This window comes from Engystomops pustulosus, chromosome 7 (genome assembly GCF_040894005.1).
Source record: "Engystomops pustulosus chromosome 7, aEngPut4.maternal, whole genome shotgun sequence".
Classification (NCBI taxonomy): Eukaryota; Metazoa; Chordata; class Amphibia; order Anura; family Leptodactylidae; genus Engystomops; species Engystomops pustulosus.
The window spans coordinates 132657646-132946003 of record NC_092417.1 but is presented as its reverse complement, the minus strand read 5'-3'; the positions used below and the strand labels follow the sequence as shown (position 1 = coordinate 132946003).

At 42.3% G+C, this 288358-nt stretch overlaps 4 protein-coding genes and 2 long non-coding RNA genes across 18 annotated transcripts in view; 3 read left to right on the top strand and 3 right to left on the bottom strand.

The window, feature by feature from the left end:
* The window catches only part of SF3B2 (splicing factor 3b subunit 2), a 16161-nt gene extending 11726 nt beyond the window's left edge, over window positions 1-4435 (bottom strand). Inside the window, exons 1-3 of the mRNA XM_072117855.1 lie at window positions 4311-4435; window positions 2024-2061; window positions 1375-1422 (exon numbers count right to left, since the gene is read on the bottom strand). Coding sequence (XP_071973956.1) covers window positions 1375-1422; window positions 2024-2061; window positions 4311-4329 — 105 coding nt within the window. The 5' untranslated portion in view covers window positions 4330-4435. The remainder of the gene's footprint in view (window positions 1-1374; window positions 1423-2023; window positions 2062-4310) is intronic.
* CNIH2 (cornichon family AMPA receptor auxiliary protein 2) lies at window positions 4403-87761 on the top strand. 6 transcript variants are annotated; one of them, XM_072117858.1, is made up of 8 exons: window positions 4415-4481; window positions 5249-5393; window positions 70976-71044; window positions 71324-71371; window positions 77198-77310; window positions 79384-79527; window positions 86948-86999; window positions 87401-87760. In XM_072117858.1, exons 2-7 carry the CDS (start codon window positions 5325-5327, stop codon window positions 86979-86981), a joined length of 477 nt encoding a protein of 158 aa, XP_071973959.1. In that variant the 5' UTR covers window positions 4415-4481; window positions 5249-5324; the 3' UTR covers window positions 86982-86999; window positions 87401-87760. The 6 variants fall into 6 exon arrangements, with proteins under 6 accessions (XP_071973963.1, XP_071973959.1, XP_071973962.1 ...); XM_072117862.1 differs by lacking the exon at window positions 71324-71371 and having other exon boundaries at window positions 4403-4481; window positions 87401-87761; XM_072117856.1 differs by lacking the exons at window positions 4415-4481; window positions 5249-5393 and adding an exon at window positions 17388-18319 and having other exon boundaries at window positions 87401-87759.
* An 18519-nt stretch (window positions 87762-106280) lies between these two features.
* Window positions 106281-110797, bottom strand: LOC140068958 (uncharacterized). The gene is made up of 3 exons (XR_011848655.1): window positions 110133-110797; window positions 109764-109927; window positions 106281-106644 (listed from the first exon to the last, which is right to left on the bottom strand). It is a non-coding gene; the product is annotated as an uncharacterized lncRNA (long non-coding RNA).
* An 18934-nt stretch (window positions 110798-129731) lies between these two features.
* On the bottom strand, window positions 129732-163250 carry LOC140070855 (uncharacterized). The gene is made up of 4 exons (XR_011849007.1): window positions 163139-163250; window positions 162928-162982; window positions 161835-161955; window positions 129732-129800 (listed from the first exon to the last, which is right to left on the bottom strand). It is a non-coding gene; the product is annotated as an uncharacterized lncRNA (long non-coding RNA).
* Window positions 144575-149695, top strand: ZNRD2 (zinc ribbon domain containing 2). Of its 3 annotated transcripts, none has more exons than XM_072117845.1 (5): window positions 144575-144720; window positions 145466-145534; window positions 147226-147371; window positions 147465-147549; window positions 149154-149695. In XM_072117845.1, exons 2-5 carry the CDS (start codon window positions 145522-145524, stop codon window positions 149459-149461), a joined length of 552 nt encoding a protein of 183 aa, XP_071973946.1. In that variant the 5' UTR covers window positions 144575-144720; window positions 145466-145521; the 3' UTR covers window positions 149462-149695. The 3 variants fall into 3 exon arrangements, with proteins under 3 accessions (XP_071973946.1, XP_071973947.1, XP_071973949.1); XM_072117846.1 differs by lacking the exon at window positions 144575-144720 and adding an exon at window positions 144727-144821; XM_072117848.1 differs by lacking the exon at window positions 144575-144720 and adding an exon at window positions 144860-145075.
* On the top strand, window positions 162902-269083 carry LOC140070854 (uncharacterized). 6 transcript variants are annotated; one of them, XM_072117852.1, is made up of 20 exons: window positions 162902-163092; window positions 226131-226188; window positions 228922-229017; window positions 229487-229540; window positions 242728-242906; window positions 247227-247366; window positions 248280-248315; window positions 248443-248499; window positions 248582-248834; window positions 249598-254344; window positions 255849-255994; window positions 256910-256958; window positions 257040-257909; window positions 257999-258062; window positions 262255-262328; window positions 265334-265454; window positions 265712-265811; window positions 265947-266020; window positions 266620-266734; window positions 266817-269083. In XM_072117852.1, the coding sequence occupies exons 1-20, from the start codon at window positions 163064-163066 to the stop codon at window positions 266902-266904; spliced, it is 7350 nt and encodes a 2449-aa protein (XP_071973953.1). In that variant the 5' UTR covers window positions 162902-163063; the 3' UTR covers window positions 266905-269083. The 6 variants fall into 6 exon arrangements, with proteins under 6 accessions (XP_071973953.1, XP_071973954.1, XP_071973950.1 ...); XM_072117853.1 differs by lacking the exon at window positions 162902-163092 and adding an exon at window positions 207486-208136 and having other exon boundaries at window positions 248702-248834; XM_072117849.1 differs by lacking the exon at window positions 162902-163092 and adding an exon at window positions 207486-208136.
* The last annotated feature ends 19275 nt before the right edge of the window (window positions 269084-288358 follow it).

Below are 288358 nucleotides of genomic sequence, written 5' to 3'. Positions count from 1 at the left end.
TCCTGTCAGCAATGTGCAGAGGAGTACAGGAGGGTTATTCGTCATTACCATTATTTTGTATCAAGTTATAAAAATCATGGTATACTCATTCAAAAGGGGTGAGAGACTCTCTGAGACTTGGGACATTAAAAGAAACCTACCACCACGAATCTACCTAAGCGATCACTGCTCCGAAGCCGAAGCTGCACAGACGCGGGCCTGCTGTTCTACGCATGCGCAGACGGCAGGTTCGTCGGACAAGGGCGCGCAGCTTCGAGGAGCTGTGCGCCAAAGATTGTGAGTAGGAGGAGAAGAGAGGCTACCGGGGCGTGGAGTAGCCGCGCCGTGTAACCTCAGATGCGGCTACTCCACGCCCCAGTACCCGCATAAGAAAATTTGCATATAAATCTAATAAAAGTTATCGAAACAGTGCAGGGACGTGAGGATTAGCCTTTATTGATCCACCTTCCACCCGATCTACCTTTATAGGTAGATTCGTGGTGGTAGGTTCCCTTTAAAAAGGGTATTTGGGGAAGAGCACCAGGGCCCCCACAATCTCAGAAACGTATCCAGCCGCAGTGTTTGTAAACTATATTTTCGTATGGTAGAGTCAAATTAACCGATTTCTTACACAGAGACAGTAGGAAAGCTCTCCATCCAGCGTATAGCAATGGCCTAGAACAGAGCTTCCTTCAGAAAAATACTTTCATAATAGGAAAAGTCTTCCTCCCGGGCAATTCCCAACAGGCATAGGGCCGGCGAGGTAGTGACCGGTTTATTCAGGACATTAGACAGCAGAGAAACTACTTCTCTCCAGAATCCGGCTAGTTATTCACAAGCCCATATAAGGTGGATGAAATCAGCTCGGTCTACCTGACATCTGTGGCATTTAGAGTTATATGGCATCGATGGATGTTAAACAACTGAATCAACTTATTATTGGCTGCCGGTGATACTGAGGTGTAAGCCTCCTGAGCCACCCCCCAGTCTCAATCAGGTAGTGAGGGAATGAGAGCCTCCAATGTGCCTATCTTTAATTCACATTTGTCTTACCTGGCAGAACTGGAGTTGTGAGATGCTAGCTCTTGAAACCTGTGGGAGTCCCACAAAGAGCAAAACATCCCTGTGCATAATCCAAAATGTTAATGTTGGAAAATCCCATTTTCTAGGCAGCAATGCTGGTTACTTCCTGGGGTCCCTTATTCAGCAAAATTTAGCATAATGAGCAAAACCATGTAGCACACTGCTTTTTTCTGGTATCATCCAAGTATGTACAACTAAAAACACTGATTATTCAGACTGGTAACATACAGGGGCTCCAATAACAAAAAAACTGCTTAAAAGACAGAACTGAAAACCATTGCAGGAGATTACAATTGGCATTATAATTCTTACCTGGGCCAGTCTGGAGTTTGTGGCAGACATGTCCCCATCATCATGAGCCTAAAACGATAAAATAAATGTAACAAAAATGAAACCAAATAAATTATCAATAACAGGATGTGCTTTATTTGCTCCATGATTCCATAATTATGCAGAAACTGCTATCAGTTTGTTGGAAGTAGTCTGACACACTCCAGTTCATGCTTCCTCTTTTGGACCTGTGTGGTGGCATTTTCCAAAAATTGTACTTTGAATTGAGATGTCAACTTGTTGTATAAAGTCAAAGACGCAGAATTTAGCAATGAAGTCTCCTAGCCTCAGATCGTTCCTTCCACTGTAACTAATGCCCTTGCAGACACGTACATCAGTAACCGATTCTCTTAAAGTTTGGCGAATAATATCAACCACAGCATGGGGCGTTCTAAGGCAAGGAGAGCCCAATAAGTTTGATTTTTAAAAAAAAAAAAAAATTACTGTAATTTTAGACCCCCTTCGGCACATGAACCCTAGGGGTCTGGTGGATCCTGCCATATATTTCAATGCTACTGTAATAGCCCTGAAATAGCTCAGGTATGCTAAATGAATACATACAATGTGCATCATGTAATGGAACAATTCATTGTAAGGTATCATTTATGAAGCTTTCAAATATGTATATTACCTGTGCTGCTGTATGCTCAGTGGCATCATCTCTGTTACCTGAAATAAGACATGAACGTTACTATAGACAGAACACATCAACATCCTCAATACAGACTCACTGTGACAAAACACCAGCTTTTACTAACTGAAGTGTTGTCTTTTTCTCCTATTACACAGGGTAAATGTTATTCACTACAGGATCTCTCTACAGGGATGTTATACCATGTTTAACTGTTATGATTGGACATAACAGTTATGTTATGTCCAGTTATGTCATTCGCTGTCTGAGAGTGACCCGTAGCTGAGCGTTGAGTCCCAGGGCTCTGAGCCCCACCAGATCAGATTCTACAACCTATCCTGTAGATTGGACTACAGGATAGGTTGTAGAATCTGATCTGGTGGGGCTCAGAGCCCTGGGACTCAACGCTCAGCTACGGGTCACTCTCAGGCAGCGAATGAAGAAGCAGGACCAGTGCTGGACTCAACCCTCCATCAATTAGGTGTATAGAACAGCCCCCCCCCCCACCCCAATTATAAGAACATTCAATCCTAGAGATAATAGTTAAAGGGGTTGTCCAACATTGTAAAAAAAAAAAATCTCAAGGTAGCGGGGAGAGGGGTTTGGAAACCCCACTACACTCATAGAATGAAAGGGCTGCATTTTGGAAACAGTTTTAACTTTGCCTCGGTAAAATACATAGGCAGACGCTTGATTGCACAACTACCCATCAACTTGGTTTTCCATTATAGCACAAGTGACTGATCAAAGAATAGAACATCTGCTCCATGGACTCTATGGAGACACGGCAGGATTCAGCTAGTTTTCATCTTTAGGTGATCATTTTGCAATAGTGTACTTTCTAATAACATCGCAAGTATAATATTATGATTATTATTATCAATATGCGGCTTCCATTTTTTTTGCTCCCCATCCTCAAAAATCCATAACTTAAAATTTTCTGTGTACAGAGCTGTGTGAGGGCCTATTTTCTACGCAACAAATTGTCCTGTCCTAAAGACAGGTCTGGGAGTTTGACCTGGGGGTTCAAGGCAACTGACAATTGCGCCCCACCAATGTCTGGCTCGGTAGCATGTCTCCTTATAGAGGACACACGGGTGACGAGTACGCACCTCCCTAGCCGAACATATGCCATCCCGGGTCCTGACCTATGTGCAACATAGGTTTATTTTAAAGCTGCCCAATTCTGATTTGTAACTTCTTAACACAACAGATAAATAACCGCTGGAAAGTCCATAATGGCACATTACAAGCAATGGCTGTGCATGTACTGTAAGTAAACGAGTGGACCCGACGTTTCTATCCAGACTCTGCTCATGCGACATGGACATTTTGATATCTGAACAGCCAATACGCTAAATTGATGCCCCTAACTACAAGCCGCATCCAAGTTTCCCAAATTAGATTTTGTTAGACTAAGCACAAGGCACTGCCAGGGATTTCCATTTTGATCTTTCTTAAACCCAATGCACATGAACCTGCTCAGTCTGAGGAACACAGTGCAGAAGATGGGAGTCCTTGCATCATAGTGAAATATCATGCACATTCCTGCCTTATCCTGATGCTAATCTGAAACCTACACATGGATTTCCATGTGATTGGTTTCCTGAGTTCTAAAATAATGAATTGTCATTTGCACTTCACTCGGTATATTGAAGGAATTCCAATACAGATTCATCAAATACTTATATAAGTAATTTGGAACGATCAGTTACATTACACTGAGTGATGGAAGCTGATGCAGGGGCTATAAGGGATCATTACCACTTCGGATATGTTTACATTGCAGGTTTTGGAGGCCAACCACTACTAAAATCCTGTCTCCAATTCATTTTGAAGGAAGGCAAAAACCACAGCAGTGGATGCACATATCCAGACATTAGGGGTGTTTTGCATTAGATAACCAACTCAAAATTCACCTCAACTCTGCGGTGTGAACAAGGGCTGATGAGTAAGACACTGAGGAGCTGGAAGAAATTGTGCCTTCACCAGAATAGAGCAGCACATAGGGGCTAGTAGGTCTCACTGCTGGCCCCTCCACGAATTTACATCTGCCAGGGGCGGGAGAGGGGAAAGGTGCCCTGGTCTGTAACACAAGTCAGCTAAGTGACCGGCGGCCTCCTGCTGAATGGATGGATAGATGTGTCCGGCAGCCGCCATGCTCTCTCCTATCATCCGCGCGTTTCCTCCCTGCAGCCCCAAACCAGCGATCACGTGCAAAGAGCTAAAATGTCCATTCTACGGCGGAAAACCGTATGAAACCCCTCGATCCCTCTATTTTACTCACCGTCTGTGATTTCCGCCATGTTTCGGCTTTACCTGTGTCGTTTCTGTGAGCAGAGTCGCGAAATCTACGTCATCGAAAGCGACCAGCGGAAGAGGCGGCGCCTCCGTGTGTGGTGGAGTGCGTGGCGGCCATGTTTATTGAGGGCAACACTAGTTAATATCACCATTATCGGTACGTTATCTGGTGACCTCACTAGTTCCGCAGGACATATTGAATGGAATATCCATCAGATCCATTCCGTGTCTCCCGTTTTTGGATGCACAGTCTCTGTCTTTTAAGGGAGACAACACCACCCGCGTGGGCCACGTATATAACAGTAGTTACAGGAAAATCCATAATTATTACATCTGGCGACCACAGATTGTCTGTAGCATTTGCACACAGATGATATATCTCTTCCACCCTGGTTCATTCTACTGCTACCCCTTTACTGTGCCACATACTGTAATAGTGCTATATACATGGTCCCCACTACTAGCACAACAGACTAGTATCCTAGTGTAACACATAGGCCCATCAGAAATAAATGTGTACACCATAGTAATACTACATCTAACCTGTGATCAATTTGATGTAGTAGGAATGCATCTCCAGCAGCGTGCTTTCCTACTGTGACCCCCAATAGCTATAATACATTCTTATATATAGTATTACATCCCTATTTACAGTATTACATCCCTATATACAGTATTACATCATGCCCTTGTCCCCTCCATGAGCTGCTCTGTGTCCCACTCTGGTTGTATGTGCGGGCATCAGGACCCAGAGAAGAGCTGCGCCAGAAGCAGGAGAGCACCCAGGATTATGGGTGGTTACTGCCTGTGTCCTTTCTCCAATGCATACAACCAGTGTTAGAAATTAGGACACAGAGCGTTTACAATGCGTTTTGTAAATTCACATGTTACAGTAATGTAATTGGGCAAATCATCTCTCCTCAGCTGTAGGAATGCATTTCAAAATACAACCAAAACGCAATGGGGCGCATTTACTTACCTGTCCGAGTCGTGATCCCCAATGTCCGCCGGAATGCACATCTGCCATGATCCTGCACCCGAAATCCTTCATGTGTCGCTCTCCGCTCAGGTAAGTGCATGGCTTGCGACACAAATTTAAATGTTAAATCCGCCGTTTGATCCTCCAACGGCCCGCCCCCGATTTGTGTTGCGTAAAAGCTGTGGTGATTGCGTCACAATCCGATTGTGTGCGACACAATCCCTGGTGCAATCCCCGAAAAGTCAGGAAACCCCAGGAAAAGGCGGCCGCGGGACCATTAGTAAATAAGCCCCATTGTTTGACTGTGCCCTAAGCCTCTTGCACAGAAAAGTCTTTGGGGGACATTTACTATGGTATTTCCATCAGTTTTGGCGCTCTCACCGCATGTTCTGCTCTACAACCTATTTATTAGTGCCAGAAAAAATTACTTTTTCCGTCTGCTCCGACTCTTCTCCAAAAAGGGGGCGTGGCTTTGGCGGAGTGGAAACTCAGACTCAATTAATTTGTGTCACGGCCATTTTTGGGCGCTGTAAACCGGAGGAAAGTAGACCAAAAGAAATTTGGTCTAGCAGGGACACAAATCAGTGCTATTGCATTGTTGCCTGGTCTCCGACTGTTGGACACATTTCTGGTGCTCGGGACATATTTTGGTCCCAGGGACAGAAAATGGTCTTGGCACCAGAAATGTATCTGCACAGCTCTACAATATTAAATGTGTATCTTCTCTCTGAGAGCAGATCGGTAACAAAGCCAATGCAGACTCCGACACCTCATGTAAATGTCCCCCTTTGTGTTCTGTGGGTAACTTACCTCCCCATGTATTCCTATTGGCTTATGCACACAGCTGAAAATTTCATAACCCTGTGTATGAGACTACTCTCCATTAAAAAAAAAAACTGAGGATATGTCAGGATATTCTTAGCTGTGTTTGCAGTTCTGCCCTCCTATAGAAGTCTGTGGGGCTGTCAAAAAATACAAATGTCATCCGTGTGCCATCTGTATTTGTTGATCCGTTGCCAGGCCTGCATCATTTAGCAGCCTTTTTAGTATTTGGCAGGTCCGCAAAAACGGTCTTTGTGTCATCCTTATGTGTGGATCTGCAAAAAAAAGGCTGAGAAAACAAGCAAAAATGCCCCAAAAACACAAGTCAAAAACTTGTCAAAGTCCCTAGCTGTCTGGGGAAAAGAAGTTTGTGTACAATAGGCATAAGGGTGCGTCCACACATTCAATTTTCCAGATGCAGTTTTTGAAGTCCAAACCAGGAATGGATTGATAAAAGAGGAGGAGTAGCACTTCTTAATGATATTTTTGTAGAGAGAAAAAGAAGCTGGCACTCACCATGTAAAATTTTCAGACCGTTTATTCCAACCGTGTTAAAAACATGATGCAGGGAAGAGGAAAACACGCAGGAGCCCACTTGAGGCGACGGCCCGTTTCGCGCTAACTGAGCGCTTAGTCCTGCTTTTTCTCTCTACAAATTTAATGTTGCCTTCTTATGGACTATGAGAGCTAGAGCACCACAACGTATTTATTGGTCATTCGCCCCAGCAATCTCTCTCCATTCTCAGGCAAAATAGCCCATAAGGGAGATTATAACCGGAGCAGCGCCCCCCCCCCCTTTCATCTCTATTGAACTTGCACTTCTTAATGATATATTCTCACCCATTATGATCCACACTTGCTTTTGGCTTCAAAAACTGCATCTGAAAAACAATGTGTGGCTGCACACGGTGTGCTGTGTCACTTTTTTTGATGCGTTTTTGATGCATTCAAAAGGCTTTAGCATTGATTACATGCTAAGGTTACATTGCGTTTCCACTGAATTTGTTAAAATGCAATGTAACTTCAGCATGTGATCAAGGCTAAAGCCTTTTGAATGTGTCAAAAACGCGTAAAACATGCGACGCAATGCATCGTGTGAACGCGTCCTCAATCTTATATCAGCTGCTTTTTTCTGATTTTATTTCCATTTTTACTTGCTGTATTCAAAAAACAAAACTAAATCTTCTGTGCAATGTACTGAAATTCTGTAAAATATTCCCAAATGTGGTGGAATTAACCCAAAAACCTATAGTTTTGACCAAAAAACCTGGAGTTGTGCCATTTTATTATCAAATCTTTTTTTATGACTTTGGCCGTGAGGTCTAAATGACTTTTTTTGTGTACAATCATTATGCTTACCGTAGTTTTATTTTGTCTTCATACAAAATTAATAATCAGTTAAAAGTAACATTTTTTATACTTTGGCATACAGAGCTGGGTCTCCATTGATACCACTCTGAGAACTCTACAACCTTTTGATCACTTTCTATTAAAAATTGTATGTGTTGCAAAATGTCTAAAACATGTTTCATCCCCATTTACCTAGAACCTGATTAAAAATAAATATACAAATATAAACATGACAATACCAAAATGCCCATTCTACCATAATATAAAAACAATTATAATGCCGTTAATGCACCCCGATAATGGAAAAAAACGTCCAACTGTCCGCATCCCCCATCATTTTGTTATTAAAATGTCCCCAAAAAGGTAGCTATGAAAACGTGAGCTCGTCCTGCAAAAAATTACTTCTTACACACTTCCATACACTGAAGTATGAAGTTACTAGCCTCAGCATATGTCTAGTAAAATGGCTAGCATAAATGCAATATAAGCTGTATAAATTTGGTATCCCTGCGACTGTACCACCCAAGGAAAAAAGGGGATTTCATTTGGACCATACAACATTTAAAAAAAAAAAAAAAAAAAGCCCCTAAGCTTCCCAATTCATAACTTGTTAGCGCTCTGATATATCAGACCCAGGCGCTTCCAGCATCTGTGTCAGGGTGTCAGCTCGGCAGGATGGGAAGAAATCGATATCCAATGACATCACGGGACCAAAAGAGTGGAGGGGGTGTCTGCAATCATTTTGCATTGACGTCACTGATCATTTTGCCCTCATTTTGACCGTCAGTGTCTCCTTTCAAGCGGTCAATAATCCATCAGTATTGCTAAAGCCAAAAACAAACAGGAGTGAATCCAAAACATAGATGACCAGTAAATGGGATACTTGCATGTCCTCTGTGTTCTGTATCCACTCCTGCTTTTGACTATCAATCCGGAGCTTTTCATTCCTTCTGACAGATGAAATGAAGGGGAAAACCAAACATAGTGGCAACGTCATAGAGTGGTGGAGGGTGAAAACAGCATTATGGAAATCACAGGGTGTTCCAAGGAGACAGAGGTCAGTTGGCAGCAGCATGAGTAGGCTGCAGAGTTGCACAATGACAAATACTGGAGCTGGCAGCAACATGGTAGACCACAGAGTGGCACAATGACAAAGTGTGGAGGTGGCAGCAGCAGCAGCATGAGGTCAGAGAGTGGCACAGTAACAAATTCTGGAGCTGGCAGCAGCATCATGAGGTCACAGATTGGCACAATGACAAATTCTGGAGCTGGCAGCAACATGATAGGCCACATAATGGCACAATGACAAAGTGTGGAGCTGGCAGCAGCAGCGTGAGGTCAGAGAGTGGCATAATGACAAATTCTGGAGGTGGCAGCAACTTGGTATGCCACATATTGGCACAATGACAAAGTGTGGAGGTGGCAGCAGCAGCAGGAGGTCAGAGAGTGGGACAATGACAAATTCTGGAGGTGGCAGTAGCAGCACGAGGCCAGAAAGTGGCACAATGACAAATTATGGAGCTGGCAGCAACATGGTACTCCACATAGTGGCACAATGACAAAGTGTGGAGGTGGCAGCAGCAGCAGCATGAGGTCAGAGAGTGGCACAATGACAAATTCTTTAGGTGGCAGCAACATTATAGGCCACAGAGTGGCACAATGACGAGGTTTGAAATGAATTTGAAGTTTGAAATGAATTGGAAGTTGAAATATTAAATTTGAATTTGAAGATTAGAGACGCCACATGCATTATTCATTACAATTCCCCTGAAAATATTATGTGTTTGCCAAAAAAGAACTGCAAAGGTGGCAGCAGCATGAGGTCAGAGAGTGGCACAATGACAAATTCTGCAGGTGGCAGCAGCAGCATGAGGTCAGAGAGTGGCAGAATGACAAATTCTGGAGGTGGCAGCAACATGATAGGTGACTGTGTTGCACAATGATGAATTTGAAATGAAATGAATTCAAATTTTGAAATGAATTTGAAGTTAAAATTTTTAATTTAAATTTGAAGATTAAGATGCCACATGCATCCTGAAAATATTATGTCTTTACCAAAAAAACCTGCAATTTGTGGTATACAGATCCCCCAAAACGGACACCCTGGGATTGCAGCAAAAGTCACTCCATAAACTATGTGGATTTTACACAGAGTTCTTGCTAGTAACTTCAGCAACAAAAATAACTGCAATTTGGGGTATACGGATCCCCCAAAATGGACACCCTGGGATTGGAGATTGCAGAATGATAGTTGGGCTGATTTCATTTGTCACTTCTATGGTACTTTAGAGAAATTGCAATGCAATTTTTACTCTGCACCATTCACTTTGTATTACATTTGATCCTGCATCTTAGAGGTTAAAATGCTCATATTACCCTAGATACATTTTTTGAGGGGTGCCTTTTCCTAAAACGGGGTTACTTTTCTTTTTTGTTTATTGTATTGGTAACTCAGGGGTACCCCAACACTAGTCTAGTAAAAACAAAGCTCCAAAACCTAAAATTCTGCTTGTTCCCTGCTGAGCCCTGCGTGTGCCCATCCTGTAGATTATTGCCACATTTGGTGTATTGCCATAACCGGGATAAGCCGCATAATGATTTTTGACATGTTTGTTCCCAGTGGCATGAGTTGGGAAAAATACATTTGGCACTATAATGGCACTTTTGAGAAAAAAATTCAATTTTTAATCTGCACCATTTAATTTGTATTACATTTTGGCCAGCATGTTGGGGTTTAAAATGATCATCACAACTCTAGATAAATTCTTTGAGGGGGTAGTTTCCAAAATGGCATCACTTCTCCACCACAAACTCGTGAAAACTGAGATCAAAAAGCTACATTTTGTGCCCATCCTGTCAATTATTACCACCTATGGCAGTGATGGCAAACCTATGGCACTGGTGCCAGAGGTGGCACTCAGAGCCCTTTCTGTGGGCACTCAGGCCATCAGCCTAGGACAGAGTGTTCACCAAACAGGACCAAATCCATTAAATCTTCCTGCAGTCCTAGGCAACTTATGAGAGGCTGCGCTCAGCACTATTTTACAGCGACACTTGTGAGAAGGTGTTAAAAGAAGTTAATTTCCTTTGGAGGTCCTCCTGCTGGACCCTTCATTCTTCCTAAACAGAGAGACACTGGAGAGAAGCTACTATGATAGTCTGAATTTGCCCTCCTTCTTTCAACTGTATTGATGGCCGATACGATTAAAGAAGTGGAAGAATAGATAGCAATAAGTTACTGCTTAAAATGGCACATTGGCACTTCACGGTAAATAAGTGGGTTTTGGTTGTAGTTTGGGCACTCCGTCTCTAAAAGGTTCGCCATCACTGACCTAAGGGATAGTGCTTGTCACGGGTGACCCTGTGATCCATGTCTCGGATCACGGGGCACCCGTGCTCTGCTGCCACGGCCCCGCTCCCCCCGGGTCAGTACTTACCTGTCCCGGGTCTTGATGGCTCCATCGCGGTCCCGTCCAGGCTGCAGGTCTGTCTCCTGTGTAGGCCACGCGCTCCCACTGCTAGGGCGTGCACTCGCCTACTCTCTAAGAATTTAAAGGGCCAGCGTCCTCCTTATTGGCGCTGGCATTCCTGGCTCTGCTATATAGCCTGGCTACTCCCAGCATCCCCTGCCGGATCTTCATGTCTTGTTACTGAAGAGAAAGCCCTCCGTGTTCCCGAGCGTTTCCAGACGCCTCCGTGGATTCTGTGATTCCCGTGTTCCGTGTTGTTCCCGTGTTCTGTGGTGTTCCGGTGTTCCTGTGTCCTGTGACAGTCCTGGTATCCTGTGGCGGTCCTGGAATCCTGTGGCGATAGTGGTATCTTGTGGCGGTCCTGGTATCCTGTGGCAGTCCTGGTATCCTGTGGCGATCCTGGTATTCTGTGGCGGTCCTGGTATTCTGTGGCGGTCCTGGTATCCTGTGGCGGTCCGGTAATCCAGTAGCCATCCGAGGTCCTGCCAGCCATCCGAGGTCCTGCCGGCCATCCGAGGTCCTGCTGGCCATCCAAGGTCCTGCCGGCCATCCAAGGTCCTGCCAGCCATCCAAGGTCCTGCCTGCCCTCCGAGGTCCTGCCTGCCATCCGAGGTCCTGCCTGCCATCCGAGGACTCCCCGCAGCAAGACCATCCCGCTTTGCGGCGAGTTCTGGTGAAGACCAGGAGTTCACTTAGACTCCGCTCCCGGGTTGCGGCTAGTATTGTTATCTCCTGCGGTGGTCCAGGGAGTCCACTGACTATTCCCCTGAGACTGTGACAGTAAGTTCTGGCCATGGACTCTGCCAAGGTCATGATCTCTGCAAAAGCCATGGACAGTGTCAAGGATCCGTACCAGCTTCTGGGTGACCTTCCCAGCACTATTGCCCAGTAGTCCCAAGAGATTGCTGCGCAAAAAGAACTCTTGGACAAACTCTCTGCCACCCTGCGGATTATTGCCTCTCAGCAGCAGGCTCCTGTGACTCCTCCTGTTGCTTCTGTCTCTCAGCTATGTTTTTCAGCAGCAAACTCAGGACCAGATTTTTTGATGCTTAACAAATTTGATGGCAACCCCAATTTTTGCAGGAGTTTTGTTGTCCAATGCGCGTTGTACATCAAACTGACGTCCTCCCAGTCCACCCCCGAACCCACTAAGTTGGCATGTGTTCTTTCTTTGTTCACTGGAGAGGCGCTGGACTGGGCTACTCCTCTATGGAATAGTGGTTACCCATACCAAGTTCCTGAGAAAAATCCAGTCCAGGTTTGAACCACCTCAAGTTTGGCTACTTCACCTCTCCTGCCTGGTCCCAGTGTCCCCAGTGACTCCGCAGCTTCCCAGAGCTGCTCCAGAGACTCTGCAGCTTCCCAGTGCTGCTCATGTGACTCTGCAGCTTCCCAGAGCTGCTCCAGAGACTCTGCAGCTTCCCAGTGCTGCTCCAGAGACTCTGCAGCTTCCCAGTGCTGCTCCAGAGACTCTGCAGCTTCCCAGTGCTGCTCCAGAGACTCCGCACCTCCCAGTGCTGCTCCAGAGACTCTGCAGCTTCCCAGTGCTGCTCCAGAGACTCTGCAGCTTCCCAGTGCTGCTCCAGAGACTCCACAGCTTCCCAGTGCTGCTCCAGAGACTCCGCAGCTTCCCAGTGCTGCTCCAGAGACTCCGCAGCTTCCCAGTGCTGCTCCAGAGATTCTGTTATCCTGTGGCGGTCCTGTTATCCTGTGGCGGTCCTGTTATCCTGTGGCGGTCCTGGTATCCTGTGGCGGTCCTGGTATCCTGTGGCGGTCCTGGTATCCTGTGGCGGTCCTGGTATTCTGTGGTGGTCCTGGTATTCTGTGGCGGTCCTAGTATTCTGTGGCGGTCCTGCTATCCTGTGGCGGTCCGGTAATCCAGAAGCCATCCAAGGTCCTGCTAGCCATACGAGGTCCTGCCAGCCATACGAGATCCTGCCAGCCATCCGAGGTCCCAGTGCTGCTCCAGAGACTCTGCAGCTTCCCAGTGCTGCTCCAGAGACTCCACAGCTTCCCAGTGCTGCTCCAGAGACTCCGCAGCTTCCCAGTGCTGCTCCAGAGACTCCGCAGCTTCCCAGTGCTGCTCCAGAGATTCTGTTATCCTGTGGCGGTCCTGTTATCCTGTGGCGGTCCTGTTATCCTGTGGCGGTCCTGGTATCCTGTGGCGGTCCTGGTATCCTGTGGCGGTCCTGGTATCCTGTGGCGGTCCTGGTATTCTGTGGTGGTCCTGGTATTCTGTGGCGGTCCTAGTATTCTGTGGCGGTCCTGCTATCCTGTGGCGGTCCGGTAATCCAGAAGCCATCCAAGGTCCTGCTAGCCATACGAGGTCCTGCCAGCCATACGAGATCCTGCCAGCCATCCGAGGTCCCAGTGCTGCTCCAGAGACTCTGCAGCTTCCCAGTGCTGCTCCAGAGACTCTGCAGCTTCCCAGTGCTGCTCCAGAGACTCCACAGCTTCCCAGTGCTGCTCCAGAGACTCCGCAGCTTCCCAGTGCTGCTCCAGAGACTCCGCAGCTTCCCAGTGCTGCTCCAGAGATTCTGTTATCCTGTGGCGGTCCTGTTATCCTGTGGCGGTCCTGTTATCCTGTGGCGGTCCTGGTATCCTGTGGCGGTCCTGGTATCCTGTGGCGGTCCTGGTATCCTGTGGCGGTCCTGGTATTCTGTGGTGGTCCTGGTATTCTGTGGCGGTCCTAGTATTCTGTGGCGGTCCTGCTATCCTGTGGCGGTCCGGTAATCCAGAAGCCATCCAAGGTCCTGCTAGCCATACGAGGTCCTGCCAGCCATACGAGATCCTGCCAGCCATCCGAGGTCCTGCCAGCCATCCGAGGTCCTGCCAGCCTTCCGAGGTCCTGCCAGCCATTCGAGGTCCTGCCTGCCATCCGAGGTCCTGCCAGCCATCCGAGGTCCTGCCTGCCATCCGAGGTCCTGTCTGCCATCCGAGGTCCTGCCTGCCATCCGAGGTCCTGCCAGCCATTCGAGGTCCTGCCTTCCCATGGTCCCTGTGTCCCTACCTTGGCTGCCGCCGCGGGACTAGTTGCACCCCGGAGCGACCTGGGGACTCCCCACCGCAGCAAGACCATCCCGCTTTGCGGCAGGCTCTGCGAAGACCAGGAGTTCACTTAGACTCCGCTCCTGGGTTGCGGCTAGTATTGTTATCTCCCGCGGTGGTCCAGGGAGTCCACTGACTATTCCCCTGAGACTGTGACACTACTGTACTTGGGACAACCCACAGAATGATTTCTGGGGTGTTTGTCTAAATGTGATTTTTACTCTGCACCATTCCTATTGTATTAAATTTGACCAACACTCCACAGCCCTAGAAAAATTGAAATGTAAAACTTTCAAATCCATTTTTGTTTGATTCTGGAGGAAGAAATAAAGGGTCATGCTTCCAAAATGTTGATTTAAAAAGTTTGAGAGGTTAAGTTTATAAAATGGTGTTACTTGTGGGCATTTATAGTACATGCGCCTCTATGGGGGACTTCTGAACTAAATTGGTCCCCAGAAATATAGCTTTTTTCAAATGTATTGAAAATCTGAGAACTTGCTATTAAAACTATAAATTTCCTAATATCCATAAAAAAGGAAATGTAAAGAAATTATGGAAATAGAAATAGACAAACGGCAAAAGGTTTCTACAAAAAAGAAATTTGTGGTATAACTTCTAAAAAGTTGAACATTTGAAACTAGAAATGCTAGCACAGGCTTCCTGTATCTGTGACCCAAAAGATAAAAGCTTAAGGGGATCAGATCGGGACACCGCTTTCCTGGGAACTGTTCATATAGGAATGCTCAGGCATTTGAGGTCATCTGAAGGCAATGGTGAGAACATATAACTGAGAAGTGCTACTTCTCCTTTTTTTTCACTCCACTTCTAGTTTGGACATCAAAAATTGCATGTGAAAACCTGAAGTTGTGGATGCACCTTAAAGAGGACCTGTCACCCAAAATTTCGGCACTAGGAGCTGCAGTGCTTGAACAAACGCCGCAGTGCTTGAAAAAACGCCACTACAATGATGTCCAGCAAGAGGCCCCTTAAAGAGGATCTGTCACCCAAAATTTCGGCACTAGGAGCTGCTTACAAAAGTAAGCAGCTCCTAGTGCTTGAACAAACGCCGCAGTCTTAGACGGGTAGCGTTACCGGAAACCTCCGGTAGCGCCATCTAACACTGCGGCAGGTACAATGTAATCGTCGGACCGGGGTTGGAGCATGATTAGGGGCGGTGACTGCCGCATGACGCGTGGCAGTCACCACCACCCTATGGAGTGAGTGGGGCGGTCCGGGGAAGAGGTAGCGCCTTGGACCGCCCCCTCATGAATACATCGGACCGCTTTGTGAGCGGTCCGTGAATTACACTGTACCCTGCCGCAGTATTAAATAGCGTTACCTGAGGTTTCCGGTAACGCTATCCTTCTAACACTGCGGCGTTTGTTCAAGCACTAGGAGCTGCTTACTTTAGTAAGCAGCTCCTAGTGCCGAAATTTTGGGTGACAGGTCCTCTTTAAGGGGCCTCTTGCTGGACATCATGGTAGTGGCATGGTCAGATTAATTCTGCAGTACTAGGCGTTGCTCCACAGAAGTCTTTATATTCACACCATGGTCGCTTCTAGCGAGTACACAAGAAAGCCCCTGTATATCTACAGGAAACTCCACTGCCTCCTCCATACTCTGAACGGAGTGTATATAAGTGTATATAGTGCAGATCACCTTAAATATCGAATAAAAGTATTTATTAAAACATAATCACAAAAGTAGTATAAAACCAAGCATGGCATCATATAATAAAATCCAAGCCAAGCCTCGCCTGATCACGGGTTCCGCCTGTTTTCGGCTTCTTCCGTGCCAAAGAAGCCAAACACAGGTGAAACCGTGGGTCTGGTGAGACTTGGCTTGGTTTTATACTACTTTTTGGGGACTGATTAAGGGTGGCAACCTCTTCCTCCACACCTCAGCTGCTGTAGAACCTCTTTATACACACCTCATATGCCACAGAACCTCTATATACACACCTCAGCTGGCTGTCCCATAACGTCATCATACACACTTGAGCTGCAGCAGAACCTCTTCATACACACCTCAGCTTCCGTAGAACCTCTTCATGCACCCTTAAGCTGCCATAGAACCTCTTCATACACAACTCCCCTGCCACAAAACCTCTCCAAATATACCGTAGCTGCCTGAGAACCTCTTCATATACACCTCAGATGATGTAGAAAAAAAATATCCAGTTAAGGATATAGATGGTATAGATGTACCCTCGTTTTCCACTATTTCCATCTTCAATATGGAGGAGAACCATTGAACTCATTCACTTGGAATTTAATTACTGGTTCATCTAAGAAGTTGAGCTCAGATCACAGGAATTGTGGATATATATGATATGGATTTTTATCTGCAGCTAGTGTTTCTAACTGTCTTTAACTGCCTGTTATGTATCTAAAAGAGGAGATTCTTATCTTCTTAGTTTCTATAGAACCAAACCTAGAGACGTTATAAGTAAGTTTTGAGCCTCAAAACTGCATCCCAGGCAAAAATTACACTTTTTTGCTCATTTTTACATGACAGGAGACTTGTTTACATAAATGGGTCGAGATTTCCCACAAAAGAGGGAATTCTAGAAAGAACACTTCATACACTAATAGTTTAATGGGTAGTACCTGGTGACAGTGTCCCTTTATGCTGTGCTTTCTATAGCAGTATTTGTGTTCTTTTCTCTTGTCAGTGTGCTGGAGATATCCCCTGATGTCTCCTATATTCATACACTAATAGTTTAATGGGTAGTACCTGGTGACAGTGTCCCTTTATGCTGTGCTTTCTATAGCAGTATTTGTGTTCTTTTCTCTTGTCAGTGTGCTGGAGATATCCCCTGATGTCTCCTATATTCGTAAAGTCCATATGCTTGTACCAGGATGCAAAATGACAGAAGTGAAGATCATTCCCATCTGTGTGAAAATATGTGGGAGGATATCACTCAGATGTACTTGTTTGTCAATCACCTTATAGTTGACACATGTAATGACCAATACTAACCACTAGATGTCACAATGATTCTATTTGCCTTGCACTTCCTAATTACCTGGAAGCTGTGATAACACCACACAGAGGCAGATTCTGTAACACTTTAGACCTCGAATAGGCTGTGATAGCAAATGTTAACCATAACATATTACTGTCATTCTGAAACTGTTAGGTGATTACTAAAAAAAAAAAAATTAATAAGAAAAAAACGGGATAATGGATAATTTTTTGGGGAAAAAACTGTTTAATATAGAAAGGAAAATGGTCAAGAGTAAACAATTTAATGGTGAATGCATAAAGGAACACAGGGTGGAATATAGATAAACAGAGATATTGATTGATAGTCAAGTCTACTGCTGAAAAAGAGAATTACTATTTGATGGAAAGAGGGAATTTGAGAGAAAGGGAGGAGGTGTGACAGAGAGAAGGAGGTAGAGAATGAACTTGAGAGGGAGGGAGAGACAACGCTGAGAAGACAAGGAGTCCAAGGTATTGGAGAGAATTAGCAGCACAGAGAAATAGGAGTGCTGACTGGGGATCTGAGTGTGCTCCAGATGTGCTCCTGAGAGCAGTGTACCCCCTCTTCTCATCCGCACAGCAAGGGGGACAAAACAAAGACTGCAAAGAGCCACACCACATACAGAAGAGAAGGGACACAGCCAAGAGGTGAGAGACTTTGTGACAAGAAAGAAAGGAGCCAAAGACACAAAGAGGAAGGAGACTGAAAGGAAACTGTTCTATAGACACGCGAAGATACATTGATGTTTACTTACAAGTCAAGTGCCTCACCCCCACACAGTGAGAATACTGTACATGGCGGAGATGACGAGGTATTTCTCACAACATTGACATCTCGCTTTATAATTAGCGTTTCCGTTTAACGAGCAGCGGAATAGGCCAAATACATCACTGTGCTCACACCTGCTCTATTTTGTTACTGGAACTTTACCTTGGCTCTTTTTACATTTTTGTTTCCAAATTTGCCACAATACAAATATTTTTGTGGATCCATAGCAGTCTCTGAAGTGCCGAACTCCCTGACTTCCCTCTGTGGATGAGCACACTCTTCAATCCCACACACACAGAGGTTACCCTGTCACCACTTGCTGGTCAGATGAACTTGTATGCACAGTATTTGGACTATTTCAAGGAATTCTCTTGAAGTAGCAGCGGCCGACATATTGGGGAAGTGGTCTCTATTGGTAGTTTTTTTCCAGCCTGCTTAAAGAGTAATCTCTCCGAACGGTCTTGCTTTCAGCAGTCTCTCAAACAGCGATGGCGTTTACCTTTGCTGCGTTCTGCTACATGCTAACACTCGTCCTCTGTGCTTCTCTCATCTTTTTCATCATCTGGCACGTGAGTTTATCAACTGCATTGGTGTCATTGGGGATATGTTATATGAAGGGGAAATGGTTCAAATCACTGTTAATTTGGGATGAAACTAACTGCACAATATGGGGACACTGACTCTAGATTACAGTGAAGAAATAAAACAATTGTAATAAAAGAGCCACCTAGGGTAACTATAGATGGGAAAGGGTCAGGAAAAAGTATTGTGAGCAGTGGCTACAAAGATAGAGCAAAGCTGGCCTGTGGCAATGGGCACCTTTAGTGTGGGAATTTAGGGTGGGAACTATACACTGGGTCAAGATACAGTTGCAGAGTCATTTTAGCTATCTATCCAGTTATCTGTATGGAGCCATTTCATCTATTTATCTACCTATCTATCCAGTTATCCATCTGTATTGACCTAGTTCACATTGTTTGTTCGCAGATATGTATATAACGTGCGCAGGTCTCAGGTGTACATCTATACAGTTCACTGCCCAAGTCACAGCTGTTCTGTGTTCCATTAAGTAATTTACACTATGTGTCACTTATTTTCAGCCCTTCGCATTTAGTAATATTCTCTTAGTGTTTTTACAGTGGAATGAAACATTACTATGACACACGCTAGGATCGATTTTCCATGTTACAGACAAGAATGATTTACATTTGGATGAATCAATGGGGAAGAGAATCTTTAAAGATTCAAACTCTGTATGAAACATATGCAACAGAGATTAATGACATCTAACTTTACCTGAGACCATTCACAGATATAATCCAAAAAAACAATATTGCAGGAACAAAGACTTTTACATCAGAATTCAGAGAAGACTTAAGAAATCAGAAAGGTTATTGGTACATGACCATCTTACACAGGGTTATACAGTCACCTGCAAATAAGTGCTGTATGTAAAGGCGCATAGAAATACTTGAATTATATGTGCGTGCAAAGAAAATACAATTTATTGGTTTGATCGTATGGTATTTTTTATTGGCAAGATTTAAAACTCTTTAGTCATTATCATGTTATTTTCTACAAATATCGTGATCTGATTTCTCTATATGCTGAGGTTCCTGTCATTTAGAACCTTACAATGATGAGAGAATGTATTCTGATAATTATTGGCCTAAATCTGTTTCTGCTGTTGTGATAAGGATATTACATGGTGTCTTTTGTATAGCTGATCCCATTGTTATACTGAAATGTGTGATGGAAATGCTCAGATTGTGCCAAACTTGTCTCATTCTGCACAGTTTTGTACGTGCTGACAAATACATGTATACAGGTCTTTTTCTTTCAATGTACATTTGTGTCACAATGTGGGTATAATTTTGTGTGCCACATTTTCTGAGCCCCCACCCTCCCCCATGTGTTCATCCTTTATGTTTCTGCTTCTTTCTGTTGCTGTGGAGACTGATCTGGTATCCATGGAAACTGCATATGTTTATAAAGTGGTACCCAGAGAAGTAAGCGTGCCTTATGTACAGTACTAATCCGGAGCACCTCCTCATCCACTCTTATACAGTAAATCTGCCATATCTGGACCTCATTGTCTTCTGTTACTTGTCATTCCCCAATTCCGTGACTGCCCCGGACATTTGGTTCCACAGTCTTCTCCATATTTTTAAATTTGGCCTCCTCCCTTACTAAGTGGCAAATTTAGGATATACATACATTTGTCATAATAACATCATCGCTTTGTAGAAAGCCTAAATTTATAAAAAAGTTAAGAGGTTTCCATTTCCGAATAGTAAGAACGATTAATTCATAGTGACAATGGTGTTACTATATTATAACAGTGAATATATAATTAATTGGGATGAAAAGATTCATAAAGACGTCTATTCTGGTGTCAATGTATGTAACTTATGTATGAAATAAAATATTTTTGGCTATGTTTCATACAGAGAGGTAAAGTGAGTACACACTAAACAGACCCTGCAACCATATTGTATTTATGTGTATATATATATATATCTATAAACACACTTAATTTTAATATGTATGTCCGATATAATCAATGTATCTCTCTCTCTTGCTTTATATATATCTATATATATATATATATATATATATATATATGTATATATATATATAGAGAGAGAGAGAGAGGGAGAGAGATATATACATTGATTATATTAGGGTTCTTTCTTAAGGAACTTGACTACTTGACTATTGAAACTGATATTTCATTAAAGGCCATAGACTAAACCGATTGCAATTTATCCAAAAAAATTATTTAGGTAGCCTCTTGTGTTCCGCCTACCCTGACATCTTCAGCACGCAGTCTGACAAGCTGGGTTCTGTGCATGCGCAGAAGCTCCGACTTCAGAGCCGAGACCGTGCATGTGAAGATGTCAAGGTAGGCGGAACACAAGAGGCTACTGGGGTGTGTAGTAGCCGTGCCGTGTAGCCTTAGCTCTGGCTACTTCACACCCCAGTAGCCTCTTTAGAAAATTTAAATATTGTGCAAATTAAAATTTACAAAACTTATGGGCCACCACAAAAATTAGCCCACAAAGGGCTATACAACTGTACATTAGAGGAACCTGCCACCGGATCTACCTTAATAGGGAGATCCGTGGTGGTAGGTTTCCTTGAACTGTATTTAAAGTGACTGGTTTGGTCCTATGATATATTGTTATTTTGATGTGGCGACTTCAGGGGATGATCTGCTTTTATTTTTTCTGCACAGTTATTATTTACCTCACCTTCATTAGGAAATAGCTGTAAACCGTGATAGTTACAGAAGTACCTATAGAAGTCTGAGACACACCTTCTGTATTATTACCGATTCCAGATGCTTCACCCCCTGCAACTCTGTCTCTTAGAATGTCTGATATTTGCAAACACAACTCTAGACTCAGATCAGTAGAAAGTTGTTGTATACAGAGTCCTGTTAAAGGGTAGAATGATTAGAAAGTGCCGTCTGTCGTCTTACAACTTAATAACAGACTTAAACAACCTATTCTGTACATAACCCGGGGACTGCCTGTACGCAAAAAAACCTAGATATTATTAGAATATATATAAAGTTAAAAATCACGGCACAGTTACAAAAACTTATGCCATTGAATGAATCTTATTATATCCTTTCAACATTAACATCCCCTTTGGCATTAATTTATTTTATATATATAGCATTTCTTCAACTAAAAAGTAAACATTTCTTTTTATTTCAGATGTAAAAGGGAATAGGGCACATCTGAATCCAGTAACTGTGTCAGTAAATCAAATTATTGGCTTATTAAAGTGCAAGTTTTTTCATTGGGAAAGAGGTCACGTGACATGGGAAAGAGGTCACATGACATTTGAAAAAAGAATTGTCTCAATATATTGAGTGGTAATACGCTAAGAATGTTGCAACAACAACCAGGAACATTCCCTGTGATTCCCTGAATTTTAAAGCAAGGAGAAGAAAAGATAAAACTGACAGTCTATAAATTAGGCAATGTCACTGCCATGGCCTAAGTTTGTGGTAAAGGCAGATCTGGGGCACTTGTTATGCAATAGCCACCAGCATGCCATACGTTCATATGAGGAACTGCTGATGGGTGACAAAGTGAGCAACCTCCCACTAAAACCACTTAGATGCTGTGATCCCGATTGACTAAGCAATCAAATGGGTAACCAAAAAAGGAAGAAGCTAGAGATATGGGCACCAAACTGAAATGCAGATAGTATCCCCCACTCCAGTTACAGTATACCAAAAAAAGCTTGACCCACAAAGATGAAAAAGACTAACACATTGGGGCAGATTTACTTACCCGGTCCGTTCGCGATCCAGCGGCGCGTTCTCTGCACTGGATTCGGGTCCAGCCGGGATTCATCAAAGCAGTTCCTCCGCCGTCCACCAGGTGGCGCTGCTGCGCTGAAGTCCGCTGGAATGCCTCGAAATACACCGGCCTATCCAGGATGAAGGTGAGTGAAATTTTCGCAACACAAATTTTTTTTTAAATGCGGTGGTTTGTCCGAATCCGTCGGGTTTTCGTTCGGCCACGCCCCCCGATTTCTGTCGCGTGCATGCCGGCGCCGATGCGCCACAATTCGATCGCGTGCGCCAAAAACCCAGGGCAATTCAGGTACAATCGGTGCAAATCGGAAATATTCGGGTAACACGTCGGGAAAACGCGAATCGGGCCCTTAGTAAATGACCCCCACTATATCGGTAAAAAGTCATATACTTTATTGATCACAATATTATTATAGACTCCCCTTGAGAGCCTTTCTGCACCGTAACGCTGGCCTATACGTCCCCCAGCGGTTGTGTGAATGCAACCTTCATTTGGATTTAACTAAAAATATAGTACAAAAACTAAACATACCCTAAAATTGTGTCTGTTGTAATGATGGCCTCGACCTCCTGTTTACATTCACAAATGCCATAGATGTTGTACAGTAGGTGTCTCTACTTTAGATTAGCTTTGAAAACTTTACAGAATTGTTTACACCTGAAAAAATGACACTGCATAAATTGCTTGTAAGGACAGTTGTAATGCAATGCCATAGGAACCACGATTAACTGGATGTGATGATATTTCATGTAAAAAAATACACTGAAATCTTCTTGTTGTACTAACAAAAATAAGTTATTATTATATTTCATGCAAAAACAAGTTGAAGGGAATATATCAGCAGTTCTGACTGTAAAAATGTCAAATGTGGTAGAATTTGCGCCATCTACTTGTGTGCTTTGCTTCTATGGCTTTAACCCCTTAAGGACCTGGCCCTTTTTCATTTTTGCGTCTTTATTTTTCACTACCCACCTTCAAAAATCTATAACTTTTTTTATTTTTCCAAGTAAATAATTTTTTTTAAACTTTTTTAATTTTTATTGTTTACTATTTTTCAGATACCCTAGGGTACTTTAACCCTAGGTTGTCTGATTGATCCTATCATATACTGCCATACTACAGTATGGCAGTATATGGGGATTTTGCACATCATCTATTACAATGTGCAAATCGCAAATTGTAATAGATAGCCTAAAACATGATAGTCCCTGAGGCTGTGACCTGAGGCTGTCATGGCAACGGATAGCCGCTCCCCAATGACGTTGTTTTTTTTTTCTTTTTGTTTCAATCTTTTCATATACATTTTTTTACAGTTTTTTTTAGCTCCCCTAGGGTAACTTTAACTGTATTGCAGTATATGACCATTTTGCTATGGATCTGGAGCTACTGGCATATCCTGAAGTCTTATGCAGACTCTAAGCTGTCATGGTTATAGACTGTGTCTCCCCGATCACGGAGAGAAATGATCTGAAAGAATATGGTGGCACCCAGCATTGCCAGAGGCATTTAAAGGGTTCACTGGCCTAACTGCCCCTTGACATACTATTATGGCGGTTCACGGCAAGGATGTTAAATGGAACCAATCATCAGATTTTATCCCACTAGGACAAGTTTAGAGGCTACAGGGGAATTCTCCCATGCTTTTGGTATCATAGCCAGGTTGAGGAAGAGTTATGGTCATCCCAAGCTTCTTCCATTTAAGGATTATGGCAGTCACTGTGCTCTTAGGAACCTTGAGTGCTGCAGATATTCTTTTGTAACCTTGGCCAGATCTGTTCTTCGCCACAGTTCTGTCTCTGAGCTTTGGGCAGTTCCTTAGATCTCATGATTCCCATGTGCTCTGACACGCACTGTGAGCTGTGCGGTCTTGTATAGACAGGTGTGTGCCTTTCCTAATGAAGTCCAATCAGTTTCCTTAAACACAGCTGGACTCCTAAGAAGGAGTAGAAACATCTCAAGGAGGATTAGAAGGAAATGTTCAGCATGTAAGTTAAATATGTGCGTCACAGCATAGGGTCTGCATACTTATGAATCTGTGATATTTCAGTTTTTTCCGTTTAATAAATTAACAAAAATATATATATTTCCGTTTTTTCTGTCAAGATGGGGGCAGAGTGTACATTAATGAGCAAACATAGAGCTTTTTTGTCTTACCAATTGGCTGCAATGAAACAAGAGTGAAAAATTTAAAGGAGTCTGAATACTTTCTGTAGTTTTGATAAATGTGGGCCATTGTCTTTTGGGACAAGTGGATCTTAATTATTTGCCTGAATACTGCAAATGCAATTAGAGGGCGCGGGACATCAGGAGCGATGGAGGAGGCGAGTACACGATTATTTTTTATTTAATTTATTGGTAGTCTTGGATAACCCCTTTAAGTACAGGATCCTAACAGGATCACTCATATTTTACTTACCCCAGCAAATTTTCTCTGTAGTCTATTGGAGCTGCGGGTTATGTGACCCGACAGCAGCAGAATATCCTCTGACCTCTGGTATCCTGCTGGTGTCTAGGCATGAATACAGTAGTGCATGCTGCAAGCTCCTTCACCTGTCAGAAGGACTCCCGCAGACTACAGAGGAAGTTTACCGGGGTAAGCACAATATGGGTGTTACCATTAGGGTCATTTACTTACCCTGGGAAACTTTTCACCATGGTGGTTGCAAAGCACAAGGTCCAGGCCATGAACCTCTACAAAGATATAAACATATAATGGCAGCACTTCAATGTTTCTGCTGAGAGTGGATTTTCAGAGAAAGGTTGTGTCCCTTCACCGGTAACATTGGAGTGCTGCCTTTTACTTTATACAGAATATAGTTGTAATATATGATAATGGTAATGACATTGTATCATAATGTCACCATATATAACAAGACTTCTATAGTGCAAGACATTAACATATAAATGTTCTTATAGACATACAAACCTCTCTAGTGCCATATGTGTTTCTTCTTCATATAACCAGATCTCTGTAGGACTATAAGTATATATATATATACCTATAACCTGAGCTCTCTACTTCTACATGTGATATAAATGTGCTTATATAGCTATAAGCAGAGCTCTCTAGATGTATATGTGATATAAATGCTCTTAAATCCGGAGCTCACTACTTTTTGTATATGCTATTATGTGCATATAACCAGAGTTCTCTAGTTGTCTATATGATATAAACGTGCATCTACACATATAACCATAGTTCTTTACATGATATCCATATTACATATATGCTACACATTAAGCTTTTTAGGTTTGTATGAAGCAAGTCAGCTGTGCTTCTTGTGATTTTTCATTCCCAAACCAAGCATTAAGTCACGCCAGAAATATAGATTCAAGCCTCTTTTATTGAAAGTCCGGGAATGCAGTTTCCATGGAGACTTATGTGCGGATTGGCTGAACAGATCTCAGCAAACAGCTTCATTCTCCATAATTTTGATTTGTTGACAGTATATCAGGTGACTTCCACGCCACTTTTTATAGCTAAAAAGCAATGGATTAAAGCATATCTGTAATTTATAGCTTTTTTAATATTGCTTTGAGATAGTGATATTTTTGTAAAATGTTCTATACAAATAGTACTTATTAAAAAATAGCTATAAAGTCTCTCTTCAGCAACTGAGGGTTGTTAGATAGATTCCGTATTCAGCATGTGTAGTGTGTATTTTACATGCTAAGTACAGCTTACAATTGCATGCAGAAGAAACTGCCTGGCAAGTCTCTCACTTTCACTTTTTCAGCTACGTAATGTGAGGCCACTGGGCAAGGAGAGAGAAGCTGAGCAGCTAGTGACCAATTCCAACAGGTATTGAAAGGTTGGAAGAGTGTAACAAAGGACAGAATAAAGCAATATAGATAGTAAGGAGAACAGGTACAGACTAAAAAGCTGTAAGCCGAGAAGAAATTTGTGAAGACAGGGAAGAAATTTGAGCCCTGTGGTTCCAAAACCACTGTACCTGCCTACTTGCTGGCCATTTGCTAAACCACAGTGGAAGTCCATAAACTTGGTACGTGAATACAATAGTAAAAAAAGAGGTAAATCTACATCATGAAGGATGCATCCTTTATGATGTACACTTACCTACAATAAAGCCTTTCTTCCTTTGCCATACCAAAGCAGCACCTGTTGGAAGGACAAACTTGGAAAAATCCAAATGCCTTCTTTACCTGTATTATTCTCACCTGTTTGAACTTATTTCCTGTATAAAAGACACATGTCCTCACACAGTGAATCAACCTCTCCACCATGGGCAAGATCAAAGAGGTGTCTAAGGACACCAGGGACAAAGTTGTAGACCGACACATTGTTTGGATGGACTACAGGACAACTGGCAAGCAGCTTAATGAGAAGACATTTGGCAAAATTATTAGAAAATGCACTAGATGACCGTCAATTTTAGTTGGTCTGGGTGTCCATGCAAGATCTCATCTCGTGGGGTAAGGTTGATTCTGAGAAAGGTCATGAATCAGGCCAGAATTACACAGGAGGACCTGGCCAATGAGCTAAAGCCATCCATGAACACAGTCTCAAAGATTACCATTATTAACACACCAGACCATCACAGATTAAAATCATGCAGGGCTTGAAAGTTCCCCTTGCTCATGCCAGCACATGTCCAGACCTATTTGAAGTTCCCCACTGACCATCTGAATGATCTACATGAGGCATGGGAGAAGGTCATGTGGTCAGATGAGACCAAAATAGAACTTTTAGTATTAATTCCACTTGCTGGAGTTTGGAGGAAGATACTTTGGAGGATACTTGGAGTTTGGAGCAAGAAGGAGAATGAGTACAACACTAGGAACACCATCCCAAACTTGAAGCATGGGGGTGGAAATATCATACTTAGGGGGTGGTTTTCAGAAAAGGGGACAGAACAACTACACCACATTAAAGGAAGGGTGGGGCCATGTATCACAAGATTAGGAGTGGGAGTGGCTCCATATAAAGCATTTGAAGGTAGGTCCTGGAGTGATCTAGCCAGTCAGACTTAAACACAATCAGAAAAAAAGTTGGTGCACTCTGTCAGAGCAGTGTAGGGAGCGCCAGATTTATGAAAAATGTGCATCCATGAATCTGTCGTCCTCTGCACACTGCACAGGCAAAGTGTCCAACTGTGTGAAAACATTCTTATCTTTCATTCAAACAACTATAATAAGGCCACGTTATATGGTCCGTATTAAAGCCAGAATTCACTTCTCAATCATCAGTAAATCTGGATGATAAGCAGCATTATAGATGTTTTTTTACCTCATTTCTTCTTTGTGTTCTGTCTATTGGCAATCATGTTACCTGACAGCCACAGCATAGAACTGTCAGCTGAATGAGGCCCTTATCACATCTGTCAGTCATGTTTTCTAGCAGTGTTCTTTTCAATATTGGAATATTGTAGATCACTAGAGGGGAAAAAAGAAAATTAGCATAACGGCATATTCAGTCATGCAGATTAACTGGAATATATGACAATAAGGGGAAATTCACACAGGCGTGTCCGTTGTGAATCCATTAAAAATATGTTTTGTTTCCTTTTTGAATCTGGATCCGTTTTTTTTCCAAATCAATACGGGATCAGTAGTTCCAGTTTTTTCTCACAGCTTCAATAAAAAAAACCTTAGGTTTAACATTAGTTAGAAGGCAATAAGTCATCATGGGAAAAATAAATCTCTTTTTTCCTGGACCCATAGACCTCAAGTGATTGCCCAAACATGAAAAAATTATATAATAGGCACTAAAAATATTTTTATTACATTGGAAAAAAAAACTGAAAAAAATAACAATGAAAATCACAAATAGCATGTAAAGAAAAAATACAATGTTTCAATAAGCCCTATTTATATGAAATTGTCTGATCTGTTTTTCTTCTCTGTATATTTTTCTACAGTCTTCTATCTATGATTAAAGCGGCTACCCATATTGTTAATAGCATTTAGTGATATATGATTTCAAAAAGATAGGGAATCTTAGAACTCTTTAACGTCTTCTTTATTATAGCAGTTTCAAATTCCATATCCATGCAGTACATAACTACCAGGAGTCCCAATTTTTCTGCAATTGGATACCCCTGGAAGTTCAACAGGCTGCCAAACCTTGGAATATTGCAGGGGTAAGCTGTATCTCACCTAATTTATTTTTTTTGTTTGTGGGTGGTCCAGCACAGCTGGCTGGATAGTATGACCATGAAACTTCCAGAAAGCTGGTGATGTCACCAGCTGTCTGCGGGTGGACGATGAAGAACAGTGGAAGCAGGATGTGCATATATTATAATGTGGCCAAGAGGTGCTCTGGTGACGTAGATCTGGTGGCAGGTTCCTCTAATGTGTAGTAGTGAAGCCCTTTTTAGGGCTAATTCTTTAGTGCCTCACGGACGAGTGAGCGCAGCTCCTCGCAGTAGCGTGCACAAGATACATTGGTAGGCGGAACGCAAGAGGCTACTGGGGCTTCGGCTACTCCTCGCCTCATTATCCTCTTTAGGAAATTTGCATATTAGGGGAATTAAAATGTATAAAAGTTTTGGGCCACTAAAGAATTAACCACAAAAATGGCTTTACTACTATACATTAAAGAAACCTGGCACCGGATCTACCTCAATAGGTAGATCCGTGATGGTAGGTTTCCTTTAAAGGGGTTATCCGGGTTTAAAAAATTTCTTATGGCCGGGCTGGGGAGGGCTAGTTAAACATAATAAACATGGACTTACCTCGTCCGGCGCCGCTGATGTCCCGCGCCGCGGTCCCTTCAATCCGTGCCCCTGTTTGTTTACAGGGGCATGGAAGCCGCGCACAGGGAGCTTCCGGTCCGCGATGTGGACGGCTCCTCCCATCCGTCCCTATCTCTCAGCGTCTCTCTCAGCGGCCGGAAGCTCCCTGTGCGCACTTGTAATGAAACCGGCGCACAGAGAAGAACGGCCGCAGCACGGGACATCGGCAGCACCGGAGGAGGTAAGTACATGTTTATTGTGTTTAAATAGCCCTCCCCAGCCCGGGCATAAGAAATTTTTTAAACCCGGATAACCCCTTTAATAAAGGATTTAACAAAAAATAAGATTATCCCCTGGACAAGGTAACGAACATTTCATTGAGGGCATCTATTATCAGTAAATCTGATGGTAGATATCCTTTAACCCCCTTAATGACCGCCCTATCGGGAATCTACGTCGGTCATTAAGGGTACTTCTTCTGATGTGACGCCCTTCTACGGCGTCCCGACGAGTGCCCCGGGGCTTCCTGCTCCTCTTCTCGCCAGGTTCTGCCTTCCTGGCAGGACCCGGCTGTATGTAACTGAGCATGCGCAGCATGCTCAGTTACTTACACTATACACTGCAATACAAGTGTATTGCAGTGTAGAGGCTTGAATAAGTGATCGGATGATCGCTTGTTCAAGCCAAAAGGTGGAAAATATGTGAAAGTAAAAAAAAAAAAAAGATTAAATCATTTTATAATAATAATTAAATAAATAAAATAAAGTACCATAATCTCCCCAGTTACATATATAATGCAAATACAGTATATAAAACACAAAAACACACGAAAAAGGTACATATTTGGTATCACCGCGTCCGTATTAATCTGTACAATAAATCTAAATCAATATTGAACCCGCTCGGTGAACGATGAAAAAAAACCTACGAAAAACTTCCCGTAATATACAATTTTTCATCAAACACCATCACAAAAAATGTTCTAAAAAGTGATCAAAAGAAGTTACGTTCCCTAATATGATATGACTGAAAAGAACAACTCTTTTCGCAAAAAATAAGCCCTCAACCAGGTCTGACAATAGAAAAATACAGAAGTTATGGCCCTAAAAATTTGTCAATAGTAAAAACAATGCGATATTGGTTTGGCTCAGGAAAATTGAGCAAAGAAAAGAAAAACTATATAAATGAGGTATCACCGCAATCGTAGTGAACCAGAGAATAAAGATAAAATATTATTTTTATGTTACGGTGAGTGGGGAAAAAAAAATGCTAAAAATCCAAAATAAAAATTGATGATTTTGTTTGTGTCCCCCTTGAAATAGTTAATAAAATCTCATGAATAAGCTATAGACCCCCTAAATGAATTATCTATACATTGTATCTCATCCCGTAAAAAATAAGCCCTCATATGTTTACATTACCAAAAAAAATAAAAATGTATAGGTTGTACAATGTGACAATAGAAATCTGCTGTGAATGGCGCCTCCATTCATTCTATACTCGGCCGTGCGCCCGTACAGAAGTTTACCACCACATATGGGGTATCAGTACACTCGGGAGGAATTGGGCATCAGACGTTGCAGTGCGTTTCATCATTTAATTTATTCTGAAACTGTCAGTTTGGCCTAAATGAATGTATTTTCCAAAAAAATTCCATAGTTTCTAAATCGCAGGTCCATATTCTTTTGACCCATGTGAAACACTTAAAGGGTTAATGGACTTAATAGAAGTTATTTTACATACGTTGAGGGGTGAAGCTTCTATAGTGGGGTAATTTATGGGGTTTTACTATTATTTAGGCCTTTCAAAGTCACTTGGAAGCTGAGTTTTCCCTCAAAATGTGAGTTTTGGCAATTTTCATGAAAATGAGAAAAATCGCACCTAAAGTTCTGCACCTCATAACATCCTAGAAAAATGACCGGAAGCATAAAATATCATCCCAACATAAAGCAGACATTCCGTAAATGTAATTTATCAAGCTTTTTGGGTAGTTTTACTTCCTGTCTGGAAAGCAGAACATTTCAAACTTGGAAAATGAAGAATTTTTAGAAACTTTTGCCAAATTTTCTCTTTTTTTCAGAACAAATCGCAAAACGTATCACTTAAATTTTATAACTAACATGAAGTACAATGTATCACGAGAAAACATTCTCAAAATCACCGGGATATGTTAAAGCGTTCCGAAGTTATAACCAATTATCGTGAGACATGTCAGATTTGAAAAATCGAGTCTGGTCATTGAGCTGAAAACTAGTGTCGGTGATAAGGGGTTAAACTGTGTTTAAACTCAATGGGGGATATTTATCAGGACCTCTGCGCACCGCCAGTGGCGCAGAGGCCCTGAAATAATCGCAAATGCTACCTAATTGCTAGCTTTTGCAATTATTTTTCACAATCCGCCACCTTCACGCCAGTGGGGCGTGAAGGGGGGGCGCGGCCGGCCGAGCGGGGGGCGCGGCCGGACTGGAGTGGGCCGGCGCGAGGCGTTACTGTCCCCGCGCCTGCGCACTCGCTGCTGCCGGCGACTTTTCATACGTGAAAAGTCGCCGGTCGCGCTTCTTTTTACGCCAGGCCCTGCCTGGCGTAGGAAAACCGCTGCGCAACTGGCAGCCCGATACATCAAGAGGCAGAAGCCTCTTCATGTATCGGGCTGCGAATTTGCAGCGGCGGGGCGATCATACGCTGGCGCATGAGCGCCACCGTATGATAAATATCCCCCAATATTTCTATGTTACTCATATGTTATAAGTGTGTATCTATGTATCAAACTACTAGAAGCTTCAGGTAATATTCAGGTAAAATATATTTTCTAGATTTTCCTTTTTTTGTGTGAAATTTCATCTATTTACAGCAAAAAAATGAGCATAGTGTCATATTAAAAATAAGAATCTAATCTTTTATATTGCATCGTGCTTGTTGTACTGTAAGACTTAGTCGGAAATGCAAGCTGAAGATAAATATCCAGTTTCCGTCTTTTTCTTTAACTGCCTGCATTTCTCAGGACCACATACTTGATGCAATCTTATGATGAGATAAGATGAGATTCCATACCATAGTACTAAAAATGGGGCAATCTGAAATGACACTCCTCCTGCACCCTCTAAATGTTATTTATCTAAGGCAAAATATGACTCTTGTCTGCTCATTTTCATATGACTTTGGAGGAAATTTTTTATGGGTAAATAGGTGAAATTTTATATAAAGTAAGGAAATTCTAGCCTACCTAAGGGGACTAATAGTTTAATGGGGTAAAATCTTGTGACAGAGTTCCTTCTTGAATGAGAGGAATGTTAAGTGAATTGATTCTTCTGGTCCCAGAGGGAATAAAAGAGGATCTATTCCAGAGAAAAATAGAGGCGGCACTCACCGATGTATGGAGCTTCTTTATTTCATAAGCGGTACAGTACAGGGATAGTGCAGGACCTGGTGGCGGGTCGTTTCACGCCAACTAGCGCTTTCTCTAGCCATTGACGTCATCTGTCTGTGTCGCAGACGGCGGATGTAGTCAAGGAAACAGTGTAAACATAGTGGGATAGTGACCGGGTAAGTCACCAAAGCATTAAAAACATGAACAATGTCAAGTTAAAAACAAATGCCTTGTGTATAAGATCTTACATTCATAAAGGGACCTAATATAAGTACTTACATGAGCAAACTCCTCTTATTAAATATCTATTGGCAAAGGTGCATATATTAAATTTATTATACCTGTAAACTATCGGGGTACCGAATAAAAGGACAAAAAAAATCACAGGAATTGCTAATAAATCACCGGAAACGCTAAGATCATTCCTGTCATTCAAACCTAATGCACCCATAGCATCAAATCTCATAATATATTTACTTTCTTTCTGCAATAGGACCTGGTTCCTATCTCCTCCTAGAGGGTCAGCTGCCACCCTTTCAATACCTGCAAATTTCAGGACGTCTGGGCTACTTTCACGGCATGTTCTCACATGCTCAATTAATCGTGGACATCCGTTACCAGTACTAATGGATCTCTGATGCTCTCTAAAGCGTGCATATAACCTGCGTATAGTCTTCCCAATGTAGAAAAACCTACACGGGCAAAAGACTATATTCGCGACATGTTTGGATTTACAAGTTATAAACAAATGGACTGTTTGTGTTTGACCTCCAATAGCTGACTATTGAATGTGCAGTAATTACAGGAACCACATTTAAAGTTACCTATAGGGATCCCTTTTTCCAACCATGTAGAATGAGGTGTCTAAAACCTACTTTTAACTAATGCATTCCTAATTGTGGGGGAACGTCTGAAAGCAATACATGGCTGTATTGTAGTAATATCCTGGAGCTGGGGTCTTGCTTAAGAATACCCCAATTTTTATAGATGGCATTGCGGATTATCCTCTAGTAAGGACTTAATTCAAAAGGACTAAATTCTTTCTCATTACGTACCTGCTCCATGGGGTCCCTCTGGGTTTTTTCTCCCTCTAATTTTTGGGCCATAACAGCTATTCCTGGGATATGGCCATAACCTTATTATAGGCTTCCTGAAATAACTCCTCCAGGTACCACCTTGCTGACAAACGACCCCTCAATTCCTCGGCCTGTATCCTAAACTGCCCCTCATCATTATTAATCCTTCGTAATAACTGGCTGTATGGTAGCCCTCTTTTTGTGTGAGATGGATGGAAACTATTAAAATGGAGGAGTGAGTTAGTAGCAGTGGTTTTCTGAGTGCTTGTGTGTGCAGTTCACCCCCTTTCTCTATTACCTTGACGTCCATAAAATCTAGTTCTTTTTCTCCGTACATCGCGGTAAACCGCATATTCATGTGGTTACTAGTATTCATATACTCCACAAATGCAAAATTGGTATGGTTTCCTACCTAAACGATAAAAATATTGTCCACATATCCGAATTTAACAACATGAAGCTCTAAGAAAACATTGCAGGGATGAAAACAGTTCCATACATTACCACACCTGTCATTGGATTTGAGTAGTAGGGAAGCTCAGCGCCACTAAAATGAACAGATATAAACTGCAATACCACGCACAACCCATGGACGGATGTGATGCTGTTTGTGAAGGAAAGAGACCATATTTTTCAAATCTTGGACAAAGCCTTAAAAGGAGTTTTCCAGGATAAAGATATTGATGACCTTTTCTAAAAATGGCTTATCAATATCCTATTTATGCAGTGGGGGGGGGTTAAGCCGGGCAGCGTCAAGGATCAGCTGTTCTCGTGCATAGAGACTCGTGTCTAGCCCCTACACTGAGAACAGAACTGTCTGCTTTCTTTTTTATTTTCTGTTTATTAACCCCTTCACACATGGGGACTAACATGTACACCATGATGCCATTAAGAGTGTATAGAGAGAGTTCATAGGCTGTTCATAAGTTCATAAGTTATTTTCTTAAGTAAGTTCACAAATCCAACCCGGCTGCGGTGTCTAACAGTAGTGGCTCATTGGGGGTGTAGATCGGTTGCCATGATAGCCTGAAGCCTCTTAGAGTGCAGAAGGCAAGTTGTAATAGAAGAACAGTATATTCAGCAGTACAGTAGTGTTGCAGCATATTATATGATCGAGATCTAAAGTATAAAAGTTATGGGTGTCAGAAGTTTTTTTCTATTTTAATAAACGAATGTGTCATTTGGACCATACAGTGAAAACCTTAAAGGGGTTGTCCACTTTCAGCAAATAATTGATATGCTTTGTGGAAGGAAAAGTTGTACAATTTTCCAATATACTTTCTGTATCAATTCCTCACGGTTTTATAGATCTCTGCTTGCTGTCATTATATAGGAAGCGTCATTGTTTATTTTCATTGTCTACTTTCTGTGGATTAACTCCTTCAGGCTCATTTTCACCCTTACAAATCTGCCGACGGGCATGGCCTAACTTTTCCACATTATCTGTCACATTTATGTGTATTTTGTCAGCATATTTTGGCGCAAAATAATTAGAATTAGTAAAACCCCCCCCATTTTGTTGCACATTTCTTACCTGTCCGCTCGAGTTCCCCGAAAGTGCATTGTCCGACCAGAATGTACATCTGCAGCGATTCACTAAGATCGTGCGCCCGATATCCTGCATGTGTCGCTTTCCCTCTCAGGTCCGACAGAGTTCACCTTCTTCTCCCAGCATGTAAGTGTTTGATTTTGCGACACAATTTGAAAGTTAAATCCCGCTTTAGTCCGAATCAGTCGGGCACAGCCCCCGAATTCTGTTGCATTAAAGCCAGTGGAGCTGCACCAAAATCCGCATGCAACACAATCCCCTGCTAAATACCTGTCACAGCGGGGCAAATCCTGAAAATGTTGGAAAATCCGACCCTTGTTAAACTTGTTAATCCTTTCAGCTTTTCACAAGAATTAAAACAAAATGGAGGTTGTATTTGGAAGTTTTAAATTTTGTTCTGCAGTTTCTAACGAGTATAGCAATACCCCACATGTCGATGTAAACTACTTTAGGGGCGCACAGCAGAGCGCAGAACTGAAGGAGCCATTGAGCTTTTAGAGGAAAGATTTTGATGACGTTGTTTTCAGGTGCCATTATATATATTTGAAAAGTTCCTGAGCTACGAAAACAGTGAACTCCCCTATAAATTATCCTATTTTGTACTACCCCACCCAGAGAATTTATCAAGGTTTTATATTGAGCTTTTTACCACCACGGATGTTTTATAGAAAGTACAGGCAGGCAAATAGGTTCTATAGTTTTGTTCTTAAGTTGAATTTGTATGTAAGTTGGAACTGTATATTTTATAATTGTAACCCCAGCCAGATTTTTTTGGTCTGTGTGACAATTGGATTTTAAAAATGTTGAGTTGTCATAAGAACCAGGATTAACAATAAAGCTTAATTGCAGACAGCTTTAATAACTGTTATTGCTGTTTATTGTAGCCTAGGGCTAAAGTACAGTAAATTACCAATTACCAGAGGTCATTTTGTAACTAGGGGTCATCTCAAAGTCGGGGGTTCTTAAGTAGGAGACCACCTGTATTTACATTTACTCGTGTAAGTGATTGTCTTTTTCCAAAAAACTTTGCTTTGGCCCCTAAATTTTTATTTTTAGAAGGTGTTTAGGTGTTTAGTAATTGATTATTAAGTGTTTTTTTGTGTTTTATACACCAAATAGCATAGATAACATACCCCATTTATGTAGATTTTTTATGTTTGACTTGACCTATGATACCTCCTGAGCAAAACCGCTCAGTTCAGGGATTAAACAAGATATGTTTCTGCATCAGTGTAGCTACAGCATTCTCAATGTATGTTTTTTTCACAATGCAAAAAAACAAATGTTAGATTTCCTTTAAACATTGAAAAACTGTTTAAAGATTGATTTATTTCGTGAAGAATATCTATTTTTTTCTAGCAGCACTAGGATTTGCTTACATTTGGAGTATTTTCTTCATATTTTGCCTCCATTCGCAGTTTGGAAAACTCATCATAAGCTTCACAAAATCTGCAGAATTTTAACACAGCCAATCTGTGTGCATTCTCAGGCCGCAAGCATTGCATTTGTTTGAGGTCTGCTCATGCACTGATGACTGTAGAAAGGATTGTTTGAGTTGCAAACTTGAACAGGAATAGGACTGGTTCTCTAATTTACCTCTCAGACAGTAGGCTCATGCACTAGACCAGTGATGGCGAACCTTTTAGCGGCCAAGTGCCCAAACTGCAACCCAAACCCCCCTTATTTATTGCGAGGTGCCAACCAAAAATTAAAGCAGTAACTTATTGCTCCCTGTTCCTCAACAACGTTCGATCATATTGGCCTCCTGAGGACAAGATGGAAAATTTGCATCATTTTATCTCCTTTCCAGTGTCCTTTGTACTCAGAGAATTGTGGGGCAGCAGAAGTTCCTCCAAAGATAATTCGTCCCTATCTACTCATTCTCCCTCTTCCTACATTTCCAAGTAGCGAAGTATCACTTTAATATATGACTAAAAGCAGCATCTTTTAAGTTGCTTGGAACTGCAGAAAGATTCTTTGAGTCTTGTCTGGTGTTCTGGGGTGATGGCCCAAGTGCCCACAAAAAGGGCTCTGAGTGCCGCCTCTGGCACCCGTGCCATAGGTTCGCCACCACTGCACTAGACCGTGGAAACCACTGCTTGTGTTTGAGCCTATAGAAAAGCATTTGTCCATGTGCTTTTTGTTGAATTAGTTGATTGCACACGGACATATTCTATGTTCATATGCATAAAGCCTTTGCCACGTTGGCACTCAGCGTTTGATTTGTGTTTTGAAATGCAATTCAAAGGCTGGGGGAGGAGCTTGGCCCAATAGTAAATGTGTTATTACTGAAAAAGTGGTGCCGGATCCCCAACAAAGACATTTCAGACTAAATGCACATGAGATCAGGCCAAACTCCTCCCTTAAAGCCTATGTTTAGTGCAGTCTAGGGGAAAATATTGAATCAAATTGGGTTTTGGAGTATTGTTTTAACTATATTCTATACACAGAGCACACACAGGTATTTTTATGATATTTTATACAAAAATCATTACAAACTGTTGAAAGAAAATGTGAGAACAGATATTTTGCACACTCTCAGATGTTAAGATTTTCTCTTTTATCCTGATGATACATGCACATAAAAGATCTAATTCTCCCAGCACTTTGTAAAATGCCGTTATTACCAGCATTGTCTAATTACTTAGATTTCTTCTACCCGCCCACAGTTTTTGGAATATATGGTTTTCCTAGCAACAGGGAAAATCCTCTCAGTATACTGCTGGATTGGCTTCTGTTTTGAGATGCTGGCTGCGGTCGAATCATTAAATTTGCAGCCTTTATTAACTGTGTTCTCCTTATTTGAGAGAGATTCGTATTAAGAGAAACAGTAATAGTCAGATTTGCCTACAAAATATTGTGTCCTACTTTCCAGCTTTGTATAAATTTATAGGCTTTTTAATCATATTTTACTTTCAAAAGTTGTACTATGGTCCTGTATGTGTGAAATACACTGCTCACACAAAGATTGGGGGTGAATTTTATGGAAAACATGGAGTAACATTAAATCATGAAATTAGGGTCATGGTGATTTCTTAAAAAGGAATTATGGTAACTGCCTTGTGCTTTCTGAGCTTGCCATAAAACTCACTGATGGCCATGGAGGTGTAAAATAAAAAGTCATTGAAGCTCTTGGATACATAGGTACGAGCCTCTACATGGCAACTAAGTTGTTCACGTAGGTTTACGATGGGTTGTAGGTCTGGATAACTTCAGGTAAAGATCCAGTATAATGGTGTCATGATAGTTTTTCTTCATATAATATCCTCCTCCCATTTGATAAAGAAAAAAAATTCAATGTTCAGTTTATACTGATCTGATCTGAAATAGACATCAATCAACATTTAATGAACATCTACAGTATTAGAGCAGAAAAAAGTACTTTTTGTAATTTATTGTATTGTTTTTTTTCTATGTCGATGTTATTTATTTGTGTTATTTTTTTTTATGTCTGCTGTGGCGAAAAATGATTTCCCATTTTTGGGATTATTAAAGTTTTATTGTATCTTATCGTGTTGTAGAAAGGTCAGTGTAGCAGTTCAATACACAGAGTAAAGTGGTTTAAGGACTAACCCTTTTCAATTCTAATATAAATGTTACATACAGTACAAACCAAAAGTTTAGAAACACCTTTTCATTCAAAGAGTTTTCTGTATTTTCATGACTATAAAAATTGTAGATTCATATTTAAGGCATCAAATCTACGAATTAACACATTTGGAATTATATACTTACATGTCTTATATTCTAGGTTCTTCAAAGTAGCCACCTTTTGCTTTGATAACTGCTTTGCACACTCTTGGCATTCTATTGATTAGCTTCAAGAGGTAGTCGTCTGAAATGGTCTTCCAACAGTTTTAAGGAGTTCCCAGAGATGCTTAGCACTTGTTGGCCCTTTTGCCTAGCTCTACCCAAACCATCTCCATTGGGTTCAGGTCTGGTGACTGTGGTGGCCAGGTCTTTGTAGCGCTTGATGGTTTTTGCAACTGCACGTGGGGACACTTTTAAAATTCTTCCCAATTTTTCAGACTGACTGATAATCATTTCCTAAACTAATGATGGTCACTTGTTTTTCTTTATTTAGCTGTTTTTTGTAGACATAATAGAAATTCTAACAGTCTGTTTAATATGACTATCAGTTGTGTATCCATCCACCTGTCTTCTGCACAACACAACTGATGTCCCCAGCCCCATTTATAAGCCAAGAAATCCCACTTATTAAACTGTCAGTGCACACCTGTGATGTAAAAACCTTTTCTGGTGACTACCTTTTGAAGTTCATCCAGAGACTGCCAAGAGTGTGCAAAGAAGTAATCAAAGCTAAAGGTGGCTACTTTGAAGAACCTAGAATATAAAACATTTTTACAGTTGTTTCACACTTTTTTGTTAGGTATATAATTCCACATGTGTTAATTCATAGTTTTGAGGCCTTCAGTGTAAATCTACAATTTTTAATTGAAAATACAGAAAACTCTTAGAAGGAGAAGATATGTGCAAACTTTTGGTATGTACTGTATATACATGCGTAATATTTACAATCTGTAGTCACTTTACAGTACAGGTTTTACAGGTCAATTACAGGTTACAGGTACAGGTCACTTTACAGTACAGGTTTTAGGTGGACAATGTTGCTACTGTAGATGACTGTAGGCTAGGAAATGGAGAACCCGATAATATGACTATTCTCTGTAAGCCTCCAGTCTTAGAAAAAATCTCAACTTTTATGAAATATCTTTATTATTATTCTCGACTAAGATTTAGAAACTTGCTTATTCACTACCTTAGCAGGTCTCTTGTAACCTTGGCTGCTTGTATGTGCGTGACTTATTAGAAATGTATATTCTGCTCTGCATCATAATCCAGAAGAAGTAATTTAAGTACTTGTAGGGGAAAACTCATTCCCATAGAAGTAGCTCAAGGATCATAGTGCAGCTTGAAATAAATAAAAAATAAAAATACTAGACAACTGTATTTAGTGGTATACATGGGACAATTAAAAGTAATAACAATGTATGTAAGATGCATATGAAAGATAGCTCAATTCTTTGAAATATCATTTTCATCATTTGAAAGTGGAGAGGAAATTTATCTAGTTTACAAAATGCAGTGTTTTTTTAAGGGTCTTGGCTTGCTTGATTTATCTTAGTGGTTGATATGTGAGGCATGTGAAGTCGCAAATCTTTAAAAAGCTGTCATGGCAAATTAACCCCCCAAAACTAAATACATTTTAATAAACTGCCATTACAAAGAATTGCCCCTATTCCTTAGTTGTCCCTCCATATGCCTGTAAACTTAAACTGGATTTCAGAATGATTTATGTATGAATTAACTAGATAAAGGCTGGGATGGAATCATTGAGAGCTGCTCTAGCAGGTAGTGTTGACACAACAGTAAAACCCTGTTGCATGAAATTTATACATTTTCGGTAAAAGTTTCAAATTATGCTGAAAAAGAGAGAAAAAAAACCAGAAATAAGTATGCCCCCATTGTTTGCACAGCTGATGTATTAGATTTCAAAATGCAACGTATACTCCATGTTTGAATGCAGCCTGAACAAAAAAAAGACACTTATACGATTGACTTACAATAGACAATACTTGACATATTTGAACTCACTAAAATTAGGGACATATAGGGGGCTGAGCGGAGTATTTGGACAATCAAGTTCAGCAGGTGCATAAGAACCTGTAAATGTCTCAATACAAACTGTTTATTGTTTATTGAATTGGTCCATTATTCTGAATTGTTGAAATTATTATTATGGCCCCAAGGAAGATTTCAGAATTGCTGAATTATACTTGAAGCTTGGCCTGCTTGCAGATGTGTTTCTACTGAAACACTTGCAGTTAGCAAAAAAAACAATACAGAAAAGCCAGGTCTTCCATTCGCCATTTTTTAGAAAGTACGCAGGGTAGGAATGCCCCATGCTGGCTAACTTCACTGGTGGCCACGCCACAACTCTGCCACAGAGGTGGTGTAGCCACAAAATTAATCGCCATCTCGTGCAGAAATTGTGATTATTTCAGTACTTTGCAGAAACTGGCTTAGAAGTGCTAATAAATGCCCCCATTCCTGATCACAAACCATTCTGTAGACACACATCTGCTTGACCCCTCCCTCACAACAAAAGGTATATCCTGGAATTACCCAATTTCATTACAAATCAGTTTGGGCCAAAGGGTAAGAGACACAAAAAACTCTCATTTGCTGAAAACAGTACAAACTGTGCAATGTGCAGTTTGCCTGTGTAGTGTGCAGGGTGCAGCAGATTCAGGATTTCTAGTGCACGGTCTTCATTAATCTGCCGCTCTGTGCACTGCCCCGACTGACAACTTTTTTTGGTGCACAATTCTGGTGGACATTGCATGATAAATGTGGTTCACTGTCTGACTGGGCACCATAGTAAATATGGGCCACTTTATCAGATCAATGGGAAACTGCCTTTTTGGCAACTTCCTTTCCACAAATCATCTGGAAACCTCCAGAAAATTATTGCACTGGTGGTACTTACCCCCGATTGCTTAGCAGAAATTTATGGCTCTATAGACTCATGTTGGTAAATCTGGAACCCTCATACACGTATGGTGGGAGTGCACTCCACTCAGGGCTTTATGGAGAAAAATAGACGCCATAACTTAAACTAGCCTTACTGTCTATTGGCGTAGACCAATATGCCTTTGGCCACAGAACAATTATCAGCTATTTTCTCAACTCAGCAGGGGCTAAAATAGCAGCAAAATGGCTCCCGTACAAACTCTCTTCTATAAGGGAAATTTTAAGTAACATCAATAACCATTGTTGGTATAAATTCAGATTGGCCATATCAAACAATATGTACCATAATTTTGTTAATAGGTGGGACTTGTGTATCTCTAGTAAATTTAATACTTTACTTCCCAATTAAAGGGGTTTTCCCACGAACAAAAGTTAGGCCCTATCCACGGGATAGGGCCTACCTTGCTGATCAGAGGGGGTTAATTTGCCTGACGGGTTCTTTTTAATGGAGCAGAACGGTCATGCGCGGCAGTGGGACATGGCACATGGTTTTTGTGATCTGTGGGGGTCTCAGCACTGAGACCCCCTCTGATCAGCAAGTTAGGCCCTATCCCGTGGATAGGACCTAACCTTTGTTCATGGGAAAACCCCTTTAAGCACAGATTGGCTTTAAGACTTATATTCGTTACCCCTCAAAGTTTTTTACCCTCCCCTTTCCTACCCCTTCCTCCCCCCTCATTACTCCTGCTGGCTCAGCTACACTCAGCAGCAGCAGAGGCCCAAAGATGAGGCAGAGAGCTGAGGGCTTTCTGCTTCATCATAGTATTCAACCCTATTGGTGACCAACCAGAGGACGATGATAGAGTTAATGACCCGGGACATAACTGCACAATTTGCAACACCATGGTCCACATTTAATAAGGTGCTTGTGCCTGACTTTGCACATTCTTTTCAATACAAACTGCTGGCACAGGTATTTAAGAAGTGCCTGCGACAGAACAAGACTGTTTTGTAATGCGGCTGCACTATTCTTCATGCGACACAAATTTCTGCACTGAAACGGGCTTCTGGTGCTCAGTCGGACGGTGCATCACATTTATCATCATGCGAGTCCAACAGAGATGTGTTGCATGCCCTATGTTAAAGGTGCACTCTCAGAGCAGTGCAGAAGGTGCCAGATACATGAAGAACGTGTGCCAGAAATCCTGAATTTGGCACACCCCGCACACAGTAAATGTGGCCCAATATGTCTATAAGAGTGTACATCCTCCATTCTTTAGTGTGTCAAGTCAAGTGGCTGGGCCCCATGATACTGCAGGCCCCATAGTAGTTACACCCCTGCAATCATTCTATGACATTCTATGCTTCAGTGTGTCACATAAGTCTATAAGCACTAAGAGAAAATAAGAAACGGCAGCCTTTAATGGAAAGAAATTCCAGATGTTCCCTGCACAAGTCACTTTGATTCATTACTCTTTTCAGCTTAAACTTTTGGACACTGCTTCCCACTGTTGGCTAAAATAAAGCAAATTAATTATCCACAGACATTTCTTTTGATTTTAGAGGGCATAGGAGATTACAGGAGCATGTAATCCATTCCCCGAAATAATGACTGAGTTACTCAAATAAAAAGAACGCTGCTGTTGGTAAGATGTAGCAACCTGCTAGCAGGTTGGTCTGCTGAGTTTTTCAATTAGTGGAGGGAAAGCTTGTTAGAAGAATGTGGTCATATGTGAAATGTTACCAGTGTATCACAGTTAGGCCCCTGCACATTTCGTATTTAAACAGCTGTGTGCTACCCACACCGTACGGGTACCACACACACATATTCAATGGGCGCTTTTGAATTATTAATTTGAATGGCCATATTGCCCACAGCAGTGTGTGCAAGCCAAGCCTCTGTGCCATAAAAGATAGGACATATCCTATGATTGGATAGATTTACAGTGCCACACAGCTTCCTATGGAGAGGTTAGGAGTGAGTATGTCTCAGCTGAGAACATGGCCATCTTCAAGGGGGCCTCAGACAAAGCCACAAGCAACTCGCCCAAGATCTGTTCTCATTATCATAATTTTATAATAGTTTTTTCAGCAAAATTACTCAGGTCAGGGATTAAACGAGATATGTTTCTGCATCAGTGTAGCTACAGCATTCTCAAGGTATGTTTGGTTCATAAAGCATAAAAGCAAATGGTAGATTTCTTTTAAGGCACATGCATTGTACAGGGAAAATCTGTGGGATTGATCCTAGCGAAATGTGATGCAAGGAGTCCTTGCTTGCCAGTGGCTGTGTGGAGGCTGTTATTATTAAAGACAATTGGAACGTTACAAAGAAGGATATCATCTAGGTAGCACAATCATGTGACCCTTCAAGGTGTTGGGACAAGCTACCCTGAAATTTTTTTTTGTGGATGTTAAAAAAACACATTGGGGCACATATACTTACCCGTCCCTGGCGCGTTCCCCGATGTGCATTGTCCCACCGGAATGCACTGTGCCGTGATTCACTAATATCGTGCACCCAATATCCTGCATGTGTCGCTTCCCCGATCAAGTCCGCCGGAGTTCACCTTCTTCTTCCCAGTGTATGTAAGTGCTTGTTCTTGCAACAATTTAAATGTTAAATTCCACGCTCAGTCCGAATCAGTCGGAACGTCCGACGGTGCGCCCCCAGATTTGTCGCATGAAAGCCGGCCCCGCTGCGCCAAGAATGTGTGTGCCAATATCGTGTGCGACATAATCCGCTGCTAAATACCTGTCCCAGCGGCAAAGGTCTGATGGAAATTGTGATCCACGGACCAATAGTAAATAAGCCCCATTACATACAGATGACCCACAGACCATTTTTACAGACCCACAGATCAGAGATGAAATAATGACACACTGACACCACACAGTTCATGGGCAGGCGGTCTAAGATACAATAGTGATCACTCATAGCTGTGTTTTTCTCTCTTAAAATGAATTCCACAGCCCTGTGCATGAGCCTACTGCCGGACCGCAAGAGATAGGGCAGGTCCAATTTCTGCCCTTATTGCAGACTGTGCAGTCTTTTATTATTGTTAGCAATGCTACACAGAGAGGTAACTGGACTGTTGACCTGTGGCCTGTTTAACGGCACTCTTCATATGCTGGAAGCCTAATCTATGTACGATAAAAAGTGCAGGTTTATGTGTTGTCAAGTTGTCATACTTGGGCTCCACATGGCTGCCAGTGTTGACTGTCTGAAAGGCTTAAAGGGCTATTCCCACCTCACCTACTACAGCAAATTCAACTACTTAAACACCAAAAACATTTCTTCAATTCATTTTTATTTAAAAAAATAATAAATTTTAAATTACCTACCGTATATTCCGGCGTATAAGACGACCTGGTGTATAAGACGACCCCCCTACTTTCCTGTTTAAAATATAGAGTTTAAGATATATTCGCCGTATAACACTACCCCTTTTCCAACGCATACAAAACACCGGTAAAATTAAAAAAAAAACTGATTTGAATTTAACATGGTCCTTTTTTTAATTTAAATTCTTATGACATGCAGGTATATAGCAGGAAAACTGTCGCTCATAAACATAAGGCATACAACAACAACATTACCATTACATCACAGCCCCCAGTAGTATACAGCACAGCCCCCAGTAGTATACAACACAGCCCCCAGTAGTATACAGCACAGCCCCCAGTAGGCACAGCCCCCAGTAGTATACAGCACAGCCCCCAGTAGTATACAGCACAGCCAAGCCCAGCATTAAAAAAAAAATAAACTTATATACTCACCCTCCGGTGGCCCCAATGTGCTGCGCTGCTCCCCCGATGTCCGCGTCGTCTTCTTTCTTCTGCTGGGCACCGCCATTGATCTACCCCGGCAGGCGCCTAGTATGACGCGCCGCTGCTGATGTCATACTAGGCGCCGCCCCGGGGAAAGACATGGCGGCGCCCAGCAGAAGCAAGAAGACGGCGCGGAAGACTGAAGACGAGCCGCGCAGACATCGGGGCCACCAGAGGGTGAGTATGCGCCGCTATCGCTGTGAAAACACCCACGATCGCTGCTAGCAACGTTCGCGGATGTTACCGGTAAGCCTTTGCTGCAATATGCAGCAAAGACTTACCGTCTATGGAGAGGGCTCAGCCCGTGAATACACGGCGGGCGGTCGGGATTACCGGCGTATAAGACGACCCCAGACTAGACAGAAGATTTTTCTGTCTTCAAAAGTCGTCTTATACGCCGGTATATACGGTATATTCCCATGATATACTGTAAATGGGGCTTATCATCCCCTAGTAACGGACCTCTGCTGACACTAGATGCGGCCACTGCAGGTCATCAGCAGCGGTGGCCACGCATGTGCTTAGAATCCTCTAAGAACCCTGAACATGCCGAGAATATGTGAACACGCATAGATAGCGCATGCGCAGTTCACATATACCTCGCTCGCTAGATCAGGGCGGTTGCCGGGCATGTGCAGTAGCTTCACAGCTAGCACTACTAGATGAAGAGAACTTATTAGTGCCGGCTTGCTGCAGTAAACTGTTGTCCTGCTAACGCTCAAACAATCAGGACAGCTGTAATCTACTGTGCATCCTTGGCAGTCGCCCTAATCCAGCGAGCTAGAAGGCAAGGAATACGTGAACTGTGCATGCGCTAGCTATGCATGTTCACATAGTCCCTGCAGCTTCAGAGAAGCCTCATTCTAAGCACCTGCACGGCCACCGCTGCTGACGAGTGGTGGTGGCCGCATCTAGTGTCAACAGAGGGCCATTACTAGGGGGCAGGTAAGCCCGATTAACAGTATATAATGGGAATATAGGTAATTGTTTTTAAAATAACAATGAATTGAAGACATTTTTTTGTGGGGTTAGGGATTGAATTAACTGTTGTAGGTGAGGTGGGAATGCCCCTTCATGGTTTTGGTAAAAAAAGAAAACAAAGCCACCATCATTTTGTTGCCCACTATCCAAGTGCCAAGTTATATGATTTTGATCTGTTTGGTCAGATTTCAGTCCTAATGGTATTCTAGCGCTATCCATGACCATTTGATTTGTAGTCCTAGTGTCATCATAGTTGTCTCAGATTTTCACAGGTCTGAGTTTCTTCCTTGAAACACATATGAGAAAAAATGGCCATCCTAGGATGACATCATAGTGCCATCTGTTTTTTTCATGCAAAACTTTAATAGGCAAGTTTTACACACAACAAGAATCTGAATTTTTCACTGATGGCATCAGATCAGGTCAATAGATTATCAGACTGTGATAGACATCTTATGTGTACTTTGCACAATAGCCAATCAATTACTCAGAGTTCTGTCCAATGTAGAAAAAACTTTTTGTGGACAAGGGATCTAAGGGTAACCTTTATGCTGTTTTGCCAGGCACTAGTAGTGGTTTGATGTAAATACAATGAAAACTTAGTATAACCATGGAGTATACCTCGACTCTGTGGCAAAAGTACAGCATAAAAACCCAGTTTAATAAATTTATTTCCAACTTTTTCTGGTGCATCTTTAAAATAGGGCATGCAACACAATTTTGTCGAATACTTCATGATAAATGTGGCGCAAGGTCCGACTGTGCACCAGAACACCCCTTTCAGTGCAGAATATTGGGTCATGTCAAGTATAGTGCAGCTGTGATTGTCGCAAGTTTCCAATAAAAAGAATGTGCAAAATCAGACCAAAAACTGTTGCAGGGGCTTTAATAAATGTGGGCCAAAGGATACTGTTTACCAAATTATGGTCCAAAGCCAAGGAGGTCCAAAGCTCCTTTGGCCATTCAAGAAATGGCAAACTATGTGCCAATGGCCTTTCAGATATACTGTGACACAGAAGCCATTGCACATGATACGTTATGTAGACCAATCTAAATACTTTCTTCATTAATTGCTTTATGCATTTACATTGAGCAATTAACGTTGCGATTCCTTGGAAACGTGCTAATTGTAACAATAATTATACATGTAAACGGGCCTTCTAGTTGATGAGCTGCTACTCTCTGGTATATTCCTTAATTAGAACTATAAAGAGTAGCCCAGCAAGAGTTCAGCACACCAAAGGCACGTGAGAAGCAGTAAAATATAAGCTTCACATTATGCTCAATACCCAAAAGGCAGAGCTGGATCCATCTAAGAGTTAACAAATTAGACTCTGTAGACGTGTTACTACTGAAAATTCCCACAGCATCCCCCTAAACCACCTTGAATCAGCATGGCATCTAGAACATGGGAGTGAAACAGCACTTTCTATTGTGCAGTAAATTAGACCCTTGTTGAACACAAAGCAAAGGCAGCAAAAATTGTGCTCACAAATTGCCTAAGATGTCGGCTGTTTTTCATATGCTCTGCCTCATTTATATAAGTGCTAAATAACGTTATTTGGACTAGATGACTTCTGCAGAAAAATGACCATGAAATATTAATTTTAACTAATCGATGTATTGTCTTGATAAACGTTCATTACTTGTTGTTACATATAGCCTATGTAATTGTGATAATAACTAGCTATCTGGTACTATAGATTAGGATGCACTACACTGTGAAAATTTCTAGGAAAGCAGGATAACGTTGGCGCGGTCTGCCATGTTGGCACCACTCTTTTGGCTTACTGTAATCACTGTGTGGGTAGACCCATAGTCATTTTCCTTCCTGTTTATTAATTTGCTGACTATTCATCTGTAGTAGAAATCATACAGATTCAGTACTTGCTGAGCAGTATTATCCAAGAAGATCAACATTTAACTATCCAAGAAGATCTACATTTAACTTTCATGGGGTTGTCCCATATCAGCCAAAATGTAACAATAACCTAAAGAACAATGGTGGTCATTTATCTTAGAATTTTCTCTTTTTTGTCTCGTATTTGATATATTTGCATCTAAATTAGTGACACACGCCTGGCAAAGTTAGCAGCGCAAGAATTTTTCAGTATTGCACCTGATGATATATCTTTAAAATACAGATGTGAACGTATAAAAAAGTTGCAATTTTGGTTAAAGAGTCGCAAATAAACTCTGGTCCTGACCAGGAGTAGGAAAACTTTTGTAGCAAAAACCCAATAGACTCAGCTGCCTGATAGATCAACCTCTAATATAAATCAAACAAGCCCAAAACCCGGAAAAACAAGAAAAGGCAGGCACAAATTTCCTGACTAAAGATAAATGTGTCAAAACCCCAATATGTAAAAACTCAAAATCACATGTGTAAGTTAAATCGTTCTAAAGTTATAACCAGATAAAGTGATACATTTCAGTTGAAAAACATGGCTTGTTCACTAAGGGGTTAAAGGAGTTGCATATTGGCAATTGTTTTTCCTCCTACACAAACTAGATTAAGGATTTTTGCAACAATTGTTGAAAGGTTAGTTACACTTTAATGAGCTTTTAGGACTAATTTGTAGAAATGCAAACAAATGTTACAGTTTGTAATATATTTTAAATTCCATCCCAACAATTTGTCAAATAACTGCATAGATCTATATGATGCTGCTGATTTCAGACAGGATACAGTAAAATACATCCACGTTAATATGATCCGATTTAGCCCTTAATGATGGGATGGAATGTCTGGCCACCGCCAAAAACAGACCAGAAGCAGAACAGATTTTCATAAGCTGTTTTAAGTTTGTTAATGACAGTATTGCCAATGACATTGACAGCAAGCAGGGTTCTTGTAAATGTGAGGAGTGGATACTGAAAGCATGCAAAAAATCATATAAACATACATAGAAATACCTTTATTTGCAGAAACTAGACATTCCCTACAATATATTATACTTTTCCCTATTGCTGGGTTTATAATATAAAAAGTTATAATATCAGCATTTTTGTTCCTGCTAAGTTTTATTTATTTACTGTAAATGAGTTTCTGTGTAATAAAATACTAATAATAGGATATTTCATCCTACACAGATTACATGCACAAATATACATACATCTTTCACATACCACATAATGTACTACTCTGCCTTATTGAGGTCACCACCACATGGAATCAGGACACAAGAACAATTAACTCAGCAGAGCTGAGTATCAAACTTGTGTATCCCTGTAGTATTCATGTTTTTACACAGCTTGCAATAAAACTTTACAGTAAATGTATAGATGGCATATTCAATGCATATTTCAGAATGTATTCATTTTTCTCTTTGCAGCATAGTAGTATATACGTACCTATGGTACTTGGCACATTCATTAAAGGAAATCTACCATTTGTTGATGCATTATGAACCAAACATATATATAAGCTACACTTCTGTAGAAACATATCTTGTTTAATCCCTGAACCAAGTGGTTTTGCTGAAAAAGCTATTATAAAATTATGATAATGAGGCTCTGTCCCTCCTATGGCTGCTCCGTCCTCCTGTCCTCTCACCTTATCTATGTACTGCCCAGCATAAACCGAGAACACTATATTCACTGTGTTGTCCCTGATAGTCAGAAGTAATCAATCGCGGCACCATCCCCCAGCTGCTGTGTATGATTCATCCAGCTCAGGTTGATTAGTCCTGTCTGGACAGTTCAGGAAGCTCCGTTTAACAGGGCACGTTTACTTACTTGTCCGAGGAGTTCACCCAAAGTGTATTGTCCCGCAATTCACTAAGATCACTAGCCCGATATGCTGCATGTGTAGCTTTCCCAGATCAGGTCCGCTGGAGTTCACTTTCTTCTTTTCATGTAAGTGCTTGATCTTGCGACACAATCTTAATGTTAAATCCCGCGCTCAGTCCCAATCAGCCCGTTCTTCCGACGGCCCGTCCCCCGATTTCTGTCGCATAAAAGTCAGCACCACTGCGCCACAATCCGTTCGCGTGCGACACAATCCCCAGTTAAATACATGTCCCATTGGTGGAAATCCCGAAAACGTTGGAAAACCCGACAAAAGTGTGATCCGCGGACCCTTAGTAAATAAGCCCCAATGTGTTTAAATATTGCAGCCAGCCTGCACCCAGCTTTCCCAGGGTTCTTACTTTTATAAATGTTTTTTGCATCAGTGTAGCTACAGCATTCTCAAGGTATGTTTGATTCACAATGCATGAAAACAAATGGTGGATTTCCTTTAAATGTGTGGTGATTAATAACCAAATAACACCCCAACATGCCAAAAGGTCACACCAGCTGTTTATTAGTAAATTAGAACTTAGGTTAGGTAATTGACATTTTAATAGTTGTCTATCTTTTCAGTTGCAGCATTTATTTTGTAGAAGTGACAACTGGAAGTGCAGCCATATTGGTCGAATTAGCATGAATTCCTCAGAAATTGATGGTAAAAACAATGATTGTCCTCTTAACAAAGTTACAATTTTACCACCTAAAACCTATTTAAAAGTTAGAAGTAGTGCTGATCAGACCCAAACCGCTAAGTTAAGAAGGACAAAGCTTGCAAATACACAATATATTCTTCTACAAATAAATATGTTCTGCAATTTGCTAGTGCACTATATAAGGCTGGTTCTACATTATTACGTGATCAGTATATTGATATATGATGCACAGTTCTTATTCCCCCGATATGTAGCAGAGCTGACTGTCAAATATGAATATTATGCATGGAGTTCAGTACCCAGCATAGTAATCAGCCCATGGCAAAGCACTCGTCACGCCCATGGTCACAGAATAATGTGACCAAAAATGTTCTGATCTCAAGTAAAAAAGCTAATGCCATCTATCTGCAAACTACATTCAAATATTCAGAAACATACTTCAATAGCTATAAAGCCATAACCAGCCATATTTATATGGATGAGAGACAAGTGTTTGCCAGACACATCTGGTGACTCTTATCTCTTGGGGACACAAATAATCAGTTTGCTTGAAATCTAAATGACAGGCTGATAATCACATTAAGTTATTGCCACCCTAAATGTACAATTAGCACAAGCCCAGCACATCAGAAGTTAAAGCTGCAGTAGCAGCAGAGTTTGATAGTTAAAAGATATTCATTGACTATTCAGTTCAGAAAAACAGTTTTTAAAGATGCCATCAGGAAATGCAGTCATATTTTTTGTTTGTGAAAGACGGTAAAAAGTCACGTTGTCACCATGATCAAAAGCAATAACGCTGAGTTTCCTGTTTTCTTGCAACGACAAAAAGATAAAAATACTAATATCTTAGCAATTTTATAAAAATTATCAGATTTTTAATAAGCTTCTAATTTCTAGTATATCAAAAATTATCTTTGAGTGGAAATATGTATGGCTTGTTATTCATCAAAACATGAGAAGCCTTTTGTACACCATCTTTCTGAAGATCAAGTGATAAATGACAATGTTCTAGCTGCATCTACAGTATATAGTGTGCGTGGGAGTGTGACAAATCACTCAATTTTTCACCTCAGACATCTTATTCCAGATTTATTACGTGATCCAGATGTGAAAGACAATTTTATGAAGTACGATTTTAAAAAAAAGTGTGTAAAAACACTCCTGTCCACCAGTGCTGTATAACAGCCGTAAACAGGAACAAGAAGTATGGCCACATGCCAAATGAAAACATTTAGGGAACATTACCAAACTGCTTAAACCTCTGTAATAAATAGTATGTACAAATATACATGATGGTGTTACAGCAAACTATGTCTAAGACTGCAATGCTAACATCCATCATAATCTTTTTACCCTCATTTCCTTTTTTTGTTTTAAACCAGTGCCAAGAAATGCACTGTGGGGCATTGGGGACTGAAGTGATTTGAGATTTCTGCAAAGCTTTGAACAGAAAGACAATTCTGGAGGTGGGCTGGGGAGTCATTTAAAAAAAACAAACAACCCTGTACTCACCTCCTCCATCCCTATTCCCAGTGCTGTATCAGGCACTGAGATATAGGGAAAACGGGCACAGACCTGTGAGACGGCGTTGCAGGAAACCAGGAGCAATAGAGGAGTTGAGTACAGGTTCCAATAATTCTGAACCGTCTCTATCAGTCCTAGTATACACAATTTTGGTTGCCCCAGATCCGACCCTGAATCTTCGCGTGCACCACAATTGTGTAGGGTGTGCCAGAAATGTCTCAGACACTTCTTAAATACCTGTGCAAGCAGTTTGCAATGAAAAGAGCATGCAAGAATGACAGAAAACTGGCACCTGGCCCTTAGTAAATGTGCCCCATTGTTATTCTGTCTGCTGCTGCACTAAGCTGTTCCTATGCCTCTAGCCCCCACTCTTGCATTCCAGGAGGAGCTCACACAGACACTGACTTCCTGTCATGTGAGGAGAATAAAGCTACAAGCAGATAAGATCTTTATCCAGGGGAGAGGGGGGTATATAGAAGATCTGACAATATGTAAAGGCTGTGAGAGCAGAGGGAAGAATGTTATGTGTAATATACTTGTGAGACTTTAACTTGATAGGATAGTTTTATTGATTACATATTTTTTTCCTTAAAAGATTTGCCAATAATTGACTACAAATGTGAAAAAATAAGCTTTTTTGTAATTTTTCCAAATAAAGTTTTTTAAATAAGTAGGAACGTTTTCCAAAATATATTATAAATATGTACAGCATTATACCCTCACCCTTTACCATGTTCAGTTACAGATGCAGAGAGTGCATGGACTCCTGCAGATTCTTCTACATTCTGCGTTCAGCTGACAGGCTGGAGGGTGCACATTTTACACATTAATTAGATAGAAGCACATCACACCCACTAACAATATTTTGATTGTTACATTGATCTCAAATCTGGTAATCATCAGCTTAAAGGAAACCTACCACCACAAATCTACCTATAAAGGTAGATCGGGGGGTAGGTGAATCAATGGGACGTGAGGATAGCCCTTTTAAGGGCTAATCCTCACGTCCCCGCACTGTTTAGTAAACTTTTATAACCATAATATGTTAATTTACTTATGCGGCTACTGGGGCGTGGAGTAGCCGCATCTGAGATTACACGAGGCGGCTACTCCACGCCCCGGTAGCCACTTTACCCCTCCTACTCACCATGTTCGGCGCGCAGCTGCTCGTAGCTGCGCACCCTCGTCCGCCGATCCTGCCGTCTGCGCATGCGCAGAACAGCAGGCCCGCGCCTGCGCAGCCCCGGCTTCGGAGCAGTGACCGCGCAGGCGCGGGCCTGCTGTTCTGCGCATGCGCAGACGGCAGGATCGGCGGACGAGGGCGCGCAGCTACGAGCAGCTGCGCGCCGAACATGGTGAGTAGGAGGGGTAAAGTGGCTACCGGGGCGTGGAGTAGCCGCCTCGTGTAATCTCAGATGCGGCTACTCCACGCCCCAGTAGCCGCATAAGTAAATTAACATATTAGGGTAATAAAAGTTTACTAAACAGTGCGGGGACGTGAGGATTAGCCCTTAAAAGGGCTATCCTCACGTCCCATTGATTCACCTACCACCCGATCTACCTTTATAGGTAGATTTGTGGTGGTAGGTGCCCTTTAAGTTACCTCTACTGGCAAAAATCTGCAAAAATCTGCTTGGTGTACAAGGCATAATAAATGCCCCCCAAATCCTCCCCCCCCCCCCAAGTTATCTCTGTGGAATTAGTACATGTGGATTTTTTTTCTATATTCAGGAGAAATTGTACAAAAAACGTTGGGATGGACTGTCTCCCTTTAACCCCTTGTGGAAGTAAAACTCTTGGCGCCAAAGCACTGCTCTTTGGAAAATGGAAGTTTTTACGTTCTGGGAAACATACTGCATTTATACACAAATGAGCTTTAGCCAAAACGCTTAAGCCATCATAACAGATTTCCATTCATTCCCTTGAATGTGGTTCAAATAAGATTTTTTCAGTTATCAGGAAAAGGGTTGGAGTGCTTTTAACAGTGAACACAATTGTATTATAAAAAATAAGGAAATTTTTATCTGAAAGTAAGAGACCTGGTCGATCTGATTTTAGAGCATGAAATAATTTCTGATGTGACTAAAGGGAATGCACAATGGATAAAAAAGTGAAAGCATTAAAAACATATAACTGATCTTGTCCTTTTGCAGCACTACACAATACATTTTATTGGTATACAATAAAGTGTGCAGTTTGTTTCCCTAGTGTTGGGCTGATATTTTTTTTATATACCTGTATATACTCAGGTGTAAGCCGAGTTTTTCAGCAAAATTTCAATTCAATTTGTGCTGAAAAAGCCTTGCCCAGCTTATACACAAGTATATATACAGTATAAAAAACTTACCCTCTGACATTTCATGCAGCTCCTCTTATCTTTGTCGCTCCTCCTGGTTGCACGCGCAATCCTCCTGGCAGTGCGGGCAGAGGCACATCTATGTCCACAGATTACAACAAAATTTATGACACAGTGTTGTTGCTCCCTGGTGTGTGTGTGTTATTAGTGAATGGAGGCCTCTGCTGGGACATTTTATTAGTGAAGGGAGGCCACTGCTCGACATGTTATAAGTAAGGGGCAGCTGCTGCTTGGACATGTTATTAGTGATGGGAGGCCACTTCTGGGACATGTTATTAGTGAGGGTAGACCACTTCTGGACATGTTATTAGTGAAGGGAGTTCTCTAATGGACATGTTATTAGTGAAGGGAGGCCACTGCTTGACATGTTATAAGTAAGGGGCAGCTGCTGCTGGGACATGTTATTAGTGACGGGAGGCCACTGCTGGGACATGTTATTAGTGAGGGTAGACCACTTCTGGACATGTTATTAGTGAGGGGAGGCCTCTGCTGGGACATGTTATTAGTGAAGGGATGCCACTGCTGCGACATGTTATTAGTGAGGAGAGGCCACTGCTGAACATTTATTAGTGAGGGGAGACCACTGCTGGACATGTTATTAGTGAGGGGAGGCTTCTGCTGGACATGTTATTAGTGAGGGGAGGCTTCTGCTGGACATGTTATTAGTGAGAGGAGGACACTGCTTGACATGTTATAAGTAAGGGGGCAGCTGCTGCTGGGACATGTTATTAGTGACGGGAGGCCACTGCTGGGACATGTTATTAGTGAGGGTAGACCACTTCTGGACATGTTATTAGTGACGGGAGGCCACTGCTGGGACGTGTTATTAGTGAGGGTAGACCACTTCTGGACATGTTATTAGTGAGGGGAGGCCGCTACTGGGACATGTTATTAGTGAAGGGAGGCCACTGCTGCGACATGTTATTAGTGAGGAGAGGCCACTGCTGAACATTTATTAGTGAGGGGAGGCCACTGCTCGACATGTTATAAGTAAGGGGAGGCTGCTGCTGGGACATGTTATTAGTGAGGGGAGGCTGCTGCTGGACATGTTATTAGTGAAGGGAGTCCTCTGCTGGACATGTTAGTAGTGAGGGGAGGCTTCTGCTGGACATGTTATTAGTGAGGGGAGGCCACTGCTCGACATGTTATAAGTAAGGGGCAGCTGCTGCTGGGACATGTTATTAGTGACGGGATGCCACTGCTGGGACATGTTATTAGTGAGGGTAGACCACTTCTGGACATGTTATTAGTGAAGGGAGTCCTCTAATGGACATGTTATTAGTGAGGGGAGGCTTCTGCTGGACTTGTTATTAGTGAGGGGAGGCCACTGCTCGACATGTTATTAGTGAGGTGAGGCCGCTGCTGGGACATGTTATTAGTGAAGGGTGGCCGCTGCTAGGACATGTTATTAGTGAAGGGAGGCCTCTGCTAGGACATGTTATTAGTGAAGGGAGGCCACTGCTCAACATGTTATTAGTGAAGGGAGGCCGCTGCTGGGAATGTTATTAGTGAAGGGAGGCCACTGCTGGGACATGTTATTAGTGAAGGGAGGCCGCTGCTGGGACATGTTATTAGTGAAGGGAGGCCACTGCTGCAGCATGTTATTAGTGAGGAGAGGCCACTGCTGAACATTTATTAGTGAGGGGAGGCCACTGCTCGACATGTTATAAGTAAGGGGAGGCTGCTGCTGGGACATGTTATTAGTGAGGGGAGGTTGCTGCTGGACATGTTATTAGTGAAGGGAGTTCTCTGCTGGACATGTTATTAGTGAGGGGAGGCTTCTGCTGGACATGTTATTAGTGAGGGGAGGCCACTGCTCGACATGTTATTAGTGAGGTGAGGCTGCTGCTGGGACATGTTATTAGTGAAGGGTGGCCACTGCTGGGACATGTTATTAGTGAGGGGAGGCCTCTGCTGGACATGTTATTAGTAAGGGGAGGCTGCTGCTGGTCATGTTATTAGTGAATGGAGGCCGCTGCTAGGACATGTTATTAGTGAAGGGAGGCCACTGCTCGTTATGTTATTAGTGAATGTAAGCCGCTGCTGGACATGTTATTAGTGAAGGGAGGCCACTGCTCAACATGTTATTAGTGAGAGGAGGCCGCTGCTGGACATGTTATTAGTGAAGGGAGGCCGCTGCTGGGACATATTATTTGTGAAGGGAGGCCACTGCTGGGACATGTTATTAGTGAAGGGAGGCCACTGCTGGGACATGTTATTAGTGAGGGGAGGCCGCTGCTGGGACTTGTTATTAGTGAAGGGAGGCCTCGCTGGACATTTTATTTAAGAGTAGCAATAGCATTTCCCACCCTAGATTTATACTCAAATCAATAAGTTTTGGGTTTGTTCCCGAGGTCTGACATCACTATAATTTATTATGAGTACTGTACATTATGTCTGCATGTTACTTTATTACAAGTGATGTTGTTTTTCCAGTGCTGTGAGGTTACAGTTGTACATGATGTGTGTCATCCTAATGTCTCAATATCACAAAGTGTATTAGCCTTGCACTTGATATGTTTATATAATTCTTGTGATGTAAAATATCCATGTACTACTGTGACATCACTTCATTTATTATCACAGTACTACAACAGTACTGTATATAGTGTTATTACTGGATGCGCTGGAAAAAATGTTTAGATTAGACAGCAGCTTCAAAGAAAAATGTATGTATTCAGGCTGCGTTGATTGTAATAGGAAGCTAAGACATATGAAAACATAAACTTTAGGATAGAATAACTGCTATTGTCACTGTATGTAAATAGGTACCGTATATACTCGTGTATAAGCCGAGATTTTCAGCACAAAAAAATGTGCTGAAAAACCTCACCTCGGCTTATACACGAGTCAATATTAAAAATAAATACATTCATACTCACCCTCCGGTGTCCCCGATGTTCCTCGCGGCTCCCGGTGGCTCCCGATCCCTGTCGCGGCTCCCGGCAGCTTCTTCATTCTTCACTGGCCGGGAGATCGCGCTGGCCGTCGCACACTGTGATGCCATGCTGTCGCCGCTGATGACGTCATCAGCGGCGACAGCGCGGCATCACAGTGTGCGACGGCCAGCACGATCTCCCGGCCAGAGAACCGTGAAGAAGCCGCCGGGAGCCGCGATGGGGATCGGAAGCCGCCGGGAGCCGCGACGAACATCGGGGCAACGGAGGGTGAGTATTAAGTTTATTTCTTTATCTGTATATCTGCTTATACTACTGAGGGCAGACTGTATACTGATGGGGGCAGGATGTATACTACTGGGGTCAAGCTGTATACTACTGGGGTCAAGCTGTATACTACTGGGGGCTGTGCTGTGTACTACTGGGGGCAGGCTATATACTACTGGGGGCAGGCTATATACTACTGGGCGCAAGCTGTATACTACTGGGTGCAGGCTGTATACTACGGGGGGCAAGCTGTATACTACTGGGGGCAAGCTGTATACTACTGGGGGCAGGCTGTATACTACTGGGGGCAGGCTGTATACTACTGGGGCAGGCTGTTTACTACTGGGGGGCAGGCTGTATACTACTGGGGGGCAGGCTGTATACTACTGGGGGGCAGGTTGTATACTACTGGGGGGCAGGCTGTATACTACTGGGGGGCAGGCTGTATACTACATGGGGGCTGGCTGTATACTACACCCTCGGCTTATACTCGAGTCAATAGGTTTTCCCAGTTTTCAGTGGTAAAATTAGGGGTCTCGGCTTATACTCGGGTCGGCTTATACTCGAGTATATACGGTAATTGTAAAGTGTAAGAGCTTGTCTACTACAACAAGGTGGATTTTAATTAGAACAGAGTGCAACTGGATCATATGTGCTCTGAGTTCATTTTTTAGACCAAGGCCCCAGAGAGGTAAGTCTTTTTAATGTAGGTTCTATGTGAATGAGATTAACTGTACTCACAATATTACCGTATTACATGAAGGCGGTCATAAAATCATCATGTTGCGTAGTATCCTGCGGTGTCATCACTTTTGCATTATACCTGTTCATAAGGCTAAGGTCAATTATAGTTTTTGGACACATTTACTGAGTAAATCAAGAATGCTCCCAATTTACACACTGAGCATGTCCATAGGCATATTGTAATGGCTGAACAGAAACAAGGAAAGTGAGCCCTAATACTAAGCTCCCAAACTGTCTCCTGCCTACTTATTGGGTCCACCCAACTAAGCACATTCTTACTCTTAGGCAGTTTGATAAATCTCCCCCACTGTCATAAAAAATGGCTAATTTAACTGTTTTTGCGGCCATAGGAAGAAAAAGATTGTTTGACGATTGTATATTTTTCCATAGTCCTCATAGTTAGTACAGTTAGTACTTCTACAGGCTTGCCCTCAAAAAACAGTGTCAGGGGATTCAGCCACCCGACCTGCCACACTGAAGAATGAAGGATGTGCACCAATTTATACATATTACGCTGCACATAATATGTATATGTAACACCCCTGCCAACGCATAGACAAGGGGGTAGTTGCGAATAGCGCCCTCTCCATATCAGGATAAGCAACTCATCCACAGGATAATCCTAGGAGAACTTAGTGTAATTGCAGCTGTAGACACTGTCTAGAAAGGTAACCGTAAACTGGTATATGTAATCAGCCAATGATCTGTCTGTTATGAAACCTGGAATGTGATTTGAGAGGTGCTATCACATGACCAGGGGGACTATAAAAACCCCTCATGGATGAGAGCAAATGGTCTTACCACAGGTTCTCAGTGAGAAAAGTAAGCAGCACACCTTCAGTGCTGTCTGAATCCTTTATCCCAGGAACTACCAAGTGCTTCAGGCCTACTGCCTGACACCTAGGGCGAGTCTGAAGGTTCAAGCCCAGAACTGCAGCTTCCACTACTTGGACACCGTTCTCCCTAAACCAGCCCAGCCTGCATCTACTATCAGGCTGTGTGCATCTTTCCTGCGGACCACTCTCCATGCCCACTTCAGCAACCAGAATATGCTGTTTGATCTTTTTGGGCTGTTGTCTGTTGTTCAATAAAGAACTGTAAGTTGATTTGCACGACGTTGCCTCCATCTGATCCCTGGATACTGTTTTCTTACCGCCATAGGCATCCCCATCCATTAGCCAGGGACTCATCCTACAGACACCACAGAGATTGCCCCAGGGAGAAACCAGTACATCAGCTTCTCCCTCCATATTTCTTGCAAAGACCACCTTCTGAACACCTGCCAGGCTGTAGGTCAGCCCTCCGGTCCCCATACCAAGCACCGTGACCACAGCGTGCTCTAGGCCGCACTAGCCAGCCTTCTGGTATTCTGGGCCTGCAGCATAGATAAGAAATGTTGGGGAGGAGGATGGGACAACAGGACACCAAGGCTAGGTATCTTCCATCTCTACTTCCTAACCCCTACTTCACCAATGTGGTCAGCAGCTTCTGGGCCCTGAGCAAATAAGACTGTTTGACAGTGAGTATATACATGTTTGAATGGTGTATGGTGCATATATACTGTATGAATGTATCTATAAGCTGTATGTGTGTACACACTCACCGGCCACTTTATTAGGTACACCTGTCCAACTGCTCGTTAACAATTATTTTCTAATAAGCCAATCACATGGCGGCAACTCAGTGCATTTAGGCATGTAGACATGGTCAAGACAATCTCCTGCAGTTCAAACCGAGCATCAGTATGGGGAAGAAAGGTGATTTGAGTGCCTTTGAACGTGGCATGGTTGTTGGTGCCAGAAGGGCTGGTCTGAGTATTTCAGAAACTGCTGATCTACTGGGATTTTCACGCACAACCATCTCTAGGGTTTACAGAGAATGGTCCAAAAAATAAAAAACATCCAGTGAGCGGCAGTTCTGTGGGCGGAAATGCCTTGTTGATGCCAGAGGTCAGAGGAGAATGGGCAGACTGGTTCGAGCTGATAGAAAGGCAACAGTGACTCAAATCGCCACCCGTTACAACCAAGGTAGGCAGAAGAGCATCTCTGAACGCACAGTACGTCGAACTTTGAGGCAGATGGGCTACAGCAGCAGAAGACCACACCGGGTGCCACTCCTTTCAGCTAAGAACAGGAAACTGAGGCTACAATTTGCACAAGCTCATCGAAATTGGACAGCAGAAGATTGGAAAAACGTTGCCTGGTCTGATGAGTCTCGATTTCTGCTGCGACATTCGGATGGTAGGGTCAGAATTTGGCGTCAACAACATGAAAGCATGGATCCATCCTGCCTTGTATCAACGGTTCAGGCTGGTAGTGGTGGTGTCATGGTGTGGGGAATATTTTCTTGGCACTCTTTGGGCCCCTTGATACCAATTGAGCATCGTTGCAACGCCACAGCCTACCTGAGTATTGTTGCTGACCATGTCCATCCCTTTATGACCACAATGTACCCAACATCTGATGGCTACTTTCAGCAGGATAATGCGCCATGTCATAAAGCTGGAATCATCTCAGACTGGTTTCTTGAACGTGACAATGAGTTCACTGTACTCAAATGGCCTCCACAGTCACCAGATCTCAATCCAATAGAGCACCTTTGGGATGTGGTGGAACGGGAGATTCGCATCATGGATGTGCAGCCGACAAATCTGCGGCAACTGTGTGATGCCATCATGTCAATATGGACCAAAATCTCTGAGGAATGCTTCCAGCACCTTGTTGAATCTATGCCACGAAGAATTGAGGCAGTTCTGAAGGCAAAAGGGGGTCCAACCCGTTACTAGCATGGTGTACCTAATAAAGTGGCCGGTGAGTGTATGTGATGTGTATATTCTCTATATGTGAATTTGCTGTATGGGTGGTATATATTGTGTATATATGCTGTATGTCTGTATATGGTACTGTATGTGCATATGGTGTATATATACAGTATGTATGTGTTTTTATTGTTCAGATGTGTATAAATGGTGTGTATATACTATTTGCATAATAATATGATGTATATATCCTATTTGTGTAGTTGATGTGTAAATACAGTATGCGAGTATGTGGGTATAAGATGTGCATATGCTGGACTGATGTCTTTGTCTTTTTCTAACCTGTCTGATGTATTTTACTATGATACTATGATATAGTATGTGTGTATAAAAAGTGTATACAAATGTGTGTGATTGTATAAATATCTGTGAGTGTACAAATATGTATTTCCTAAGGAAAGGGGCCCCATGGACGTTACCAAATCTGCAATGCAGTCACCTTCCCCAAAATGTGTTAAAAATATCCACAGTTCTTACTATGCCATGTACAGTGCACTTGATAGCAGCTTGGTTATTCACTGTGAATGCATGATTTATCCTCTCAGGGACAGCACTACCTAGAAGCAGAAACTGTAGAAGTTGTAGTGATGAGACACACAAGTCATTCTTTCCAGAATGTGCCATATGGCTTGATATTACCAATATAACAATGGCAAGTGACCAGATGATGATCATTGGAAGTGACATCAGGTGTCCTATGTGTTCAGAGGGCATGTTTTATACATCTAAAGCATTGTTGCCACTAGAAGAAAGGGAATCTTGGATTTGTAGCCTGTGGGAGCAATGCATACATTCTGCAAATGGTAAAAAAATTGTTATCTAAGTCATGTTTACATTTTCTAACTTTGATGCTAATCATCTGAATGTTCTTTCGCTTCTTTCGGGTTATAAACTATGTACAAAAATGCATATTTGGCAGTTCTTATAACTTATTGTATTTTAATTATTAATGCACCATGTTCTCTCTACGGCTATAATATTCAACACCTGCAAAATATAGCAAGCAATCACAATGCCTTATTTTTCTTTTATCCTTTGACTTCCATGGCTATACAGTAGAGACAGATATTTCTTTTTCTTAAAAATGAAAGGATCAGATACATGAGGCTCATCCAAACATGAATGTGGATGTAAAAAGTGCAGATGTTCTGGTTCAGTATCTGGTTCAGAGTCAGTGAAACTCCTGAAACACTAGAAATGTTCCAACTTCTACGTGGCTCTATGTAATTTAATATGGAAAATGACCTGTTCTTGTACCAGAACTGACCACAACACAAAAGTGGTGTATCGAAGTGTGCAAATATAATCTATAAAGTGGGCAGTTCACAGTTCACTACACTGTGTATCACTGCAGATCATTGTATATTACTGGCTAAACAGTGAGCTCTTTTTCACATGCCTTACATGAAAAGTCTCAGTCCTAGTGTGACATAACACCGATCAAAACTTAATATATTACATTTTTGGGAGGAGAAGTTGCTATTAGTAAACTGATTTATGTGAGGAATCCTTAAATGAGAACTTACTAAGGGTTTGCAGATCACATTTCCGTCTGACTTCCAGACGTTTTCGGGATTTGTGGCACTGGGACAGGTAGTTAGAAGGGGATTGTGACGCTCGTGATCGGATTTTGGCGCCGGCTTTCAAACTACAGAAATGGGGGGCAGGCTGTCGGACGATCTGACTGATTCGGACTGAGTCCGGGATTTACGATAAAAATTGTGTCGCAACCAATTCACTTACATACACCGAAAAGAAGATGGTGAACTCTGGTGGACCTGATCGGGGAAGTGACACATGCAGGATGTCGGGCTAGAATCGAGCTTCTTGGGGAACAGATGATATGTCCCCTCTTTTTGCTTTTAATCTACAATTTCAGGCCCTCTGGAGGATCTTCAAATGGCTCTTGTGTACAGGTGTATTGAGAGCAGGTTTTGATGTACAAGAATTTCATAGGTGAAGGTCCTTCTCAGTATAAAAGTTTGGGTGGTGTGAGACACTGAAGGGGTTAACTGTGGATGGGCGGTATGTTTCCCCTAGGTTTTGCTATTATGCAAGGCCTTAGTGCTGAGGTTGGGTGTCCAGCACCTTGGACACAGGTGATGGGAGCAGCCCAATCAGTCTTTTTTTTTTTAAACCGCTCAGCAGAGCTGGAAGGGTTGTCTCTCTCTGAAAGGAGGCTGGAGAGCACACAGCCCTGACCTCTGTGCCTGGAGCAGCAAAGTGTTTTTTTGTTAGCGGTGAGTTAGAGAATCACTGTATAGTTAGCACCCTGACGGGTAGGATATTATTTGTTTTGATGCCTGAATGTGAAGGCTGTTTTATTTTGTTCCTACTGCAATAAACGCAGGCGAGACCTGTTTTGGACTGTACCTTGGTGTCACTGTCTTGAACTGCATCACAGCACCCCGCTACCACGGTCTCTACTGGGCCAAATCTCCCACATATGGTGCTTCGGATTGCGGGCAGTTCAAAAGACACACACCTGAAAGGCTCGCTACATCCTGCAACATTGCATGGCCTGGGTGAAAGCAGCAGCAGGAAGAGTCCCAGGCTAATCGACAGCTGCAGCAAGCCATGCTCCAGCAGCAGGAGGACAGGTCCCGTCAGCAGCAAGCCATGTTCCAGCAGCAGGAGGAGAGGTCCCGTCAGCAGCAAGCCATGTTCCAGCAGCAGGAGGAGAGGTCCCGCCAGCAGCAAGCCATGTTCCAGCAGCAGGAGGAGAGGTCCCGAGCCATGTTCCAGCTGATGATGGAAAAGTTTTCTGGCATTATGGCAGCACCGCAAGCAACAACTACTGAGGGGTCCCATACTGGTTTGCAAGGGTACCCGGTTGTCCAGCGTTCCGCACGGGCTGCAGTACAAAAGGCTTTACAAAAGATGACGACGACCGACGACGTGGAGACGTGTTCGAGCGAGTAGCTGAGCGAGAGGAGTTACCAGCTGAGCAGTGGGCAGATGTCCTGGCACCGTTCCTGACAGGCGAGTCGCAGAAGGCTTACTACGACCTGAGTGAAACAGAGGCCCGTGAGTACCCCCAGCTAAAGGCAGAGATTCTGGCTCGTCTTGGGGTCACCATTCAAGTTCGTTCCAGCCGGGTCCACCAGTGGGCATACTCAGAAAAACTACCCCCACGCTCCCAAATGCATTACCTGATCCATCTTGTCCGGAAGTGGCTACAACCAGAGGACTGCACCCCAGCACAGATGGTGGAGAGAGTGGTTCTTGACAAGTTCATCCGTTCTCTGCCCTCTCGGCTCCAGCGATGGGTTGGACAGGCCGGTCCCACAAATGCTGAGGAACTTGTGTCCCTAGTAGAGAGATATCGGGCTACGGAGGATCTTCTACTTCCTTCTCCCACACAAAGCAGTGCCAGTGACAATGTCACCAAACCAGCTGGTAAGACTGCTACTGCAGAAAAGGGGAGACAGGTCAGGTTGGGAGGGGGTTCATTGGGGGGCTCGGATACACAGAAACCCAACGAGGCTCGTGACAGAGGTCATAGCCGTATCCAGTGCTGGCGATGCCATGAAATGGGCCATATTGCTGCCAACTGTCCCCTGTCAGTGGAGCCAATGGACTGCAACCAGACCCGGCGAATGTCCCTGTTTGCCCGGCCGGTTCTGGCAGCCGAGTCGGTCACGGATGCAGAACCCCAAGTGTGTATGGTCACAATCGGTGGTCACACGGTGGAAGCCTTGCTAGACTCAGGGAGTCTGGTCACCCTGGTGAGGGGAACTTTGGTTGATCCTGGACTGTACAGTGGGCGTAAAGTGGGAGTGTTATGTATACATGGGGACACTCGCGAATATCCCACTGCCGTCATCAACCTACATACACCTTGTGGTACTATCACCCATGAAGTGGGGGTGGTGGGGACCCTGTTTCATGAGGCTATTATCGGCAGAGACTTACCCGTGTTTTGGGACCTCTGGAGACGAAGACCCACCTCTGCTGTTGCAGATAATGGACATCACGTGTGTCCGGCCTTGGCCCCTGAACCCTTTGAGGCCAATGTACCCACACCAGCAGTAGGGGTGACCCCATGTGATGAATTCTCTCCCCTAGAGGTCCTAGCTGGTGAGGTCGAGGGCCACGAGGAGGTGGCCGACATGCCGGACCTTGAGGTTTCCCGTGAAAATTTTGGGGCTGCACAGCTACAGGACCCTACCTTGTTTAAAGCACGGGAGAATGTTAAGGTGATAAATGGGGTACTCCAAATACCAGGGGCTGACAAAATGTACCCCCGAATGGTGATTGTTGGGGAACTGTTGTACAGACCAGATACGGGGTGAGGAGGTTGAGCAACTTGTAGTACCCCAATCTCACCGTAGGCTGGTGCTAGATTTGGCACACAAACATGTGCTGGGAGGGCACTTAGGTGCTGAGAAGACCCGAGAGAGGATCCTGCAGAGATTTTTCTGGCCCGGGGTGTGGGAGGAGGTAAACCGGTATTGTAGCTCCTGCCCTGAGTGTCAACTTACTGCCCCGGTGTCCCACTTCAGGAGTCCTTTGGTCCCGCTACCAATCATAGAGGTGCCATTTGAACGGATTGCAATGGATCTGGTTGGCCCCATAGTTAAATCCACAAGGGGGCACCAGTACATCCTGGTTATCCTGGACTACGCTACGCGGTATCCAGAGGCGATTCCATTAAGGAACACATCCTCCAAAAATATTGCTAGAGAGCTGTTCCAGGTATTCTCACGCACAGGCCTCCCCAAGGAAATCTTGACTGACCAGGGTACCCCATTCATGTCTAGGGTAATGAAGGAGATGTGTAAGTTACTGCAGGTTAAACAGCTCCGCACCTCTGTGTATCATCCTCAGACAGATGGCCTAGTCGAGAGGTTTAACAAGACCTTGAAGGGGATGCTAAAGAGGGTGGTCAGCAAAGATGGGAAGGACTGGGATTGTTTATTGCCCTATTTGATGTTTGCCATACGTGAAGTTCCCCAGTCCTCCACGGGTTTCTCACCCTTTGAGCTGTTATATGGCCGTTCCCCACGTGGGCTTTTGGATGTAGCCAAGGAGACCTGGGAACAGGAGAGGACCCCCCACCGTAGTGTGATAGAACACGTCTCCCTTATGCAGGACCGCATAGCGGCGGTAATGCCCCTTGTAAAGGAGCACATGACAAGGGCACAAGAGGCCCAGTCTAGGGTCTACAATAGGTCAGCCAGACTCAGGACCTTTAACCCAGGCGACAGAGTGCTAGTTCTGGTGCCCACCGTTGAGAGCAAGTTCTTGGCAAAATGGCAAGGACCATATGAGGTCATGGAGAAAGTGGGGGAGGTAACCTACAAGGTATCTCAGCCGGGGAGGAGGAAACCCGAACAGATATACCACGTGAACCTCCTAAAGCCATGGAGGGAAAGAGAGTCCCTGATAGCCGTGGGAGTAGAAAAAGCGTCTGTCCCCAAGAAGGTGACACCGGAGGTAGGTGTATCCGATGCCAAGGTGCCTGAAGTACGGATCCCGGAGTCCCTCTCCAGGCCCAGATTCAGGAAGCGAAGGAGTTTGTGCTCCGAAATGTGGATGTGTTCTCTAAGTTACCGGGACGTACTTCGGTCATCAAGCATGACATCGTAACCGAACCCCACATCCGGGTACACCAAAAACCCTACCGGGTCCCTGAAGCGCGCCGGAAAGCCATATCCGAAGAAGTCAGTCAGATGTTAGACCTGGGGGTTATCGAGGAGTCTAAAAGTGACTGGTCGAGTCCTATTGTGTTGATTCCCAAACCTGATGGTTCCCTACGGTTCTGCAATGATTTTAGGAAGTTGAACGAGGTGTCCAAGTTTGATTCTTATCCCATGCCCAGGGTTGACGAGTTCATAGAACGACTTGGACAGGCTAGGTTCTTCTCCACCCTTGACCTGACGAAAGGGTATTGGCAGGTACCCCTTACTGACAGGGCCAAAGAGAAGACCGCTTTTGTTACCCCTGATGGGCTTTTTCAGTACGTGGTACTCCCCTTTGGGCTACATGGGGCTCCCGCCACATTCCAGAGGTTAATGGATCTTGTGCTAAAACCTCACCGGAGATATGCCTCGGCCTATCTGGATGACATCATAGTTTATAGTACCGATTGGGAGAGTCACCTGGCCAAGGTGCAAGCAGTGGTAGACTCCCTGAGGGCAGCAGGGTTGACAGCGAACCCCCAAAAATGTGCACTGGGTCTGGAAGAGGCCCGTTACCTGGGGTACCGTATTGGGCGAGGTGTCATCAAACCCCAAGTAAATAAAGTGGAGGCGATCCAGCAGTGGCCACGACCTATGAGCAAGAAGCAAGTGAGGGTTTTTCCTAGGCATAGTGGGCTATTATCGCCGATTTATCCCCGATTTTGCTACCATAGCGGCACCCCTGACTGACCTGACAAAGGGTAGCAGGGCGGTGATGGTAAAGTGGAGTGAAGAGGCTGAGGGGGCGTTTCAGCGACTTAAGACGGTTTTGTGCGAGGGACCGGTACTGATCACCCCTAACTTCACCAAGACCTTTATTGTGCAGACTGACGCTTCTGACGTGGGCTTAGGGGCTGTCCTGTCCCAAGTAGTGGAGGGTGAGGAACATCCCGTGACATTCCTGAGCCGCAAGCTCACACTTCCTGAGAAGAACTATAGCATAGTTGAGAGGGAGTGCTTGGCGATAAAATGGGCTCTGGAATCCCTGAGATATTACTTGATAGGGCGACAGTTTACACTAGTGACCGATCACTCTCCCCTCACCTGGATGAGTCAGGCCAAAGAGAGGAACGCCAGGGTCACAAGGTGGTTCCTAATGTTGCAGAATTTCAAATTCACGGTGGAACATCGAGCAGGAAAGCTGCATGGGAATGCCGATGCCCTGTCTCGTACCCACTGTCTGATGGCCAAAAGTGTTCGCCCCCACAGGGTCAAACAGAGGCGGAGGGTATGTGAGACACTGAAGGGGTTAACTGTGGATGGGCGGTATGTTTCCCCCTAGGTTTTGCTATTATGCAAGGCCTTAGTGCTGAGGTTGGGTGTCCAGCACCTTGGACACAGGTGATGGGAGCAGCCCAATCAGTCTTTTTTTTTTTAAACCGCTCAGCAGAGCTGAGAGTGTTGTCTCTCTCTGAAAGGAGGCTGGAGAGCACACAGCCCTGACCTCTGTGCCTGGAGCAGCCAAGTGATTTTGTATAGTGGTGAGTTGGTGAACACCTGTATAGTTAGCACCCTGACGGGTAGGATATTATTTGTTTTGATGCCTGAATGTGAAGGCTGTTTTATTTTGTTCCTACTGCAATAAACGCAGGCGAGACCTGTTTTGGACTGTACCTTGGTGTCACTGTCTTGAACTGCATCACAGCACCCCGCTACCACGGTCTCTACTGGGCCAAATCTCCCACAGTGGTCATGGGCTTCCCAGAAAATGTGGACCCCGGGCTACCGCCAAAATCTTTATATTTAATCCACTAAAACTTTGCATACAGGTAAATGGGGATGGCACAAATTGTATCCCAATAAATGTAATATTAATGGCCTATTATAAATACAGAACATGAATATAAAAGTCCTGTAAAGCTATTATATATAACAGCACAGGGTTTTTGTTTTTTATCTTTTAATTTTATAGTAAGAATGCGTTATAGTTAAAAGGGGAGAAATTGTGTTAATACTGGGTAGAAATAAAGGTATGTAGAAGGTCAAGCACATTTATATACCCACTAACACATACATAGCTTTGTTATATATAAAAACAGGAAAAGTCTTCATGAAACCAGAACTGTGTGTGATCCAAAAATAAAGAACTGTGCCTGCTTTTGTACAGCATCATTATGTTGTGGCATCATAATGGGCAATCACCAAGGAAACGCATACTTAAGTGTACAGTTAGAATGAACAGCTTTGCCTGTCCACTTCCCACTGGCTCCTATTATCCTAACAGAATACAAAAAAAGTGTGACAGCATCCGATGCCATGAAAAAAAATTGAATCAGAAACAAACAGACACATTTTTTTATATTATTAGATATTGTATTGGGTTAGGCATTGGGACATTTGTCTCATGAGGTAGACATAAAAAGAAAGTCACAGTCCACACAGCAAGAGTGGGTGCAACAAATCTTGATCAGTTATATTAGAAAGTTATAGGATTACAGAAATAAATTTTAAAAATCCAAATGAAATCCTCTCTGGCTTTACCTATGTTGTATCTCACTCAGCGCAGGCCTAGTACCTGGCACCAAAGACATACACAGTACAGCAATTCACCTTATTGTAACAGCTCCACAGGCCTTTGGTGCTGGCTATTTCTTTCCCAATGTGGGGATTCTTGTGGAACAGATTATCAGTCCTTAATAATAACTATATAGATGATGATAAAATTAGCACAGAAGTGAAAAGTATCACATGATTCTTAATCCTCATTGAAGAGCAATGTCCCTTGTAGATGTTAAAACCTGTAGCATGGATAATGTAATGGTTCTTGTTAGGTGTAGAGATCTTTGTAAATCTATGACATTTGATGGTAATGAGGACTGTATACAATATGGTGTATATAATGTCCCATATAAAATCCAAAGTCACAGGTCTTGTCAGTGTGTGACTTTACTGCTTAGTATTCCCATTTGTGCGTCTCTGCAGATGTCTCCGTTGTAGTTTTGGTATCTGTAGATCCACATGGTGTATGGGCGAGCACTTGCTGTGGGTAGCAGGAATTCAATGGGCTGCGCAGACCTGAAGACTTATCCGCTGCTGGAGGACATTAACTCTGGTCAAAATTTTCACGGATCGGAGGTGTAATAATGCAGGTATATTTCCTGCATAAATCTAAGGTCGCTTTGATGAGCAACTCAAGCAGAACTTGGTGGTGCTAGTGTCCAGCGTCTCTGTTCACCTCTCAGCTGGGCATCCTTTGTCCGGGGATCTCTCTGCTAGATGTGTTTCTTTCATGATTTTTGATGGTAATGAGGACTGTATAAATTAAAATGTCTAAAAATCGTAGGTGGGAGGGAGAGGGGGAGGTTGAGTAGATGCATAGTTCTGAGATCTGAAATATCGATGTTTGTTTGGGGTATTTGTCAACCCTTGTTGTATGTAATATATGATAGGAATAATTATTGTATATCTTAAACTGAACTATATTTAATAAACCCTTTTTTGTAAAATATAAAAAGAAGTCTAAAAATCGTTGTGCTCTAATTATAAAGATACAATAGCAAATGATAGGTCTTGTTGGTGTGTGACTTTGCTGCTTACAATTTCTGTTCAGGCGTTTCTGCACATGCCTTTGCTGTAGTTTTTCTGTCTGTAGATCTGCACTACGTATGAGTTAGCACTTGGCTGTGGCTAGAAGGAATCACTAGGCTGTGCATGTGCAAAGACCTCTGCTGGAGAACATGAAGCATCAAGGATCTCGGCTACTGTATCTGTGGTCACCTCTTTGCTGGAGTTCTCTCCGCTGGGTGTCTTTCTGTTATATATACAGTAAAATCTGAGATAATAGTTCAGAACAAGTGATATCATTAGGCAAATGGGTGCATGAAACCACCTTTTGTTTAATGTGCGAAACAATTTTCGAAACAACTTCAGGGCGACTTGCCCCTTTTTCAGTGTTACAAATAAATATCTAATAGGTTCAGGCCAGCTCCAGGTATCAGGGGTGCACTCGGACAAACGTGGTCTGACAAGTATATGAAAAGCAATGCCATTTCATTTTACCCCTAATGTAACACTCACACATCAGATTATGCTAATGCTATAAATAATTTGTGATTTGTATTCTATTCCCATTCCATGTGCTAGAATCTTCTTCTTTGTTACATTCCTTTGGTCCTGTACCAGATGTGCTATGTGCTAATTTACCTCTCTTTTGCTGCAGATTATTGCTTTTGATGAACTTCGAACAGATTTTAAGAATCCTATTGAACAGGGGAATCCATCGAGAGCAGTAAGTGATTCTGAAGTCTTGGGATTTGTCATTTTCCTGCTTTGTAATCTTATATAAAGCTGTGGGGCAGTGCAGGGAACCCAGTAAAGTCTAACAATGTCACTGACCCGTATGTATCTTTCTGCATGGCATTTATCTTTTTACCACCCATAAAGAACATATCATTCTCTGTTCAGCTTTGCCTTTACTTGCCCTTTTCTGCGCTGCCTAGCTCTTTACTCTTTAATCTATCCTCTCTTTTTCCATTCTTCTTTTCTATCTCCTTTAACTTTCCTGCAGAGAGAAAGGGTTAAGAACGTGGAACGGATTTGCTGCTTACTCAGAAAGGTCAGCAATGTGTGTTATTGTACAGTGTGTTGTTACATATTATCATATGACATACAATGTAAAATGTTCATCTTTTCCCTCCATCTCTGATAGATATCCAAATAGATTTGCAGATATTTTTTTTGAATTATCCCTTTCTGGAATTTTCAAATTTGTTCCTACCATGTGATAAAATAAAAGGCTGCATAGTTTGGAGAGAGACAAGCAAATATAAAAAATCTGGTCACAGGATATCTTTTGCGAACCGAGGAACACGCAGAACAATTTTCCTAGAAAGCTTCTTTAATTGTAACAGTCTTCTTCTAGTTCTATAAATATGTAAGATGCGTCAGCTTTATCAAAGTTAAAACTGCCACGAGCTGCTCCAGGTAGTTTTTTCCTTCTTACTAGACAGCAATGACATTTTCTGAGATCCTCGTGGCCACTCTAGAGCTCACACCTGTGTAATAGAGAGTCAGAAAGGGAAATGCCATAGCACCTAAGGGCCCAACCTCACATTTCCCACCACTGATTCTCATATCTTCCCAGCAGCCAGATATGACATTTAATTATTTTCTCCAACTATTTTAATGGAACAGAAATCTGTTGAAACTGTGTGAAGGATTTACTAAGCTAAATTGGACAGGACTCTGAGTACCTCATGTATTCAGTGGTGTAACTAGGAGAGGCAGGGCCCCATAGCAGGCTTCTAAATGCCCCCCCCCACCCTTCCCACTTCAAAAATATACTTATTTCTATACTCACTTGTGTGAGTTACACACCATACATCGTATACATACACTTATAGCATATATACATCACATATACGTACAACGTGTAGCATAATATGTATATAATGGTGCACATCCTCCACTTTTTAATTTGTCAGGTCAGATGATGGGGCCCCTGACACTACGGGCCCCATAGCAGCTGCTATGGCTGCTACCACTGTAGTTACGCCCAAGCATGTATTTCCCCCTGGAGAATTGGCTTTTTAATACAGATGTATGGCTTTCCACAAAGGGGAGGAGCATGATTCTCAGTAAAAGTGGACCAGAAAACCTGGCACAAGTTAAGTCACATAATAGGTCATATGATCTAAAAATATAATAGTCCAGCATCTACTATGAAAAATAGAGTTTCAAGTCACAGTGGCAGATCACATGTATCACAAAGTAAATTTAGACTGGAAACTGTGATGCCATCATTTGTGGAAAACTGATGTATAGTATTTGACAAATTTGATGCTTACATTGCTTCTGTCCTTTGTCCATGCTTTACGCCACAACTGTATTCAAAACACCAAAACACAGCCCAACACAATTTTTACACAATTTTTAATTAATTTGTCAAATATACAATGCACAAAAATAATAAGTTCCAAGTAGGAGTTACATCGAAACTTTTAAAATAGTTGAACAATTAAAAAGGGGGCTGAAGTCACAGGTGACCCAAATTCCACAGACACCGATTATACAAAAGACCAAAAGCTGAAATATTTATAATCATACAACGTTTCACATAGTTCATAGCAAAAATATTAAACAATTTTAATTGCAAGAATATAAGTTCACTATATATAAACAAATGTGACCAACAATTTGAGTAAATTAAAGTACTGTTCTCTGTCTCTTCCTACTCACTGTACCAGTACTGAGGGAGCAGGGAGCAGGGTAAGACAATCTAACTGTCTGTAAAGCAAGATCACAGAGGGGTTACTGTAGTCCCTCTGGCTCATTAGCATCATTTTATTGGTTGATTTTAGTTAATCCAGTGCCTGGATCTATGAATAAGTGTCCATGCTTATTCATGATGGATTTTAAGGGTAGATTTCCTTTGATGCAAATATACACAAACAAGTGACTGTACTTGAAAGGGGACTTAAACAAAAGAATAAGTTATCACTGTGTAAAATAACATGGGAACCATATGGTATATATAAAAAAAAGCCCAAGAATATTAGGATCTATCCTATGGTAATATGGGTGGAAAATACCTAAGGGTTAAAGGCAATCAATGGCAAAGACCTGTTTTCCAAGGGGGAGGTGAGAGAGAGGTGCAACATGCAGCTTCCTCGGGATTCTGTAATATTCATTATTTACTGCAATATGATTGTATAACAATGTAGGGTGACTTCCGGGTCATGTGACGGGTCATGTGATCGCAAGGGAGGTGTATCTTTGATGGTCGTCATGGATGCATGTCGCTTACATCAGTGGGAGCATCAGCTCTCCGCTGATGGTAAAGCGCGGCTATAGAAGGCTGATTCAGCCACACGATCGGTACAGCAAAACAGCAAAACACCCGATTCAACGGGTGTCAAGTCATTATTTATTGTTAGTTCTGGTGACCTCTCAGCCATGGCCGTATAGAGAGATCGTCAGCTCTAATGGTCAATAACCTGTATTAATCGGCCAATAGCCCATATTAAAGACCCGTAGTGTGGAGTGCCAGAATAAAATTTACGGAGGAACCTTTATGTCAGGATGTCATCATCAAATGTCATGCCTCATGGCATAAGATCCCCAGAACTCCTCACTATCATGAATATCAAATTTAGGTCATCATACTTGAACATAAACTACATACAAACCGTCCAAGGGAAGAGAATTATCAGCCATTATATCCCTGAGGGGTTCTTTGTGGGCAGGGTAAACCCACTAAGATGGGAGGCTGGATCTAAAACTACAAAAATAAAATGTGGTATCTTTGTGATGACACAAAAGAAAAAAATGGATGGATTGGACTTTACAGTGGAAGCTGTAAAAATAAAGATGTGTGTTTTTTTTTAATCAAATTCATTTGCAATTGTTTCCAGCATTACAGTACATTTCCCAGAATATTTAATGGTGCCACTTGGAATTATACAGTAGTTTGTCCCACAAATAACAAACCCTCAAACAGCTCTGTGAATGGAAAAAGAAAAAAGAAAAAACCCATGAAAAACAGAAACACAAAAATGTTGAAGGGCATGGACCTTAAGGGGTTAAAAGGCCTTCATTAATAGGCACTAGTGTTGATGCCTATTATACACAGCTATCCCTAGAATGCTGCAGCCCATTAATGGAAAATATACTGTAATATGATGAAGGCGGCTGTTATTAAACAATGTTTTCCACATTTAGAACAGTCTTATATTAAGAACCCATTTATGATATTGTAATATTTACCGTATATACTCGAGTATAAGCCGACCCAAGTATAAGCCGAGGCCCCTAATTTTACCACAAAAACCTTGTAAAACCTATATATTTTTTACTCGAGTATAAGCCGAGTTTGGGGTTTCAGCATATTTTTTTGTGCTAAAAAACTAGGCTTATACCCGAGTATATAAGGTAACTATATGCTGTTCAATATAGGAAAGGATCAATTGGTTAAACTTTTTAGGTTAAAGGGTCTATCTGAATTCCTATCACAGCTGAACTAGTGATAAAAATTGAATTAACTAATTTAAGTAGTCAGAGCTCCAGGGGAATGAGCCACATGACCTCTCTCTCCACACGTTGTAAAGGGCTTACAAGGGGACCGACATATGCAAGAGGGCTACACTGTTTACATCGAAATGATCACTGCGCGAAGATGTTATTGTGCCCTTGAATCTGCAGCATTCTCTTTTAACCCTGTGTGTGATAATACTTATTTCAATAGGTTGTGCAATTAAGTACACTTAAAGGGAACCTGTCACGAGGAATGTGAATTTTAGCTGGTGAAAGGTTCCAAAATAGCCTTCCCTATGCTGATTTTAAAAACACCTTTGTTAGAATTTTGAATCATTTCATTTGGTATAAGTTTAATTCACATTATCTGGTGAGCAGCGTGTGCTGAGTCCTGGGAAGGAAGGGGGGAGAGGGGGTCTGCAGCCTACGTGTGGCTGTGTCAGTCTTCTCCAAACTCATTCAGCTCCCTCACCTCTCCCCAATTCTGGTCATGTGCATTGAGCAGGGGGTGGTGTGGAGCACAGGAAGAATTCATGAGGAGATACAGGCACACACAGGCTGCAGATCCTCCTCCCCCAGGACTCAAGATTCCATAAAACTTGAAGTATCTCTGTGTACTACTACTAGCCACCAGTCGCAGAGCCCCCCTATTAGCCACCAATCACAGAGCTCCCCTGTTAACCACCGATCACAGAGCTCCCCTTTTAGCCACCAGTCACAAAGCACTTGGGTTAAAGTGATACATTATCCTCTATATGGATAAAACAATTTGCCTCCTAAATATACATTACAATGGCACATGCCACTTAATCAAATATAAGTAACAATATGCATTGATCTATCATTGCCACAGTATAGATCAATAGAACATCAATCTTTAAAGATGCCAAATCAACCACATGGATTTAGTCATTTTAAGCCAAGCACACTTACACGCATGTGTGTGCCCTCTAAGTCAGGATCTGTTCTACATTTAGTTGTTAAAGGATTATTTTTCATAAAGGACTTGGTCCTGTGCGCGACACAGGAGCCCCTTCTGGCTCTGTCAGTTGCTAATTATTCATGATTTCCTTCTGTGCGTATTCCCGTCTCCTCCCTTCCCCTACCAGAGAGTCGATGACATCAGCCGGCTCCCTTCAAATTTTGTCAAATTGCCTCTGTCTGGATATCATGGATTGTATGGAAAAGTATGCATCTATATTTTTTGCTTTACATTGTACCTGCTATTTTTAAAGTTCTATCCCAAAATATATAAAAATATATATATATATATATATATATATATATATATATATATATATATATATATATATATATATAAATAAATAGAATATATAAAATAAATCCTGCGGGGGATTTAAACCCGCCCTGTATCACTGTTTCACTATGCTTGAGAATGGCTGCATAGAGTCAGCCGGAACGTAGCACTTACCACTGGTGGAATAAACATTCACTATTTATCTTGGAGTGCTGCTTCCTTCCTTGGAGTTTCCAAAATATATAAATGTGTATCTTATTCATAGAAAAACTTTTATCTATGAATTCAGATACCTACTGTGGGAATTTGGCCCAGTAGAGACCGTGGTAGTGGGGTGCTGTGATGCAGTTCAAGACAGTGACACCAAAGTACAGTCCAAAACAGGTCTCGCCTGCGTTTATTGTAGCAGCAAAATAAAACAGCCTTTACATTCAGGCATTAAACAAACAAAAATCCTACCCGTCAGGGTGCTAACTATACAGGTGTTCACTAACTCACCACTATACAAAATCACTTGGCTGCTCCAGGCACAGAGGTCAGGGCTGTGTGCTCTCCAGCCTCCTTCCAGAGAGAGACAACACTCTCAGCTCTGCTGAGCGGTTTTAAAAAAACTGATTGGGCTGCTCCCATCACCTGTGTCCAAGGTGCTGGACACCCAACCTCAGCACGAAGGCCTTGCATAATAGCAAAACCTAGGGGAAACATACCGCCCATCCACAGTTAACCCCTTCAGTGTCTCACACTACCAATAGAGTGTTACTATCTCATAAAATTTTCAAAGGTTTTACAGGAATTATGGATAACCCATTTTTCCACAAAAAAAAAATACTTTTTTTTGACAAGCAGCGCTTTTTTATGCTATGGGTGCAATAAATATTCGTTTACACTATTTTAAAGCTCACAATAAAAATCCCCGTGTAACTATTTTCTGAATACCCCTAATGCAGCACTTCCACAGCACACTAAGTGCTTGGTTCTTGTTGTAATTTTATAGGACATTTGAAAGATGTCCTTATTCTGCAATGTAAGGTTAATTTATACAATAGCAAGTGTAATAGCACTTTGTCAGACTAAGTTTCGTCCTTTGTTGTCTCTATGTCTTTCACTGACCATTATGCCATATTTCTCTAATTGCTTTTATCTCTCTACCAGCTCGTAGTGCCAGAATATTGCATTCATGGCCTCTTCTGTCTCATGTTCATGTGCGCTGCTGAATGGGTCACCCTGGGTCTTAACATACCATTGCTATTTTACCACCTCTGGAGGTAAGTAGTTATTTTGAATATGTAACGACTATAATAATCTTTTTATAGCTCTATCATATTCCGAAGGCGCTCTACAAATTATAGGGGACATGTACAAATAAAATGGAACAATAGTGAGGGTTCTGCTCACAAGAGCTTACAGTCTATGAGGATGAGGGGGTGACACAAGAGGTTTAAGAGCTTGTATAATGGTCCAGCTTGGTGTATATCTGGTGTTTGCCGGATAACAGACGGGAGGATTGACTAGGCCGGATTGTTGATATGCTTGCCTAAAGAAATGGGTTTTAAGAGAATGTTTTATATTGTGGAAGTTGGGTATTAGTCTGATAGTCCAGAGGAGGTCATTCCAGAGAATTGGTGCAGCTCCGGAGAAGTCCTGGAGACCTGCCTGAGATGTTTGAAATAAGATAGAGGGTAGGGGGAGCAGAGCTCATCCTTCCTCCTCTCCAGCGCACAGATATGTGTACCCTAAGGGTGATATTATGGATGTAATTAAGGTGCAGAAAAAAGCATAGATAGCGAGCTTGCAATATTTTATTTGAAAGGAGTGAACTTAAAGGGAACCTGTCAGGGGCATCTAGCCTGCCAAACCAAACCTACCTTATTTACTGTAGTGAGCTCTGCATGATGATACAGAACTGAACCCTGTCAATTATAAAATGAAATTCACCCAGTCTGCATCGTAATCCTGTGAATCGAGTCAGCCGGTTGTTACTGAAACTGAGTCAGGCTGCAACACCCCCTTCCTCCTCTGTCCTCTAGACATCCCCCCTGCACACATATGTCCCCTTCATACCTCCTGCAAACACCTGCTAAGCTGCAGCACAGAAAGGGGTATGAATGATACGTACAGGGGGCATGTTTACAAGAAGACAGAGGAAGTTTTGCAGCCTGACTTAGCTCAGTAACACCCGGCTGACTAAATTCACAGAATTACAATGCAGACTGGCGAGTTCATTTTATAATTCACAGGAGCAGCTGACTCATTTCAATTTCATCATTCAGAGCAACACACTACAGTAATAAAGGTGGGACCTTTGGCTTGGCTAGATGTGCCTGACAGGTTGCCTTTAAGAATTCCCAGTCTATCAAATGGCAGAGTATTTATAGTTATCGATACAGTTGCTTCCCAAATTTGATTTGTTTTCTGACTCATCAAACATTAATTTATGCTATGTAAATGGAATAAAAGATTTGCGATAAAGGACTTTTTATGTTGTGTGAGACACTGAAGGGATTAACTGTGGATGGGCGGTATGTTTCCCCTGGGTTTTCCTACTATGCAAGGCCTTAGTGCTGAGGTTGTGTTGTCCAGCACCTTGGACACAGGTGGTGGGAGCAGCCTAATCAGGCTGCATAAAGCTGTTGAGCAGAGCTGAGAGCGTTGTCTCTCTGAAAGGAGGCTGGAGAGCACACAGCCCTGACCTCTGTGCCTGGAGCAGCGACATCTTTTATGTTTTAGTGGTGAGTTAGAGAAACTGTTTAACTAGCACCCAGACGGGTAGGATATTGTTTGTTTTGATGCCTGAATGTAAAGGCTGTTTTATTTTGTTCCTGCTGTCGAAATAAACGCAGGCGAGACCTGTTTTGGACTGTACCTTGGTGTCACTGTCTTGAACTGCATCACAAAACCCTGTTACCTAAGACTCTACTGGGCCAAATCTCCCACAGTTGTTTAATGTCATTATTTCATTCCTAGCTGACATATATATTAAAGTATAAAGAGGTTTACCTGCTGCTCTCCATCTATAGTAGAGACAACATGAGCGATGTAGCAGCTTTACAATCAAAAAAATCCTCTTGGTGTATATTGTAGTTATCAGTTACAGCTGGTATTACGTTCTTCTCACATAATGACATCATACTTTGTGTTCAGCTTATATTGGCTGGTTCAGCATTGATGTTTCTACACTGTTGAGACAATTTATTTAATTTAAAAACTGAAACGTCAAATTATTTTCATAAGTCCACCTACCTGTAAAAAATAGCACTTTGTCATATGAACTTTAATGCAAAATAATTCATATAACTATAAGGGATCAACTAATAAATATGTTTGGTGGTTTGTTACAGGTATTTCCACCGACCTGCTGATGGTTCAGAAGTTATGTTTGACCCAGTGTCCATAATGAATGTGGACATTCTGAATTACTGTCAGAAGGAGGCTTGGTGTAAACTTGCTTTCTATTTGCTGTCCTTCTTCTACTACCTGTACAGGTAAGTTTTTTCATATCACTTAGACATATAAAAAATAAAATGATGAAGGTACATCAGGAGCCTAACCCTAGTATATAGAAGGCCAGGAGAAGGATTCAAAGTGAGTGCATATTCTCTTAACGGTCTATTTCACTTCATAATCAAGATGAATTATCTCATGTTTCTTCTTCGACCATAACATTTGATATGCATATTTATTATCATGCAATGCTCATCAACAGAATCACTTACATAAAGCCTTTGGAATTGCTTCTTTCTAGCAATTCTAAAATGTTATTGGTAATCTGTGAATAAAATAAGGCATATAAAATATTTATATTAATTTTACCATCCTATACATCCCACATAGAAAATCAGTGTTGCAGTTAAGGCAATGTTCACATTCTAGTTTGTCCATATGTTATAAGGACACATTGGGGGGATTCCTGACATGTCCTTAAAATGTACAAAGGGTACGAAAAGTATTCAGACACCTTTAAATTTTTTACTCTTTGTGGCATTGCAGCCAATTGGTAAAAAGTTCTTTTCTTTGCTCATTAATGTACATCATGCACCCCTTTTGACAGAAAAAACAGAAATGTAGATATGTTTGCTAATTTATTAAACAAGAAAAACTAAAATATCACCATAAGGCCATAAGTATTCAGACCCTTTGCTGTTGCACTCTTATTTAACTCACATGCTGTCCATTTCCTTCTGAACCTCTTTAAGATGGTTCTACTCCTTCATTGGAGCCCAGCTCTGTTTAATTAAACTGATTGGTCTTGTTTTGAAAAGACATATACTTGAGCACATGAAAATCATGAAGTCTAAGGAACTGCCCAAGGAGCTCAGATATAGAATTGTGGCAAGGCAAAGACCTGGCCAAGGTTACAAAAGAATTTCTGCAACACATAAAGTTCCTAAGAGCAAAGTGGCCTCCATAATGCTTAAATGGAAGAACTCTTCCTTGACCTGGCCGTTCAGCCAAACTAAGCAATTGGGGCAGAAGAGCCTTGGTGAGAGAAGTAAAGATGAACCTTAAGATCACTATGGCTGAGCTCCAGAGATGCAGTAGGGAAATGGCAGAAACTTCCACAAAGTCAGCTATCATTGCAGCCCTCCAGCAGGCGGGTCTTTATGGCAGAGTGGGCCGATGGAATCCTCTCCTCAGGGCAAGACATATGAAAGCCTGCATACAGTTTGCAAAGAAACGCATGAGGGATTTCCAGACAATGGGAAACCCGATTTTCTGGTCTGATGAGACAAATATTAAACTTTTTGGTGTTAATTCTAAGCAGTACGTGTGGAGAAAACCAGGCACTGCTCATGACCTGCCAAATACAATCCGAGCAATGAAACATGTGGCTGCATTATGCTATAGAGGCGTTTTTCAGCTGCAGGGACAGGACAACTGGTTGCAATTGAGGAAAAGATGAATGCGGCCAAGTACAGAGATATCATGGATGAAAACCTCTTCCAGAGTGCTCTGGACTTCAGCCTGGGACTGAAGTTCATCTTCCATTAAGACAATGGCCCTGACCACACAGCTAAAAGCAATGACTTTAGAACAACTCTGTGACCATTCTTGACTGGCCAAGCCAGAGCCCTGAACTAAACCCAATTGAGCATCTCTGGCAGTGGCATTATTTCACGCTGATGGGCCTCAGAGCTAAATCTGTGCCAGAACCCTGACTATAATTTATGGTTTTTAGTATGGTTTAAAGTGACACATTATGGGCCCCGGAACCCTCTGCACCCCCTCAAGTTACGCCTCTGATCTCTGGAGAGACTTGAAAATAGCCATCCACGAATGCTCACTAACCAACCTGTGAGAACTGGAGAGGATCTGCAAGGAAGAATGGCAGAGGATCCGCAAATCCAGGTGTGAAAAACTTGTTGCATCATTCCCAAGAAGTCTCATGCTGTACTAGCTCAAAAGGTGCTTCTACTCAATACTGAGCAAAGGGGCTGAATACTAATGACCAAAGATGGGCAAATTTTTCAAAAATTTGATTCGCTGAGTTCGCTGAATTTCCTGACAAATTTTGATTCAATCAGAATTGAATCATGGCGATTCAGGTTAAAAAACAGGTATTTCCTGACTGCAGAGAGCCTGTAGGGTGTTGTAGAACGTTGTGCCATGTTCAAATATACATAGGGAGCGTGGTTTGGTCTTCAAAAAATGCTGTGTTTTAGTATGACATGCACATGGCAGCCAACTCTTAGAAGCGCTTCACTCTCCAAAACAGATGACCAGTAAATGGGATATTTGCATATCTTCTGTGTTCTGTATCCACTCCTGCTATTGGATATCAATCCTGAATTCCTACTGACAGATGAAATGAAGGGGAAAACCAAACATAGTGGCAACGTCATAGAGCCCTGGAGGGTGAAAACAGCATTATGGCTATCACAGGGTGTTCCAGGGAGATAGTGGTCAATTGGCAGCAGCACAAGTAGGCCGCAGAGTGGCACAATGACAAATTATGAAGGTGGCAGCAACATCGTAGGCCACAAAGTGGCACAATGACAGAGTGTGGAGGTGGCGGCAGCAGCAGCATGAGGTTAGAGTCTGGAGGTGGCAGCAACATGGTAGGCCACAGAGTGGCACAATGACAAAATGTGGAGGTGGTGGCAGCAGCACTTGGAGGTCAGAGAGTGGCACAAACACAGTGTGTGTAGGTCGGAGGCAGCAGTAGCAGCAGCAGGAGGCAGAGAGTGGCACAATGACAAATTCTGGTGGTGGCAGCAACATGGTTGGCCAGAGTGTGGCACAATGACAGATTGTAGAGGTGCCGGCAGCAGCAGCAGGAGGTCAAAAAGTGGCACAATGACAGAGTGTGGAGGTGGGTGACAATTCCAGTCCCTGGTAAAGATTGTGGGAGACAGATGGAGCAACTGGCAGCAGATGTGTGGCATCAGGCGGGTGGCAGCCTGAATAGTGGCTGAGGCAGGTAGTTAGAATTCAGACTCATTTCTCAACGCTTGAGAGAGGTGTCATGGCTGATCTAATCTGATGCATAAGGCATTGGCGTGTTGATATCATGGCCGATCCACGCCCGATTCATCTTAACAAAGGTCAGTCTCTCCACATTACGGGTAGACAAGCGGGTTCTCCCTGGGGTAACGATGGCCCCCGCTGCACTGAACACCCACTCTGATACCACACTACTGGCCGGGCAGGACAGCTTCTCTACTGCAAACTCCGCAAGTTGCAGCCACACATCAAGTTTGGCTGCCCAGTAGTCCAGGGAATCCTCTACCTGGGGTGGTACAGTGCTGTCCAAATAGGCCACCTCCAAGTAGGCCACCTCCTGACAGAGGATGGACAATGGCGTGCATTGGCAGTGGCCAACTGTCTGCACAGTATTTCTCTATAGCACGCCAGTTGCTCCCCCCTCTCGGCAGCTGGAAAAAAGGCACCCATTTTGGACCGGCAGCGAGGGTTCAAGAGGGTGACGCTGCATGTGCTGACGCAGGGCCGTGTTGCCAATCTTAGCTCCCTGGCCACGCTTCACTTTCTGCCTGCAGATTCTACATATACACACTTGGCTCCTCTGGTGTCTTAACAAAAACTGCCACACCGCCGAGTAGGTGATTTTACCTCTAACCCTGCGAAGCGGGTTTTGTACCCCGCGGCCGTTTGGCTCCCGTCCTTGTACTGCTGCCACACTGCTGACTCATGGCCACAGTAGCTATTTGCTTCCTGCTCCGCTGCCTGACGCGCAAGCTGACACCCTCTTCTCTCGACGATGATGAGACGAAGCAGCGGATGTCTGCCCCACCTTTTCACTGCCAAGCAGCTGCTGATTGTCCTCCAAAATTTCGTCTTCGCTGTATAGTGGCACTGAGCCCAGACCAACTAGTACATCTCTGGCGGAGGGAAATTAACAGGACAGAGGCTGGTTTAGGACAGGTGATGGCCGCTGACCAGCACCTGGGCCATGCCAACCAAGGGTTTTATCTGACAAACCCACGGACTCTGGCTGGGGTTGTCAGATGTCATTTGGGAGGAAGTGGATGACCTAGTCAACCAATCGAGAACTTTTGGGTTGTTCATCAACACACTGCTGCTAGATGACACCGGCAGTTCTGGCCTCACAGAGTCACCCCTGCTACGACGTCCCCTTACTCTACTGCGACCTGTGCCTGCTCCACCTGCCACCTCTCTGTCTGACATATTGGTTAATCAACTATGTTGATTTGACACGAATTTCTTGATATATACTTTATCAAAAAAAAACACTTGAAATGTGGGGAATACAGAACCACTAAAATGGGCACCCTGGACTTTGAGAAATAATCACTCCAGCAGCTACTGTGTACAAGCAGCTAGACGCTAGAGACATCACATGCAGTGTGAAATGACAGAATTGCAAATGACCGTCTGTTTTTATAGGGCTGTGACATCACATAAGCCTGCCGTTCGATGATTGGCTTACATGTCTGCACATATGATCAAGGTTGTTCCTTTCTTCTTCCCAGAGTTCTCTGCCCCATGTAACACTTTGTGGTCACGGCCATTTTCCTAATAAAAGTGAAAAAAAAAGTTGTTCCCACGAATCACCGTAAACTTTGGATTTGTGACAAATCAACGGTTTCCTGAAATTTGGAACGAATTACGATTCATTAGAATTGATTCCCCCAACTCTACTTATGACCTTATGAACTTATGATTGTGATTTATAAAGTAGTAAAAATATCTACATTTCTGTTTTTCTGTCAAGATGGGGTGAAGAGTGTACATTATTGAGCAAAAAAAGAACTTCTTTAAACTTACCAATTGGCTGCAATGAAACTTAGAGTAAAAAATGTAAAAGGGGGGTCTGAATACTTGTCGTACCCACTGTAATTGTGCATTACATTCATGTATATAATTGGCGTAGCTTAAATTCTGTGTAGAAAGAAACTTTAACAAAAGATCCCCTCTTAAAGAAAGTTAGAACAGATATCTGACAAATTTTTTATGTCTATCCCAAAGAATTTTTACTTAAGTTATCTCATACTACACCCTCTTATAATCAACTATCATGTATGTAATCAGGGCCAGATTAAGGTTGGTGTGGGCCCCTGGCCGCAAAAAATGGTGGGGGCCCACATTGAATGTAGTCCAGACAGGGAACAGCAATTGCTATATACCACTCCTCAGCATATATACAGCCTCCCCAGTAATCACTATATACAACGCCCAGTATTCACTATATACAGCTCCCCCAGCAACCACTATATACAGCTCCCCCAGCAACCACTATATACAGCGCCCAGTATTTACTATATACAGCTCCCCCAGGAACCACTATATATAGTGCCCAGTATTCACTATATACAGCTCCCCCAACATTCACTATATACAGCTCCCCCAGCATTCACTATATACAGCTCCCCCAGCATTCACTATATACAGCTCCCCCAGCATTCACTGTATACAGCTCCCCCAGCATTCACTGTATACAGCTCCCCCAGCATTCACTGTATACAGCTCCCCCAGCAATCACTGAATACAGCTCCCCCAGCAATCACTGAATACAGCTCCCCCAGCAATCACTGAATACAGCTCCCCTAGAAATCGTTGTATACAGCTCCCCCAGCAATCACTTTATGGAGCTCCCAGTAATCACTATATACAGCTCCCCCAGCAACCACTATATACAGCTCCCCCAGCAACCACTATATACAGCTCCCCCAGCAACCACTATATACAGCTCCCCCAGCAATCACTATATACAGCTCCCAGTAATCACTATATACAGCTCCCAGTAATCACTATATACAGCTCCCAGTAATCACTATATACAGCTCCCCCAGCAACCTCTATATACAGCTCCCCCAGCAATCTCTATATACAGCTCCCCCAGCAACCACTATATACAGCCCCCAACATTACCTATATACAGTCCCACAGAATTAACTATATACACCCCCTATATTAACTACATACAGCCCCAATATAATAACTACATACAGCCCCCTATAATAACTATATATAGTCCCCCTATAATAACTATATACAGTCCACTAAAATAACTATATACACCCTCTAAAATAACTATATACAGTCCCCCTATAATAACTATATACACCCCCTATAATAACTACATACAGTACCCCTATAATAACTATATACAGCCCCCTATAATAACTACATACAGTCCCCCTATAATAACTATATACAGCTCCCTATAATGACTATATACATTCCCCATATAATAACTATATACAGTCCCCCTATAATAGCTATATACACCCCTTAATAATTATATTCAGTCCCCCTATAATAAGTATATACACCCCCTATAATAACTATATACAGTCCCCCTATAAAAGCTATTAACAACCCCTATAAAAACTACATACAGTCCACCTATAATAGCTATATACACCCCTTATAACTACATACAGTCCCCCTATAATAACTATATACACCCCCCCCATAATAACTATATACAGTCTCCCTATAATAACTACATTCAGCCTCCCTATAAAAACTGTATACAGTCCCCCTATAACTGTATACAGTCTCCCTATTAACACTATAAATAGCTCCCTATAATAACTACATACACCCTCCTTATAATAACTATATACACCTCTATAATAACAACATACACCCTCCCTATAATAAATAACTATACACCCCCCTATAATAAATATATACAATTCCCCTATAATAACTATATACAGTCCTAAATAAAATACTAAAAGTGTAAAATTCCATCCTTCCCCCGAAGCACGCCGTCCTCATCATCCCTCGCGGTGCCAGGGTAGATTTCGGATGCAAAGAACGAGGGAGGCGCCCTGCTGCAGGCGGCGCCGTCGCAGCACCGTGACCTCACACGCGCAATGTTACACCCTGTGCGGCTAGCTACAGGGCGCCGCCATCTTTGCCTCCTTGCAATCGTCTATGGCCGAGCAGGGAACTTATTGTTCCTTAGCTCTGCCATAGATGAAAGTCAGGGACATGACGCGATTCAGCCCGGGGAGCCTGGAGCCAAATACACTGGTGGGGGGCCCCTTTAAGGGCCCCCGGGAGCACCCCCTATGATCCGGTCCTGTATGTAATCAAATTAGACCAAAGTAAAATGCATGGTTATGACAAGTAGTTTAGTTCCAAATTTGTTATATTTAATATATAGGACATATACAGAGAAACATCTCGAAAAGACCTCCTCCTTGTCCACCCTTGTAACCAGAATTTCCACAACAAATTTTCTGTTCCATTATATTATGTATACTGGACAGCTACTTTGAAGACCATGTTTAATGCAATTTTGGGTGGTTAATTACACAATAAAAACTATGTGACCAAGTCGAAGGATCAGTTTATATTGGATTTATGGGCAAGGATAATACAGTATTTGATGTTAAATACACAGCAACCTATACAATCCCTGCATACAAACAGCATCCTGTACTAATCGCACTTCTTCCTCGCACGCAGGGTGGGGGCCACTGTACGTTATGTCAGCGCGTAGGATGCTGTGCCTCTTCTGGTGAGTGAAATGCCCCCAGCCCCTATAAATGCCCCCACTCCTAGAATTCCTCCTTTGCACCTCCACTTTCTGCATGTTTGTATTGATATTCCAACCTATATATTTTAATAGAAAAACACAGTCCTACTAATAAACTGACATTTCTATTGTGAGAAGACTTTATAACATGTAGTCCCATCATATCCCTAAAATGTCAATGTCTTTTTAAGTAACTACAATCCTGAATTCTAACACATTTTTCTTTCTCTCTTTTTTCACTACATCTTGACCTTCTCTCCTGCTGTTTGTTTCCTCCATGCTAACTGTCCTCACATACTCCCCCCATTCATTGTTCCTATTGTCTTGTACCCTCTGTTTTGCCCTGTCTTGCATGCTACTTGCTCCTGGTTTCTGGTCCTCAGTATGATATACACACTCGTCACTTTTTAACTCTTGCCAGTCTGGATATGTGAATTCAGGTGACAGAGGACTGAAAAGTAAGAGAGGGTTGGAGACCATTGCTGATGAAAAAGACCAGAAAGGCAAAACTCCTTCCAGTTTGCCTAATAGTAGAATAAATTCTCTTCCCCCCACCCATCTCTCTCTCTTTCTTGCCCTTTCTTACATTTTTTTTCTTTTATCCCTTACCCCCATTTAGACTGCTGCTGGCTTACAGCTTTTTTTTTTGTCTGTTTGAAGTCTGTGACTTTATTTCTCTAGAAACTGTGTGACGTTTACTGTCAATAAAGGATATATCTATATATAAATGCAAAAGTTGTCATTTTTATATTCACCCACCCCCATTTGCAGTCCGCTTAGAGTTTAAAAGCAGATACACATTCCCTGTATATTTACCCAAAGGGGGGGGATTCCTTATGGCTTGTTTTTGGGGTACGGAAAGGAATCACAACTCAACCCCCCCCCCCCTTCAAACAACTTCAATGCAAATTAGGTGACAAGTGGGTGAACATTGTGTGTCGGTGGGGGGAGTAACCAAGATTGCTGATTGGTGATAAATTCTCCCTCTTTGCCTTTATCTAATATAGTTTCTTTTCATATGAGAAAACCCCAGTATGTTTAGATGTACTGACCTTTGTAATCCCACTAAATGTCATAAAAGTTCAAAAGACATCAGGTTACATTCACCAAGCAGCCAGTAGGTAGCTCTACTCTTAACTCTTTCTGGAAGTAACGAATGAAATAAGCAGCAGAGATTAAAAAACACAACTGGCAAATCATGAAAGGTAAACTATGTTCACTTCATGTAAGTAGACCAATGGCAAAATCCCACTGCCCTGCTAGTCTACATGGTAAATAATCAAAACTATCACACAAAAAACAGTATTTGGCCATTAAAATTGATCACATATACAAGTCTTGGCCCCAAACTGTGATTGGGTCATAGATCTGGATAAAACAGGGGATCAAGGGAGTGATATGAGTAGAGGGAAAACCTGTCAATAATATTGGGTTAACTATAGATGAACCAGAGCCAATCTGCAAAAGAATGATGGGTGTGGTGCTTTATCAATCTAAACAGCCAACAAGTCTAAACCCATGTTCACGCTGACAGTGATCAAAAAAGACATAAAAAGACACAATCAGCGTCTCCTTAGCCGCACTCCACGGACAGAGGATGATGTCAACACAGATGTCGTGCATTCATCATTTTCTTTTTGGAAAGACACATGTTGTAATGTACAGGAATAGAAAGTACTAATGCACAAGTAAATTATGACTTCATCATAACAGCCTAATACTATATTGCAGTGCTTGCCTATTGGTTCCCCCTCATAAAACATTCTGTTCCCTTCTCCCACATTACAGTCCTTGGCTATTTGCAGCTCTCATAGGATGTAACATTCCAGCTTCCTGCTCCCACACTGCTGTGTCTGGCTGAGTGAAGTTCTTCTGGATAAGATTAGCAGTACTAATCTCCCACACACTGCTGTGTGTAGTTGTATAAGTCATTATTCTAATGTGAAATATTCATTTTCCTGTTCCGTGGCACAGTGTGGTTGAACATAACATTATGCTTTTGCCTTTCCCCCTTCCATGGACTTTTTCTTCCTGTTATTATGTAGAATATATATATTATTTCATACAATATTTTGTTTGTATTATGATGTATGATGCTATGTATGCTGCAAGTGGATCTTATCCACCCAGTCAATACAGGTGGTAGAGCCAAAAGTTATGCGTCAAGCTAAATGTATCCTCATTATACACAGTAGCATTTACAGGGTATTTCATAACATAGTTTTATATATTTATTTATAGAATGGAAGATCCTAAAAGTTTAAAATATATAATCTATTGAAAATTCTGCTCACGGTCGGTTGACCCCTATCTGCAAAATAGAATGGTGTTGCCCATGGATTAGTCCTGGATAACCATATAACACAGCTGGTAGTTTTATACCAGCTGAAAACAATGGATCCATTTCCTGTATTTGTCCTCCTTATGTGTCCTGTTTTTTTCCTGTCTCTCCTCTCCATGGACACAAATACTGTCTATGTGTCATCCCTATGTACAATGTATTTACAGTCCATAAAAATACAGTAGGCAGGCAAATGACATTGGCTTCTTGCAGTCACTTAATTTTGTGTTGACAACAGATCCGCAAGCGTCATCATGTGGATGACATCTGTGTGGCATCAGTATTTTTCACAGCTCCATAGACGTCTATGGGAAGACACAGGCCACAAATACGGACAGGAATAGGACCTTTTTAAAACCCAAAAAATTGCAGATGTGACAGAGATACGGACCTGTGAAAAAAGTCTTTTGCCTACATTGAATAAAATTGAAACATGAGACTGCTGTAAAAAATATTGATGAAACAACATAGCATAACACTTTGTGCAACTCCTGGAATTGAGTAAGCAACTGAGTAACTACAAGCACAAAGAACATAGTTTTATATGGGCTGAAAACAACGGATCCATTGCTGTATTTGTTTTTCTTCTGTCTGTCCTCCATATCAAAAGGGTCTGTGTGTAACCCATATGTCGTATTTTGAGTTTGGGTCCGCTCATCACTACTTGTGAGGGATAAACATTTTTTCATGAGCACAGTGTGAGGAAGGGTTGTTATCCAGGGGACACGATGGGGCACATTTACTTTGTGCATTGTCCGTTTATAATGAACTCTGCCGCGATTCACTAAGAGTGCGCCCGATATCCTGCATGTGTCGCTTCCCTGCTCAGGTCCATCTTTTTAGTGGTGCACTAGCTTGCGACACAATTTGAATTTTACATCCCGCGCTCAGTCCGCCTCAGTCGGATTGTCGACACGTCCCCTAAATTGAGTGGCGTGGAAGCCAGGGCAGCTGCGCCAAAAATCCCAGCGCAGACACTTGCTAATTACCTGTCCAAGCCATGCAATCCCCGAAAACGGTACACAGTCCAACGAAAGTTTGCTCCGCGACCCTTAGTAAATGAGCCTCTACAGTACAGGCAGTCCCCGGGTTACATACAAGATAGGGTCCGTAGGTTTGTTCTTAAGTTGAATTTGTATGTAAGTCGAAACTGTATATTTTATAATTGTAGATCCAGACAATTTTTTTTTTTGCCTCAGTGACAATTGGAGTTTCAAAATTTTTTACAGACACTTTTAAGCTGATTATTGCAATCTGGGACTATAGTAAAGCATCCAGAGAGCTTCACTAGAGGTCACAGTGGCCAGAGGGGGCCGTCTGTAACTATGGGTTGTCTGTAAGTCGGGTGTCCTTAAGTAGGGGACCGCCTGTATATTGTAAGTTGCAGTGGTATTGTTAGGTACATCCAGAAGAAGTCATCATATGAATCTTTACTCGAAAAAGAATTGTTAACCTATGGCACAAGAAAGGAAAAGGGAGTTGGAACTGATTAAAACAATAAGCTATATATGTGGCTAGTTTGTGGGATTTCTATTTAGTTAAGACACACAAGGAAAGTCTACTGCTGTCCAAATCTTTTGGCCAATAACAAAAAATATATAGTTATATGTGAGGTGGTGATTGATGGGATAATATGAGCCAGGCAGACCAAGTGTGCACCACAATTTTGAACTTCATCTTAGGTATCTCCTTCCACATCCCTTTTACATGAATCTGCAATTTTAAAAAGGCCTGAAAAATTGTATGTCAAATTTTTTCAAAGCCCTAAAGCATAAAGCGTTTAACAGACAGATATTCAACTCCTTCTTGTTGGGTCGATTATAGAAATACAACGCATTAAGACCGCGGTTTGTGTTGGTCTTAATTTTTGGTTTGGCCAGCATCACACACACCAGAATTATTAGGAAGTTTTAAAGGAAATCTACCACCAGGATCTAGAATTGTAAACCGAGTACACTTACCCCTTCTACCAGGATCCACTCTTGTCTTGGCTTCTTATGTCCTTGTTTAAAAAAAAAATGGGCTTTAAACATTATGCAAATGAGGGGCTGCAGACTTCATAGCTGATAATTGGGCCTGGAGCACCTCAGACTCATTTGCATTATTTTTAAAGCTCTTTTTGTAAAAACAAAAAACATTTTATATTCTAAGTTCTTCAAAGTAGCCATCGTTTGCACTGATTACTGCTTTGAACTGTCTTGGCATTTTATTAATGAGCTTCAAGAGGTAGTCACCAGAAAAGGTTGTCACACCCCAGGAGACAACTGTCAGGTTTAATAAGTCTCTTAAACATGTACATAAAGTCCACCGTAACAACCTCCTGTGGCAGAGAGTTCCATAGTGTCACTGCTCTTACAGTAGAGAACCTTTGTCTATGTTGATGGTAGAATAGGTTCTCCTCTAGGCGTAGAGGATGCCCCCTTGTCCTGGTCACAGGCCTAGGTATAAAAAGATCTTTGGAGAGATCCTTGTACTGTCCATTTAGGTATTTGTACATTGTAATGAGGTCTCCCCTCAGTCATCTTTTTTCTAAACTGAATAATTCCAAATTTTCTAATCTGTCAATGAATAGTCCCCCATTCTCCATTAGATCTTGGTTGCTCTCCTCTGCACCCGTTCCAGTTCTACTATGTCCTTTTTATACACTGGTGCCTAAAACTGTACACAATGAGGCAGATTTACATCCTTACACCCAAACTGCTTGCACAGATATTTAAGAAGTGCCTGCACCACAATTGTTTAGCATGCCACCCTTATGTGGTGCAGCTGAACTAGGCATCATGCAACACAAAGTATGGGGCATTCCGGTGCTTAGTGGGACAGTGCACCAGATTTATCATGCAAAGTCCAACAGAATTGTGTTGCAAGCCCTATGTTAATGGTGCAATATAAAAAAGTTGCTGCACTCTGTCGGGGCAGTGCAGGGAGTGCCAGATTCATGAAGAAGGTACACAAGAAATTCTAAATCTGGTGCACACAGCACACTACACAGGTAAGCTGCATTTAGTGCAGTTTGCCCTGTTCTTAGTAAATGTGGCCCAATATTCCATGTTTGGTCTGACCAGGGATTTGTATAAGGGCAAAACTATATCCTTCTCAGAAGAATCTATTCCTCTCTTTACTACATCCCATAATTTTATTTGCTTAAGCAGCAGATGCCTGGCTCTGGTCACTAAAATTATGTTTACCATCCACCAATAACCACAAGTTTTTTCAGCTCCAGTTTTACCAAGTACGTATATACTCGAGTATAAGCCAACCCAAGTATAAGCCGAGGCCCCTAATTTTACCACTAAACCTGGTAAATCCTATATTTTTTACTCGGGTATAAGCTGAGTTTGGGTTTTCAGCACATTTTTTGTGCTGAAAAACTAGGCTTATACTCGAGTATATATGGTAATTGACTGTTTAGAACATAATTGTTATGTGCTTCACCATATGTGCCTAAGTGCATAACCTTACATTTATCTACATTAAACCTCTTTAACCATTTCTTTGCCTATTCCTCCAGCTTCCACAAATCCTTCTGTAATGCTACACTATCAGCCTCAGTATTAGTTACTTTACACAGCTTAGTATCATCTACAAATATTGAAACTTGACTGTGTACACCCACCACAAGGCCATTAATAAAAATATTTTAAAAAGTGGCTCCAATACTAACCCCTGTGGCACCCCACTGGTAACGTCAACCCAATCTGAGAATGTGCCATAAATGTGAGTCTAAAAACTAAACTACTAAATTAATAATAACATAATGAATATTTATAAATTTTAATGCTATTATTTGCTGGTTTAAATGACAGAATACTAATTTTAGGCTATAGAGACAAAGGTTTGGGTAAAATTTTTTGAAAAGCCTAAAATGTTACACCTGTGTAGGCAAGAAGCAGATGCATAACCTTGCGAAAATATATATTGAGCACATTATTTCTTTATTAACATATGTAAAATGAAAAGTTAGTGAACATCAGGAGGTACAGTAAAAATACTCCATACATCAAATATATGTTGTGTACACAGAATAAAGAGCTATCAAGAGAATTGTGTTATGTCTAATTTTCTGTGCCTAGAAGCTACAACAGGTGAAGATGCAGTTGGATCATTGTTTGTATAAAGCAAATAAAAAATTGATGGTTCTCCAGATTCTTTCACTGCCCCCCTACCAAGTATTTGCGAGCCGAAGCTTCACCTTGCTGCATCAGCTGTTACAGTGCTCTGTGCACGTCATGGTGTAGCTGTGTGTGAGTGCTGATGGCTGGCAGTGTCTCGGGAACAACCGCTGGTGTAGTAATATATGTGACAGAGCAGCTGGTGTCTCTTTCTTGACGTTCTTGCTTGGGGGGAGGTGACAGATGACAGATACATAAGCTGTGACACTGATCTCTATCCTAGAGGGACAGTCTCACATATATTCCTCTGTCTCCTTCCATTTCACTGACCTTCCCTTTTTTCACATTTTTCTCTTTCCTGTCTCTCCCTTCTCTTTCGCTCCTCTTTCTCTCGTAATCGCTCTCTCTATTATTATTCTCACTTTGCTGTGTGGGGGCGAAAATGACCTGAAATTAACATAATTACAGAAGACACCCAGAGAGAGACTGAAAGAGAGAGAGTGGGTGTGAACGAGAGACTGCAAGGGAATACAAACCTAGGAACAGAGAGGCATATGGCAAAAACAACACTAAGATGAAGTGGCAGATATTCAGAGGTGAGCTGTGGGCACATCCATATCTACTATACATTAGCCATGAGAGATCCATTAATGGTTTTATCCCAATTGTTGTGTTATACATAAGGATATTATTAGGCAGGTTGCAAACACGATGTACCGACAGCCCATCAAATTACCTGCCCCAGATTTGCTACAATGTACGGTAGCAGTAAAATCCAAGACTTTTAAACAAACCTCATCAACACCCTGTGCATAAAATTAGCAATTTTCAGTTTTCAAGCATATATTGTATATATACTTATATGCATATGTATATGTATAGATAACAAAAATAAATAATGAAAATATCTGATCATTATTTCATATACCTAAAATGTGAAACTTAATTTGTGAAATAAACAATCATATCTATGGTAGGCATTTAAAGTATCTAGGGCTTTAAAAATTATGTTAACGAGCCAGAAGGGCTCTGGCAGGCGTTACCAGAGCCCTTCCATGCTACAGATTCAAAGGCTGTTAGACTTCCTCACTTCCACTGTGTGGTGAAACTTCCTCCACCGCTATGAGATTACAGCAGGAAGCAGGGGAATGGGGGAGTCAGTGTACCGCCTGTGGAGCTACAGCAAAGCTCTGGATTGCAAACACCAGAGCCTTTCTGCTTTATTAGCATGATTTCAAAAGTTGATTTTAGAGGGAAGGAGGCCATGGATAACAAAGATTAGAAGATTACCACAGTCACAGTGCCTGGATCTTTAAGGAAGTGTCCCTGATTTACCATGTTTGATATTGATGCTAGATTTCCCTTAATATGTGGCAATAAGAAACAGAAATAATACACTGCCAATCGATAAAAAATGCACATTATCCTAACAATTATAATAATATAATAATTCTTTATTTATATAGCGCCTACAGATTACACAGCGCTGCACAGAGCTTGCCAAATCGTTCCCTGTCCCTATGGTACTCGCAATCTAATCAACCTACCAGTATGTTTTGAAGTGTGGGAGGTAACCGGAGGACCCGGAGGAATCGCACACAAACACGGAGAGAACAAACAAAGTGGGAATAGTTGATAAAAGGTTCATCAAAAAACACTATTTATCTAGTGCATACAGTAATTGCTATTCATACAGTAATTGCTATTCATGCAATAATAATAATTGAAAGAAACCAGAAAAGAAATACATTTTTGTCAATGTCAGCATGGCTTATAACAATATTTGGTGCAAGAAGAAGAATAAAGCATTCACCATTGATCCACTAAGGATGAGAGGTTAAGCATCTATTGAGCAGCTGGTTGTCATATCCAGATGAAAGGGTTGTGTATGTGCTGCATCATTATCTGGTTACAATAGAAAGATGCCACATTGTGCTATGACTAGTTAGCTGTGAACTTGCAAATAAAATTTAGCATCCTGCATTCTGACAATGCTGTGTAAGAACAGTGTAATATGCTGAAACTCAACCGATAAAAGATAACTACTCCATAACAAAGCCCAAGAATATACTGTACAGAGCAGATTTGCGGGACACATATTTCTGTCAAATTCCGAAGAAGCCTTGAAGTGATTAACACAGAAATAAAAAACTGAACTTCAGATGAAGAACTATTCTGCCACATGTACATATTATGAGGTTGAATTTACACACTGGGGGAACTTATATTCCAGTGCTTGTGTGTCTGTGTATGATGGATGCCATGTCCTCCTGTAGCGGCAGGGAGTGGGGGGAACTTATATTCCAGTGCTTGTGTGTCTGTGTACGATGGAGGCCATGTCCCCCTGTAGTGGCGGGGGCTGGGGGAACTTATATTCCAGTGCTTGTGTGTCTGTGTATGATGGAGGCCATGTTCTCCTGTAGTGGCGGGGACTGGGGGGAACTTATATTCCAGTGCTTGTGTGTCTGTGTATGATGGAGGCCATGTTCTCCTGTAGTGGCGGGGACTGGGGGGAACTTATATTCCAGTGCTTGTGTGTCTGTGTATGATGGAGGCCATGTTCCCCTGTAGTGGCAGGGACTGGGGGGAACTTATATTCCAGTGCTTGTGTGTCTGTGTATGATGGAGGCCATGTCCTCCTGTAGTGGCAGGGACTGGGGGGAACTTATATTCCAGTGCTTGTGTGTCTGTGTATGATGGAGGCCATGTCCCCCTGTAGCAGCAGGGACTGGGGGGAACTTATATTCCAGTGCTTGTGTGTCTGTGTATGGTGGAGGCCATGTCCCCCTGTAGCGGTGGGGACAACATATATTTCAGTGCTTGTGTGCCTGTGTATGATGGAGGCCATGTTCCCCTGTAGTGGCAGGGACTGGGGGGAACTTATATTCCAGTGCTTGTGTGTCTGTGTATGATGGAGGCCATGTCCCCCTGTACTGGCAGGGGCTGGGGGAACTTATATTCCAGTGCATGTGTGTCTGTGTATGATGGAGGCCATGTCCCCCTGTAGGGGCAGGGACTGGGGGGAACTTATATTCCAGTGCATGTGTGTCTGTGTATGATGGAGGCCATGTCCCCCTGTAGGGGCAGGGACTGGGGGGAACTTATATTCCAGTGCTTGTGTGTCTGTGTATGATGGAGGCCATGTCCCCCTGTAGGGGCAGGGACTGGGGGGAACTTATATTCCAGTGCTTGTGTGTCTGTGTATGATGGAAGCCATGTCCCCCTGTAGTAGCGGGGACTGGGGGGAACTTATATTCCAGTGCTTGTGTGTCTGTGTATGATGGAGGCCATGTCCTCCTGTAGTGGCAGGGACTGGGGAGAACTTATACTCTAGTGCTTGTGTGTCTGTGTATGATGGAAGCCATGTCCTCCTGTAGTGGCAGGGACTGGGGAGAACTTATACTCTAGTGCTTGTGTGTCTGTGTATGATGGAGGCCATGTCCCCCTGTAGTGGCGGGGATTGGGGGGAACTTATATTCCAGTGCTTGTGTGTCTGTGTATGATGGAAGCCATGTCCCCCTGTAGTGGCAGGGACTGGGGGAACTTATATTCCAGTGCCTGTGTGTCTGTGTATGATGGAGGCCATGTCCCCCTGTAGTGGCGGGGACTGTGGGGAACTTATACTCCTGTGCTTGTGTGTCTATGTATGATGGACGCCATGTCCCCCTGTAGTGGCGGGGACTGGGGGGAACTTATATTCCAGTGCCTGTGTGTCTGTGTATGATGGAGGCCATGTCCCCCTGTAGTGGTGGGGACTAGGGGGAACTTATATTCCAGTGCTTGTGTGTGTGTGTATGATGGAGGCCATGTCCCCCTGTAGTGGCGGGGACTGTGGGGAACTTATACTCCTGTGCTTGTGTGTGTGTGTATGATGGAGGCCATGTCCCCCTGTAGTGGCGGGGACTGTGGGGATCTTATACTCCTGTGCTTGTGTGTCTGTGTATGATGGAGGCCATGTCCCCCTGTACTGGCAGGGGCTGGGGGAACTTATATTCCAGAACTTGTGTGTCTGTGTATGATGGAAGCCATGTCCGCCTGTAGTGGCAGGGACTGGGGGGAACTTATATTCCAGTGCCTGTGTGTCTGTGTATGATGGAAGCCATATGCCCCTGTAGTGGCAGGGACTGGGGGGAACTTATATTCCAGTGCCTGTGTGTCTGTGTATGATGGAGGCCATGTCCCCCTGTAGTGGCGGGGACTGGGGGGAACTTATATTCCAGTGCTTGTGTGTCTATGTATGATGGAGGCCATGTCCCCCTGTAGTGGCGGGGACTGTGGGGAACTTATACTCCTGTGCTTGTGTGTCTATGTATGATGGAGGCCATGTCCCCCTGTAGTGGCGGGGACTGTGGGGAACTTATATTCCAGAACTTGTGTGTCTGTGTATGATGGAGGCCATGTCCCCCTGTAGTGGCGGGGACTGTGGGGAACTTATATTCCAGTGCTTGTGTGTCTCTGCATGATGGAGGCCATGTGCCCCTGTAGTGGCATGGACTGGGGGGAACTTATATTCCAGTGCTTGTGTGTCTGTGTATGATGGAGGCCATGTCCCCCTTTAGTGGCGGGGGCTGGGGAAACTTATATTCCAGTGCTTGTGTGTCTGTGAATGATGGACGCTATGTCCCCCTGTAGTGGCGGGGGCTGGGGGAACTTATATTCCAGTGCTTGTGTGTCTGTGTATGATGGAGGCCATGTCCCCCTTTAGTGGCGGGGGCTGGGGAAACTTATATTCCAGTGCTTGTGTGTCTGTGTATGATGGAGGCCATGTCCCCCTTTAGTGGCGGGGGCTGGGGGAACTTATATTCCAGTGCTTGTGTGTCTGTGTATGATGGAGGCCATGTCCCCCTTTAGTGGCGGGGGCTGGGGGAACTTATATTCCAGTGCTTGTGTGTCTGTGTATGATGGAGGCCATGTCCCCCTGTAGTGGCGGGGGTTGGGGGGAACTTATATTCCAGTGCTTGTGTGTCTGTGTATGATGGAGGCCATGTCCCCCTGAAGTGGCGGGGGCTGGGGGCAACTTATACTCCATTGCTTGTTTGTCTGTGTATGATGGAAGCTATGTCTTAGAGCTCCTGATGTATCTGGAAGGCAGCCGATTTTTGCGAAAAACCTGTGAACATTGAACTGTGAATGTTTGTGTGCTTAAAGAGTTCACAGGCGCAGTGCGCTGCCCACTCCACCGTCTTCTCACCCCCATTCACGCCCACTTGCCATAGAGGTGGCATGAAGGGGAAAATAATTGCAATTACTGGTTTCGCAAGTAATTGCATTTATTTCAGGGCATGTATGCCAACAAAAATTATGTACAGGTCCTGCTAAATCTTCCCCATTGTGTTGAGGTATCAATTCTGCCACAATATGGCTCCAATTTTCCAACAATGTATGTTTAATGTAGTTTTGCATCAATAAACACAGATCCAGTGACCAATTTGATAAGCATTGTGCAGCGCTGCATAATCTGTGTGAGCTATATAAATAAAGAATTATTATTATTATTATCCAGTGCAATGTTTATGTAAACCATAAAGCTGTTTCCCATTGTCTAATGTACTGGCATTACACAGTAAATCTTTTTAACATGATAGATTTTCCTTTTTATTCCAAAGTTCCCACTAACACCAATGTCTTCAATTGTTCTTCTCCATTTTGTTGGAGATCTGCATATACAATTTTATTTCAAAGTCTGTGATAGTAAAATAAATCACATCATGAAAACTTGTTTCTGTTATTTCCATCAACATTTCTATGTACATTTACTGTACCTCTAATTTCTGTGAATATTTCTGCCATCTTGTGGTTGTAGTTATTATAGCAGCAGGTGGCTGCTACTGTTACAGATCCATATGCATGATAATGCTGTTTATATACACTCACAGGCCACTTTATTAGGTACACCTGTCCAACTGCTCGTTAACACTTACTTTCTAATCAGCCAATCACATGGCGGCAACTCAGTGCATTTAGGCATGTAGACATGGTCAAGACAATCTCCTGCAGTTCAAACCGAGCATCAGTATGGGAAAGAAAGGTGATTTGAGTGCCTTTGAACGTGGCATGGTTGTTGGTGCTAGTAGGGCTGGTCTGAGTATTTCAGAAACTGCTGATCTACTGGGATTTTCACGCACAACCATCTCTAGAGTTTACAGAGAATGGTCCGAAAAAGAAAAAACAACCAGTGAGCGGCAGTTCTGTGGGCAGAAATGCCTTGTTGATGCCAGAGGAGAATGGGCAGACTAGGTTCGAGCTGATAGAAAGGCAGTGACTCAAATCGCCACCCGTTACAACCAAGGTAGGCAGAAGAGCATCTCTGAACGCACAGTACGTCGAACTTTGAGGCAGATGGGCTACAGCAGCAGAAGACCACACCGGGTGCCACTCCTTCACCTAAGAACAGGAAACTGAGGCTACAATTTGCACAAGCTCATCGAAATTGGACAGTAGAAAATTGGAAAAACGTTGCCTGGTCTGATGAGTCTCGATTTCTGCTGCGACATTCGGATGGTAGGGTCAGAATTTGGCGTCAACAACATGAAAGCATGGATCCATCCTGCCTTGTATCAACGGTTCAGGCTGGTGGTGGTGGTGTCATGGTGTGGGGAATATTTTCTTGGCACTCTTTGGGCCCCTTGGTACCAATTGAGCATCGTTGCAACGCCACACCCTACCTGAGTATTGTTGCTGACCATGTCCATCCCTTTATGACCACAATGTACCCAACATCTGATGGCTACTTTCAGCAGGATAATGCGCCATGTCATAAAGCTGGAATCATCACAGACTGGTTTCTTGAACATGACAATGAGTTCACTGTACTCAAATGGCCTCCACAGTCACCAGATCTCAATCCAATAGAGCATCTTTGGGATGTGGTGGAACGGGAGATTCGCATCATGGATGTGCAGCCGAAAAATCTGCGGCAACTGTGTGATGCCATGATATCAATATGGACCAAAATCTCTGAGGAATGCTTCCAGCACCTTGTTGAATCTATGCCACGAAGAATTGAGGCAGTTCTGAAGGCAAAAGGGGGTCCAACCCGTTAATAGCACTGGCCGGTGAGTGTATGTTGGATATATGACAACTTCTCTGTAAAGTAACAAGAATACATAGTGTATTCCATTGAATTCACAGTGAATTCCCTCATTCATTAAGGGTGTCAGAGCCTGACAACATTAGTCTAGTGCTGCGACAGATTCATCATTGTGATGAAGAATCTGTTGCATTTTCAAAGAAACCTACCATGAGGAATCTACTATCAGAAGTAGATCTTATTGTAAATTCCTCCTGCCTGCCTCTGCCCTCATCTGTAATTTAATAATCCAGGAATCTAACTTGTTAAGAAGTTTATTTTAGTAATATGTAAATTAACTGCAGAGGCTACTGGGGCATGGTGTAGCCTTAGCTCCCAGTGCTAGGCTAGTACACACCCCAGTAGCCTCTGCAGTAATTTAGATGTGGTACTAAAATAAAGTTTTAGGATTGGGTCCAGGATTATAAAATTACAGGTTAGGGGAGATGCAGGGAGGTGGAATCTGCAATCAGATCAACTTCTGAGAGTAGTTTCCTCATGGTAGGTTTCCTTTAAGACTGTCGAGTTTTTGGCTTCCAGATCGGCATGATGTAAGCAATCACACACATCCGGATCCACGCCCCCTCCCCAGCTCTGCTCACGATCCACGGCAAAGCCGTGCGGGTCCTCCCAAGATGGATGCCGCTCTCCTTCAGCCGCTTGTCTGACCGCGTCCACTATTGCGATCCCAGTGCTCCAGCCTACACGGTAGTTGCGCTGGGGGGGTTGTCTGGGTCGCTGGGCTAGGTTGCTGGGCTCGAGGCACCTGTGAGGGCTCCAGGATTAAACGGGCTCCTGCAGGAGCCGGAGCAAGACAAGAGAGGAATCCTCCCTTTTTTTTTTCTTCTCTCCCCCACTTTTTCGTTAGAAAATGTGTACTCAAATTTTTGTGTGGAATGTCAGGGGTCTAAATGATCCCTGGAAGTGATAGATGTATCTACCCTATCCATAATAGGGTAGATATTTAAATTTCCTCTGTCAAGATAGATTTAAAAGGGATATTTATCTTTTTGTCTTGTTTACTATACAAAATTCCCTGTATTCTGGTGTTTATTTCCCCCTCCTTTTCCTTCAAGGTATTAAATGCCTTGATTCAGTTTGTGGCAGACAGACAGGATAGTCCGATTTTGGTTTTGGGCGATTTTAATGCAGTTCTGGATGGAGCTTTGGATAGGAGCAGCCTGAGTAGCTTGGGGAGACAAAACAATAGGGGCTCACCCGGTTTGAGAACCTTCTGTGAGAGTTGGCAGTTAAAGGAGTATTCTCGTCTGGCATTCACATTCAGTTTCATTAATCTGCCATATATAAACATTTCTTCAAACAGATGTTATTAAAAAAAATGTCCCTTATATGGTCCCTTAGAAACGAGATGGCTTCCTCGGATATGACCACCTCTGCTGGAGGGATTGCACAAAGACACAAAGGTTTTTGTATATGAAATGCCCGGGAGTTACTGCATGACCCACAGCCGTCCTGTGGTAATGAACGCTGAATCCAGGTGGTCAGGCAGGACTCAATAGCACATGTCTGGCCACCGCTGCCAAAATGTGAGGTGGTTGTATCCGCGGAAGCTATCTAGTTTCTAAGGCTACATTTATGAGAAATTATCTTCACACAGGAATTATTTTTTTAATAACATCCAATTGAAGAAATGTTTACATATGGCAAATGAATATAATTGAATGTGAATGCCCAGATGGGAATACCCCTTTAACCCCTTAACGACTTGGCCTTTTTTAGTTTTTTCACTTCCATTTTTCACTTCCATTTTTCACTCACCACCTTCAAAAATCTATAACTTTTTTACTTTTCCACATAAAGAGCTCTGTGATGGCTTACTTTCTGCGTAACAAATTACACTTCATAGTGACGGTATTTAATATTCCATGCCGTGTACTGGGAAGCGGGAAAAAAATTCCAAATGCAGTGAAAATGGTAAAAAAACACATTTGCAATGTTTTCTTGTGGGCTTGGATTTTACAGCTTTCACTGTGCGCCCCAAATGACATATCTACATATCTTTTTGAAGCCGCTGGCAGCATTGCTGGCGGCGATCGAGGTGAGAATACCCGATCGAGGGTGCTAGCACTGATCGCGGGTGTTACCGGTAAGCCATTGCTGCATTATGCAGCAAAGACTTACCGGCTATGGAGAGGGCTCGGCCCGCGAGCCCTCTCCATGCACCGGGACCCGGCGCGCGCCGTACTAGTATGGCGCACGTCGGGAAGAGGTTAACCCCTTAACGACTTGGCCTTTTTTAGTTTTTTCACTTCCATTTTTCACTCCCCACCTTCAAAAATCTATAACTTTTTTATTTTTCCACATAAAGAGCTCTGTTATGGCTTATTTTCTGCGTAACAAATAGCACTTCGTAGTGACGGTATTCAATATTCCATGGCGCGTACTGGGAAGTGGGAAAAAAATTCCAAATGCAGTGAAAATGGTGAAAAAACACATTTGCGACACTTTCTCGTGGGCTTGGATTTTACAGCTTTCACTGTGCACCACAAATGACATGTCTAATTTATTCTTTGGGTTGGTACGATCACGTGGATACCAAATTTGTATAGGTTTTATAATGTTTTCATACATTTAAAAAAATTAAAACCTCCTGTACAAAATTTTTTTTTTTGATTTTGCCATCTTCTGGCGGCAATAACTTTTTCATACTTTGGTGTACGGAGCTGTGGGTGGTGTAATTTTTTGCGACTTTTGATGGCGTTTTCATTGCTATCATTTTTAGGACTGTGCGACCTTTTGATCACTTTTTATAAATTTTTTTATATTTTCCAAAATGGACGCTATTTTCCGTTACGGGGTTAAACGCAGTGAAAAACCGTAATTATATTTTGATAGATCGGACATTTTCGGACGCGGCGATACCTAATGTGTTTATGATTTTTACTGTTTATTAATATCAGTTCTAGGGAAAGGGGGGTGATTTGAATTTTTAGGTTTTTTTATTATAATTTTTTTTTTTTTTAAACTTTTTTTTACTTTTACTTTTACTATTTTTCAGACTCCCTAGGGTACTTTAACCCTAGGTTGTCTGATCGATCCTACCATATACTGCCATACTGCAATATGGCAGTATATGGGGATTTTACTCCTCATTCATTACAATGTGCTGATAGCACATTGTAATGAATGGGTTAAAACGAGACTGCTTCGGGCCTTCGTGAGACCCGAAGCTGTCATGGCAACGGATCACCGCTCCCCGTGACGTCATCGGGGAGCGGCGATCCGCGGCGATTGCCGGGGGCGATCGCCGTGAAAGCACCCGCGATCGGTGCTAGCACCGATCGCGGGTGTTACCGGTAAGCCTTTGCTGCAATATGCAGCAAAGACTTACCGGCTATGGAGAGGGCTCGGCCCGCGAGCCCTCTCCATGCACCGGGACCCGGCGCGCGCTGTACTAGTACGGCGCGCGTCGGGAAGGGGTTAAAGGAACCAGGGATGGTGTGGGACTCGTTAAAAGCTTATCTACGAGGTATTTTCTTTTCTGAAATTAATTGGAAGAAAAGGGAATTCAGACAGAGGGAGACAAAATTAGAAATGGACCTCGATCTTTGTCAGGAGATCTGGGTGGCTACGTCTATGGAAGCTGATAGGGATAGGTTTTTAGAGGCCCAATCTGCCTATGGTTCTTTCATGACAGAGAAGGCTCAACATAGAATTTTTTTTCGCAGGACATAGTGTTTATTCAGAAAGGGGCAAACCGGGCAAACTTTTGGCAAGCCTCCTTAGGAAAAAAGATAGTAATCAAGAGGTCCATACAATTTTAAACTCTACAGGAAATCTTGTACAAGAACAGAGCATAATTCTGGAGTGTTTCAGGCTTTTTTATGAGTCTCTATATGAATCAGAAGCAGAGTTCAAGGACAGTCAATTAGGTCCTTTGAATAGCCCTATAGGGTCCGCCGAGATCTCGGAGGTTATTAGCGGTTCACTGCTGGATTCAGCACCTGGATTAGATGGTTGCCCTTCGCTTTTTATAACAAGTACCAAAAGGTTTTGTCTCCCATATTAGAGGTAGGGTATGCGGCTGCTTTCTCAGCAGGGGCGGTACGGGGGTCAATAATGGAGGCTGCCATAGTTTTAATTCTTAAAAAGGATAAAAACGAAACTGGACTTGTTCCGTCAAGGGGTACGGGGCTTAACCTTCACAGATTGTTCTCAGACATACAGTTGGGGATTAAAGGCGACTTCTCCATCCTGTCTTTAGACGCAATAAAAGCGTTCGACAGGGTGGAGTGGCATTACCTATGGAGGGTTTTGGGGAGATTTGAGCCTGGAGAAGTTTTTATTAAATGGGTTAAGATATTGTACCACTCCCCTATAGCGAGAATGTGTGTAAATGGATTGCTCTCTGAGCCCTTCCAACTGCACAGGGGGACCCGGCGGGATGCACTCTCTCCCCCTCCTCTTGGCCCTATTTGTTGAGCCCTTGGCTATTAAGATTCGCTAAACTGATTGGATCAGGGGCTGGGGATGTGGGGGGGGATATCCCTGTAAGCTGATGATATCTTTCTGACGGTCCAGAGCTCAGACAACTCAATCCATGGGGTTATCAAGTTGGTCGATGGTTTCGGGCTCTTCTCAAGGCTAAAGATTTGGATGTCTTTGGTGTATAAGATGCTTTATTAGTATTTTGGAATTGTATTTAAATATGTCTATATTTTTTTGTAGATTTTTGTACTGATTTTGTATAATTATGCATGTTAACTTGATGCACAAAAGAAGAGATGTGTGATGTACAAAAAATGAATACTTTATTTTATTACTCCTTTATTACCTTTCACTGGGAAAGAAACACAATTAAAAAAAAGTGATTGTGTTGAGCAAGAGATAGGCTGTTAATAGGGCACAAATTGTCTCAAGAGATAGGCAGAAATTTGCCAATTTTTCTTGTTTGTCTTAAAACGTATTATTTCACATGCCTGGGAATGATCGTTATCAAGGGCTTATAAATAATCACAAATTAGAACACTCACAAAAACGCTATAGGAAGCAGTCTATCGCAATGCCCTATGTAAAGAGATTTGGGTCCGTATGAAAACTTTTCCTGACCCTCAGATTCATAAGGCCAAAAGCAGGCAGGGATTCAATGCCTTGCCTCTTGCAGAAGCATCCACCTTTGCATTGGCTCTAGCAATTATCCAGGAGCACCTCCTCTCTAAGATTTTATGTTTGGTTACAGGTGAGGAATGATGAGTTGAAGAGAAGCATGGAACTTAAGGGCCACAAACAGCTTCCTCCAGAGCTTATAGGGGTCTTACTCATGGGGGCCAGCCACTCCTTTAAGAAGTCCTTGGGACAAACAGTGACATAAACACACAATTAAAACACAAAAACCAAATAAATACAGATGTGTAATGTGCTCGGACATCGGACCCATTATGTAAAGAGTCTTGTAAATATCAGATAGAAGGCTGACCAAAAGGAGGTGTCTGCAATCCCCATTGAGTCCAGGCTGTGCACAGAAAACTTACAGGGTTGTTCATATGATGGCTTTAGATGAAGTCTTATGATATGAATTACTCTGATTCTACACACGACTGGGCATACAGCCGGAGTCTTCGTGGCCACATAACAACCTTGCTGAAGCTTCTGTCAATCTACATTTACCCTCGGAAGATTTTGCATGTACTCATGGGAGTATAGTAAGATTGATGACTGTCCTGTAGAACAGACGACAGCAAAAATTGCATATACTGTATATATATATATATATATATATATATATATATATATATATATATATATAAAAGAAAACAGAGTATGACGTCACATGATAAGAACATACCCTTAACATGTATTGCATACAACACCAAATTCATTGACAAATGATAAAACAACGTATGCATGCATATCCTATAAAGGACATGACATTTTACTCCCAGAAAGCCAGCTAGCCAGCTTCTGTGTTTTTTCATCACAGTATTCAGAATTCAGCATACAGAGTATTAGGAGGACAGAATACACAATATATTTTATGATATGTGTATAACACTATTGTCAAATATGTGGAAGTTCGTCCTGCAATATGATGAAAATTTTGATTGCCGTTATTTCTCTGGGCATGACCACTGCGTTTATTGGAACCTACAATGAAACAAAAATGCTATTTTACTATACAATGTTTATTGTCAACTGTGAAAAGACAGATAAACCAGATACAGTACCTTATGCATTATTGTACATGCGTCCCGTTGCTGACAATGTGATTAGGACAATAGGACCTTTCATGAAAAAACAATTTTTATTTAACCCCTGGTGTAGCAGATATCAAGTCAAGGAGGCGGGAGGGGGGAGTTCAGATATTCAGTCAAGCTCTTCCTCCTCCTCCTTCTGGCTGCTCAGCTTCAGGGTGCCACTCTTCCATTCCTCTTGTCACCTCAACCATTGTAAATATCCTGCACATGCACTGTGCAGTGTCAGTCTGGCCCTAGCCTTGCATATCTCTGGTACTGTACGCTGTATAGGCCCGAGTACTGGCACATGAGGGATGCAACTGTGAAGCCAGCCAGGGACATGAAAGGTCGGTGCCAAACTGATAGGCACACCGCACATGCGCAGGAAATTCATAAAGGATATTTCGACAAGCTGAGGGGAGAAGTAGAGGGCTAGCAGCCTGAGTATGAGCATCTGGTAGGAAGGAGCTTGACTGGAGCTTTGAATAGAGGCAGCAAAGTAGTTTGTACTGGACAATAACATTCCTATCCATGCCTTTAGGCTGCAAATAAGAGATAAACTTTTGGCTCACAATATATTGCTGCTTTTAAAACCTTAACAACTTGGCCCTTTTTCGTTTTTATGTTTCCATTTTTCACTCACCAATTTCAAAAATCTATAAAAATTCTATAACGTGCTTGTTTTCTGTGTAACTAATTGTAATTTATACTGATTTTATTTAGTTTTCCATTCCTTGTACTTGGAAGCATAAAAAATTACATATACATTGAAATTGGTGAAAATAACGCATTTGCGCCAAAAAGGTGGCATCTCTAATGCTGCATTATGAATTTGTACCATGAGCTTTATGATATAACACATTTGCATATCTAAGGGTGGTGGCACATGTGGCGTTTTGAACCCGTTTTTAGGCCGATTTTAAGCAGTCCATTAAAAAACGCATGCATTTTTGAAAACGCATCCGTTGTTTGAAAACGTGTCACGGAGTAAAAATAAAAAAGTTATAGATTTTTGAAGGTGGGGCGTGAAAATTGGAAAAAAAAGGGCTAGGTCGTTAAAAGGTTAAAGCCATCTAAAAGTGTCCTTTGTTATCTCATTTGTTTGGTTAAGGAATATCTAGTTTTTAATTTGGGTTACAGATGAGTAAAAAGATGTAAAATGTGTGATTCTCAGTGCAATTTTCAGAAAAAATTGGCACACCCCACAGATTTAATGTTTATGCATAATTTGGTGAATATATGAACTCCTCACAGCTTACTGGGGCATATTTACAAAGGGTTTAGTCGGATTTTACCAATGCTTTCGGGTTTTGCACGGCTGTGACAGGTATTTAACAGGGGATTGTGTCGCACGCAATCGGATTTTGGGGCAGCTGCGCTCGCTTTCATGCGTCAGAAATCGGGGGGCAGGCAATGGGACGATCCCACTGATTCGACTGAGCGCGGGACTTAACATTCTAAATGCGTTGCAAGCCCTAGCACTTACATGCACCACTAAAAAGATGGTGAACTCCGGCGGACCTGAGAGGGGAAGCGACACATGCAGAATATCGGGTGCACTATCTTAGTGAATCGAGACAATGCACTTTCGTTAAACTCCTCCTTCTCTGCAGCCAGCCCCCTTCCAAGCCCCCCCTCAGATGAAAGGCCCTGCAGCCCCTTGACATATAAAAAAATAAACTTACATACTCTCCTTCCAGCTCCTCTTATTTCTGAGGTTTATTGTGGCGGTTTGTGTATCTAGGGGGCTGGTTACTAGTGCCACCATTTGAAGTTGACATTTAAAAGGGTTTTTACATCTCATAGAGTTTATTTCTTACCACTCTCTACACTACGGCCAATTAAGAAGAGGATCAGTGGTAAAAGCACTGCAATGATATAATTGCTTACTAGATTGTAAGTTCTTACGAGCAGAGACATCATTCCTATTGTTTTATATGACTATGTTATTGCTCTGTAATGTCTTATTTTGATTGTATATGTCCCCCATGATTTGTAAAGTGCTCCAGAATATGATGGCACTATATGAATAAAGAATTATTATTATTGTGCTACCCACATCAGGCCCCCGTATGGCCCCTTTCACACAAATGTATGCTACACCCGGGCCTGGACCCTTTCAGCTGGAGAAGTGGAGGGAGAAGCACTTCTCACCCGTCCCCTCTCGACAGGAAGTAGTGCAAACCCTGCTCAGTTATGGTGACCGCACCGTGACTGGGTGCCATACAGTGAGCAAATTGTTTGGCAATATCAGCGGTCCCAATGAGGTCAAGTGAAAGGGGCCTAAGGCTTGCAATGTATCCAAGATATTAACTGGAAGTGAAAGGGGTATTGTTTTTGTTTATAGCTCAGTTTTTATTTTAACCTAGGGCTGCACTATTCCTGTAGTGGGCTCTATTGGGAAAATTATTATTAATAAGGGTCACAACGGGAGACCACTGGCATTATACAGGGAAACTACAGAGGGACACTTATTACCACTAAGCTTTACACTTAAGGAAGATTAGGGGACATTATTACCTATATATATATATATATATATATATATATATATATATATATATACACATTGCTCCATAACATTAAGACATTATAACATAATCGATGCTCCTTTCAAATTAAATTTCTTATATACAGTGCTTTCAGGTGAAATATTTTGTCAGCAGCAGACAGCAACAGGCTTTGTACAGAAATACAGCACCAGAACTAGGTTCTGTACAGTAATACAGCACCAGGACCAGGCTCCATACAAAAATGTTGCACCAGAACCAGGTTCCAGACCAGATATAAATAAAATGAACACAATATTGTAGACCTTAAAAAATATTATATTATATTATAAGGTAGACATCAAATTTATAAATTATTACACACGTTATTAACTGAGAGACATGTATAAATATATATATATATATATATATATATATATATTGTCTCATAATTTATAATATAATAAATCATTTTTAAATTTTTCCATTTATCAATTCCATTTGTTACACTGAAAAAATATCATATATGCATTTTACTTACTTAGTCCTTGAGCTGACTGCCCTGTCCCTCTGCCTTCTATTTTTATACCAGTTGGTAACTTGTGTAGGACGCAATCCGGTCATGTAGGAAAGATGCCTCTTCTGTGCTGGGCTGGGATATGGATTTCGAAGATAACATTCCCTGAGTAGTTTCCGGGTGTTTTCCTACTAGACAAGAAAACAACAAGTAGTCAATAAGTTACCAGAACACCAGCGACACTTTACAATTGTCATACCAAGTAGGGAGCCTAAATCACCTTTGTTGCTGCTTGTGGCACATAGTTGGCAGTGTATTTGTCACATGGTGCAGCAAAGTTTAGTATGAAAATAATCTCATGGAACAAATGATAAACTGTTTTCATGAACTTACCTTTAAGCAGTGTGCTGTCCTCCTTATTTCTTCATTCTCAGTTGATTTGATTGTCGTCCTGTCATCTATGGGTGGAAGAGTAAAGCTGACTGTCTTCTTTATGGAATGTATATTTGATAAGTGTGGTGGGAGAGACCATAGAAAGAGAGCAAGGTGATCCATTTCTCCAAGAGCCTGAAGTGTGGAGCAGATTTGAGAAATTTGCCCAGGAGAGAAAAGAGATATATGTGGAAAGTGTAGAGCCATAAAATAAAATGCAAAAATACAATAATGCAATACAAATAAGGAGAATAGCTTGGACAAATATAAAAACAAGAACAGGGATTGCTTCGATGCAGGGTGTGCAGAGCAGTCTTATGAAGGTGAATGTTAATGGAGATGAACACAAAACAGCAATTTATTGGATTAGCACAAATAGGATCCAATTTAGAAGAGCTTGGTATAAGGTGGGTGTGGTTAGTCAGAATGCTAACTCATTGGGGCACATTTACTAAGCATGGTTTAAACTGCACTAAGTGTGGCTTGCCTGTGTATAATGCAGGGAGTGCCAGATTCATGATTTCTGGCGCCCGTTTTTCATGAATCTGGTGCTCCCTGAAATGGCCTGACAGAGTGCACTACTTTTTTTCTGGTGTATCTTTAACATGGTGCTCATGCTTGGTACTTTCCTCTTCCCTCCGCCTGATGTAATCTCACTGCAGCATAGCCAGTTTAGGCACACAGTAGGGAGAAGTGCTCCTTGTACACTGTAACAACCTGTGAATCTTAAGGAAGGAGGGCTCTGGGAATGGCCCCCGTAGACTTTCAGATTCATTAGCATAATTTTTAAAGTTCATTTTAGAAGAAAGTAGGCCATGGATAACAAATATAAAAAATATAAGATTACAAAAGACACAGTGCCAGGATCTATGAGTAAAGATCAGAAGCTACATTTTTTTAAACCACACAGGGGATGCATGTTCTTCCTTTTTCATGTTTTATGATTTTATCTTTTCTATATTAATAAATATTGCTTTTTTGTATGAAGTTTATTGTGCATTCCATTAAGCAGTTTTCTCATGCTATCTGTCAAGCCAAGATTCATCCACTGGACTCTAGAAGGGCTGCACTCCAGCTGCTACATATAAATACATATCAATATAAACTGTATATTGAATAGCAATAGTAATAATAGTCTGCTGATCCTTTAGACATGCAGCACAATGCTGCCCATTGCTAGGTAATTACATTTTCTGTGAACATATAATAGATATTTGGACACATATTTTCAATATTAGTACAAGTAATGTAATAACTATTAGAAATTGATAATAAATATCAAGTTAAGTGTTCATGAACTAAAGACATAAAGATACATACAATGCTATATAGTGAGATATCAACTAGAAGCAATGTAATAAACATTAGCAGTATGTAACATGTAAAAACTCTGCTCATATGCCTGTTATAGTCATGTTAACAGATAAGTACATATAATGTCTATGCCAGACATTCTGTTTGAGTTATAGTGTCATGCATGGCAGGCCGATCTAGTTATTATGGTCACAAACTATTAGTTAAGTGAGACTGGATGACTGATTAACTTTGTCATAAATCTGTTAGAGAGATCCTGTTAAGAGATAAATCTCTTACTGATGGTTAATCGGGATAAATGTTGATTTAATAAGAAGAGCGGGTGGCATAATCTCTTATTTCTATCCACCTTAGGGAGAGGGATACTGACACTAAAACTGCTCATGTAAAGCCTTGTATTATTAATCTGAATTAATGTTATAATGAAATTAGAGCTTAATGACAGATAGAAGGACATTGTGTCCATACAGCAGTATACAGTCACACTAGAGGGAAGCCGTTGAACAGCTCTACTTTTTTCCAATCTATTTTCCTGTTTCTTTTCTCTTTCTCTATTGTGGTTTGAACTTAAACGCATAAAACATAACCCTCCAGTCTCTGCCCACCCAAAATCTGCAAAACAAGATTTCTTGTAACAACGATGCACTACTTCTGTTCCGGATTTGACTGATCGGACCTTGATTACCGGTAAACGGCAGAAGTTAAGGCCCCTATAATTATTAATCTAGGAGATGTACGTATGACTGCACTGGTGGTGCGCTAGTTCGCCTGGTGGCTGTTAAAAGCCCAGCCATGGTAATGTACCACACCGTGCCTGGATAAACAATGAGCAAGCCCCTGCCTCCTCATGCTTTCTCACATGTCACAGCAGGTTGCAGTGAATAAGAACCATCTTCTCAGCCAGGCAGAAAATATGGACTGGAAGGTCAATACTGCAATGAGGTATGAGAGGGGGTAGCAAAGTAGAAAATAATATTACACAAAAAACAAGAAGATGAAGCGCTCATAGATGCATCAATAATTAATGCTCAAGAAACAGTGGAATGAGGCTCAACAGACATGGCTGTGCTACAATTAGGCACAGCTCTAGTTAGGTGCTGCCTTCCAAACAAGATTGTCAGGTCACAGCAGCCATACTGGTCCAGACATTTACTGGGAAGGAAGGGTTTGTTTTTTTGTCTGGCACAAACTAGGGGTCACAGATGGAAGTGAAGATATGGCCTAAAACTGATTTTAATTGTGTCTCTAAATCCCAATGCGTTTCGGGGTTATAAACCCTTTTGTGGAAGTGCAAGAGACTAGAAATAAAGTAGTACGTACTGTGAGACACTGAAGGGGTTAACTGTGGATGGGCGGTATGTTTCCCCTAGGTTTTGCTATTATGCAAGGCCTTAGTGCTGAGGTTGGGTGTCCAGCACCTTGGACACAGGTGATGGGAGCAGCCCAATCAGTCTTTTTTTTAAACCGCTCAGCAGAGCTGGAAGTGTTGTCTCTCTCTGGAAGGAGGCTGGAGAGCACACAGCCCTGACCTCTGTGCCTGGAGCAGCCAAGTGATTTTGTATAGTGGTGAGTTAGTGAACACCTGTATAGTTAGCACCCTGACGGGTAGGATTCTTGTTTATTTAATGCCTGAATGTAAAGGCTGTTTTATTTTGCTGCTACAATAGGTCAGCCAGACTCAGGACCTTTAACCCAGGCGACAGAGTGCTAGTTCTGGTGCCCACCGTTGAGAGCAAGTTCTTGGCAAAATGGCAAGGACCATATGAGGTCATGGAGAAAGTAGGGGAGGTAACCTACAAGGTATCTCAGCCGGGGAGGAGGAAACCCGAACAGATATACCACGTGAACCTCCTAAAGCCATGGAGGGAAAGGGAGTCCCTGATGGCCGTGGAAGTAGAAAAAGCGTCTGTCCCCAAGAAGGGGACACCGGAGGTAGGTGTACCCGATGCCAGGGTGCCTGAAGTACGGATCTCGGAGTCCCTCTCCAGGGCCCAGATTCAGGAAGCGAAGGAGTTTGTGCTCCGAAATGTGGATGTGTTCTCTAAGTTACCGGGACGTACTTCAGTCATCAAGCATGATATCATAACCGAACCCCACATCCGGGTACACCAAAAACCCTACCGGGTCCCTGAAGCGCGCCGGCTTGCCATATCCGAAGAAGTCAGGCAGATGTTAGACCTGGGGGTTATCGAGGAGTCTAAAAGTGACTGGTCGAGTCCTATTGTGTTGATTCCCAAACCTGATGGTTCCCTACGGTTCTGCAATGACTTTAGGAAGTTGAACGAGGTGTCCAAATTTGATTCTTATCCCATGCCCAGGGTTGACGAGTTGATAATACGACTTGGACAGGCTAGATTCTTCTCCACCCTTGACCTGACGAAAGGGTATTGGCAGGTACCCCTTACTGACAGGGCCAAAGAGAAGACCGCTTTTGTTACTCCTGATGGGCTTTTTCAGTACGTGGTACTCCCCTTTGGGCTACATGGGGCTCCCGCCACATTCCAGAGGTTAATGGATCTCGTGCTAAAACCTCACCGGAGATATGCCTCGGCCTATCTGGATGACATCATAGTTTATAGTAACGATTGGGAGAGTCACCTGGCCAAGGTGCAAGCAGTGGTAGACTCCCTGAGGGCAGCAGGGTTGACAGCAAACCCCCAAAAATGTGCTCTGGGTCTGGAAGAGGCCCGTTACCTGGGGTACCGTATTGGGCGAGGTGTCATCAAACCCCAAGTAAATAAAGTGGAGGCGATCCAGCAGTGGCCACGACCTATGAGCAAGAAGCAAGTGAGGGCTTTCCTAGGCATAGTGGGCTATTATCGCCGATTTATCCCCGATTTTGCTACCATAGCGGCACCCCTGACTGACCTGACCAAGGGTAGCAGGGCGGTGATGGTAAAGTGGAGTGAAGAGGCTGAGGGGGCGTTTCAGCGACTTAAGACGGTTTTGTGCGAGGGACCGGTACTGATCACCCCTGACTTCACCAAGACCTTTATTGTGCAGACTGACGCTTCTGACGTGGGCTTAGGGGCTGTCCTGTCCCAAGTAGTGGAGGGTGAGGAACATCCTGTGACATTCCTGAGCCGCAAGCTCACACCTCCTGAGAAGAACTACAGTATAGTTGAGAGGGAGTGCTTGGCGATTAAATGGGCTCTGGAATCCCTGAGATATTACTTGATAGGGCGACAGTTTACACTAGTGACCGATCACTCTCCCCTCACCTGGATGAGTCAGGCCAAAGAGAGGAACGCCAGGGTCACAAGGTGGTTCCTAATGTTGCAGAATTTCAAATTCACGGTAGAACATCGAGCAGGAAAGCTGCATGGGAATGCCGATGCCCTGTCTCGTACCCACTGTCTGATGGCCAAAAGTGTTCGCCCCCACAGGGTCAAACAGAGGGGGAGGGTATGTGAGACACTGAAGGGGTTAACTGTGGATGGGCGGTATGTTTCCCCTAGGTTTTGCTATTATGCAAGGCCTTAGTGCTGACGTTGGGTGTCCAGCATCTTGGACACAGGTGATGGGAGCAGCCCAATCAGTCTTTTTTTTAAACCGCTCAGCAGAGCTGGAAGTGTTGTCTCTCTCTGGAAGGAGGCTGGAGAGCACACAGCCCTGACCTCTGTGCCTGGAGCAGCCAAGTGATTTTGTATAGTGGTGAGTTAGTGAACACCTGTATAGTTAGCACCCTGACGGGTAGGATTTTTGTTTATTTAATGCCTGAATGTAAAGGCTGTTTTATTTTGCTGCTACAATAAACGCAGGCGTGACCTGTTTTGGACTGTACTTTGGTGTCACTGTCTTGAACTGCATCACAGCACCCCGCTACCACGGTCTCTACTGGGCCAAATCTCCCACAGTACACATAAACATTTAAGAAACAACAATGAAAGAATTCATATAAAGGGTTTAAAATGCACAAGATGGTTCAATAGAAATACATTGGGGCTCATTTTCTAAGGGTCGTGCATGCACTTTTGTCGGACTGTGCACCGTTTTCGGGGCTAAACCGTCGTCCACAAGTATTTACTAAGTGTGTGCGCTGAGATTGTGGTGCACACGAGCCTTTTTGTGGAGCAACTGCACTGGCTTCCATGAAACACAATTTAGTGCCGTCCGTTGGACTGTCTGTCTGATTCGGACTGAGTGCAGAATTTAACTTTCGAATTGTGCCACAAGTCCAAGCACTTAGATACATCTCTAAAAAGATGGTGAACTCTGTCAGACCTGAGCAGGGAAGCGACACATGCACACTATCGGGCGCATGATCTTAGTGAATTGTGGCACAGTACAGTACACATGTCAGAGAATAGCCAGGGAATTGAAATGAACAAGTGATAAAAGTGATAAGTTCATCACCTAAGAAAAAGAAATGTATTTATATATCAATTTAATGTTTATATTTAAAGACAATGGGAACACAATATAAATTAATTAATTAAATAAGTTATTACCGGTATAAATAAATTAGCAGAATAGAATACAATTAAATAGATATATAAAGCAATCAATCAGTACCTGATTATTAGAATAATAATGTTATAGTGCATTACCTGGTGCCTGGGGTTGATAAGGATGGACCCGAAGCTGGCATTAATGGGACAGGCAGTCGATATAAATTATGGGGTATGTGCAGCTCATGTGCATTACAGAAAGGATTTAATGAAAAGAATGTTGAAATGATAATAAATGAGAAATATATAGGGACAGTATGGAGAGAATAATAAATACATAAATTCATCAATATGAGATAAATAATAAAGAAAAAAAATATATATGGTGATGAAAATAGACAGACATGAGGGAAAAGTCTGTTTTCAAAAATTGTCCTCTATGGATACATTAAAGGGGTTTGCTCATGAGAGAAAATTCACAAATTTCAATCCCCTAGTGATTTTAATACAATAAAGATCATTTTTAACTTTAACATTTTACTCAGTTTTATTGCTATTTTAGCTCCTATCACTCCCTAGGCCGGTCACTGTAAGATTTCAGGGTGTGGGCGGTGAGATGATGAGATCCATGAGATGTATATTACACACAATGGGGCACATTTACTTACCCGGTCCTGTCGCGATCCAGTGGCGCGTTCTCCTTCGAGGATTCGGGTCTTCCGGCGATTCACTAAGGTAGTGTGCCCGATGTCCATCAGGTGTCGCTGCTGCGCCGAGGTTCGCCGGAGTTCACCTGCTTCATTCCGGTGTATGTGAGTGATATTCTTGCGAGACTATTTTTTTTTTAAATTCCCCGATTTCTGCTGCGTGAAAAGCTGGCACCGATGCGCCAAAATCCCGCGGCAATCCGGCGCAAATTAGAAAAATTCAAATCTCATGTGCCTCCCTTCCCATCCCCCGGATATAAAAATAAATTATCTACAGAGCTTTCCTCATAATGTGATGTGTCGTTTGCTGTCACGGGTGCTCCTGCGACCCACATCTCGGGTCACAGGTGCACCCATGACCCTCTCCGTGCCGGTGGCCCTTCCCAACCCCGCTTACCTCTCAATGTTCCTGCTCCCGCCCCCAGCTTCCTAGGGGGCGCGCGCGTGCCAGCACTTTAAAGGACCAGTGCACCGCTGATTGGTGCTGGCCACTTCCCGGGATTCCTTTGAAGCTGTCTTCTTCCAGCATCCCCCGCCGGTTTTTTGCGCTCATATCCCTCAGAAAAAGCTTCCTGTAACTTGTTCCCGTGTATTGACCTACAGTTGTAACCCAGGACCTGTTCCCGATTCCGCTCCACTGCTGCCAGCCCTGATCTCCTACTCCATCCCTGACCTTGAACCGTTGACGCCTGTTAACATCTGTCCGCGACCACGAGATTGCTTGCTGAGTTTGTACATCGACCTTGGCTGCCACCGCGGAATCAACGCTTTGCAGCAACACCGACCCGCTTTGCAGCGGGCTCTGGTGGAAACCGGGTGCCACTTAGATTCTGGTCCCAGGTGTCGGCTTGTGTCATCGGTGGTCCAGACGGTTCACTACCCCAGAAACCTGACATTTGCCGGCAGGAATTCAGTGTGTATCAGTGTGAGCTCGTCCTGGAATGCAAGGGTGGGGGCTAGAGGGAGAAAGCAGATGGCTGCTGACCCTAAAGTCAGAAGATCCAGGGTCGGAAACCAGGGGCAACTGAAATTGTATACACCAGAACTGATAGAGACAGGTTGGAATTATATCTGTGAAATGCCGTATTTATTTTAATAACAGTGAATTAGAGAATGTGTTAATTGTTATCCTGAGTATACTTAAGAATCTTTTCTTTGTAGGAATACCCATTTAAAGGGAATCTACAATCAAAATCAAGCATGGATAAAACAGGGGCACTTACTCATAGATCCAGACACTATGGTAATATTTTTATATTTGTTATCCATGGCCTCCCTCCTTGTAAGATCAACTTTTAAAATTATTCTACTGGGCTACTGGGGTGGTTTCAGAGCCTCTCCATGCTGCAGATTCGCAGTATATTGAGTATATGTTTTAAAGTATAACTATGAGAAATGTCACAACAAAATAGTTTGCAATTGAAAGAAAAATTGTTTTCATATGTTATTTCTATAACATTTGGAGAACATTGAAGGAGTTTTGTAACAAACCAGAGACATGCTCCGGACATGTAAAGGATTGACAGATATATATTCCTTTCTCTTTTGTGGCAGAGAAACCCAGGGTTGGACAATGATGTTCTCTGGCTAATGTTTGGACTGATTTTATACCAAGCACTATTTTAACTACATTTGTGAGTATAATGAATGAAGTTTTAATTTTTTTTCTTAACCATTTTTGATCTCCATTACAGTGTAGATTTTTTATATAGTCTCCGAGAAAAAACTGAATCAACTAACTGGGAAAACGCTTATGATTTCCTGAGACAGTGTGAACAGTGACCAACAAAAATTATGGAGCAAAGATGAAGTTTGGACAAAGGACACCTCTTTTATTCATTATTTACAGCAATAAAAAGTACTTTTCTTCTACTTACCTTGATGAGGAATCTGGATCATCTTGAACCATTGAGGTAGAAGCTTGGCTCTTTATTTCTTCTTTGACTTTATATTGGTTGGACTTACCTTCAACTCCCACTTTTCCACACAAGAAAATATGATTTAGTATGTTTCTGTGCAGTCAGAAAACTAGCTATTGGAGTTGAACAATTTGACTCTATTTGACTCTTTTCATGAATTCTTCTTACAAACCATTACATAAACTGAAATATTAAAGAAAAGAAAAATGTTTATACCTCAAGTGCATAAAGCAAGTTAAAGTAAAATGCCGTAAAGGTTTAACGGACTTGATTAACATGTAACACTTAGGGAAATAACAATGACATCAATACTAAAACCAAATCTATATTAGAAATACTGAGAGATAAAAGAAAAGATCCCCAAGAGAATAAAGACAACAACAAACTGCTATTCACAATGAAATCTTATAATCAAACATAAGTATGATGAGTAATAAAGATCACCCTAACAACATTACCAAATCCAATTACTGTGTAGGGAATGATTAAAGACCAGTGAAAAGCAATAAAAGAAATCAAATAATATATATTTGCACATAAAGCTATGCTTCACAGCAAAATAATGAGAAAATAATTTCCCCAGGGAGGTTGTAATCCCTAAGCGCATACAGGTAGAGGAAACAAAAGTATGGTAAGAAAAAAGCAGCAGTGCCATAAACATGATTATAGCAAAGCTGTTTTGACAGGGCCACATATCACTATGATGTAGGGAGTCCCATCCACAACAGTATTATCAGTCTGTGGCACACGATGACACAGCAGTGTGACACTGCCCTTACAGAAGTCCTACAACAACTAAACTAAATGATTCCACAACTAATATATTGTATTTGTCGGCCGTATTTAGCCTTGATGCTGCCCTAGGCACTCTCAATGCTTATGCCCCCAATTGGTGATGTCAAGCTAACGCCTCTGCCAATAACCCCCAGCATCAGACTGTGTTCACATGATGCGTTTGCATTGCATTTTGAAATGCATCGGGCAAAAGGCATCATCATATGTAAATGCATTTTTCTAAGTAGCAACGAGTGTGTGACTTTGTTAGTCATTACTATCCAAGTTAAAAGACAAAACACATGTTGCTACTTACCCAATGCATTTGCAGCCTCCAGCTTCATTCACCTTGAATTGGCCTTGAATTAGGTTATTATTATTATTATATTACTATATTATTATTGGGCTATAACTTAGCGCTCCATGCAGTAATAATAAGTTTTGAAGCTGATGCTGCATCAGAAAACACCTGTGGTAGGAGTGAACCATTTACATACCATGGTCAACATGACTGCAGCATTTAAATGCCTGCAGGGGTTTTCCTTCCAAGATCGGTGCCCCTGAATTGTTTTCTGGGGTCGCTGATCCTGACTGTGGCAACCCTGGATTCTGATCTATGACCCCAGGGCTTTCCACAGTAAATGCCTGTGAGGTCCTGTCACAGACCTGACACATGATCCTATAGGCATTGTGTGATTGCCTGTTCATGTCCCATAGAGGGACAAGAAAAAAAAATGTTTTAACCCCTTCCCGCCGCGGCCCTTTTTCGATTTTGCGTTTTCATTTTTCACTCCCCACATTCAAAAATATGTAACTTTTTTATTTTTCCATGTACAGAGCTGTGTGATGGCTTATTTTCTGCGTAGCAAATTACACTTCAAAATGGTGGTATTTAATATTCCATGCCGTGTACCGGGAAGCGGGAAAAAAATTCCAAATGCAGTGAAATTGGTAAAAAAACGCATTTGTGCCGTATTCTTGTGGGCTTGGATTTTACGGATTTCACTGTGCACCCCAAATGACATGTCTACTTTATTCTTTTGGTCGGTACGATTACGGGGATACCAAATTTGTATAGGTTTTATAATGTTTTCATACATTTAAAAAAATTAAAACCTCCTGTACAAAATTTTTTGGGGGGATTTTGCAATATTCTGGCGCTAATAACTTTTTCATACTTTGGTGTACGGAGCTGTGGGTGGTGTCATTTTTTGCGGATTTTTATGACGCTTACAATGTTATCATTTTTAGGACTGTATGACCTTTTTTAAATGGCAAGTGCCATTTTCGAGTTTGGGCGCGATTTTCCGTTACGGGGTTAAATGCAGTGAAAACCCGTTATCATATTTTGATAGATTGGACATTTTCAGACGCGGCAATACCTAATGTGTTTATGATTTTTACTGTTTATTTATATTTATATCAATTCTAGGGAAAGGGGGGTGATTTGAATTTTTAGGTTTTTTTATTATAAATTTTTTATTTTAACTTTTTTTTTATTTTTATTTTTACTATTTTTCAGACTCCCTAGGGTGTCTGTACAATCCTATCATATACTGCCATACTACAGTATGGCAGTATATGGGGATTTTACTACTCATACATTACATACATTGAATGGGTTAACCCGAAGTAGCTTCGGGTCTTCGTGAGACCCGAAGCTACCATGGCGACGGTTCGCCACTCCCCGATGATGTCGCGGGGAGCGATGATCCACGCAAAGATGGCGGCGCCCGCGCGCCGCCGTCTTTTTGAAGACGCCGGCACCTTTGTCGGCGGCGATCAGCGGTAAAACACCCGCGATCGGTGCAGCAAAGACTTACCGGCTATGGAGAGGGCTCGGCCCGTACTATTGTCGGTAAGGGGTTAAAATAAAAAAATAAAAATAAATTAATAAAAGTGCCCCCTTAGCTGCATTACATATAAAATCTACATAATACATAAAAAAAGTTAAAATCATCATTCTAACTCCACGTTAGCATCCCCACGTCCATTATGACCCGTACAATTAAAAAAAATAATTGAACCCAGACGATAAAAAGCGTAAAAATGTTTTTTTTACAAACCCACCAAAAATTATTTTACCTAACTTGCCCCAAGCAAAATGCAATAAAAAGTGATCAAAAACATAGCTTTATCAAAATGCTACTGTTGTAAAGTACAACATGTTTGAAAAAAAACCCAGCTTTATAGACCAAAAATTAAAAGGGTTATACCACTTGGAAAATGATGATACAACAATTATGGATTTTTCCCCTCCATTAGGTTTTATTCTACAAAATTAGTAAAACATAAGCAAAAAATATAGAAATTTGGTATTGCTGTAATTGTACTGATCCGTAGAAGAAAGATTACATGTTATTTAGGGTATACAGTGAAGACCAAAAAAAAATTAAATACAGAATTGAAGTTTTTTTGTACAATCCCCTTCATGCAAAAAAGTTAATAAATTTTTATAAAAAGGGAATCTCATCCTGCAAAAATTAAGCCCCGACATGGAAAAAACCACAAAAAAAAAAATTATCGCTCACAAAAGTGCGCCCCATGAACCACCTAAAAACCACAACATTCTGTAGGGCAAAACTGTCTGCTTCATGGCCCTCTTTCCTCGCCGTGTGCTCATACAACAAGTAAAGTCCACATGTGGTATGTCTCCATATTCAGAAGAAAGATATTTTAAGATGTGTTCAAATGAACGTATTACTGACAAAATCGGACCATTCTAATTTTTACCTCCATTTTGTTTTAGTTACTATGAATATCTCAAAGGGTCCAATTTTCTTAAAAGCTGTTTCTAATAGTTTGAGGGGGGTATATTTGAAAATGGAGAGATATAGAGGGGGTTTCTAATATATCTCAAAGCGCATTTAAAACAAAAAAGGCCCCCAAAAAAGTCAATTCTGAAATCGCCTTGAAAACACATAAAAAAGATGATTTGTAAGCCATGCGATATCAAAATAAAATAGTTTCAAATTTCGGAAATGGTAAATTTTTCTATAATTTTGCCATTTTTAAATTTTTTTTCAATAAATGCAAGACTTGTCTACCAAAATTTACCACTAACATCTGACGAAAACACAATCTGAAAATCACTTTGGTAATTTAAAGTGTTCAAAAGTTATAACTATATAAAGCAACGCATGTCAGATTACAAAAAATGAGGCTGAGACTTAAAGGGGTTTTTTCAAGAAAGAATGTTCTCAAATCTTGATAACTTTTAACTACTTCCTGAGTGAACTCCAGCGGACCTGAGCAGGGAAGCAACACATGCAGGATATCAGGCGCACAATCTTAGTGAATCGTACAATGCACTTGGGGTGAACTCCGTCGGCCAGGTAAGTAAATGTGCCCCTTTGTGTTTTGCATTGTATATATTCAAAACACTTCTGTTGGACTCTACATGATAAATGTGTTGAACAGTCCGACCGTGCACCAGAACGACCCTTTCAGTCCATAATTTTGTGTCGGGTATAGTGCAGCTGTGACACAAATAAGTCACATGCGACACATACATGGCGCCAACACTTGTTCTATACAAGTACAAGCAGTTTGCACATAAAAAAATGTGCAAAGTCCAAGAGAAAACTGGTGCAGGGGCATTAATAAATGTGGCTCGGTCTCTTTATAACTAAAGGGGTTGTCTCTACTGGGCTTTACCAGTAGAGTTGGGGTGGTTGTAAAAACAAAAAAGTAGTTTTACTTAGCGCCCTCCAGTACTCTAGTCCAGCACTGAATAACATCACGACCAGAGTGCAGACTAGATCTTTCAAGATACAAGACATCTTAACAGGGTTCCGAGCCCAGACACCCGGGTTGGGGCGTCCCTTAGCTCAAAGGAGTGCTCCTCCTGGGAAACAGTTGGGCACATAGGGTTTTTTTTTTATATACCTTTGTATTTGCTTTTATACAATACACAAACAGTCAGGGACATTGTCCTACATTTTTACAGAAAAAAGGAAAATAAACATTACAACATCAAAAACCCTTTTTCATCAAAGAAAGACTGGAGTGTGCTGGGAGCCAGAAGGTCTTTAATTATCCAAGTCACCGGAGACGCAATGTCAAGCCTGTCATCGTGCTGGATGGTATTCCAGAGAAGACCAGAAGTGAAGCTCGCATGACTTCCGGGTAGGCAGGTATGTGCATCTCTCTTTGTGTTCCCCTTCAGACTGTTCAGAAAGGTTCCAGACCAGCGTTTCTACACACTTTGCGTAAGGGGGAGGAGTGGTAAGTATAAATCTTAGTCTCGGGTTGCACTCTGCCATCAACCCGGACCCCTCTGCTGCTGTGGTTAGTACATTGTGAGGGGATTGCGCGCCACTTTTATTGTCTGTATGCATGCCTGATCTCTGTTGTACTGTCTGTGTTTTCTTGTTAGATGTCAGCCTCTAACTCTAAGGCCGGCGGCACACGTGGTGTTTTGAACCAGTTTTTTTTTTAAACACATCCGTTTTTTAGTTTTTGTCCATTTTTCCTAATTATCATAATTATAATTAGGGAAAATAGAAAAAAACAGATGCATTTTCAAAACACATGGGTTTTTTTTAACGGTGTGCTTAATAATGGCCCAAAAACAGGTTCAAAACACGACATGTGTCGCCGGCCTATGCGCAGAAAGAGATCCTGCAAATCCCATTGTAGATTCTGCTCCAGCTGTCAGCAACCCCTGTCAGATGACGTGGATAGTGATTTATGTAGTGGCTGTGTTTCTCCACCCCCTCCTACCAGTAACCTGTCTGCAGATTTCTTTGCATGGTTCTTGCAACTTGTTAATGCCTTTAATGATGCTAAGGAGAAGGTAACGCAGAGATCCCCCTTTAAATGAGCTGTATTATGTGATTTGTCTTCCTCTGATTCGGATGACCCAGAGGATTATATTCTGATGGATAAGGATAAATTTCCAACTTTGCCTAAAGCAGTTAAGGATACAATTGAGTGTAACAGGAATGTAGATCATAAATCAAAAAAGGAATGATTGTTTTATTTTCCTATATCAAAAAACAAGGTTCTCCTTAGTCAGCCCGTTCTGTCGGACTGGTTAAAAAGGGACTGGCCTAAGCCAGACAAGAGAATGGACTTAGGTCTTAGATTTAAAAACCTTTACAAACTAGAAGAGTCTGCATATAAAGAATGGGAAAGTATTCCCAAGGTGGATTTAGCGGTTGCTCAGTTATCCAAAAAAGCTATTTTTCCTTCTGAGGAGTCTTCCGTCTTGCCGGATCCTATGGATCGTAAAGCGGATTCTTGTTTAAAAAAGTCATATACATCTACAGTGGGCGCTTGTAAAGCAACCTTGGCTTCCATCCCGGTGGTTAGATCTCTTAGAGTTTGGCTAAGTGAACTCACAACAAAAACATATTATCAGATACCATGCCGATATTAAAGGAAACCTACCATTTAGAATGGCAGGGGTAAGCTGTAAGTACCGAGCACCAGCTCAGGGTGAGCTGGTGCCGGTACTTACTTTCGTTAGTGTTATAAACCGCGGTATCGCGGTTTTAACACTTTTTAAACTTTAGAGCAGGAGAGGCTTCGGCGCTGCGTGCGCACGATTGTGCGCGTGCCTACATAGGAAATACCGGAGATGTTGCGCGCGCACGGTCGAGCGCAGCGCCCAAGCCTCTCCTGCTCTAAAGTTTAAAAAGTGTTAAACCCGCGATACCGTGGTTTATAACACTAACGAAAGTTAGTACCGGCACCAGCTCACCCTGAGCTGGTGCTCGGTACTTACAGCTTACCCCTACCATTCTAAATGGTAGGTTTCCTTTAAAGTCTGCAGTTGAATTCCTTACTGATGCACATCTAGATATTCTCACATATTCATCCAAATCTTTAGCATTGTCAAATTCGGCAAGAAGAGCCCTATGGCTCAAGATGTGGATTGATGATGCCGTGTCTTAAGTTAATTTCTGCAATTTACCTTTTCAGCCGGAATCTATGTTTGGGCCTCAGCTCTCCACAATATAGGAATCGCTGCAAGGAAATAAAGAGGTGAAGTTTCTTGACAAGAAGAAACAATTTTGTAAGTTTTTCCGTTTACAAAGGAAAAAAATCTCCAAAGGCTAAACCGGGAAAGTTCCCTTCTAAGCAACCCATCTTCAGAAGGGGTAAAGAAACCTCCTTGGGTAAAAAAGACAATTTTACTCTGAAACCTGACCTTTGACGCCAGTAGTCCCTTACCAAGGGTAGTGGAAAAATTAGGAAACGCAGCGGTTATCAACTCAAATTCAAACAGTTCCCTGCGAACAGGTTTATTTGCAACACATGTGCCGACCAGGTCCTATGGCAACTGGTCCAAGATTTCCTCCACAAAGCAGCCCTGGAACCAGTCCTCATCAGTCAGAGGGGGCAGGAAATATAACTCACACTTTTTTCCGGTCCCAAATGGAGGTTGGTGGTCAACCTATCCTTTCTCAACAGTTTTCTGTAGAAATCATTCTGAATGGAGACCATTCGTTCATTGATGACAGCTCTACAGAAAGGAGATTTTATGGCCACAATCGATCTCCTGGACAAATATCTTCACATCCCTGCATATTGCAGAAAAGACTTACCGGTAACACCCGCGATCGCCGCCGGTTTGCCGGCTTTAAAAAGATGGTGGCGTGTACATCATAGGGGAGTGCCGATTGGTCGCTAAAGACCCGAGGCTGTCTCATTTTAACCCATTCATTACAATATGGGATTTGCACATTTTAATGAATGAGGTGGAAAATCCCCATATACTGCCATACTGTAGTATGGCAGTATATGGTAGGATGGATCAGACAACCTAGGGTTAAAAAAACCCCAGGGAGTCTTAAAAATAGTAAAAATGAAAAAAAGTTTAAAAAATAAAATTATAATAATAAAAAAACATTAAAATTCAAATCACCCCCCCTTCCCTAGAACTGACATAAACACATTAGGTATCACCACGTCCAAAAATGCCCGATCTATCAAAATAAAATAACGGTTTTTCACTGCGTTTAACCCCGTAACAGAAAATAGCACCCAAAGTCGAAAATGGCACTTTTTTGCCATATTAAAAAATATTTAAAAATTCAATAAAAAGTGACAAAAAGGCTGTACAATTCTAAAATTAGTAGCATTGAAAACAACATGAAAAGTCACACAAAATGACAAATGCATTTTTTCACCATTTTCACTGCATTTGGAATTTTTTTCCAGCTTCCAAGTACAGGTCAGGTTGTTAAGGGGTTAATTAAACACAGCTGGACTCCAATGAAGGAGTAGAACAATTTCAATGAGGATCAGAAGGAAAATGAACAGCATGTAAGTTAAATATATCACAGCAAAGGGCCTGAATACTTATGACATGTAATATTTCATTTTTTCTTGTTTAATAAATTAGCAAAAATATCTACATTTCTGTATTTTTCGGGCAAGATAAGTGTACATGAACAAGAAAAAAAAGCAAAAATATAGCAGCACAGTCCTTTTGAGAAAAGCGTGATGGGTGCTATCCTTCACTCTTACCAGCCATAGTTCAAAAGATATCCAAAAATTGAGAACAGGCAGCACTCTCATTAGTGAAAAAACTAACTTAAGTGTTTATTCCACCTCCAGCAACGTTTCGGCTGTGTTCCCAACCTTTGTCAAGCAATGTGTGTCACGATATTCACAAGTATATATAGTCGCAGTGTAGTGACATCATACATAAAGGTAAACATTGCATACATATATAATATATACAATCGTGCATCATCAATCAAGTTTTAAACATTCTATAGATAATACATAGACAGATCGTCATGTGATCAGTTTACAACAATGGGGCAGATTTACTTACCCGGTCCATTTGCGATCCAGCGGCGCGTTCTCTGCGATGGATTTGGGTCCGGCCGGGATTCACTAAGGTAGTTCCTCCGGCGTCCACCTGCGCTGACAAGCATCGTTCCGCACTGGAATTCACCGGGCTGGACCAAGTGAAGGTAAGCCCGTCCCAAGCGAAACTTTTTTTGTTTTAAATGCGGCGGTTTTTCCGAATTCGTCGGGTTTTCGCTCGGCCACGCCCCCCGATTTCCGTCGCGTGCATGCCAGCGCCGAAGCGCCAAAATCCAATCGCGTGCGCCGAAATCCCGGGGCAATACAGGGAAAGTCGTCGCAAATCGGAAATATTCAAGTAACACGTCGGGAAAATGCAAATCAGGCCCTTAGTAAATGACCCCCAATGTGTTCAAGTGTGCATAAATGTATAAAATCGTATTTTAGCATCGACATGTGTATAATTCACCTGTGTGGGATCCACCTCCTGGCTAGACTCAAAACAAACAGCGACTCAAAGGCGCAACTGCGCATGTCAGTAAATTGTATTGGAGAGCAGATCGTGATGTGCGCTTGTAGCGCATGCGCATTACCTATTAACTCCTCAACCAGCGGCATCTTGGAAATGGGAATCACTAGTTGCGAGCGACCAATCAACTAGAACATTTGGCGCATACACGTGCCTAATCTTGAGGCCCGAAAGCGACGATAGTGAGAAGGGTATACTCCTGGTGCTGAATAGTATATGAGTGATCACCTAATCCAGTAGAGCAGGGGTCAGGAACCTTTTGGGCTGAGAGAGCCATGAACACAACATATTTTAAAATGTAATTCTGTGAGAGCCAAACAATATGCACATGTCTTCCAGCAGATAAGTAGCCACGGCACATGTCCCCCAATAGATAGATAGATAGATAGCCCTTGTACATGGCCCCAAGTAAATATGTAGCCACAGCACATGCCCCCCCCAGTAGATAGGTGACCCCAGGACATGCCCCCAGTAGATAGGTAGTCACGGCACGTGCACCCAAATAGACAGCTATCCCTAGCTCATGCCCCACAGTAGATAGGTGACCCCAGGACATGCCCCCCAGTAAATAGGTAGCCACAGAACATGCTGCCAGTAGATAGGTTGCCCCAGTAGGTACCCCAGTAGATAGGTAGCCGCATCTCATGGCCCCCAGTAACTAGGTAGCCACCGCACATACCCTCCAGTAGATAGGTAACCCCAGTACATGCCCTCAGTAGATAGGTAGCCACAGCACATGCCCCCCATTAGATAGGTAGTCACAGTAAATACTATCCAGTAGATAGGTAGCCAAAGCACAGACTCCCCAATAGATGCCGCTGCCATCGTTGCTTAGGGAATGGCACCTGGGTCATAGAGAGGAGTGGATGCTGCTCTATATTATAACACAGGTACTGTCAGCTATGCAATGGTGCGGCGATTGCACCTTGGTCACACAAAGGACGCCGGCAGTGGTAACATCCCGGTCTGCATCCAGTGGTCATCGCTGTGTGTGTCTTAGATTTGTCTGAGAGCCAGACGCTGCCATAGAAAGAGCCACATATGGCTCCCGAGCCATAGGTTCCCTACCCCTGCAGTAGAGGGTAGAGAGTAAAATGTAAAATACAGGTGGGGTCTGATCTTAGTCACTATACAGCGTGTTTATGACTGAAATTCTGGATAAGTTATACATACGCCATCTGCTGATAATATAAACGGTACTAGAATATAAGTACCAAAATGGTAACAACACCACCACAGAAAATGGGCTAACTAATAAAAGGGACACAATGGGGCAAATTTACTTACCCGGTCCATTCGCGTTCCAGCGGCGGCTTCTCCGCTCTGGATTCGGGTCCGGCCGGGATTTAATAAGGTAGTTCTTCCGCCGTCCACCAGGTGGCGCTGCTGCGCTGAAAGTAAACTCATCGCGCCGGAATGCACCGAGCTGGACCAGGTGAAGGTAAGCGGTCCTTATGCGACACATTTTCGGTTTTTAAATGCGGCGGTTTTTCCGAATACGTCGGGTTTTCGTTCGGCCACGCCCCCCGATTTCCGTCGCGCGCATGCCAGCGCCGATGCGCCACAATCCGATCGCGTGCGCCAAAATCCCGGGGCAATTTAAGTACAAGCGGCGCAAAACGGAAATATTCGGGTAACACGTCGGGAAAACGCGAATCGGGCCCTTAATAAATGACCCCCAATGTGTCACAAAGTATGTGGGTAACGTTACACAATATCCTCATAACAGTGCACCTTGTGTACGTAAGGAGAATCCCACCCCTCCGCAGTGGAAATGTGCCCATCTCCAACCACAGGTAAGGTGTATCTCCCCCACTAGTGGACAGCCATATAACAGAGCCCTAGTGGTATGTACCAAACAATGTACAGCTAATAGGTACCAGGTAAGTATCAGGTTAGTCATCTCATAGATCCACAGACCAGAAGAAATAAATGATTATTAAATAGACTGTAGTTCCACCATTCGGGTGCAAAAAAACTCCAAAGAGATGTGACTAAAGCACAAAGTATAAAGAAATAAAATGCAAGCTGTATATTCCATATCTAAGATCTGCTTCTCCAATACATAACACAGAAACCAAAATTATAGAGGATAAATTAAAGGGAAATTTTTATTGATATATAGAAAAACAAAATGAAAAAATATCTTTCAGAGCCATAAGAGGGGTCCACAGACGGTGTCCACTATAGTATAATGGTGACTGGGGTGCACTGGTGATAATAGTGATCTAAAAAAGAAGAAGAAAATGCAATTAGTATCATATGGTAAACACCATAACCTACACAGAGGATTATGACCTACAAGGAGAACAGTAGCACAGCCAGGCAAGTCAGCACTCAAAAATTCCACTTGTCTTAAAATCCACATTTAACCCATTCGGTTTGAGGGTATTTAACTTGAAAATCCATTCAAATTCCTGTTTTTTCAATAATTTCATCCTATCTCCGCCTCTCCTCAGGGACGGAATTCTATCGATGAGGTGAAATCTGAGTTGTCCCTCTCTATGTTTGCATTCGTGAAAATGTTTAGGGACTGGAAGATCTTTTCTACCAGCCCTAATAGTGTATCTGTGTTGGTTCATCCGGGTTTTGAAATCAAGGGTGGTCTCCCCGATATACCATAGATTGCAGGGACACTGCAGCAAATATATGACATGATCAGAGTCACATGTGAGGTAATGCTTAATTTCATACTGTATGTAGTGTGGGACACCGGGTGTGTAAATTTGTCTCCTTTAAGCATCATGGTGCAGTTTACACAATGTCTACATGGGAAGCTACCCTTCTTTTGGGGAGCAAGAAAGGTCTGTCTCTTCTTTTTCTTGGAGCCAACATCGGCCCTAACAAGTTTATTCCTCAGGCTCGGAGTGCGTCTAAAAGACATAAGAGGTGGAACATTAAATTCTGAAATCATGGGGAAAGCATCAGAGAGAATATGCCAGTTTCTACTGATAATTCTCCCTATTTCATTGCTGGCTTCCGTATACGTGGATTCAAAAGGTACACGCTTCAGTTCCATTTGTTTAGTCTTAGGTTGTAAAAGCTCTTGTCTCTGTGTGTTTAGGACTCTATCCCTATGCTCAGCTATGAGGGACTTGGGATAACCTCGATCCCTGAATTTGCAAGTTAATGTATCAAAATTCTTTTGAAGATGAGACTCACTGGAAACAATGCGGCGAACCCTTAGAAACTGGCTATATGGGAGTGACCTCAGCATTTTTTTGGGATGGTTACTTTTAAAGTACAACAAATTGTTTTTATCAATGGGTTTCACAAATAAATCCGTTTGTAAAGTTCCATTACTCAACAAAACCTGAACATTAAGAAACTGTATCGATTCATTTGACCACACAAGAGTAAATTGTACGTTCCTGTCTACTCCATTCAAGAAGTCTTTGAACAAAAAAAGTTCATCAGGTGTACCTTTCCATACGAGGAAGATATCGACTATGTATCTCCACCACTTCAGTACATTACCAAAGTGGTGGGACACATAGACCGACCTCTCCTCAAAATCACACATAAAGGTGTTTGCATATGTGGGGACTACATTAGCCCCCTTTGCCGTACCCCTTAATTGCACATAAAATGTGTCCTGAAAGAGAAAATAATTACAGGTAAGTACCAGCTCAAGTAATTCCATGACAAACGTCATGACAACATCACTGTGTTCAGAATTAAGTAATTTTCTCCTGACAGCTGCCAGGCCCTTTTCATGACAGATAGATGTGTAAAGGCAACACCACGTCAAAGGAGGCTAAAATAACATTACCATCCAATATGTCAGCCATCTCCAATTTCTGCAGGAAATCTGACGTGTCTCTAATGTATGATGGGGTATCAATAGCAAATGGTCTAAAAAAATATGGCATTTGTATTAAGGATAGAACCCATACCTGCCACTATGGGTCTCCCCAGTGGGTTAGTAAGACATTTATGGATTTTGGCCCGGTGTTACCGGGTGATCCACTAATGACGATAATCGCACCCCCCCTTATCAGCGGGTTTGATTGTGAGGTCGCCGTCATGGATAAGGCCTTGCAATGTTCGCCATTCATGGCTAGTAATATTCAGATTTTTCAACAGACCAGAACCATTATCTGCCCTAAATTTCTTGATACCCATATTGACACTTTGTATAAAGGAATTAACTGCAGTATTCGTGACATTAGGAGTGAAGTTACTTTTGACATACAGATCAAAATCTTTCCGTTTAAGTACAGATGTCATGGGTACATTACTCACACTTGGAAAAAACGGTCTTTCAGCAAACCAAGTCTTCAATTTGATAGATCTGAAAAAATTCTGTAGATCGATTTCAACATTAAAACAATCAATAGGAGCTGATGGGCAAAACGACAATTCCTTATTCAATAGTGTGGTCTGTGCCGGTGATAGAATTTTGGACGAAATCTTTACAACAAGTGTTGTCCTTTCTCCTCGTTGTCACCTTTGTTGGAACTGGTTTCTTCCTCTGATTCTTTGTTTTTCCTCCGTCACCAGTGTCTCATCCCCCCTCTCCTTGTGGGTTTGTCCTTGGGGGCTGTGGGTTTCCTCCTGCCTCTAAAAAAGAATCTGAGCCAGTATGCACATCCTCTTGATCCTTTGTTGTAGTCGCCTTACCCCTTACGATCTGTCTATATTTTATCTATAGAATGTCTAAAAATTGATTGATGATGCACATGATTGTATATATTATATATGTATGCGATGTTTACCTTTATGTATGATGTCACTACACTGCGACTATATATACTTGTGAATATCCTGATTCTTGAACCAGAGCTTTGTCAATTTTGGTCAACTTGATGATTGACCACAAGTTGTCAATGGGATTAAGATCTGGGGAGTTTCCAGGCCATGGACCCAAAATCTCTATGTTTTGTTCCCTGAGCCATTTAGTTGGCTGCCAAGGTAGTAATACAGGAGACAGTCTGTACACGGAGTGATGGGAGGAGAATAGCACAGTAAGGCACACCAAGACTCACGTCAGGAATCGCAGGAGCTGGCACACAGGAACGCAGGACCACAGGGACGGACTGGCATGCAGGACCACAGGAACGGACTGGCACACAGGAACGCAGGACCACAGGAACTGACTGGCACACAGGAACGCAGGACCACAGGAACGGACTGGCACACAGGAACGCAGGACCACAGGAACAGACTGGCACACAGGAATCACAGGAACGCAGGAATCACAGGAGAGCTTTCTCTTCATGGGGAAGACTTGAAGATCCGGCAAGGGTCACAGGAAGAGGCAGAAACTTTATTCATGGATGTGTTTTTAGGTAAGACTGTGAGAGAGCAGATTCCCTTGGCTGAGAAGCAACCCCACACATGAATGGTTGCAGGATGCTTTACAGGTGGCATGAGACAAGACTGGTGGTATCGCAACTAGCCTGCAGTCGCTGCCAAGGTAGTAATACAGGAGACAGTCTGTACACGGAGTGACGGGAGGAGAATAGCACAGTAAGGCACACCAAGACTCACGTCAGGAATCGCAGGAGCTGGCACACAGGAACGCAGGACCACAGGGACGGACTGGCAGGCAGGACCACAGGAACGGACTGGCACACAGGAACGCAGGACCACAGGAACTGACTGGCACACAGGAACGCAGGACCACAGGAACGCAGGAATCACAGGAACGCAGGAATCACAGGAGAGCTTTCTCTTCATGGGGAAGACTTGAAGATCCGGCAAGGGTCACAGGAAGAGGCAGAAACTTTATTCATGGATGTGTTTTTAGGTAAGACTGTGAGAGAGCAGATTCCCTTGGCTGAGAAGCAACCCCACACATGAATGGTTGCAGGATGCTTTACAGGTGGCATGAGACAAGACTGGTGGTATCGCAACTAGCCTGCAGTCGCTGCCAAGGTAGTAATACAGGAGACAGTCTGTACACGGAGTGACGGGAGGAGAATAGCACAGTAAGGCACACCAAGACTCACGTCAGGAATCGCAGGAGCTGGCACACAGGAACGCAGGACCACAGGGACGGACTGGCAGGCAGGACCACAGGAACGGACTGGCACACAGGAACGCAGGACCACAGGAACTGACTGGCACACAGGAACGCAGGACCACAGGAACGCAGGAATCACAGGAACGCAGGAATCACAGGAGAGCTTTCTCTTCATGGGGAAGACTTGAAGATCCGGCAAGGGTCACAGGAAGAGGCAGAAACTTTATTCATGGATGTGTTTTTAGATAAGACTGTGAGAGAGCAGATTCCCTTGGCTGAGAAGCAACCCCACACATGAATGGTTGCAGGATGCTTTAAAGGTGGCATGAGACAAGACTGGTGGTATCGCAACTAGCCTGCGGTCGCTGCCAAGGTAGTAATACAGGAGACAGTCTGTACACGGAGTGACGGGAGGAGAATAGCACAGTAAGGCACACCAAGACTCACGTCAGGAATTGCAGGAGCTGGCACACAGGAACGCAGGACCACAGGGACGGACTGGCATGCAGGACCACAGGAACGGACTGGCACACAGGAACGCAGGACCACAGGAACTGACTGGCACACAGGTACGCAGGACCACAGGAACGCAGGAATCACAGGAACGCAGGAATCACAGGAGAGCTTTCTCTTCATGGGGAAGACTTGAAGATCCGGCAAGGGTCACAGGAAGAGGCAGAAACTTTATTCATGGATGTGTTTTTAGATAAGACTGTGAGAGAGCAGATTCCCTTGGCTGAGAAGCAACCCCACACATGAATGGTTGCAGGATGCTTTACAGGTGGCATGAGACAAGACTGGTGGTATCGCTCACCTTGTCTTCTCCAAACAAGCTGTTTCCCAATGTTGCAAACAATCGGAAAGGGGATTCATCAGAGAAAATTACTTTACCTCAGTCCTCAGCACTCCACTCCCTGTACCTTTTGCAGAATATCAGTCTGTCCCTGATGTTTTTTTCTGGAAAGAAGTGGCTTCTTTTCTGCCCTCCTTGACACCAAGCCTTGCTCCAAGAGTCTCACAGTGCATGCAGATGCACTCAAACCTGCCTGCTGCCATTCCTGAGCAAGATCTGCACTGCTGCTAGCCCGATCCCGAACCTGAAACACATTAAGAGATGGTCCTGGCACTTACTGGTCCTTCTTGGGCTCCCTGGAGCCTTTTTGGCAACAATGGAACCTCTCTCCTTGAATTCCTTGATGATGTGATAGATTGTTGACTGAGGTGCAATCTTTCTAGCTGCGATACTCTTCCCTGTTAGGCCAGTTTTGTGCATTGCAATGATGACTGCACATGTTTCTTTAGAGATAACCATGGTTAACAGAAGAGAAACAATGATGCCAAGCACCAGCCTCCTTTTAAAGTGTCCAGTGGTGTGATTCTTACTTAATCATGACAGATTGATCTCGAGCCCTGTCCTTATCAACACCCACACCTGAAATAATGGAGCACTCACTGAAACAATGTTAGCTGCTCCTTTTCAGGCAGGCCTGCAATGAAGTTGAAATGTGTTTTGGGGGAAAAGCTCATTTTCTAGGCAAATATTGACTTTGCAATTAATTGCTGTTAAGCTGATCACTCTTTATAACATTCTTGAGTATATGCAAATTGCCTTTATAAAACCTGGCAAGTAGACAGTAGACTTTGTAAAAATTAACATTTGTATCATTCTCAAAACTTATGGCCATGACTGTACAGTACTCGATTCCTGTGTTATTTGGTCAGAAGTAGCTAGTCTTTCTGGCTCTTCTTTCTGGCCCCATACTCTTGGGCGCCAACAGTGTGCCACTGTGAATGTATTGATCTTTGCTACAAATTGGATATTAATATATAAATATACACTCACCGGCCACTTTATTAGGTACACCTGTCCAACTGCTCGTTAACACTTAATTTCTAATCAGCCAATCACATGGCGGCAACTCAGTGCATTTAGGCATGTAGACATGGTCAAGACAATCTCCTGCAGTTCAAACTGAGCATCAGTATGGGGAAGAAAGGTGATTTGAGTGCCTTTGAACGTGGCATGGTTGTTGGTGCCAGAAGGGCTGGTCTGAGTATTTCAGAAACTGCTGATCTACTGGGATTTTCACGCACAACCATCTCTAGGGTTTACAGAGAATGGTCCGAAAAAGAAAAAACATCCAGTGAGCGGCAGTTCTGTGGGCGGAAATGCCTTGTTGATGCCAGAGGTCAGAAGAGAATGGGCAGACTGGTTCGAGCTGATAGAAAGGCAACAGTGATTCAAATCGCCACCCATTACAACCAAGGTAGGCAAAAGAGCATCTCTGAACGCACAGTACGTCGAACTTTGAGGCAGATGGGCTACAGCAGCAGAAGACCACACCGGGTGCCACTCCTTCAGCTAAGAACACGAAACTGAGGCTACAATTTGCACAAGCTCATCGAAATTGGACAGTAGAAGATTGGAAAAACGTTGCCTGGTCTGATGAGTCTCGATTTCTGCTGCAACATTCGGATGGCAGGGTCAGAATTTGGCGTCAACAACATGAAAGCATGGATCCATCCTGCCTTGTATCAACGGTTCAGGATGATGATGGTGGTGTCATGGTGTGGGGAATATTTTCTTGGCACTCTTTGGGCCCCTTGGTACCAATTGAGCATCGTTGCAACGCCACAGCCTACCTGAGTATTGTTGCTGACCATGTCCATCCCTTTATGACCACAATGTACCCAACATCTGATGGCTACTTTCAGCAGGATAATGCGCCATGTCATAAAGCTGGAATCATCTCAGACTGGTTTCTTGAACATGACAATGAGTTCACTGTACTCAAATGGCCTCCACAGTCTCAATTCAGTAGAGCATCTTTGGGATGTGGTGGAACGGGAGATTCGCATCATGGATGTGCAGCCGACAAATCTGTGGCAACTGTGTGATGCCATCATGTAAATATGGACGAAAATCTCTGAGCACCTTGTTGAATCTGTGCCACGAAGAATTGAGGCAGTTCTGAAGGCAAAAGGGGGTCCAACCCGTTACTGGCATGGTGTACCTAATAAAGTGGCTGGTGAGTGTATATTATATTATCTGTGAGCAAAGAATCACATAGACACACTCGTGGGGCGATATTTATCAGGGATTCTGCATCACGTCAGTCAGCTTATAGCTAGCACTTGTGATTATTTTCCTCAATCCTCCACCTTCACACCAGGGGCTTGTGAAGGGGGCGTGATGTATCCGTCTGCAGCGTATGCACGGTGGGGCTATCATATGTGTGGGTGTATGATAAATAACCCACCTGGTCTCTAAGATTCTCTAATTTACTATTGAACTATAGAGCTCTCTTAGGTACTATGCTTGGTGGTGATTGCTTATCCTAAATTGGTCATGTTTCCAGATATGCACAGTTACATAGATAAATCTATATCTATCTATCTATCTTTATATATCGTTTGGAGCAGCACTCCAAACGATGAATTCAAAAGAATGTGGTCCTTTTTATTTCATGTGCCAAGAACGCCCGACTGCGCATGCGCCAAGGACACACCGGAAGTGTCTCTCCGTTGCCCCGGAGACGTATATACAGCCAACTCGCGGCCAAATGCCATTACCATTGCTGGTATGGGGTAAGTATAATTAACCCCTTCACGCTCCGTGACGGATATATCCGCCATGGAGCTGTGAAGGTTGTATGAAGAAGGCTCACAGGCTGAGCCTTCTTCATACAGAGATGGGCTGGTGCTAACCTTTTCTTTGCCGCCGGCAAAGTCGCCGGTGGCACTTTAAATTTGGCGGCGCATGGGCGCCGCCATCTTACCTCCGATCGCCGCTCCCCCGAACGTCATCGGGGGGCGGCGATCGGTTGCCATGGTAGCCTCGGGTCTTCGTTTGACCTGAGGATACATGGCTTCTGCATATCCATTACAATGAGCCTGTGGCTCATTGTAATGTATAGTGAGCAGAAATGCCATATACTGCGATACAGTAGTATTGCAGTATATGGCAGGAGCGATCAGACCATCTAGGGTTAATGTACCCTAGAGGGTCTAAGAAATAGTGGGAAAAAAAGAAAAAAAAAGTTTAAAAAATGTAAAAAAATAATAAAATATTAAAAGTTCAAATCACCCCCCTTTCCCTAGAACTGATATAAAATATAATAAATAGTAAAAATCACAGACACATTAGGTATCGCCGCGTCCCAAAATGATCTATTTTTGACGGCGGTGACCTCCGGAACGGCAAATGGCGTCCAAATGTCCAAAACGCGACTTTTACACCTTTTTAGATGACATAAAAAATGTAATAAAAAATGATCAAAATGTCACACAGTCCTCAAAACGGTAGCAATGAGAACGTCGGCTCATTTCGCAAAAAATGACACCTCACACAGCTCCATGCGCCAAAGTATGAAAAAGTTATTCGCGTCAGAAGATGGCAAAAAAAAATTTTTCTTTTTTGTTCACATTCGTTTAATTTTTGAAAATGTATTAAAACGCAATAAAACCTGTATAAATTTGGTATCACCGCGATCGTACCGAATCAAAGAATAAAGTTGATGTATTATTTGGAGTGCAGAGTGAAAGTCGGAAAAACTGAGCAAACAAGAACATGATGCACATGCAGTTTTTTTCAATTTTTCCACATTTGGAATTTTTTTGCGGCTTCCCACTACATGGCATGGAATAATAAATAACATCATGGGAAAGTAAAATTTGTTACGCACAAAATAAGCCCTCACACAGGTCTGTACACGGAAAAATGAAAAAGTTATGGATTTTTGAATATGGAGAGCGAGAAATTAGCGAAAATACCCTGCGTCCTTAAGGGGTTAATCACAGAAACAATGTGAATTTCATAACATTGGATAAACTGGCACACAGCTCCACAAAAATACACACAATGTCACCAATGTATTGAGGGTTAGCTTATAAAACGAACATAAGAATAATGTATTGGGGGTCTGGGTTGCCACAAGATATGTGACTCCAACTTTGTGACCACCTCGAATGTGATGCATAGCCCTCAGTATGGTAGACAATCGTGATGAATATCAGTTCAAAGCATGCTGTGGCCCCTAGAACTTATAGGTCTTGGCTGTGTAAATAATCTGTTAGAACGTGCACAAAAATACGTACAAACACTTATCAAAAAATTGCATCAGATCCAAAATTTATTCTAAGCAAAAAAATTAAGGAGATATTGGATAAAGCATTGAGAGCAAATGTTATTGATGATGATTTGTATAAATATTTTATAATTGAACATCCCACTACTCCTGTGTTCTATGTATGGCCCAAAATTCCTAAGTGTTTGGTCTCCCCTCCTGGCAGACCGATCGTTTCGGGCACAGGATCGATCTTTTCCAACATTGCTACCTTCTTAGATAAAGTTTTGAGGAACTTGGCGACTAATGGCAAGTCTTACGTAAGTGACACGGAAGACTTCATTAACAAATTGAATGCTGTACACATCTCAGAACAAGATAGGGTCCTTCTTGTGTCTATTTATATTTGGACATGATTATAACACTGTTTAATTCGCCACAATGTGGGAAGGGCGGGGCTTATTAAGTCACATGATCACTGGATTTTTGTATATATGTCCATGTTATGCACTGATTGTTTAGCTTGAAGAAGGCTCAAGGCGAGCCGAAACGTCGCTATTGCACATGAAATAAAAAGGACCACATTCTTTTGAATTCATCGTTTGGAGTGCTGATTTTTTTCTTTTTTTCTATTCATGGAGGATCATCTGTCCAATCCTAACTAGCCTGCACCCATTGTTGTTCCAGCGTGCTGCCTGGACTTTCACTCCGTATCTATATATATAGATATACATCTATTGATATATATGAGGCTCCAGTCTTCCCCACAGTGCATGGAGAAAGAATGTGATGTACCCTCTTCAAGGCCATGTTGGAGATGATGTTGTCTTGGAGGTCATACCAGGCAGACGCCATACTGCATAGCTTCAGTATATGAAACTGAATTATGTCCATAATAAAAGTTCCTTGAATAACTTCAAACCAGAAAATATTGTCATATCCATTACCCCTCCAATACATAAAGTCCATTAACTATGGCCCGTTTGTCTCAGAATGATAAATAACAAGTGAAAGATTTTTTCACCCAGGTAGAAGAATTAAGGTCCAGGATAAAAGCAAGGGGGTGCCCAGTAGAGGAAGTCTATGTTATCTATGTTAGGATGTTGTAGGAGAGTCAAGAGATACCTTTATACGATAAAAAGCAGAAAATGAAAATAGACCAACACAGAAGATTCATATTTTCCTTTTGTTTTACCCTACAAACGGGCATATTTAGGTCAGCTGTGAGGAAGAACAACATGACTAAGAATGACGAACTCTGAAAACATATAACCAAGAATAAAGAAGAATAAAGGGGGGGGGGGGGGCGCTCTGTGGTTACCCTGGGTTATGTGTAAACAATGTTGTAAGACTTGTGCTGACGGAAACAAGCCAATTACCGTATATACTCGTGTATAAGCCGAGTTTTTCAGCACAAAAAATGTGCTGAAAAACGTCCCCTCGGCTTACACACGAGTCAGTCAGTCAGTCAGTCAAAATTACTTTAAAAAAAAATAAATTTATATACTCACCCTCCGGTGGCCCCGATGTGCAGCGCTGCTCCCCCGATGTCCGCGCGGCTCATCTTCAGGCATCCGCGCCCGTCTTCTGTCTTCTGCTCGGCGCCGCCATTGTTTTTCCCCCGGGCGGCGCCTAGCATGACGTCAGCAGCGTACTAGGTGCCGGCCCGGGAGAGAGCAATGGCGGCGCCCTGCAGAAGAAGGAAGACGGGCGCAGAAGCCTGAAGACCAGCGGCGCAGACATCGGGGGAGCAGCGCTTCACATCGGGGCCACCGGAGGGTGAGTATATAAGTTTACTTTTTTTTTTTATGCTGGGGCGGCTGTATACTACACGGGGCAGGCTGTATACTACTGGGGGCAGGCTGTATACTACTGGGGGCAGGCTGTATACTACTCAGGGGCAAGCTGTATACTACTGGGGTCAGGCTGAGGTGGCTGTATACTACTGGGGGATGCTGTATACTACTGGGGGATGCTGTATACTACTGGGGGAAGCTGTATACTACTGGGGGAAGCTGTATACTACAAGGGGCTAGCTGTATACTACAAGGGGCTAGCTGTATACTACATGGGGCTAGCTGTATACTACATGGGGCTAGCTGTATACTACATGGGGCTAGCTGTATACTACATGGGGCTTGCTGTATACTACATGGGGCTGGCTGTATACTACTGGGGGCAAGATGGGCTGGCTGTATACTACTGGGGGCTGGCTGTATACTACTGGGGGCAGGCTGGGGGCCACCGGAGGGTGAGTATATAAGTTTATTTTATTTTTTTATGCTGGGGCGGCTGTATACTACACGGGGCAGGCTGTATACTACTGGGGGCAGGCTGTATACTACTGGGGGCAGGCTGTATACTACTCGGGGGCAAGCTGTATACTACTCGGGGGCAAGCTGTATACTACTGGGGTCAGGCTGAGGTGGCTGTATACTACTGGGGGAGGCTGTATACTACTGGGGGATGCTGTAAACTACTGGGGGAAGCTGTATACTACTGGGGGAAGCTGTATACTACAAGGGGCTAGCTGTATACTACAAGGGGCTAGCTGTATACTACATGGGGCTAGCTGTATACTACATGGGGCTAGCTGTATACTACATGGGGCTTGCTGTATACTACATGGGGCTGGCTGTATACTACTGGGGGCAAGATGGGCTGGCTGTATACTACTGGGGGCTGGCTGTATACTACTGGGGGCAGGCTGGGGTGGCTGTATACTGGGGCAGGCTGTATACTATAGGGGGCTGGTTGGCTGTATACTGGGGGTGTCTGTGACCAATGCATTTCCCACCCTCGGCTTATACTCGAGTCAATAGGTTTTCCCAGTTTTTGGTGGTATACTCGAGTATATACGGTAATTAAAATAGCTATTCCTCCTGCCAGAGTAGCCATTTAAAAAAAATGGATACTTAATATTCCGTTAGCCAATATAAACGGATGCATAAGAATTGTATCAAATAATACTTTTGTCTGTCAAGCACAAATTCTCAAACATCAGTTAAAAAAAGGATACCCCAAAAGACTTTTACAAAAGGCCTTTGTTAAATCATAAAATTTAACTGAAAAACAATGGAAAGTGACATTCTAGAAATGTGAAACTTATTCAGATGCAAAGTTGTGAGGGATCCATGCTTTTTTCATCTTAATATACGTTATTAACGTTGTTCACGTTGCTTGTAGAGAGATGAACCCTGTTTATGGTGATGACACTACCAGTGGTGCTGAACAAGCGGTCTGAATGCACACTTACCGCAGAGTAGGATAGTACATGCAAGGCATAGAGGGCAAACTCTGGCCACATCTCCCAATTTCCCACCCAGAAATTGAACAGGCATTATAGTCTGTCCCCTGGTACTACTTGCCCTATCCAATGGTGGTGGAGGAAAATTGAACATGGCGTTCCACATTGTGGCCATGCTAACCCGCCATGGCGGCTTACTTCTCCTTGTGCTGCCACTGAGCTTTCAATGTCAGATGAGAACACCGCAAGTAGTGAAAGCTTGCACTTCCTCAGTTTATTTTCACCCTCTAGTAATGGAATGAAGGATGCTTGGAAGAATGGAGAGCTGCACGAATGCTACGGACAGGCTTTGTGATTGTGGTGCTAAGGGTGACCGGTGGCCTTGTGACTAGGGAGGCAGTGGAACAGGCTGGGCCAGCTGAAGCAGCAGGACGATCCTTGACAACATGTGGGATTGTCTTTGTTTACCGGGTCCCTGGGCGCAGGCAGTAGCATGGGATGATGTGGCTATGGAATGACCGCTATGCCTTGGCCAACATTCACTTGTTCTGCTGGCTGCCCATAGCTTCCTGGCCACCACCTATTCCTTCGAAGTATCACCATCTCAGGTCTAGGACCTCATCATTACCCCTCACCTCTGCCCTCCTTCTACATCGGCACATCGCAGAAAGCCACAAGTGCACCTACTACCTGGTGAATCTAATCCTGAGGATCACTCACCATGACCACTCCAGTAATCCGGAATCTCCAACAATCTGGAATCTGTAACCAGATCGTTTGGCTCGTTGCCTGCAGTTTTTCGAATAAAGAACCGTGAGTTGTTTTGCACCACGTTTCCTCCGTCTGTTCCCTGGAGACGGCTGTAACACTGAGGGCACCCCATCCATTACCCAGGGACTCATACTACGGACATTAAAGGGGTTGTCCCAAGGAGATTCAAGTACATCAGCCTCTCCCTCTACATTTTCTTGCACACACCACCTGCTGGAGACCTGCCAGGCTTTAAGACAGCCCTCCGGTCCCCATACCAAGCACCGTGACATAAGGGTGCCTAGGCCACAACCGCCAGCCACTCCAGTATTCTGGGCCCCGGCTGCCTCCAGGCCTCAAGAAAAGGCTAGGCCCTGGTGGGCCTGTCTAATACTTGACAGAGAAAGGATGTTCAGGATCTTGCTGGATGATGCAGTACATGCTAATAATCAGGTCTGGTCTTTGCAAGTATTGCTGTAGAATCCTGTATAATTGGTATGAATATTCCTGCACTGATGTGATTCTTAAAAGTGCCTTATAAGGGCAATTATTTCAGGTTTTCACCTGTCCCCAATAATATGAGTCCTGGAAATGTAAATTTCTGATGTTTACAACCTGACTAACCCTATGGAGTCTAGATGTGTGCCCCTGCTCTTATACTGCAGAGATTCACATATACCCTGTGGTTGCCTGTCGTTGCTACGGGGCTGGAGGCTGCTTGATTGGCTGCTTCTGCAGACATTCAAGCATCTTTGCGCTTTTTCCCAAACACGGACCACAATTCTGAATAATGACATGTGCGCTCTAGGTCCGTTGGTGCCGAATCCATGAAATTTGATGTAGTTGTGCCCTACGGGATCGCTCATCACTAATTACTATGGGACCCAATCCAGAAGAACTAGGAAGTAGTGCAGCAAAGTTTTCCTATTTTCATTATTAATATTTTTTAAATACATTTAAAAAAAATTTAATCTTGTGTGCAAAAAAGTGTTTCTTCTGTCCATATTCTGATGGCAATAACTTTTTCATACCTAATTTTTTGCCTGGTGACCTGAAGTTTTCTTTGGTGCCATTGTGGGGACTGTATCACTTTTTATTCAAATTTGCATTTGTTGTGAAAAAGTGGGGATTCAGACATTATACCGGTTCACCACCGAGAATAATTGTTTTTATATTTTGATAGATCAGGAATTTTGCAACACGGCAATACCTAACATGTTTATGTTTGCTTATTTATTTTAATTTGTGTTATAGGAAAGAGGGGAAATTTGAATTTTAGGACTTTTCTTTACAGATTGCTCATACCTTGCCATAGAAATACTGTATGGCGGAGGGTGACAAGATGACATACTGCGGCAAGCAGTTTGGCCAAAATTTATAAGCCTTTCCAATGAAACACATTAGTTTAATTGGAAATGTGTAGGCGTTTTGGCCAAACCCCTCCCACTTGCGTTTTGGATGCTTTTAAAAACGTGACAAAACGCCACGTGGTAATCCGCCCTAAGGGTGCGATCACCCACAGCATTTTTTAATAAATTTTTGTCACAAATGATCATTATTGTAGCAGAGGTGACATATGACTGCTGTCAGCCAGTGGTAACGGTTGAATAAATCTGCTGCGCAAAATTATACAAGCCATTCAAATTATACGAGTCAGACACAATGTTAACAACCCCACAACTTGTTATGTATTGCTGTATTTTCAAAATGCTGCATTCTCTTTCAGCAATAAAAAAAATGCAAGAATGGAATACACAGCTAGGAGTACACACAAGCCGCAGGGAAACACTGTGTGTGTACACGGTGCACAGAATAGGGTCGGATGCACAGTGCATAGCTGTCTGTGGATTGTGTATACAGCTTCCCTGCAGGAGACACCTTGTTGTAACTAACACAATTCCACATAACTTCTCCCTCTGTCACAATGAAACCTTGTCCAGCCCACACATGTGACTAATCATGTGATCAATTACATCATCAAAGGTCTTGTCACACTCTAGAATCACATCGCACGTTATTGATCACGTGACTGTGACGTCATCTAAGGTCCTTTACCACACTAGGACCTCGCCGTTTCTAGACTTATTTATGCGCATGTGACTGATGCTTAGGAGAAGGTGAGGATCAGGGGGAGACGCAGCCCAACACCTGTGCACATTACTCCTGGGGATTGCAGAGCACGCTCACTTACATGTATAATGTAAAGGAGCGCACCCAGGTCACGTTTAGCTAGCCTGGAGTAACACTGACATTACTGTCATACCATTACCTGGTATAATCCTCCTGCCTCAGCCCTAATCTGTAACTTGTTAAAAACTATGTAGATGACTTGCATAGGGTACTGAGACATGGAGTTATCTGGCCGCGCTCCAGTCAGAGGTGCAGGGCGCAGATAAAGAGAAGCGTGCCAAACTACTGGCCATGCGCCCGGCCAGGCTACTCCAGAACCCAGAATTTAATTTCATAAGGAAGGTACTATAGATTACTTGCAGGCCTCTTTATGTTTGCAGAATCCAGCCATGTCACCTCAACCCCTGCCATTTGCTTGAACTGCTCCTACAGCAGGTGCACGCCAAGGGCTTAGGATGGCAACCGCGACAGACACTCGAGTTGCCTTCACATTGTTATTTAAAAACAGTAATATATGACTGCAGGACAGTTGTATCACCTGGACTAAAGCCTAAACACATCACTACAGTTTTCTTGCATAAAAGAATTGGTGGCCGATACCTGGATTCTATAATAGCCTTTGTATTTGTTGAATAAATTGTTATAACCAATTCCTCTGTGCCAGAAAGGGTTTTGTACTCATGCAGATTATCTATAAGCTTATCTATCTGCACTTTCTTTTTTTCCTTTTAGGTGTAAAGAGCTGTGACTTACTAGCTCTCTGGAAATATTCATCAGATTATTACATCATGGCCTTACAGGGTGAGGAATACGATGTCCCACATCTTTTTGACATATCTTTATTAAGTCAAGGAAATTTCCTACCGAAGGAATAAATATATGACAGATGCACAGCACGCTTCTTGAACCTGCACTTATCCCAAAAATGGTTCTGGGAACCTTGTCCTGCGGGTTCTAGAAATTTAAAGGTGGTCATCCGCATCCGCATATCGCTCTATTCGTGTCATCTGTTCAATTGGCCATTGGACAGGTGTCCATGACATACGTTATGCCCCTTTCATACAACCATTTAACATTTGTGTGTACTGTCACTTTTTTTTTTTTTTTTTTTTTACAATGGACTTTGCAATACTCATTGTATTCAATGAGTTTTGTCAGAAATTCATTTTTTCATGCACATAAGCAAATTTTTTTTTTTAGCAAACATGAAACTCCCTGAATGCTCTGCTTTTTCAAGTTGGGTGCATGAAAAAAACTCTATGCAAGTCTGTGGGGACGCATTAAAAATGCATTCTACTCTCGGATACATGTGCACTGAGTTTATCAGTGATCCACTGCCCAGAAACCACTGGGAAGAAGCCTCATCGCTTTTGTCGCGATCCCCGAGGTGCGTTGTCTGACGAGGATGAAGTCCACGCAATTCAATAAGGTCGTGCCCCGCTCAGGTCCGCCGGAGTTCACCTTCTTCCCGGTGTATCTGAGTGCATGTCTTTCAACACAGTTTGAATTTTAAATCCCACGCTTAGTCTGAATCAGTCGGGTTGTTCGACGGCTGCCCCCGATTTGAGTCACGTGAAATCCGATCGCATGCGCCAAAATCCCCTGTTAAATGCGGCGCAGATCAGAAATACAGTGTGCGGACCCTTAGTAAATGTGCCCCATTGTGTCATGCATCACATTGGTCTTTTCCTAGGCACGACCACGGTCATATGTCTTAGGTAGGTAATATACTGCATCTTGTGGAAGTCTTATCCACCCAATGTAGCAAAAGAATTCACATTTCTGTACAGAAATTGACCTGTCAGATATTCATTGCAGATTTAAACCTTTGCAGTGGAAAAGAATAAACCTACATTAAACACGTAGAAGTCATAATTCATTTAATCATTAATAAGTTCCCAACCAATCCTGGTCCATATCTTGATGGTTAAAATGGCATTTGTCAGCAAGTTCACACCTCGTTTACTTGGTGGATTTTAAAATTGGATAAAATTTGCACCGGTTCTGTATGTATCACCTTTTTTTCCCCCCCTACAATAAAACACATGACTCTGTGTGCATGCAGGCCGCAAACAATGGGCCGTGTTTTGTTATGTCCGGTGCGACTGATTTGGGTAGTATGAGAGCTGATGTCAATTGAAAGAGACTGACCGTACTACAGGGATAGTATGCGCAATAATAACTTGACTAATGAAAGGTTATGGGGTTGTGATGTAGCCGAAGCTCATGGTTGTATCAAACACCATGTAACTCTGTAAACTGACACTTACTGGTTTTCACCAAAATCTGTAGCAAAACGTCATGTGTATTTATTTCTGGTGCATCATCTATTATCTACCATGTAATACAAGTCCCATCTGGTGAAGCACTTGCTTTACTACAGTCTGATATGCATTAATTCTTGACTTTTTTTTTCCACCTCACTATTATTTTTACTCCTTTTATGTCCAATTTTTTAAATAAATATTACTCTCTTCACATTTTGACGGTAGATGATGATACGTGGTCTCCTCCATCTGAGTCAGACATGAAGATTCTGAGAGCACGACGTGAGCGCCAGGATAAGATTAGTAGGATGATGGGAGATTACTTATTGAAGGGGTACAGAATGCTTGGAGAGAGCTGTGATATGTGTGGGGTAAGTGGGTGCCAGGTTTTTAACTTTGAATTTGCCTTGCCAGTTTTTAATAATTGTAATAATGTTATTCTCTTTATCCACTATTCTCTGTAGACTATACTTTTACAGGATCGGCAAAAGAAATTACTTTGCATCTCATGTCAAGAACTTGATTCTGATACTGAAAAGGATAACCCAGGTAATCTAATATTGCTAATATGTAATGTACTTTTCTCTTTAATGCTGTATTCTTCTTTAGTGTCACCATTCAAGGAGTTTTATGGACCCAATCTTTTAATGACCTTGTCAGTGGTTAAAAAAACATTTTATATCTGTCTACTGGTGGAAAGAAAATGGTATAGTGCATATTCTCTCCTTCTCCTGCACTCCCCTCCAGTCTATCACTGCTGGCCTATGTATGTATACAGCAGGTGTGTGCTGCTACAGAAGGAGTTTACAAACACTAGCAATGACAGCCAGAACCATGGCTGAACCGGAATGCAGGGGAAGGTAAGTATACGCTCTTCGTTATTTATAAACTCCATAGACAAAATATGGTAATTCCTGGATCTGGTCTGCTGCTCTCTCTTGTGCCAAATGGAAAACCATGTATGTTTTTCAAATGCAGGTTTTCCTATTGTTCCTTTCTTTTTGCTCTAAATTTTCATTCATGCAATGAGAACCACATAAAAGCAGATACTTTCAATGCAAAGTATGAATGAGGCCTTTAGCAATGTTTTTAATTTTTTTTCCTTTTTAATGACCTAAACTTGGCTCTTATCTTTCTGGTATTTTACATTGTGGATAACTGAATTAGTAATCAGCTCTCGCTAAATATCGGGGCAACAAGAAATCTGTGCATCATATATCACTGCACAAAGATTAGTCTGTGACACCGCACTTCTCACATCTGTGATCACAGACTGTGAAACCAGCCTAAGGCCTCATTCACACGGCCGTTGGGGGACGTATATACCACCCCCTTAGGCTGGCAATGGGCGCACAGTGCCCTACATCGGTATGGAGAGGGGTGGGGGCAAGCAGCGCTCACCCCCTCCTCCTCTCCTGGGCACCAACGTGTTCCCGCCGTGCTACATATAGCAATGTTTTTAATTTTGTTCTTTTTTAATAACCTAAACTATATAAATATAGCCCAAGAATGATAACGGCAGATTGATGCTCCATTTACAGCCAGTGCAGTAGGCATCTGAGATGATCTAACAGTAGATAGATAAATGCAGATCTGGATGTGACTGGAGTATCACAGATGATATAAGCATTGTAATTAAGAACATATTACCTGATATCACCTTACATATTGACATGCAAATCTCCTCACATGTTACTTCACATATCACTACATATTACCTCACATGTTACTTCAATATTACCTCACACATAAGTCTTATACTCATTGCCCATAGTAACAAATCAAAGCTCAGATCAATGATCTATAGCAAAATAGAAGCTTCTGTACATGGTGGTTAATGAGTGTATTTTGGGGTGAAAATTTCTTCTCAAAACCTTATCTATGACGTTCCCTGAGTCACAAGTTGCAGTTGTGCTAAATTTAGTGATTGTAAATGTAACTGTGCAGATTTATATATTAGATATATCGATTAAGTGTGGTTACAGTACCTTCAAATCCTGGCCAGTTTGTTGGGGTCATTACTGTCAGACCACACCTGATTTTATTTTTTTTAAATGTCGATAATGGTTCACTGGGAATTACTTAATGTACTTGTGTATGTAAATTCTGATTCTTAAAACTCAAAATATCTCTTTTTCCTTTTTTCTTTCAAGTCCTCAATCCTCAAGCTGCTCTATCTCAGGTGCGCGAGCATCAGCTTTCTCTGCAAGACAACCCAGTTCCCGATGTCCCAGCAGCTGTTACCTCTGTACCAATCCCGGATTCTGGCCCTGTAAATGCTGTAGTTTCTTTCAGTGTTCCCAATGCAATAGTTTCTGCTGAGAATGAGCTTCTAGAGAAGATGAGCTGGGCCACCCACCAGCTAAAGGAAACTAGTTCAGTGGAGTATAGCTCCCAGCTTTGTACACTCATTGGCAGCTGTGCCCAGAGTCTAAAGTCACTACGAGAACTCAAACATTAAAAATATAGTGGTTCTTGTACATCTCTGCACGGATTATTAGTATTTTTCTCAAATCCACTTCATTCTATTGATTATTGTGTCAGGTTTGTAACAAATATGTTTTTTGCATTTAGTCATTGTTAAATACTATTTGTCATGTTTGATGCTTTAGATTCTAGGCCAGATTCACAGAAAATATATTTATTCACAGTAAAGCACATTGGATCATTAGGAATTAAAGATATATTCTCATCACCACCTGTATGTGGATTCTTCTTTTTTTTACACTTGGGTAATCAGAATTTCAATAAATCATATACTATTCACACATTTTTTGGGGGGTATTATTACTTGTCTGTTTTTAGATTCGATCGCTGCCCCCTGTGAGATCATTGGGGAGCGGCGATCGATTACCATACAAGGACCCAACGCTGTCTTGTTTTAACCCATTTATTGTATTGTGTACATTGTAATGACTGATGTGTAAAATCCTCATATAATGCCATACTATAGTATGGCGGTATGTGGTAGGATCGGCTAGGAAACCCTAGTGGGTCTAAAAAAGATTGTAAAAAAATAAATTTAAAAAATCTATAAATTCAAATCGCCCCTCTTTCCCTAGAAAAAATACCACACACGGCTCCATACACTGAAGTATGAAAAAGTTATTAGCACCAGAAGATGACAAAATGAAGATTTCCGCTTCGTCTCCCATGACGGCCCCACCTGGAGGATGCCCCTTGACCACTGAAGGGACAGGAAGACGAGAGGTTAAATGCTCCCCCCCGCATCCTCCCGCCAATGTTCTTCATGTCCCTGCTGAGGCAGGACAAAAGAGGTGCCCTCTCTCCTCCAGGGTGGGGGGGGGACGAAGTTTTTATTTACGGGTAGACCATCTGGCTAATCCCCAGCGGGCTGGGGCGCTCGGTCGGCTCTGGCCCTCCCTGTCGCTGCTGTCCAGTCCGTTTTCCCCTGGCCGCCACGCCGCGATCTTGGGTTGTACGTGCGGCGGCTGAAGAGACTACATTTCCCGGCGTCCCTCGAGGTCGAATGACGACTTCCGGCCGCGACCGGAAGTAGCGGATCACAGGACCACAATGCACTCCTGGGAACGGGAGCACGGGCGTGTGGCCTCTCCAAAAGGGGGATGGGCTCCCCATTAAGGTATTTAAAGCAGATGGAGCGGGCTGGTCACGCTGATCTCAGGTCTAAGATCTGTGTGTGACGCTGTGTAATTGTTTCTGTGGAAAACCTTTCCTGTGCTGAGCTTCCCCGGCTCTGTGATGGCTGAGGCAGACCCGACTTTCCTGCATCCTCCGGTTTCTGTAAGTGGGGTCACTTGTGCAGGAATGGGCTTTTACTGTCTGTAAAGGTATCGGGTCATTTATTATCCTCCACTTGCCTTTTCAGGAGAAAGACCAGGGGTCTAGGGGTAAAGGCTAGGAGGATAAAGGGGATAAGACAAGCAAGTCTGAAAAACCCGAAAAAAGTAGACTTAAGAAATGTAACGTGCTCTCACTCTGTCTGACTCATACAAAAAAACGATTTGCAAGTCATGCATTGACAATTTTATGAGAGAGGAAAAAACGTCATCTGTTTCAGTTTGAGGAACTCGATGGTCTTCTAAGGGCAATAAGACAGACCCTAGAGATTGAGGAGGTCCTTCCCCCCAGGTCTAAGGAGGAGGAATTACTTGGCGGTCTGAAGGCAAAGCGTCAGAGGGTATTTCCTTTGAATGACACCTTAAAGGAGCTGGTTTCGGAGGAATGGCGAGAACCAGAGAAGAGAATCATTGTATCCAAAAACTTCAAGAAGAGGCTTATGTTTGAACCTGAGGAGTCCAAAGTGTGGGACACTTGCCCAAAAATGGATGTGCAGGTCATGAAAATCGTGAAAAAAAACTGACCTCCCTTTCGAGGACACGGCACAACTAAAGGACCCAATGGATAGGAAGTCGGACTCTCTATTAAGGAAGGCCTGGGAAACATCCATGCTCAACTTGAAGACATATCTGGCTTCCACATCAGTGGCAAGGAACCTGCTGTATTGGTTAAACGAACTGGAATCCCACATCAGGGAAGGAACACCAAGGTCAACGATCCTGGAAAATTTTCCACTGCTGAAATCAGCAACAGCTTTCCTGGCAGATTCTGCGGCTGAGGGAATCCGATTTTCCTCCAAAGAGGGGGCACTAACTAATTCCACAAGAAGGGCACTGTGGCTGAAACAGTGGAACGGGGATATCCGTTCGAAAGCGAAATTGTGCAGCATTCCTTTCTCAGGAGAGTTCGTATTTGGGCCAGAACTGGATGCTATACTTGAGAGAGCATCAGATAAAAAGAAGGGCTTTCCCGAAAGATCAACGCCCAAGAAACAGCCCTTTCAGGACTTCAAAAGTCAGAAGGACTCGTACAAGGACAAAGGGAAACGGGGACGCTGGAGCTACCCGAAAGGAGTTAAAGGAAGAGGGTTTCTCTTCTCCACCCCAACAGACCCAAATAGAAGCAAAAAACAATGATGCCATGGTAGGGGGAAGATTGCTAAGGTTCAGAGAAAAATGGACAGAGATCACTTCAAATCCCTGGGTCTTAGATATATTATTACACAGTTACAATATCGAGTTCTGCAAACTTCCCCCTACAAAATACATGCCACCTTCTTTATCTATGTCACTTACATCCCACAGCCTAATATGGCAAGAAGTATCTTCCCTATTATCTTCTGGTGTTATTGTACCTGTTCCACAAGATCAGGAAAAATCTGGATTCTACTCTTCACTTTTTTTGGTGAAGAAGCCGAACGGCACAAACCGGCTGATTATCAACCTAAGAGGTCTTAATGAGTTTATCATCTACCGAAAATTCAGGATGGAGTCGGTAAGATCAGCCACACACCTTATTCACAAAGACACATTGATGTGCACTATAGACTTAAGAGATGCGTACTATCACATCCCTATACACCCTTTCTCCCAGAGATTTCTAAGGTTTTCTGTCCTGTCTCTAGAGGGTTTTACACTACACTTTCAGTTTTGTGCACTTCCCTTTGGAATATCCTCAGCACCAAGAACCTTTACAAAGGTGAGGGCAGAGGTGGTGGCTTCTCTCAGGCTACAGGATGTACTGATCGTCCCGTACCTAGACGACTTGCTTATTATTGACCAAGACAGGGAGAGTCTGAGGAGAGGAATAGTCTGGTCAAACAATCCTTAGATTCCGATCCAAACAGATGCGAGTCAGACAGGCTGGGGAGCGGTTATGCCTCAGCATTTCTCTCGGGGCACATGGACAGAACAAGTCGCAAGAAGGTCTTCGAACTACCGGGAGCTGCAAGCGGTATGGAAAGCTCTCAGCGCAAACACTCCTCTCCTAGTTCACCACCACCTTCTCATCTTGTCGGACAATACGACAACAGTCTCCTATATAAAAAGACAGGGGGGAACCAGGGGGCTCTTCTGAGCGCCCTGGCTCGACGAATATTTTTGTGGGCAGAGCTCCACACCCTGTCAAAAGGGCACGGAGAACTCAAGGGCAGATTTTCTAAGCAGGGTCTTCCAAGAACTGACATCCTTTTGGGGTCATCCTCAAGTAGACTAGTTCGCAACAAGGGAAAACACCAAGTGCCTTCATTATTTTTCTCTAGAAAAAGGGGAGAACAGGGAGCAGCTGGATGCGTTCTCTCACTCCTGGGACATGCCACTAGCCTACGCCTTCCCCCCTATTCCCCTGATCGCCAGGGTCCTGGGAAAGATATTCCAGGAAAACACCAGGACTATTTTCATTTGCCCAAACTGGCCAAAGAAAAGCTGGTATCCACTTCTGAGAAGGATGTCAACACAAGGCCCAGTCATTCTTCCGTTGACAAGGGACTTACTGCATCAGGGTCCAATCCATCATCCGAATCCGGGAAGGTTACAGCTGTCTGCCTGGATCCTGAATCCAGCTACCTAAGATCTCAAGGACTTTCGTCTGAGGTTATTAAGACCCTGAAGGCAAGTAGGAAACCAGTCACGTTTGCAATCTACCATAAAATATGGAAGAACTTCTGTTCCTTCTGTAAGGACAGTCCACCTTCCCAGTCTAACCCTAATATTTTACAGGTACTCGAGTTTCTCCAGAGGGGTTTGGAGCTGGGGTTGTCTACCAGAACCCTGAAGGTCCAGGTGTCGGCGCTTAGTGCTTTCTTCGACCATCCCCTCATAGAACACAGGTGGGTCAAAAGGTTTATCAAAGCAACTTCTAGATTGAAGCCCCAGACTGTTAAAAAATAGTCAGCATGGGACTTAAAGGGGTATTCTCATATGGGCATTCACATTTAATTAAATTCATTTGCCTTATGTAAACATTTCTTCAATTGGATGTAATTTAAAAAAATGTTCCTGTGTGAAGATAATTTCTCATAAATGTAGCCATGTTGTCCCTTAGAAACGAGATGGCTTCCCCGGATACGACCACGTCACACTCTGGCAGCGGTGGCCAGACTTGCGCAATAGAGTCCTGCCTGACCACCTGGCTTCAGCAATCATTACCACAGGACGGCTGTGCGACATGTAGCAACATCCGGACATTTCATACACAAAAACTTTTTGTTTCTTTGTGCAATCCCTCCAGCAGACGTGGCCGTAACCAAGGACACAGTCTTGTTTCTAAGGGACCATATGACTACATTTATGAGAAATTATCTTCACACAGGAACATTTTTTTTTTATAACATCCAATTGAAGAAATGTTTGTATATGGCAGATATAAGAAACTGAAAGTGAATGCCCAGTCGAGAATACCCCTTTAACATTAGTTTTGAATGCCTTGGTGAAAGAACCATTCGAACCTATTGACTCCTCCAGTATAAGAAACCTAACATTTAAGATGGTATTCCTGATAGCCATCACTTCTGCCAGAAGGTTAGGTGAACTTCATGCTATATCGATTAAGGATCCCTACATGAAAATTCTAGATGATATGTTGGATCCAAATTTTGTTCCCAAGGTGATTTCTGACTTCCACAGGAATCAGGAGATTATCCTGCCCTCCTTCTGTGAAAACCCTTCTTCGGCAAGAGAACAAGAATGGAATTCTCTGGATGTAAGACGTTCAGTTATAAAATACTTACAAACCACTGAGCCCTGGCATATTGACTCTAACCTTTTTATCCAATTTCAGGGGAAAAACAAGGGGAGGAAGGCGTCTAAAGCAACTATTGCAAGGTGGCTGAAACTGGCGATCGCTTCATGCCACGACCTACAGAATATACCAATACCACCAGGAATCCGAGCACACTCGACCAGGGCTGTGTCCACATCCTGGGTGGAGAGAAGAGGAGCATCGCTGGATCAGATTTGCAGGGCCGCAACCTGGTCTTCACCTACTACGTTCTCTAAACATTACAGACTGGACTTACACTTATCAAAAGACTTATTATTTGGGCGCAAGGTGTTACAGGCGGTAATCCCTCCCTAAAAGCTTACTAATTTTGTAAGTCTCCAGGTGGGGCCGTCATGGGGGACGAAGCGGAAATTATGAATTAGATTACTTACTGGTAATTCTATTTCAGTTAGTCCACCATGACAGCCAATATATTCCCACCCAGTTGGAAATTTCATTTCTGTGATTTTGCTTTTCAGATAAGAATTGTATGTGGTGCAAACAACATGGTTATTTTGTAATCACTGGCGGGAGGATGCGGGGGGGAGCATTTAACCTCTCTTCTTCCTGTCCCTGCAGAGGTCAAGGGGCATCCTCCAGGTGGGGCCGTCATGGTGGACTAACGGAAATAGAATTACCGGTAAGTAATCTAATTCATAATTTCCAACACGTCCCCCATGGCGGCCCACTTGGAGGATGCCCCTTGACCTCTGCAGGGACAGGAAGCAGAGAGGTTAAAAGCCTCCCACCCGCATCCTCTCGCCAGTGTCTTCCTGTCCCTACAGGGGATAGTTCAGAGAGGCTCTCCCTCTCCTCCAAGTGGGGAGGGGTGGATGTTTTTCTGCCGCAGGCTGTAGTTCCTCTCTGGATCGGGTCCGCGGCTGGGTCCTTCCCTCCCTGCTCCTAGGCGATCCGGAGCTCGATCCTCTCCAGCGGCTGACGGAGGCCCATGCGAGGACGTGCGACACCTCCAGGAAGCTCCGTTCCCAGGAGTCCTTTGCGCCCAATGACGACTTCCAGCTGCGACCGGAAGTGAGGTCGGAGCGTCCCAGAGTGCCAGAATGGGTGCAAAACAGCCACCTGCTTGGGGGATGGATTCCCCGATAAGGTATTTAAACTAGCACTATCATGGGGGCCAGTGGCGGTGTCTCGTACCGGTGCATATACCGTTCGGTGGCCTTGCCGTCCAAGACATTCCTGACATGGCTGATGAGGCAGACTTGGGGCTACTCCACCCTCCTGGTTATGTAAGTGGTGCTGTATGGCATGTTCTAGTAGTAGTTACTATACATATTAGAACCCCAAGTTAGTCTTATTCCTCACCTTCCTCCCTTAGGATAAGGATCAAGGGTCTAAGGGGAACGGCAAAGAGGACAGATCAGAAAGGTCTGAGAAAATTAGCAAGCCTGACCGTTCTGTGAAGAGCAGAAACACTGCTAAGAAATGCAACATGTGTCTTCACACTATGCCTCACGCATACTCAAAGCAGACCTTGTATCGAAGAGTCTATGCGTGAAGAGAAAACATCTTTTATGGATGAGTTAAAATCCTTTATTGAGGAGAAAGTGGTGGCTTCAGTGGCCTCCTCCTAAAAAACCGTGATTGGCGGACATTTCCTCCTCTGATGAAGAGAATTATGATTCTGAAGTCCCGTCCTGTTCTCTAGTCGACACAGAGGGACACGATTCCCAGGATTTAAGTCAAAAGATTGATCCGCGTCACCTTTTCCAATTGGATGAGCTAGATAACTTACTGAAGGCCATACGTGAAACCCTTAATATTGAAGAAGAGGTTCCCTGCATGTCTCGAGAGGACGAATTGTTTGGGGGTCTAAGAGTCAAAAAACAACGCGTCTTCCCGGTTAATGATACCTTATTGGGATTGATTACGGAAGAATGGAAGGACCCAGAGAAGAAGATCATAACTTCCAAAGGTTTTAGGAGACGTCTGGTCTTCGATCAAAAGGTCTCAAAGGTTTGGGACTCTGTCCCTAAAATGGATGTGCAGGTGACGAAGGTTGTCAAGAAAACAGACCTGCCGTTTGAAGATTCTGCACAACTCAGGGATCCCATGGACCGGATGGCTGACGCTCTTCTTAAAAGGGCCTGGGAGACATCCATAATCAGCCTAAAATCCAACCTCAGTCGCCAGAACCCTCTTCTTCTGGCTGAACAAGCTAGAATCTCATATCAGAGAAGGCACTCCCAGGGCTTCTCTATTGGAAAGCATTCCACTCTTAAAATCTGCTGCCGCCTTCTTGGCTGATGCTTCAGCTGAAGGTGTCCGTTTCGCAGCTAGGAAGGTGCACTAACAAATGCTACGAGGAGAGCTTTGTGGCTAAAACAATGGGGAGGTGATATTCGCTCAAAATCGAAACTATGTAGTATCCCATTTTCAGGCGATTTCGTCTTCGGTCCAGAATTGGACGCCATTCTAGAAAAAGCCTCCGATAAGAAGAAGGGGTTTCCGGAAAACAAAGCATCTTCCAAGAAACCTTTGTTTCGTCCCTTCAAGAACACCAAAGATTCCTTTTGTGGGAAAGATAAACAGGGACGTTGGAGTTATCCTAAAGGGGGCAGAGGAGGAAAGAAGCAGTGGCGCTAGAGTGTGTGTGTGTGTGTGGGGGGGGGGGGGCGTCTTCTAGGGTTTGTCGCTCAGTGGACTCGTATTACTTAGAACCCTTGGGTCCTGAACATCATCAGTTCTGGGTACAGGATAGAATTCAGTGCCCCCCCCCCCCCCCTCCATCAAGATTTATGCCACCCTTCTCTTCTACTTCTTCCTCTACCCATTCTCTCATCTGGCAGGAGGTTTCATTTATCATACACTCAGGAGTGGTCATTCCAGTTCCTCGAGATCAAGGAAAGACGGGCTTCTATTCCCCCCTCTTCCTGGTCAAGAAACCCAATGGGTCAAACTGGCTGATCATAAACTTAAAGGCTTGAACAGCTTCATCACCTACAGGAGATTTCACATGGAATCGGTAAGATCCGCTACCCAACTCATTTACACCGGTTATTGTATGTGCACAATAGATCTCCAGGACACCTATTATCACATCCCAATTCACCCCTCATCTCAGAGATTCCTCAGATTCTCAGTCTTTTCTCCAGAGGGTTCTATCCTCCACTTTCAGTTTCGGGATCTTCCCTTTGGGATCTCCTCAGCTCCGAGAGTTTTTACAAAGATCATGGTGGAGGTGGTTGCATTCCTGAGGCTACAGGGAGTATCCATCATCCCTTATTTAGACGATCTGCTGATTGTGGGAAAAGACAGATCAGATCTCATTGCAGCAAGAGATCTTACCATGAGCAAACTCTCAGATCTGGGATGGTTAATCAACACCTGGAAGTCAGATCTCTCTCCCTCCACTCACAAGAAGTTCCTTGGTGTAATGTTGAATTCTACTCACCTGATCAGGAGCAATGAAGGTTCTAGGTCTCCTTACCGCCTGCCTCCCATCGGTGGCCTGGAGTCAAAATCATTTCCGTATTCTACAGAGTTGGATCCTCAGTTGTTGGAATCGAAGGTCCTCAGGGTTGGACAAAAAAGTCACCATTCCGTCCTCAGTAAAGAGAGACCTACAGTGGTGGTTACAGAGGAAGAACCTGGAAAACGGGGTCCGTTGGCACTGCCTTCCGTGTCTTATAATCACGACCGATGCAAGCAGTGTGGGCTGGGGAGCAGTCTTCCCTTCCCACTACGCCCAGGGACCATGGACACCTCCCCAATCAAGGGAGCCATCCAATTATCGGGAACTACGGGCTGTCTGGGAAGCCCTGAGATTAAACACACCTCTTCTAAAAAATCACCATGTCCACATATTATCGGACAACACCACGGCGGTGTCTTACCTGAGAAGACAAGGAGGGACAAGATCGACAGCTCTTTCCTCCCTAACGCGCACCATCTTTTCCTGGGCAGAGGAAAATATACTTTCCCTCTCTGCAACTCACCTAAGAGGAGTTCTGAACAAGGAGGCGGACTACCTCAGCAGGAGGGAAGTCTCCCCCAACGAGTGGTGCATCAATCAGGAAATTTTCCTCCAATTGACAGATCTTTGGGGTGTTCCTCAGATTGATTTCTTCGCTACAAAGGAGAACTCAGTATGCCATCGATATTATTCTCTGGAAGCAAGGGAGTCGAAGGATCGACTAGATGCCTTCAGTCATCCATGGATCAAACCTCTCTCCTACGCCTTTCCCCCTATTCCCTTGGTCGCAAGGGTCGTCCGAATTGGCCAAAGAAGAGCTGGTATCCCTGCTGACATCCTTGGCCCTGCAGCAACCAGTGATACTACCTTTGTGGAAGGACCTTCTACATCAGGGGCCTATTCTTCATCCAGACCCAGAGAGGCTTCAGCTAGGAATCTGATTTCCTGACATTGCGGGGTCTTTTCAGGGCTGTAGTAGCCACACTTAAGGCAAGTAGGAAGAAGGTTACGTTCACAATTTATCACAAAATCTGGAAGAAATGTGTAACCTTTTGTGGGGATAATCCTCCATCTCAACTTAACCCCATTATCTTGCAGATCCTGGACTTCCTACAGAAGGGCCTGGAGCTAGGCCTTTCTACTAGCACTTTAAAGGTCCAGGTTTCGGCCCTTGGCGATTATCCTCTGGCGGAGCACAGGTGGGTCAAAAGATTTATCCTAGCCTCCTCCAGAATCAGACCTCAGATTCTTAGGAGAGTTCCTACCTGGGACCTCACCCTAGTCCTAGACGCACTTTCCAGACCGCCATTTGAACCTCTGGATAGCGCTAGCATAAACGCTAATAACGCTAAAAACTACCCTTCTTATCGCTGTTGCTACAGCCAGAAGATTGGGTGAACTTCAGGCTATTTCTATCAGAGAGCCTTATATGCGTATTTTATCTGATCGTATAATCCTTACTCTAGATCCAGGCTTCATTCCCAAGATGGCATCCAAATTCCACAGGAACCAGGAAATCACCCTTCCATCTTTCTGCGAAAACCCCTCTTCTAGTAGGGAAGCTTTGTGGCATCTTCTTGACGTAAGAAGAATTGTGCTAGCTTACCTGCAGGCTACAGAACCCTGGCGCATAGACCATAACTTGTTTATTCAATTCCAGGGGAAGAATAAAGGGAAAAAGGCCTTGAAAACATCAATAGCAAGATGGCTAAAATTAGCTATCTCCACCTGCTATACGAAGCAAGGGAAGGAAGTTCCTACAAATCTGAAGGCTCATTCCACCAGGGCTATGTCCGCTTCCTGGGCCGAGAAAAGAGGCGCATCACTAGAACAGATTTGCAAGACCGCTACCTGGCCCTCACCATCCACCTTCATAAAACATTACCGACTGGACTTGCCAAGTTCTCAGGACATTTCCTTTGGCAGGAAGGTTCTACAAGCAGTCATCCCATGTGGAAATGTGGAATTAGACTCACTAGTAATTCAATTTCCATCTAGTCCTCCATGACGGCCTGTACATCTTTGAGAACATTATAAAACCTGTATAAATTTAGTAACCCGTGATCAAATTTACCCAAAGAATAAAGTAGACATCATTTGGGGTGCACAATGAAAGCCGTAAAATCCTAGCCCACAAGAAAATGGTGTAAATGTGTTTTTTTTTCACTGCATTTGAAATTGCCAGTACACGGCATGGAATATTAAATACCATCACTATGAAGTGCCATTTGTTAAGGAAACAAACCCTCACAGTGCTCTTTACATGGAAAATTTTTAAAAAGTTAGATTTTTGAAGGTAGGGAGGGAAAAATGGAAATGCAAAAACAAAAAAGGGCCAGGTCGTTAAGGGATTAAAGCAAATATACCATCAAAGCCAAGTGGGATTAAACCAGGGACACTTACTCATTGATCCAGGAGAAAATGTCTCTGGTTTATCATGCTGGATTTTGATGGTAGATTTCATTGAAAGAGATATTTCTTTTAGATAATTTTACGTTCTTTGTCATGGAATTTGTTCTGATCCCTTAGGGATGCTACAATTAGTTAAAGGAACCACTGAATAAGATTGGAAATGACAACACAAATATAAACAATGCAAAAGCCTAACAACTGCACACTGCAGCCTATAATGCTAGTTTCCAGATTGTGACGGTTTACCTACTGAGACATACAAAGGTTCCTGTTGAACATATGGTGACCATAATTCCAGTCTTGCTTACCTTAGATTGCATTCCAACTTTTTGGTTTTCTGTTGCAGTTTTTTAAACTGAAACCCATGGGGGGGGAAGGAAAAAAGAAATGAAAGGCACCTCTCGATTATACATTCACATCCATGATGATCCCCTTCTGCTCTGTGATTTAAAAACTGATTTATGTAAAATTGAGTTCTCTTCACCAAACACAGCACAGCCCCTACTCAGCTGCTGTACATAAGGTCTCATGCTCACGGAAAATTTGTGCAGCTAACTCAATGCCCCCATCACTTTTTATTCTATATGGTCATGGTGTGCCGAGGCCGCCATGGATGTAGTGGGCAGTCACACCACGAAAGATAGATCATATCTATTCCAGTTTGGAATTGTCACACGGCCAGAATGAACATGAGCCACTTAAAAGGGCATGGATGTGGAACATGGTAGGGCAAAAACAATGCCTCAAGCAGTCCAGAGAGGGAAGATGGTATAAGGCAGGCACTTTGAATGAACATGGACCACTAACAAGGGCCTGTATGTGGAACGTGCTAGTGCAGTAGCAATCAATCAAGCAGTCCAGATAGGGAAGATGGTATAAGGAAGGAATGAGGTGATGATGATGATGGTGGTTATACTTGTGACAGGAAGGCAGGTGGCTTGTGAATCCTCCAGATGAGATGTTGTTGGTGTATCACGGTGGCTAGCTCGGATCTCTCCTCTATAACTCTGTGGTTGCTGAGGGGCCGCACTGGTGGATAATGATGATGGTGGTGGTAGCAGTTTCCCCTGGGGCGCTCTCTGTATATGGTGTCCCTGGCCTGATGGTATGTGAGTGGGCTCATGATGTGCTGGTGCAGTGTATTGGAGACCTCTACATTAAAAATCATTTAAAATTAGGCCTACCAGCAGTAAATATAGCACACCTAAAAATATATACCTGCAGCAAATATATTGCCTTTTAAGTATATATCTGAAATGGTTATGCCACACATATAAATATGTATCTGCAATGAATGTTCCAAACATGTAAATATACATTGCCAGTGAATAACCACACATGTACATATAGCAGCAATACATATATTGCACACCAGGGCTGCAAATAGGTGCGCACAGACATCACTTACTGTTAGGATGCAAGTGTTCCCTTCTCCCACTGTGCTGGCCTCATTTATCCTCTTCTGATTTCTTGTACTGTAGACTCCTCTAAAGTGGCAATCCTCCAACAGGTACAGAATGTCATGTCACCTGTATCATACAGAGGGTGCAGGCAGCAGTAACATCGCGTGTCTTAAGGACGCACATAAAATTCATTACTTTTTAGATCTTGTGGTCTGGGCGGCCAATTCGGGTAGGAGGTTGGCACCCAAGCTAATTGCCTACCCTTGCCTATCAGTCGCCCTGGTAGGGTGAACCAAAGGCCAAACCAATGCCTTGTACAATGGTAATACTACATCCCTATCCTGGGAGTCCATACCTCTTTTAATAAATGACAATCTGGCTCTAGAAGCAAATCATTGACATTTTTATATTGGAGACTGATTTGACAAGCTCAGTGTGCGCTATCTAAAGTAAGGAATTATTTAAATAAAGGAAAGGAAAGAATTGTTATATGGCCATAAGCAATCGCCCTGCCAAGACCTTTAACTTGTTCATGGACAGATGGAGATAACATCATCCGGGGCCATTTTATGGCTGGGAATGTTTGGAGGTAACAGACAGGAAGGCTCACTGAAAGAAACTTCAAGAGACTTAATATAAAGAAAGAGGTGTGGAACCTTACAAAGATGTATATTGTTAGATAACCTAATATACTGCCTTCCACATTTACACACATTACAAAGTGGCCAAGCCCTTTAAGAGCTGCCGTGTAAAGATGTAGAGATTTCAAATGTTTCTCCCCTTCTGGCCATAACATATAATCTGTATTTGAAAAATCTATAAATAAGGCCCAAGTAGATGTGATTTTTATAATTGCATTGTCAATGTAGAGAACATTATCTAACATCCCCAGCAGCTGCTTCACTTTTTAGGAGGACCTCACTTTTCTCTGACATTTTGATTTATATTCTTGGTAAGAAAGTGGGTTTTCACAGCATGATACTTATTGTTTCCTTTATACTAAATCAATATTTTGAGCCCGAGCTTTCCATTCCTTGGAGTGTATGTACTTTCAGCACCTGTTCCTATGGAAACCAAGCATCCGAGAGTCATTCTTACCATAGGCGAATGATGTCATTTTCTTTCTTTTCCCTTTATCTCGTGTATATGGACTCTGAAGAAAAAAACATCATTAGTAGTTTAAATATCTAAATGCAGAGACCTAGTATGCATTGAATGGAAAAGATGCACGTGAATGGACGCGTGGTGTGGGAGGCACGGCAGGTGAGTGCTTACTATTTTTTCAGATGCTTTATTATTACCTACTTACCAAAATTTGATTTTTTAGTTGCAAATGCAATATTGATTTTTATTAATCTCACTGAAGAAAACTGTGGAGGGGAGGACTGAGATTGACTGGTCCCATTGATGTCTCTAAGCTTCTATTCTGTTTGTAGGTATAAAGGATATAAGGTTACACTGAGATAATATGTTTTTAATCATATTTAACACTTTCATATTTGTATACTTTATAGAATTGGACTTTTCTTATGTTTATATTTTGAGGATGTTATATAATATTGAATTCTAATGTGTATATAATAAATGCATGGATCATTTCAGGACACTAAATATTTAACAATTGTATACAGATGAAAGAAAATGTATAATTTGTAGTGCACAGAGTGACATCAGAGAACTTTGAAAGGGAAATAAACCTATTTAGGACCAATATGGCATATTATATAAATTAAGGTAAATTAGACTTGACAATGGCTTCTAGGTTGAAACAACTTCATCTCTTAATTGGTTTAACAAGATTTCTTTTGTGAAAATTCAAAAAATCTTTTGTGCCTAATTATATTGAATGGTTTTTGCAGATACTACAACAATATCAGATTGCAGCTGATAAACATAGATTGAAACAGAAAGCAGACAGCGCCATTCTCTGTGTAGTGGCTACAGCTAGTCACTGCAGCACAGCTTCCATTCCAATGAACCACATATTAATGATTCATGTTAACCTGTCCCTTTTATTTTGTTCTATCAATCATAATCTCAGATTTAGACATTACTGGTAAGTGAAATCCCACCTTTACCAGTTAAACTTGAACTGCAGCAGTTGTCACAAATTTCTAATATATATTAGGGTGCCATAGATCTCTTTTGGAGGTCGTGATCTGGACACTAGTTTTGCAGCCAGGTCATGGCCTCATAATGGTCGTATGCATGAGACCCCATCTTTCAATTTATTTGTTCAGTAAAAATAACAAAAAAAATTCTAAATTTACTCCTATTTTGAATGAATCTAATAACAACTGTTATTAAATCAAATGAAAACAATTACCTGTTCTTTTATTAAATGTATTTATTGTTTTTTCTCTTCGTCTACTGGAACAGAAAAACCTAAAGTAAATTACACATGTGAATGAAGGTTGAGCTGTGATTTGTTTTTAACCTTGTGGGTTCTCACTGTTAAAAGGGTTGGCCACTTTACCTCATGTTTTTTGTAATGTGTGTGTAAAGTGTGGGGGACAGGATATTAGGTAACTTTCCAATATACATCTGTTACAAGTTATGCTCAGCTTTATTGATATGTAAAGTGAAGCCTCCTGTCTTTAACTCATCAGTCAGACATTCCTGCCCATAAAATGGCTGCAGATGGAGGGTCATGTGATGTCTAACTGGCAAATTTTCAAGGACAGTTAGAGATCACATGACCCTCCTTCTCCTGTCATTTTATAGACAGAAATATCTGACTGATGAGGTGAAGACAAGAGGCTTCACTTCACATATCAATAAAGAAGAGCAGAACCTTAAACAGATGTGTATTGGTAAGTTACCTAATATCCTTCCCCCCACATGTACACACACATTACAAAAAACATCAGGTAACGTGGCCAACCCCTCTAACCTGTAAGGTAATGAAATCAAACCCTGCTGCAAGACGTAAAATGTCACACCACATGAATACCATCATATCAGTAAAGAACTGCAATCAGTTGCCACGACAGCAGGGAGTCACTCAGGCCTGTCTTTTGCCTGTACAATTGTAGTATATTGTATGAATTATCAAAAAAGTTCAAACACTGTAGGGGTATCTAAAAAAATTTGATATATTTTTTTTAATATAAACATCCTTTTTCTAGGATGCAAATATAAATGTATCCATTGCTGCTGATGCCCTTTTCTGTTTTTTTTCACCTACGTTTTCTTGTTTCCCTCCTTTTAAAAGCCATAACCTTTTATTTGTATTGTAACAATTTGTATTCCTAGTGGTACAATTTAATTTCTACATGCTGGGTACTGACAAGTAGGAAAAAGTTCTAAAAGTTCACTTACAGCCTAAATGATTCTATCCCCTGTAAATTCTTGGGGTCAATGTGGTCACAGAGATGCCAAATTCTGACACCCATAAATACTTTGGTGTACAGAGTCGGTAAGCTGTAAATTTTTGCAGGACAAACAAACATTTTCATTGATGCCATTTTAGGGACTGAACAACCCTTTGATTACCTTTTATTCAACATTTTTACTTTAAGTTAAGGGCCCAATTTAAGCTGTCACCAGTTCTACTTTAATATAAGCCTGGTCCATAACGGGATTGTAAAGGGTGAGGAACCCACCCGGTCACATGTATATAACCGAGAAACACGGACATGGGATTCGTGGATCGAGATAAAAGTGCAACACAGGTTAAGTTTTATACTTAATTGCCTTAAGGGCACACTAGACAAAACAATATACAGTATACAATATAGATATATACAGTTAAACAGAGTGCAAAATACAAAGGTAGCACTACAAGTATCAGCAGTTCAGTACATTAGTTACCCTGTGTGTGGGCCTAATGGAACCTTAAAGTCCACCTTAACACCTTAAGATCTTCCACTACACTTGATGGTAAATTGGTTCCCAGACAAAAGACAATGGGGATTCAGAGGTGTCTGATTATTTGAGATGCAGACACACCTTTGCCCACCACCCAGAGGGTCATAGAACCCTCCTACCTGCTATTATGTCCAGAACCTTGGAGAAGTCATAGCTTCTCAAGGGGAAGTCGTAGGGTCAGGAACATGTGATCCTCTGTGTGCCCCAGTGCCCTCCTGCTCTGTCGTACCTCTCCCTGCTCTTGATTCCTGTCCGGAAAGCCGGCTTCAGAAGATTTAAAGGGCCAGCACTCCACTGATTGATGCTGGCCCTTTTCAAAAAATAATTAAAAACCGTTATCTCCCAGCATTCCCTGCCGGATCTTTGTGATAAGAGAAAGTTACTACCCATGCATTATTACTGTGTATTTACGCTCCTCTGCTGCCAACCCTGACCTTCTGCTTTGCCTCTGACCCCAATCCTTTGCCGCCTTTGTGTCTTGGCCTCCTGTCTGTCCCCGAACTTAACTTCTGACTCTGACCACCCTTGTGGTCTTGCAGTCCCAGCAGATTGCTACGCAAAGAGAACAGCTTGGACAAGTCACTGCCATGCTACAGCAGTTGATTGCCACTCGGCAACACCGTCAGATCCCTGTGACCTCTCCTGCTACCCCAGTTTATCTGCCTGCCGCTGAACCTAGGCTTAGACTCTCTATGCCTACAAAGTATGATGGTGACCCATGGTGCTCCCTGCACATTGAACTTATTGAACTTTGTATTTGAACAGTCCAAGGTGGCATTCATCATCAGCCTCCTCTCCGGGAAGGCCTGGCCCTGTCTGGGACGGAGACCATCCAGTCACGGCTACTCTCGCAGTATTCCTGGCGGAATTCCAATCCATTTTTGAGGAACCTGCATCAAGGTGACTCATCCATGGGTGACTATGCAGTCCAACCCTGGCCTCTGAACTTGCCTGGAACGATGCAGCCCTGACTGCTACCTTTAAAAAGCGACTTTCATGTCAAGTTAAAGATGCATTGGTTGCACATGACCTGCCGTCTACTCTGATTGGTGTCATCACCCTGGCCACTTGGATTAATGTTCAGTTTAAGAAGCACGGAGTTACGTCTCGAGCATCCGCAAACCCTGGTTCGACGTTTGCCTCGCTTGGCACCTAGCTTCCAAAGACCGTTACAACCTCAGGCCGTGCTGTCTGCAGAGGAACCAATACAGGTGGACAGAACCTGACTTTCCCTCCAGGAATGGTACAGACAACGTCAGGAGGATCTCTGTCTGTATTGTGCCTGTCTGGGACATTTCATTGGGGCTTGTCCTGTTCGCCCCCAGGCCGTCCGGGAATGCTGTTCTGATCTCCCAGCATCACATCCCTGTGGTCCGCCTCGAGAAGTCTATTTCCCTGCAAGTCGGAACTCCTCATAAAGAAAGACTACTAGAGATGAGCGAACACTAAAATGCTCGGGTACTCGTTATTCGAGACGAACTTTTCCCGATGCTCGAGTGCTCGTCTCGAATAACGAACCCCATTGAAGTCAATGGGAGACTCGAGCATTTTTCAAGGGGACCAAGGCTCTGCACAGGGAAGCTTGGCCAAACACCTGGGAACCTCAGAAAAGGATGGAAACACCACGGAAATGGACAGGAAACAGCAGGGGCAGCATGCATGGATGCCTCTGAGGCTGCCTAATCGCACCATTATGCCAAAATTATGGGCAACAGCATGGCCATGACAGAGTGACAGAATGAAGCTAGATAGCATCTAAAACATCCAATAATTGACCCTGACACTATAGGGGACGGCATGCAGAGGCAGCGGCAGCAGGCTAGAGAGTGGCATGGCGACATACCCTAATTGGACTCAGGCTTCAAACCAATGGGTGTCAGAGAGGAACCAAAGGAGGTGAGCAAGAAGCGCTCAAATAATATCGGTACATGATAAAAGTTTGCCAGTATATTTTGTGGATTACACAGCAGGGTGGCGACAAAGTTAACATGGAAGCCATGAAAACAACCCAAAATTCTGCCTGACACAGCTCGTTTGATAAGGGGACCATGTATGCTTACAGTTCATGCCAGTCGCTGCACTGGCTGCCAGTCTCCTTTCGAATACAGTTTAAAATAATAATAACCCTCATCCATAAAGCTCTGTATAATGCTGCACCCCCCTACCTCTCCTCTCTTATCTCAGTCTATCGCCCAACCCGTGCTCTTAGATCCGCCAGTGATCTTAGATTAACCTCTACCCTAGTGCGGACCTCCCACTCGCGTCTCCAAGACTTCTCTAGAGCTGCACCAATTCTATGGAATGCTCTGCCCCGGACTATCAGACTAATACCTAACCTCCAAAGTTTCAAACGTGCTCTTAAAACCCATTTCTTTAGGCAAGCCTATAACACTCATTAACTGCATGAAGTTTTAACTCTTCTACTAACCCGTCCTGTGTCGTCCTCCCATCTGTTATCCAGCAACCAACAGGCACCAGACTTCTCTGCAGTCCCATTCACCCTGGACCTGGTATATAAGATGACGGCTGAGTGGTTCAAGCGACAGCAATTCCATTTATTATATTTTTTTCTATTCCCTAAGAAGAATGGCTTGACCATTAAATATTCTTTTACCTCGTGTTACCCCATCATCTTCATAAACCGTAAGCTCTGGCGAGCAGGGACCTCACTCCTGTTGTTCCATACAAATGTTGTGCTCTGTTACATTACATTTGTATTTGTTTCCTATGATTTGTAAAGCGCTACAGAATATGATGACGCTATATAAATAAAGATTATTATTATTATTATTATGGAGGCAGTGAACTAGTAGTAGATTAAAGGTGCTGCAACTATGTTAGTTGGATCTTGGGATGGAGCTGGCGCTCTGCAGCCAGGCGAGCTTTCGCCAATCCAAGCCCCTGTCTCTAGGCTACTCCCCAAACAGCACTTCTAAGAACCTTTTGTATAAGATCAAGTGTAGTAGCGTTCTTATAAGTTTAGGATATGGCGGGTGAGGGGAATGTAAACAGATGCGCAAGAAGCGCTGAAATAATATCCCTAAATGGTAAAAGTTTGCAAGTATATTTTGTGGATTACACAGCAGGGTGGCGACAAAGTTGACAACTTTGATGTGGAATGCCCTGTAATAGCTCTTGGGCGGTGTGCCTTTTATCGCCTAGGCTCAGCAGTTTCAGCACCGCCTGCTGTCGCTTAGCGACGGCACTGCTGCTGTGCCTAGAGCTACCGACTGATGGCGCCATGCCCACGGATGGTAATTCGGAGGAGGAGGAGGTGGAGGAGGGGTGGGAGGAGGTATAGTAGGCCTTTGAGACCTGGACCGAGGTAGGCCCCGCAATTCTCTGCGTCGGCAGTATATGACCAGCCCCAGGGTCAGACTCGGTCCCAGCCTGCACCAAGTTAAGTGTAGTAGCGTTCTTATAAGTTTGGGATATGGCGGGTGAGGGGAATGTAAACAGATGCGAAAGAAGCGCATGATGCGCATGGAGCTGGCGCTCCGCTGCCAGGCGAGCTTTCGCCAATCCAAGCCCCTGTCTCTAGGCTACTCCCCAAACAGCACTTCTAAGAACCTTTTGTATAAGATCAAGTGTAGTAGCGTTCTTATAAGTTTAGGATATGCCGGGTGAGGGGAATGTAAACAGATGCGCAAGAAGCGCTGAAATAATATCCCTAAATGGTAAAAGTTTGCCAGTATATTTTGTGGATAACACAGCAGGGTGGCGACAAAGTTAACAACTTTGATGTGGAATCCATGAAAACAACCCAAATTTCTGCCTGACACACCTCGTTTGATAAAGGGACGATGTATGGAGGCAGCTATATGGACGACTTTTGGAGGTAGCAATGGAGACAACGTGTGGAGGCTGCTATGGAGACAATTTAATTTGGATAGTGCCTGTATGTGGCAGTCCCAAACATTTTTCAAACCAGAGGAGCAGGTAGGTGGCCCTCCAGTAAAATGGAATAGATTGAGTGCCTGTATGTGGCAGTCCCAAAAATGTTTCAAACCAGAGGAGCAGGTAGGTGGCCCTGCAGTAAAATGGAATAGATTGAGTGCCTGTATGTGGCAGTCCCAAAAATTTTTCAAACCAGAGGAGCAGGTAGGTGGCCCTCCAGTAAAATGGAATAGATTGAGTGCCTGTATGTGGCAGTCCCAAACATTTTTCAAACCAGAGGAGAAGGTAGGTGGCCCTCCAGTAAAATGGAATAGATTGAGTGCCTGTATGTGGCAGTCCCAAAAATGTTTCAAACCAGAGGAGCAGGTAGGTGGCCCTGCAGTAAAATGGAATAGATTGAGTGCCTGTATGTGGCAGTCCCAAACATTTTTCAAACCAGAGGAGCAGGTAGGTGGCCCTCCAGTAAAATGGAATAGATTGAGTGCCTGTATGTGGCAGTCCCAAAAATGTTTCAAACCAGAGGAGCAGGTAGGTGGCCCTGCAGTAAAATGGAATAGATTGAGTGCCTGTATGTGGCAGTCCCAAACATTTTTCAAACCAGAGGAGCAGGTAGGTGGCCCTCCAGTAAAATGGAATAGATTGAGTGCCTGTATGTGGCAGTCCCAAACATTTTTCAAACCAGAGGAGCAGGTAGGTGGCCCTCCAGTAAAATGGAATAGATTGAGTGCCTGTATGTGGCAGTCCCAAAAATTTTTTAACACAGAGGACCGGGTAGGTGGCCCTCCAGAAAAATGGAATAGATTGAGTGCCTGTATGTGGCACTCACAAAAATTGTTTCAAACAGAGGACCGGGTAGGTGGCCCTCCAGAAAAATTAAATGCATGAAGTACTATAGCAAGAGCCAGTGGGCCCTGTCAAAAAATAGCCATTTTCCTCTGCTTTACTGTACAAAGAGGAGGAGAAGGAGGAAAATGAGGAGGAGGAGGAGTGGATCAATTATTCAGGTTGAGCTTCCTTCACCTGGTGGAGATTGGAAATTCTGAGAAATCCAGCCTTTATTCATTTTAATAAGCGTCAGCCTGTCAGCGCTGTCAGTCGACAGGCGTGTACGCTTATCGGTGATGATGCCACCAGCTGCACTGAAAACCCGCTCGGACAAGACGCTAGCGGCAGGGCAGGCAAGAACCTCCAAGGCGTACAGCGCCAGTTCGTGCCACATGTCCAGCTTTGAAACCCAGTAGTTGTAGGGAGCTGTGTGATCATTTAGGACGATGGTATGGTCAGCTACGTACTCCCTCACCATCTTTCTGTAAAGATCAGCCCTACTCTGCCGAGACTGGGGACAGGTGACAGTGTCTTGCTGGGGTGACATAAAGCTGGCAAAAGCCTTGTAAAGCGTACCCTTGCCAGTGCTGGACAAGCTGCCTGCTCGCCTACTCTCCCTTGCTACTTGTCCCGCAGAACTACGCACTCTGCCGCTAGCGCTGTCAGAAGGGAAATACTGTTTCAGCTTGTGCACCAGGGCCTGCTGGTATTCATGCATTCTCACACTCCTTTCCTCTGCAGGGATGAGAGTGGGAAGATTTTGCTTGTACCGTGGGTCCAGGAGAGTGAACACCCAGTAATCGGTGCTGGAATAAATTCTTTGAACGCGAGGGTCACGGGATAGGCAGCCTAGCATGAAATCTGCCATATGCGCCAGAGTACCAACGCGTAAGAATTCACTCCCCTCACTGGCCTGACTGTCCATTTCCTCCTCCTCCAACTCCTCCAACTCCTCTTCTTCTGCCCATACACGCTGAACAGTGAAGGACTCAACAATGGTCCCCTCTTGTGTCTCGCCAACATTCTCCTCCTCTTCCTCCTCATCCTCCTCCACCTCCACCTCCTCCGATATGCGCTGAGAAACAGACCTGAGGGTGCTTTGGCTATCAACAAGGGAATATTCTTCCCCTGTCTCTTGTGACGAGCGCAAAGCTTCCGACTTCATGCTGACCAGAGAGTTTTTCAACAGGCCAAGCAGCGGGATGGTGAGGCTGATGATGGCGGCATCGCCACTGACCATCTGTGTTGACTCCTCAAAGTTACTCAGCACCTGACAGATATCAGACATCCACGTCCACTCCTCATTGTAGACTTGAGGAAGCTGACTGACCTGACTACCAGTTCTGGTGGAAGTTGACATCTGGCAGTCTACAATCGCTCTGCGCTGCTGGTAAACTCTGGATAACATGGTCAGTGTTGAATTCCACCTCGTGGGCACGTCGCACAACAGTCGGTGAGCGGGCAGTTGGAGGCGGCGCTGCGCTGCCCTGAGAATGGCAGCATCTGGGCTGGACTTCCTGAAATGCGCACAGATGCGGCGCACCTTCGTGAGCAAATCAGACAGATTGAGGTATGTCTTGAGGAAACGCTGAACTATCAGATTTAACACATGGGCCAGGCATGGCACATGTGTCAGTCTGCCGAGTTGCAGAGCCGCCACCAGGTTACGGCCGTTGTCACACACAACCATTCCCGGCTTGAGGTTCAGCGGTGCCAGCCACAGATCAGTCTGCGCCGTGATGCCCTGTAATAGCTCTTGGGCGGTGTGCCTTTTGTCGCCTAGGCTCAGCAGTTTGAGCACCGCCTGCTGTCGCTTAGCGATGGCACTGCTGCTGTGCCTAGAGCTACCGACTGATGGCGCCGTGCCCACGGATGGTAGTTCCGAGGAGGAGGTGGAGGAGGGGTGGGAGGAGGAGGAGGCATAGTAGGCCTGAAACACCTGGACCGAGGTAGGCCCCGCAATCCTCGGCGTCGGCAGTATATGAGCAGCCCCACGGTCAGACTCGGTCCCAGCCTCCACCAAGTTAACCCAATGTGCCGTCAGCGATATATAGTGGCCCTGCCCGGCAGCACTCGTCCACGTGTCCGTGGTCAGGTGGACCTTGTCAGAAACGGCGTTGGTCAGGGCACGGATGATGTTGTCTGACACGTGCTGGTGCAGGGCTGGGACGGCACATCGGGAAAAGTAGTGGCGGCTGGGGACCGAATACCGAGGGGCGGCCGCCGCCATGAGGTTGCGAAAGGCCTCGGTCTCTACTAGCCTATAGGGCAGCATCTCCAGGCTAAGCAATCTGGAGATGTGCACATTAAGGGCTTGGGCGTGCGGGTGGGTTGCACTATATTTGCGTTTCCGCTCCAGCATCTGGGGTATGGAGAGCTGAACGCTGGTGGATGCTGTGGAGGATCGTGGAGGCGACGATGGGGTTTTTGTGGCAGGGTCCTGGGCAGGGGGCTGACTAGCAGCTGACACAGGGGAAGGAGCAGTGGTGTGCACGGCCGGAGGTGAACGGGCTTGTTGCCACTGAGTGGGGTGTTTAGCATTCATATGCCTGCGCATACTGGTGGTAGTTAAGCTAGTAGTGGTGGAACCCCTGCTGAGCCTGGTTTGGCAAATGTTGCACACCACAGTCCGTCGGTCATCCGGTGTTTCCTTAAAGAACCTCCAGACTTCTGAAGATCTAGCCCTCGCCGCAAGAGCCCTCGCCACGGGAGCTTCACTAGTTGACACATTTGGCGCTGATGCACCAGCTCTGGCCCTGCCTCTCCGTCTGGCCCCACCACTGCCTCTTCCAACCTGTTCTGGTCGAGGACTCTCCTCCGTCTCAGAAGCACTGTGTTCACCCGGCCTCTCAACCCAGCTTGGGTCTGTCACCTCATCATCCTCCGAGCCCTCAGTCTGCTCCCCCCTCGGACTTCCTGCCCTGACAACAACTTCCCCACTGTCTGACAACCGTGTCTCCTCATCGTCGGACACCTCTTTACACACTTCCACTACGTCAAGAAGGTCATCATCACCCACAGACTGTGACTGGTGGAAAACCTGGGCATCGGAAAATTGCTCAGCAGCAACCGGACAAGTGGTTTGTGACTGTGGGAAGGGTCCAGAAAACAGTTCCTCAGAGTATGCCGGTTCAAATGCCAAATTTTCCTGGGAGGGGGCAGACTGGGGGGGAGGAGGCTGAGGTGCAGGAGCTGGAGGAGTGGCGATTTCGGTGACATGGGTGGACTGCGTGGAAGACTGACTGGTGGTGGACAAATTGCTCGAAGCATTGTCAGCAATCCACGACATCACCTGTTCGCACTGTTCTGGCCTCAACAGTGCTCTACCACGAGTCCCAGTAACTTCAGACATGAACCTAGGGAGTGTAGCTCTGCGGCGTTCCCCTGCTCCCTCATCAGCAGGTGGTGTCTCACCCCGCCCAGGACCACGGCCTCTGACCCCTGCAGTAGTTGGACGCCCACGTCCCCGCCCTCGTCCTCTACCCCTAGCCCTCGGGTTAAACATTTTTAAAATGAGAGTTATAACTTTTTTTTTTTTTTAACTTTTTTTGGGGTTTTTTTGTGTTTTTTGTTTTTTTTTGTGTTTTTTGTTTTTTTTTGTGTTTTTTGTTTTTTTTTGAGTTTTTAAAACCAAACAATGCTATCCTATTGCTATGGCTATTTTCTAGCCAAGTATCAAAGCACACTACTATGCCAGATGAGATGACACTGAGTTAGTGCCTAATTGAAATCCAACCCCTACTAAATTTTCCCACTTCGGTCTTTGCTATGGATATGTGCGTCACTAAGCGCAGAACACAGCAGTCGCAAGTCTCACTACAAATTGCTCAGAATTGGCTAGTACATGCACTGCAGAAAGTACAGCCACCAGCAGATCAACCAGAAATCAAATATATAGAACGCTACTGTAGGCGTAAGTAAGCTCTTTGTATTCTCCTATGGCTATTTTCTAGCCAAGTATCAAAGCACACTACTATGCCAGATGAGATGACACTGAGTTAGTGCCTAATTGAAATCCAACCCCTACTAAATTTTCCCACTTCGGTCTTTGCTATGGATATGTGCGTCACTAAGCGCAGAACACAGCGGTCGCAAGTCTCACTACAAATTGCTCAGAATTGGCTAGTACATGCACTGCAGAAAGTACAGCCACCAGCAGATCAACCAGAAATCAAATATATAGAACGCTACTGTAGGCGTAAGTAAGCTCTTTGTATTCTCCTATGGCTATTTTCTAGCCAAGTATCAAAGCACACTACTATGCCAGATGAGATGACACTGAGTTAGTGCCTAATTGAAATCCAACCCCTACTAAATTTTCCCACTTCGGTCTTTGCTATGGATATGTGTGCCACTAAGAGCTAAACACAACGGTAGCAAGTCCCCCTGCTAATTCCTCACAAAATGGTACTAGATGCAAATTAAAATAAAAAAAGTAGAACGTTATTGTAGCCCTAAGAAGGGCTGTTGGGTTCTTTGAGAATCACTCCTGCCTAACAGTAAGCTAATAGAACACCCTAACGCTTTCCCTGACCAGCAGCAGCTCTCTCCCTGGCGGCATCCAGACACAGAATGATCCGAGCAGCGCGGGCAGCGGCTAGTCTATCCCAGGGTCACCTGATCTGGCCAGCCAACCACTGCTATCGACGTGTAAGGGTACCACGTCATGCTGGGTGGAGTGCAGAGTCTCCTGGCTTGTGATTGGCTCTGTTTCTGGCCGCCAAAAAGCAAAACGGCGGGAGCTGCCATTTTCTCGAGCGGGCGAATTATTCGTCCGAGCAACGAGCAGTTTCGAGTACCCTAATGCTCGACCGAGCATCAAGCTCGGACGAGCATGTTCGCTCATCTCTAAAGACTACCCTTCTACATGCTACCACATCCACCTCGTCCCTTCTGCTGGGCCTTCCGTGGTTGCAGCTTCATGCACAAGTCCTTAACTGAAAGACAGCGGAGATTCTTCGTTGGGGACCTGATTGCCAGTCTCGCTGCATGGTTGTGCCTCTTCCAGTACCTATCTTGGACTCCTCCTTAGTTCCTAAGTCTCAAGAGGGCCTTCCAACTTGTTATCTGGACTTTTCCGATGTTTTCTTTGCAACCGTCTCTACGATTGTTCTGTTGATTTTCTACCAAGTGCTTCATCTCCCTGGGATCGGGCATATCCTCTCTCTGTATCTGAGACCCTGTCACGGGTGCTCCCGCGATCCCTGTCTCGGATCGGGAGTGCACCCGTGCCTCTCCACCGTCCGGTGGCCAGCTTCACTCACCTCCCCCGGCTCCAGCGGCGTCCTCCGAAGCTCCTAGGGTGCGCGCGCCGGCTCGCAAAGATTTAAAGGGGCAGCGCACCAATAATTGGCACTGGCCTGATTTAAATTCCAGCCTCTTCCTATTGCTCTTCCTCCCCTGAAGAGAAAGCTCATGTGATTCCTGCATTCCTGTGGTCCTGCGTTCCTGTGTGCCAGTCCGTTCCTGTGGTCCTGCGTTTCTGTGTGCCAGTCTGTTCCTGTGGTCCTGTGTGCCAGTCCGTCCCTGTGGTCCTGTGTTCATGTGTGCCAGCTCCTGTGATTCCTGACGTGAGTCCTGGTGTGCCTTCCTGTGCTATTCTCCTCCCGTCACTCCATGTACAGACTGTCTCATGTATTACTACCTTGGCAGCCACCGCGGGATAGTCGCACCTTGGAACGACCTGGTGGTATCCCGTCAAAGCAAGTCCATCCCGCTTTGCGGCGGGCTCTGGTGAACACTGGATTCTACTTAGACTCTGGTCCCAGGTCGGCTAGTACCACCTCCCGCGGTGGTCCAGAGGGTCCACAGACTCCCAGTCCTGACAGACCCACAATGTCAGAGTATATCCAAGAGAATCTGCAGAGGGGGTTTATACGTAAATCCTCTTCCCCGGCTGGTGCAGGCTTCTTCTTTGTGACTAAGAAGGATGGGTCTCACCGTCCATGCATTGATTATCACGGTCTTAATAAGTTCATGATTAAGAACCGTTATCCGTTGCCATTGATCACAGAGCTCTTTGACCGCCTGCATGGCTCCAAGGTTTTCTCCAAACTGGACGTTCGTGGGGCCTACAACCTCATCTGGATTTGGAAGTGTGACAAGTGGAAGACTGCCTTTAACAATCGCGATGGACATTTTAAGTATTTGGTGATGCTGTTTGGACTGTGCGATGTGCCAGTCGTATTTCAAGAATTTGTCAATGACATCTTCAGTGATCTGCTATAAACCTGTGTCGTGGTCTATCTTGACGACATTCTGGTGTTCCGGGATCTAGAGTCCCACCAGTCCCACGTACAGCAAGTTCTTAGTCGCGTCAGGGCCAATCGCATCTACGCCAAACTGGAGAAATGTCATTTTCACCAGCAGAGCCTTCCATTCCTTGGCTATATTATCTCTGACAGAGGCCTCCATATGGACCCTGCCAAGCTGTCTGCAGTTCTTCAATGTCCGCTTCCAGAAGGTCTTCGTGCAAATTTAGAGATTCCTGGGTTTTGCAAACTATTACCGGCAGTTTATCCCCCACTTCTCCATCGTATCTCCCATCGTGGCGCTCACCAAAAAGGCGCCAATCCCGTCAGTGTCGAACTGGAGTGTCTTGGGCCCACCAGAGAAAATTATTTATTTTGGGGCCTCACCTTTCAACTATGCTTTCAAGAATGCAGTTGCACCATTTTCTAACAGCTTTGTTTTTCATGCTTTCAGTGTGTGGTCCACATTAATTAACCAAAAAACTAATTTAACCCATTTATATTTGTTATTTCATAATACCTTTTAAAAATAAAATATTCACTGCAGTGCAATATTCTGGCACCCATAACTGTTTTACTTTTCACCACATTTACCAAAACTAGGGCAGTGTGTACTATGTGCAGTTTGCACCAGATTAATCAAAACTGGTGCCCGGTCTTCATTAATCTGATGCACCCTGCACTGTTTTTTGGTCTCTGACCCAGATTTATTTAAGCCCCCGTGCCAGTTTTTTGTTAAAGGTGCACCAAAAAAAAGTGGTGCACTCTGTCGGAGCAGTGCAGGGGACGCCAGATGGATTTCTACAAATTATTTTATCAGCAAATTTAGGATCCATAGAAATTTAGTTAATGCAGCAAATCCCGGGTGCAAGATACAGGGTGCGGTCACACATTGCATTTTAATTCTGTTTTTAAAAGCAACTTGAAGGGGCTTGACCAGAACACATATGCATATCCACTGAAAGGCATGTGTTCTGAAATGTACAATTTTACATGCAAAATGCCTGGTGCTCATCTTAGAACACATGTGTTTCTGTGGAAATTCATATGCGTTGTGGGTAAACCCTTCCCATCGTGTTGGAGGTGTGTGTTAAAACACAACGTGTGAACACAGCCTGTGAGTGCGGTGACACATTGCACTTAAAACTTCTGCGCAATCAGCTTTAAGGTGGTTTTAGGTGCAGTTTTGTTAATTTACCAGGTGAAAGACATGGATTGAATGGATGAATTTTAATCACCTTAACCCCTTCCCGCACCCTGACGTGATACTACGTCATAGGATGCGGGTCGTTCCCGCACCTTGACGTAGTATCACGTCATGGCGATCACCCGGGCTCAGAAGCTGAGCCCGGGCGATCGCCGCGGGATCCCGGCGGTACGCGGTAGCCGGGATCCCGCAGTAACAGCCAGGATCGCGACTATCGCGATCCCGGCTGTTTAACCCTATAGACGCCGCGGTCATTGTGACCGCAGCGTCTATAGTGAATCGCCGCGACGATCGGCACCCTCCGTGCATGGCACGGAGGTGCCGATCGTTGCCATGGCAACCCTGAAGCCCGATAAGGCCCCCAGGGTTGCCTTCACTAGAAGCCTGTTAGGATCGTGCTTACAGCACGATCCTAACAGTGCTGATATCAGCCTATGCAGAATGCATAGGCTGACTATGTAATATGCTGCAATACATTAGTATTGCAGTATATTACAATGAACAAGTGATCAAATGATCACTTGTTCATGTCCCACCCTGGGACAAAATAAAACAGTAAAAAAAAGTTAAAAAAAAAAAAGTGCAATTAAAAAAAATTATTAAAAAAGAATAAAAGTCCCTTGAAGTCCCATCCCATGCAATAATACAATAAAACATAAAAAAGTGAAAATCACAAAAAAAAACACAACATATTGGGCATCACAACGTCCGTTACAACCCGTACAATAGAATAAAATCGTCACTGAACCCGTACGGTGAACGGCGTAAAAAAAAACACAAAAAAACTTGCAAAAATTATGAAATTTTCACATCTGACCTCATAAAAAGCGCATAAAAAGTAATCAAAAAGTAAAATTTACCCCGACATGATACCAAGAATAAGTACAGCTTGTCCCGCAAAAAATAAGCTATAAACCAACTCTGTAAACCAAAAAATATAAATGTTCTGCCCATTGTTACACGGCAAGCAAAAACAAGCAAATTTCTCACAAAATTAGTTCTATATTCTGCAAAACAAGTTAACCATAAAAAAGCCATATAAATGGGGTATCGCTGTAATCGTGATGACCCGTAGAATAAATATAACACATTATTTTTATGGTATGGTGAACGTCCGGCGAAAAAAATGCTAAAAACCATAAACAAGAATTGATTTTTTTAACCACCACCAAGAAAGAGTTAATAAAATCTGATTATTGGCTATTGAGCCCCACCGTAAATGATGTCCCTGAAAAGTGGATTTCATCCACAAAAAAAATAATCCCCCATATGTCCAAATTACAAAAAAATAAACATTTTATAGCCTGTAAGATGTGACATTGCAGATCTGTTCTGAATGGCGCAGCTTCCCTTCTATGCCCGGCCGTGCGGCCGTACAGCAGTCACCACCACATATGGGGCATCCTTATACTCGGGAGAAATTGGGTATCAAACTTTGTGGAGTTTTTTGTCATTTAATACTTTGTGACGGTTTAATTTTTGGCCAAAATTAATATATTGTCTAAAAAAAATGACAGCTTGTAAATTAGACCTCCATTTTGTTTTAACCACTGTGAAGCATCTAAAGGGTTAACATACTTCTTAAAGTTGATTTTTTACACATTGAGGGGTGTAGTTTCTAAAATGGCGTGATACATGGGGTTTTACTGCTGTTTAGGCCTCTCAAAGTCACTTAGACCTGAGCATGTGCCTCTAAATAAGGGTTTTGGCGATTTTCATAAAAATGAGAAAAATTGCACCCAAAATTCTGAACCTCCTAACAACCTAGAAAAGAGAGAGGATGCATAAAACCCTGCGCCAATATAAAGCAGACATTCGGGAAATGTTAGTTATAAAGTTACTTGGGTGCTATGACTATCTGCCTGAAAAGCCGAAAATTTTGAACTTTGAAAATGAAAAATTTTCAGAAATTTTAGCCAAATTTCAATTTTATTCATAACTAAACACAAAAGATATCATCAAAATTTTTCTATTACTTTGAAGTACAATGTGTGACGGTAAAACAATCTCAAAATCCCCTGGATATGTTAAAGCGTCACAAAGTTATAACCACCTATAATGACACAGGGCAAATTTAAAAAATCAGGCTTGGTCCTGAAGGTCTAAAATGGCATAGACGCGAAGGGGTTAAAGCTGATTGCAAAGCAGTTTCAAATGCAATGTGTCACCACACTCACAGGCTGTGTTCACACGTTGTGTTTTAGCACACACCTTCAAACACAATGGGGAGGGGCTTACCCACAACGCATATGAATTTCAACGGAAACATATGTGTTCTAAGATGAGCACCACACATTTTGCATGTAAAAATGTACATTTCAGAATGCATGCCTTTCAGTGGATATGCATATGTGTTCTGGTTAAACCCCTTCCAGTTGCTTTTAAAAACAGAATTAAAATACAATGTGTGACGCAACGCAAAGGTTATGCTTTGCCACACTGCCGTAATCATTATATTAAACAATAACACGATGATTTCTTAATTTATAGCATTCATTACTGTTATTATTTCAGACATATAAGCGGATGGTAATGATTATGAAATAGCATGAATACAGAATGTGTATTGTGTATTATGTATGTATGTATGTATGTATGTTGGTGTACATCAATATAAAGAAATAAATATATAGTGACATATGCTTTATTTATATGCATATCCATGTCCCCATACATGCATAAATTCACAATATACACATAAACACATATGCAGAACACACAGTGTAGACATGTAATCATAGAAATACGCAGTAAACATCTAAACACATAGTGAAGAAACAATATGTACATGGACACATCCTTTATACACAATATACACACTTTACATTGATTGCATTAGCCGCACACTTACATTTTAGGCAAGAAAATAGCAGAAGAGGGGAACATTAAAGCAGCTGGAGACACAGTCATTACCCAGGCCAGACATTTTGCCTGCACACTCTGTCCTCCCTCCCCCTCTGTCCCGTCTATCAGCCACTTCCTGGTCCATAGGAGCCTGGGAGAGACATGCAGCAGTGTCATAGTTACATGAGCAGTAGCAGAAGCTAAGTGTCAGTGAATGTGTCTGTGGATAGTGAGGTGCTGCTGCAGCCAGTAGCCTGTACACTTTGGTTCACAGCAGAGAACCCCACTTCCCCTATGAGTCTAATAACGAGTCCTGACCTGCAGCTTCTAAGCCTCCATTACCCCTTCAAATACCTTCATAGTAGCCCAGCCCCCAGCTTACTTGCATGCAATAAATAAATTATAGCAACAGACTTCTCCAAAGCTGCCACACTCCTTAGATTGTTGGCTTCTTTTTTTTCCCCAGCACAGGGACGCTGGCAGTGGTAGCAGTATCCACACGCAGCAGCAGAGCTGCCGTACCATGTGATTCTCTCACTACGGCTTCATTGCAAGGAGAGTCTTTACACAAACTGCGAGCAGTGAGCTGCCCTACCTGCCATGTAACCACGTAGTCGGGGCCCACTGGAGGATTCTCCGGTTCTCCGGCGGGGCAGTCCGACGCTGAATCCCGTCTTTGGTCTTCGGCGGCTGAAGAATCCTGCTCAAGGTTGAAATCCGCCTTTGCCTCATCCCCAGATCTCACTAGGTCTGATACTGAGAAGCCCTTTCATTTGGAAGTTGATGCGTCCTCTGTAGGAGCAGGGGCGGTGCTCACCCAGAAAGGGTCTAAAGACCGAACTCTCAGTTGCGACTTTTTCCTCTGCAGAGAGGAATTACTCCATAGGAGATAGAGAACTTCTGGCCATAAAACTTGCCCTGGAAGAGTGGCGTTATCTTCTGGACGGAGCTCACCATCCGCTCTGCGTATATACAGATCATAAGAATCTCCTATGTGTGCTCACGTGTGGTTGGGCACCCTGGGGTCGCCCTCTGTCACCCTCATGTCCTCATTCTACTAGTGGCCAGATCTCATCAAGGATGTTCGGGGCTTTGTGGCTTCCTGTGTCCGGAATAAGCCGTTTCCTCTCAAGCCTGCTGGTCTCCTTCTGCCGTTGCCGATATCCAGCTGCCTGTGGTCTCATGTGGCTATGGACTTCATCACGGATCTTCCGCCTTCCTCAGGCAATACCGTCATGTAGGTTGTAACCGACCGCTTTTCCCAAAATGTTACATTTTGTCCCTCTTCCAGGTATGCCGTCTGCTCCACGTCTTGCCAGTCTCTTCGTCCAGCACATCTTCCGGCTCCATGGACTTCCCCAGCACATTGTTTCTGATCGAGGGGTTCAGTTCATCTCCAAATTCCTCTACCTGTGTCCTTGGACGTCCCTGCAGTTGAAGAATTGGTACAGGATCTAAAGTCCATTTGGGAGCAGACTTGCCTTTCCCTTCTACAGGCTTCTGCTCACCAGCTGCCAGCCCTGACCTTCTGCTTTGCCTCTGACCCCGAACATTTGCCGCATGTCTTGACCTACTACCTGTCCCTGACCACGAACTTGCCTTCTGACTCTGTACCTCGCCTTGGCTGCCACCGCAGACAAAGTCGCACCTGTGGAACGACCTGGTCCAACCCGCTTTGCAGCGGGCTCTGGTGAAAACGAGGTGCCACTTAGATTCCAGTCCCAGTTGTCGGCTAGAGTCATCGTCCGCGGTGGTCCAAGGGGTCCACTACCCCTGAAGCCTGACAAAGGCCTCCCCCCCACTGGCCATATTGATCACAGGCCCATTTGCAGGAAATAATAATTTTTATATTTTGATACATCAGGCATTTTGGAATGTGGTGATACTTAACATGTTTATGATTTAGTTTGTTTATTTTTATTTCCCTTGTAGGGGTTGATTTTGATCTCTTTTGGTTTTTTTTTCTTTTTTTTCTTTCTTACTATTTGTTTACGCCCCCTATGGTACTTGAACCCTAGATGGTCTGATTGCTGATACAATACACTGCAACACTACTGTATTTTGCCATGTATACAGTCCAGGAGCCCTCTCCATACAGCCTTAACTCCTTAATGACGCAGCCTGTTTTTAAGTTAATGCTCAGACCTTTTTTTAAAAAATTTGACCAGTTTGTCTTCCTGTGGTAATAACTTTTCAACACTTTAAGATATCCTTGTGATTTTGAGATAGTTTTCTCGTGAGACATTGTAGTTTCATTTTGGTGATTCATTTCTTTTTGGATTCATTTCTTTTTAGGAAAATTTTTTAAAAAATGACAATTTTCAAAGTTTCAAATGTTCTACTCTTTAGACAAAAAGTCAAAACTATTTTTTTTTTTGCAGAAACCTTTTGCCACTGGTCTTCTTTTTATTTCCATCATTTGTTTTATGGTTCCCTTTTTTTACAGATCTGAGAAGGTTTCGAGTTTTAGTAGCAACTGCTCAGATTTTCAAGAGATTTGAAAAATGATAAATTTTTAGTGACCAATTCAGTTTGGAAGTGTCCTACAAAGGCGTATGTGCTATAAACCCCCACAAGTAACACCATTTTATGAACCCAACATCTCAACCTATTCAATTCAGCATTTGAGAAGTCTGTTAACCCTTTAAATCTTTCTCTGGAAACAAACAAAGATGGATTGGAAATTTTGAAATTTAAATTTTTGAATAAGATTATTCTCATTTAGCCCTAAAATTGACACATTCAGAAGGAATTTGAGGTAAACATACATCCTAAAATTTCTGCCCTGCTTCTTCCGAGTACGGTAATACCAGACATGTGGATGTCAGCTGCTGTTTCCCTGCACAGCGATGTCCAGAACAGAGTATGTACCATTGGGTTTTTGGAAGGCCAATTTGGCTGCAAATGTTTTGTGGTGCCACAGTGTATTTGAAGAGCCCCTGAAGTAACCGTACAATAGAAAACTCCTAAAGATGTCACCATTTGGGAAACTAGACCCCTCCAAGAATTTATCTGGGGTTGGGGTGAGCATTGTACCCCCAACATGCTGGCCAAAATCTAATGCAAAGTAAATGGTGCAGAGTAAAAAAATGCGTTTTTATCTCAAAAAATTCATTTTAGTGCCTAATATATTGTGTCCCACCCATGCCACTTTAGACAAACACCCCAAAAATCATACTGCGGGTCATCCCGAGTACGGCAATACCACACATGTGCCAAAAATTGACAGGCTTGGCACACGGCAGGGCTGAGAAGGGAAGGAGCGAAATTTTGCTTTTGCAGCTCCGTTTTCACACGTTTGGATTTGGAGTGCCATGTCATGTTCGCAGGGCCCTTGAGGTACCAGTACAATAGAAACCCCCAAGAAATTATACCATTTTGGAAATTAGACCCCTCAGAGAATTTATCTGGGGTTGAGATGTGCATTTTAACCCCCACCATGCTGGCCAAAATGTAATGCAAATTAAATGGTGCAGAGTAAAAATTGCATTTTTATCTCAAAAATGTCATTTTAGTCCCTAATATATTGTGCCCAACCCATGGCACTTTAGACAAACACCTCAAAAATCATTCTGCGGGTTGTCCCGAGAACGGCAATGCCACACATGTGCCAATAATTGACAGGCTGGGCACACAGCAGGGCTGAGAAGGGAAGGAGCGAAATGTTGCTTTTGAAGCTCAGTTTTCACATGTTTGGATTTGGAGTGTCGTGTCATGTTCGCAGGCCCTGTGAGGTACCAGTGCAGTATAAACCCCTGAGAAATTATACCATTTTGGAAACTAGACCCCTCTAAGAATTTATCTGGGGTTGTGGTGAGCATTTAACCCCAACATGCTGGTAAAATTCTAATGCAAAGTAAATGGTGCAGAGCAAAAATTGTGTTTTTTTTCTCAAAAATGTCATTTTAGTGCCTAATATATTGTGCCCAACTGATGGCAATTTAGACAATCACCGCAAAAATCATTCTGTGGGTTAACCTGAGTACGGAAATAGCACACATGTGCCAAAAATTGACAGACTGGGGTCATGGCAGGGCTGAGAAGGGAAGGAGCGAAATTCTGCTTTCGGAGCACCCTTGTCACTAGACTGGTGTTGGGGTGCCCCTAAGGTACCAGTACAATAGAAACCCCCCCAAGTAGTGACCCCATTTTAGGAAATTGGATCCCTCAAAGAATTTATATAAGGTTGTATGAACATTTTAACGCCTGAGATTAAAAATTGCATTCTTTTCTCAAATGTGCCAAAGTAGGAAGAAATTTATTCAGCACAACTCATGCCACTGCAGATAAACACCCCAAAAATCATTCTGTGGGTTACTACGGGTGTCACGAACCCGACTCACCGGCGTTCACACACTGGGATAAGTACTCTATGGAGTCCCAGAATTTAGCCCTTAAGCTCCGCCCACTTCCACAAAATGGCGTCCTTACGCTAAATTTACTCCACAGAATTTCCGCCCCAGCCAGTCCACTGCCACCACCCACGAGTTACTTATGCAAAGAAGGCCGTAGGCACCTCAACCACACAGACAATGCACCCTGATGATAACTCAGCACATGCACTCACTACTTACACGATATTACAATTATAAATTCACACAGAACATGCAATCACTTACTACATGGACTATGCTAATAATGACCTCTGGTAACGTGATTCCCTTTAGAGACTCAGATTCTTTAAGGCTACAAGCAGAGGCTTATTAAAAAGTTTTAATTTACATAAAAATGCAGAACACTCAAAGAATTCAATTGTCAGATAAAATGAAAAAAGGATTAAAACAATACACATACAATACTTACAAACAGTGAGGGAAGAAGAGGAAACAAAAAATTCTTGCTAGTGAAATAGGAAGAAATTCTTTGGCCCGAGGACAGGGCATAAGCATCGATCCAGCCTTCTATTGTGATAGAATCCTCAGTCTGAACACTACTATGTGGCTGCTTCATTAATTTAAGCCCAGGTGATTTTTAACCCCCACCCCTGGCTGTGATGTCACTGTGAGGGGGATTTTTCTATCCCCCTCCCATCAGTGAGCTGCTTTTTGGGTCTGGGTTTTTATCAGAACCCCATAACTTTTGATTGGGAGATGGCACAATTGTGCCATGGCTTCCAACCAAACGGGCATGTTATTCCCATTAACCCCATACCAAACTCGGGGTGTCTTAGCCTAATATCAGGGGTGTTCTGCTATTGGCTGCCTTCCATTGCAGCTAATGTTCTGATTTTCAGACCAGGAGTGTGTCTAGACCCCATAACTGTCCTGTGTAACTTGGGACCTATAATTATGAATTATGTCCCAGTTATGGGCAGCTATGATATTCCCCTTTGTCTGAATTTGGAGGGAAAAACATGCAGTCTGTGGCTTCTTTTCATCCCCCACTAACTAGACTACTCTGGCCGAGAGGTGTTAATTTTACCACTTAGGAAGACTATGCTTCTCTGATCACACATAGACTCCCTGGGGTTTTATAACCACCCTGCCAGGCTCACCTTCCTGGCTGATCTTAAACAAATGGAGCCTAATGATTTATAACAGGCAGAATGAAACACAAAGAAAGAAAAAAAAATATATATATAACAAACAAACTGTGGAGGAGTAATATTATTATCACACCTCCCTCCAGAGATATGGCATGGGATTTTGATATTCTAATCAATATCCCAAGCCATTGTCCGCCGGCTCTCCCTGCCGTGACAACCCGTCCGCATTCCCATGTTCACTGCCCTTCTTGTGTTGAATGGTAAAGTCATATTGCTGTAGGCCTAGACTCCATCTCAGCAGCTTTCCGTTATCCCCAGATACCCGGTGAAGCCAACTGAGAGGGTTGTCCGTTACCACGGTGAACTTTCGGCCATATAAGTAGGGCTGTAGTTTCTGTAGGGCCCACACAATGGCAAGGTATTCTTTTTCTATGGTGGCATAGGCCACCTCCCTGGGTAAGAGTTTCCTGCTTAGGTATAGGATGGGGTGCTCATCTCCCTCTGGGTTGACCTGGCTGAGTACCGCACCCAAGCCATAGGCGCTGGCGTCAGTCTGGACTACGAACTTGCGGCTGAAATCTGGACTCTGTAAGACTGGAGAGCTAGTCAGAGCCAATTTCAGAGCCGCCATGGACCGCTCACAATCGGCAGTCCAGCTGACTACCTGTGGTAGTTTCTTCTTTGTGAGGTCTGTGAGGGGCTTGGCCAGGGTACTGTAGTTAGGGACGAACTTACGGTAGTACCCAGCTGTTCCTAGAAATGACATCACCTGTTTCTTCGTTTTGGGGGTAGGCCAATTTGCAATGGCCTCTACTTTCCCTGGCTCGGGCTTAAGTGTCCCCCCACCTACCAGGTGTCCTAGGTATTGCACCTCAGACATGCCTATCTGACACTTCCCAGGCTTGATGGTGAGACCGGCTTCCCGGAGGCGCTTGAGCACCTGTGACAGGTGTGTCAAGTGCTCCTCCCAAGTCTGGCTAAACACTGCAATATCATCCAGGTATGCCACAGCAAACCCTTCAGACTTACTTAGCAGTTTGTTCACCAAGCGCTGGAATGTGGCAGGGGCATTCTTCATGCCAAAGGGCATGACTTTAAACTCATATAGTCCAAAGGGGGTGATGAAGGCGGACTTTTCCTGCGCCTCCACTGTCATGGGAATCTGCCAATACCCCCTACTTAAATCCATGATGGTGATATACTGGGCGCTGGCGAGTTGATCCAAAAGCTCATCTATGCGGGGCATTGGGTAAGCGTCAAAAACTGTGATGCTGTTCAGCTTCCTGTAGTCCACACAGAAGCGTGTGGTCTTGTCCTTTTTGGGGACAAGCACCACAGGTGATGCCCACGCACTTTGAGACTCTTGGATCACCCCCAGTCCCAGCATTTCCTCCACCTCCCTCTTAATGTCAGCCCTTACTTCTGTAGAAACCCGATATGCACCCTGTCTGACTGGTGGGTGTCCCCCCGTGTCTACGTGATGAGAGGCTAGTGGGGTTTTTCCTGGTTTACCGGTGAAAATGTCAAGGTATGGGTTGAGTGTCTTTCTCAGCTGGGATTTCTGAGATCCAGACAGCTGGGCGCTGACTATTGCATCCTCAATGGACCCTCCCTCCTGTGCGGATGCCACTAAGTCAGGCAAGGCCTCCCTTTCTCCCTCCTCTGGTATACTGCAAACTGGCAGGACGCACGTATCCCTATCATGATGAGCCTTGATCATGTTCACATGAAAAACCTTGTGCTTCTTGCGAACATGGTCGATCGTGACTACATAGTTCACGTCATTTAGGCGTTGATGAATGGGATACGGGCCTTCCCACGCAGCTTGGAGTTTGTTTTGAGTAGTGGGGATCAGGACCCACACTTTCTGGCCCACCTCATACACTCTCTCCCTGGCGTTCCTGTCATACCACCGTTTCTGGTTGGCCTGGGCTTGAGTCAGGTTCTCCTGCACCATCCCTGTCAATGCCTGCAGTCTGTCCCTGAACTTCAGAACATAGTCAACCACAGAGACCTCTGGTGACCCTAATTCTCCCTCCCATGACTCCTTCATGAGATCTAGTGGGCCCCGTACCTTCCTGCCATAGAGAAGCTCAAAGGGAGAGAATCCAGTCGATGCCTGCGGTACCTCTCTGTAAGCGAATAGCAGGTGTGGTAGATAACTATCCCAGTCCTTCCCATGGGTATCCGCAAACGTCCGGAGCATCTGTTTGAGGGTCCCATTAAACCGCTCGCAGAGTCCATTGGTCTGCGGGTGATAAGGACTGGCTACCAAGGGCTGCACCTGTATTTTCGTACAGAGGCACTGCATAAGGTGAGACATAAACTGGGTCCCCTGATCTGTGAGCATCTCTCTGGGGAACCCTACACGAGAGAATATAGTGAGGAGCGCATCTGCCACCTTGTCAGCCCGGATGGATGACAATGCCACGGCCTCTGGGTAACGTGTGGCATAATCCACAACCGTCAGGATGAAGCGTTTACCTGAGCTGCTGGTGACATTCACAGGGCCTACAATGTCAACAGCAATTCTCTGGAAAGGCTCCTCAATTATGGGTAAAGGGATGAGGGGTGCTCGCTGGACCTGGCCGGCCTTCCCCACCCTTTGACATACTATACAGGAACGGCAATATTCCGCCACATCATTCCCCATATTGGGCCAATAGAAATTCAGCTTCAGTCGACTTTTGGTTTTACTTATCCCCAGATGGCCTGCTAGTGGTATCTCATGGGCAACTCTCAAAAGCTGCTCCCGGAAAGGGCGAGGTACCACCAGTTGCCTATCAAGGGATACATCCTGCTGGGGGTCAGTGTGAAGGCTCTGTCTATATAGCCTACCCTGGTCCCATGTAATACATTCCTTGTCCCCCTCCTCAGGGGTCTGACCAGCCCTCTCACGTAGCTTGTGTAGACTCTCATCTGAGTGCAGGGCGTCCAGAAACTGGCGACGCTCTGACTCTGTACTGGTTAATAGTTTAACCCCTTGACTGGTCTCAGCCACTGGTGACAGGCTGTCAGTCTGCTCCTGTTCCTCTTTAACCCGGACAGCAGGAGGTTCAGGACTCAGGCAACGGTGAGCTTCCTGAAGACACCGACTGCGAGTTACAGCGGACACGGACACACCACACTCCAGCTTTTGGCGCAGAGCTGTGGGTGTTAACATACTACCACTCTTAGCCACATTATTAACACAGTTAAACTCTACATCATTACTATGTTCACATTCATGGTCTATGGCATTAGAAGCTAGGTTAGAAACAGGTAAATGGTTACTACACATTTCAACAATATCACATGATGCATCATCGGCACAGTCTACAGTAGGCATAGTCCCAACAATATCAGATGTTAACTCACGTGGGGCACCAGGGATGCCTGTGTCCTCATCGGCATCCTGGATTACATATCTAGAGACCAGACGCCCCAGGTCGGTCCCCAGTAACACATTGGTGGGAATTTTATCCGTTACACCCACGTCTGTCATCCCTCTCCCCGCCCCCCAATCCAGGTACACCCGGGCCATGGGCAATGCAGGGGTGAGGCCTCCAACTCCAGCAACTGTAAGAGTCCGTCCGGGGATGAGATCCTCCGGCTTGACAAGTGAGGGGTGCACAAGGGTCATCTCTGCACCAGTGTCCCTCAACCCCATTGTGACATTGTCACCCACAGTAACCTCCTGTAGGTTGTCACCAACCACCCGCTTACTCCCACCCACAAACAAAACAGATGGTGAAGACAATGTTGGTTTGGTCAAAGGGGTGGTCTTCCTCTTCTCAGGGCATGTAATGCTGATGTGCCCCGATCTGTTGCAAACAAAACACCTGCGTTGGTCTCCCGCTGGCTTAAATGATGAAGAAGGGGATGCCCCAGAAGCTTTGTGGGAAACTGTAGAAGAGTTAACAGGGGGCTTACCCCCCTTCCATCCTGCAGCTGCAGGTTTCCGTGCCTCGGGCACACTGCTGGCAGCAAACACATCTGCCAGCTGGGCAGCCTTTTCCATGGATTTTGGCTCCCGTTCTCGTATGAACTGTCGCACCTCCGCTGTACAGGTGTGAATAAATTGGTCCATGGCGATCAGGTCATCCATCTCCTCTAGAGTGGTCACACCCCATCCTCTGGACCATTGTTTCACCAGGTTTAGCAGTTTCCTGGCAAACTCGGCATAGCTATCCGTATCTGTCCGCCTGACAGTACGGAAACGCTCCCTGTATACCTCTGGAGTGAGGTTAAAACGCTGTATCAGAGCCCTTTTGATAGCCTCATAATCGTGCTCCACAGAGGCAGGTAAGGCTACAAACGCCTCCAGTGCTTTGCCTTTAAGTCCAGGGGTAAGGTATCGGGCCCATTCAGCAGGCGGCAGTTGAAATTGCCTGCAGACCCTCTCAAATCCTTGCAAAAAGACATCCAGGTCCCCATCATTCTCCAGGACAGGAAAACGATCCAGGCGGGGCCGAAAAGAAACACTGTCCACGGACTCACTCTGTGATGATGGTGAAGCTCTTTGCTGTTGTTGGAGCTGTATCTGGGCCATCTGCAGCTCATGCTCCCGCTCTGCTTGGCGTTCAGCAAACTCACGTCTACGTTCCTCAGCCGCCCTCTCTGCTCGGGCAGCTTCCAGCGCCGTTTGGCGTTCAGCAAATTCACGCTCTGCTTTGCGCTGCTGGGCTGCTTCTCGGGCAGCTTCTCGGGCTGCCTGTCTCTCCCATTCTTGCATCAACAGCTGTATCCTAAGGCTAGGATCACAGTCACCGATCTGCTGGAGAATTAGAGAAAAAGAAGTGTCCATACCGCTGGCGCTGCCATGCCCAGCCGGTTGCGAGACATCTCCTATCGGTTCCTCTGAGGCTGGAGGTCCCTGGTCCGGTTCCGCAGAAGGATGGGACTGCACATCAAACTCCACCAGCGTTTGAATTATCTCCGCCTTGTTCTGGCCCGTTGTTATTAGCCCTCTCTCCGCACAGAGAGTCAGCAGATCAGCCTTGGATCTGTTTCTGTATACCTCTGCCATCTTAGCAGTGGTCTCAAGTTAGCAAACAAAAGATAGAAAAGAAAAGAGGGGGAGGGGAACTGTTTTGTACGTATGTATATTGTCTGACAAGTTTTGAGTGCACTGAGTCTCTTGCTTGTGGACTGTAGTATTAGGAATACTCCAGCCCTTAAGTGAAAGGGTTAATTGCTTAAACCAAACACTTAAAGCCTTAACAATGTAATAAAAAAATTATACACTATCCCACCGCTATGCCACCAATCTGTCATGAACCCGACTCACCGGCGTTCACACACTGGGATAAGTACTCTATGGAGTCCCAGAATTTAGCCCTTAAGCTCCGCCCACTTCCACAAAATGGCGTCCTTACGCTAAATTTACTCCACAGAATTTCCGCCCCAGCCAGTCCACTGCCACCACCCACGAGTTACTTATGCAAAGAAGGCCGTAGGCACCTCAACCACACAGACAATGCACCCTGATGATAACTCAGCACATGCACTCACTACTTACACGATATTACAATTATAAATTCACACAGAACATGCAATCACTTACTACATGGACTATGCTAATAATGACCTCTGGTAACGTGATTCCCTTTAGAGACTCAGATTCTTTAAGGCTACAAGCAGAGGCTTATTAAAAAGTTTTAATTTACATAAAAATGCAGAACACTCAAAGAATTCAATTGTCAGATAAAATGAAAAAAGGATTAAAACAATACACATACAATACTTACAAACAGTGAGGGATACTTAAACAACGGGAAAAAAAGAGACAACAGAGGACGGCGCCTCGGGTAATATCGTCTAGACAGTCCAACACTAATGTAAGAGTAGGTAGGGGTGCTCACCTGAAGAATTTCTTGAAAAAGGCTCGTAGAAATAATAATAAATGAAGAGGTACCTTCTTAATTCTTGTCAGAGTCCGAGGAGAATATTTCGGGTATGTTCTAGGGTATACACTGCCTGAGCAGCTCTCACAGCCAGGAAGGACCGGTAGCGCTGAAAGCGTCCGGTAATGCAATGATCAGGGCGAAAAAAACGGCACCAGGCTAACGTGGGGCGCTGGCAGTGTATTTCCCAAAAAGTAAACAATACCCTCAATACAAGAAAAACAATTAAAATTTAATCTTTTAAAATTATTAAAATACATACGATGGTAAATGTCCAAAAAGTGACGCGTTTCGGGTGTACAACACCCTTTCTCAAACAAAGGACAATAAATGATACATTACAGGTACATTCATATATAGCACAAAGCAGGTCAAGTGACTTACGTGTTCAGATGTTACTCCGGTCAGATTTCCGGGTACGCTGGCCGAAAAAAGCCCGCGAACGGCGGTATCATGGTGCGCATGCGCAGTTGTCACTGGGGCGCCGGATGTTTGACCGGCAAACCATGGCAACGCTCAAGCGCATAAGGTAAGTGTTTGTAAACATGATTAGATCAATCAGGCGCTAATGGGATTCTATTAAATGAGCAATAGAAAGTTAATGGGAGCATTAATGAGTTGGCAAGATTAGTTGATTAATTGAAAGCGGAACTGTGACCGTATAAGTAACTTAAGTATATAGGTTTAAAAGTGACAATTGTGTGAAAAATGTTAACATAAAAAGTTGCTATATTATTTATAGACAGCCTGTTCATGGTAATAATAATAATGATGGCAGTTGATAATATGAAGTAGAGGATATATGGATAGATCAAAACAGTGTTGTTCTAAACTTCTAGGGAAATACTTGTATTTACGGAGTGTACAGAAGTGAATGTAAAGAATGAATGTATACATGATTAAATGTTTACATACCTAAATAGCAAAGTAAAAACACATAAATACATAAAAGGTGCATATAAATCGAAATATGGATGGATATAAGGTAATTTAGATACATGAATTGTGCATGCCTACGTGACAGCAAGTTACAGAGTTGTATGTAAAAGGTATAACTACATATACGGGGTACTCTAAGATATGTTTTCTAGGCTCTCATTTAGTCCTGCGGGTACCAAGCTCTGAAGTTTGAATATCCAATATCCAATATCCAATATCCAATATCCTTAAAAGGCGTGAGATGTATTGGATATTCAAACTTCAGAGCTTGGTACCCGCAGGACTAAATGAGAGCCTAGAAAACATATCTTAGAGTACCCCGTATATGTAGTTATACCTTTTACATACAACTCTGTAACTTGCTGTCACGTAGGCATGCACAATTCATGTATCTAAATTACCTTATATCCATCCATATTTCGATTTATATGCACCTTTTATGTATTTATGTGTTTTTACTTTGCTATTTAGGTATGTAAACATTTAATCATGTATACATTCATTCTTTACATTCACTTCTGTACACTCCGTAAATACAAGTATTTCCCTAGAAGTTTAGAACAACACTGTTTTGATCTATCCATATATCCTCTACTTCATATTATCAACTGCCATCATTATTATTATTACCATGAACAGGCTGTCTATAAATAATATAGCAACTTTTTATGTTAACATTTTTCACACAATTGTCACTTTTAAACCTATATACTTAAGTTACTTATACGGTCACAGTTCCGCTTTCAATTAATCAACTAATCTTGCCAACTCATTAATGCTCCCATTAACTTTCTATTGCTCATTTAATAGAATCCCATTAGCGCCTGATTGATCTAATCATGTTTACAAACACTTACCTTATGCGCTTGAGCGTTGCCATGGTTTGCCGGTCAAACATCCGGCGCCCCAGTGACAACTGCGCATGCGCACCATGATACCGCCGTTCGCGGGCTTTTTTCGGCCAGCGTACCCGGAAATCTGACCGGTGTAACATCTGAACACGTAAGTCACTTGACCTGCTTTGTGCTATATATGAATGTACCTGTAATGTATCATTTATTGTCCTTTGTTTGAGAAAGGGTGTTGTACACCCGAAACGCGTCACTTTTTGGACATTTACCATCGTATGTATTTTAATAATTTTAAAAGATTAAATTTTAATTGTTTTTCTTGTATTGAGGGTATTGTTTACTTTTTGGGAAATACACTGCCAGCGCCCCACGTTAGCCTGGTGCCGTTTTTTTCGCCCTGATCAAAACAGTGAGGGAAGAAGAGGAAACAAAAAATTCTTGCTAGTGAAATAGGAAGAAATTCTTTGGCCCGAGGACAGGGCATAAGCATCGATCCAGCCTTCTATTGTGATAGAATCCTCAGTCTGAACACTACTATGTGGCTGCTTCATTAATTTAAGCCCAGGTGATTTTTAACCCCCACCCCTGGCTGTGATGTCACTGTGAGGGGGATTTTTCTATCCCCCTCCCATCAGTGAGCTACTTTTTGGGTCTGGGTTTTTATCAGAACCCCATAACTTTTGATTGGGAGATGGCACAATTGTGCCATGGCTTCCAACCAAACGGGCATGTTATTCCCATTAACCCCATACCAAACTCGGGGTGTCTTAGCCTAATATCAGGGGTGTTCTGCTATTGGCTGCCTTCCATTGCAGCTAATGTTCTGATTTTCAGACCAGGAGTGTGTCTAGACCCCATAACTGTCCTGTGTAACTTGGGACCTATAATTATGAATTATGTCCCAGTTATGGGCAGCTATGATATTCCCCTTTGTCTGAATTTGGAGGGAAAAACATGCAGTCTGTGGCTTCTTTTCATCCCCCACTAACTAGACTACTCTGGCCGAGAGGTGTTAATTTTACCACTTAGGAAGACTATGCTTCTCTGATCACACATAGACTCCCTGGGGTTTTATAACCACCCTGCCAGGCTCACCTTCCTGGCTGATCTTAAACAAATGGAGCCTAATGATTTATAACAGGCAGAATGAAACACAAAGAAAGAAAAAAATATATATATATATCAAACAAACTGTGGAGGAGTAATATTATTATCACAACGGGTATGGCAATGCATGGGGCAATAGTGTAGCAGTAGTCTACAGGCTGGGGACAGAGCAGGCCTGAGAAGTGACAAGCAAAATTTACCTTTTGGAGCACCCTTTTCACTAGCCTGGTGTTGGGGTGCCCATGAGGTACCAGTACAATAGAAACCCCCGAGTAGTGACTGCATTTTAGGAAAGGGCAAATAATTTATTTAGGGTTGTATAAGCATTTTAACCCATAAGATTCTGTCTCAAATGTAACACAAATTGAATGGTGTCGAATAAAATTTGCTTTGCAATTTCTCTTACTTTGTCATTGTAGTCTCAAAAGTATTTTGCCCAATTCATACCACAGGAGACAAACACCCCAAAAATCATCAAGCAGGTTCTCCCGGGTACGTGGCAATAATCGACAAGATGGATACATGGCAGGGCTTGGAAGAGAATGGCATTTACATTTTTTTTTGGCACCATAAAGCAACGCCTGCCCCTCCACACAACCTACGCAGAACAACACCTGCCGCCACCACACAACCTACGCAGAACACACCAATAGTTGGAAACTATTTATTTCAGCAATGCTTTATATAAGAGAAGTTGGTTTTATATAAGAAAAGTTCCTGTTTCTCCTACTTTATTATACAAATCTACTTTAGGTTTTAAAAAACAGCATCAAAAAGTCTGAACTCTCAATAAAGCTAAAGATTTAATTAGAACAAGTAAGTATAAATATAATTTCTATACATATTAATGGAAAGATCCTAAATGTGTCTTTTCATTTAATATATGAACTGAAATAAACGAAATTTCCTCTTCCTAATTTACAGTTGTTACATAGCAACAGCTTCAGGGTTTCACTTTCTGCTACATGTCAGTAATGAGTCTTCATGAGTCAGGATTTAATGACATATTGCCACTTTAAAATTTCTTAGCTTCTTCTATGACATCACCTTTTCTCAGCTGTTTGGACCCCACCTTTTTCTTAAAGTGGCCTAACCAGAAACTTTGTAATTTTTTTCAAGTTTAGACAGGAAAACTGCAGTTTGCTGGAGCTGATAACTGGAGCTGTAAATGTCCCCACCCAGACGATCTGCTTGTGAGTGGCATTTGCAGAATTCTTTCTGGAAATTTAATACCTGTTTTGTAAAAACCAGGTTCTCTTCTATTAGGACACATTTCACACGATAGCCCAGTTAAAATCAATTTCTGATGCTTGGTTAACATCTTGTTAACACATTTATACTTCTGTTTATGACAAAAATTGGATAAAATTTATGCCAAAAACTTTTTAAAATTCTTGCGCTACATTATACTGTATACTACATTATTTTGTTTTTTAGATAAGGATTTTTATTAGTAATACAACAGGAGGGGCATGATCTATCAAGAGGGTGTGACCTTAGAAATATAGGTTTTTCTCCAACAATTTGGCAAAACTGTCTTAAACTACTCAAAGAATAAATTACCCTTGGGGATCAATAAAGTGTTACCTAATCTAATGGAGGTGCTGCCTGCGATACGTAGAAGATAGGTTCTGTAGCTTTGTTTTTAAGTTCAGTTGTATGTAAGTCGGAACAGGTATATTTTGTAAATGTGAGTCCAGCCATATTTTTTTGTCCATTTGACAATTTTGGGTTGTTATGGAAACAAGGAATAGCAATAAAGCTTCATTGCAGACACCTTTGACATACACACTAGACACCTGAATTTTTTTTGTCAGTTCTGCATTTTTTTTCTAGCTTCCTAGTACATTGGTACATTGCATGGAGTATTTAATACTGACCCTAGAAAGATAAATTGGACCCCTAGATAACAAGCCCCATACGAATTTGTAAATTTAAAAATGTAAATAGTAAATTTGTAAAATGTATGACTTTTAGAAGGTGGGAAATGGAAAACTGTAACACAAAAATGGAAGATGGTTGCAATGTTAAGGGTTTAAACATTCCAGCCACAAACTTAAATGTACTTTATTGAATTTTATGGGATTCACAATGTGATTTAGGTCAGTACTTTTACTGGTCCATTTTAGTACAAAAATATGCTGGAATGTAATCTATTCCATTGTAGCTTTTAGGGATGTTCTGCTGGTTAACATACTCCTTAATCTCAAGTCTTTTGCTGCCTCTAACAGGATTTCCTCCAGGTTTACCCTTGATTTAACTCCATCCATTTTCTCTTGAACACTGACCAGCTCCTTTTACCAGCTGAAACAAAACATCCCTATAGAACGATACTGCCACCACCAAGCTTCACGGTGGGGATTTTGCATTCTCGTTGATGTGCAATACTGGCTTTACTAGTTGTCCTGAAGAGAGATTCTCTCACCTGAGCTGTGGATCTCTGTAACTCCACCAGAATAAAGCCCTGTGGGGATGTAAACAGCCATATATGCGTCCCCTTAGATGTCAATGGCACCCTGGAGGCGGGCTCTATCTTTCTCCATAAAGCAACCGCCTCTCCAGCACACCGCCGTCAGTTGAGCTATGGACAGGCGAACACAGGGCAGTGTGAAAGTAGCGGGGCGGGAGACCATTGTGATGGTGTGTATACAGTACAACCAGGACAGAGACCTAGTCTTCCACTGTATCAAGTCAAAACACAACCACTCCAGTAGCAGAGCATAATTCCATAGATCTGCGCTGGGTTAACATACAGATATGTGAGATACTGATCTCTGTATTGAAAGTCAAAATTTCCTAAACCTAGGAGGGTATATTCTGGTTATTTATCCATGTTGACTTGCGATCTCGAGACTAGTAAATCCTGTAGAAGAGTTTGAAGAGTGTGGAGGGAAGTATGGGGTTGTCTGCAAAAGACTCACCTTAAAGTTTACTGATGTAACTTGAAAACTCTTAATATCTCGTTAAACTCTTATTGCAGCTTCCAAGGGCATTAACGCAGGTGTTAACTCTTGTAATCGCTGTGGTCGCTGATGTCCGGCATGTTAGTGGAGGGTGTATAGGTAATTGAGTGTGGTGAGAAATTCATTGTACATAATACTGATATATGCCATAGAGAGAGAGTATCATAATGTAACAGATAAACCTCCATTGGTGTAATGTAGAGGAAGGAATGGACAGCTTAAAAAGGGAGAGGAACGCATTGTGGTCTGACCAAGATGTATGTTGAGAGTTAGCAGGGAAAATTGTAGAGTTTAAAGTGCAGTTAAACAAGTCCATATTACTTTTATAGAAAAGGATGAAATCTAGGTATAATAAAAAGAACAGGTAGCAAACGGGCTTGGATCTCACTGCTCAGTCCAGGAATTGGGAGCAACTTGCTGATGGTTGTAGTCATGCCATTGCTTATATCAGAAGATAACTTGACTGCATCAAGGAGGTCTGGCAGATGAGGGCTATCCATTGCTGCATCCAATATAAGGTCACAAGGGTCCTCATGCTCTTAAAGGAAACCTGAATCTCGAATCTACCTATTAAGGTAGATACGGTGGCAGGTTCCTCTAATAAATGCCATCGGAGCCCATTTTAGGGCTAATTCTTCAATACCTGATAAGCTTGTAAATCTTTTATTGCCCTAATATGCAAATTATTAAAAGAGCTACTGGGGCGGGGAGTAGCTGGAGCTGAAGCTACACAGTGCAACTACTTCACACCCCAGTAGCCTCTTGCAATCCTCCTACCCTGAGATCTTTACCGCAGCTTCTGGTAGCTGCGCACACTCGTCCGGGCCCTGCATAAAGTATGTATGCAGAGGCTGCAACTGCGCATACCCGGCATGTGCAGTAGCTCTGGCTTCAGGACCCAGCACACTCCACTGCCAGCTCAAGTGCGGATGAGTGTGCGCAGCTAACCGGAGCTGTGCGCAGTAGATAAAGTAGGAGGATCGAAAGATGCTACTAGCCGTGGAGTTGCTATGCCGTATAGCTTCAGCTCCGGCTACTCCACACCCTAGTAGCGCAATAAAAGATTTACAAACTTATCGGGCACTGAAGGATTAGCCCAAATTCATTTATTAGAGGAACCTGCCAACGCACCTAAATAATTTGAATTTGTCTTTTTTTTCTTATCTTTATTCAAAGCCTGTATGCTGTAGAAAATGAAGAATAAATTGGAAGATTTAACCATTCTGGTCTGCATTCACAGTTTTTCACATAGTATCTTAAAATCTGACCTTGACAGTAAAAAAAAGTGTGTTTGACCCCTTCACTCCGGCCATATAGTTATACATGTTTTAATAGCACATACTAAGTGTAAACACTGTATGCCTAATGCTATTTGTTTCTGAACCTTTGCATATTAAAGTATCAAATAAAGTTAAAGTCCCCTAAACACCACAGTTACATTTGATAAAGTACAAAAAACACAAATCACCAAAAATCACCCGGTGAAGGCAGGAATAAAAAGAGAAAAATTTTTTAATTTTTCTTCAAATCCCTTTACTAAAAAGTGATTAATAAAAATTATGTGCAGTAAAATGGTACCACTGAAAAGAACAACTCAAGATGGCTATACTAAAACAAATGAGATAGTCTCTATATTAGTTTTTCTTCAGTAAAAAGTGCAAATATATAAACAACTACAGTATATGATTGAGGTAATCCATAGAATAAAGAAATATTATTTATATATTATTTTTATGGTTCGATGAATGGCCCAAAAAAGAATTGATGTTTTATTTTTCCTCCATACATCCAGGAGTTAAAAAATTCTCATCAACAATCTAAAGACCCACTAAAACGAAGTACTTTTAAAGTGCATCCAGTCTTGCAGAAAATAATCCCTTAAAAAAGTGACAATGCTCTGAATGGCGCTCCTTCCCTTCAATGCCATGTCGTGTGCCCATGCAGCAGTTTACCACCACATATTGTGGCCACTTTACCCCTTACTGACTAGACTGACCTCAGCGTTTAAGATGTGCTACAAAGCTTCCCACCACATTGGCACCTCCCCCCCCCCCCCCCACTGTGATCGGGCGCTGATGTGTTGCCATGGCAGCTGGGGGTTTACTGAAGTTAGTTATGCTCCCTGAGGCAGGACCTAATATACTGGCCATCAGCTCTATCGTTTTGCAGTATGATTAAGGTGTGATCAAGGCAAGGCACCTTCTATTCCCATCCTGGGACCGAATAAAAAAGTTAAACAGAGGAACCCCGGTTGTTTTTTTTTTCTATGCCCGGGGCTCAGACCTTTAATATCTCCATCTCATATAGCAGAATAATTATTTTAATTTATGCACCATAATGCTGATACATTGGTGACTCTGAGCTAGGAGATTGTTGTACAGAGCATTGGCAATGACTGACAGTGACAGAATTAGTGTCACCTCTAGGAATATCTTGCAGCTGTCAATGTATATCATCCCCCTTTCATACATAATGACAATGACAGAGGGAACAGTCTGACAGCTGAGAGAGGATAGCATGGGGTAAGGAATACAGAAGAGCAGGGGGTGGAAGCATTTAACCCCTTGTAAGATTAAATCCTTTAAAAACCTTCACTTGTGACATGTCTCGCTCATGTCATTTGCTAATAATAATATGGACACTGGTAACAAAAATATAGGATGCGCTATTTTAAAATGTTGTTATGTTCATACTGGGGCTTTGTTTTACATTCATTCATCTGTTATAGGGTCCCCTTCTTTACTTCTCCCCTTTTCACCTGGCAACAAGGAAATGGAAACTTAAACAATGAAAATTTAAACTTTCATAAAGGCCTTTGCACACAGACAAGTGTGTTCCAAGACAGATTTATTTGCCCAATGTTGTTAGTTAGATCATGTCATTCAGGTTTATTCCTTTTGTCAGACCAAACTTGCCCATGTGCAGCAACCCTTAACCATTTAAATACTCACCATTTATTAGCAAACAAATAGACCTCTCATGGATTCCTGAAATATCAAAACTCTACTGTCAATTGGCAGAGAGTAGGATGGCTTCACAGGCTTCATTTAGAAGTGAAACTCTACAACTTAACCATATTTCCATGTATATCTACAGATCATGAAGGAAGATTGCATGTTCTACAAAATCACAGACTGGGATGGAGGTACTGATAGAGAACAAGGAAGCCTTTGTGCCTCACTATTCTTTCCAAGAGACTTCTGCAATTACATATCTGCACAGACACAAGACTTTTCTTTTATAAGTTTTTTTTAAATCTCACAGTTATAAGCAGCACAGTCAGGGAGATAGCCACTGAAGTAAGAGGCTAAACTGAGGAGGATAGCAAGCACACTGCTGGACATAGATAATGAAGCTATTTATTTGTTTAAAAAAATTATCAGAATGCAATTCAACACAACTACGGAAAAGTGTATTGCAACCAGAACAGGCTCATTACCTGCATACAATCCTCACTTAACTCACTCTGTACTTTGGTGCTGCACATATGTCATTTATTGAATAACAGGACAGACTACTCAACGAGTCCAAAAGCGGCATAGCTAATGGGTGGAAGCATACAGGGAACATGTTACTGTTATGGTTATTGCTAACTGTTAATATTGTGGTTATTTTTACTCGCTCCTCTGATATGTACACTCTTCTCCCATTCCCATCCCTCCCCTCTTCCTGCCCTCTTTTTCATCCCCCCCCCTTGCACTTGAGACTTATATTATTGCATTGTTACTTGCACCTTTGCAATCCGGTTACTCCAGATCACCAGGTTTATTAACTGCCTTTACTGTATAATTCTGTTTAAAAAAACAATAAAAATGTATGTTTAATTCACCTCATTGTGTTGTGCACATAATCATTCTAGCCTTCCCAGATCCTGTAGAAATGGAAATGGAGACATCCTCCAGACAAACCTCCACAGAGGTCCTACTGTAAATTCAGCATATCTTATAAATTAAATATAAATATATACACATGTGAATACATTGATTGGTATCCTTCTGTTAAAGGGAACCTGTCACCAGGGACCTCATTTTCAGACAGGTTGCAGAAGCTTATTACAGCTGCATTGCAAATCTGCCTTTCTGCCTTTTCTAAGGATTTGCATTACATCCTAATTGTGTGTTATAACTTACCCTGCATCCTGACAAAATCCTGGGGTAGTCACAGGGGCTGGACTTTGGTTTAGATGCATTTCAAAAAACAGCATGTGACATTTTACACACTCCTCAGAGCTTGGCACCCACCTTTGTGCTCCTGTACAACTCCACCTCCTGCTCCTTCTCAGAGATCACAGCCTGCTCAGCCTGACATCAGTGGGGGAGGGACAAGCTGTACAGGAGCTCAAAGATGGAGGCAGCTCAGACAAGTCACATGTTGTTTTTTGAAATGCATCCAAAGCCCAGCCCCTGTGACTACCCCAGTATTTTGTCAGGATGCAAGAGTAAGTTATAAAACACAATTATATTGTAATGCAAATGCTTAGAAATGGCAGAGAGGTATTTTTTGCACTGCAAGTGTCATGGGCTTTTACAGTCTATCCTTAGTGAAAATGAGGTCCCTGGTGACAGGTTTCCTTTGAAGAAAGAAAAACCTACAATTATCACTGAAAAAACATACAACAACAGCAACAACAAAAGTAAAATAGCATTTTAATGTAGTGAAAATGATCTAATTTAAATCAGACATCACTGGTTCAATAGATTTTTTGAACAAACAAAGTAATTCTTCTGGACAAAAATGATGGTACCCAAAAAGAGGTTGGATTGTTATCCCATATTCTTTTTCCACAATATTAAATATGTATACATTTCCAAAAAACACACCAGAGTTGTACCCTTTGGTGAAAGATCTTTGATATTTTACCTTATTGACAGATTCTAAGAGGTTCTGCATCACGGGACTGAGAAAACACAGTATCAAACAAGCCATGTTCCAAGGCATATAAGTAGGTTGCAAAATTGTTCAAGCTAGGACTTGTCTCTTGGGATCATATCCAGTGCTAGCTGAAGGGAGTTATAAAAAAAAAGGAGGGTCGTTTTGTGTGGGACCTCTATCTAATATGAGGGAGAAGTTGGTAGGGAATATGGAACGGGGGGAAAGAGTTTAGGTCATTCAGAAATGTCACAACAATGGAAAAAAGGGAATAGTTATTACCAATGCCCCTTGTGTGATGAGGCACTCAAGGTTGGAGTGCTTGCAGATATATTTATAAGGTGTTATTATATTCAAATACTTGATTATGGTACCAAGTTATGGTGACAAAGCACTCACATGTTCTTGATTGAATTTAGTTGGGCAGAATATGAATTGATATGAGGCCTGCATTCAAAGAATTCCAGGACTCTTCACTCCATTTGAAGTACGTTTCCAAGATTTGTCTCTGTGGGTCAGTTGAGGTGATGAGAATCGGAAAGAAATTATTGGCCAAATCCTTCTCCAAATCCTTCTCCCTCTATAACTGTATTTTATTGTGCTTTTGGAAATAATAATGTCTCATTTTAATATTGTATGTTTTCTGAATGTTTTATTTTGACAATGTGAGCCTTTTGAGAACATATGACATTGCATGCATATACTGTGGCATAATGTTATTGATAACAGGAAATGATGGGGAAGTTGTGACTAAGGCCTCATGCACATGACTAATTATGATTTATGGACTGCAAACAGGGGAAAGTGATCTCCTGTATTCTGTTTCAGCCAGGTGGACTTTGGCAGGTGAGCAATACTCACTCCGCCCATGTCCTTAGGAAATGAACAAATCTTGAAAAAAAACTTGGCACTCCTGTGATACTTGATTTGCATATTTTATTATAGTGAATCGGCAATCCAAAATTAATGCAACGTTTCGGTCTTATAACATCAGACCTTCTTCAGGCACGGATTGCTGGGCTTGCGGTGGTGTGAATACGGTTCTATGACCGTTGTGGCGCTTGGGGAGCTGGGGAGCACGGGAGACCCCGCTGTAGGTTGGCTTTGGTCTGATGTTATAAGTTGCATTAATTTTGGATTGCCGATTCACTATAATAAAATATGCAAATCAAGTATCACAGGAGTGCCAAGTTTTTTTCAAGATTTATTGAGAGGTGTTGCAGCCTACTTGTGCACCCATATCACCAACATTGAGTGACGTGTACTACTTCCATAATTACTTAGGAAATGAACAGTCACACTAAATATTTGCGTAGGAATAGGACCTGCTCTGTAGTTTGTAGTGTGGCTGCTCAGCACACTCCCGGTCACCAAGCACAATATACAGTCGCCATTTTCTTTTTTGGCTACCTCACACCCCACAGATTCAGCTGATAATTTAAATAATAGGTATACAAGAATTTGTTTTAACTAAGAACAATCCCTGGTTGGCCAGAGCAGGAACAAGGGAAAAAATATGGTGGGATTCTCTGGGCCCTTGTGCACAAGGGCCCAGAAGGGAAAACAGTGCCATTCAACAGTGATGGCATAGTTCTCCCTCCTGTGACCAGAGAGACCAGCACCTTGTGAATGGGGAGCTGGAGAAACTTCTTTTATGCAAATGTATTAATATTTTTATGTCACAAATTCATAAAAAATATTGTGAAACCTAAAATAGATACACTGACATTCTGTCTCCATATTTAGTCTTTCCTCTTTTTATATTCTTAGCTGAATGCTTTACCCTTTAAAGGTGTTGTCCCACTATATTTCACATGCATGCTTATCATTTTCATAACCTTAAAAACAATTAATTGAAGGATTATATAATTTACTTATATAAAATTGCCCCACCTGGTGTTCAAAGTGTACATCCTGCCTAGTGAGGCAAGTACTTGCCCATTTACTCTCCTCATCGGCACATCTCTTTGTAGTGATCCTTGGTTTACTGTAGAGCTCACCCCACTAGTAAAAACAGAACTGTGTAGGACACTTTGGAAGATTTACAAAATGACAGTACATTTTTCACAGAGATCATTTCCATTTTTCCATATTTATGTAAATGAGTTGCTTGATGCACAAGTTGCATAACCACAATTGCAGTACCAGAAGCAGCTCTGGCATATGCAAAGTGGTGTAATAAGAACAACACTGGCAAACGAGAAATGGAAAAATTCGATTAGCTAATATAATGTCATGTTTTTTAGTATCCCACTATAGTATCTTGACTATAATTATGGGAAAAAGAAAACTATGTGTTGATACTTGTAATGATAATTTCATGGATTCTCCTGTCCAGTTGTTAAAGGGAACCTGTTATCAGAAATTAACCTAATTAACCATTACGAGTATGTTGTGAAACAGATTAACATCATGTTTATTTCATAATTAAGAAAAGCAACTTTAACGTGAGTTGTAGATTGTTTGTATAAAGTCATGGAGGCGGAGAGCTCAGCATTGAAGTCAAGCTCTCCTCACCTCAGAATGCAAGAGATCTGGTTAGCGAGTGCCGGTTAGCAAGTGCCGGTGTTGGGCTGTGACATCACAGCCCAGATGCGGCACTAACATGCAGCCCCGGGGTCCATCGTGTGTCCCGAGGCTGCCTACTCCTCTTCACGGCGGGTGCGCAGCATACTTGCAATGTACACTGCAATGCAATGCAACGCTTGTTCAAGCCCAAGTCTGGAAAAATCTAAAAATGTAAAACATAAAATAAAAATCATTTTATAATAATTAAATAAAATAAAAGTCCTCTAATAAGCCCAATTACATATAAAATCCAAATAAAGTATATAAAACACAAAAAAAGCATATTCAGTATCACCACGTCCCTATCAATCTGTACCATAAATCTAAAAGAATATTGAACCCACTCAGGGAACGATGTAAAAAAATAATTAAATTCCTGTAAAATACAATTTTGAATCAAATACTCTAACAAAAAATGTTCTAAAAAGTGAACAAAAAAAGTTATGCGCTCTAATATGATACAACTGAAAATAACAACTCTTTTCGCAAAGAATAAGTGTTCAACCAGACCTGTCAACAGAAAAATACAGAAGTTATACCCCTGAAAAGTTGTTGATAGTAAAAAAAAAAATGTGATTTTCTCCAATATTGGTTTTGCTCAAGTAAAAATGAGCAGAGAATAAAGATAAAATATTATTTGACAATTATTGACAATTTTGTTTGTACTCCTCCCTGAAATAGTCAATTACATTTCACGAATAAGCTATAGACCTCAAAAATTAATTATCTATACATTGTATCACACTCCGCAAATAATAAGCCCTCATATGTTCACATTATCAAATTAAAATGTTATAGCCTGTACAATATGGCAATACAAATCTGCTGTGAATGGCGCTGCTTTGATCCTATGCCAGGCCGTGTGCCCATACAGCAGGTTACCACCACATATGGGGTATCGGTACACTTGGGAGAAATTGGGCCTCAAACTTTGCAGAGCATTTCATAATTTTATTCATTATGAAATTGTCAGTTTTGGCCTAAATGAATTTATTTTCCCCAAAAATTTGAGAGTTTCTAAATCGCACTTCCATTTTGTTTTAACCCATACGAAACACTTAAAGGGTTAATAGACTTAATAGAAGTTTTTTACATACATTGAGGAGTGTAGTTTCTATAGTGGGGTAATTTATGGGGTTTTACTATTATTTAGGCCACTTGAAAGTCACTTAAAAAGCTGAGTTTTGGCGACTTTCATGAAAACTAGAAAAATCACACCTAAAGTTCTAAATCTCATAGTATCCTAGAAAAAGGAAACAGCGGATAAAATATCATTACAACATAAAACAGACATACTGCAAATATTAGTTATCTAGCTTTTTGGGTACTTTAACTATCTGTCTGTAAAATATAACATTTCAGACTTTGAAAATGACAATTTTTTCCAAAATCATGCCAAATTTTCATTTTTTCAGAATGAAATGCAAAACTTATCACTTAAATTTTACAACTAACATAAAGAGAACAATGTGTCTTGAGAAAACAATCTCAAAATCACCTGGATATGTTAAAGGATTCCGAAGTTATAACCAATTATCGTGACACAAATCGAGTTTGATCTTTAGGGGTGAAAACAAGCGTCAGTGATAAGGGGATAAACCAATTTTTGCGCAAATGATGTAGTGATTCTGTTGTACCCAGTTTGATAAATCTCCCCCAGTGTGTCAGAAATATTAAAAAAACAAGTTTGCGGTGATTCTAAAGCCCCACAAACTTTTTCAACACATTTCTCTTTATTGAGAAAGTTTTGCAGGCGCATCAAAAATGTGCTGTTTGGAGGTTTGGTAGCGATATTCACTACTTACACTAAAAGAATTAATAAATAATGTAAACATGTGCCTTTATTTCCTGGAAACTTTTCTTTTGTAAGTAGGAAAAAAAATGAAGAAACTGCATAGAACAGAACTAGTAAACATTTCAGAAGTGTATCCTGTGTCTGTATCTAATGATTTTTTTGTTCTGTGCATGGAATGAATGCTGATTTATTGTACTTGTGCACGGCGACATATACACAGACAGTCCTGTATATACAAAGATATATAAATACAGTCACAGACACACCCTCCGCCCTCCCTCCTCCTTCAAGTTTTACTTCTGCTTAGCTGAGAGGAACAGGCTGTCTTTAACTCAGGGAATGAGCGAAGGACTAAAAAAAACACATAGAGACTTACAGAGCGAAGAGAGAGGAACTTATAACACAGAGACACAGGGGCTCAATGTAAAAGACACTGGCCGCAATCACTCATAGGGCTGGAACTGGGAAACTGTCAGCGGCAAACAGGAAAGACAGCGGTAGATTGAAAGAGACTTTACTAGAGTGAAAGGAGCTGTCACTGACAGGCGAGTTTATTACATGGAGGCACAGTGACTGGCAGACGCACTGAAAAGTAAGGTAAAGTTTCAGCACTGCCATCAGGATCTGCTCCGCAACATAGAAAAGAGAGGACAAGGGAACAGGTTCAACAAACAAATGCTGTATTTTAAGAAAATGACAAGCACATGAACTGTGAGACAGACTGAGAAAGCACACAGGAAGGGAGAGGCAAGAAGAGAGAGCTCCAGTGAGTCACCAGCAGCAAGGAAAGAGAGCGTTTGAGTTCTGCACCCAACATCATGCTGGAGACTGTCACTGAGAGACGACCATGACTTCAGTTTGGAAGAGACTGCAGCGTACTGGCAAGAGAGCATCCCGCTTCCAGTTTGTGGCCTCTTACCAGGAACTGATATTAGAATGTACCCAGAAATGGTGAGATGACTGCACTTTGTCACATTATCTGAGAGTCCATTGCACTGTGGCTCACAATATGGCTAGCAATATGATACGCATGAGACTTTATTGCTGGAAGCGAATGTGTCCTCCCTGCTCCAGTTTTTCTGTAATGTAAAACCCACTTTGAACATTCGTCATAACTTTATATGTATCGCCATTTTTACATTTATACCTGCTCCTTGTAGTAACAGTTATATGCCATGTCCTGCCATGTGAGCGAAGCAGCAGGGTGGACAGTTTTGTTGTATTAACATCCCTTGGCTGCTTTTACAAATGTTAATATCTATAAGGCTCCTAGTTATAGGGTTTGACTCGCTTTAAGTGAACTTTTGGGCCTTTGTTGAAGGTATGACTTGAATGAGATGATTTCTGCATATTTTATGTGACAAGATTACATATTGCGAAGTGTTGTAGAAGGACAGTAGTATGTTTGATTAGTTTTGTTAGACAATATTTTTTCTACCTCTCTCGGGGTTTGTTATCAGTATTAAAGTCGATTTTGGTATTTTATCTTCACCAAAAAGGAAATGTATAAAATAGAGGGCACAACGTCACAGCTTACATGTGTTTAAGTACAAAATGCCCATCTGTTGTCACTTATCTCCACTACAAGTAATGTGAAATACCAAAGTAAGGGTCTTCTAGTCTGGAGAATATGTCAACTCATCCAGTGATCATTTCACCACTGGGGGCACTGTTCCCTCTGCTCTTACAGTATATTCCCTAAGGGCAGAGCAGCTAAAATATACACTTTGTATAGAGCTTATGTACTGTATCGTAAAGCTGCCTTGGGGGCGACATTACCTGCTCTTCTTATTGTAACTATTAGAACTGAGCACAGTTATTATATGCAATGTATAATACATATAAATAGACATTAATCAGTCTGGAAATGGTCATAATCATTTTAAAACAATAATTTTATTTGCTAATGTTCTTATATCCAACTTGTTCCAAGTCCTTTGTTGACTCCAAATACTGGAGAAGGCTGGCTTAGATGACCTGTGTGTCCTCTGACCATCTTGTTGTGGCCACTTTGTTGTTGGGTCTCGGTGAGTAATCACTGATTTTTCTGGAGACAAACGTGCTCTGGCTTGGCCTTCTCTGTAGTTGTTCTATTCAGGAATGCAGTCCTTTTTTGGGGATTTTGTAACTACATGAAGTATTTCCCTTAAACTATGCAGAACTGAAAAACATGTTCTTTTTAGTTATTTCTGCATAAGACAAATGTGATTTATTCATCTGCTCAACCAATTAATTTTAGCGCTTGATTTTAGGTTCCAGGATCTGTTGTTAAGTAGCATACTGCTTTTGTTCACATTTTACACATTTAAAAATGTACATGACACTCTCATGCCCACAAGCCAAACTCTTAGATGCTTAGATTTTATGAAATCATAAAACTGACCAACTCTTTGTGAGCCATAGATTTTTAAGGTTAGGAACTTTAAGACCAGCCAGTGTCTGACCATAAGGGATCAATTATTATCATGATAATCAGTACTCCTTTACATGGCCTTTCACATTGCCTATTGTTGTCTGGTCCCTTTAAAGATTGTAGCATATTGTTTGTATATCCCTTGCATACAAAGACATATGTGCTCATAGCAACAATCACTTTTTGGTGTAAAAGATTAGACTCATTAGACTACGGTAATTTGTTTACATGTATTAAAGGGCCTTAATACCCACCAATAATACATTAGAACAATATAGGTAGATTTGATTCAAAAATGGAGAAGGGAACTTCACTTCCTTTACCATAGGTTTCTGTCATGTGATTTCTTAAGAACATTGGTTCCTTATTTCTTTTGCTTCAAAGGAGTAACTGAAAACTTTGTGTTAACTTCTCCTCTTCTAAGCCCTGGTTATGCTGCAGCACCTTTCTCCCTTACATCCATGCCTCTGTATGCAGTGAGTTACACCAACATGTGGCATATAGTAACATATCAAACAATAACTTTCACTTTCCAATTGTGACATGCTGGGAGCACCACCATTCTTTACAATGTTCACAATATATTAAAGAAGTTTTACTGAAATATGATCAAAATTAGGTGTTCTATTCCTAGGATCCCTATCAATCATAAAAATAGGGGGTACATGTCTTACATGTGGAAACTCCATTAAATATCAGTATTTTTGTAAATATTGATGTTTTTAGTACTAAAGATAAACATAATATTCATATGACACAAGCAAACAAGTCCAGACCAAAAGTTTTGTCATAAGGACCTGTGAATACAGCCTCAGTCTTTTGGTCTATAAATTGCAGCTTTGATTATTTAGCATCTTCATGAAGACCTATGGGCTTTTTGTATATTTCATATACAGGCAGTCCCCGGGTTACGTACAAGATAGGGACCGGAGGGTTGTACTTAAGTTGAATTTGTATGTAAGTCGGGTTGCTGGTAACTAAGGATGCATTAGCTGGTGCGATCTCACGCTTCCTTAGTTACCTGGAATCTCTGGCTTCTAGTGCACTGGCTGGTAACTAAGGAAGCGTGAGATCGCACCAGCAAACGCATTCTTAGTTACCTGAACCCCCGATACTGCCGGCAATTACCTTTCGCTCGCTCCACCCAGCGATCCCCGTCACCTCCGTGGCCGCTCCAGCCTTTCGTTCGCTCTGCCAAATAATCCCCGTCACTTCCATGGCCCGCCCAATGAGAGGGCACAGCACTCCGAACAGCGCTATTGAAGTGGACTGCGCATGCGCGGGGTGCCAAGCGCCCTGTTCGTATCTATGGGTTATCTGTAACTCGAAATGTCGTAAGTCGGGGACTGCCTATAAAAATTCTCTTTAACCTTTATATCTACTAAATTTTGTGCCTTTTTGTTAAGTTGCTCCTTCCATTTATTGTGTAACATTGCAATAATTTTACAAAATGAGTAATAGTATTTATATCTTATATGTCTCTCTTACGTTCATAGAAAATAATTGAAGTTTTGGTTAAATAAGTAAAAATAAATATTATCACTGGGAAGTTGTCAAATCATGTTATGAACAGAGCTGTTAACCAGTGATTTCACTGTTTATGCTACTGCACCCACCAAGGGCATGGATTGGCTACAGTGGTCACAGAATCCCTAACACTTAGGGTCCAGGCCAGACAGTAAACATAGAGAATCTAAACCAGTGGTGGCGAACCTATGACACTGGTGCCATAGGCGGCACTCTGAGCCCTTTCTGTGGGCACCCAGGCCATTACCCCAGAATGAAGTTCACCAGACAGGACTCAAAGAATCTGCCTGCAGAATCTTCCTACAATGATTGGCGAATTTGCCCTCCTCCTTTCAACTGGGTTGGTGTCCTTGAGAGGCTGAACGATTGAAAATTGTCAAAGAACAAGGAAAAATAAATTACTGCTTAAATTTCTTCCCTGGCACTTTGCACTAAATAAGTGGCTCTTGGTTGAAGTTTGGGCACTCGGGCTACAAAAGGTTCGCCATCACTGATCTAAACTGTGTTGATGGAATGGGATACCAGGGTATTTCTCTATTTGCTTACCACCTTCCTATGTTTTTGTTTAGCATTAAAATATCTTTTTAACAAACCAAACCTGTAATATCCTTATTGCCGTAAGAAATAGTATTTGGCCTATGTGATTGTTCCAGATCTATTGTTCACGTTCTCATTGGAACTGTTGCCACCATTAAAGTAGAAGGAGTTGTAGGTGAGCTAATTAATGTAGTGGAACATTTTTCTTTGTGAATTTTGGGAATTACTTACATAGGCCTTATTGTAAAGCTGTGCTTAAGTGATTTATTGACATCTATTGTAGATGTTGATATCCTTCCCGTGCCACCAATGAAGTATCACGCATTTCTCAATTCATTGAGTTGTTTGTGTAATATAGGTCCTTTATGGTAATGGCCACCCACAACCAGTTTAATGCCTACATTTCACTGAGCTTTGTATTATGGACTAGAATGTGGATACATTAGGAGCTTGAGTAATGTAGCAGAGAGTGAACTGTGGACACCTCTTAGTGAAGAAAGTCTTCAATCCACATTTATAGCCTTCACCTTTGCTCTATCTCTCTGTTATCTTCTTGTGTCTCCTTCTGTCTTATTATATTCAGTAGGCTGGTTTGTTTTTTAAAGGCCAGGATTTAGGTTATTGTTAAAGGTGTTTGAGTAAAATGAAAACTATTTAAAATGCAATAAAAGCCAAGGCCAGTGACTTTTCTGTCTCAAGCAGGCACATGGTGCTTTGATAAAACCTTACCTATTAAACAAAGGAATGGTTGTGTGCACATGTAATATATCATGCTTATAGTAATAGCAGTGATCTTACAAGAGAGAGGTAGGATCTGGTGACTATTAAGAATGTGTTTAACAATATGCAATTGTGTCTTTTGTCAGAGGCTGTTTTGATCCCAGGACTGTAGGCAACTGCAGAGATAACTGTTTAATGGAAATCTGCTTCCATAAGGAGCCAGGACCAATCCACAGGTTTTCTGATTTATTTCTTTATAGATAGCATTGAGGTGGCCCAGTGAAAGGAATTATTTTGAAATTTCATAACATATGGATGAGACATGAAAACATAAAAAATGCCTAAACAATCCCAGGCAACCTCACATATAGTAATAGATATAGTAAGTGTCAATGGTTTTTCATTTTGTTATCTGATCTTGACATCTCTTTGAAAGCATACCTGTTGTTTCAGGTAGTTTTTGCATACAAGCTACCCTTATGAGTGTGTGTACTGCTCTTTTTAGCAGTTTTAAAGACTCTGCAGGATATATGTATCAGGGCCTTTGCACCACGTCAGTGGCATAGAAGCCCTGAGATAATTGAAAAGGCTAGCTTATTGCTAGCACTTGCGATTCACCAGTGGGGCATGGAGCAAGGGGGGGGGGGGCGCTGCCGGGAGTGGGCGGGCGCGAGGCGTTACTGTCCCCATGCTTGTGCACTTGCTGCAGCAGCGAATTTTCACATGTGGAAATTCACCAGCGGCATTTATTTCCATGCTAGCCATGGCCTGGTGTAGAAATAAATACTGTGCAAAACCCCGCCGTAGTCGCTTTATGTATAGGGCTGTGCGAGAGCAGCAACGGGGCTATTATACGCCGGCACTCTTATCTCTATCTCTTACTTGTTGGTTAAGGACTAGTTGCCACACATAGTAAAGAGTAGGGAAATTTATCATCAAGAGAATTTTAAGGTCCATGTGTGGTACTGTAATTTGTACAAAATTTTGGCATTTGAACAAGCTAACCACACTTTCCTGTCCATTTTGTAGACCCATTTAACAGATGCAAATGAAAATAAGGCTGGATAATTACCTACCTTTGCTGACTCTCTTTATGTATGGAACTGTATTTGATCTCTGTTTGAGCAATTGATACTACTAGTTACTTGTTACAGTCTGTCAGGCATGGATTATGACTGACATGGACTCTGGGCTGTATGAATATTATAATAATTCACTTCCTACATCTGGTATAATAATCAAACTTCTTGGGGTATGGAGGATGCTTCCTGTGGTTTCATGACCTTTGGAGGACCTTCAAAGGTCCTGAAATGACTCTTTTGTACATGTGTATTGAGTATGAGGATTACATGGGTGAAGGTCTTTATCAGTATAAAATTTGGAGTGGGGTTTGGGTGGCCCTGGGCCCCCTGGAATGCTTGGTGTGGTTGTACATTATATTGAGCGGCACTCATCTCTCCCATCTCTACCCAGCGATGTTCCGATCTTCTATCTTCTCTGAGAGCTTGCTCCTCTGAAAATTTGGTCCTCAGCGGCTTCCATAGTTTCAATCCATTCTGACAGCCAGACTCCTGTAAATCAATTTTCATCTCATGCACACTCCAGCCCGCAATATGACCCAATAGAACCAGCCACATTCGCATCATACTACCAACGTGGTAATCACTATTTATTATTTATTATTTTTAAAATATAATTATGAAGTTTATCACATGGGTATGTATTTATATATAATGTTGCATATTTTAATCTTTTATGCATTTGTTTATCCAACTATCCATTTTAAAACCATCTGTAGCGGTTAGTATTACTTTTAACCAATACTTTAAAACCAAAAGATTTTATGAATGAACATCTTTTTACTATATGTTTTTATTTTCATCCTGACGTCACGTTAACGCGATGCAGATGCACCCGTTCGCGCCAAAAACCACTATTTAAAACCGCATAGTCTATTGTATGTCATGCTTAATTGTAACTGATGAAGAGCCCGGTCCGGGCTCGAAACGCGTTTTACCAAGCTTTATGAAATAAAATTACGCAAATTTAAGAACTCTTCTTCACAACCGAGTCATTGGCGCTGACATCATCCTGGAACCCTACACTTGACTACTATCTTTACCCAGCCGAAATATTTGTGGCATTTTGCGATCTGTTTGTGCACCCTAAAGGTTCTGAAACACCTAAAAACACAATCCATATGTAATGTTAAAGGGGATATTCTCCTCCTTTACAGTGGGCCACTGTGATGACGTCTATAACCGTACTACATGCAAGTGCAATTTGGACCTATTTATAGGCGTATGACAGTCGTGAACGGGTTAAGGCATGGCTTCCTAATTTGCATGCTGTATGTACACAATGAAGGGGAGAAGGGGGGATTCCACAATAATTCTGCATCGGGGGGGGGGGGGGGGGGGGGTTATTTAGCTTAAGGCTGTCTCTGAGGCTGGGTGTATGCTTTTTTGCTTAGTGACAGGTGCAAAGTTTTCAATACATCGTTTTCATTATTTTCTTTCAACAGGAACTATTATTAGCATAGTTCTGCATTTCGTAAGGATCATATCCACTTTACAAGATGTGGTAGGCCGAGTGATCAGTCAGGCTGAATGCTATTTGAAGCAGAATTCCATGGACTGAGGTTTATAAACTGTGAAAGTATTCCCGGCATGTGTTGTCTTCTTTTGCCTTTATTGCAAAATGTATCTAAAATGATAAACAACATATCTAAAGATTATCAGGTAGTTGAGTTTTCATCATATGTGTTAAAAATGAGTTGAGATTTTATAGTTTTTTTTAGATATTTTTTAAATTGACACCAGAAGCTTGGAAACTAAAATTGTAGCATCTAATGCTCCCCCTCCAGTCTCCCAGCATGTATATCCAGAGGTTACATGTGCCCGAATTATAATCTACAGAAAAGTGGTATATTAGGCATAATAAACTGCCCCCTGTGTTCCCTCTGCTTAGACTTAGCTATATTGACTATGTTGTGCGTCATGTCACATGTGCCCACTACCTTTCTGCTATATTTTATCTTTGTTATGAATCTTTGTTTTAGTTTGTACTCGCTCTAAACAGTATCATGAGTTCTGCAGTTCTGTTGTAGCATTCCAAGATCGTCTCTCTTTACCGTTGGACATAATACTTTCCATGATTCATCACTTGCCTTCCGCTTAAATTCAAATTCTTTTTTTTAACTCTTAAGGAAGATTGAAGAACTTCTCCTCCTAGCTTCCTCCTGAGGAGAAAAACAAATGTAAAGTTCCATTATCTGCAGAATAGGGAAGTGGAAGAGGAGTTTCAGTACCAGGTTTAGTAAACTTATTCCATGCTCAGCTTTGCCCAGAAACTTCTCTTGCCTTCCAGAGAACACTAGCATTGTAAGGGTAGAGGAGGAATAATACGTTTTCATCTACAAGCCTAGTGTACCTGGAAGTAAGAAATTCCTATAAAAGCTATGAATTACTGTCAGACTCTTCAAATCTCATCATCCATTTTTATCACAATTATACATATAGGTTCATATTTGTATACTCCCCTACAACTACATATTCATTTTAGCCCCGCTTGTCATGTCTGAGAGGTTTTTTTTTCCCATGGGGTCTAGTTATAGTACTCTTTGTACTGCTGTAACATCAGTGAGGATTAAATAGTGAGCCATACATTTAACAGTGGAATTTCTAGATCCTTCCTTAAAGATTTCAGTAGGGTCTCTGTATATAAGAGCTAGTGTGTTCATAGCATGAACATCATATACATACCTCTCAACTTTTGCATAGATGAAAGAGGGACAAAAGATGAGGCCACACACCCTTTGTATCACCACTTACCCCACCCCCTTGCATTCCTTTACATTTAACCAACCTAATGCCCCCCCAGTGGCCTCCACATAATTTAATATCCACCCTAATCCTTACGTTGTGGCCCCCTCCTGCATACACTGTAGCCTCCCCTCCTATATTTACATTGTGGCCCCACTGCTCATCCATACAATGTGGCCTCATTTTAAAACTTTAAATAGCCTTTCCCTGTTGTTGTATGATTAAAAAAAACACAGTTACTCTCCTCTCCCCGTTCCCCCGCAGCTGTCCCACTTCCTCATCTGCTGCCACAATGATGTTATCACATCACACCGGCTGGCATCTGCTGCACACAGCTCAATGATGATGCGGGGAGCCGACAACTTTCTTCATGATTGAAGTCAACTCTGTCTGCATCCAGGGGGACAAATATAGAGATGCATCCTGCAACAAACCTCCCCAGAACTGGACCTTTTTGCATTTCCATTTTTTACTCCCCACCTTCAAATATCTATAATTTTTTCATTTTCCCATGAAAATAGCTGTGTAAGGGCTCGTTTTCTGCGTAACAAATTGCACATCATAGTGACAGCATTTACTATTTCATGTCGTGCAGTAGAAACCTGGGATCGAGGGACTGTGGGGCAAAGCTCCAAGTCCCAACGAATGGTAAAGAGAAGATGTAGAGAAAAAAAAAAAAAAAAACGCAGCTGTCGTGTGATACCGTAAAATATAGATGGAGAAGAGTAAAGCCAAATGGTAGGGGCATATAGAAAAGTTGCTACCAGCAGCTGCCGCTCCTTGGATGCCACATTCACCGAGGACCAGGACCCCGGGACAATGTGGAAATGAGAAGAGAGCCCGAAGAGACGTTTAGGAAGGCGCTTGGTGCAATCAGCAAACACAGAGTTCCAGAGCTTGAAGGAATCTCTTTTATATTTCTACTTTAAAAGTAGGTGATAAAATAAAAGTATACAAACGTAATAAAATAAAATGAAATAAAATGCGACGCGTTTCAGCCCCGATCTGGGGCTTTCATCAGGCATTACAATGTGCAAATCGTACTGTCACTGCCACGGGTGCCCCTGCGACCCATATCCCGGGCCGAAGGCGCACCTGTGTGCCTTCCTCTGCCCCCGGAGCCTGCCTGCCTGCTAACTTACCTCTCCCACTCCAGCGGCAGCCTCCTTGCTCCCCGCGTTCCATTGTGCGCACTCCCGTCTCCTAGGGCGCGCACGTGCCGGCTCTTTAAGATATAAAAGGCCAGTACAACAATAATTGGTGCTGGCTGGCGGCTTGCCAAGATAAATTCCTGCCCCTTCCTGTGTTCCCTGCTGGAACAGAAAGCTGTTCCCTGCAAGTTATTTCCGTGTATTGATCTCCCATTGTGACCTCGGACATGTCCCTGATTACGCTCCTTCGCTGCCTGCCCTGACATCTTGCTTCGTCTCTGACCTTAAACCTCTGCCACCTGCATTGACCTATTGCCTGTCCCCGACCACAAGATCGCCTACCGACTTTGTACCTCGACCTTGGCTGCCACCGCGGATAAGTCGTGCATGTGGAACGACCTGGTGGTACCACGCCGCAGGAAGACCAACCTGCTTTGCGGCGGACTCTGGTGAAGACCGGGTGCCACTTAGATTCCAGTCCCAGGTGTCAGCTTGTTTTATCGTCCGCGGTGGTCCAGGGGGTCACTGACCCCGAGCCTTGACATGCACATTGTAATGAATGTGCTTAAATCAGACAGCCTCGAGTCTTTGTATGACCCGAGGCTGTCATAGTAACCGATTCTTGCTAATCCCCCAATGACTTCACAGGGGGTGGCACTTGAATCCAATATGGCAGCACCCATGCGTCGCCGGGATTTAACTGCCTTTAAATGTAGTATTCCGTCACACATCAGTAATCAGTAAGGGGTTAATGTGGTAAATTAAAACATCTCTACTTACCTACATGTTCCCCCGGAGTTCCTCCAGTATTGCTGCAGCTCCCGCATCTGTGTTTTTGCACATCATCTAAGATCAGATCACCCTGGTACCATTCTGTGTGTAAGTAACCATGGGGCCTGTGATTGGTCTTGTGTTGCCATCTAAAAGGCTCCACAACATAACCAACAGAGCTGCAGCGAGCCTACTGGAGGATCACCGTCGGAACAAATCAAAGTTTTTAGTTTTTTTTTTAAATTTACTAAATACATCTAATCGGAATGTGTGAGGTTGGACATTTGTATTTTCAGTGGTGTTAGTTTTTCTAGTGTGGCTACTGGAGAGTGTGGCTATGGGGGGGCAGTGTGGCTACTGGGGAGGAGGGACAGTGTGGAATGGGACATGAGTTTAATGAAAAGGGCCCACTAAGTCACTGTCGCCCTGGGCCTACTTATAGTGGTGTGCAGGGCCAGCTCCAGGTTTAAGGTTTTTTCTTATGATTGCCCTGCTTATAGCTCCATCCTCCTCAAAAAACATATGATCAGTTTCCCAGTTCTTGCTGAAGCAGAGTATCTGCTTAACATGAGGCTGCCATGCTTCATGGTGGGATGATGTATTCAGTGTGATGTGCAATGTCTCCTGACAATTGACATTGTAGCCAAAAATAAATCAATATTTTTGTTTCATCTGACCAGAGCTCCTGCTTGCTGTATTCCCTATATAGCTTTTTCCAAATTGCAAACTCAAAGTATCAGCAGTGCTGTTTAGAGGTGAAAGCATGGATTCCTTGCATTATAGATCCAATGTGGTCGGGCCCATGAGTCCGGATTCCGCATTGTCTGTGATCACAGGCTGACCACTGTGTGTGTAAAATAGCCATTGTGAAATATTCCCTAATGTTCTCTAACAAACGTCCGAGGCCTTCACAAAAAAATCACATCTAACACATTAAATATCCATCAGAAAAATTGAATTTTGTGGTTATAACAGTTACAAATTAGGAAAAGTTCAAGCAGAATATGTCCATATTTCTATGTTTTTTAAATATTTTATGATCTGATTTAAAATCAAAGGTTACAAGGTTAAACACCGGAAATAAATTTTGATAGATTGGATATTTTGGGATGCAGAGAAACCTAACGTGTTTATGATTTTTACATGTAATTTACCTTATATTTATACCAGTTCTCGGAAAAGGAGGGTGATTTTATTTCTTAGATTTGTTAAATAAAATATTTAAACCTTTTTTATCTTATTTTTTTTACAGCTTTTCAGACCCCCTAGGGCAGTGATGGCAAACCTTTTAGAGACCGAGTGCCCAAACTACAACAAAGACCCGCTTATTTATCGCAAAGTGCCAACACAGAAATTTAATTTGTGATTTATACTCCCTTCTCTGTCACAGTTTTCATTGATACCAGCCTCCTGAGGACACCAATAAAGCAGAAAATAGTCGCAGGTAGAGCTGTCACTTTAAAATAGCTCTGTGCACAGCAAGTCCTGGGCTGTCTGGGACTGCAGGAAGATACCTGGAGTCATCTCTGGTGATGGCCTGAGTGCCCACAGAAAGGGCTCCGAGTGCCACCTCTGGCACCAGTGCCATAGGTTAGCCATCACTGCCCTAGGGTACTTTAACCCTAGGTTGCCTGATTGATCCTACCATATACTGCCATACTACAGTATTTGCTGTCCATCCGCGGTCAGTGGGTGTTTGTTGCGATATGCAGCAAACGCTCACCTTGTATGGAGAGGGCTCAGCCCATGAACCCTCTCCATACACCCACAGCTATATCACATGTCAGTTAGGGGTTAAAGAGATTGTGCACCAAACATGAAGTGAACTCCATTGCTATATTGTTTTATTTTAGGAAACAATCAAGTTTAGCTGTTTCAGTTGTTGCTTAACAGAATTTATCCAGTGAATAACAGGCCCGTTTGCCACTCCTCGGAGACAGGGCTGACACCAGCACTGGGCATACCTGGGCATTTGCTGGGGCCCAGAGTTGCTGGGGGGTGCCCACATAAGGCTGTATATAAGGAATCCATGGGAGTGAGGCTTCTGTGTTTAATAAATCCATAGGGGCTGAGTGGGGCTTTATATAAAATAACCATGAGGGGGCTGTTTGGTATAATAAACTAGGGAATATTTTAGGAAACAGGAGACTGTTTTAGTTTCTGAATATTTAATGCCAGCATGTTAGTTCCATGAGGAGCTGTTGCCCAGGGGCCAACGGAAACTTGAAGCCGGCCCTGCTTAGATAGCATGTTTGGTTACTTCTTTTAGTAGTTACAGAAATATTAATGAAACATACATTTTGGAAAGATCTTAGCTGTCCAAAATGCATCATAATGGATATTTTCCAAGCCTCTCAATGGAAACCTGCCATCATGAGGAGTTTTGTGAAGTCAAGCTGGAAATTAAAGACACATGCCTTGTTCTTTATAGCTATATTTTTATTATTTTGACCTCTCTCCAACCAATACCGTGAAAGGACTTGCAAAAGTTGGTAAAACCTAATAAAGGGAATCACCTTTTCTTATCTGATGCCTTCTCCAAGTTGGCTTCCAAGGAGAGGAAGAACAGAAGTTCCCTCTGACAAGTGATGACACAGAGTTTATATTTTAATTCAACATTTCCACTTCTCAGTAAGAGGGCTCTATAGAGTAAATTGGGCAAAAGCCTATCCATAATGGCTCACCGAATCAGTGGTGGTGGTTTTTAAGTCTAATAAGTCTAAAAAACCTTCATTTTTAATAAGCTAAAAAAGTTTTTAATATCCAATGCAAACAAAGGGAACATTTGACAGAGGGGCCATACAAATTGTCCACTGAAATGCTCATTTGATTAAAAGTAATGTATAAAACAGGAAGCATTCAGGAACATCATGATTATGATGTAGGAACCTTAACCTAAAAGGCCATATGTGCAGTTTATATGTGACCCACTAGATTCTCTTTTAATGAAATCCTGTTTGCTGAATATTTTGATTGCTTATTTTTGTAAATGTGGCAGATAAATAGTTAGGCTGTATTCAGACGAAAGTATGCCCGCTCGGCTATGGCCGTGCATATGTCCGCTGTAATGGAGAGGAGGATGGGTGAACAACGTACGGACCGTAACATGGGGAAAGAGAGGACTTGTGCCATTGCCGTCTATGGGGGACGTATGCCCCGCATATGATCGTGTGAATGTAGCCTTAGACTGATTAATTATTAAAAGAGAAAGTGTGTAACCTGGCATAAGTTTATTATAATCCCTATGATTGAGATTTTGGGAATGTGTAATCACAACTACATAGTTTTACTTTGAGACTAGTTTTTAATAGCCGCATTACACAGGATCAGCAGAGACTGGTAATTTTAGAAAAGCTAATTTTAATCTAATAAGGTCATCTCTGAGGCATGAAGAGTGCAGTGGAAGGCTTCACTGTAAAATTGTAGGAGCGAGAAAATCTCTGCTTCTATAGATAGTACTCATATATAACTCTGTGAAATATTAGGTATGTACAGTAAGATTCTTCTGCTTAGGTATCTATGGTTTATGTACATTATACTGAGACACAGGAATGGTGTTTTACAGATGCTTGTACTACATTGTACTATACACTCACCGGCCACTTTATTAGGTACACCATGCTAGTAACGGGTTGGACCCCCTTTTGCCTTCAGAACTGCCTCAATTCTTCGTGGCATAGATTCAACAAGGTGCTGGAAGCATTCCTCAGAGATTTTGGTCCATATTGACATGATGGCATCACACAGTTGGTGCAGATTTGTCGGCTGCACATCCATGATGCGAATCTCCCGTTCCACCACATCCCAAAGATGCTCTATTGGATTGAGATCTGGTGACTGTGGAGGCCATTTGAGTACAGTGAACTCATTGTCATGTTCAAGAAACCAGTCTGAGATGATTCCAGCTTTATGACATGGCGCATTATCCTGCTGAAAGTAGCCATCAGATGTTGGGTACATTGTGGTCATAAAGGGATGGACATGGTCAGCAACAATACTCAGGTAGGCTGTGGCGTTGCAACGATGCTCAATTGGTACCAAGGGGCCCAAAGAGTGCCAAGAAAATATTCCCCACACCATGACACCACCACCACCAGCCTGAACCGTTGATACAAGGCAGGATGGATCCATGCTTTCATGTTGTTGATGCCAAATTCTGACCCTACCATCCGAATGTTGCAGCAGAAATCGAGACTCATCAGACCAGGCAATGTTTTTCCAATCTTCTACTGTCCAATTTCGATGAGCTTGTGCAAATTGTAGCCTCAGTTTCCTGTTCTTAGCTGAAAGGAGTGGCACCCGGTGTGGTCTTCTGCTGCTGTAGCCCATCTGCCTCAAAGTTCGACGTACTGTGCGTTCAGAGATGCTCTTCTGCCTACCTTGGTTGTAACGGGTGGCGATTTGAGTCACTGTTGCCTTTCTATCAGCTCGAACCAGTCTGCCCATTCTCCTCTGACCTCTGGCATCAACAAGGCATTTCCGCCCACAGAACTGCCGCTCACTGGATATTTATTTTTTTTCGGACCATTCTCTGTAAACCCTAGAGATGGTTGTGCGTGAAAATCCCAGTAGATCAGCAGTTTCTGAAATACTCAGACCAGCCCTTCTGGCACCAACAACCATGCCACGTTCAAAGGCACTCAAATCACCTTTCTTCCCCATACTGATGCTCGGTTTGAACTGCAGGAGATTGTCTTGACCATGTCTACATGCCTAAATGCACTGAGTTGCCGCCATGTGATTGGCTTGATATCTAAAGGGGATTTGCAGTATCCACAAATAAACAATTTCCAACATACTGTCTGGAACAATTCCTTATGGTTTTATAGATCTCTGCTTGCTGTCATGCTGCAGGAAGCGTCATTGCTTAATTCCTGTGGATATAAATCAGGCCATGGTCATGTGATGTCACACAGGTGCATGTCTCTACCCAACTCTCATTACTCTATGAGCGTTTTCAGATAGATCTTCAAAACTTGGCACTACTCGGTGCCAATATATTTTTTGAAGCTTTCTTGGAAATGACCTGCTCTTTTTTTCCACATTTATTGAGCAAAATTATACATAAGTTCTGCACCAAATTACAATTTGACTTAGTTATTAGAAATCAGTTTATGTTAGTGCTTTCAGGAATAACTTTTAAAGTTTCCTATTCTTGACATTTTCATGGCCACGACTCAATTGTAATTACTATATATGTAAGAATAATAAATATATTAATTTCCTCACCTCCTCACCTGCAACATTAACATGTAAAGGAAGCCAATCATTGGTATCAATTTCAGGTCAGCATGGGTTGGACTTTCTAAAAGTGGAGGACAGCTGTTTGATTTTATACAATACAATAAAATTCCATATATTGGATATTACACAAGGACTTTGTTTGAGCGTCCGCATTTTCCTCCTTTTAACCCCTAGGTCAGCCGGCTCATTCACACATACCTGCTCTCCTGGATTGGATCCCGGTAAAAGCACACAGCTAGATAGAAAAGGGTGGGGGTCTGAGTCCACTTCACCTCTCCCCTCTCCATTGAAAGCAAGTGGCCGCACTGCAGATATGGACATGTATATGTCCCAACTCATTCTCAGTCTGGCCTAAAATTGGCAGGCTATTCATACGGCAGGCTATTCGGTAGTAAAATTGCAATACACCGAAATACAGTAGTATTGCAGTTTATTGTATGAGCGATCAGATCCCCCAAGGTTAAAGTACACTAGTAGGCCTAAAATATTAGTAAAAATAAAAAAAATTAAAATATAAAAACAAATTTTAAAAATTTTATTCACCCCCCCCCTTCCATAGAACACACATGAAAATAAGCAGTAAAAATCAAAACATGTTAGGTATCGCCACATTTTATTCTATCAAAATATAAAAAGGATTATTCCGAGCTGTGAACATGATAAAAGAAAATAGCTCCTAAATGTCCAAATCTCCATTTTTTGTACCAACCAGTCATATAGGTTCCAAATTGACATAAATGAACACGTCCACGTGTCCAAGTCACACTTTACACAGGTCCATAGTACCCAAGTATGAAAAAGTTATTGGCCTCAGAACTTGGCAAAAAGGCAAGACATTTTTGTACAGAAGATTTACATTTTTTAAAAATCTACTAAAACATAATAACGTTCATATAAATTTGGTACCCACCGAAAGAATAAAGGGGAGGTGCCATTTGGAGCGCACAGTGAAAGAAAAAGCAGAGCCCACAGGGAAATGCTGCAGGTCACCACACTTTAAATTTTTTTCTAGCTCTCCAGTACATTCCATGGAATATTAAATCGTGCCACTAAATAGTACAGTTTGTCCCACAGACAACAAGCTTTCATACATCTTTGTAAATTGAAAAATAAAAAAGGTATAACTTTTGGAATAAACCACAGAAATGCAAAAAGTTAAAAAGGGCCTAAAGGTATTAATGTGTATTCCTGGCGTAGTGAATGACTGCTGGGACACTGAATGCTAGAAGGGAGGGGCATGGAGTTACAAGGAGCACTGAGGCACACTGAGACATTTCCCTTCATTGTGCAGGTACTTCAGCTCAGCTCCATGAATTTAAATGGGGCTTAGTCACAGTTCTTGCATCGGAGTGATAAACATATGCAGGTAGGTAGGTTACTGTAAGTTAATTTTATTGATATTAATTCAATGTTGCTATATATTCAAAAAGCCATTGTCTATTATCAATCATGTACATTTCTGGAAAAAGTGTCGGAGCGCAGTTCTAAAGTCCTTTTGACATGAAATGTTAGCATTAGCACAATGGATCACCTATGACTCACTTTTGATAAGTCAGTGAAAAGCTATTATTTGTGAATGGATTGTGCTCATATAAAAATGTAAAAATGAATCATTCATTAACAGAAAATAGTTATTAGCAGTTTCTTACTAATATTCATCATGTGGGGAAACATGATGGAGTATCAATTAAAGGCATATAAAATCAAAAAGATTATTGCATACTGTGTACGAAACATTTCAGGCAAGTCCATCCAACCTTCTGTTACTGTATAAGTTTTACCGAACACAAAAAATTTTCATGTTTTTAACTTGATATAGAATTGAAACCAACAATCAGCTAGCTCTAAATTAGGAAGTTGAATCATCATTAGGGAGATCGATACAGTACATAATTCTAATAATAATTCTAATCAGAAGTAAAACAAAGTGGTTACAACCAGTGGCAAATATAGTAGTCAGGTCTTATTGCTCTAACTCACACAATATTTTAAAAGATGCATTTAAAAGGTTTTATAGCAAAGAATCTGCTAGTTATAACTTGAAAATAGTCGTATTTGTGGTAAAATGATGAAAGTACTTATGAGTTGGGTCTGCGTAGCTCATTTAAAGTGATTGGGGCTGACCAATCACTTTATGGGGCATCGTTCGGAAGAGTTCCTTAAGGAGACTGCCAATTAAGACCGCCTGGTAGGCATGTGGAGACTTATAGCCTTGGACACTCCACTAGGAGATTCTGGGAAAACATGCAAATAAGTTTTCCAGGATGGGATAAGGAAAACCAGGCCTCTTTTAGCAACATTGTGAGGCAGCTCCATTGACATCAAGCATGACCTTCAAGAAGCCTTATGACATGATGCAGGACTGAAACCAAGCCAGTATATCTATTCCAGAAGGAACAACTGTAGACAGTGCTATTTCAACCTGGTTGGATGTCTTGAGTACAGCGTAGGGACTGATTTGTGAGAGGCTTGTGACTAGGGTTGGGAAGTACGAGTTCTCCTTATGGAGACTGGAAATTAAGGCCACCTTGTAGGCGTGTGGAGACTTACAGTATAACCATGGACACTATACTATGGAATTCTGGGAAAACATGTAAATAAGTTTCTAAGAATAGTACAAAGAAAAACCATGCCTCTTTTACACAGCCTATAATCTGACATGGTACTATTTTTTTATCAGTCTGTAGAAGAAATTGCAACCTGTGTTGATGTTTACATCTGTGCATTTATTAATGGATATTTCACTTTTGTTTTCTAGGCAACCAGATAAAATAGTGATTGTATGGACTCGCAGAAATAGAAGAGTTTGCTCCAAGGTACCAGCAGAGAATGTTTCCCCTTTTCCACTTTTGTCTTTCAGTGTCAAAGGGCCTCAGTGTCTTTCTTTATCTTCAATTCTGTATGTATATAGGGGTTCAGATACATTGGAAAGCTTTTCCAGTGAACTTTATTTCTTATCTTGATTTTAATTTTATTCTATATTAATGCTGTATATGCGATATATACTATTATCGCTATGTTTTCCATTAGTGGTACCAAAGATGATTCCATTGCTTTAATGACAGCAAAAGATGAAGTTATTTTTGGATGTTTTATTTCCATAATATAATATTTCTTTTTATATTGTTTATTAGAATAAATATTTTTCTTTCATATATATTCTTATATATGTATATAATGATAACTTAGCTTATTCACCCTTGATTTCTTATGGCTTGGCAAAGCTAACTTGAAGCTATATCCCTCTTTTACCAGGCAATAGACGTTGAGGTTTGGGAGGCCCCATATATATTACATAAAGCCCCCAACATTTTCAAGTTCAGCATGACCTTATCCAATTTAATATCAGTTTATAGGTTACAAACCACCCTTATCACCGTTCCCTTATTTATTAAAGGAAACCTGCCATCAAATTACTTTTTCATTAACCCTTAAATATGCTGGGGTAGCTATATGTTTATTAGTAGTATTAGTGCTTTTCTTCGAAAGCTCTTGTATCTCACCCCTCTGCTCCTTCTGCTCTCCCCCTCCCTCTGTCACTGAGCTAATACTTGTGCATCATTTACATTTTATTTTATGACTATAGTAGTGGAGAAACCCAACTAATAAACATATGACTGTATCGATGCTGCTGGGAGCTACCTAGCAGAATTAAGGGTTAATGAAAAAGTAATTTGATGGTAGATTTTCATTCATGTGAAAAAAGCATGAAGCAAAGTGCATTCAGTACATGTAACCCTGTGATGAACGAAATGTTACATAACCGTGTTTTATTCCTATATGTTCTTCTAAAATTGGAAAAGTATAACTTAATTTTTTGCTATAGTGTGAATGAGTGAAAGTAGTTGCATGTCTTTTTAAACTTTAGGGATTGTGACATTCATAAATGTAATCCAGATACGGTAATCTTTCATCCTCATCAACTGTTATTATGGAACGGTGATTCTATTTCTTATGACAAATATTTCAAAGTTGATGTCACTTTGGCAGAAGGTATCTGAACAAAAAGCATGAAATATGCTAATTTCTGAACAGAAAATGTAAATTGCTGTCTTATCTAACTACTCAAACCCATGTTTTTTATATATATGTGAAACTTCCCTTCCCCATTAGTTCATGTCTGATGAGTTAATTGTACTCCACATGTAAATCAATTAGAATTCTCCATTTTCCTTAGTTGGAAACATACAGTGTATATAATGTTCCCATGTCTTCTCTATGAAGTCTATCAGTGACTCATCCAGCAAATCATCATCTCCTTGATTTAGTTGAGAAATATTGTATATATCGTATATATACTTGTGTATAAGCCGACCTCAGTATAAGCCGAGGCCCCTAATTTTACCACAAAAACGGGGAAAACCTATTGACAAGAGTATAAGCCGAGGGTGGGAAATGCATTGGTCACAGCCTCCCCAGTATATAGCCTGTCAACCCCCTGGAGTATATAGCCAGCCCCTGCCCCAGTGTATATAGCCAGCCAGCCCCTGCCCCAGTGTACATAGCCTGCCAGCTCCTGCCCCAGTGTATATAGCCTGCCAGCCCCTGCCCCAGTGTGCATAGCCTGCCAGCCCCTGCCCCAGTGTACATAGCCTGCCAGCCCCTGCCCCAGTGTATATAGCCTGCCAGGCACTGCCCCAGTGTATATAGCCTGCCAGCCACTGCCCCAGTGTATATAGCCTGCCAGCCCCGGCCCCAGTGTATATAGCCGCCAGCCCCTGCCCCAGTGTATATAGCCGGCAGCCCCTGTCCCAGTGTATATAGCCGCCAGCCTCTGCCCCAGTGTATATAGCCAGCGGCCCCTGCCCCAGTATGCAGCCAGCCTCCCCATCTCGTTGTGCAGCCGGCTCCCTGCCCCGTCGTGCAGCCAGTTGATTTTTTAAAAAAATCAAAACTCACCTTTCCGGTGGCCCCCACAGGTCTTCAGTCCGATCCGTCCGTCAGCGCCAGATCATGTAACGTCGCACGGACCTGCCGTCTCTGCCGGACGGATCACACAGAATACCTGTGGGGGCCGCAGGAAAGTTAGTTTTGATCTATTTAGTTTTTTGACTCAAGTATAAGCCCATTTTGGGGTTTTCATAACATTTTTTGTGCTGAAAAACTCGGCTTGTACTTGAATATATACGGTATTTGTTAGGGTTTTGTATGGGATACGACATGCTATTTAGTAGGATGAGAGTATCACATCATGGAGGATACATGACTATCAATGACCATATTAGCAGTGGAAGAGTGAAGAAATAAGGCAATACCTTTTTGAGGATAACTGAGTATATTTGATGCTGAGCTTTTAAGAATACTAGTCCTCTTTGTAGCGGTCCCCTTCTTAGCAGTGCACATTCTTGTAATCCTGTGGAATCCCATCAGTTGGAGCACTATGAATAAGGAAGTTAGTTACTGTCTGGCAAAACCACTTTAATGCACTTTTAAACTACTCCTATTGCTTTCCTTTCTTCCCCATGGGCGTACCATGTTGTCCTTACTTCATTTTTGGGACATTCAATATTGCCATAATGTAAAAATGCTTTGAATATAATTTTATCCAGGCTCATAGCTGGCAGCCGGGGATTAAGGACCCATTCCGTGGATCGGTTGTCTGGGCTGTTCCTGAAAATGTGGACATCACAGCAACACTATATAGAGTAAGTACATTGGGCAGACCTGTCCACAGTTAGTATGGTTGATATGTAAGGCGCACTGGACTATAAGGCACACGTTTGATTTCTAAGAAATCGCCTTATAGTCCGAAAAATGTGGTATATATATATATATATATATATATATATATAGGTATATATATAAGAAAACTTATATTTGCAACTGTTGTTACATAATCCAAAGGGAAGCTTTAGCTTTGTAAAATTAGGGGGAATTTAGGCCCCATTCTGGAACCAGCTCCACCCATCTAGAACTACCCACTTTTGGACAGATTTTCACAGTCATATGGGCATTTTAGCTACTTTAAAATATATATTATGTATAATGCATGGTGGAATGATTGCAGATAAGGTGAGGTAAAACCTTGACCTAAAAATGTACGGTAAATGAAGCCAAATAAAAAAAATTGAATCGATGTGGCAGGTGGCTGTAGAATTCTATTCTTTTTTGCAGGACCCACACTCTGATCACTTTGAGGAGAAAGAATGGACATTTCAAGTTGAGGGGGTAAGTGTGGCCCCTAGCCTGGTTTTGTAGTATATTAATTCCTGGTGCATACAGTCTTCATTCTTTTTTTACAAGCTCATGTCTTCATTGACAATAATATTCTCATTACCCATCAGTAACGCTCTCTTACGGTTATGTAACCTGGATATATAGCAATGTAATTACTAGTAGGGGCAACTTTATAATTATACTGCCTTAGGCAGAGAAAATCCACAGCGGAAGCATATGAGATTACAATGGTGTGCTGGAGAGGCTGTATTCAACCATATGTTTAGAGTGATATGTGTGATTTAGATGGCACGTTAGCAGTATGTATCTTTATTATCCTGTAAAGTCACATAGACTACTAGAACTATGAGGGACAGAATAAAGCTCAGGCACACCATGTATTGACATGTCAAGGGCAATACCCAGCTCAATATATTTATTTGTCTCAGTCATGAATATTTTGTACATTCTCTTTGTGGTCTTTTACAATTGTGGGTAAAATTGGTTACAGCTACAATATACCTACATTTACTATAGGTTTTCATACAGATGCTATAGGTATAATCTCTGCCATGTCAGACCTGATCTAAATAGGTCTGACCTGATGGAGATTGGGTCCAGAAATACTAAGTGGCCTGAGCCTCTTAGTATATTCGGCACACCTTGCAGGGGCGAGGGGTGGTATAACGTTTATTATTTATTAATTTATTCACATGTATTTGTATGGTGATTGAATTCGGGTCAACAGTGTTTATCAGGGCTTATTACTATTTCATGTAGGTGTTTGTTATTGAGTGAAAAGTTCAAGTTCAAGAGTTATCCATCATCCTGCATATTAAAGGGAACCTGTCATTAGGTTCACATTTTCAACAGCAATTTTTAGAAAGGTTTTTCATACAAAAAATCTAAGGAATAGAACATAGAGGAAGGAGTCAGTTTATTAGACTTTCATGCACATGTTAGAACCACAGGTACTTCTTATGTATGTTGTTACTACATGCTTCCATGCTATAAATAAATCTCCCTAAAAAAGGAGCATTATTTCATTTTCCATGCATCAGAGATGGTTGAAAGACAAGATTCAAGATATATGGAAACAAAACAAAAAAAATGCATATATATTGGAATAATAAAAATAAACCATCATTAAAAAGTTTCCCTTTTTTGTTTTAAAATAAAATATTTATAATGCTCTCACCCCTCTTAAATAGTGCTCTGGTGACTGTCAGCTCCAGTACCACCCAGCTTTGAAAATATTTCTATTGCCTGTATTGTATGAGAGTGAATTGAGAACATTATATTAAATCATTCTCTATGTCACATGGAGAATGATCCTGACGGATTGAGGTAAAGAATGGTCGATCACCTGTAAGGTGCTGAGCTTCTCTTATTATTATAGCCTGTTTATCAGTCACTTCTAAGTGGCCAGAGAGTAACACTTGAGATAACAATATCCTCCTCCTCTACAAGCTTGTATTACAACTGCTGGGTGTATACGCATGTTTGCACCTACAGTATACAGCGTTACATAGTTTTGCTTCTTTCTGATATACTTGTGTTTGCCAAAAAGCTATAATTCCCTTGGGTCATGTTCACATGTTTTAAAATACATTTTGGTAAAACCTGATGTGTATCAGTAGTGTATACTCATAGGGCATCCTAAGCTTGATATTCCCTCCAGTATTTACAGTATAAGGCCCCATACACACAAACGCGTAGAGAACGTATTAAAACGGCCATATATACGGCCCCATGCATTCAAATGGACAACACGGCCATTCATGTACATGGCCGTATTGTCCACCATATTGTACCGTACCGTGAGTGGCGCATATAAAAATATAGAGCGGACATGCTCTATATTTTCGACTGTATTTCTGTTCCTTTCGGCCCAAAGAAGACAATAGGAATGTATAAAATATGGGCTAAATATGTGCTGCATACATTTGTGCACATTCAGTTTCCATTGAGACCTGGGCCTGTGGGAGGAACCTTTGTTCCTCGGATATGGTACTGATACGGCGTCATATGTTGCAATATGTTGCCATACATTATATATGGTATTTACGGCCAGAATACAGCCGTATATACAGGAGAGAAAATACCATACGGCCGTATGCATGAGGCCTAAGCTCCATCAGACATGGAATAAAGTAAAAGTATTATGTTGAAGTAATAAAGAGTTCAATATCAATCAGGCAGAGAGTAATTAATTAAAATAATAAAACGGCCGAAATAACATAGACACAGACAACGATATATCTGTATCATGGAGATCTGAAAAATTATCCCCACGCAGTTTATTTTATACCTTTTCAAAATAGGAGTGTTTTATATCATTTACGTAAGTAACTTATGACAGCATGATTAATGAAATATAGAAAAATGTGGAAAAAGGATAAAAACAGACATGTGTTTCCCATTTAACATTTATACAGATTTCACAACATTGTTTATCAAAATCCGATTATACCCCTACATATCCTTGTGGTCCTCCGCATCCGTCCAACATCCAAGTCAGAGGCCAACTATTGTGCAACCGTTGTGCATAAACAAACTATATTTCTGTATTCCAGATTCTTAGTGTGTATAAAGTTCATGATAACATAAGTAAAGAAGCAGATAACTAAATTAGTTAACCAAGCAAGTTAAACTACTCTAACATTCCCTCCTTTTTATCAATTCTTTACTAGATACATGAACTATCCCTCTCTACCTAGCCTCAATTTCCATGGGAAACAGTGCATAAGGTCATCCTTCCTACACAATGTGTGAGAGCACTAGTCCTCACAAATTATGGGACGTCCAGCATCCATCCAGAAAACCCCACTGCTTCCCCTATCTCAACTTTTCTTAGTTCACATAAACTAGTAAAAGAAGAGGAAATATGTTTCATAATGTTTCCACTAGATAAGTCCATTAATAGGAGTCGTCATAATGTTTCCATTAGATAAGTCCATTAATAAGAATGTATAGGAGTAGCATTATAACACTACTCCACAATAAATGCAATTGGCGAGATTCTCCACGGCTTGTTTTCCACAATAGGTGCACTTAAACTGTGAAGCTGGGCTTGGAGCTGTTGTGGTTGATGCATCCATATCTGAAGTCTGTATCTCTACTTGAGGGAGTGGAGCAGGTATGGTCATCATCATTACTGGGGATGTGGAGTCTTTGATGATAGTCAAATTAGCTGATTTCGATTGTCCTGCAAAACAATTGGACTTTAGGATCTTTTTCAATATTAAAAGGAAAATCTTCACTAGAATAAAAATTATCAGTATTAGGAAACAACCTTGTATCAACATATGGAAAATTCCCGATATCCACCCTCCAATTCCTTTAAACCAATTGAATGGGTTAAGCCATGATAGCCAATCTGGCCAGGTGAATTCGGGTGGCGCTAGATGAGTACCCCTAAACCCCTCTTTAAGTTGGTTTGCTCGATTCAAATCATGAGTGATCTGAAAGGTGCCATTGGGATCAATAAAATGACAACATGCCGAACCTACTATCTGACACAAACCACCCTGGGCTGCGGTAAGATAATCCAATACTACTGCATGCTGATTAGTAACAATAATTAACTGTTTCAAATATATAGATGTTACAGCCACTGCATCAAAAAGATAATCTGTGATGTTATCAAACAGCTCCCCCAAATCCTCAATTTCCTTGGCATTTCTGAGAATTCCTTCTGATAAGAAGTAACTGTTAATTACTGGGGCATACATACCAACTCTCTCAGCCCAAGTAGGTTTTGCATGTATTAACTTAGTAGGATGGTTGAATTGTGGTGTTTCAGGCATTTTGGGAAAATGGGGTGTCTCCCTTTTTGACAACATATGTGCTGGTAAATGTTCAAAGGGAATATCCTTAGAATCCCAAACCCAAGTAGCTGGCTCCAGCCTAGCTAGAGTACAAGTCCCCCCTGCTCCCTGGGGTAGCCATTTAAATGCCTGATTTTCACAGACTATATATACATCATTGGGTAACTTAAACTGCCACCTTCGAACCAAAGCATCTACTATAGAGATTAACATGACAGTTTCATCATACAGACACCACGGTTCGGGGTTGTCATCACTTGTAACAATTTGATAAAACATAAGAGGGCCACATTTTGGATGACTAGGTACCCGTTTCCTAGGATCAATACTCATGTCATCTGCTCCATCCCCCTTAATGCCTTCCACTTCTTCATCAATATTTTCTCCTAGATAATTTGGTCTAAAGAAGGCACCTGATTTAAAACACTCAGCCTTGTCACCTGAGGGAAAAAGTGTGGTGTAATTCCAGTGCAAATCATGTAATACTCTAGTCAAATAGTACTTCTGAGCATTAGCATAATCCCTTTCTTCACCAGCAAAACTTATTTTGAGATTTCTGTTAGGGACTTCTCCAACCTCTATGGATGCCTGTGGCCTCCCTTTCCACCCATCTTCCCTATGGTCATACTTGTACCAAGTACCAATTCTAGATGATATATTAACTTGCCACCAGGGTTGTTTTACCCACCCGATTACAGGTAAGGATATAGCGGTATCCCGTTGTGGAGAATCTAACCGTAAGGGGAACAAGTCATGACAGGGGACTTGTAACAACTCTTCTATCGGTAAAGGGTTGGCGGCATATGGCATAGAATTAGCAGAAACAGGTGAGTGACTGCAAATCCAGCAATCTGAGAGATTTCTCATTTCAGCCACAATTTTATGATACTTGATGAACTTATTTTCCGTCATACTCATCTCTCCCTTAGTTAAAACAATAATTTGGAAATAAAGAAAATAAGACACGATATACTTCCCTAATTTCATGATTTAAGCAACTTTTTGCAATGGGAAGCGTGAATCCAGGTTGGTTTCCCCTCCAGTTTTACTGATGTGGGAGTAGTCAACTGGACTTGGAATGGACCATCAAAACGTGGATCCAATGCCTTTCTCACGTGTCTTTTAACCGTAACCCAGTCTCCGGGCTTCAGTGGATGGGTGCCTTCAATGGAGGAAGGATCTGGAATGGAACTAAAAACACGATTGTGAATTTGTTGCAAATTCTTATGTACTGCACTTACATATTGTGTCATGTCTGAATGTAATGCCTGGAGCTGTTGAGGAAAATAAAAACCTGTCCTTGGAGCAGCCCCAAATAAGATTTCATAGGGACTTAATTGGGCTTTTCTAGTTGGCGTTGTCCTGACCGTATGTAAAGCTAATGGCAAACATTCTGTCCAAGGTTTACCCGTTTCAGCCATGGCTTTCTGGATTTTTAACTTCAATGTACCATTTAATCTTTCCACCTTCCCACTGCTCTGGGGATGGTAAGGGGTATGGAAAGCTTGCTCAATTCCCAGAGATTGTAATATTTCCTGTAAGATTTCAGAGGTGAAATGGGTCCCTCTATCACTCTCAATAACTTCAGGCACCCCATATCGACACACCACTTCTGCCAAGATTTTTTTTGCCACTGTCTTTGCATTTGCTTTTGCTGTGGGCCAAGCTTCTGGCCATCCCGAGAAGAGATCAACACACACCAGAACATACTCATATGTGCCCACTCGTGGAAGCTGAATGAAATCTATCTGTAGTCTCTGAAACGGGTAGAATGGCTTTGGGCTGCACCTCAAAGGTACTTTAACTGTCTTACCAGTGTTATGGCATGCGCATATGATACAACCTTGAACATACCTAGTAGCAGCGTTGTTGAATCCCGGGGCCATCCATCCTTGATTGACCAAACTTACCATTGCTTCCTTAGACTGATGGGTAGGTCCATGTACTGTGGCACACATCATAGAGTAGAGTGCTCGAGGAAGGCATAATTTTGTACTAATTGCATACATACCTTCCTCGTTCTTCTCAGCTCCTTTCTTCTTCCACTCCTCTTTCTCCTGTCTAGGAGATTGTTCCTGAAATTGTCTGAGAAGGTCCATATCCACCTCCCCCTTATGTGGCACTAGGGCCATGGTGTGAGCTGATAAGGGGAGGGGAAGCAGAGCTGCCTGTTTAGCTGCTGCATCGGCCCTGCGGTTCCCTTCTGCTTCCTTAGATTGTTCCTTGGTATGAGCTTGTACCTTAATTATTGCAACCAATTTAGGTAAGGCTAATGCTCGGAAAAGTTGAGCCACCGCCTCAGCATTCTTGATGGGTTTGCCTGAGGACCCAACAAAATCTCTACTCCGCCATATCTGGCCGTAATCATGCGCAATGCCAAAACAGTAACGTGAATCGGTATATATGTTTACAGTTTGTCCCTCAGCCATTATACATGCCTCAGTGAGTGCCTTCAACTCTGCCTCCTGGGCCGAGCACCCGGAAGGGAGTGAACCCTGTTTTACCACTTCTTCCAAGGTGGTCACAGCATATCCGGTGTATGGTCTCCCATCAAGATAGTACCTGGAACCATCAACAAAAAACTCAAAGTCAGCATTTGGAATTGGTAATTCAGTTACATTGTCAAGCTCTTTTGTTTCAGTTTTCATTAACTCAAAACAATCATGATCTGCATCAATATCAGGCTGCTCTTCCTCATTCAATTCAGGTAGCAGAGTAGCTGGATTAAGGATAGTACATCTCTTAATAGTAATGTTAGGTGGAGTTAAAAGTGTCACCTCATACTTTGTTAGTCTTGCCATTGATAAATGTCTTATTCGAGCTTGCGATAGCAATTCCTGTACTGCATGCGGTACAAAGATAGTTAATGCGTGGTCTAGAACCATATCAGCAACTTTGTCTGTTAGTAGTGCACATGCTGCCACAGCGCGAATGCAAGAGGGTGCACCCCTGATCACTGTGTCCAGCTGTACTGAATAATATCCAAGGGGACGGTGTTTACCTCCATGCAATTGGGTTAACACCCCCTTTGCATGTCCGTTGACTTCATGACAAAACAAACTGAAATTTAAGTCATAATTAGGAATTCCCAAAGCCGGAGCTGAGGTTATGGCTTCCTTTAAATTTTTGAACCCCTCTTTAGCCTCCAGAGTAAGCGAGAACTGCTGGCCTTTATTGCAGGATGCCAGAACATCAAACAGTGGTTGCATTAAGGAAGAGGCGGATGAAATCCACTCTCTACAATAGCTAACTAAACCCAAAAATGTCCTCAATTCACGGACTGTCCTGGGTTCAGCAAGCCGAGCAACTGCATCTTTACGGTCTGGTGTAATGTGTTTTGTCTGCTGGGATATACAATGTCCCAGGAACACCACCTTGAGTCTGGCAACCTGCAATTTGTCTTTGGAAACTCTGCATCCTTCCAATTGCAAAAACAAAAGGAGTGACAAAGTTTCCTTGAGACAAATGGATTTAGTCTTTGTACAAATGAGTAAATCATCCACATACTGAAGCAAACAAGTGCTATCATCCTCTGGATGCCAAGAGAGGAGTATCCTAGCCATTGCTTCAGAAAACTCTGAAGGCGATGTAGCTCCCCCTTGGGGCAACCTAGTCCAGCAGAGCTGCCTGGCAAAAAAAGTAAAAGACAGATACAACTGACTTTCTTCATCTACTGGGACTGAAAAGAAAGCATTTGCCAGATCAATTACAGTAAAATATACAGCCCCTGGAGGAATTTGATTCAACAAGGTGTGGGGATTTGGCACTATAGGAGTATCTATGATCATGAGTTTATTTATTTCTCTAAGATCATGTACCATCCTGTATACCGGGGGCTGTCCTGGTTCTGTCTTTTTCCTTACCGGAAAAAGTGGTGTATTATAAGGGGATCGGCACTCCCTTATGACCCCAATCTTAAGGTACTCTTCAATTTGCACTGCTATGGCCTCTGTCTGTTCCTTGCTCAGGGGGTATTGTTTCATCTTTACAGGTACTGCTCCTGGCTTCAATTTAATTTTTACCGGGGTTACTCTGAGCAGCCCTACATCCGTTTTACTCTTTACCCATAATTCAGGAGGAACTTGTGCAAGCATATCTGCTACCTCCATGTCCTGCTCATTTCCCTTCCACCGTTGCTCCTGTAATGGGTTAAACATAGCAGTTAGTACCGCAAGAATAGGCTCAGTAAGGGGCCCTGTTACCGATATCCCTTTTTTCCCAAATCTGATAACAGCATTTATTGCATTTAGAACATCGGCACCAAGTAAATTCACAGGGCAATCTTCAGAAACCAAAAGCTGCATGCAAAGCTCGGTGGTGTCTGATAATCGCAATTTTAAGGGTTTTGTTTCTCGTAGCATGCAGGGCTTGCCCCCCAACCCCGTACCTACAACCTGTGTAGTCCCCAGATACTCACGTGGGATATCATGAGAAGTGATAATTGTACGGCTCGCCCCCGTGTCCACCATACAGTTGACATCGTGGCCATCAGGTAGTGTCAATTTAACTGATGCATTAGGACCAGAATGGGGTGGCACAATCACTACCGAGGACTTCACTAGTTGGGGGCTGCCAATTTCCTAATCCCTAAAGGGACGATTTCCAAAATTTTTACGTTGAGAGTCATCAGAGCGACCTCCTTGATTACCCCTGCCTCTTGAAGGACAATCCTTTTTCATATGTCCTCTTCCTCCACACTCAAAACACAGTCCCTTCTTCCTAAACCTGTCCATTTTTTCATTGTCCCCTTGTTGGTTCTCCTTTCTTGCTACTGCCTGTGCTAAGTCTGCAATCAGTATAGGTACAGTTGTCTGTTTGGCTGCCTGCTTCTTTTTCTTTTTGTTAATTTGCTCCTCTAAACTCCGAAGAACAACCAACGATTGCTCCAAGGGAGTATGCATACATTCTGGGCGGATTCTCAGCAATTCTGTCTTTAATTCTTCTCTTAAACCATTTATGAAACACGTTCTCAATATCCTCCCATCTCTGCCATCTGATTGTGACACATTAAAGTCTTGGTCCACAAAAATAGAAACTAACCTCGCATGATACTTGTCCACAGACTCATCAGAGAATTGGAAAGCTTCAGGCAATCCAATCCCAGATTGACTAAATATCTCCTTGGTCACAATTTTAAGCCTCTTCATGAACATTTCACCTGACTTGCTCAGTCTTTCATTTCCATTAACTGGAACCTCCTCAATTCCATTAATCCCTGTAACAGGTACACTAGTTATCCTGTCAACAAAAGGAAATCCTGCTGCAGCACTACAGAGGGAATACAAATCAACCCATGCTGCATCATATGTTAGTCGAATCCTCTCCATATTTTTGTAGAACCCATTAGGATTTTTGTATGGGTCTGGTAATTTGTCAACCATTATTAATTGTTCCCCCTGGGTCCAGGGCTTATACCAGGTTATTCGCTGTACTGTGTCAGTTGATTCTCCCTCTGTTGTCCTCTGAGTTATAACAGGAAATGCTGCTACTCCTCTAGGTGTCTGCTGACCACATGTAGAACATCCTGGACTAGTCTCATGAGTATGCACAGTACCACATTTACAAACCCATGTTGCTGAACGCAAATTCATTTTATCCTTATTAGGTTCTTCAACTACATTACTTCTCTCTCCCCTACCATTGATGCTATGAGCACTCCAGCTCTCTCCATCCCTAAGTATCTTTGTTAATAACCGTGGACGTGTAAGGGTGTAAGGAGTTGACACTCCTACAGGGGAAACTGGAGAATTACTAGGGAAACTATTTAGTCTCCAGCAGACACTTGCAAACTCACTCTTGGGTGTTTTGCATCTTTCACATCTATTTGCCTGCTCAAAGTTACAGTATTGGCAATAGCCACACCTCCAACCTTGCTCACCTCCCTGAAAGGAAGGACTTGAAGGAGAAGATGGATTAGAATGCCTCCATGCCCATGTTGCTGTGCTCGTATATGCTGGGGGTCCCATGTTTGCCCTTTCTAAAGCTGTCATATCCCCATATTCAGTACTGGAACTGTGATGACCCCAGTCCATAAGGGGTGACAGATCTGGATATATGCCTGAACTAGCTTGTCCAGGCACTATAGGGGTTCTTGGAGTTGGGACACCTACATGATATCTCCCATACCTTAGTGCATCTGAGCAAAAATTCTTAACCCTATATTCCTCCTCATCATCCTGTGTATTATAAAGGGGATCATGCCTCATTGAGGTTGTCAGCCATGCTTGAACTTGCATGCGATACCCATGCCTGTCTATCCAGTCCTTCTCCTCCTTTAGAAATCTCTTCCACCTATTAGCATCAAGACATCCAACTGGTGGCATACCAGCTCTCTTAAGGATAGTCTTGGCATTCTTGATTGCCCATTTCCCATGCTCTACCTTAACTAAATCCTTCATTGTAATCTTGGGGATGACCTTTCCTGCCCCTTTCCTGGATTTAGAAAAGATAAGTCCCATAGCAGTCAGCCGTGCAGTAGCTAATTGCACAGTGTAATATCCCGCTATGTAAAATCACTCTGAATTCACAAATCCCCTGAGTTGGTCAGACTAGACGTTTGTAAATTCTGTATAGGAAACTAGCTGTATCTCAGTACGAGGAGGTTCTCGTGCTTGCTGACAAATCCTGCACCACAAGTAGGTATAAACAAAGAACCACAAAAGTAATCCAATAACAATAGCTATATACTCTTCATACATTAGTATGCTTATACACCCCTGGTAATTCTACCCTAATTCTCAAAAAAACATATATGTGCACAGCAACATTACCTTCTCTCACTATTTTAGCAGCAAGATAGATTTTTAGCAGCAAGATACTGGAGAATCTGGTGATAATTACCACTACTTATAGGCAGGATGTGTTAAAAGCAGAAATAACATATAGAGAGACAGACTGACTCCTGACTCGGTGCCCCTTGGCGAACCAGGTCAATCACCGGGAACTACAGAAGTCCTATCCCGACTCAATTGGACCTCTCCTGTTGCCAGGATTAGCCACTTCACTCAGGCTGCGCTGGGCTAATAGATATCAACCCTTTGCAGTGTACACAAGACAAAAACAACTCAACAAAAGCAGTCACACACACAATGTGCCTGGGTGTTTTTACTATTCACTAAAGGCTGAACTAATTTGAAGTTTTAAATACCTACAACTTCAAATATATTTTAATTATACTAACGGACTCCTTTATGACAGTCAGGCAGAGCGTGATCTGATCACTAACGCTCTTCACACAGGGTATGGTTTATTTAACCCTCATACAAGCATTCCACAAGCAAGGAGTCTCATGGATGTTTGGACAAACAGGACAAGGAAATCAAATCTCACAGACAGAAGACACAGAAACACACTGGCTTACATACGCATATCTAAGAAAGGCACAGGCAAATGGTTAGTAACAAAAATAAACCAAGTAAATCAATACAATATGATTCAATATGACATTTGAGGCAGGAATCCAAGTAGGAGGGATAGAGAAAGGGAGGTAAAAAGGTAGGAAAGATTAGGGAGAAAGGAAAAAAATTATTAGAAACTTTTACAAAAGCTTAAAAATAAGATATATATATATAACCCCTCAAAAAAATTCTATATTAAAAATTAATCACAATCTACCTGCGATGATGCCTGGAGCTTGCAATCTGGACTGAGCCAAAACAGCCCTTAGCGTAGGAAAGCAGTGAGACAAGGGCTCACTCACCTAGGATACGATTTCCTCAACCAGGGAGCTGCTCTTGCCGGCCAGTCTTCAGATCAAGGTTCAGGATCTCGTACGGGGCCTCCAAAATGTTGAAGTAATAAAGAGTTCAATATCAATCAGGCAGAGAGTAATTAATTAAAATAATAAAACGGCCGAAATAACATAGACACAGACAACGATATATCTGTATCATGGAGATCTGAAAAATTATCCCCACGCAGTTTATTTTATACCTTTTCAAAATAGGAGTGTTTTATATCATTTACGTAAGTAACTTATGACAGCATGATTAATGAAATATAGAAAAATGTGGAAAAAGGATAAAAACAGACATGTGTTTCCCATTTAACATTTATACAGATTTCACAACATTGTTTATCAAAATCCGATTATACCCCTACATATCCTTGTGGTCCTCCGCATCCGTCCAACATCCAAGTCAGAGGCCAACTATTGTGCAACCGTTGTGCATAAACAAACTATATTTCTGTATTCCAGATTCTTAGTGTGTATAAAGTTCATGATAACATAAGTAAAGAAGCAGATAACTAAATTAGTTAACCAAGCAAGTTAAACTACTCTAACAATTATGTACCTTTGTGATATCATGCTCCTTCTGGAAACCATTACCGCATGAACATCCTTAGTGGTTGCCATATTCTGAGCATCTTTTCCTTTTATATGGATCCACTAATAGTCCTCTACCTCATGATCCCAGTGAGGTACCTCTAATCCCTCAAACTATAAGAACATGTACTGTACACCTGGGAAAAAGTTACAGCAAAGCAACCAAAAAGAAGAGGCTAGTGATGGTGACCCCCTGCAGATAGAGAAACAAGTGCAGATCACCACTGTGTCATGCTTTGAAAAAATAGTTAGCACTAGTGACTGGCTATTTTACAAAAACTGGACAAAGTAAAAAGTTTTTTCTCTGCTTTTTTAACTCCTTAGTGACCACCCAATTGGCTTTTGCCAGTGGGGTTCTCTGTCGCCCCAAGCCTAAGTTCTGCACAGGTCTACCGTGCAGGGTAGACCAGTGACTCGGCTGCCCTATGACAGCCGGGCCTCTGTACTGTTAACCCATTAGTTCCCTTGGTCAATGCTGTGACCGTGGGAACTACATACCTGATGAGAAGAAGGCTCCCAGCGATGCGGAAAAGTAAGATCACTCGACCTTTCATCTGCGGCCATTTTAAAGACAAGAGGCTTCATTTCACATATCAACAAAGCGGTGCAGAACTTTTATTAGATGTATATTGGTAATTTACCCAATATCCTGCCCCCCACGCTTACACACACATTACAAAAACATGAGGTAAAGTGGCCAACCCCTTCAATGCTTATAAACAACCCAGAACTAATTTAAACCGCTGTCTGCAAATAAATGGGCGAAAAATTCTGTACTGCAAGGCTCATTTACACAAAGCTGCTATAGAGCTGCACATTGTTTAAGTCTTAGGTTAATGTTATCACCATGTAGAAAAAGGATTGTTCATTTGTATAAACAGACATTTGCACAGTGCGGAAGATTTATTATGCCATGAATAATAAATTCATGCTTTATTGTATACAATTTTTTTGAACTCTTGTTCTCCTGTATTTTAACACTTTACATTTTCTTGGTAACTTTCTGTCTACTCTTTTACTTATACTCTTTCTTTTCGCTTTAGGAATCTCGAGGCCACAAAAAGCTTCTTGCTGTGGCTCCTATCGACCTGCGCAAATTTGCAGCCATTAATTCTGCTCCTCGAGAACTGAGGCTGCCATTGACTCCACGGTCTGTAAAAGTTGTGTCCGCTGCACTCACCGTCAGTATTACCTGCACTTTATTGAGAGAAGGCAAAGCCACGTGAGTAGAGTGCCAATTCATACTGCAATGATGGGGAAGTTCATTTTTATATTGCTGCCGTTACTTTAAATTGGAATAGGTTACATCTAAAATGCCAATGACAAGTGTCTCAACACAGCGGGGGGAATCTATTTAGACTAGCATATTAATCACCAATGTTCAAATTTACCCTGGAATCCAGTATCCACTAAGAGACTCTAGCCACGAAACAAGATGGGCCCTATCCACAGCTCCATAGAAATAAACGGGGTAGCCAGCCATGCACGGACGACTGCTAAGCTCATTTCAGATTGCAACGAGGGGTCCAACTGGGGGTAAATCAGACTCCCCATTCTAGTGATCTGTGGGCGTCTTATGACCGGGACCCTACCAATCAGCAAGTTAGGCCCTATCCCGTGGATAAGGCCCAACTTGATTTGTGGGAAAACCCCATTTAAAGGGAACCTGTCAGCAGAAACTGACCTAATAAACCACTACCAGTAAGTTGTCCAGCAGATAAACACCTCCCAGATAATTTTTACATGGTCCAACATTGTGACAGCATCCAGAAAATCAAGATCTAAATGAGATCTAAATTGGTTGTAGAAAGTCATGGAGGCGGAGTTTAGTACTAAAGGCATAATCTCTTCTAAGATCATTCCCTGCTATGTAATTGACAGTTCTGCATCCAGGAACATCACTTAACAGCTCTCCACAAGTCTGTTGCATGATCTCAATCAAAGCAGAAGCAGCATCTTGGGGTGAGGAGAGCTTGACTTAAGTACTAAAGTCTCCGCCTCCTTGACCTTATAAAACCATTTTACATAACAAATCAAATTTAATTTTCTGTATGATGCCACTACTCTGGGCGATGAAAGAAACATGATCTGGAAGGTGCTAAACTGCTTAGCCACAGACTGGTAGTGGTAAATTAGGTCAATATTTTTTTAAAAATGTCCTTATACTTTATTACAGCTTACAAATCAAACATCGGTTTTCCGTATTTTCAAGGAGATTTCACAATTGACTTCTTTGGGGATCATTTTTTGTTTAAATGTGCTTTGAAGTATATAGTATTAGAAACCCCACATATCAACCCATTTTTAAATCTGCACCCCTCAAACTACAAAGCTTGTTACCCCTTTGAGAGTTTCATAGTAACTAAAACATAATGTAGGCGAAATTTAGAATAGTTTAATTTTGACAGTCATACGTTCATTTAACCCTAAAATTTACACATTCACAAAAGATAAAAGGATAAATCCCATTTTAAAATTTGACACAAATTAGGGGGCATTCCAGTGCCCAGTCACACCGAGCGCCGGATTCAACATGCAAAGTCTGTCGCATGCCCCACGTTAAAGGTGCACCACAAAAAAGTTGCTGAACTCTGTCAGGCCAGTGCAGGGAAGCGACATATTCATGATTTCTGCCACACATTCTTTATAAATCTGGCACACTGAGCATTATACACGGGAATAGCACTTTTAGTGCAGTTTCCTACATTCTTAGTAAATGTGCCTCAATGGCCCAGATTTTTTAAAGGTAGTGAAAACTGCACTATGTGTAGTTTGCCTCACAAATGTCCATGGTGCGCCAGATTGAATGGCGCATGGTCTTTAATTATCTGGCATACCCTGCACTGCTCTGGAAGTGTGCGTCAATCTATTTTTAGTTTCATCAATAACATACTGAGCCACATTTATTAAAAGTCAGGCAAATTTCAATAATCTGGGGCAACCTGCACTCAGTGCACTGGTGCACTCAGTTTGGCGCATGTCACAATTATGCTGGACTTTTTTAAGGCGTTCATCCTGTGGGTTCCCTGTGGGTCCCCATATCTCAGCGCAGGATACAGGGACAGTTGGGACTGACCAGTCACTGCGGCCGGTTTGACCCCGAACTCAGCAGAGCTTCCATGCCCCTGTAAAAGTCAGACAACCCCTTAAATAGAGATATATTGGCAAATTACCTAACATTCTACCCCCTACACTTTAACACACTTTATTTATGTTTGATCAACCCCTTTAATTTATTTTTGGATTTAGATTTCTATAGATATATATATACCGTATATATATATATATATATATATATATATACTGCAATATTTATAGAAATTAATTTCTATTAAAGATTGTGCACATGTGAATTGTTGCTTTCATTTTCTACTGTATACTCAAGAGGAAAGAAGTAAAGTTTACCCAATTTGATCTTTAATATAGCCACATTATGCAGAGTCCACTGTGCATCATATTTATTGGACTTTTTTAATTTGTAGAATAGATATATGAACAGTAAATAGTTTAGAACAATACAATAAAAAGATATGGTAGCATGGGGATTTCTTCACTTTACACAGTAAACAAAAATATCAAATTATATAGTGACCTTTCATGAATATTGTATTAATACTACATGCACAAAAAAAGATTGAATAGCCAAATTCGAAAAAATATGGGTGAAATGGATGGTTGTACCAGGACTGCCATCACGATCTTGCTCCAACTCACAGCGAGCCTGCAATACCAACTGTCTTGAGCCACCTAAGTGGAAACTTGGAATGAAGTGCCTTGGGGCATACTAGCCCAGTCCTCGGGAGCTGACTCTGGGGTGGGAGGGGGGGGGGAGTTTTCTTGATCATTGCAATTTGCTTTAAAACATAGATCCAATACTGTCAAATATTGTCTGTACGATTTTTTATTGAGACTGATTAAGGCTGTTTAAATACAGAGTAATATTTGCAACTTTCCACATGTAACATACCTTGTTAACCCCTTAACGCTCTGTGCCGTAGCTCTACGGTGCAGAGGTATAAAGAGTGTATGGAGAGGGCTCACGGGCTGAGTCCTCTTCATACAAAGGTGGGGGTTTTTGCATATTGCAGAAAACCCCCACCGCAGAAGTATTGCAGTATATGGTAGGAACGATCTGACCATCTAGGGTTAATGTACTCTAGATGGTCTAAAAAATAGTGAAAAAAAAAAAATTAATAAAATATTAAAAGTTCAAATCACCCCCCTTTCCCTAGAACAGATATAAAACATAATAAACAGTAAAAATCACAAACATATTAGGTATCGCCGCGTCCCAAAACGCCCGATCTATCAAAATATAAAAACGGTTACGGACGCCGGTGACCTCCGAGGCGGGAAATGGCGCCCAAATGTCCGAAATGCGACTTTTACACCTTTTTACATCACATAAAAAATGAAATAAAAAATGATCAAAATGTCGCACAGACCTCAAAATGGTAGCAATGAAAACGTCGCATCATTTCGCAAAAAAATTACACCTCAAACCAAACATCTCCGTGCACCAAAGTATGAAAAAGTTATTAGCGTCAGAAGATGGCAAAATTTTTGGTCCAATTACAGCACAAATTTTGAAACTCCTATTGTCATTGGGACAAAAGAAAAAAAATTGTCTAGAACTTCAATTATAAAATATACAGTTTCGACTTACATACAAATTCAACTTAAGAACAAACTTCCAGACCCTATTTTGTTTGTAACCCGGGGACTGCCTGTAATATCAACATGTTGATTGTAATCTTTAAATTGGTGAAGTAATAACATTAAGAAAGCGGATGATCATCATTAGAGCAGACCCACAAAAAACACTGTTGTTACCTGTAAGTTGGGCAACTTTACTAATACAGTCTAAGACAGTAATGTGGGTCCTTATTTATGGTCAAGGATATGCTTTGCCATGTTTTTACATGACAATCAGGGTCACTGAGCACAGCTGTAGTTAGACAAATCGGGCGATTCTGGTGTTACATGGTGAGAGCAGGAGGTTATGGAAGACCTATCCGACCTCCTGGAGCATTTTCTGGTGCCCTGCCGTGGCTTCTTTTTGAGAGCCCTCCTGCTGTAGCAGAAATTTAGGCCTTGTCAGAATGGGCTCCAGAAGTTTGGACAAGGCCTCCATAACCTATTGGTCTTGGCACAGAGGAACAAACTTGTCCAATTTCTCTCTCCAAGTCCATGTTCATGGTCACAGAGCTGGAAACTGCTCCAGCCTGCTGGCTACTTTTTGAAAACCTCCCAATCTAAATTCTGCTGAAAGTGGGACAAAGCATCGGGTCATGTCTCAAAGGGCTTCAACAATCACCAGGAGATTCAGATGTGTGTCGAACGTAATTTTATCTATTTTGTGTAAATTGATATCTTTTATTGATTTTAGTGAAACAGATTTTTAAAGTGAATCTATATCAAACTGATTCACCACCAATGATATTCATGGGGAGACAAAGAGATGTGTCTTTGGAAGCTTATTTATGCAAATTTTCTGAACCTTATTCTGTTGTAAAGTAATTGTCTTTTGTCTGTAATCCAGAGATGATGATATGCAGAGTATTGCAAGTCTCTTGAGTCTGAAGCCATCAGACATTGCAGACCTTGATGACTTCAATGAAGAGGAAGAGGAGGACAGATTTCATAGACAGAATCGAAATTCTCTAGGTTCAGCACCCCGAGGTGATAATTTCATTTTTGGGTGTCATACACATTTTCCTTAAACTTTAAAACATGCCAATTAATCATAATCAATAAATGCCAGGATTTATCAGAGCTTGCTCACCAGTTCTCTAATGTACAAGCCCTGAAATAGTAGCAATTCCTGGTTAAAATAGTTACAAATCTTGGCCTGCTCCAAGCCAAGTGGACATGAAGGTGCATGAGGGGGGCTGGACTTGGCATAAAACTGCCCTGATGGACATCATAATATTAAAATCAGTATATTTACTGAGATTGTAACAAATTAGATAAAGAAACTGCAGATTTTTTTTTAATATGATCCTGCTTACCATATATTCCTTTATTGAAGCTCACAAGTAGTATAGACCAAATAAAGTATTTTATAATAAGGACAACATAATTCTGAAAATATAACCATCTTTATTAGTACTAAGTATGATAAAGATGGGTATGTTGTATATTTATATATATTTATTATAAAGTACTTTGTTTGATCTATACTTCTTGTAGGTATTAAATGGGTAATTAAAAATTTGGGCATGAAGTGTAGGGAAATAATGACTATTATTTGACTTAGTTTTGTAATAAGTTTTGTAATATTCCATTATTTGCTGCAATGGAGCTTGACTTGAATAATTATACTGAGATATCAGATTTGTGTCACATTTGTTAAAGGAGTGTTCATTGTAGTAAGGGAGGGGCACAGTGTGTTATAGATAAAGATATAGACTCAGAATATTCTTATCATTAGTGAGGGTTTTATATAGGACATACATTCTCCTTGTTTGCAGTCCCATTACATATGTTGTTATTTTGTTTTACACTTGTTTCATTTACAGTAATGTCATGGCTCCTCCTATGTTTTCCTTCTTCACTCTTTGTTATATACATTTTCTCCTTACTTCTTCTTCAGGCTATCTTAAAAACATATTGTCTGACTACTTGACAGGTAAAAACTGATCCTTGTTTTCCTGTGTCCTACAATTGACGTTTCTATATTCCCCCTTCTGTCTTCTACGTTGTACTTCACACTTGGATTTTAGGTCAACTATACCTGTCACAATCTACTTTTACAGAGCCTGCACGGGAGCTTAGTACTCTTGCTGAAGAAGATGAAGCCACTCTTACATCAAGTAGGTCCCTCTCAATTAAGTTAACATATACTTCTCATTTTTCATTTTTCCATTACTTTCTATCTCTATCTTTTCCTCTTAGAGATTACTCCTTCTATCCGCAATAGCTCAAGATCTTCTCTTCCTAGTCCTCCACCTGTGCCACCATTTTTTCCAAGAATAAATAAGAAAGTTAAATCTGACAAGAGTTCTCTCCTTGCAGCCAAAAAGGAAAGCATTAAACCTTTAACTGATGACAAACATATCCACCAAAGCACTGAAAGTGAGGAGCAATTGTTTAAAAGATCAATACAACCTGCTGCAAGAATGCCTGCAATTACGAGCCAAGACCAGAGGTCAGTACAGATAAGTAATAGTACTTATTATTTCCATTACTTATATAAATAAAGTGTCAATCAGTATGTAGCATGAATTGTATTGATATATTAATTCAATCATTTTTCAATTGCCAGAAACTTTAGAAAAGCAATATCCATGCATAAAATTGCAGGGTATCATCTTAAATTACACGGTGTCCGTTAAATAATTTAGGCCTATTGCCTATTGAAACCCATAAAAAAAATTAACTTAATGTAAGTTTTGCATATAAACATGTCAGATTATTCACATGGAATACCCTGTAGATGTTAATAATATTTAACATAAAAACCATGTTTAAATTATTTTTGCCCATTAATATGATCATGGCATGCCCACAATAGTTAGAACTTGAACACGTCTGGTATTGGCTTATCCTGTGAACCTAAGTATCAAAAAAATAATTAAAACTTATTCCATGCTCCTTTACTTCCATGGGACTTCCACCATGATTGTCGTAGATCGCTATGGGACTTTCAGTATGGGGTGACATCAATTACCATGTGCACCTGTTATTTTTGAGGCATTATAATATTGTGTTATTCAACCATGAAAAAGCACATAAACAAATATAAATCTTTTTAACATGTTGCCATCTCATTTTGTATGTCTTTTGGTGTGAAAAAGGTAATAGGAAGTGATTTATTGCATCCTGAGACATTCAATTTTTTAAATATAATTCTAGATATCTAAACACTTTATTACATATCCTCTAAAGTTACTTTTTATTTGTTTTTGTAGGCCTAACGAGGTATGGAAGATCCGAGAAGACACCCCTGACAAAAGGCCACTTCTGAGTGACAGAGCCATGGAACAGCCAGAGTCAGCCCCTAGGGATGGTTGTAGGGAAACTAGGGAGGATTTTCAACAAGTGGAATGTCTACAAGATTTTGTGTTAGAGCCTACAGTCCCTATCAAGGACACAACAATAAAAAATAGAGGTCACACAGTAATAGTAACAGGAGATGAAACAGAGGTCACGATACCTCAAATACCAAGTATACCAAAGAGGGCAAAAGCAGGCCTTATAGCAGAGAGAGAACAAAGTGCAAAGAAAGTAGTAGAAAAAGCTTCTGAACATGTTCAGACTTTAGAGCAAGAAACTACATTGGATGACCTCCCACACATAGATACAACAGAAAGAACATTATATAGCCAAAGTGTTACTTTTCCTAAGAAATTACTTGATGCAGAAAAGAACCCAGATAAAATATCTGAAAATATAGCCAAATCTTTAGAAAAAGAAAAAGAAGAAACAATAAGCCAGTTAGCTGACAACTTGACAGGAACAGGTGACTTAAACAGCTTAGTGGAGATACAGAAAGAAAATCTTGTAACAAGAGACACAGTAGTGGACCTAGCTGTATCAAGTGAACCAGCAAGTGGTACAGATGAGAATTTGCAAGGAACAGATAATAACATAAATCAGGTGCCTCCGAGTTTAATGGAAAATGCATATAATAAACTACAGTATAGCAGTGATAATGAAGATCTCCAGAAGCAAGCAAGATTGTTTCAGAGAGAGGATACACAGGAGATTTCTGCAAATATACAAGAGGCAGAAGGAAGAAAAAGCTTTGTAAATGTAGAGCAACATTATGCATGTGAGACAAGAGTGAGTGAAAGTGAAATAAGTGATTTAAAAGAGACGATAGTCCAGAGAGGGCCCGAAAATACAGGTACAGCTGATGAGGCTGTTTGTTTCGAAAAAATATATGAAACAGCTCAAAAAAGTGAGGATATTACTAGTGCACCTGATAGAGTAACAGAAAACGTACTGTTGGTAGGTGAGATACTACAGAATTCATTAGGCATAAATCAAACATTACAAGAAGATATATCATGTAGTATAGATAATTGTCTGCAAGACACAATATTAAGTGACATAGATGGGCAGAAAGACAATAATATCAAAGGTACTATTATAGAAAATATACAAGTCAGTATACACAATCAGGATTACACAGATGATATCGAGTTTCAGAGAGACGCAATTTCACAAGAGAGAGTTTCTGAAACTGAGCATACAAAACATACCTCTGATATAGACCCAAGCACAAAACAATCACTAACTATAGCTGAGAAAACCATACAAGATGGAGTCAAAGAAAATATTGTGGAAAGGCAAGATGGAGCTGTTACTACCATGGACATTGAAAAGGAGATACCAATCAAAGAGTCTCCAGACAGAAGGGAAAATAGAGTGAGTGAACCTGAAAACCTAGAGAAAAATGCAACACAACTAGATGAGAGACTAAACCAAATGGCAGAAAAAGACATAGAGGACATGCCAGTGACTCAATGTAAAAGGGAAAATGAGATGTCCAGTTATACTTCTACACATTGCTTTATACCATGTATACAAAGGGCAATAAGTAGGGATAATCTGGATTTGGCAGATAAAATAGACATTGAGATTCACACAGATGACAATTTACAAACAGTTGCTGAACAAGCAGTGGAGAAGTACACTTTAGACATGGTAGACAGTAAAGTACAAGAAACTCAAGAGGAAAAACACGATGAGACACAATATGTGATAGTATTGGAGCAGTATGATATGGCAGTCAATGCTAAAGAGCTAGAGCAGGAGCAGCTAGGTACTCACGTGGAATTTATTTCTAAGGAAAGGAAAGTTTGTAAGACTGAAAATTCTCAAGAAAGTAACATTGATGGGTTGACATATGAACAACTTCAAGATAAACTGGATAATAATATGATACAAATATACCAGTGCCAAGAAGATGTATTAGATGTAGGATCAGATAGATTTAATGAAGTAATGGATCAAAATAAGGACATAGAAAGATGTCACCTAACTAATGAGAGGCTTGAAAAGGTAACTGATGGAGTTGAAAATGATCAACTATTTCAGAACATTGGTTCAAACAAACTAGCAAAGTTGATCACTGAAGTGGTGTATTTTCAGCCGGATGTAGCACGGACATCCAAAAATTCTGAAAGTAAAGAGGAAAATTGTTTGTTGACAAATAGTGGTGTCCCCACAATTACAGACAATGTAGGTATAGTAAAAGATTTTAAAGATAACATAGAAGGGGTAAATCCCAAGGCAGCAGATACTAAAGAAAACAACATCATTGAGCAACATTCATTACCTTGTTCAGATAGTAGACTGGATGTAGAAGTACCAACAAGTAAGGAACCTATAAATCAAGAAGATGCTGTTTCTTATTCTGTTATCTGGCCAATAGAGAAATTAGAAGATGAAGCATATGGATCAAAAATTGTTGCTGATCAAGAAGATATGAATAGTTACCTTCTTATAGACGGAAGTCTAAATGTGGAAGAGGTGTACCTTGGGTCATTCAAGACTGAGGAAACAGACAGAGTTACACAACTATTTAATCAACAGAAGGAACAAGATTCAGTCCTTTGCAGAAATGATCAGCTGGATGTGGAGCCATCCACCAAGAGCATCGATCAAAAAGTTGAAGGTCATCACACAAGTATTTGGGGAATAGAAAAATTAGAAGAGGAAACAGATAGACTAAAAGAAGCTCAAAACCAAAAAGATTTGAGTAGTTGTATTTTGATAGATGGTAATCTAAATATAGAAGAAGTATTTCTTGAGACAGCAGAAATAGAAAAAACTGTGGAGCCAGATAAAAATGAAGAGACTGTGGATCAAACATATGATACAGGTATCTGGGCAATAGAGAGATCAGGAGAGGAAGTGGATGAATCAGAAGGGATACATGGTCAAGAAGATTTGAATACTTGCCTTTTTATAGATTCTAGTCTAACGATGGAAGGGGTTTACCATGGTAAAATCAGGATTGAGACAAGCACAACTCAACAAGTACTCAGCAATCAGGTTGATTCAGGCTCATGGTCAAATACTCTGGTTACGGAAGCTGCACCAAGTGCAGGTACTATAGAGACAAAAGATATGTTCTACAATATAGGTACCTGTACAGCAGAGAGATTAATAGAGGATAAAGATAAATTAGAAGAGTTACCTGAGGTGCAAGATTTGAATACAGATAGAATCCTAAAAAGAACAACCAACATAAAGAATTTAGACACAGCTGAGCAAGTATTAGAGGAGGAGGACATAGATTCACACTTCTGGACAAATATTATTCTTGTGGAAGAAGAAGCAACAAATAGGGCATCTAAAGATGTAAAATTTGAAGTCAAGAATACAGTTGTTCAAACACTAGAGAGCATAGAAGAGAAATCAAAAGATTTAACTGATCAAGAAAATTTGCAAAGTTACCTTTTTATTGATGGGAACCAAAACATAGAAACAACCAGAATTGAAACGCCAGAGAGTCAAGTTGATGATGCAGAAGACACGTGGTACTGGGCAAATGAGGAGCTTCTAAAGGAAACAGCTAGTATCGAAGGAACAATGGATGAGACATTAAAAGAAGTGAATGAATCAAAAGAAGCTTTTCTTACAAGAAACATCCTTGATGAATCAGCCTTTATGAGTGTTACTGAGGAAAATGACAGAGTAACTGGGGAAATAGTAGAAGTAACAGACAGGACAGGGTACAGTTTCTCTGTGGCAGAGGAAGCTGAAAAACTACAAGACACAGGGAATAGAGAGGAGGAACAGACACTACTGGAAACCACAAAACTCACTTTTGAAAACAGTGTAAATAATACTGAGAGGGTAGAAGAAGAAAGATACTCTGGTCAGGACTTATTGTCTAAAGAACTGGTAGAAGAGGAAAAAGAAATTGTGGTAGAGGCTTTAAAAATGAATGAGACTGTGGCTCAGACAACAGCGCTGTCATTAGTCACAATGGGAGAAGGGAGACAAATACTACAGTCAAGATCTGGTGAAGTAGAGGAGGGATTATCTGTTAATCAAAACATAGTAGAGGAGACAACCAAAGTAAAAAATATAACTCCTGTAGATGACTTAAGTTATGAGGATCACATAGAAACATCCTCATTTAGATCAGACAAAGTAGAATCAGGTTTAAAGGTGAACATAGAAAAAATAGATGACAGTGCAGCTGTGTCAGAAAAAATGACTCCCATCGAAGTTGTAGCACAAGAAACTCAGAAGAACCTTGTATCTCAAGAAACCCAACATGTAACTGAAATGCCGATAGAAATATCCTCCTTTTCTGATGATTTTATACAGGTAAACACACCCTATAATACAACTACCATGCAAGAAGACTTGCCACAGAGAGTAAAAGTGGCAGGATCCTATCAGTCAGATCCTGAAGATCAACACATTGAGCATGTTCTTGAGACGGTGAAATCACAGAATAATGAGCTTTCCACAAAAGTCATAGAATCTGTAAATCCAGAGCTCCACTCTTCTTTTACACCCAATGAGACATGGCAAACATATTCTTTAGATGATAGTTCACCTGGGTCTGAGGAAAGCAAAGCTCATATGTTGTCAGAGAGCATGGTTTTCATACCGTCTCCTCAAACCCTTGGACAAGAGAGGAGCAAAGAAAAGAAGAGACTGAGCCAGATCACAGGGCAAGTAGGGGAGGTATGTGACAGTACCCAGAAGAGAAAGAGATACTGCATGGGATGTGGTTAACAATATGATCCTCCAAAGAGGAAGGAAAGCCATGAATTCAGTAGGGTCTTAAGCTATAGACAGAGACGTGAAGGTACTCTGCAGTTATAACATAATGGCGAAAGTTAGAGTTAGAATTGTTTTAGTTGTTTACCACAATGTCATGGCACATGGCTCTTACTAGCACTTCTCCTCCTGTACAGTTACTGTTAAGCTCATAAACTCAAAAAATCAGCTTGTCATCCAGCCAAAGATATAATGTATAAACAATAGCCAGAGATTTATGAAACACATTAAAAAAAAGCTGTCTTTATCACTTATATCTGTATTTTTTATCTATATATTTTTTTATATATCTATATACTTCATAGTCATTAAAGTGGCCCATTTACTTGATTTCCAACTCCTACAAAGGTTCTTCTGGAGCCTGTAGTAATGATAATGAAATCCTTATCTTCATTTCACGAAAAGGATTAAAAAGCTTGAATGCTTTTGGTTGCCACTTGAACATAAATATTGTACCTTGTAACTGATGACTTTCCCATTATTCTGTTCATATCCATAATACAACTGCAGAGTGTCCATCACGTTTCTAGTACTAATAGCATGTCCATTCCCTGTGCTTTGTGCAATATTCTCCTTCTTCAACTTCATGGCGCACTATGTTTGCTCCAGAGTTTTTCTCTTACGCTGCACTTTGCCTGCAATATTTAGTGTGTCTCTTTACTATACCACCACAATCCATTGTTTCTTTCTCTTGCTTTCTTCTTGGGCTGTGCTCTGTATGGATCTAATTCATGAACATCAATACTATGCAATTATTTTTTTTGGAATGACTGATTTCATAGTCTATGGTGGCTCCATCCTTTATTAATACATGTCCTGTAATCTTACATTGTAGCCTTACATTTCCATTTTCACCACCTTATATAACTACATCATATCTATATTTACGCTTTCACCAGTCACCCTTAATACTATTTAGTGTATGTTTGTAACGTTTTCTGTTGCTGATACATGGTATAAAATTTCTTAGATCTTTCACTATGTCGTTTAGGTTGCAAAGTGATGCTCTGTGATGCTGTTGAGCATATAAAATATTGCTCCTCAATTTAATGGTAGATTGTAGAACTGTAGTACTTAGTTTCTTACTGACAAAAAAGTAGAATGTTTCTCTCCTGCTGCATTCCTGCGGAGTAATCCAACTACCCAAAAACTTACAACTTGCATGTAGGGATGGGGCTATCTGTGGCTGTACTGGCAAACGCTAAGCTGCTGGTCTTGTGTTGGGGTCTTTTGCGTGATATAAAACTATTATGAATGATATAGCTTGCTATATTATTAGTAGTTGTGTACTAATAATTTGTTCTGAGAAGTTTCTGCTTTTGCAATCTGAAACCGATAAACACTCATTGAAACATAAGCATATATTTGGCCATTGTAAAGCAGTTTTTATTTCATTTTGTCTTTACAGGAAGCGCCAAGCACAGACTCCCTTCTGCGCTGGTGTCAGGAAGTAACATCAGGGTATCGTGGCGTACGTGTAAATAATTTTACCACATCATGGAGGAATGGTCTTGCCTTTTGTGCCATACTTCATCACTTCCACCCAGAAAGAATGTAAGAAGGCAACATTTTTTAAGAGCCGACTATAATCTTAGGTTGTAAAAGAAAATGTATATTTCATTTTGAGTCTTCATAGGAATGTTAGATCTTTACAACCTAATCTGACTGTTAAATGCAATAAACATTTCATATTTTATCTAATGGAAAAAAGTTTCCAAATTTGTGTAAGAATATAATTTTATGAAAAAATATGATGATTTAGCTAGCGACACTCAGTATAAGTTTTCATTACCCAAACAATAACAAACATTTGGCGAAAGTGAACAGCCCCTTAAATAGTGAGACACGCAAAGTCGAAGACAATGAGCTATTATGTACAGGAAAAGAACAAGCACAATGTTTATATAACTTGCATGAAAAGAAGGCCACTAATAGTTTAGAGTATTTTAGCAATATGTTTGAGTCGTATAGACAATGATAAAGCACAGTGTAACAAAGTATTAACAGAGTACAGTTACTAACAGATCTAGAGTTGACAATCGAAATGCCCAAGCCAATGCCCACAGAAAGTATGAGAGAAAGATAGAGCAACATTAAGCCCATCCATACATTATTGTTGTAAAAAGGGATTCTAACACAAGAAAATAGTTATGTTCGTAGACTCAAACTTAAAGAACTAGAACTATATCCAGTGAGAATGAATGTTAAAGCATTAGGTGTCCTCCCCAAAGCCCCTTTGTAGTCTCAGATCGTGGTGTCATCTGCTTGTATACTCTGCCCATAATATTTTATAGGTTGTCTATACATTGTGCACCCTCATCAGGTCCAGGCCCACTATGGAGAACAAAAGGGTAGCAAATTTCACATGTTAGCAGATGCTTTTATTAGTTTTAGTTATGATTGATAAATAAACTAAAAGGTATATAATAGGTAATGTTCTCACTAACATGTATTTTGCTTTTCTTATAGTAACTATGAAGCGTTGGATCCATTAAATGTAAAGGAAAATAACAAAAAGGTACATTTTTAGTGTCCTTGCTTAAATGAATTTTGTGGGGAAGTTTTCTTTGGTGTCTCATTTTTATATTTCTGCTGCTAGGCATACGATGGTTTTACTGCGCTTGGGATTCCACCGCTGCTCTCCGCATCAGATATGTTGCTTCGGCCTGTTCCAGACAAACTTATCATTCTCACATACATTTGCCAAATACGATCACACTTTACAAGCAATAAGAATCTAGATAATCTACCTACTTCCTCTCAGACTGCTGCTTATTCACAGACACCTAATAAACCAGACTCTGCCTCAGAAATACATGAGGATCTAAATGCTATGTTGATGGAAAAAAGCAATAAAAGGTCAACTTTTGAGGAACATATTGATCCACCTTCTTCTGCTGGTAAAGAGTACCACCTAAATGTAGAGTCAATGAAACAAGCGTACTCAAGCATAGGCAATGATGAGCAACAGGAGAAAAAGCCATCTTCAGAATTTCAGCCTGCAGAAGAACATCCTTCTCTTGAGCAGAAGAACAATGAAGGGGTAACAAAAGGAGCACAGAGTCTAGAAGCTTCTTCAGATAAACCTGGTGTACCATTATATTCCCCAGTGGATAGTTTACCAAGGTACTCCCTTGAGGAAAAGAGGACACTTGGTTCTAAACCTGAAAAACAAGATACAAAGGTAACTACTCCTCAGGTACAAGACATTGAGAATACAGAAGAACATAAGAAGGCAGACTCTGTTGCTAGAGGGCAAATGAACTCTGGGGTAGTTCCACCACCTCGCATAAAAAAAAGACTAAGTGTAAATGGGAGTTTATTAGAGATGAACCCGGATGAGGGGGAGTCTGCATCCGCTCCTGTCGCTCCTCCACGAAAGGCAGGAGGTTTGGGTCACCTACGTGATGCTGATCTTGTTAAGAAAAGACGTTCTCTTATTCGATCACAGTCACTTTCTCAAGATGAGGTGAGAATAACAGAGTTGTGATGTTTTCTTTACAAGGATTTCTTTAGATAACTTAAAGTGTTTTGCTTTTTTATTATATCCACCCACAGGAGACAGATATCACAGGAAAAAGCCATGAAACAAGTTCAAGACCTTCTTCTCAAATTATCAGTGGTTAGTAACATGTAAACCTGGCAGCTTGATTCATGACAAAGTGTCATCTCTTCTAGAACTTTCCAATTTTATCTTACTCTTCTATTCCTGCTATCCGAAAAAGTCTAAACAACACACACTATTTCATTATTGTTATATTTTCATAATGCTTTAGGACAAAAAGAGAGGTCATTCAGAACATACATTATAGTTCCTATTCTAACAGAAACATATGCATGGTCTTATATGATCTTAATGTGAATGATATGTTTTTTTTCAATAAACCCACTAGACTATAAAAAAGAATTTTTTTGTGGAGCAGATTATTTACAGATTTTGCACACAAATTTTGCTCCAGATAATCTGCATGAAAATTTATGGGATTTATAAAATTTTAGGTACATACTGAAGATTTTTTTCAAGACAGAAACGTGGCACAGACTTTAAAATCCTGTCCAGCTAGCATGCATATAGACATTATGATAGCTGCTCACTTCACAATCATGGCACCAAGAAATAGAGTTCTGGTGTCTTGTTTTCTGTGTTACAAATTGTACTTTCTAGTGATGGTATTTAATATTCCATGCCGTGTACTAGGAAGCTGGAAAATATTTCAAATGCGGTGGAATGAACAAAACAGCACATTATTTGGCCTTGCTTTTACAGCTTTCAGTATGCGCTCCAAATGACACAGCCCCTTTAGTCTTTGGGCTGTTACAATCATGTAGATTTATAAAAGTATTATTATCTTTTAGAAGATTTAAAATTTTTTATCTTTTTTACTAAAAATTATTATTCTTCATTTTGCCATATTTTCAGGCCAATAACCTTTTCATACTGCAATAAAATTTGGGGACTGTACGACCTTTTGATCACGTTTTATGAAAATTTTTCTGTGTTGCAAAATGGCAAACAAGTGTTGATTAAAACATTTGGGGGCTATGGGGTTTACCACTGGGAATAACAGTACGGGCAGTCCCCGGGTTACATACAAGATAGGGTCTGTAGGTTTGTTCTTAAGTTGAATTTGTATGTAAGTTTGTATGAACTGTATATTTTATCATTGTAATCCCAGCCAGAACCTTTTTGGTCTATGTGACAATTGGATTTTAAAAATGTTGGGTTGTCATAAGAATCAATATTAACACTTAAGCTTCATTACAGACACATTTGATAACTGTTATAGCTGTTTATTGTAGCCTAGGACTAAAGTACAATAAATTACCAATATCCAGAGGTCTGTTTGTAACTAGGGGTCGTATGTATGTCGAGTGTTCTTAAGTAGGGGACCGCCTGTATTTATATTTTGATAGATTTGGCATTTGATGTATGTTTATGATTTCAATTGTTTATTTTTCTATTAATTCTAAACTGTATTTTTAGACCCCCTAGGGTACTTAAACCCTAGGTGGTTTTATTGATCTAACAATGTGCAGTATATGGAAATTTTCTTACTGATCTATTACAGTGTTCTATGGCACACTGTTATAGGTTGTGCTGAATGACAAGCTTGGGAGTCTTAGATAGACTCCCAACTGTCACATCAATGGATTGTTGTCCCCCAATAGGGTGTTTAAACAGGGTTTAGCTCAGTGTGGAAAGGGGTTAATATCGCATCAGGATTGTGTTTCTATTTATCACAGATATCCACTGTTAAAGTTGCAATAAAATATGTGATTTCTATATACAGCTCACCATTCCTAACTGTAATTTTAACAGTAGTTCAGAAGATATAGTCATTTGAAGTGTTCCTCCCCCTACAGCCTGGCAGCTCAAGACAGAATGTAGAAAGGGCTGCAGGGAGACAGATTAAAGTTTAGAAAAGTACATGCATCCTCTTTGTCTGTAGCTGAACCTGGGGAAGGGTGAGGGATTTACCCTGAATATATAATTAACATATTTTGGTAAATTCAATTTAGATTTATTCACTTCTACAATTTTTTTCACATAGTGTATTATTATTTTAGTAATTTACTGTTAATTCTATAAAGAAGATTCATTTTATTGCTAAATCTAACCTATCAAGTTAAAGTCTCACATGTCCTAAAAAAACGAAGTAAAAATTGTTATGACATGTAAAGCTGTTCCAAAGATATTGTCATTTAAAAAAAAACATAACAGAACTGCAAAAATGTACCTAAACATTCAGACACCAATGACACCTAGCCACAAAAGGGTTAAAAAGTGTTATACCAGCTTATAGCACAATAATATAAAATACATCTTTAATCCCTTAAGGACGCAGGTTTTTTTCGCTCATTTCTCGCTCTCTACCTTCAAAAATCCATAACGTTTTCATTTTTACGTATACAGACCTGTGTGAGGGCTTATTTTGTGCGTAACAAATTTTACTTTCCAGTAATGTTATTTATTTTAACATGCCGTGTACTGCGAAGCTGAAAAAAATTCCAAATGTGGAAAAATTAAAAAAAAAAACAAGTTCTTGTGGGCTTAGTTTTTACGACTTTGACTGTGCGCTCTAAATAACACCTCAGCTTTATTCTTTGGTTCGGTACGATTGCAGTGATAACAAATTTATACAGGTTTTATTGTGATTTAATACATTTTCAAAAATTAAACAAATGTGTACAAAAAAGAAAAATCTTCTGATGCTAATAACTTTTTCATACTTTGGTGCACGGAGCTGTGTGAGGTGTCATTTTTTGCAAGATCAGACGACGTTTTCATTGCTACCATTTTGAGGTCTGTGCGACATTTTGAGAATTTTTTATTCCATTTTTTATGTGATGTAAAAAGGTGTAAAAGTCGCATTTAGGACATTTGGGCGCCATTTCCCGTCTCGGAGGTCACCACCGGCCGTAACCGTTTTTATATTTTGATAGATCGGGTTACTGTTTATTATGTTTTACATCAGTTCTAGGGAAAAGGGGGTGATTTGAATTTTTTATATTTTATTAATTTTTTAAATTTTTTTTCTTTTTTTTTCTTTTTCTTTTCACTATTTCTTAGACCATCTAGGGTACATTAACCCTAGATCAGTGATGGCTAACCTATGGCACTGGTGCCAGAGGTGGCACTCAGAGCCCTTTCTATGGGCACTCAGGCCATCACCAGAGATGACTCCAGGTATCTTCTTGCAGTCCCAGACAGCCCAGGACTTGCTGTGCACAGAGCTATTTTAAAGTGACAGCTCTACCTGGGACTATTTTCTGCTTTATTGGTGTCCTCAGAGTGCTGGTATCAATGAAAGCTGTGACAGAGAAGGGAGTATAGATCACAAATTAAATTTCTGTGTTGCCACTTTGCGATAAATAAGCGGGTCTTTGTTGTAGTTTGGGCACTCGGTCTCTAAAAGGCTTGCCATCACTGCCCTAGATGGTCAGATCGCTCCTACCATATACTGCAATACTTCTGTATTGCAATATATGGCATTTTTGCAGCACATTCATTACAATGAGCCACTGGCTCATTGTAACGAATCTGCAGAAGCCAGGTAGCCTCGGGTCAAACGAAGACCCAAGGCTACCATGGCAACCGATCGCTGCCCCCCTATGACGTTCGGCGGCGATGAAAGGGTTATTAGCGGTGGGGGTATACTGCAATATGCAACAACCCCCATCCTTTTATGAAGAGGACTCAGCCCGTGAGCCCTCTTCATACATTCCCTGTACCTCTGCGCCGTAGAGTTACGGCGCAGAGCGTTAAGGGGTTAAATTAGTTGTGCATGTTGATTATATTATAACCAGATGTATGCCATTTTTACTACTTTTGCACGAAAGAAATACATCTCACCCTTTTAATGATAGGTGCTGTACTGGTGATTAACCTTGTAATGAGAGGGCTCATAGGCTGAGACTTCTCCATTGACTGTGGGTGTCTGCTGTATTATGCATTTAAGATCCACAATAAATTCTGGCACCAATCACTTGTGTTAACCTTTAAGGTGCTACAGTAGAACCCCCTGTAGCATTTAAACAGTGGCACCACCATGTCAACGCCAATCACTGCTTTCATGGGCTAGCAATCCGAGGCCCACATGCCTATCATATAAAAAGATTCCTATTCCAACTACAATAGGGAACCTGTCTAACCAATAATAAGCTATAAATGCTATTAATTACAACATTTCTATAAAGCTGAGACCCACTGAAGCATGCAACAATGGTATTTTGCTCTAAGGGAATAAAATAGTGATATAAAATATATATGTAAAAAGGTTTGATGTTATTCTCTAAATGTTTTTTCCTTACAGAACCATTTCCTTCAACCTCCACACCCATTGTTGTTCCAACACCAGAACCACAAATAAAAGAAGAAGAAACTTTGGTATATTTAAAATAGTTTGAACTGTATTATGATGTTATTTATGTCACACCTTATTCTACATAATGCTTACTAAACATATCATTTATTTGCTAATTTGTTAGCGAGTGGTACCAAAAGACAGATATAGGTTCCAGAGTCATGGCTGAGTGATCATGAGTTCAGTGTAATGGAAAACCAAACATATTTCCGGTTTAGAGGAAGTACGATTTTTCTCACTTCTATCTGTACTTACTACCATGTTACTCTTGTCAACATCTTATATTTTTAAACTAGAGATGACACACAATCCATAATGTCTGGCCAAGCTTTGACGGTTTAAAGCAGTGGTCCACAACCACTGAGCCGCAGTCAAGAATGGGCTGTGGAACACCTGGTCCTGGCCAGCGGCCAAAAGAACTATGGTATACGGTATACTTAACCTTCAATGCTCCTCTTGTCCCCTTGGCTCCAGGTTCTTTGCCCCATGGCTTCCCGGCAGACGGCCAGAGGCACTTCTTTGTGCGCTGCCCGTGGACACACACTATGACACAGCAGATCATAGTGTGTGCGCACTTGCAGCGTGCATAGAAGTGCCTTTTAACAACAACCGGGAATCCGCATGGGGTGAAAAACCTGGAGCTGCAGGGAGAAGAGAAGCGCTGGAGGTAAGTATACAGTTTTTTATTTGTAAAGGGGATGGGCTTAGGGCATTACTATGGGGGCTAGGCAGGGGACATTACTAGGGGGGCTGCGCAGGGGGCCTTACTTTGGGGACTGGCAGGGGACAGAAAAGGGGGCATTTTTGATCAGGGGCTGCAGTAAATTATATTTTATATAAGTTGGGGTTAGATATCGGGTATTTGCTGGGACCATGGACCATGCTGGGACCCGGAACGGTCCCTGAAAAATCTTTTTGGGTGCAACTGGTTCCGATATAAAAAGGTTGGGGACAACTGGTTTAAAGGAGTGGTATTCCATTACATAACAATAAAATTAAAATAAAAACAGTAAAATTAAAGTAAAAAGCTAAACATACTCACCGATTGTCCTCTTCATCCAGATCCTGGTGCTGGTCTTCTTTGATCTTACAAGAATAAACAGAGGGTGACAAAGGAAGTTTAAAACGTAACTTTTACTTAGTCATACATATAAATACAAAAGTCGGCACCAGCCACAATGTATCATCAACGCCAGATAAATCACAGATGTAGGTGGTAGTTAGGAACACTCTTACCCGTCTGAAGCTGTCACAACGTGCAGCAGGGGGAGGATAAGGAGCACGGGAACCCACCTGGCCTGGAAGTCCCAACTTCCTTTATCACCCTCTGTTTATTCATTATTCATGTACGTAAATAAAGCTCTTTAGCAGCACTTACTAAAGTGAGAAGCATTGTTATAGCATTGTTAAATCTCTAGTTTTATGAGAATATATCAATAAGCTAATAAACAATCCACTAAGTAGTGGTCCAATCGTCAGACTTAGCTTACAGCAGTCCAGCTCATTCATGAAGGGGCGGTCCAAGGAGGCGGTGACTGCAGCATCGAACCTTGCAGTTACCACCCATATCAGGTGTGGGAGTGGCAGTCGGGAATCAGAAGAGAGGGGAATGCTTTGGACCGCCCTCTCATGATACACCGAACCAGCTGTAAGCTAGGTCCAACAATCGGACAGCTACTTGGTGGATTGTTTCCTAGCTTATCGGTATGTTCCGATAAAGCTAGAGATTTAACAATGCTCTAACTGTGAGAGGGCTAGGGAGCTTCTTACTTGAGTGAGGGTTTTATTTGCCTGCCGAGTCCTTTTTAAGAATTTTCGGATATAGAGGAATTGCCTCATGACCAGTCAGTTTTGATGAATGGTTAAACTTTCAATACCAGGCTTTTCTCTTGGAACATCTCACTAAGTGTTTCACAGGATTATGCTGCACAGTCGAGCAGTGGTTGATGAAGGCTTGGCCTCTATACCTAGAGAACTTTTTCATATGTATGTTTCTTCTGTTAGAAAACAATTTTCCCCTCATATTCTATATACAGTGTATAGAATCCATCAGAGCGACTAACCTCTACAAATATATAATCAGAGGAAAATCAGACTAAGGCTATATTCACACGAACGTATGGGGGGGGGGGGGGTATATACGATTGATGTAAAAAAATGGCATATATACGTCCCCCATACACAGGAACGGGCTCACGGTGCCCTACGGGAGCGGTATGGTGCTACACACGTGCGGCACCGTACTGTTCCGTAGCCGGGAGAAAGATAGGACATGTCCTATCTTTCCCCGTAATACGCTGTGGCCATATATATCGGTATGGAACAGTGCTCATCCTATCCTCTCCCTGGCGCTGATGTATGCCCGCAGTACTACAGTACCGCAGCCACACATCATCTGAATAAAGCCTAAAATATAAAGCAGTATACACTGGGCAATCCTGCCTTAATACAGCTTTCCTGATCCCCCTAGTTCTAAGATAAGTGTGGTCATTCCTTCCTCCCTGATCTGTAGGGGATAAACTTCACTACTGAGTTTGAGCACAAAGTGTATTCACATTCAACTAAAAGTCTAGATCAGGGATAGAACAGGCATTTATATGACATTATAATTTCCTCAATTTCTGATGAAAGAAATATTGACCACATACTGCAGAGAACTAATTGTAATCATTTACTATGTATTTTTGGAGTCACTCCATTTTATTCCGACTTCCACAGCCCTGATGTAGACATTATGGAGCAGTATTTATACTGTGTATATACATATTGAAATGTATTTTCTATTAGAAGCAGTCCTTTTACATACAGTACAATATTAGGAATCTCATGGAGTACATGACAATACATATTATACAAATGAACAGCCTAATATATTACTACCAGAATATTTCCTGTTACAAGCAGAAATGGATTCCCCAGCCTTTATATCTCCCCAGCAATCTATGAAAGTCTAAAAATAACTGCAGGTATGTGCATAATGCTCCACTCACTGCCTGCAGTCATTTACCATCCATTATGTTCTTTTCAGGTTCTTAAAGACACCAGCCAGTATGTGACCTCTGAACTTTCTGCCCTGGAACATCAGCAGGAAGAAATTGATGAAAGGGCAGCCATTGTAGAAAAAGACCTGCGACTTCTAATGGAAAATGGTATAGAAGTATAAGCTGTATATTTGTTGCATTTGTTAAATGTTATTTTTCTGCAAGAATAAAACACAATTATCTAATTAAAGACAGGAACATAAATCAAAGCAGTAACGGAAAATAATATTTAACTAGGTCCAAAGAAGAACTTTTTTTTTTAACCAAAACCACATGCTGCTGGAAAACCAGAAGAGGGCAGCAGATCCTCATTCCTAAAAACAAGCACACACTAATATATAACCAAACCTGTGTTCATTCCCCAGGTACTGACAAAGAAGCTGAGGAGACTTTGATCCAGGAATGGTTTATGCTGGTGAATAAGAAAAATGCATTAATTCGCAGACAGGACGAACTACAGTTGATGTAAGTGGTGGAGAAAACATGGAAATCCTCCCGTAATGAGTCTAATATTGTGATGCACAGCAACACAGAACTAGGCGCGATATCTCTGTGGGTGCATATTATACACTGTATACAATTATTGTTTCTTTCTTTTAGGGCAGAAGAGCAGGACCTGGAAAGACGCTTTGAACTGTTGAGTAGAGACCTGCGAGCATTGCTGTGTACAGATGGTGAGACCACTAGAATATGAATAAACCTTAAAGGGAAATATCTGTAGCAGCATGCACAGCATATTTCATTTCTCACTCTGCTACAGGGGTATTTACTTTTTAACTTTTTATTGCTGCAGCTAACTTTTATTTTTGTCATTGTACATCAGTATAATGCTTGTTGTCTACAGAAAAAATGGCCTTCTTAGTGACACCATTCAATGTGATGGGGGTTTTCTCATGAACCAGTACATAGAGCCCCACAGATCATGAAAACGAGGGCTCCAAGGGGATCCCACGTACCTCCGTCAGACTAATGGAGCAGATGGCCGCGCATGACCGTTCTGCTCCATTAATCTGTATGGAGCTGAAAGAAATTGCTGAAAGCCATTTTCATGATCTGTGGTTACTGAGACCCCCGCTGATCAGCAAGTTAGGCCCTATTCCTGTTTCTTTATGATGGATAGGATTACAATGTTTATCAGAACTTTTATATCATTGTAATGTTCTTCAAGATGTTCATGGAGAGGGGGTAATAATTTCAACAAATCATGTGTACGGGGCTACTGTACTTATTTGTTCTGCAACGTTGAAGATCTATCCTATTGTATTTCCTATAGAGTGTTTAAAAAGTGAAGCTCAGAAGAGAAGGGAAAAACTTTTACTTGATGAACTAGTATCCCTTGTAGACCAACGAGATGGTCTAGTCAGAGATCTACATATCAAGGAAAGAAAGTATGTACCAGTACCCAGTGCAAATATATCTCAATACTTTCATAACATTTATGACATCTGTTTTTGTAATGATTTGTTGCAGGGCTGTAGAGGAAGATGAACTCATAGAAAGAAGTCTTGAGCAGAGGAGGAGAAAGCTGAGTAAAAAGGATAAGTGTCAGATCAGTTGAGGAGATGGGGCCAAAGAAAATCTGGACAGCTAACATTTGTGCAATGCATATCACAAACTCTTCAAGACAACTACTACAAAAAGCCACACATATGCCACAAATCTTAGGACACATATTTAATGCATGTCACCAAGCTAAAGAAGCACTCATAGTCCAAGATGCTGAGATACCTTCCAAGCACTATCCACCTTCCTTGTCCCTGTATATTTCTTTTTTCCTGCTAGAGAGCTATAGAGAATAATATTTAAGTGTGTGAAAACATTTTCTATCTATTGAGTGCTGGTGTAAACTGGTGTTAATAGTGATAAGAAGTAGCTATGCGGTGGCTGTTGTTTTTGTGTTTGAAATGAACTGTGGTGATGATAGGTATATCGGTAACCGCCATGGACCTACTGCTAAACCAGTTCCACTTAATCAAGACTATCGCTCACTCCGACCCATTCAATTTAAATAATCACATGGTGTTACCTTGTGTTAGTAATGGAAGTAGAATCTCATTGAGAAAGAAGAGACTTTCACGTGGTCTTTGGAAAGAGTTGGTCTGATTTCTATAAAGCTGTGCAAAATAAAAAGTTTACGTCAGTACACAATGATGAGGACTCCTCTATCGATGTTCCAGAAGTGCCTTAATGGAAAAAAAAGACTTACATGCCCTACTTAAGAATACGGAAACTGTAACCGATGAACACAAACTTTCATTTACGAATTTTGAGCTCAGGATATAAAATAAACACCGGATTATCAGGATTTTGCCACCTAGGACTGTATGTTTTTCCACTCATATTGTTTCAATAACAATTGAGAAAATGTTGGCAAATGTTAATGCCACCTAGCAGCATATGGCACAATCTCTTCAAGCAGTCATTTGCTCTGCCTCTTTGATATATATGCACTTATGCATATCCTTATGCATATATAAGGTAAGAAAACGGCAAATTCAGTAATTCTGTCACATAAGGATGAGGTTTTTTTTTAAGCAAAATGTAAAAACTTTTGTTGCTAACTCACTGCCACTGCTCCTTCTTTGATCCGTTCTATATGTAGTTGCTCCATTACGTTAGAAATTGTAATTTCTCAGTAGGATAATTAGAACATTGTTCTTTTTTATACTCCTGATGTGTTTTCTGATAAAATCAGTGAATTAATAGAAAACACTTACATATATGCCATTACTAGACTTAGGTATTCATTTTCCCATTTCCTGCTTACAAATCAGGTGCAACTAAGCCATACATGCAATCTAAAATTGCATATTGTTGGGTGTCTAGCACACACCCAATACAAGTAATATTGTGGCACACTGCAAGGAACAGGCTACATCAAAGTATTCTTTTTTTATGAAATTCATACAAGTACAGCTGATCATTTTTGAAATGTAAATTTTCTATCAGTATTATATTATTTCAAAAGTGTAAAGGCAGCCGACTTAAAGGTAGAGACACACACACACATATATATATTTCAGAAACTTCTCAGAGCACATTTTATTTTAGATTTATCATTCTGGCAATATGTTCCTTTATAAGAGAACTCCCTGTAGTGAAATAACAATTTCCATTTTGTGCAATCATTAGGAGTCTATAATAATACATAATAAAATTTTTTAACTATTGTTTTTGGACTAAAATCAAGTTGGTAACCAAGAGACATTTTCCACTGACCCACTCACCCAAAATGCATTGCATGGTCACAGTTGGCCATTGGCATTTATTATCAATGATGCCAAAAAACTGTCATATATGATGATTGAAATCTACACCAACTATAAACTGTGGATATTAAAAATGTAGCAAGGACTGGCCAGCCATGTCCCTAACTTATGAGGATTTGTGCACCTTGTGGCTGTGATGAGGAAGGGGTTATCATGACAGGTGATTTACTGTTATTACTATGATGTATATCAAAACTTCTTTGAGGCTGATAATATGTACAGAAGATATCACCAGATCAGAGGGTAAATATGAGTGTTATGATCACATTAGAACTGTACAGATGCTCTTCTTTGGCTAATTTTTTGGTCTACAGTCAAAAACAAATCCCACCACATTTACTTTGCTGTTATTCACACAGCTTTGTGGTAAGTGTTATTATCTTGGTACAAGGAAATACTGAAAGTCTTCATGAAATTGCTACATTGCTTGATGTGTTTAATAAATGCAATAAAAGATTTTACTGTTTACATCTTGTCTCCTAAGGTCTTCAGATTATTCAGATAATGAAATACTTGCTGGTTGAGGTCTTCACAGTATACTTGCTTGGTAAGGGAAAAGATGAAGAGGTGGCTCCAATAAGAGCAATATTTTTCTAGGAGCACATTTCTTTTTCTGCCTGGTTAGTGGTTGAGAAGTTATCAGTTTCTTAACTTCACATTGCTTACTTAGCATTAACATATTCTGCAGCAATGTACACATCATCTGTCATCTCTCATGTTTGATCCTAGCTGCTTTGCTATTTTATCTCAAGGGGACATGTTTTAATGGGTTTTCTCTCACAATCCAAATATATACTCTTAGATTAATTTGTTTCTGTGTGTGTATGTGAGAGCTCTACTTTTACGAACCTTGCTGTAGATCATTTTAGCAGTATTAGAGAATTAATATCTGCCTTGGAAAACGCAATGGGGCAAATTTACTTACCCGGTCCTGTCGCGATCGCTATTCAGACGGTCCGGCAAAGATGAAGTCCGGCACGATTCATGAAGCCCGTGCGCCCAAGTTCCTGCATCAGTCGCTTCCCCACCGAGGTCCGCCAGAGTTCACCTGCTTCTTCCCGGTGCTTGTAAGTGTGTGTCTTGCGACACAATTCGAAGTATAATCCCGAGCGTAGTCTGAATCCGTCAGGTTGTCCAACAGCCCGCCCCCGATTTGTGTCGCGTGCAAACTGGCGCCGATGCGCCAAAATCCAACCCCCTGTGACACAATCCTCTACACGATGCTGCGCAAAACATAAATCGCCGGGAAACCCGACGAAAATGAGCTCGAGTTATCTCTGAATTCTAAAGAGATATTCAGGGATAACACTAAATTGATTAAATTGTGTAAACTGATGAGCTAATATTAATATAGTTCATCTGTAGGGATGAGAGTCTTTCATACGGAACAATGAACAGCTGCTCCAGGCAGCTTCTAGCTTTGGAAGCTATATAGTGGATGGGAAATGAAACAGATAACTGGCCACTACATACATTTCCGCCATTCAGTTATGCCAAACCTTGTTTTTGAACTAATGTGTATAAGTTAGAAAATAGACAGTGTGAGAAGATAAAATGTGAGGGTCCTTGTTCATAGATGAAACTTGTAGGTCCTATACCTAGTCTAAGTTTGTAAGGGTTAGACCCAGTGTCGGACTGGCCCACCGGTGGTCCGGTGAATCCCCCGGTGGGCCCCAACACCTGCCACCATGTCCGGGGCCTCCATTCCTATCCACAGGGGACCTCTGCCGGCAATCGTAATAAAACTCAATGCAGCCGGGAACCGGACGCTTGAGCTCTATTATGGCTGCTAAAACTGACTGTCATTGTTAGCTGCCGTCTGTGTGAATGAGACGTGGCCAGGAGAACCTGGAACACACCGCACTTTGACCCTGGATGCGCAACAGCACGGTGACGTCATCACGCTGCCGCACATCACTTGCCAGTCATTCCGGGTGCCTGCAGCAGCAGCAGCAAGAAGATGGGAGTGAGGACGTGTCAGCGATAGGTAAGTAAGTAAGTGTTTTTTTATTTGAATGCCGAGGTGAAGGGGGCAGTATAGAAAATGCTGGGAACCGAGAGTGGGGGACCTCCTGTATAGAAAAGGGATGGGCAGGAAACAAAATGCAATGTGAGGGGGCCCAGTATGGAAAGTACAGATGGGAGGGGGACAGGGAAGGGTCCAGCATGTGAAATACAGAGGGACCACAGGAGGGGGAACGGGTGGCAGTAAAAGGGGGGGTTTGGGGTGCCCAGTATAAAAAATGCAGGGTGGAAGATGGAGGGGGGAGAGTACTAAGATGGAGGGGGGAGAGTACTAAACATGCTGGGGAACGGGAGGTGGATTATTCCAGTATTATTCCAGTAAGGTAATACAGGTGGGAAGTTAAGGGGTGCAGTATCAAAAATGCATGGTGACGGGGATGGGGGGCAGTACGGAAAATACAGGATGGAAAATGCAAAGTGGGGGAGCAATACAGTAAGGAAAATACCTGTGGGAAGAGATTCAGAGGGGCAGTATGGAAAATACAGGGAGACCAGGGATGGGGTAGTAAGGAACACACATGAGGGCAGTATAGAGGGTGCTCAGGATTAAAAATTCTGTCAGGAAGGGGGCACAGTATATAAATTGCAAAAGGGTGGGACAATAAATAAAATGTAAGGGGCAGTATATGTAAATAAAACAATTAACCCCTTAGCGTCACAGCGTTTTTAAATTAACTTTTATGCTCCCCACCTTCAAAAAGCTATAAATCTTTCATTTTTCCATCTACAGAGCTGTGCGAGGGCTTATTTTCTGCATAACAAATTTTACTTATCAGAGACGTAATTTATTACAATTTATTACAATGCCGGGTACTGGGAAGCTGGAAAAAAATTCCAAATGTGGTGAAATTGGTAAAAAAACCCCCCGCATTTGTGTCACTTTCTTGTGGGCTCAGTTTAACTGTGCGCGCCAAATAACACCTCTGCTTTATTCTTTGGTTTAGTACAATCATAGTGATACCAAGTAAATATTGGATTTATTTTGTTTTAATAGGTTTTCAAAAATTCAAACAATGTATATGAAAAAAAAAATTGTTTTGCCATCTTCTGATGCTATTAACTTTTTATTACTTTGGTGTATAGAGCTGTTTTAGGCGTAATTTTTTTGTGAGATGGGGTTCACCGCTATGGGGTTCACCAGTGGCAATTTTCTATTTTGATAGATCGGGCATTTTGCTATATGGCGATACCTAACATGGTCGTGATGTTTACTGTTTATAATTAGAATTTTGAATTATTATTATTTTTTCTAATTACTATTTTTTAGACCCTCTAGGGTCTGTACTTCTGTTTTGTATATACTGTACTGTAGTATATGGCATTTTTGCATAGGATTTATTACAATGTGCCATAATCTGCAAAAATCATAATGCTTTGGCAATCAATCACCGCTCCTTTATGACGTCAGGGGGAGCAGTGATCTCAACCAAGATGGCAGCGCCCATGCAAAGATGCCGGCAGCAATCAAGGGGTTAACTTTGATAGCGATGGTTGTTTGCTAGCCCTCTCCATAAATCCTCAACAGCTTGCTGGCTGAAATATCCTTCAGTGAGTATTAAGGAGTTAAAGGGAACATGTCAGCAGGGAGTGTCGTAGTAAACGAGCTTCATTACCTTGTACAGTGTGTAATCCCCATCCCTTACATGTACTCATTACTGCAGTGCGCTGTTGCAGCTTGGAAAATGTAAGTGTAATCCATGTGGTAAGGAGCATGAAAAAGTCAGGTAGAGGGGAGTAAAGTCAAGCTTGGTACACCCAGATCCACTATGATTAATGCCTCTATATTGCCTGAATTTGAGGAGCATTCAGCTCCTTGCCTCCCTAACTTTGTCATACGCCTTACCACATGGATTATACTTATGAACGGGTTAAATTATCAGCTTTTCCATGAAATAACAAGGAAATCGGATTACATGCTGCACAACATAATACTACTGGTTTACTGGGGTAATTGTGTCAATATACCTTTCATAATTTGGGGGGCTCTATGTAATAATAGAATCAAATAATGTCAGGAAATTGTGTATAAATTAATAAATAGGAGAACGGATGGCACCACATTTTAATTTTTTAGGGGTACAGTATCATTTATTTAAGGGCTATAGAGTAATAATAAATTCAGGGTCGCAATGTAATTTTTGAAATATGCAGGTGGCACAGAGTGGTTTTATTATAGGGGTTTATTTGATAATGGAGGGGGCAGTGTGGTCAATTTGGTTATGGGGATAAATATTATCTAGGAGCACAGTGTGGGACATTTCTGTTAGCCAGGTGACATTATATATACTGTAAGTGACTGTGGTATTTTTAGTTGTACAGTGTGGAGATGTGCTGCCAGAATCTGAAAATAACTGTTGGAAATTTCTGCAGCCGTAAGTCATGTCACTTCTGGACATGAAGTAGAAGTCCTGTATTTTCTTAGGTAAGAGATCAAACTTCTGCCTCTTTCTGATTATTCCTGTAGTCACTGACTAGCCTTCTAGCATGTAAAAACTCTTATCATGTGTAGTGCTTAATCCATAGAGTCAGTAAGCCAAGTCTGACTGGGTGACTCATACAAAGCAGCTGGGGGATTGTGCAGCGATTGATTACTTCTGCCTGTCAGAGATAACACAGTGAATACAGCGTTCTCTGGGACAGTGCATAAATAGGATAAGGGTGAAGCATTATGCCAGCCACAGGAGAGACAGAGCTTCATTATCATAATTTTATAATAATTTTTTCAGCAAATCCACTCAGGTATTAAACAAGATATATCAAAAGACGAAAAACAAAGTGCGGGCTCCAACAGGTGAGTTGAGGAAGACTTCGTTTTTTTTAGTAAAAAGTATCAAAAAGTTTAATTTAATCTTCAATTAAAAACTTGCTCATTGCAAGAAAACAGGCATGGATATTGGAAAAAAGCACTTTTCTCTCGAGAAGCTTTCTGGATCCTTAACCTAGAAACCCGATCTCCAAAGGGATTAAACTTCAAACAAGATCTCATGTACTTCTACTAATCTTACCCTTTGTTGATATTTACCACTTCATTTACATGCCCTCCCCTCTTTTCTCTTTTTTCTTTTTTCCCCTCCCCCTTTCTTCTTTTTTCTTTTGTCTTCTCCCCCCTTTTTTTTTTCCTATGTCTTTGTATCCACCCCCGTGGAAGGGGCGTTCCTCATGACCTCACCGGAAACCTGTTCTGGGCCACCACTTGTTGCTATTTAATCCTTGTAACAGGTTACACGAGTTAGGTATGAATAAGGACTAGGTAGCTTAAGTCCGAAACGCGTTACCGCAAGCTCTTTTTGTGTCATGTTTGTGCATATCCATGCCTGTTTTCTTGCAATGTGAAAGTTTTTAATTGAAGATTGAATTAAACTTTTTGATACTTTTTACTAAAAAAAAACGAAGTCTTCCTCAACTCACCTGTTGGAGTCCGCACTTTGTTTTTCGTCTTTTGATATTAGCCGCTGTGGCGGTCCCGATACCGGATCGGACCTTGGACCTCCAACCATATGTCGTTCTAAAGCCCAGCAAGGATTCTATTTGGGTGAGCTGTTTTTTATTACTTTTTTCTGTTTTTGCATTAAACAAGATATGTTTCTGCATCAGTGTAGCTACAGCATTCTCAAGGTATGTTTGGCTCATAATGCATCAAATCAAATGGTAGGTTTCTTTTAGAGTCATCCCTGCAGCCTCAGTTTACAAAGCAAGAGAGTGCAGAGAGGGAAGGAAAAAGCAGAACTTTATATTATATACTATACAATGCCTACACATTTCTAGACACCCTCGATATAGGTCGTATTTCTATGAAGTAGTAGGGTGGGCCCCCAGAATCATTTTCACCTGTGGGCCCTAGTTACCCCAGTCCGACCCTGCTTAGACCACTTTGAAAACACAGGGTATGATTTATCTCCTTGGAAAAAAGAACGGACCTGAAAGATAAGAAGAATAATTGAATGGAAGTTCATCAATTTGTCTCCCCATGTATTACAAGACTTTTATAGTGGTCAGAAGCGGGTTGTTTTTGTAGGATAGGAAGGATAGTGACTAGAGATGAGCGAGCACTAAAATGCTTGAGTGCTTGTTACTCGAGTCAAACTTTTTCCGATGCTCGAGTGCTTGTTTCGAATAATGAACCCCATTGAAGTCAATGGGAGACTCGAGCATTTTTGAAGGGGACCACGGATCTGCACAGGGAAGCTTGGCCAAAAACCTGGAAACCTCAAAAAATTATGGAAACACCACGGAAATGGACAGGAAACAGCAGGGGCAGCATGCATGGATGCCTCTGAGGCTGCCTAATTGCACCATTATGCCAAAATTATGGGCAAAAGCATGGCCATGACAGAGTGACCGAATGAGGCTAGATAGCATCTAAAACATCCAATAATTGACCCTGAAACTATAGAAGACTGCATGCAGAGGCAGCGGCAGCAGCGGCAGGCTAGAGAGTGGCATGTCGACATACCCCAAATGGACTCAGGCTTCAAACCAATGTAAAAAATTCCTTTTGGCAAGGATAACGTGTAGCACTGTACATATCAGTATTTGGCCTGGTTATGGCGGCAGAGAGGAACCAAAGGAGGTGAGCAAGAAGTGCTGAAATGATTTCCTATGTGAACAAAAGGTTGACGGTTTATTTAGTCGATAACGCAGCATGGCGGCAACAGAGTGACCAAGTTCCATAACGTATCTGGTGAAACACCCGAAAAATGAGCCTGACACAGCTCGTTTGCTAAGGGGACGACATGTGGATGCAGCTATGGAGAAGACTTTTGAAAGCAGCTATGGAGACGACATGGAGACGGTGTATGGAGGCTGTTATGTAGACGACTTGTGGAGGCAATGGGGTGGTTATGGCACCCGAGGTGAACGTAAAGAGGTGAGAAAAGAGGAGTGAAAAGATAGATTTTGGAGGTAAAAGGTTATAGGTTCAAGGTTGCTGGAGTTAAAACGATGTTAGTTGGATCTTTGGATGGAGCTGCCTGTCCAAGCTCTCGCCTGTCCAAGCCCCTGCCTCTCGACTCCTCCCCACCCAAAATTGACCTGGGGGCCCCAAGCGTTTACTTTGAAAAAATTATATTTTTCAAAGCAGGCGGGGGCTATAAACACCATTTCTAAAAACCTTTTGTGTAAAATCAAGTGTAGTACTGTTCTTATAAGTATTTGGCCTGGTTATGGCGGGGGAATGTAACGTAAAGAGATGTGCAAGTAGCGCTGAAATAATATCGGTCAATGATAAAAGTTTGGCGGTATATTTTGTGGATAACACAGCAGGGTGGCGACAAAGTTAACAAGTTTGATGTGGAAGCTGTTAAAAAAAACCAAAATTTTGCCAGACACAGCTCGTTTGCTAAGAGTACAATTTATGGAGGCAGTAAAGTCAGAAGTTGTAGGTTAAAGGTTGCTGCAGTTAAAACAATGTTAGTTGGATCTTGGAATGGAGCTGGCGGTCCGCTGCCAGGCGAGCTCTCGCCTGTCCAAGGACCTGCCTCTCGGCTCCTCCCCACCCAAAATGGACCTGGAGGCCCGAAGCGTTTACTTTGAAAAAAAATATCATTTTCAAAGCAGGCTGGGTCGTTTGAATACTTCATCTACGAATAATGGAATAGCATTGCGGTTTTATATATTTTTTTCGGAAATGGTTCCATGATTAAGAGCGACGGTATGGGGCATCCATATTGCGCTGCTATGATTGCAACTTCAGGTCTCCAGCATGGTGGCGACAGATGGGCCGAGTTCCATTACGTATCTGGTGAAACACTCGAAAAATCTGCCTGACATAGCTCGTTTGCTAAGGGTACGATGTATGGAGGCTGTAAGGTTATAGGTTGCAGGTTGCTGCAGTTCAAACGATGTTAGTTGGATCTTGGGATGGAGCTGACGATCGGCTGCCAGGCGAGCTTTCGCCTGTCCAAGCCCCTGCCTCTCGGCTCCTCCCCACCAAAAATGGACCTGGGGGCCCCAAGCGTTTACTTTGAAAAAATTATAATTTTCAAAGCAGGCGGGGGCTACAAACAGCATTTCTAAAAACCTTTTGTGTAAGATCAAGTGTAGTACTGTTCTTATAAGTAATTGGCCTGGTTATGGCGGGGGAGGGGAACGTGAAGAGATGCGCAAGGAGCGCTGAAATAATATCGGTCAATAATAAAAGTTTGGCGGTATATTTTGTGGATAACACAGCTGGGTGGCGACAAAGTTAACAAGTTTGAAGTGGAATCCGTTAAAACAACCCAAAATTTTGCCGGACACAGCTCGTTTGCTAAGGGAACGATGTATGGAGGCAGCTATGGAGACGACGTGTGGAGGTAGCAATGGAGACAACGTGTGGAGGCAGCAATGGAGACAACATGTGGAGGCAGCTATAAAGACGACGTGTGGAGGTTGCTATAAAGACGACATGTGGAGGCTGCTATGGAGACTATTAAATTTGGATATTGCCTGTATGTGGCAGTCCAAAAAGTTTTCAAAACAGAAAAGCGGGTAGGTGGCACTCCGGAAAAATTTAATAGATAGAGTGCCTGTATGTGGCAGTCCAAAAAAGTTTTCAAAACAGAGGAGCGGCTAGGTGACCCTTCAGAAAAATTGAATAGATACAATACCTGTATGTGGCACTCCCAAAAATTGTTTAAAACAGAGGACCGGGTAGGTGGCCCTCCAGAAAAATTAAATAGATATAGTACTATAGCAAAAAATAGCCAGTTGCCTCTGCTTTAGTGTACAAAGCGGAGAAGGAGGAGAATGAGGAGGAGGAGTGCATACATGAGAATTATTCAGGTTGAGATGCTTTCACCTGGTGGAGAATGGAAATCATGAGAAATTCATGCTTGATTCATCTTGATAAGCATCAGTCTGTCAGCGTTGTCAGTTGACAGGCGTGTACGCTTATCGGTGATGATGCCACCAGCTGCACTGAAAACCCGCTCTGACAACACGCTAGCGGCAGGGCAAGCAAGAACCTCCAAGGCGTACAGCGTCAGTTCGGGTCACATGTCCAGCTTTGAAACCCAGTAGTTGTAGGGAGCTGTGTGATCATTTAGGACAATGGAATGGTCAGACTGGGGAAAGGTGACAGTATCTTGCTGGGGGGACATAAAACTGGCAAAAACTTGAAAATCGTACCCCTGCCAGTGCTGGACAAGCTGCCTGCTCGCCTACTCTCCCTCCCTATTTGTCCAGCAGAAGTACGCCCTCTGCCGCTAGCGCTGTCAGAAGGGAAATACTGTTTCAGCTTGTGCACCAGGGCCTGCTGGTATTCATGCACTCTCACACTCCTTTCCTCTACAGGGATGAGAGTAGAAAGATTTTGCTTTTACCGTGGGTCCAGGAGAGTGAATACCCAGTAATCGGTGCTGGAAAAAATCCTTTGAACACGAGGGTCACGGGACAGGCAGCCTTGCATGAAATCTGCCATATGCGCCAGAGTTCACTCCCCTCACTGGCCTGACTCTCCATTTCCTCCTCCTCCAACTCCTCTCCTTCTGCCCATACACGATGAACAGTTAAGGACTGAGCAATGGTCCCCTCTTCTGTCTCGCCAACTTTCTCCTCTTCTTCCTCCTCATCCTCCTCCACCTCCTCTGATATGTGCTGAGAAACAGACCGGAGGGTGCTCTGGCTATCAACGAGGGAATCTTCTTCCCCCGTCTCTTGTGACGAGCGCAAAGCTTCTGACTTCATGCTGACCAGAGAGTTTTTCAACAGGCCAAACAGCGGGATGGTGAGGCTGATGATGGCGGCATCGCCACTGACCATCTGTGTTGACTCCTCAAAGTTACTCAGCACCTGACAGATATCAGACATCCACTTCCACTCCTCATTGTAGACTTGAGGAAGCTGACTGACCTTACTACCAGTTCTGATGGAAGTTGACATCTGGTAGTCTGCAATTGCTCTGCGCTGCTGGTAAACTCTGGATAACATGGTTAATGTGGAATTCCACCTCGTGGGCACGTCGCACAACAGTCGGTGAGCGGGCAGTTGAAGGCGGCGCTGCACTGCCCTGAGAGTGGCAGCATCTGTGGTCGACTTTCTGAAATACGCACAGATACGGCGCACCTTCGTGAGAAAATCAGACAGATTGGGGTATGTCTTGAGGAAATGCTGAACTATGAGATTTAACACATGGGCCAGGCATGGCACATGTGTCTGTCTGCCGCGTTGCAAAGCCGCCACCAGGTTACGGCCGTTGTCACACACAACCATGCCTGGCTTCAGGTTCAGCGGTGCCAGCCACATATCGGTCTGCGCCGTGATGCCCTGTAATAGCTCTTGGGCGGTGTGCCTTTTATCGCCTATGCTCAGCACCGCCTGCTGTTGCTTAGCGACGGCACTGCTGCTGCGCCTAGAGCTACCGACTGATGGCGCCATGCCCACGGATGGTAATTCGGAGGAGGAGGTGGAGGAGGGGTGGGAGGAGGAGGAGGCATAGTAGGCCTGAGAGACCGTGACTGAGGTAGGACCAGCAATCCTCGGCGTCCACAATATATAAGCGGCCGCAGGGTCAGCATGGTCCCAGCCTCCACCAAGTTAACCCAATGTGCCGTCAGCGGTACATAGTGGCTCTGCCCGGCAGCACTTGTCCACGTGTCCGTGGTTAGGTGAACCTTGACAGAAACGATGTGGTCAGGGCATGGGTGATGTTGTCTGACACGAGCTGGTGCAGGGCTGGGACGGCACATCGGGAAAAGTAGTGGTGGCTGGGGACTGAATACCGAGGGGCATCCGCCGTCATGAGGTTGCAAAAGGCCTCGGTCTCTACCAGCCTATAGGGCAGCATCTCCAGGCTAAGTAATTTGGAGATGTGGACATTGAGGGCTTGGGCGTGTGGGTGGAACTGTATTTCCTCTTGCGCTCCAGCGCCTGGGGTATAGACAGCTGAACGCTGCGCATGGAGACATTGGTGGGAGCTGTGGAGGATCGTGGAGGTGAAGGTGTGGTTTTCGAGCGGGAGGTGTTTGTGCCGGGGTCCTGGGCAGGGGGCTGACTAGCAGAGGCAGCAAATGAAACAGGAGAAGGAGCAGTGGTGGGCCCGGCCAGAGGTGAACGGCCTTGGTTCCATTGAGTGGGGTGTTTAGCATTCATATGCCTGCGCATACTGGTGGTGGTTAAGCTAGTAGTGGTGGAACCCCTGCTGATCCTGGTGTGGCACAGGTTGCACACCACAGTCCGTCGGTCATCCGCTGTTTCTTTAAAGAACCTCCAGACTTCAGAAAATCTATCCCTCGCCACGGGATCTTGACTACGTGAAACATTTGGTGCTGATGCACCAGCTCTGGCCCTGCCTCTCTGTCTGGCCCCACCACTGTCTCTTCCAACCTGTTCTCGTATAGGACTCGCCTCCGTCTCACAAGCACTGTCTTCACCTGGCCTATCAACCCAGCTTGGGTCTGTCACCTCATCATCCTCCGATCCCTCAGTCTGCTCCCCCCTCGGACTTCCTGCCCTGACAACAACTTCACCACTGTCTGACAACCATGTCTCCTCATCATCCGACACCTCTTTACACACTTCTTCCACTACGTCAACAATGTCATCATGACCCACAGACTGCGACCGGTGGAAAACCTGGGCATCGGGAAAGAGCCAAATTTTCCTGGGAGGGGGCAGACTGGGGGGGAAGGAGGTTGAGGTGGAGGAGCTGGAGGGGTGCTCACTTGGGTAACATGGGTGGATTGCGTGGAAGACTGACTGGTGGACAAATGGCTAGAAGCATTGTCCGCAATCCACCACATCACCTGTTCGCACTGTTCTGGCCTCAACAGTGCTCTACCACAAGTCCCAGTAACTTGAGACATGAGGCTAGGGAGTGTAGCTCTGCAGCGTTCCCCTGCTCCCTCATCAGCAGGTGGTGTCTCAACCCGCCCAGGACCACAGCCTCTGACCCCTCCAGTAATTGGATGCCCACGCCCTCGTCCTCTACCCCTAGCCCTCGGGTTCAACATTTTCAAAATTAAAGTCTATTTTATAGACAAAACACAAATATAAACTGTAATTTTTTTTTTCTTATAGAAAAAAATGCAAAACGTGCAGAAGAAATCAGACAGCAACCACAGAAGATGATTGCTATGGCTAGTTTCTAACCTACACTGACAGCACACAAAAGGATTTTGTGAATCTGTCACTTTAACTTTTGAAAAATGCTCATTTAGCCCTAACAAGGACTGTTGGGTTCTTGGAAAATCACTCCTGCCTAACAGTAAGGTCCTTTTAGAATCACTCCTGCCTAACAGTAATCTACTAGAACACCCTAACGCTATCCCTGACCAGCAGCAGCTCTCTCCCTAATGGCAACCAGACAGAGAATGATCCAAGCAGCGCGGGCAAGGGCTAGTATATTCCAGGGTCACCTGATCAGGCCAGCCAACCACTGCTATCGACATGTAAGTGTACAACGTGATGCTGGGTGTACTGCAGAGTCTCCTAGCATGTGATTGGCTCTGTTCATGGCCGGCAAAAACCTACTCGAGCGGGCGAAATACTCGTCCGAGCACCGAGCAGTTGCGAGCATCAAGCTCGGACGAGTATGTTCGCTCATCTCTAATAGTGACTATGGAGTTGTGAAATATGTTCAGGTTTGTGAAGCATGTCTGATCATACATCCAGTCTGTTTCAAGTACAATGATGGTGAAATCCAACAGTCACCCAAATTGATATAAACAGCAAATGCAGATAAACAGATCTCCTGTCCACCCAGATTTATTCCCTATAGTGTCTTGGCAGTTTGAAAGAACCTGATTGGTGCATCCATGGACACATGAAATAGTAAGTGGAGCAGACTGCAGGCATGTCTTGGCTTGCCCAGTGCGTAGGAAATATTTGTGAAATATGTGTGTTCCCTCTAGGAAACATTTGATATTTGGTAGGAGGAACAAAGAGGTTACTTGGGCGTGGTGTTGTTAAGCCATGTAACCTCAGCTCCAGCTACTCCACGTCCCAGTAACCACTTTATCAAATGTACATATTTGTCAAAAAAAAAGTTAGCAAAAGATTCAGGGGACGTGATGATTGGCCCTTAAAAGGGCTATCCTCACGTCCTATATATGTACCTACCACCCGATCTACCTTTATAGGTAGATATGTGGTTGGTAGGTTCCCTTTAAAGTAATAGACGGCCCCATGTTGTCTGTCATACATTCTGACTTATTCATCTGTTTGTCTAGGTGAGGAAAGGGGGGTTTAATTTTTAGCATATACAGTAATATGCACCAAGAAGAAGTTGTGGAAATCAAATAAAACGTTATATTAGTGAATTTATTAAGTATCATATTGAGTACAGTTGGGCCATTTCTTGGGGCCTGGAGGCAGCCGGGGCCCAGAATACTGGAGTGGCGTGCGGTTGCGGCCTTGGCATGGTAGTGTCAGGGTGCGTGGTATGGGGGCCGGAGGGCTGTCCCACAGCCTGGCAGGTCTCCAGCAGGTGGGGTGTGCAAAAAATTAGATGAGGGAGAGGCTGTTGTACTGGTTCTCCCTGGGGCAACCCTTAGAGTCTGTAGTATGCGTCCCTAGATGGTGGGTGAGGGAGCCCTTGATGGTGATACAGCCGTAGCTGGAGGCAATGTTGTGCATAAAAGTAACTTACAGTTCTTTATTCGAACCAACAGCAGCAACAGGCCAAACGATTCTGTACAAGTGCAGGTTATTGGACTGATCTTGGAGAGGGAACCTCAGGAGTTGGGTCACCAGGCTGGGATGTAGCTGTGTCCAGTGCGGAAAGCTGCAGCTTTAATCCTGGTTATTGTTCAGTGGACTGATACCAGGTCTCTCACTTTAGGCTAGAAACAGTTGTGCTCTCTACACAGAGCTCTGCTTCCTGTCCAGAGGTTCTGGAACTCTCTTCTCTCCTCACTCACTGTCTAACTCCTCCCCTGACTAAGGGTGTTTGTTAATCCCTGGTCAGGTGATCTCCCTCTCCAATCACACTCCTGTTATAATAGTGGAGCATCATTGGATGATAAACTTTAAATAATGTTAGCCTTTGCCTATCCAGGCAGTATCTACCGCTGCACAATTACCTCTGAATGTACTAAATGGTACAAGGGGCTTATTCGCAACTACTCCTCTGCCATGCGCATTGGCAGGGGTGTTGCATAAGCACAAAAGTTCTACCCACAGATTCTGAAGTTGGATCTGGAGTCTCATAGGTTGTGAAACTTACTAGCAAGGTTTGTGATATATCTGGCAACCAGGCAGGCAGAAGAAGTGTTTATATCTGGCGAAGACATTAATTGAAAAGCCTTTCTCTATCTAGGTGAACAATATCTCGCTGAAAAATGCCAGTCAAAAGCCCGGCCATTAGAGATATAATCTTTGGGCGCAGGTTATGCTGCTCTTATCAATGTGATGTATCTATGCTAGTAGTTACAAAACATCATATCAACAGATGAAGGGGCATAACCAGGGGCATAACTAGGAGAGGCTGGGCCCCATAGCAGATTTCTGAATAGGGCCCCCCTACCCCTTAAAAAATATATACACATGTAGGCTGCATTGGCATAAACGCATGCCCGTCTGACTATAGCATGGCACACGTCTGGCGCGCTGGAGAGAAGGAGAGTTGATCGCATCTCACCCCTCCCCTCTCCATGGAGAATAGAGCTGCATGGTGAGTCTTACGGCCAAAGATAAAGCATGCTCTATCTCTTTTGCAGCTATGGCTCGAAACAGTGAGTACTCGTTGTGCTCACCGTACCGAGCCCAGGCACTATAGACGCCTATGAGGGAAGTATATCCGGCAGCAAATTTGCAGCCAGATATACTTCCCCATATCTTCTTGTGAATGTACAGACATGTTTATACAATTACACACATTTATACACACCTTAATATACTTATATACACACACATATAAAGTTCTACACTCATATACTCGCATCCATACACATACAAGTATATACTTGTACACACACATTTATACACTAATACAGAGTATAGTATATACAGAGTATATATGCACATATACACAATACACAATATATACACTCACCAGCCACTTTATTAGGATCACCAAACTGCTCTTGGAGGGTTGGGAGAAGTTGCTCTTGGAGGACATTCTGGTACCATTTTTTATTCATGGATGTATTTTTAGGCAAGACTGTGGGACAGACCCCACACATGAACGGTTGCAGGATGCTTTACAGTTGGCGTGAGACAAGACTGGTGGTATCGCTCACCTTGTCTTCTCCGAACAAGCTGTTTTCCAGATGTTCCAAGCAATCGGAAAGGGGATTCATCAGAGAAAATGACTTTACCCCAGTCCTCAGCAGTCCACTCCCTGTACCTTTTTCAGAATATCAGTCTGAGAGAAGTGTTTTTTCGGGAGAGAAGTGGCTTCTTTGCTGCCCTTCTTGACACCAGGTCTTGCTCCAATAGTCTCCGCCTCACAGTGCGTGCAGATGCACTCACACCTGCCTGCTGCCATTCCTGAGCAAGCTCTGCACTGCTGGTAGCCCGATCCCGAAGCTGAAACACTTTTAAGAGACAGTCCTGGCGCTTACTGGTCCTTCTTGGGCGCCCTGGAGCCTTTTTGGCAACAATGGAAAATCTCTCCTTGAATTCCTTGATGATGTGATAGACTGTTGACTGAGGTGCAATATTTCTAGCAGTGATACTTTAATCTGTTAGGCCAGTTTTGTGCAGTGTAATGGTGACTGCACGTGTTTCTTTAGAGATAACCATGGTTAACAGAAGAGAAACAATGATGCCAAGCACCAGCCTCCTTTTAAAGTGTCCAGTGGTGTGATTCTTACTTAGTCATGACAGATTGATCTCCATCCCTGTCCTCAACACCCACACCTGTGTTAATGGAGCAATCACTGAAACAATGTTAACTTCTCCTTTTAAGGCAGGCCTGCAATGAAGTTGAAATGTGTTTTGGAGGAAAAAGTTCATTTTCTAGGCAAATATTGACTTTGCAATTAATTGCTGTTAAGCTGATCACTCTTTATAACATTCTGGAGTATATACAAATTGCTATTATAAATCCTGATGCAGTAGACTTTGTAAAAATTGACTGTATACACAATATATATGCATATATAAACATATACACAATATATTTGCATATATACACACATATAAACAATATATATGCATATATACACAATATATATATAGACATATATACAATATACACTCACCGGCCACTTTATTAGGTACACCATGCTAGTAACGGGTTGGACCCCCTTTTGCCTTCAGAACTGCCTCAATTCTTTGTGGCATAGATTCATCAAGGTGCTGGAAGCATTCCTGAGAGATTTTGGTCCATATTGACATGATGGCATCACACAGTAGCCGCAGATTTGTCGGCTGCACATCCATGATGTGAATCTCCCGTTCCACCACATCCCAAAGATGCTCTATTGGATTGAGATCTGGTGACTGTGGAGGCCATTTGAGTACAGTGAACTCATTGTCATGTTCAAGAAACCAGTCTGAGATGATTCCAGCTTTATGACATGGCACATTATCCTGCTGAAAGTAGCCATCAGATGTTGGGTACATTGTGGTCGTAAAGGGATGGACATGGTCAGCAACAATACTCAGGTAGGCTGTTGCGTTGCAACGATGCTCAATTGGTACCAAGGGGCCGAAAGAGTGGCAAGAAAATATTCCCCACATCATGACACCACCACCACCAGCCTGATCCATTGATACAAGGCAGGATGGATCCATGCTTACATGTTGTTGACGCCAAATTCTGACCCTACCATCCGAATGTCGCAAAAGAAATCGAGACTCATCAGACCAGGCAACGTTTTTCCAATCTTCTACTGTCCAATTTCGATGAGCTTGTGCAAATTGTAGCCTCAGTTTCCTGTTCTTAGCTGAAAGGAGTGACACCTGGTGTGGGCTTCTGCTGCTGTAGCCCATCTGCCTCAAAGTTCAACGTACTGTGCGTTCAGAGATGCTCTTCTGCCTACCTTGGTTGTAACGGTTGGCGATTTGAGTCACTGTTGCCTTTCTATCAGCTCGAACCAGTCTGTCCATTCTCCTCTGACATCAACAAGGCATTTCCGCCCACACAACTACTGCTAACTAGATGTTTTTTCTTTTTCGGACCATTCTCTGTAAACCCTAGAGATGGTTGTGCGTGAAAATCCCAGTAGATCATTAGTTTCTGAAATACTCAGACCAGCCCTTCTGGCACCAACAACCATGCCACGTTCAAAGGCACTCAAATCACCTTTCTTTCCCATACTGATGCTCGGTTTGAACTGCAGGAGATTGTCTTGACCATGTCTACATGCCTAAATGCACTGAGTTGCCACCATGTGATTGGCTGATTAGAAATGAAGTGTTAACGAGCAGTTGGACAGGTGTACCTAATAAAGTGGCCGGTGAGTGTATATGCATTTATACGCATATATACACACCATATATATGGCATATATACACATATACACAATATATACACACATATACACAATATATATGCATATATACACATATACACAATATATATATATATATATATACGCATATATACACAGCTTATACATATATATAAACATTGATACTTTACTTTGTTTCCCATGTTTTGGAGCTGTATGGATGATCACCCGGCTGTGGCGTCAGGGGGATGGGCGGGCGCTCACCTGTGGTGGCGGGCGATCCAGGAGAGATGTGGGTGGGCCTGGAGAGAGGTGGGTGGTAGACAGGACACACCGTGCATCCCCGGGCCCCTGAACCTAACGGGCCATGTATGGGGGTAGTAATGCCACTGTATGCCATATATATATATATATATATATATATATATATATATATATATATACTTACAGATAAATACATATGCAACATCCCCCACCCCCCTAGCCTTTTCTTGGAGCCTGGAGGCAGCCAGGGCCCAGAATACCGGAGTGGCTGCCAGTTGTGCCCTAGGGCAGGCTGGTGTCACGGTGCTTGGTATGGGGACCAGAGGGCTGTCCTACAGCCTGGCAGGTCTACAGCCGGTGGTGTGTGCAAGAAAGATGGAGGGATAGGCTGATGTGAGTGGCTGTAATATGACTCCCTGAGTAATAGATGAGGCGCCCTTAGTGTTACAGCCGTATCCAGGGAACAGATGGAGGCAATGTTGTGCAAGATAACTCACGGTTCCTTATTAGAACAACTGTAGGCAACGGGCCAAACTATCTTGTACAGATGCCGGATTACTGGAGTGGTTATGAAGAGTGATCCTCAGGAGAATATTCACCAGCCTGGAAGTAGGTGCAGGCTGGGATGTAGCTGTTTCCAGATATGGAAGCTGCAGCTTTTTCCTGGGTGTTCTGTGTGTGGCACTGAAGGTGTGTGTCACACTGTCTCTCTGTATGCTCTGAAGGATAATGTGTTCTCTAGGAGAACTGGGTTCCAAGAGCTTGTGCTCTCAGAGGTTTCTGGAACTCGAGAGCTGCTCCTGTGTCAGGAACTGGGTTCCAAGAGCTTGTGCTCTCAGAGGTTTCTGGAACTCGAGAGCTGCTCCTGTGTCAGGAGCTGGATTCCAAGAGGGCTTGCCCCTTCCTGCCAAGGGGTTTTGTTAGACCCTGGTCAGGTGGTGGCTCAATCTCCAATCACACTCCAGTTCACATGTAGGAATACAATTGGATGATAACTTTTAGCATAGTCAACCCGTATTATTATTATTATTATTATTATTATTATTATTAACCCATGCCTGCACAGGCAAGATCTACCGCTGTTAACCCCTGTTGACCAGGTCTAGAACCTTCCTGGAGGGTTCGCAAATCCCTCTGTCAGCTCCTAACCTGGAGAAGGCTACTGTTCACAACTACTGCTCTGGCCATGTATTGGCAAGGGTGTTGCATACCCCTGGGGCAGTTGAAAGAGCTGACCACAGCTTGGCAAACAGGACAACCAAAGCTGGCCAGCAGCATATAGCCTCCTGAAGGTCTATGTACATCACAGCAGGTAGGGGTGTAGGTGGTAAGGTGCATTTGCTGGGAAGTGCTGGCTACGTGCAGCGTAGGGGACGAACCGCCCATGGTCCTGGCTATGGGTACCTGGTCTGGTGTCGGACTGGGTACACAACATACAAGTAATACAGTTGGTAGCTAATGCCCTTAAAGGGAACCTACCACCACAAATCTACCTATAAAGGTAGATCGGGTGGTAGGTGGATCAATGGGACGTGAGGATAGCCCTTTTAAGGGCTAATCCTCACGTCCCTGCACTTTTTTAGTAACTTTTATGAGCCTTGTATGCAAATTATTTTATGCGGCTACTGGGGCGTGGAGTAGCCGCATCTGATGTTACATGGCGCGGCTACTCCACGCCCCGGTAGCCTCTTTTTCCCTCCTACTCACCATCTTTGTCCAACGAATCTACCGTCTGCGCATGCGCAGAACAGCAGGCCCGCGTCTGCTGTTCAAATCGTTTAGATAAGTAACAGTGTTTAAAAGTTATAACCCCATATAAAGCGACGCATGTCAGAATCCAAAAAATGCTTTAAGCTACAAAATGGCTGCGTCCTTAAGGGGTTAACTATAATCCTGCAAAGCCTATGAAAATGTAATATGCAAACTTAGTGACACTACTATGACAGTTGTGCAAACATGAGAAACTCACATTGGCTTTGGCAGCCCAATGGTTAAATGACCTTAAACGTTACAAACGTTACTTAGAATGGCTACTCAGGGTAGCAAGGCAACAAAATGCAAAATGTCCATTTCCTGTAAAGAAAGGTATAAATAGCATGCAAATAAAAATTGCACATTTTCCTGGTAGAGGATGGCA

Coding starts and splice junctions, on each gene's coding strand:
- CNIH2 (XM_072117856.1), top strand. CDS start 18,239: ATGGCGTTTACCTTTGCTGCGTTCTGCTACATGCTAACACTCGTCCTC. Junction 18,320..70,975: donor TCTTTTTCATCATCTGGCAC/GTGAGTTTATCA, acceptor CTTTTGCTGCAG/ATTATTGCTTTTGATGAACT. Junction 71,372..77,197: donor TTTGCTGCTTACTCAGAAAG/GTCAGCAATGTG, acceptor TCTCTCTACCAG/CTCGTAGTGCCAGAATATTG.
- ZNRD2 (XM_072117845.1), top strand. Junction 147,372..147,464: donor AGAGCTGTGATATGTGTGGG/GTAAGTGGGTGC, acceptor TATTCTCTGTAG/ACTATACTTTTACAGGATCG. Junction 147,550..149,153: donor TACTGAAAAGGATAACCCAG/GTAATCTAATAT, acceptor TTTTCTTTCAAG/TCCTCAATCCTCAAGCTGCT.
- LOC140070854 (XM_072117849.1), top strand. CDS start 208,033: ATGACTTCAGTTTGGAAGAGACTGCAGCGTACTGGCAAGAGAGCATCC. Junction 242,907..247,226: donor TTGAGAGAAGGCAAAGCCAC/GTGAGTAGAGTG, acceptor TCTGTAATCCAG/AGATGATGATATGCAGAGTA. Junction 256,959..257,039: donor TAAAGGAAAATAACAAAAAG/GTACATTTTTAG, acceptor TTCTGCTGCTAG/GCATACGATGGTTTTACTGC.